The sequence below is a fragment of the Panthera onca genome, chromosome B3, assembly GCF_046562875.1.
Source record: "Panthera onca isolate mPanOnc1 chromosome B3, mPanOnc1 haplotype 2, whole genome shotgun sequence".
In the NCBI taxonomy this organism is placed as follows: Eukaryota; Metazoa; Chordata; class Mammalia; order Carnivora; family Felidae; genus Panthera; species Panthera onca.
In genome coordinates this window covers 74,284,075-74,521,020 of record NC_138344.1, presented here as the reverse complement: position 1 = coordinate 74,521,020, position 236,946 = coordinate 74,284,075, and the positions used below count along the sequence as shown (strand labels likewise).

The 236,946-nt window shown below is 50.8% G+C and overlaps 25 protein-coding genes and 3 long non-coding RNA genes across 61 annotated transcripts; 15 read left to right on the top strand and 13 right to left on the bottom strand.

The window, feature by feature from the left end:
* Window positions 1-15,170: 15,170 nt before the first annotated feature.
* Window positions 15,171-24,414, bottom strand: NFATC4 (nuclear factor of activated T cells 4). Of its 2 annotated transcripts, none has more exons than XM_060619376.3 (10): window positions 24,094-24,414; window positions 21,899-22,994; window positions 20,326-20,488; window positions 19,539-19,738; window positions 19,036-19,208; window positions 18,433-18,573; window positions 17,476-17,531; window positions 17,072-17,198; window positions 16,298-16,879; window positions 15,171-15,547 (listed from the first exon to the last, which is right to left on the bottom strand). In XM_060619376.3, exons 1-10 carry the CDS (start codon window positions 24,191-24,193, stop codon window positions 15,480-15,482), a joined length of 2,706 nt encoding a protein of 901 aa, XP_060475359.1. In that variant the 5' UTR covers window positions 24,194-24,414; the 3' UTR covers window positions 15,171-15,479. The 2 variants fall into 2 exon arrangements, with proteins under 2 accessions (XP_060475359.1, XP_060475360.1); XM_060619377.3 differs by lacking the exon at window positions 24,094-24,414 and adding an exon at window positions 23,378-23,845.
* Window positions 24,415-50,783: 26,369 nt separating this feature from the next.
* On the top strand, window positions 50,784-54,807 carry RIPK3 (receptor interacting serine/threonine kinase 3). 3 transcript variants are annotated; one of them, XM_060619368.3, is made up of 10 exons: window positions 50,785-50,947; window positions 51,206-51,346; window positions 51,485-51,794; window positions 52,251-52,390; window positions 52,517-52,563; window positions 52,774-52,941; window positions 53,050-53,117; window positions 53,360-53,722; window positions 53,866-53,926; window positions 54,480-54,807. In XM_060619368.3, exons 1-10 carry the CDS (start codon window positions 50,922-50,924, stop codon window positions 54,626-54,628), a joined length of 1,473 nt encoding a protein of 490 aa, XP_060475351.3. In that variant the 5' UTR covers window positions 50,785-50,921; the 3' UTR covers window positions 54,629-54,807. The 3 variants fall into 3 exon arrangements, with proteins under 3 accessions (XP_060475352.3, XP_060475351.3, XP_060475350.3); XM_060619369.3 differs by having other exon boundaries at window positions 50,784-51,346; window positions 53,360-53,581; XM_060619367.3 differs by having other exon boundaries at window positions 50,785-51,346.
* Window positions 54,808-54,832: 25 nt separating this feature from the next.
* LOC144616672 (uncharacterized) lies at window positions 54,833-55,900 on the bottom strand. Its single transcript, XR_013556207.2, has 3 exons — window positions 55,725-55,900; window positions 55,492-55,590; window positions 54,833-54,940 (listed from the first exon to the last, which is right to left on the bottom strand). It is a non-coding gene; the product is annotated as an uncharacterized LOC144616672 (long non-coding RNA).
* Window positions 55,901-55,999: 99 nt separating this feature from the next.
* Window positions 56,000-71,852, top strand: ADCY4 (adenylate cyclase 4). 5 transcript variants are annotated; one of them, XM_060619361.3, is made up of 26 exons: window positions 56,000-56,120; window positions 56,426-56,635; window positions 57,922-58,119; window positions 58,236-58,397; window positions 59,041-59,190; window positions 59,632-59,780; window positions 59,859-59,970; window positions 60,664-60,791; window positions 60,945-61,103; window positions 61,362-61,494; window positions 61,697-61,870; window positions 64,558-64,601; window positions 64,719-64,805; window positions 65,006-65,075; window positions 65,438-65,535; window positions 66,205-66,289; window positions 66,386-66,523; window positions 67,340-67,450; window positions 67,709-67,893; window positions 68,089-68,173; window positions 68,646-68,804; window positions 70,115-70,261; window positions 70,556-70,663; window positions 70,757-70,871; window positions 71,184-71,308; window positions 71,404-71,852. In XM_060619361.3, exons 2-26 carry the CDS (start codon window positions 56,477-56,479, stop codon window positions 71,554-71,556), a joined length of 3,234 nt encoding a protein of 1,077 aa, XP_060475344.2. In that variant the 5' UTR covers window positions 56,000-56,120; window positions 56,426-56,476; the 3' UTR covers window positions 71,557-71,852. The 5 variants fall into 5 exon arrangements, with proteins under 5 accessions (XP_060475344.2, XP_060475346.2, XP_060475347.2 ...); XM_060619363.3 differs by lacking the exon at window positions 57,922-58,119; XM_060619359.3 differs by lacking the exons at window positions 56,000-56,120; window positions 56,426-56,635 and having other exon boundaries at window positions 56,650-58,119.
* A 947-nt stretch (window positions 71,853-72,799) lies between these two features.
* Window positions 72,800-75,736, bottom strand: LTB4R (leukotriene B4 receptor). 2 transcript variants are annotated; one of them, XM_060619372.3, is made up of 2 exons: window positions 75,582-75,736; window positions 72,800-74,984 (listed from the first exon to the last, which is right to left on the bottom strand). In XM_060619372.3, exon 2 carries the CDS (start codon window positions 74,926-74,928, stop codon window positions 73,930-73,932), a length of 999 nt encoding a protein of 332 aa, XP_060475355.1. In that variant the 5' UTR covers window positions 74,929-74,984; window positions 75,582-75,736; the 3' UTR covers window positions 72,800-73,929. The 2 variants fall into 2 exon arrangements, with proteins under 2 accessions (XP_060475355.1, XP_060475354.1); XM_060619371.3 differs by having other exon boundaries at window positions 75,586-75,736.
* A 1,183-nt stretch (window positions 75,737-76,919) lies between these two features.
* On the bottom strand, window positions 76,920-80,302 carry LTB4R2 (leukotriene B4 receptor 2). The gene is made up of 2 exons (XM_060619370.3): window positions 80,217-80,302; window positions 76,920-79,864 (listed from the first exon to the last, which is right to left on the bottom strand). The coding sequence occupies exon 2, from the start codon at window positions 79,855-79,857 to the stop codon at window positions 78,781-78,783; it is 1,077 nt and encodes a 358-aa protein (XP_060475353.1). The 5' UTR covers window positions 79,858-79,864; window positions 80,217-80,302; the 3' UTR covers window positions 76,920-78,780.
* Window positions 80,303-82,798: 2,496 nt separating this feature from the next.
* Window positions 82,799-85,321, top strand: CIDEB (cell death inducing DFFA like effector b). Its single transcript, XM_060619375.3, has 5 exons — window positions 82,799-82,999; window positions 83,297-83,441; window positions 84,285-84,434; window positions 84,687-84,877; window positions 85,045-85,321. The coding sequence occupies exons 1-5, from the start codon at window positions 82,959-82,961 to the stop codon at window positions 85,181-85,183; spliced, it is 666 nt and encodes a 221-aa protein (XP_060475358.1). The 5' UTR covers window positions 82,799-82,958; the 3' UTR covers window positions 85,184-85,321.
* Window positions 85,322-85,605: 284 nt separating this feature from the next.
* NOP9 (NOP9 nucleolar protein) lies at window positions 85,606-90,823 on the bottom strand. Of its 2 annotated transcripts, none has more exons than XM_060619365.3 (10): window positions 90,488-90,823; window positions 89,819-90,277; window positions 88,958-89,068; window positions 88,573-88,714; window positions 88,264-88,456; window positions 87,437-87,577; window positions 86,923-87,048; window positions 86,531-86,767; window positions 86,215-86,320; window positions 85,606-85,882 (listed from the first exon to the last, which is right to left on the bottom strand). In XM_060619365.3, exons 1-10 carry the CDS (start codon window positions 90,714-90,716, stop codon window positions 85,725-85,727), a joined length of 1,902 nt encoding a protein of 633 aa, XP_060475348.2. In that variant the 5' UTR covers window positions 90,717-90,823; the 3' UTR covers window positions 85,606-85,724. The 2 variants fall into 2 exon arrangements, with proteins under 2 accessions (XP_060475348.2, XP_060475349.2); XM_060619366.2 differs by having other exon boundaries at window positions 90,472-90,582.
* A 38-nt stretch (window positions 90,824-90,861) lies between these two features.
* DHRS1 (dehydrogenase/reductase 1) lies at window positions 90,862-97,015 on the top strand. Its single transcript, XM_060619373.3, has 9 exons — window positions 90,862-91,117; window positions 91,543-91,716; window positions 93,134-93,277; window positions 93,439-93,518; window positions 94,836-94,968; window positions 95,283-95,429; window positions 95,971-96,040; window positions 96,354-96,434; window positions 96,620-97,015. The coding sequence occupies exons 2-9, from the start codon at window positions 91,567-91,569 to the stop codon at window positions 96,754-96,756; spliced, it is 942 nt and encodes a 313-aa protein (XP_060475356.1). The 5' UTR covers window positions 90,862-91,117; window positions 91,543-91,566; the 3' UTR covers window positions 96,757-97,015.
* Window positions 97,016-109,372: 12,357 nt separating this feature from the next.
* On the top strand, window positions 109,373-115,791 carry RABGGTA (Rab geranylgeranyltransferase subunit alpha). 4 transcript variants are annotated; one of them, XM_060619355.3, is made up of 17 exons: window positions 109,373-109,535; window positions 109,850-109,915; window positions 110,065-110,175; window positions 110,518-110,642; window positions 110,829-111,016; window positions 111,495-111,698; window positions 111,996-112,079; window positions 112,169-112,251; window positions 112,341-112,442; window positions 112,548-112,653; window positions 112,752-112,803; window positions 112,956-113,044; window positions 113,177-113,265; window positions 113,360-113,476; window positions 114,334-114,447; window positions 114,743-114,830; window positions 115,584-115,791. In XM_060619355.3, exons 2-17 carry the CDS (start codon window positions 109,904-109,906, stop codon window positions 115,730-115,732), a joined length of 1,713 nt encoding a protein of 570 aa, XP_060475338.1. In that variant the 5' UTR covers window positions 109,373-109,535; window positions 109,850-109,903; the 3' UTR covers window positions 115,733-115,791. The 4 variants fall into 4 exon arrangements, with proteins under 4 accessions (XP_060475338.1, XP_060475340.1, XP_060475339.1 ...); XM_060619357.3 differs by having other exon boundaries at window positions 109,374-109,535; window positions 109,850-109,906; XM_060619356.3 differs by lacking the exon at window positions 109,373-109,535 and adding an exon at window positions 109,557-109,683.
* A 101-nt stretch (window positions 115,792-115,892) lies between these two features.
* On the top strand, window positions 115,893-133,424 carry TGM1 (transglutaminase 1). The gene is made up of 15 exons (XM_060619354.3): window positions 115,893-118,288; window positions 118,963-119,292; window positions 119,420-119,608; window positions 120,601-120,849; window positions 121,228-121,346; window positions 121,454-121,561; window positions 122,014-122,188; window positions 122,569-122,707; window positions 122,826-122,929; window positions 125,769-125,857; window positions 126,405-126,558; window positions 126,666-126,947; window positions 127,071-127,231; window positions 127,603-127,739; window positions 132,059-133,424. The coding sequence occupies exons 2-15, from the start codon at window positions 118,965-118,967 to the stop codon at window positions 132,285-132,287; spliced, it is 2,463 nt and encodes an 820-aa protein (XP_060475337.1). The 5' UTR covers window positions 115,893-118,288; window positions 118,963-118,964; the 3' UTR covers window positions 132,288-133,424.
* A 7,553-nt stretch (window positions 133,425-140,977) lies between these two features.
* Window positions 140,978-145,896, top strand: TINF2 (TERF1 interacting nuclear factor 2). Of its 3 annotated transcripts, none has more exons than XM_060619326.3 (9): window positions 140,978-141,466; window positions 141,604-141,708; window positions 141,822-141,923; window positions 142,003-142,110; window positions 142,196-142,292; window positions 142,453-142,915; window positions 143,005-143,072; window positions 143,170-143,261; window positions 145,628-145,896. In XM_060619326.3, exons 1-9 carry the CDS (start codon window positions 141,275-141,277, stop codon window positions 145,712-145,714), a joined length of 1,314 nt encoding a protein of 437 aa, XP_060475309.1. In that variant the 5' UTR covers window positions 140,978-141,274; the 3' UTR covers window positions 145,715-145,896. The 3 variants fall into 3 exon arrangements, with proteins under 3 accessions (XP_060475309.1, XP_060475308.1, XP_060475311.1); XM_060619325.3 differs by lacking the exon at window positions 145,628-145,896 and adding an exon at window positions 143,393-143,621; XM_060619328.3 differs by lacking the exon at window positions 143,170-143,261.
* GMPR2 (guanosine monophosphate reductase 2) lies at window positions 144,067-150,744 on the bottom strand. 4 transcript variants are annotated; one of them, XM_060619331.3, is made up of 10 exons: window positions 150,486-150,744; window positions 149,989-150,109; window positions 149,732-149,851; window positions 147,490-147,573; window positions 146,922-147,095; window positions 146,087-146,168; window positions 145,891-145,997; window positions 145,661-145,703; window positions 144,905-145,064; window positions 144,067-144,701 (listed from the first exon to the last, which is right to left on the bottom strand). In XM_060619331.3, exons 2-10 carry the CDS (start codon window positions 150,073-150,075, stop codon window positions 144,512-144,514), a joined length of 1,047 nt encoding a protein of 348 aa, XP_060475314.1. In that variant the 5' UTR covers window positions 150,076-150,109; window positions 150,486-150,744; the 3' UTR covers window positions 144,067-144,511. The 4 variants fall into 4 exon arrangements, with proteins under 4 accessions (XP_060475314.1, XP_060475315.1, XP_060475317.1 ...); XM_060619332.3 differs by lacking the exon at window positions 149,732-149,851; XM_060619334.2 differs by lacking the exons at window positions 149,989-150,109; window positions 150,486-150,744 and adding an exon at window positions 149,070-149,146 and having other exon boundaries at window positions 149,732-149,844.
* Window positions 150,745-150,902: 158 nt separating this feature from the next.
* NEDD8 (NEDD8 ubiquitin like modifier) lies at window positions 150,903-160,544 on the top strand. The gene is made up of 4 exons (XM_060619352.3): window positions 150,903-151,087; window positions 159,148-159,195; window positions 159,363-159,445; window positions 160,190-160,544. Exons 1-4 carry the CDS (start codon window positions 151,070-151,072, stop codon window positions 160,284-160,286), a joined length of 246 nt encoding a protein of 81 aa, XP_060475335.1. The 5' UTR covers window positions 150,903-151,069; the 3' UTR covers window positions 160,287-160,544.
* A 103-nt stretch (window positions 160,545-160,647) lies between these two features.
* MDP1 (magnesium dependent phosphatase 1) lies at window positions 160,648-162,775 on the top strand. 2 transcript variants are annotated; one of them, XM_060619350.2, is made up of 6 exons: window positions 160,648-161,428; window positions 161,542-161,602; window positions 161,672-161,782; window positions 162,123-162,230; window positions 162,321-162,416; window positions 162,573-162,775. In XM_060619350.2, exons 1-6 carry the CDS (start codon window positions 161,392-161,394, stop codon window positions 162,742-162,744), a joined length of 585 nt encoding a protein of 194 aa, XP_060475333.1. In that variant the 5' UTR covers window positions 160,648-161,391; the 3' UTR covers window positions 162,745-162,775. The 2 variants fall into 2 exon arrangements, with proteins under 2 accessions (XP_060475333.1, XP_060475332.1); XM_060619349.3 differs by having other exon boundaries at window positions 160,953-161,428; window positions 162,321-162,406.
* Window positions 162,756-167,291, top strand: CHMP4A (charged multivesicular body protein 4A). Of its 4 annotated transcripts, none has more exons than XM_081795904.1 (7): window positions 162,880-162,993; window positions 163,194-163,332; window positions 164,940-165,089; window positions 165,178-165,355; window positions 166,093-166,201; window positions 166,372-166,507; window positions 166,941-167,291. In XM_081795904.1, exons 2-7 carry the CDS (start codon window positions 163,221-163,223, stop codon window positions 166,997-166,999), a joined length of 744 nt encoding a protein of 247 aa, XP_081652030.1. In that variant the 5' UTR covers window positions 162,880-162,993; window positions 163,194-163,220; the 3' UTR covers window positions 167,000-167,291. The 4 variants fall into 4 exon arrangements, with proteins under 4 accessions (XP_081652029.1, XP_081652030.1, XP_060475328.1 ...); XM_060619345.2 differs by lacking the exon at window positions 162,880-162,993 and adding an exon at window positions 163,559-163,646 and having other exon boundaries at window positions 163,221-163,332; XM_081795903.1 differs by lacking the exon at window positions 163,194-163,332 and having other exon boundaries at window positions 162,756-162,993.
* An 871-nt stretch (window positions 167,292-168,162) lies between these two features.
* TSSK4 (testis specific serine kinase 4) lies at window positions 168,163-170,669 on the bottom strand. 4 transcript variants are annotated; one of them, XM_060619341.3, is made up of 4 exons: window positions 170,216-170,669; window positions 169,652-169,866; window positions 168,873-169,236; window positions 168,163-168,520 (listed from the first exon to the last, which is right to left on the bottom strand). In XM_060619341.3, the coding sequence occupies exons 1-4, from the start codon at window positions 170,438-170,440 to the stop codon at window positions 168,341-168,343; spliced, it is 984 nt and encodes a 327-aa protein (XP_060475324.2). In that variant the 5' UTR covers window positions 170,441-170,669; the 3' UTR covers window positions 168,163-168,340. The 4 variants fall into 4 exon arrangements, with proteins under 4 accessions (XP_060475324.2, XP_060475322.2, XP_060475319.2 ...); XM_060619339.3 differs by having other exon boundaries at window positions 168,873-169,266; window positions 170,216-170,668; XM_060619336.3 differs by having other exon boundaries at window positions 168,163-168,447; window positions 168,873-169,266; window positions 170,216-170,664.
* A 255-nt stretch (window positions 170,670-170,924) lies between these two features.
* On the bottom strand, window positions 170,925-175,163 carry LOC144616673 (uncharacterized). Its single transcript, XR_013556209.2, has 2 exons — window positions 174,421-175,163; window positions 170,925-171,213 (listed from the first exon to the last, which is right to left on the bottom strand). It is a non-coding gene; the product is annotated as an uncharacterized LOC144616673 (long non-coding RNA).
* A 44-nt stretch (window positions 175,164-175,207) lies between these two features.
* Window positions 175,208-180,794, top strand: TM9SF1 (transmembrane 9 superfamily member 1). 3 transcript variants are annotated; one of them, XM_060619321.2, is made up of 6 exons: window positions 175,208-175,318; window positions 175,743-176,104; window positions 176,905-177,526; window positions 177,813-177,998; window positions 179,283-179,556; window positions 180,131-180,794. In XM_060619321.2, exons 2-6 carry the CDS (start codon window positions 175,760-175,762, stop codon window positions 180,522-180,524), a joined length of 1,821 nt encoding a protein of 606 aa, XP_060475304.1. In that variant the 5' UTR covers window positions 175,208-175,318; window positions 175,743-175,759; the 3' UTR covers window positions 180,525-180,794. The 3 variants fall into 3 exon arrangements, with proteins under 3 accessions (XP_060475304.1, XP_060475303.1, XP_060475302.1); XM_060619320.2 differs by lacking the exon at window positions 175,208-175,318 and adding an exon at window positions 175,345-175,447; XM_060619319.2 differs by lacking the exon at window positions 175,208-175,318 and adding an exon at window positions 175,359-175,484.
* Window positions 180,795-181,116: 322 nt separating this feature from the next.
* IPO4 (importin 4) lies at window positions 181,117-189,862 on the top strand. The gene is made up of 30 exons (XM_060619313.3): window positions 181,117-181,214; window positions 181,294-181,380; window positions 181,508-181,587; window positions 181,673-181,714; window positions 182,164-182,293; window positions 182,388-182,567; window positions 182,798-182,863; window positions 182,969-183,070; window positions 183,157-183,240; window positions 183,483-183,647; window positions 183,736-183,789; window positions 183,947-184,056; window positions 184,361-184,469; window positions 184,633-184,762; window positions 184,987-185,100; window positions 185,209-185,322; window positions 185,573-185,693; window positions 185,845-185,956; window positions 186,067-186,179; window positions 186,289-186,366; window positions 186,447-186,504; window positions 186,601-186,706; window positions 186,798-186,991; window positions 187,145-187,189; window positions 187,530-187,655; window positions 187,756-187,964; window positions 188,070-188,202; window positions 188,291-188,395; window positions 189,326-189,395; window positions 189,498-189,862. The coding sequence occupies exons 1-30, from the start codon at window positions 181,146-181,148 to the stop codon at window positions 189,626-189,628; spliced, it is 3,237 nt and encodes a 1,078-aa protein (XP_060475296.2). The 5' UTR covers window positions 181,117-181,145; the 3' UTR covers window positions 189,629-189,862.
* A 42-nt stretch (window positions 189,863-189,904) lies between these two features.
* Window positions 189,905-201,661, bottom strand: REC8 (REC8 meiotic recombination protein). 3 transcript variants are annotated; one of them, XM_060619322.2, is made up of 20 exons: window positions 200,690-201,661; window positions 195,588-196,382; window positions 195,425-195,493; window positions 195,150-195,292; window positions 194,989-195,064; window positions 194,545-194,665; window positions 193,517-193,601; window positions 193,097-193,176; window positions 192,758-192,848; window positions 192,555-192,627; window positions 192,390-192,475; window positions 192,196-192,245; window positions 191,730-191,879; window positions 191,321-191,387; window positions 191,085-191,230; window positions 190,866-190,914; window positions 190,557-190,623; window positions 190,332-190,463; window positions 190,148-190,254; window positions 189,905-190,053 (listed from the first exon to the last, which is right to left on the bottom strand). In XM_060619322.2, the coding sequence occupies exons 2-20, from the start codon at window positions 195,641-195,643 to the stop codon at window positions 189,962-189,964; spliced, it is 1,740 nt and encodes a 579-aa protein (XP_060475305.2). In that variant the 5' UTR covers window positions 195,644-196,382; window positions 200,690-201,661; the 3' UTR covers window positions 189,905-189,961. The 3 variants fall into 3 exon arrangements, with proteins under 3 accessions (XP_060475305.2, XP_081652027.1, XP_081652028.1); XM_081795901.1 differs by having other exon boundaries at window positions 191,730-191,876; window positions 195,588-201,661; XM_081795902.1 differs by lacking the exon at window positions 190,557-190,623 and having other exon boundaries at window positions 190,332-190,505; window positions 195,588-201,661.
* On the top strand, window positions 192,801-193,680 carry LOC144616674 (uncharacterized). The gene is made up of 2 exons (XR_013556210.1): window positions 192,801-192,908; window positions 193,222-193,680. It is a non-coding gene; the product is annotated as an uncharacterized LOC144616674 (long non-coding RNA).
* Window positions 201,662-201,760: 99 nt separating the features above from the next.
* On the bottom strand, window positions 201,761-206,728 carry IRF9 (interferon regulatory factor 9). Of its 2 annotated transcripts, XM_060619330.3 has the most exons (9): window positions 206,299-206,720; window positions 205,839-206,019; window positions 205,340-205,523; window positions 204,958-205,088; window positions 204,786-204,867; window positions 204,611-204,682; window positions 203,389-203,730; window positions 202,350-202,465; window positions 201,761-202,194 (listed from the first exon to the last, which is right to left on the bottom strand). In XM_060619330.3, exons 1-9 carry the CDS (start codon window positions 206,409-206,411, stop codon window positions 202,066-202,068), a joined length of 1,350 nt encoding a protein of 449 aa, XP_060475313.1. In that variant the 5' UTR covers window positions 206,412-206,720; the 3' UTR covers window positions 201,761-202,065. The 2 variants fall into 2 exon arrangements, with proteins under 2 accessions (XP_060475313.1, XP_078304504.1); XM_078448378.2 differs by lacking the exons at window positions 201,761-202,194; window positions 202,350-202,465 and adding an exon at window positions 202,481-203,291 and having other exon boundaries at window positions 206,299-206,728.
* Window positions 206,729-207,451: 723 nt separating this feature from the next.
* Window positions 207,452-220,023, bottom strand: RNF31 (ring finger protein 31). 4 transcript variants are annotated; one of them, XM_060619315.3, is made up of 22 exons: window positions 219,957-220,023; window positions 218,844-219,257; window positions 218,610-218,756; window positions 218,303-218,458; window positions 218,000-218,068; window positions 217,824-217,899; window positions 217,200-217,377; window positions 216,139-216,541; window positions 215,645-215,935; window positions 215,140-215,388; window positions 214,848-215,033; window positions 214,530-214,736; window positions 211,488-211,661; window positions 211,306-211,404; window positions 211,120-211,209; window positions 209,837-209,951; window positions 209,606-209,724; window positions 209,220-209,333; window positions 209,013-209,070; window positions 208,193-208,289; window positions 207,704-207,872; window positions 207,452-207,594 (listed from the first exon to the last, which is right to left on the bottom strand). In XM_060619315.3, the coding sequence occupies exons 2-22, from the start codon at window positions 219,033-219,035 to the stop codon at window positions 207,541-207,543; spliced, it is 3,243 nt and encodes a 1,080-aa protein (XP_060475298.1). In that variant the 5' UTR covers window positions 219,036-219,257; window positions 219,957-220,023; the 3' UTR covers window positions 207,452-207,540. The 4 variants fall into 4 exon arrangements, 3 of the variants coding, with proteins under 3 accessions (XP_060475298.1, XP_060475297.1, XP_078304499.1); XM_060619314.3 differs by having other exon boundaries at window positions 219,915-220,012; XM_078448373.2 differs by having other exon boundaries at window positions 215,645-215,932; window positions 219,915-220,012.
* An 18-nt stretch (window positions 220,024-220,041) lies between these two features.
* PSME2 (proteasome activator subunit 2) lies at window positions 220,042-223,803 on the top strand. Of its 2 annotated transcripts, XM_060619346.2 has the most exons (11): window positions 220,048-220,187; window positions 220,498-220,530; window positions 220,946-221,008; window positions 221,244-221,330; window positions 221,435-221,465; window positions 221,552-221,649; window positions 222,691-222,759; window positions 222,916-222,983; window positions 223,146-223,200; window positions 223,498-223,584; window positions 223,676-223,803. In XM_060619346.2, exons 1-11 carry the CDS (start codon window positions 220,140-220,142, stop codon window positions 223,754-223,756), a joined length of 720 nt encoding a protein of 239 aa, XP_060475329.1. In that variant the 5' UTR covers window positions 220,048-220,139; the 3' UTR covers window positions 223,757-223,803. The 2 variants fall into 2 exon arrangements, with proteins under 2 accessions (XP_060475330.1, XP_060475329.1); XM_060619347.3 differs by lacking the exon at window positions 220,946-221,008 and having other exon boundaries at window positions 220,042-220,187.
* An 878-nt stretch (window positions 223,804-224,681) lies between these two features.
* Window positions 224,682-227,044, top strand: EMC9 (ER membrane protein complex subunit 9). Its single transcript, XM_060619348.3, has 5 exons — window positions 224,682-225,329; window positions 225,472-225,548; window positions 226,457-226,526; window positions 226,616-226,710; window positions 226,864-227,044. The coding sequence occupies exons 1-5, from the start codon at window positions 225,132-225,134 to the stop codon at window positions 227,042-227,044; spliced, it is 621 nt and encodes a 206-aa protein (XP_060475331.1). The 5' UTR covers window positions 224,682-225,131.
* A 55-nt stretch (window positions 227,045-227,099) lies between these two features.
* Window positions 227,100-229,899, bottom strand: PSME1 (proteasome activator subunit 1). Its single transcript, XM_060619342.3, has 11 exons — window positions 229,730-229,899; window positions 229,071-229,103; window positions 228,864-228,926; window positions 228,638-228,748; window positions 228,504-228,549; window positions 228,290-228,387; window positions 227,977-228,045; window positions 227,824-227,891; window positions 227,663-227,717; window positions 227,499-227,585; window positions 227,100-227,325 (listed from the first exon to the last, which is right to left on the bottom strand). Exons 1-11 carry the CDS (start codon window positions 229,766-229,768, stop codon window positions 227,245-227,247), a joined length of 750 nt encoding a protein of 249 aa, XP_060475325.1. The 5' UTR covers window positions 229,769-229,899; the 3' UTR covers window positions 227,100-227,244.
* A 2,699-nt stretch (window positions 229,900-232,598) lies between these two features.
* On the bottom strand, window positions 232,599-234,495 carry FITM1 (fat storage inducing transmembrane protein 1). Its single transcript, XM_060619307.3, has 2 exons — window positions 233,617-234,495; window positions 232,599-233,237 (listed from the first exon to the last, which is right to left on the bottom strand). Exons 1-2 carry the CDS (start codon window positions 233,880-233,882, stop codon window positions 232,625-232,627), a joined length of 879 nt encoding a protein of 292 aa, XP_060475290.2. The 5' UTR covers window positions 233,883-234,495; the 3' UTR covers window positions 232,599-232,624.
* Window positions 234,496-236,946: the final 2,451 nt, after the last annotated feature.

The window sequence follows — 236,946 nt, the reverse complement described above, 5'->3', positions numbered from 1 at the left end:
GAGAAAAATGATTTGCCAATCATCTCAAACCAAGAACTGATTTCCTTCATAGTTATTTTTTTTTAATTTTTAAAAACATTTTATTTATTTTTGAGAGAGAGAGAGCAGAAACAGGGGAAGGGCAGAGAGGGGTAGGGGGTCAGATGATCAGAAGCAGGCTCTGCGCTCACAGCAGTAAGCCCAATGTGGGGCTCGAACCCACAAACCTTGGGATCATGACCTAAGCTGAAGTCAGACACTCAACCAACTGAGTCACCCAGGCACCCCTATTTTTTTAAATTTCTTTCTTAAGGTTTATTTATTTTTAGAGAGAGAGAGAGAGAACACACACACACACACACACACACACACACACGAGTGGGGGAGAGGCAGAGAGAGATAGAGACACAGAATCTAAGCAGGTTCCTGGTTCCGAGCTGTCAGCAGAGCCCCACGTGGGGCTCAAACTTACGAACCATGAGATCATGACCTGAGCTGAAGTTGCTTAACCAACTGAGCCACCCAGACACCGCTGATTTCCTTCATATTCAAACAGCTCTTTTAAACCAATAAGAAAAAGATCGACTCAACCGAAAAATGGACAAAGATATAAACAATTCACAAAAGAAGAAATATAAATGGTTCTCAAATACATGAAAAGATGCTCCCTTTCATTTTTTTTTTAATGTTTTATTTAGAGAGAGAGAGAGAGCATGTAAGCAGGGATGGGCATAGAAGGGGTAGAGGATCCTAAGCAGGCTCTGTGCTGACAGCAGAGAGCCCAATGTGGGGCTCAAACTCACAGACTGGGAGATCATGACAGAGCTGAAGTCTGCTGCTCAACTGACTGAGCCACCCAGGCGCCCCTCCCTTTCATTCTTAGTAAGAGAAATGCAAATTAAAACTATAGCAAGATTTTTCACCTACAGAGTGGCAAGAATTAGCAATGTTTGCTAACACACAGTGTTGGCCATGCTTGGACCCTGCTGGCATATCCTCACAACCTCCAAGGACAGCAATTAGCAGTGTCCATTAAATTGTGATTGGATATGCTCCGGAGCCCAGCAATCACACTCTAAGAATCTGTTTTACAAATATATTCTCACATGCGCATAAAAAAAATAGGAGCATGAGTATTCTTTGCAGCATTATTTGTCATGGCACATTAGAAATCATCTAAATGTGGATGTTCATTCATGCAGTGGAATGCTATCATTCAAAACAAGTAGGGGATAGAATTGTCCTAATATGGAACTAGGTCCAAGACATATAAAAGGGAACTTTATAAAGCCTAGTGCAAGAGAGGGAGGGCTGGGGTGAACCATCCAGTTGCTGATTGCCCCTGCGCACCAGCCAGCACCCACCAGAGGCACATGTGCTGTGTGTCTAAGGGAGCTGAGGCTGGAGGGGGCGCTCCAGAGCACAGACCCCTGTCGTGTATTCAGACGGTCTTAGGTTTCTGTGAAATGTGCAAAAGACATTTTAACCTCAGTGTGTGAGACTACTGTGTCTTTTCCTTCAGACTTCCTCTGTCACCCTTCCGCTTGTGGCAGGTGACATTGATGACGTTGTGGCAGGTGACTGCCTAAGGGCAGTTTTGGGGTGTAGCAAAAGGGAAGGTGGGTTGGAGATACATTAATTGTGATAGATTTATGTGGCTTGCGGCAACTTCCACACCGAATTGAGTTATTGTTTGCCATCCCTGTGCCGAAAGGGCTTTCAAAAATTTTCCTTTTACCTCACCTGGGATGGCCACACAAAGCTATAAGTCATACAGACTGTACATTAAGCAGTTCATGATTTATTTAATACCGTGCTATTTTTCTGGGTTTTGGAGTGTTTGTGGTTATTTGTCAGCTTTTTAAAATGTGTAGTTTAGTTTGAGTTTTCTATGTTTTGTATCAAAAATTAAAAATAAATGAAAAATATCTTGGTAGCCTCTGTCTTTAGTTTTTTTTTTTTTTAATGTTTATTTATTCATTTTGAGAGAGAGAGAGCTCAAGCGGGGGGAGGGACAGAGAGGGAGGGAGACACAGAATCCTAAGCAGGCTCCACGCAGTCATCGTGGGGCCCAACTCAGGGCTCTTATCTCACAAACTATGAGATCATGACCTGAGCTAAAATCAAGAGTTGGATGCTTAACTGATTGAGCCACCCAGGCGCCCTCACATATGCCTTTTAAATCCCTATGGAGACCAACATTTCTCCCTCAGTTCTATATTCCTTGTAAAAACAATGTTTGCTAGATGATGGATTAGTAGTGTAAACTGTGTACTTAGGATGGAATTTTGGGTAGCTAAGGAACAGTTAAACCAACAAGAATTTTGGTGATAGTGTGTTATATCTTGGGAGAGCCAGAGAAGGTCCCTGACCAACCACAACGTCAAAGAAACCATGGGGAGTCTTGACGGAGGCAGGAAACAGAGTGGAGCCAGGGCCACCCAAAACTGGGAGACCCCAAAACTAGGCAAGGTTATGGTCAGCTGCCAATGGGGTGCTAAGTTAGGAGGTGCTGGGATTTTCAGAATGGTGAAAATAATACAAAAATAATCCAAAATGGAATAGAAACTTAACTTTCTTTGCCTTAGAAAAACCTTTTATGCTAGAGGTCATAAAGCATGCCAACACCTGGTTGAATCTAAGTACCACGGCTTTGTCACCACAGCCAAGGTGTGGGGCTGGTCAGATACCCACACAGGCAAAGGCATTGGCAGCTTTCTTCCTCTGCCCTTTGCCACCAGGGGGACAAAGAATGAAGAAGACCTCTCTCTGAGGCCGAGCAACATCCTAAAAGGACTTAAAGAATGGAGGGGAAAGGGCTCATTGGGGGGCTCAGAACAAGTTCTGTGCCTCATCTCTACATATACCCAGCCTGTATACCCCTTCCCCTCCCCACCCCTTCAGAGGGGCAAGGAAGTCCTGTCATTTATTCAACAACCCTGAGTGGTCTCCTTCTGCAGGCTCCCCACCGCACACTGCCATTTGCAGCATAAACTCCTGGAGTGTTAGAATCAGAAGAGGTTTCAGGCACTGTTTGGACCAGTCCAACTCCTGCATTTTACTACTTACAAAGTGACCAATATCCAGGGCGCCTAGGTGGCTCGGTCGGTTAAGCGTCCGACTTCAGCTCAGGTCATGATCTCACCATTCGTGAGTTCGAGCTCCGTGTTGGGCTCTGTGCTGACAGCTTGGAGCCTGGATCCTGCCTTGTATTCTGTGTCTCCCTCTCTCTCTGCCCCTGCCCCACTCACACTCTGTCTCTCTGTCTCTCTCAAAAATAAATAAATATTAAAAAAGAAGGAGGAGGAGGAGGAGGAGAAGAAAAAGAAGAGGAGGAAGAAGAAAAAGAAGAAGTGAATGACATCCAAAAGGGAGCATGAATCTCAAGGCCTTTGATTAAAAGTCTGAAGTTCAATCTCTGGACTGTCTGGCTGCCTCATTCAAAGGGAGCCCTGGATATTTACTTTTTTTTTTTAAGTTTGTTTATTTTGACAGAGAGAAAGAGAGTGCAAGCATGAGCTAGGGAGGGGCAGAGAGAGGAAGACACAGAATCCAAGGCAGGCTCCCCGCTCTGTGCTGACAGTTCAGAGCCTGACACAGGGCTCGAACTCACGAACTGCAAGATCATGACCTGGGCTTAACTGACTGAGCCACCCAGTTGCCCCAAACCACAGATTTTTTTTTATTTTATTTTTTTTTTTTTTAAGTAGGTTTCATGACCAGCAGGAAGACCAACACAGGGACTGAACTCTCACAACCCTGATATCAAGACCTGAGCTGAGATCAAGAGTCAGACACTTAATCAATTGAGTCACCCAGGCACCCCACCTGGATGTTTATTTTTTATCTGATTTCACCCATGTGGTAGGGAATTGGCTGTAGTATGGTGGGAAAGGTCACTGGACCTAGAGGTGGGTCCCCCCCCCCAGGACAATCCCCACGTTGTCCCTGGGAGGCTGTGACTGTAGACATTACATAAGCCTTCTGTGCCTCAGTTTCCTCATCTATGAAATAGGGATAATAATAGGAACAACTTGCCAGGACTGTTGGGAGAAGATTAAATGAGATGAGCTATGTGAAGGGCCTGCTTGACGAGGTGCTCAGAACAGAGTGAGCACCCCTGTTATCTATTTCTGTCGCTGCTCTCCTCAGTGAACATCTCTGAGCCTTGGTTTGGGATTGCAGCAAACTTGGAGTTAAAACACATAAAGCACTTCCCTAATAAGCATCACAAAATTGCAGCTCTTATTATTCACTGGACAAGGAGGCACGAAGAGTTATAAATACAAACACGGAATCTGCTCTTCAGGACCTTACAATCTGGCAGGGGAAACAGGGAAAGCACCCTAAAAATACAGTTAACAAGGCAAATCTATGATTACTAAGGGCCAAATGACTGACGATTCTGAGAAGTGGGAGCCAATTGGTGAACGGTGGTCTGAGAAAATGCACAAGAGGGGCACCTGGGTGGCTCAGTTGGTTAGTGTCTCACTTCAGCTCAGGTCATGATCTCGCAGTCCACGGGTTTGAGCCCGGCATCCGGCTATGTGCTGACAGCTTGGAGCCTAGAGCCTGCTTCCGATTCTGTGTCTCCCTCTTTCTCTGCCCCTCCCCTGCTCACACTCTGTCTCTCTCTCTCTCTCTCAAAAATAAATAAACATTAAAAAAATAAAAAATAAATAAATGTACAAGAGAATCAGATGTGAAGTTCACAAAGGAACAGGGGCCCTGTTTTTCTAAGCTTTTTCCTCCTCCCTCCTGCCCACCCCACCTTCCACTTTGTTACTGCTGCCCCCTGGTGTCAGTCGCCTTCCCAGAAATCTGGGAAGATTCCCAGATTCCCAGATTCCCGTGGCAATCTGGACACCGTTCACCTCTGGGGCAGTCTGGAAGAGGAGGCAGACACCCACCCAGGGCACAGCCGGAAAGGACTTGAAGCTCAGCCAGGTCCCACTGGGAAGAAAGGAGGTCTCTTCTTCAGATTCTCCAGCCCGGACCAGGACGCAAACAGCAACTTCGGAGGTGGAGGCAAGGGAAAAAACAAGGATTACTGTCCAGTGGACAGTGGAATGCCTGTGACACATTTGAATGGATTCAGGGTCTAAGCATTGCACGTACGTGGGCTGCATCTCCACAAGTTACAGAATCACAAAACTTTAAAACGCACTGCCCCTCCCTGCCCTTGCTGGCACCAATATGTAAATATGCATGTGTTTTTCCTCAAAACAAAACCTGAAATCTCAACCCCTTTCAAGACTTGTGATTAAGACTTTCGTACAATGCTGTACAGTTTAGGTTAGACTGAGGTTATGGGCCTTGGGAAAGAATATCACAAAGGTAATGTGTGCTTCTCAATGTATCATATCAGGGGCCTCAGATATCAACATAAATTACTGCCCATGATGTTAACCTTGATTGCTCGGTTACAGTGGTGTTTGCTTGGTCTCTCTACTGTTAAGTGGCTATTTTTCCCTTTCCATACTATATTTGTTAGAACAACTTGCTAAGTCCGGAATACAAGCTGGGGCCCCTGAGTGGCTTAGCCGGTTAAGCGTCTGACTCTTGATTTTGGCTCAAGTCATGATCTCACAGTTCATGGGATCAAGCCCCATGTCTAGCTCTACACTGACAGTGCAGAGCCTACTTGGGATTCTCTCTCTCTCCCTCTCTCTCTGTCCCTTCCCCATTCCCGCCCTCTCATTCTCTCAAAATAAATAAATAACCATTTTGTTAATTCCTCTCAGCTCAGAGGAATTAAGTCAGCTCTATTTCCTAGAGCAAGGGGTATCAAAGAATTTGGGACTGTATTTTTCTTAATGTTTATTTACCGATTTTTGAGAGAGAGAGAGAACGCGCATGGGAGCACAAGTGGGGGAGGGGCAGAGAGAGAATGGGAGACACAGAATCCAAAGTAGGCTCTGAGCTGTCAACGCAGAACCCAACACTGGGCTAGAACTCACAAACTGTGAGATTGTGACCTGAGCCGAAGTTGGAAGCTTAACCGACTGAGTCACCCAGGCGCCCCAGGACTGTATTTTAAAACTCTCACAGTAATTAGTACATTTTGGAACAGATACTTTGAGGCCTGCAAATATCTTGTCCTTCCTTGAAGTTTTACCTGTTGATTTTAGCATTCATCAATGGATCTTGCCTGTAGCAATTATTACTGTCATGGTCTAATGGTGATTTTCTATTGCAACTCAGTCCATCTACATTTACTTTTTTAAAGATTTTATTTATTTATTTTAAATGTTTCTTTATTTTGAGAGAGAGAGAGCATGGGTGCAGGAGTGGCAGAAAGAGGGATCCCAAGCAGACTCTGGCCATCAGCACAGAACCCGATCCCATGAACTGCAAGATCATGACCTGAGCCGAAATCAAGAGTCAGACGCCCAACCGACTGAGCCACCAGATGCCCCTAGTAAACTCTCCACCCAACATGGGGCTTGAACTTACAACCCCGTGATCAGGAGTTGCATGCTCTACCCACTGAGCCAGTCAGGCGCCCCTCCTTATGCATTTATTAATTGAAATTCTCTTTAAAGGAAACTTGTCCCTTCTCCTCCAGTGAGTTACTTATTCAACCATTACAGAGGTTTGTGTGTGTGTGTGTGTGTGTGTTGTTGTGTTTTTTGTTTTGTTTTGTTCTGTTTTTGAGAGAGAGAGGAAGAGAGAGAAAATTTCAAGCGGGCTTCATGCTCAGCATAGAGCTTGATGCTGGGCTCAGTCTCACAACTGTGAGATCATGACCTGAGCCAAAATCAGGAGTTGGATGCTTAACTGTCTGAGCCACCCAGGTGCTCCTATTTTATTCCTTGTGTTATAATCTAATATTCTTATTTATTAATTTGCTCAAATTGTTTCAACTTTGGCCATTAGGACATTTTTTAATGGTTTTTTTAAACATTTTTTTAACATTTATTCATTTTTGAGAATGAGAGACAGAGCATGAGTGGGGGAGGGGCAGAGAGGGATTGGAAGGCACAGAACGTGAACCAGGCTCCGGGCTCTGACCTGTTAGCACAGAGCCCAACAAAGGGCTCGAACTCATGAACTGCGAGATCATGACCTGAAGTCAGACACTTAACTGACTGAGTCACCCAGGCACCCTGGCCATTGGGACATTTTTGATTTGGCTCCTGCATCCTTTTGATATCCCCTCCTTATTTTTTTTTTTTTTTTTTTGCCCTAATTTTCTAGAAATGCAATTTGCTCCAGGATTGTCTTGCGTTATTCCTTCCCCAACCCTAGAATTTGTCATTTTTCCAAGGAACCCTGGTTCCTTTTATTGAAGAATGGTATTTAGAAACCTAACATCTGGTTGTTAGGTGTGCTCATTGTTAATGTGGTACCCCCTTCTTTCGGATTCTTAGCAGGCAAAACTAGCAAATACATGTATGTGTATTAGCTCACATATACACACTTTATATTTATCTCTGTATTTTTTGTATGTCTATACACATACATACATATGTATATTATACAGATATCTGTAGCTTATAGCTCTATATATAGAATGATATCTACATATATAGATCTATTACATATATTCTATAATACCATGTAAATATGTATAGAAAACAAGCATGAGTTCATACTGGTACCCCCAATTCAAATCCAGCACTACAGTGTTTATTCTGTTTAGCTTTTCTCCCCACTTTCTCTGTCAATAAGAAACTTCTATCCCATAGCTACAATTCATCTAACTTATGTACCATTTACTTTTTTGTTCAAAACTAATATATATGTTAAATAGTTTCAGAATTGTTAAACTGTAACAAATTTACCAACTATAATATTGATCTATTGTTTCTTTTTTTTTTAACCTATGGTTCCTTTTGTCTATAGCCTTAAAGCATCCAGTCAAAACATTGTTTTCCAAATTTACTTATTTTAGCTTTCCCCCCACCCCCACCCCCACCCGCACTACCTTTTTCATATATATTTGTAATACAGTTAAATTCATATGTTACATATGGGTTTTTTTATTTGTATACAATTAAGTTTGGTCTTTGTAGAGTCCTATGGATTTTGACAATGGCATAGTCATATATTGACCACCATACCATACAGAACGGTTCCATCACGCTAAAAATTCCTGTGTGCTGCCCCTTTATAGTCAACCACTCCTTGTTCTCCAATTATTTCCCCTGGCAACCACTGATCTGTTTTCTGTCCCTATCATTTTGCCTTTTCCAGAATGTCAAACCGAGGTCAGGCGCCCCAGTTTCCATGGTGTTATGAGTTTCCCCCTACCTTGGCATTAACTATTCTGTATTCACACTTCTCACTCTTCTGTGTCCCTGTGAAGCAATATTTCCCAAATTTCTCAAGCAGATGTTGAGTGAGGTGTCACTAGAATGTGAGCTCCATGAGGATAGGGATGTGTCTGTTGTGTTTGAGGTTGTATTTTTTGGTGTCTAGAGCAGTGTCTGGCATATAGCAGGCACCAGTAAATATTTGCTGAATGAATGAATAAATGAATATTCATATTTGTGGTACCAGCCTCCCAGATGGCCCATATGACCCTCACCTCCTGCTCTTCCCACGGTAAATCAAGGCTGGTTTGTGTAACCAACAGAGTATGATGGAGATGACAGTGTGAGACTTCCAAAGCTAGGTTATAAAGTTTCCACCTTGGCTTCTTGGGTTGCTGATGCTGGGGAAAGCCAGCTGCCATGTCATGAGAACACTCAAGCAGCCCAGTGGAGAGGCCCATGAAATGTGGAACAGAGACCTTCCACTAGTTCCAACAAAGCCTTCAGATGACTGCAGCCTCAGGAAAAACTCGAAGCCAAGACTGCTCAGGCAAGCCACTCCCAAATCTCTGACCCTTGGAAAATGTGAAAGATAACTTTTTATTTGTTAAGCCACAAAGTTTTGGAATAATATGTTACACAGGAGCAGATAACTAATACAGTATTGTCCTAAATAAAAGAGCTTCATGATCAGGGTGCCTGGGTGGCTCAGTTGGTTGAGCGTCCAACTTCAGCTCAAGTCATGATCTCATGAGTTAGAGCCTCGTGTCAGGCTCTGAGGCTGGGAACCTGGAGTCTGCTTTGGATTCCATGTCTCCCTGTCTAAGCCCCTCCCCCACTCTCACTGTGTGTGTCTCTCTCTCAAAAATAAATAAATATTTTTAAAAAAAGATCTTCATAAAAAAAAAAAAAGATCTTCATGATCAACTGCATTTAGGAAACGTCGGATTATACAGTTAAAGGAATTCATATACAGAAGGAATCTTCAGAGCTTTTAATATGCTAAAAGCTCATTGAGAATTTCCATTCTCATTTAGCTGGTTACTCTTTGTTCATTTTGTTAACCCTTTCCAGTTTGGAAGTGTAGTTGTAAATAAATCCACATAATCTCTCAGCATCCCAAGTAAAATGGAGATTGTCCAAGAACAGCAGGAAAAGGAGAATCTCCTGAGGATTGAGGGAGTTGGCCTTAAAATGCCTGCTCTTCACTATGTCAAGAAGCTACTTCAAAATCACCTTTCCTTTGGGACTCCCACACTTCATGGCTGCATCCACCAAGCTGGCATCAAAGGACACTGATCTCCCTTGCACTGCTGGGGCCCAAAGTGGACATTTTTGCTTAACTTGCCATAACACAACTGAGACCAGAATGATTGACAAAACTTTACATGAAATTCAGTGTAGTAGATTGGACTGGGTCACCAAAAAAGATATGCTGTCCTAACCTCTGGCACTGTGAATGTGATCTTATTTGGAAATAGGGTCTTTGCAGATATCGTGATACTGGATTAGGGTGGGACCTAAATTCAATGCCTGGTATCTTTATAAGAGAAATTTGGACACAGAGACACAGAGGAAACACGGGGAAGAATTCCATGTAATGATAGAGACAGAGACTGGAATGATGTTTCTACAAGTTAAGGAACACCAAAGATTGCCAGCAACCATGAGAAACTAGGAGAAAGGACTAGAATAGATTCTCCCTCAGAGCTTCCAGAAGGAACCAACTCTGCGAACAACTTGATTTCAGACTTCTGGCCTCTTGAATTATGAGAGAAATTTCTATTGTTTTAAGCCACCTAGTTAGTGGTGCTTTGTTATGACAACCCCTAGGAAACTAATATATTAAAAAAGACCTAAAAGGAGGGGCACCTGACTGGCTCAGTAGGAAGAGTGTGTGACTCTTGACCTCAGGGTCGTGAGTTCGAGCCCACTGTTGGGTGTAGAGATTTACTTAAATAAACAAATACATCTTTAAAAAGAAAGATGGGGCGCCTGGGTGGCTCAGTCGGTTAAGCGTCCAACTTCGGCTCAGGTCACGATCTCACTGTCCATGGGTTCGAGCCCCGCATCGGGCTCTGTGCTGACTGCTCAGAGCCTGGAGCCTGTTTCAGATTCTGTGTCTCCCTCTCTCTCTGACCCTCCCCTGTTCATGCTCTGTCTCTCTCTGTCTCAAAAATAAATAAATGTTAAAAAAATTTTTTAAATAAATAAATAAATAAAAAGAAAGAGAAGGAAGGAAGGAAGGGACTACTGGATGGCTAAGTCAGTTAAGCATCCGACTTCAGCTTAGGTCATGATCTTCTGGTTTGTGAGTTCGAGCCCCGTGTCGGGCTCTGTGCTGACAGCTCAGAGCCTGGAGGCTGCTTCAGATTCTGTGTCTCCCTCTCTCTCTCTGCCCCTCCCCCACTCGCACTCTGTCTCTCTCTCTCAAAAATAAATATTTAAAATATATATATATATTTTTTTGTTAGAAGAAAGAAAGCAAAATAAACTTGAGAAAAGGTGAGGGGGCCAAAAGGAATTACTCAGGAAGATAAAACGTAGTACTACCTACCACAGAGCTTCCATCTTGCCCAACCTTGGCCCCTGACTTCCTGCCCTGCCAGGATCCTGCCTCACTGTGGTAGAGACGACTGGGACACACTCTGCTCTAACTAGGTCTCTCAGAGTTGAGGTCTAAGAGAGAAAAGCATAAAGAGATGCTCCTTCTCACTCTACCCAAGGGCTGAGTGACAAATCCACATTTCCTGACCCTGGGTGCAATCACTGAATATCCATTCCTTTCAGGGAATGTCTTGTTCCCCCCCTAAAAGGGACAGATTCAACAGATGCTCTCAAAATATAGTTGTCCATCATTACTCTAAGAGATACGCAAACAGTGGGAGAGGACAGGTTCAGTGACCTTTCTGAAAGATCCCATAGCCCCCAGTACTTCTCCATCATTACACTATGTTCTGTAACTGCTTATCATAAACTTTGAGTTCTGTGAGAGAAGGAACTGTGTTTGTCTCACTCATTGTTCTATCCCCACGAGCTATCACAGAGGCTGCTACAGAGAAGGACGTCAATAAACATGTACAGATGAGGCAGCTAGAGCCCAGTTAGGCCAGGGACGTGCTAGAGATTACACGGAGAGTTGATGGCTGAGTTAGGACCCCAGTCCAGGACCTTTTCTATTCCCTGACCCCCCACCCTAGCTGAGCCTGCTTAGCTAAGCTAAGCAGTAGATAGAGCCCAGACTTCTCTTGCCTCAACTACTGCAAAACCTGTTCTGGTCTCCCTGCCACTATTTCTCGAAACAGTTTCTAAATCCTAAATCACATGTGCTCACACACCCACACTCATGCCTGTAGACCCTCTGACCAAATGAGTAAAAGACTGCCTATTATCCATACTCCTTCGCATGACCTATTAAAGCATCGAAAGTCTGATTCCTTCCCCCCAGTGTGGTCTTGACCTCATATGTTTTAACTCTCAGGCATGACCCCCTCTCGCATGCCTATCTTGTTTATCCAGAAAACTCCCACTTCTCCTTGAAGACCTAGCTCAAAATCACCCACCTCTGTAAAATGTTCTTTGACCCTCCCTCTCAAGCTCTGGTCCCTGTGTTTCCATAGCAACGTACCATTTCTGCCTCTTGGACAGCTCAGATAAAATCACCTCACCCCCGTCTCCAGGCCGGAAAGTGTCCGCTTCTAGTGCCTGGATTGTCTGCTCCTCCACAGCAAGGCCCCGGTGTGATTCCCGTATCCTATGTGCCTAGCACAGAACTCAGCACAGAGCCCTGGAGGACTTTGTGGACCATTGGCTAAGTGAGCAACCAGACACTGAGGCCACTAAAACCAGCTCCCAAAAAAAGCAGCCAAACCCCTTGGCACTTCCTACATCTGGAACTTCGAGGAAGTGCCCTGCGTTGCAGTTTTTTGTTTTTTGTTTTTTTTTTTGCAACCTTCAAGACAACTGAGATTATCTACACAGCAAGATGGAGCCAGGTATAGAGAGCGATGAGTTGCAATGTGATGAATGTGTGTGCCCTTCCCCTCCCCTTAAGAACACTTTTCCAGGTGAGGCTCCACCCAGGACAGCCCAGGCAAGATCTGGGAGAAGGGAGCTATTTTAGAGTCTGGAGTGGGAAGGAGTGACACTTAATTGACAAATGACTCTAGATCTCAAGCATTCTTGTGCTGAATAATCACCTAGGGCACTCCTTAAAATGCAGATACTAGGCCCTGGCCCCAAAGAATATAATTGAGTAGGTCAAGGGTTGCCTAGGAATCTATATTAAAAACCAAAACAGGGGGACCTGGCTGGCTAAGTCAGAGCTTGCAACTGTATCTCAGGGTTGTGGGTTTGAAGCCCACATTGGATGTAGAGATTACTTAAAAATAAAACCTTTAAACAAAACAAAACAAAAAAACTCTCCCTAGTGATTCAAATACAAGAAATCCTCAGACCACACTTGGAGAAACCCTGGCCAAGAAAGTCTTTTCTGGCACCAGCTGAAGATCTGGCCTCCTCCCCTCTCTCTCTCTCTCTCCCTCTCTCTCTCTCAACCCCAGCCTCAGGGACCTAGATGTCTGTAGGGATCCTGGGAAGAGACAGTGACCCTGGGAGGCTGACTCACAACAGGATTCCAGTAGGAAGAGGGGTTAGGCTTACAAAGAATGGGCCCAAAAGGCGGAACAGGCCCTGGCAGAGCAAGTCACAGGGAGGCAGATGTCAGCTCAACCCCAGGAAGACCTTCATGGCAGATTGATTGTATCACCCCAGGCTTAAGGCCTACCATCTAGTAGGAAAGCTCCCACCATCCTCAAATAACTAAATTCCCCGGCACAGCTACAAGGGCCCTCAGAACTTAGCCACTGCTGCCTTCTCCAAACCCTCCTCACAGCCCCCTACTTCCAGAATTTAACCTGTACCCCATCCCCACCAAACAGAACCTCTCCTGCTCCTCCAAGAATGCCAAGCCTTCCATCTGTTAGCCTTCCTTGTTTGCCTCTCTCCAGGGTCTCTCTCCCATGCTGGTAGCTCTGCCTAACCTGCCCTTCCCCTAATCAGCCTGGGCAATTCTGTCACCCTGAAGTTAGTTCCCTCTCACCCCCACAACTGGATGACATGCCCCTGATCTCTGCTCCTTCTACACCCCATATTAAAACTACTCACCGTCCTCCCCCACAACAAGATCCAACATACTGTCTGTATAAGAAATATTTACAGAGTTGAACTGTTTGAATTTTTATAGTGAGCTCTTTCCTTACTGTTGCCCTGAGGCTAAGAAGTCCTCCAGGACCCACTGGCTGGCAGTTATAGCTGCTCAAGAAATGTGTGGCAATGAATGAATAGCAGTGCCCTGACAGAAAATGAAATGGTCTGCCTTGGGAGGCAGTGAGTGCCCGCCTTCTGCAGCTTTCCATTCACAGAGGCTGACCTACCCCTTGTCAGAGATCTTGGGGATGGAGCCAAAGAATGCTCCCTGTGACTCATGTGCCCCAGGGTCCCTCCTGACATTGAGATTACAGGGCAATGACTCTGGCCCCTGCTGGAGGATACTTTTTTTTTTTTTTTTTAAGATTTTATTTTTAAGTAATCTCTACACCCAATGTGGAGCTCAAAGTTACAACCCCAAGATCAAGAGTTGCAAGCTCTACCAACTGAGCTAGCCAGGCACCCTGAGGGTATCTTTAAAAGAGCAGCCAAAGCCCAGTGATCTGATCACTTGAGGTCAGTTTGGTTCACAAAAATTTGAATTCAGGAAGACAAAGGAAATTCATTGCAGAGCAGCAACCAGACGGAGAGGGGTGGGTGGGGGAAGGTATTATCCCCATTTCCTGGGCTCCCAATCTAGACCCAGCTTCTGTCACACCTGCCCTGGAACACACAGGTACTTGCCAGGGCTGTCTGGACCCACTGGGCATAGAGAGGCCCCACCAGCCTTAGGTGAGGCAAGTTTCCCAAGTATGAATTCCCTGAATATCTTTTGAGTATGGCCGCCTGCAGCCAGGCCTCTCCAACTCAGCTTGGTGGTACCCAGTGCCTACTGTGTACCAGGCTCCAGGTGAGCAGGGCAGATAAGGTCTGACTTTCCCCAACCCACTGGAGACTTGGTCCCTCCCATGGCCTGTTAACTGGGGCAAACCAGGTTTCCAACCCTGGCCTGTCAGTGGGGACATGTGGGTGTACCTGCAGGATAGACCAGGAGATCATACAATGCCCTGAACCCGGGCAAGTGGTGACCAGAGCTGTGGGGAGCTGCTTGGTTTCCTATAGTCTACCTCTGAAGCACAGATGTTTCCAGAACGTCTTCACAGTCCTCAAAGGTGGGAGAATCCAGTGTGGATGGTTTCCTATAGTCTACCTCTGAAGCACAGATGTTTCCAGAATGTCTTCACAGTCCTCAAAGGTGGGAGAATCCGGTGTGGATGGGTCCATGCCAGCCCTCCCTCACCCGTAACCATACTCGAGGGAGATAAGCCTCAGGCCCGAGCCCAAAGGTATCTGAGGGTGGGTTGGGGAGGGTGGGCTGGGCAGGAGGCCAGGAGTGTGGCTGGCATTCAACCTGTTAATTGATTAGCTGTGTGACCTTGGACAAGCCCTTTTCCCTCTCTGAGCCTGGGATTTCTCCTTTATAAATGGGGAAAAGGGATCAGACTGGTTTTCGTGACCTTGGCTATGAATCTGAATCATCTGAGTGGCGGTAAGAGAAAGAAACTTGAAAATACACAGATTCCTAGGCCCCATCCCAAAGCTCCTAAAGGAATCTGAATCCCCAGGGAAGAGAGGCCTACTCAAGCCCCCAACCTCACTCCAGCTGGGGAGCCTCTGGAGTCCCTTCAAAACCTCCCCAGCACCCCTCCACTGAGAAACTCTTTGGGATACAGGGCTAGAGTAAGCTGCCCCATCTCTCTGTCCAAAGATTTCTGGAGCCTGAAGCACTAGTCAGTGAGCAGTTTATTATCCATCAAGCTGTCCCCAGCCTCCCAGCACCGTGGCCTGTACACAACTAGACACAGCCTTCACTCCAGTCTTTCCTCACACCCAGCCTTGGTCCCCACCCCCATCTTATCCCCTCCAAGGCAGCACCAGGCCCAGGGGCCACACCTCAGCTAAGGGCAGGGGAGAGGAGGCAAAAGCTGGAGAAAGAGGATCCATATTGGCCCCAAGCTTCTGGAACCGCCACCCCAGGATGAAGGGAAAGTGGGCAGGGCTTGGGCAGGGGGGCTGGGGTTGCCAGGTGATGCTTCAGGCAGGAGGCTCTTCTCCAGGAGGTGCAGGGAAGCCACTCAGGTCTCGGCCAATGATCTCACTCACTGTAAAGGAGGTGCAGTTGAAAGATTGGGCTAGGGACTGGTCCCCACCTTTTCCAGAAATTCCCAATCCATTCCAGGCAGGCCTCAGTCTAGGATGCTTCTAGGCTCCTCCTCCACTGGCTTCTCTTCCACAGGGCCTCAGTTTCCCCAATGTGTCTTGATACCTGTCCCCAATCAAATCTCACTCAATTCCATCCATGTGGGCTCCCAGGCCCCCATCTTAGCCCTTTCCTGCTGGCTCGGCCTGCGGTGTTTGGGCAGTCACTGTCATCGGGGCCAGAGGTGGGTGTAGCCAGTGGGAGGAAGGAGATGCAAAATATGAAGGCTCCTCATCACCAAACCTGACCACGGTCACCATGTGTGGAGGGACGCTGAGGCAAGGGAAAATGTGCCTGACTGGGACCTCAGCAAGCCCCTGCCCCACTCTGAAATTCAGTGCGTGACTCTGACAATTGAGGGAGCTAGGCTGAATGGTCTTCAAAGTACTTCTAGCCCGGAAATTCTGTGATCTGGGACAGAGGGCAGAGGCAGGAGAAGGGCTGGGGCAGGAACTCTCTGCACCCTTCAGAACCGAGTTTAACCAGATTTAGGTGGCCACATGCACCAAACACTTGCCTCCTGAGACCCTCCAATTGGCCCTGAGGGCCCGAGGATGCCCCATCTCTGGGAAGCCAAACTCCAGCCCTCAGCAAACATGCAGAGCAATCTCTTGCACACACTCACACTCACAACCCCCAGCCCCACACCCACCTTCCTCCAGCGTGATACCCTGGATAGGGACACTGTCTCGGAAGCCGCTGCCGTAGCCACCCCTGGATTTCTCCTGCTCCGGAGCCCCCTCCCCAGGGCCATAGCTCGGCCCTACCTCATTGTATCCCTCAGCAGGTGGGGGATGAACACCACTCTGGGGAGGGAAGGGGCCTTCGAGCGGTGGGGATGAAGGCAGTGGAGGTCGAAAGGGGGCTGGAGGAGGGAACGGCAGCCCCAAGGGAAATGGGGAGCCCCGTCCTCCATAGGGGTCACTAGGGAAGGGCCGGGGAAGGAAGGAGACTGGAGGCGGGCGGGCACAACCTGCGGTACCCCCAGTCTCAGGGAACATCCGTAGGCCAGGTCTGTAGGATGGTGGGGGCCCCGTCTGGGGGTACAGAGGGGGTGTGCCATAGCTGAAGCCTTCTGACAGGTAAGGAGCTTCGTAAGCAGGGTCTTCGTGGGGATAGGAGGGGTATGGGGGCCTGGGTGGTGAGAAGTCCATGTCAGTGCCAAAGGGGGGGCCAGGTGCTGAAGGGAAGCCACGGAGAGAGGAGTCCGGTAAAGGCTCCTCCTTGAAGATCACTGGGTAGATGAGAAAGCAGGACACACTGGTGAGAGGGCTGGCAGTCTCCCCACTGCACGGCCTCCGCCCACTTCTCTGTCCCCAGGCTCCATCCGTCTCTTGGATCCTCACGATGGGGCACCGCATCCCTCTGCCCCTGCCTCAGCTCCCTGTATCCCCACACCCCCACCGTGCGCTGTCCCAGAACGTACCAGGCAGGAACTTGAAACTCTGGGTAGGACTGCGCTTCCTCCGCCCATTGGAGACATAAAAGTAGACCTGGACTGGCCGGGACACCCGCTTGTTGCTGTACTCAGGGACAGTCAGGGTCAGCGTCACCTGGGGAAGAACACAGGATGAGGCAGGGAGCCCTCGGGGATCTGGCTCGGCATAGCCCTTTCAAGGACCCAAACTCCACCTCCTGGCTTTTTCCATTTGCTAGACAGCAAACTTCATTTCCTAGAGATGAACCTGCTCCCAGAGTGACCAGACTGCCTCCTCCAGAAAAGAAGAGGTAGCTTCTGGAGTCCATTCCCATAGGCAAGGGACATAGCTGTGAATTTCCTGACTTCTCCCACCACCCGCCCAGGGTGGGTGCCCTAGGTGACATTGGTACCTCATTGCTCTGCAACCGGTTCACTGTGGCCTCCTCCTCCCACTGCAGCTTTCCATCTGTGCAGGAGGAACAGAGAGCTCCAGCCCAATTCCAGGGCCCGTGCCCCTTGCCCAGTCCCCTGCCACTTCCCCTCCTGCTAGAGTCAGGGCCACACTCAGAAGGCCCCTACAAGGCCTGGCTCACAGGGGAGCCCACTGCGTGTTTACTCAATTGGATGGAAGAGGCAGCAAACTGAAACAAGAGAAGTGGCAGGGCCAGCCCGGGGAACCAGAGAGAGTTCATGACAGAGGTGACTCTGGAACCCTCTCATTCAGTTCCAAACATCCCCTGCCATGACAGTGCTGGGAGGAAGTTCAAGAGTAAGAAAGGTCCTAGCTTGAAGGAAGGCAATGGGACCCTGATCTCAAGATCCAGAATCTCTGAACCTTCTCTGACATGGTCCCAGGGTGCTCCATTTGAGTGTAGGTGCTGGGGTTCTTGGTGGGCAGGGGTGGGGGGAGGGCAAAGGGCTCAGGTTGGTGGGTTTACTTGGACCCCTAAATGTCCCCTTCTCCAGCCCCGCAACTGACCCGAGGCCCCTCACAGGCTTTGTAATCACAGTTGTGCTACCAGGTCCATAACTCAGGAGGGGCTTGGGGTCTGGGAGGATATAAGTCCCCTCTTCCTCTCTCCTCTATGGACTATCTACATGGGAGTAAACTGTGTCAAAGCTGACTCCTCTTTAATAAAATGAATGTGATTTCTCACATCTGTTCATCATCTTGAGCATTTCAGATTGCTGTCACACCCATCTCCCCATGGGAAGCAGACAGGACAATAGGAAGGGCAGTCCATCTGTTCCCTTTCACAGATAAGGAAACTGAGGTTCAACTTGCTAGTTTAATGACAGTGCCAGAGATCTCTCACTTGCCCGTTCCAAACTCTTCCTGCCTGCCCCCCGCCCCCATGAGTGCTCACCAGGGCCCCTCTCGATGAACACCACCTTGGAGTCTGGCAGGAAGTTGGAGCCAGTGAGCACTAGTTCCTCTCCTCCTCTCACAGAACAGGCACTGGGGCTGTAGGCCTCTACCTGGGGCAGCTCCTGGGCTGAGCGCTGGGCTGCAGAGCAGTGCAGGAAGGAGGCTGGCTGGGCTGAGTCCAAGAGGACCCCACCCTTCTTGGAATAACTGCCACAGGACCCTGGAGGAGTCCTCCTCGGTAGCAGACATACAAGTAAATCAACAGTATCCCTGGGGTCACACACACCAGGTGAGGAGCTTGGGCAGAGACAGAGATGAACAGCGTCACCTAAGGGCAGAGTTACCCAAACAAGTACACAGGGCCACCCAGAGACAGATGGAGGACAGGCCAGAGACAGTCCAGCCCAGAGACAGAGTCTGTGGCAGGGACAAATTAGAACACTGCCCCCAACCCCTCCATAATAGAAATAAGCGCTGAGTCCTTTATAGGGCTACCTAGGACAGGACACAAGACACTATGCAGAGGAGATGGGAAGCCAGACATACACGCAAACAGGGAGTGGCAAGAGACATAGAGACGGCACAGGGCCTCTTTGCTCACAGCACTCAATGGGCACTGATGCTGTCTGCACTGAGACGACCTTCCCGCTGCCCTGGGGCACGTGCACCCGGAAGACGAGCCGCACACGTGTGTTCTTGCGCCCAATGTCTGTCTCCCCCTTCCGCAGCTCAATGTCTGAGTTCCGGAGCTTCAGGATTCCAGCACAGTCGATGCTGAAGGCAGAGAATGGAAGGCAAGCCCCCACCCAGCTGAAGACAAATGGCGAGGCCCCTGTAAGGAGGAAGCCCCCACGCTTCATCCAAAGCCCTGAATGACTTTCTCTGGGAACCTAGGGGGGGTATTTTCTAATCACAGGTGGTCTCTCCAAGGTGCTCCCTAGGCCCCAAGTCCTCTTCTAGATCATGAGAAGGCCTGGAACCTGTTCCTAGAGGTGATGTCCAGCTAGCTCTTCTGGGAAGAGGAAGAGTGGGCCTAGCTTAGACCTCATGGAAAAGGCTGGTCCTAAAGCCTGAAGACTGAGGGGAAGTGAAGTGGGGACCTACTTGGCAGCCATGTTGTTCTCAGGAAGCAGGGTCATCTCCAACACTTTGGTACCACTGACTACAGCTTCATAGCTAGCTGTGGCCACCATCTTGCCTGTGATACGGTGCACCTGATAGAAGGCATGAGGCCGCAGGTTCCTTTCATCTGCAGTGCCAATGAACATCTGTAGGGTCAGTGGCTTCTCACTGTAGCCTAGGAGCTGGCAGACGGAAAGAGAGAGGCCACCCAACTGAAACCCCCACTGTCTCATCCTTCATCCATCCCTGGGCTTTCAGTCCATCAGGGGATGAGGATGGTGAAAGATAAAGGATATCCTGAAAGGGATTCCCAGGGGGAATTGGGCACCAGCGGTGGAGAAAACGTGGCCTGGAGTTTACAGTGTTACTCTTGGAATAAGGCCCAAACTGAGCTGGGCAAAGGGGGAAATCTTCCAAGAGAGACTGGCCCAACTCAACAGACAACCTAACTCCCAGTGAACTTTGGCCTCAGCCTAACCCCTCCCCCATATCTGGCAGGCTACCATTTTCCAGAGTAGACATGAGGCGGGTGTCCCATGGGAAGAGTGGAGCGGGGGTGGAGGGACAGAGAAGGAGAGAGTATATCCGGGTCCTGGAAGTGCACCCTTCCTCCCTTAACTCCAGCCCCTCCCCCAGGCTGCCTGCAGGGTCATTGCTGAGAGGGAGTGTGGGAAAGGGCAGTGCCATGGGTCTGCACAGCTGGAGCCCATCTGCAGGGATCTGGGACTGGAGAAGAGAAAGGCTATCAGGACTGCCCTCTGCCCCTTACCTTGACTACAGGGTGACCACCAGGGGCAGCTTTGACAGCCCCTCGGCTGCCCTCAGTCTCGTAATGGGCCCGGTGGTGGGCTCTAGGCTGCACCTCAATCCTCAGCTCCAGCTGCTCATACTGGCTGGGCAGAGGCCAATCCAGCGGGGGTAAGGCAGAGGTCCTGGGTAGGAGAGAAAAGCACTGATCATATGCAGTCTCAGACCTCAGTCGGAGCAGCGCTGGGCCCAGCTCCCTGGGATGTGAGGGAGGAGGGGGTGTGAGTGTGGGAGAAAGGAAGTCACAGCAGAAATAAAACAGTCCACCAGCCCCAAAGCAAGGGGAGATAGGAGACAGCCCTCTCAGAGCCCCTTGAGATGAGGGTGTGGAAGATGACACAAGGCTTGAGACTCCTTTCTTTCCAGTTCTGAGCACAGGGTTTGGGGTGGCGAGGGTTCCTTCATGGGGAGGCAGAGGTGAACCTAGACCTAATCCTAATCCCCAGACCTGGATGGGAAGAGTCAAGTAAAGAAATACTTCAGGCCAGAAAAGTCCTCAGAGGTTACCCCTTTGTTTTTCAGATAAAGAAACTGAGGCCCAGGGAGTAGAATCCAGCAAGCCAAGCAAGCCAGTGACTGACAGAAGCCAGGATTGTTTCCAAGCCAGCACCCTCTCCACTAGTTGGGGCTGGACAGGTCAGTTCCATAAAGCTGGGGGTTACAGATGGGCAACTTTCCTGTCCTGAACTCAAAGATACCCCCCCCCCCAGGTGGTGGCTGGCATTGTCTGGAGACACTCTGAGTAGTCGAAACTAGGGGAGAGGGTACCATCCAGAAAGTAGAGGCCAGGGATGTTGCTAAACTATCCTACAGCGCCCACCACAGCCCCATACAACCATCATCTTGCTCAAAATATCAACCATGCTGCGGAAGTGAAACCCTGCCCTGCAGGGTTACACCCATGGGAGCAGGTGTAAAGGTTTCTTTCCCCAGGAAACTTTTCTGGGTAGAGCCAACTGAATCTGACATCCCAAGATTTAGGATTATTGAAATGTGCAGGGTTCTTGAGTGAAAGGGGTGGAAGAACTTCAAGAACTGCTTGTTTCAGTATGAATTCCTTGACTTGCAAGCTATTTTATTCAAATTAGCAGCTACACTTTTAATCAGTAAGTCAGGGCCCTAGAAATTAAGAGAAGGGAGACTCCCTGCTACCGGGTGTAGGGCAGAAATCCAGCCAGGTTCCATGCCCAGCCAGTGCCAGCATAGAGCTAAGGGTGGGGAACACCCTAGAGATGCTCCTTCTTTACCTAAGTGGTCCTCTTGGTGGGGGTGGGGGAGAGGTTTTTCCTTATTGGTCCCCAGGGAGTGATTGTCCTTTTGTAAATTATCTGTCTGGAGGGGGTGGGGTTTTTGTTTTGTTTTGTTTTTTAATGTTCTCCAAAACTGGGTAGATGGCAGCAGCCAAGCTGGTTGCAGATTCTCTTCTGAAATGCCAAGGGGCACAGAACTAGGGCCTTTCTTCAAACCCATCCCATCACCCTCCTGCTCTAAGTGAGATGGCTGGAGACACAGGCGGTGCTAGGCACAATCCTCACCTGAAGATGGGGCTGTGTCCCCCAATCCGGGCCTTGGACCAAGCCAGTGGGGAGGGCACTGCCAGGTAGTCCATGCCCGCCACCTCCTTCCGAGGACCCCCGGGAGGAGCCACGGCCTCCTCTGCTCCTGACTGCAGCTTCCCATTGCACGGGGCAGGCTCCTCAGGCCGAGGCAGAGCCACTGCCTGCTCGCTGGAGGTCCGCCGGGTCTTCTGCGGGATGCTCTCCGCGGGTGGGGCTCCCACGTAGTCAAAAGGGCCAGGGGAGCCAGGGTCACGGGCCAGAGGCAATGGGGGTGGTGGAGGTGGCTCGGGCCCCTCCTCCCCCAGGCTGCCGCGGCGGGACAGAGCTGGGGAGGCCGAAGACGGGGTCCCAGAGCTGGAATAGCGCCGCTTGCCACAGGGAGAGGCGGGCCGCGGGGAGGCTGGGGTGGGCCCAGGAGCGCTGAGGAGTAGCCAGCTATCCTCTGGCCCCCGACCTCCGGGGCTCGGACCATACAGGTTCCAGGGATCGTCGGGGGTCCACGGCCTAGGGGAGGCCCTAGGCGAGGGCAGGGGGGAGCCCAGGCCAAAGCGGGAGGCCGCCTCATTTAGCTCAGACTCCACCTCGTCGCAGGCCGCATACAGGGCTGCCTCGTCTGAAGCGTCGGAGAAGAAGCTCCACGAGGACAGGCTGCTGCTGCCAGGGCTGGGACTGAAGAAGGGACCCCCGCCCTGGCCCCCGGTCTCTCGGTAGCCCCCAAAGCCTTCTGGTGGCGGGTAATCCCTGGGGGAGCCGTCCCCCCAGGCATCAGGGTTGTCCTCCAGCGTGGCCGGCGGGTCGGGCGTGGGAGAGATGGAGGTGATGCGGATGCTAGGGCACTCAAGAACACGGCCTCCCCCAACCCCCCCGGAAGCCCCTCCCGGTCCCCCCAGCCTCACTGACCGGGCGGGCTGGCTCTCCCAAGTGCCAGGTGAGGGGGCCGGGCGGGGTGGTGGCGAATGCATGCCAGGCCGAGGGGGTGGAGGCCGAGGAATGCCAATAGGGGCAGCGCCATAGGGAGGGGGCTCCCCCAGGGCCAGACGGCAGCATGGCGGGGCGTCCTCTGAGTCCAGTTCTGTCGAAATGGGAAGGGAGGGGAACAGAGAGAGGGATGCCACAGGAGATGGGGACAAAGAGAAGCAGGTGAGATGTCTGGGTTCCTCGAGTGGCCAGCCCTCCACGCCCCGTGTGCCACCCCCTCCTCAGTATAAGGGGGCTGGGTCCTGAGATGTCCTTCAGAGCCACGAAGACAAAGGCAAAGTTGGACCTCAGAAGGTGGAGTGCATAGATCCAGACGTCCCAGGCCTTTGCCCACTGGGATAACCTGAGCCCCTGGCCCCGGAACCATGGGTACCAGACGGGGCGGGTCTTAAGGTGAGGAAGGCGACTCGAGAGGAGCTGGATTTGGGCCTGGAGGCGTGTTTAGGGAAGCGCAGGGCTGGGCTGGGGGCGACTCACACATGAACCCAATTAGCAGCGGCTCCCAAACCCCCAAACGGTGCTGGCAGGAGCCCCAGTTGCCATCGCAACAGTGGCCAAGGGAGGGGGGCTCCAGGGCTGTGGCAACGAGGGGAGGTGGCTCCTCCCTCGCTCCCCCCATCTGGGGGCGGGGGTACAGCCGAGGGGATGCTGCGTGCCGGGCCCGGCCCGGGGGAGGGGGCCGCGGGCAGCGCGAATTCCGTGAGAGCGGCAGCCGCCGCCCCCGGCTCAGTCCCCGCCATCTGCCTCTCATTGCGGCCGGCGGGGGAGGGGGAGGGGAGGGGCGCCCTGGCGGGCCCGGAGAGCTCCCCCAGCCCCGGGCGTCGGGTCCGCCGGCCCAGGGCCGGGACCGCGAGGGACACACTCCGGGGCCCCCTTCCCCTTCCCCTGGCAGCGCCCGGGGCTCCCGGGGCCGCTGTTCCCGCCCGCCCCCCAGCCCGGTGACAGACGGCCCAGCCGAGAGGCGGCGCGCGGCCAACGGCACCCCCACCCCCACCCCAGTCACGACCTAAAAAGGAGAAAGTGGTGCCCGGCCCCCAGCCTCACCTCCGCAGACCCCAGAGCCTCTGTGACTTCCCCCCACCTCTGAGCCCCTCATCCTCCACCCCAGGCTCGCTGCCCTAAAATCCCCAGTCTCGGGATCTCCGGGCCCTTCCTTTCCTGACCCCAAGACCACTTCCCAGCCCCGCACTAACCTTCCCCCGACCCCCCCGCGCCCAGCGGGGGGGTCTCCTTTTCCTCCCCGAACACCAGCTTAAATTCCAGCTCCTCATCCTCGCAGCTCGCTGCCCCCATGGAGCCGGCCAGAGCCCCCGGGTCCTGGTCTGGGTGGGAGGGGGGAGCTCAGGAGGCTGCCGTATCTTCACCCGTGGCTCCCTCCCTCCCCTTCTCCGTGACGCCCCCTCCTCCGCCGCTGCCTCCTCCCTCCGGACGCCCCCTCGTTATTATAGAAACTTTTCCAAACTTTTTTCCCCCAAACTTCTTCAAAGCGCCCCCCCAGCCTGTCCCTGATTGGCTGCCCGGGATGCTCCAGCCCCTCCTCCAGGGATGAGATGAGAAAACCACGCGCCCCTCGTCCTCCCCCACCCTCCCTCCCTCTGTCCTCTCTCCAGTCCCTCCCCCTCAAAAAAAAAAAAAAAAAAAAAAGGAACAAAACTTAATTGGAAAACGGTCCCTCAGGCTTGGTGCGACCTCACTGAAGCCTATAGGCCCGCATTGGAGACAATCATATCCCTCCGGGAGCATTTCCACCACCACCACCCTCTTGTTAGTCTAAGTTGGGGCTCCGGGTCCGAGAGTCTTAAAGGGGCCATATCCTGGGTCCACCGTGTAGAGAGCCCAGGCAGACCCTTTCTTAAGTTCTGAAGAGTTGTGCAGCCAGCAACTCTCAAGCAAGGACACCTCCTCTCTCCTTTGCCTCCAAGCCTTCGGGCCCAGCGGGCTCTGGGGTGCAGAGCGGCTACAGCCTGCTCTTAAAAGGAAAAGGTCTTCCATCGTCTGAGGCTGCCCTGCCTGGAAGCCTTTGCCCTGCAGAGTCAGCCCTTCCAGCTACCGTCTCTGCCCAACCCTCAAAGGTGAAGAACTTTTAGCCGTCTTGGGGAACTGTTCAAAGGTCCACAGCCTCTGACGGGCGGTGATCCAGGCCGGACTTTACCGCTGCCCTTGTCCCAGCCACCCAGAGGGGCCATTAATTAGCCTCCGCGGGAAGTCGGCTCCCTCCTCCCTAGAAATGCAGTCTGGAATGAATCTCGGATCCGATGGCATCCCGCTCCGGCCCGCCCGAAAATCCTGGCCAGATTTTCTAGGAGCCCAGAGCCGGGCGACCTTGTGGGCCCCGGGGTTGGACACCTGTCACCTGGGCGGGGGGGAGGAAGGAAGACTCGGACTGGAGTTTCAAGGAAGGGCAGGTATGGTGGGGCCTGGTTGGGTGAGAGGGAGTTAGATCAGAGATTCTTGATTCAGAAGGCGGCCAGGGTACCATCCCCGCCCCCGACCCCCAAGCAAGAATGTGTACTTCAAAGTTCTCTAACAGGCCGCAGCGATTTTTCATCTAAATCCCTCCAGCTCAGGGCTGCGCCCTCAGCGGCGCCCCAGCCCCGCACCTAAAGGGTTAAGCGACGCCCCTCGGGTCAGACGTTTACAAACACTCGGGAGCCGGGCGGGGACCGCGCCCGTTACTCTAATGAGAAACAGGCTCTGCGGGGCTGGGGAAGAGGGGAGGGCTGGCCCGGCGGGCCGGAGCTCCGCAGCGGCGCAGGCGGCTCCCCTCCCTTCCCTCCCGTCCTCCCGCTGGCCCGCCCTGGGGACCCCCCCCCCCCCAGCCCCCGGGGACCCCAGTGACGTGCGGAGCTGCTCCGGCTCCGAGCCCAGGACCGCGACGCTGGAGGGGCGGGGATAAGAGGCTGGGCCGGCGGGGAGAGAAGAATGTTCCGAGGCCGAGCAGGGAGGCGGCCTGGTTTGATTTTTCTTTTCCTTTCTTTTTTTTTTTTTCTCCCCCTTTGGTTGGTCTCCTCAAATTACATTTCCCTTCCAGCTTCATCTCGGAAATAAAGGAAGGAGAGACCTACAGGGAGGGAGAGCGAGGAACACCCTGAGACTCGCGCGACCAGTTTCCACCCGAGGGGGCTGCAGAGAGAGGAGGGAAGCAGAGGCTAGAAGGGCAGGGGAAGAGACCCCAACCCAGCCCCTGCTTCCCCACACGTCGCCCCCGCGCCCCCCACCCCTCTGCTACACACGCAGACGCGCACATTCTTTTCAAATGTCATATTTCCTTTGATCCTGGGCAGCGTTTCTCCATGTGTCTGGCTCAGCTCCTGCCCAGCCAGCCACCTCCCCCTCTCACCCCCCTTTGTATATTTTCCTGGAGAACTCTTCCCCTCCTCCAAGCATCTGGAAGGCCCTCGAGGCTGGCGTCGGCGCACATTCCCCCCGCGACTGTGGCCTCGCCTTCCAGTGACTCAATTTCCCCTCTGCGGGTGTCGGGGGGGGGGCAGGGCGGGGAACAGAGAGGAGAGTTGTTGAGAGCAGAAGTAGTACGAGCGAGCCTGAAGACTGTTCAGAGTGCCAAGCTTCTCTGGGGGGAGTGGAGCGGGGCATCCCCTAGATTCTGAAAACCCTCCGATCTGCTTGGGCTACAGCAGAGGGATGGAATTTATGACTTCTGCAACGTCCCGCCTGGGGAAGAGCGAGTATTTGTAGGTTTAGGTTGCTGTACACTTCTGCTCCCCGGCGCCCATAAAGACCCAGCCTCTCTCGCTCCGGCAGTCCCAGGTTTCTCGCGCGCCTAACCTTTGTCCTCGCTCCGCTGCCCCCTAGCGGGCAAACCTGAGCGCCGTTCGGCTCTCTTTCACCTTGTGTTAGTGGAACGCTTTGCCTAGTGCTCTGCACTTTCACAACCTTGATTGAACGGCCTTGGAGGTGGACGTTATTATTTTTTTAATCACAGATGCATTCTCCTTGTAAATGACTCAAGCCGTAGAAAACTATATAGTAAACCGTGACAGTCCACCGTTTTGTGTACATTTCCTAACATGTACACACACCTGCTCTTTTCAGGAACATGAGACCATGCTGCAAGCATTTTTCATGACTTGCTCTTCCCCCCCCCCCCCCTCATTTTAACAAATGGCTTGGATGGGGCGCCTGGGTGGCTCAGTCGGTTAAGCGTCCGACTTCAGCTCAGCGTCCGACTTCAGCTCAGGTCACGATCTCGCGGTCCGTGAGTTCGAGCCCCGCGTCAGGCTCTGGGCTGATGGCTCAGAGCCTGGAGCCTGCTTCTGATTCTGTGTCTTCCTCTCTCTCTGCCCCTCCCCCGTTCATGCTCTGTCTCTCTCTGTCCCAAAAATAAATAAACGTTAAAAAAAAATTTTTTTTTCAAAAAAAACCCACAAAAAACAAATGGCTTGGAGATCTTTTCCTGTCGGTACATGTGCATCTGAAAATGGTGACAAAAGTGCCCATCTCTTCATGTGAGGTTAGTGACACAGCTAGGTCTGTGGGTCCTTTACCAGTGCTAATATGGCCCATGCCATATTTTACATAGGAATCCGTGTTAGGCTGAACTCCCCCCAAAAGCTGAGGCTGAGACAAGAATGACATGCAGGTAGTTTATTTATTGTGGAAAGCAATCACAAGGGACAAGGCAGGTGAGGAATGGGAAGAGGGAAAGTGGGAACGAGGGAAAGTAGGTCCAAGGATGTGGTACTAAGCTGGTCACTGCTCTGAGCAACTGGAACATTATCCCACTGGGACTTTCTGTGGAGCCACATAGAATATGAGTCAAGAGACAAAGAGAGGAATATTTACCCACTGACTCTTACCCCCAATGGTCAAAAGTTGCCCCTTGAATTGTTAATTCCCTCACCCTTCCAAGTTTACACAAGTGTCAGAAACGATAGGTGTCCCACAAGTCTTCAGTGAAGAATTCCCCAGGGTAAAGGCAAAGCTAGGTGCTGTAGTTGGGAGCAGATACTGTCAGGTGACGCCTGCAAGCAGTTAGTTGCCACAGTAATATCTACAGTAAAAAGATGGGTGGAGAATATATGAGGCAGCTAAGATGTGCCTGTACAAGATCATTCATTCAAACAAAAAATATGTATTGAAGTAAGTACCTTTATGTTCAGAGGCAGTTCTAGGCATTGGGTACCTATACTTATAAACCAAGCCCCCAAGATTTCCAGTTATTGTCAAGCTGAAAATATATTTCGTATTTGACATCTCCCTCTTCTGTGCTCCAATAACCGTAGAAAAGTATGTTTTTGTTTTTTAATTTTTTTAACGTTTATTCATTTTTGAGAGACAGAGTGTGAGCAGGGGAGAGGCAGAGAGAGAAGGAGACACAGAATCTGAAGCAGGCTCCAGACTCTGTCAGCACAGAGCCCGATGTGGGGCTCAAACCCATGAACCATAAGATGGTGAGATCATGACCTGTGCTGAAGTCAGACACCCAACCAACCGAGCCACTCAGGTACCCCATAGAAAAGTACGTTTTATTCATGCAGTATCTACCTCCTTTTTATTCCCTTCATTGCTACCCCGGTTTAGACCTTGATTTTTTCCTGACTGATTTTTCCTGACTGAGACTGTCAGTAACAACAAATACCTTACATATTTTACAACTGAAGTATATGATTTTCAAAGCCCATCTCTTCTGTAACAAAAGATTATTTTCAGTATTAATGATGATATGAAACATAATCATGACCAGAAAAGAAATACAGAGTACAAATTTTCTTTTACTGACCTAATATGTTCATAATAATGCCAGTAACATACATATGTTACAGAACAAGAAAAGAAAAAGCAATGGGTTAATAATTATATACATATATTTTTTATCTTAAATAAAAAGGAAAAACATATTTACATATTGATCTGTCATAGGAATGAATTATGACACGACAATTTCTGTTCCAGGTCTTAATTTTTACAAATTTGTCAATGACTTTGTAAAAATTGATCTTCCCATATAGACAATAGAGCCAAATTTGTTCTTCTATTTCATTCATGATTGATCAGAGAAAATTTTTTAATAATTTTACATGTTTTTGAAACATAATTCACTTACCACAAAATTCACTCTTTGAAGGCACACAACTCGGTAGATTTTAGTATATTCACAGAGTCGTACAGCCTTCACCATATATATCTAATTCCAGGATATTTTCAACACCCCAAAAGGGCGGTTAGTAACCATTCTCTATTCCCCCGTTCCCGTAATTGCTGGAAACCATTAATCAACTTCCTGTCTCCATAGATTGCCTATTCTGGACATTTCATATAAATGGAATAACATAATACGTCAACTTTTGTGCCTGTCTTTTTTTACTTAGCATAATGTTTTCAAGGTTCATCCATGTTGTAGATATCATTAAAAAGACCTGTTCTTTTTTATGGCTAAATGTCAATTTTAATTTTGAAATTTTTCTTCACACAAAGCAACAGATATATCAATAGCTAGAAAAAACATTTCATTGGTTATTGTTAAACCCTTTTATTAGTATATAACTTTTCACATGTTTACATCTTATCTCCCAATTAGATAATATATACCCAGAAGGAGCTACTAAGTTTGGGGATGATTTGTTACGCAACATTTGCTCAGGCTTGAGGTCCAGGAGCTAGGATGAGATCTGGGCCCTTGCACCTGAGCTTTGTGCCATGATGGGATGAGACTTGAAGATGTTAAGGGCAGGGGATGAGTGTGGGAGGGATGTGAATTGCTATGACCAGTAGGCAGACTGTGATAGACTTTATCTTCTAAAGATGTAGGTATTTATCCCATTCAACATGCCCTTCTTACAGTGTAACTGCTAGTCCTGCCACCCAGAGATGGGAGGTCTGTGTTCTCCCCCTTGATTGTAACCAGGGGCTTGTGACTGCCTTAACCAATGGCATACAATAACTTTCGAGGCTAGGTCATAAAAAGAATATACATTCTGTCTGGAGTGTGCTCTCTTCCTCTCTCTCTCTCTCTCTCTCTCTCTCTGTCTCTCTTTCTCAATGCTTGCCATATTTCCAGGAAGCCCGAGACACATGGAGAAGTCACATGTATGTGGTACAGCCAGTTGCCCTAGCTAAAGTCTCAGCCAAAAGTCAATATCAACTGCTACACATGTGAGGATTCTAGCTCCCAGCCTTCAAGTCCCCCACCAGACACTGTGGAGCAGATAGATAGGAGCCTTTATCAAACATCTATTATGTGTCAGAAACCATGCTAAGCTCTAGGATACATAGATTCATAGGAGATAGTTGTTGACCGATTGAAGACTTGGTAAGAGATGGTGTTTAGATAACTAAGTGCATCCATTAGAATTAGGCATGGGCCGTATAAGACATAAAAACCTGACATCATGGTGGCTTAAATGAGATGGAAGTTTATTTTTCTGTCATATAAAAGCTCTACAGGTAGGCATGCAAAGTCTCAGTATGGCAGCTCCACAGCTATCTGGCTTCCAAGCTCCTTCTGTCTTCCTGTTCCACCCTAGCATTCCACTTCACAGAAGATCCATAAAGGATCCAGCTCAAGATCCAACCATCATGTCCATATTTAAACCAACAAGAAAAAAGAAAAGCCAAAGAATACATACCCTCTCCCTACCCACATCATATATATTCCAATTGGCCAGAATTTAGTCATATGGCCACATACAGCTGTGAGGGAGGCTGGGAAATGTATTTATTCCAAGAGGACATAAGTCTAGCTAAAAATGTCATGTTCTATTACTAAGAAAGATAGGGAGAAAGACTACTGGGGCCAATCAGCAGCCTCTGCAAACTAGAGAAACGGATTCGGGGATTATCCATAAATTCCAGTTATACATGTTGTCTCTTTCCCCTAATATAAGATATTTTGGGGGTGCCTGGGTGGCTCAGTCAGTTAAGCGTCTGACTTCGGCTCAGGTCATGATCTCACAGCTTGTGAATTCGAGCCCCACATCAGCCTCTGTACTGACAGCTCAGAGCATGAAGCCTGCTTCAGATTCTGTGTCTCCCTCTCTCTCTGCCCCTTCCCCAGCTCACACTCTGTCTCTCTCAAAAATAAATAAATATTAAAAAAAATTTTAAATAATATAGGATATTTTCTTGACTTACCACATAATTATCCTCATTAAGCATTATACAGAACAAATAAAGTTCATTTTATAGTTAAGAAGAAACAACTTTAGGGGCGCCTGGGTGGCGCAGTCGGTTAAGCGTCCGACTTCAGCCAGGTCACGATCTCGCGGTCTGTGAGTTCGAGCCCCGCGTCAGGCTCTGGGCTGATGGCTCGGAGCCTGGAGCCTGTTTCCGATTCTGTGTCTCCCTCTCTCTCTGCCCCTCCCCCGTTCATGCTCTGTCTCTCTCTGTCCCAAAAATAAATAAAAAACGTTGAAAAAAAAAATTTAAAAAAATAAAAAAAAAAAAAAAGAAGAAACAACTTTATGAGATTTCTGGTTATCCTATTTTAGGGATGCTATCCATGATGTTGTTTACAGCAACAGAGCCCTCATTCTACAACCAGGGACACTGTTCTCTCAAGTCTCAACAACAACTATGCTTCTCCTGAATCATCACGCAAAAGGCAAAACCATAGAGACATTTAAAATGGCCAATCCTGGGGCACCTGGGTGGCTCAGTTGGTTGAGCATCTTGACTTTGGCTCAGGTCATGATCTCCTGGTGCATGAGTTCAAGCCCCACATTACAGAGCCTGCTTCGGATCCTCTGTCCCTTCCTCTCTGCCCCTCCCCCACTTGTGCTCTCTCAAAAATAAATAAAACATTTAAAATAAGAAAAAAATGGCAGATGCTGAGCTTTTTGTGGGCTGCTAAGCACTCACAATATACATTGTAGATCATTACTTCAATTAATTTGGTCCAATCTGAAATTATCTTCTGCCATTTTTCTTTTTTTTAATTTTTTAAAAATTTATTTATTTTTATTTTTGAGAGACAGAGAGAGCAAGCTGGGGAGGGGCAGAGAGAGAATCCCAAGCAGGCTCCACACTGTTAGCACGGAGCCCGATGCAGGGCTGGGACTCATGAACCTTGTGATCATGACCTGAGATGAAACCAAGAGTCAGTCACTTAACCGACTGAGCCACCCAGGCGCCCCCTGTCGTCTTTCATAAATTCATGATCACACGCATTAAATTTTATAATCACATGGAATCCCCCAGATTTTGCCCCAGAAATTTCCTGCAGCTTCTTATGAGTATCATTCCTATTTACTCTGGTATGTTATTGCTTCTCACTCTCTGGTTCATCCTGGTCACAGGACAAGTATAAGGACATGAGGTGTGGGGTAGGAAATAGTAAAGCACTCTCCCCTCTGTCAGAGGGACACAATGAAAAACTGTTTCAAAGGAGTCTGTGGGATTGGGTTTTTCCCAAGACCCCTAGTTCTTTTCTTATGGCCATATTTGGATTATCAAGATCTTGATCTTTTTCCGGATCATTATTCTTACTTTCACTGCAGAATCTTGATGAGGTTGTAAACTTATCTGCAATTCAACAACGTGCAAGATCAGCTTCAGAATTCAGTTTACATCTGACATCTACAGGGAAAGATGCATACAGCTGTGCTGTATTTTCTTCTGGGCTTTGAGATGGAATATTCTGTATTCTGAGATTTTTATTCTCCAACCTTTAGCTATCCCCCCTTTAGCTACCATAGGAAGCAAAATCCAACCCTAAAATTGGATTCCTCATTACCATTTACCTTTAACTTGTTCTCATTACCTTTAACTTGTTCTATAGGAACTGCTACCTGGCCCCTTAGAATCATATCTAACTTGCTTTGCTATAGCATATGGAAGGAGTCTCATTTCCTTTTGCTCCGTCTTTACTCTATATCCAATTCCATATGTCCCACGTATTCTCTGCATACAGTCCTACCTATAGATTAATGAAAAGACTTATTGAACAATCATCTCATTCACCACTACTGAGATACCATATTGAAGTTAAGAGCTCTTTGTACTTTGACCTGGTGGCTAATATATGGTATTGTTCATCCAATACCAGAATAGATGGTTTTGAGAAACAAGATGTTGTAGGCAGAGTGATGGTCCCCAATTATTAGGTAAGGGTCTGAGAAGAAATTTCACCAGTCTCATGGTACCAAGAAAACAAATGTTGGAGTTCAAGACCTGTTGAGAAGGAGGACCCTGATTAACACTCCTGGATTTCAGATAGGGCCCCTGAAGAACTATACTCTCAGACTAAAGCTGTAATCAGTAAGGGTTCACACAAGAAACAGAAATCACAGGGCGCCTGGGTGGCTCAGTCGGTTAAGCGGCCGACTTCGGCTCAGGTCATGATCTCGCGGTCCGTGAGTTCGAGCCCCGCGTCGGGCTCTGTGCTGACAGCTCAGAGCCTGGAGCCCGTTTCCGATTCTGTGTCTCCCTCTCTCTGACCCTCCCCGGTTCATGCTCTGTCTCTCCCTGTCTCAAAAATAAATAAAACGTTAAAAAAAAAAAAAAAAAAAAAAAAAAAAAAAAAAAAAGAAATCACACAAGAATTTGAACCAGGAAACTTGAATATAAAATATCAACTATAATGGGGTATTAGAGTACTGAGAGATTGACTTGTAAGAAAAAAAGAGAACTCTAAAGAAGACAGGAATAACAGATATGAGAAAAGCCACTACCTCAAGGCTAAAATAAAACACCAAGGAAGAGGGGCACCTGGGTGGCTCAGTCGGTTAAGCGACTCTTAATTTCAGCTCAGGTCATGATCTCATGGTGCATGAGTTCGAGCCCCACACTGGTCTCTACGCCGACAGCATGGAGCCTGCTTGGGATTCTCTCTCTCTCTCTCTCTCTCTCTCTCTCTCTCTCTCTCTCACCACCCCCCGCCCAAATAAACTTTAAAAATAAATAAATAAAATAAAATGTCAGGGAAGACCACCTACCCTGCCTCAAACTCCCAGAGCTGAGATTCTGACCTAATTTAAGAGACCTGTGACTCACTGGCTGGTGGAGGAGTCACTGAGATACTGCACCTCAGAAATCACTGCAACACTGTCCAAGGAGGCACCAAGGGAAGTCGTTTAGGGGAAAGTGCCTCATCAGCTGCAATTCACCGAGAAGCCACCCAAGAAGGTGCCAGGCGAGGCTGTTGGCCACTGGGCACCGTTGATTGCCTTACTTTGCAGGAGCCTGCACTGGAGAAGTTGTACATGCCACTAGAGCCTTGCCAAAGGAACACCAAAACTAGGAAGAGACTTCCTCCTCCTCCAGTGTTCCTCCAGCACCCTCTACTGACAATGCTTAACACTGTGCCAGCTGGCAAAAGAAACATTTACAGAATCTAGCTCCAATATTGCAAAACAGGAAGTGAAGCATGGGTTTGGAGCTGAGAGTTCGTTGATCATTGGCACAAAGGATAATTTAGAAATAGAAGAGCACAGAGGAAGACTGAAACACAGTTTCAAATCAGCTAGAGCCTACATTGGATGAAAGAGATTTTCCTCTATTCTAATTGCCTGTCAGAAATACAAGAACTATCCCGGGAGACAAACTGTCTCTACAATTTTTCATACAAATACCTGTCATTCAATCGAAACTTAACGAAGCATACCAGAAGATATCACCAAATGGCCGGAAACAAAGAGGAAAAAAAAAACCTCAACAGAAACAGACCCACAGCTGAACAAGACATTAGAATTACAAGACATGGATTTTGAAATAATTGCAACCAATAAGTTTGAGAAAATAGATGCTAGGATGGAAATTTTCAGCAGAGAAATGAAATCTATTAGCCAAATGTAAAATCTAGAACTGAAAAAATCCAATAAATGATCACCTTTATTCTCACTTCCCACAGGAACTGATCCATGACCAAGTCCCATTTAATTTTTCCCATTTAGAAAATTGCTTTACTTAACAATGATTATCTTTGAATGCCTATTATGTGTCAGGTACAGTAACATATGCATCATATACTTCTATCCACCTGTTCACCTAGGTAAATACTAGTTTCCCCATTTTATACATAAGGAAATTGATACAGATTAAGGAGTTTTCCCAAAGACAAACAACTCAGAAATGGTGAAGTTTAAATCCCAGCCCAGATCTACCAGTCTGACTCCAAATCCGTGTTCTACCCACTACTCTACACTATGTCTCTCCTCCCTACTTATCTGAGCAGATAGAAATTACTTTCCTTTCTATCTCTTCAGCACAATGTAATATCTTCACCTAATTCCTATTTGGTATTTCTCCTTTTTAAAAAATTACATCTTTATCCCTGTGTGAACCTAATCCTTCTACCTGAGCCCCTGAAATCCATACTTAGTCCCGACTCAGGGTCCTTGTTCCCTCTCTTAGGCCTGTGACTCTTCCCTCCCTACTGCCATTCTCTCTTCTCCACAGCCCAAAGTCCTCCCCGCCTTGAAACAAAGAAAAGAATCCCTTGATACTCTGCTTGCTTAACCTAACATCATCTCCTCTTTTCCTTCCTTCACTACCAAACTTCTCAACAGTCATGTCTGCTCTCTGCTTCTACTTCCTCAGATCCTTCACTCATTAACTCACTCAAAATGAAACCTAAAACTCCTCTCACAAAGATCACCAAAGTCCTCTTTGCTACCAAACCCGCAGGCTGTCTTCACCTTGTTTATCATTTCCAGCAGATGCCCCTGGTTGTGCTCATCACATCTCTGAGTTCAGCCACAGCTGTGGTGGACAGTTCCGTGTGAGGCCAGACTCACCTTGCACTGCCAGCATCCTATCTCGAGTCTGAACCCTGACTTACGTTCTGCTTCAGGGCCATATTAGTCATGGTTCTCCAGAGAAACAGAGCCAATAGGGTGTGTGTGCATGTGTGTATGTATGTAAATATAGGTTTTATTAGAGATTTATTACAAGGAAGTGGCTCACACAATTATAGAGACTGCCAAGTCCGGAATCTGCAGTGTGAGCCAGTCCAGAGGCCAATAGGTAGAGATCCAGGAGAGCTGAGATCCCAGTTCAGCCCAAAGACCAACAGACTGAAGACCCAGGAGTGCTGATGAATTCTTGCTGTTGGGTAATTGCTTCAACTGATTAGATGACACCTACCCACATCATGAAGCCTGCCTTACTCAAAATTCACTGACTTCAATGTTAATTTCATCCAAAACACCCTCCAAGTTGACACATAAAATTAACCATCACTGGTCATTTTTCCACACGATGGGCTGGGCGCTTGCTCATCACCCCTCTCTTTGCCCATTCTGATGCAAACACAGCCAGGAAATGCAAGGTAATTAGTGCCCCAGGTGCAATCTTCAACCAATGGCTATAGATCTTGGTGGATGAATATTCCAGCCTCCCATCTTTCTTGTGGACAATCCTAGAGGCATTCTCTAAATTTGGAGGTTCTACTGAAATTCACCTTCCATTGCCTTTGACTGCACTGTCTTTTTTTTAATTTAATTTTATTTTGTTTTTAATGTTTAATATTTACTTACTTTTGAGATAGAGAGGGAGAGAACGTGAGTGCACAAGTGGGAGGGGGACAGAGAAAGAGAGAGAAACACAGAATCTGAAGCAGGATCCGGGCTCAAGCTGTCAGCACAGAGCCTGACATGGGGCTCGAACCCACAAACCGCAAGATCATGATCTGAGTTGAAGTTGGATGCTCAAATGACTGAGCCACCTAGGAGCCCCAACCTTCAACTGCAAACTCAATAAAACACCCTTCGGGTTGGCTTTTCTTCCCTTCCTGTCTCACTCTCTGTTCCCTCACTCCTGCTTCCTGTGATCCCTCCTCAAAAATCTACCTGCACCTAAAACCATGCTCAGGGGCTTCTTCTGGGGAACCCCAAATTTAGATGCCTTCTCAATAAGCAGTGGATTCGGATTCTCTCCTGATTCTGCTTCTGCCTCTCTGACCCATTTCTCTTCTGTTGGCCTGACCTTGACTATGCAGGGTTCGCTGTCCTTTGCCTTCTTTCTTTCTTCCTCCATTGACTCTCCTGGTTGATGCCTTCCATTTCAGCCTAGTACTTTCCACCTTCCCTGCTTCAGTCTCATGTTTTCTCCTGCCTGCTGGGGATCCCCTGAGTCTGAAGCACAGGGCTGTCACCCAAATGTGCCCACAGCTGAACATAATCAATGCCCACTCAATTTGTGTCCCTTTTATGTTCCATATCTCAGTTCATGGCATTACAATTCTCTCAATGTCCCAGAATAGAAACTTCAAATATCCCTTCTCTCATCTCCCAGATCCTTCTACTAATACTTCAGAAAATATCTGCAGACTGGTTTCCCTCCTCTCCATCCCTACTGGCATTATCTCCATTCAGGTCCTCATCATCTACCTCTTAAATTGCTCTGTGATCTCCTGTTTTCTCTGCCTCCAAGCCTTCCCAGTTCAACCTATGCCCCAAGCAACCACTGGTCTTAGAGAATCCCAAGCAGGCTGTGTGCTGTCAGCATGGAGCCCAAGGCAGGGCTACATCCCATGAACTGTGAGATCACAACCTGAGCTGAAACCAAGAGTCGGACACTTAACTGACTGAGCCACCCAGGTGCCCTGAACTTAGCACTTTTTAAATGAATTTCCTTAGAAAGTAAGTGAAAAGGTCAAAGAAAAGAAACACACACACAAACTCAAATCAGGGATGTCTGAACTTTTTTATTTTATTTATTTTATTATTTTTTTAAGTTTATTCATTTATTTCTAGAGAGGAGAGAGACAGAGAGAGAGTGCGCGCATGAGCAGGGGAGGTATTAGAGAGAGCCAGAGAGAGAATCCCAAGCAGGCTCCGCACTGTCAGCTCAGAGCCCAATGCAGGGCTTGAACTCATGAACCTTGAAATCATGACCTGGGCAACCAAGAGTCCAACAAATGGGACGCCTGGGTGGCTCAGTGATTTAAGCCTTCTATTCTTGGTTTCGGCTCAGGTCGTAATCTCATGGTTTTGTGGATTCAAGTCCCTGGGTTGAGCTCTGTGCTGACCGTGTGAAGCCTGCTTGGGATTCTCTCTCTCCCTTTCTCTCTGCCCTTCCCCAACTTATGATGTCTGTGTCTCAAAATAAATGAACTTAAAAAAAAATTAAAGGAAAAAAAAGTGTCCAATGCTTAACCAACTGAGCCAAACAGGCACCCCTGAACTTTTTAAAATTAATAGATCTATTTTAAAACAAAACAGAACAAAACAAAAGTAACAGATATAAATGTAAAACCTGAATTATAAAACTTGTAGAAGAAAACAAGAGAAAAATCATTGTGACCTTGGATTAGGCAAAGATTTCTTATTGATGACACCAAAAGCACAATCCACTAGAGAAAGAAAAAACAGAATACATAAATTTCAAAACTCAATAATAAGAAAACAAACAACCCAATAAAAGGTAGACAAAAACTTTAATAGATACTTCCTCTAAGAAGATTTACAGATGGCAAGTAAGTACACGAAAAGAGGCTCAATATCATTACTCATTAGGGAAATGGAAATTAAAATCCATTGTGCTTTGTGATACCATCAGAATAGCTAGTATTAAAAATACTAGGAGCACCTGGGTGGTTCAGTTAGTTAAGTGTCCCACTTCAGCTCTGGTCATGATCTCACAGCTGTGGGTTCGAGCCTTGTAAGCGGGCTTCGTGCTGACAGCTCAGGGCCTGGAGCCTGCTTCGGATTCTGTGTCTCCCTCTCTCTCTGCCCCTCCCCTGCTCACATTCTGTCTGTGTGTATGTCTCTCTCTCTCTCAAAAATAATAAAAACATTAAAAAAAATTTTTTTTAAATGGGGCACCTGGGTGGCTCAGTCAGTTAAGTGTCCAACTTCGGCTCAGGTCAGGAGCTCGCAGTTCATGAGTTTGAGCCCTGTGTCAGGCTCTGTGCTGACAGCTTACAGCCTGGAGTCTGCTTCGAATTCTGTGTCTCCCTCTGTCTCTGTTCCTCCCCTGCTCATGCTGTCTCTCTCTCTCTCTCCTTCAAAAATAAATAAAAACATTAAGAAAAATTTTTAATTAAAAAAAAAAAAATAATAATAAATAAACATTAAAAAAAAATTTAAGGGGCACCTGGGTGGCTCAGTCAGATAAGCGTCCGACTATGGCTCAGGTCATGATCTCACGGTTCGTGGGTTCGAGCCCCTTGTCAGGCTCTGTGCTGACAGCTCAGAGCCTGGAGCCTGCTTTGGACTCTGTGCCTGCGTCTCTTTCTCTCCGCCCCTGCCCCTCTTGTGCTCTGTTTCTCTCTGTCTCTCAAAAATAAATAAACATTAAAAAAAATTTTTTTTAATTAAAAATAAATAAATAAATATTTAAAAAATGTTTTAATTTTTTTTTAAACGTTTATTTATTTTTGAGACAGAGAAAGACAGAGCATGAGTGGGGGAGGGGCAGAGAAAGAGGGAGGCACAGAATCAGAAGCAGGCTTCCAGGCTCTGAGCCATCAGCCCAGAGCCCGACGCGGGGCTTGAACTCGCCGACCGTGAGATCGTGACCTGAGCTGAAGTCGGACGCTCAACCGACTGAGCCACCCAGGCGCCCCTAAAAAATGTTTTAATGCTTCAATATAGCCAAATGGCTGGGTAGCTCAGTCGGTTAGGCATCTGACTCTTGATCTCAGCTCAGATCTTGATCTCAAGGTTGTTAGTTCAAGCCCAGCATTGGGCTCCTTGCTGGGCGAGACCTACTTAAAAAAAAAAAAAGAGAAAGAAACAAAAAAGACTTCAATATACCAAATGCTGGAAAAGATACAGAAGAACTGGAGCTCTCACATTGCTAGTGGGAATGTAAAACAGTACAACCACTCTGGAAAACCATTTATCAATTTCTTCAGAAGTTAAATGTATACTACCATATGACTGAGTCATTCCACTCCTGGGTATTTATCCAAGAGAAGTGAAAGTATATACCCATACAAAGACTTGTTACATTAATATTCATAGAGGTTTTATTTGTAATAGCCAGAAATTTTGTCCAGGAACAGGTGGATGGATGAAGAAATTGTGGTACAATGGAATACTACAAAGCAATAAAAAAGAATGAACCACTGGTACACCCAACAATATGGGTGAATCTCAAAATAATCACATTGAGTGAAAAGCCAGACAAAAATGAATGCAAATTATGTGATCCACTTATATAAAATAGAAAATGCAAGGTGACTTGCTGGCTCAGTAGGCAGAGCATGCAGCTCTTGATCTTGGGGTTGGGAGTTCAAGACCCATGTTGGGCATAGAGCTTGGATAGATAGATAGATAGATAGATAGATAGATAGATAGATAGATAGATATAGATAGATAGATAGAAAATGCACACCAAGCTAATGTGACAGAAAGGAGATGAGTTGTTGCCAGGAAATAGGGAATGGCATAGAAGAGTGGAAGGAAAAAATTGAAAAGGAGCTTTGTGGTGTGATAAATACGTTCACCATCCTAATTATGGGAATGGATTCATGGGCATATACATATGTCAAAATTCATCACATTGTACACCTTAAATAAGTGCAGTTTATTGAATGTCAATTCTACATTGATAAAGCTGTTAAAATATTTAATTTAAAAACACTAACAGTCTCTGGGCACCTGGGTGGCTCAGTTGGTTAAGCGTCCAACTCTTGATCTCAGCTCAGGTCTTGAACTCGGATTTTGGGTTCAAGCTCTGCTACTAAAAAAAAAAAAAAAAAAAAAATATATATATATATATATATATATATATATATATATATATACACACACACACACACACATATATATGTATATATATACACACATATATGTGTATATATATACACATATATGTGTGTATATATATACATATATATGTGTATGTGTATACATATATATGTGTGTGTGTGTGTATATATATATATATATATATATATACTAATAGTCTCACTTGATTCAAAGTTCTGCTTCCAGATTCTATCAAAGGACCTCCCTCAATAAGGCAAGTAGCTAAAAGAGCAGAAATCTGGGTTTAACAGCCATAAAGTTGTTGTATGACCTTAGGATGGTTATTAAAATTCTCACAGCCTCCTCAGCTTCTTCATCCATAAAATGGGTCTAATAATAATCTGCCTCACAGGTTGTTGCCTAAATCTGAGGGAGATGACAGAGAATCCCTAGCACATCCCAGATGCCAGAATACAATTAGGCCTTATCTCTGAGGTAAATAGATTCCTTCTGTTCCCTTTCTTTCCCCTTCTTTCCTCTTTCCTTACAGACAGGGAGGGATCCTAGTCTCAAAGACAATCAGAAGAGAAACAATGGGGAGGAAACAGGGCAGAGGGCTTGGATTGTGTTCTCTTGAAAACAATGCCTGAGGACAGAACCGGAGACTTCCTGGAGGGTGGTCCCAGGGATCAGGAGGGAAGGAGCAGAAAATGTGAGTCAGAGGAGAAAGGTACATATTGAGCTAGCTACTGATATGTAGCTCAGTCCAGCCACAGACCCTCTGCAGAACTGTAGAACACACGAACCTCAGGATTGACCCTCCCAAGGACAGGAGGCTGGGGCACTGGCCCATGTCCTCTACTGCATGACCTCTGCCCTCAGCATTAGTTCCTCTCCTAGTTCCTCCCCTCTCCTTGACTTCTGTCAACTGAGGGAGGCACACAGAGAGTACCTCTTGCTTGAGGCACTGGCAGGGTCATGGAACTATCCATACAACCTTAGCTCAATCAAAGGTGGCCTGAAGACATGGGGCAGGGGCACCAAAAGTAGCTGCCTCAGGCCCAAAGCCCATCCTCAGGTCAACAATGTGAGATTTTCAACCTCGTTGAGCACCTCTGTGCCAGGCAGACAACTCAAGTACCAGAAACTAGAAACCCAGGATTCAAGTCCTCTCTCCCCAAGACTACAGGCCTGGACACAACTGACTTCCTCAATCACTCCCTCAGGACATTTGTCTGGGTAGAAGAGAGAATACCTGAAGGGTGAGTCAGTCATTAAAGGGGCCCTGGGAGGAAAGGGTGGGGCTGGGAATTTACCCGAAGAAGGAAAAGTTACTTCACTGAGCATGAGTTAAATCGTTTTTTTCTCTGCTCTACAAATACCTTGTGAACTGGAAATGTTCCTCAGGTTGGAAACACAATAATGTTTATTGCATTAATGCCTATCACTAATGAAGCACATAATATGTGCTTGGAAATGTGTGGTGTTCTCTCATGCCTATTTCACTTCATCCTCACAGCCAATCCTTTCCAGTAAGTACTATAATTAACTGAAGCTCAGAGACATTGAGCAACTCACTGAATGTCAAACAGTAACTTTTAGAGCCAGAATTCAATCCCACATAGTCTGACCTCAGAGCCTGTACTGTTGACCATTAGGCTATACTCAATTTCCCCATAATAAACAAACAAACGAACAAACAAACAAGGAGAACATCCAGCTAGAGAAGCAATTTGAAGCAGTGGCCTGTCCCCCCTGCCCTGCCTGGGATGAGGGGGGCTGGGAGAGTATCAAAATTAGATCTTAAGCATTAACTACACACAGTAAGCAAAGAAGGACTCCACACTGATCGGGGTGCGTTATGATTGTTGCATGTGGGCGGATACTTATCATTGATGGCTGCTCAAAATCTTTTTCACCCCATCTCACTAAGGTAGAAAGAATAAAAAGAAGTTGCCCTTCCAAGGCTCCCCTGCCTTGAGGGTGCAGAACAGCAACTTACATTCTGCCAAGGGACACCATTCCATGCCCTCTAGTAGAAACAGATGACAAATGAGCAGGTATTCCATTTTGCTGGGGCAGATGGCCCTAGGGGCAGCATGGCTCTTTGTGAAATCATCATTCTTTCAGCTTTGCTAAGGAAAAACAAGTTACAAGGGGCTTTTGACCTGCTTGGAATGCTAAGAGAAGAAGAGCGCATCCTGGGCACTGGAAGGGGCTCCCAAAACAAGAACCCCAAGGGTAGAGGGAAGCTGGGGCCACAGCAGGTGGGATCCTAAAGTTCTGGACTCATTTCCACCATGCGTGTAGCAAGAGGAGGTTCCCACACCACCAAGAAATTCTTGGACACCAACAGTGTGTCCTACAACTCAACCCAATTCTGACACTATCTACCTGGAGACAGTATCAGATCTCACAGGTTAAGGGCTCAGTCCCACAAGACTGACACACAACACACACACCCTTCAAGACACCAATTGCAAATCCAGGTTATCATTTGTGTTTCTGACTAGCTATAGATTGGAGGTTCCCGTGCACCCTACCTTGGGTTCAATTAATTTGCTTGAGCAGTTCACAGAGCATGGAGAAGCAGGTTACTTACTAGATTACTGTGTTTATTTTGTTTTTTGTTTTTTTAAAGAGAGAGACCACTCAAGAGTACAAACATTCAAACAGGGGAGAGGGGAAGAGGGAGAGAGAATTTTAAGCAGACTCCATGCTCTGCGCAGAGCCCGACATGGGGCTCGATCCCACAACCCTGGGATTATGACTTGAGCTGAAATCCAGAGTCAGATGGTCAACTGACTGAGCCACCCAGGCACCCCTAAATTACTGGTTTATTATAAAGGATATAACTCAAGAACAGCCAGGTAGAAGAGATACATAGGGCAGGTTATGTGGAAAAGGGCACAGAACCTCCGTGCGCTGTGAGAGCACCACTATCCCAGCACCTCCTATTCCCCAACGCAGAAGCTCTCCAAACTCCAACCTTTTAGATTTTATGGGGCTTCATTACAGAGTCATGACTGAATTAAACAGGAGCTGGTAATTGATTCAACCTCCAGCTCATCTCCCCTCCCACAGAGGTCAGGGGCGGGACTGGAAGTTTCAATCAATCCTTCAATTACAGGTTGGCAACTAGCTCCCCTCCTTAGGTTATCTCAGGGCTTTCCGAAGGTCGCCTAATTAACATAACAAAAGGCACCTTTTCCGCTTTCCTCACAGGAAATTCCAAGGTTTTAGGAGCTCTGTTCCAGGAATGGGGTGGAATGTATTTTAATATATTTCTTATTGTAAATCACAATATCACGACCCTTTCCAAGTGGAACACTTTCCCCGTAACTCCGCTTAAACCCTGGGGTTTGCTTGTGATCTTTCCAAGCTGAGTGCAGCCCAGTCCCCAAAAGTTCAGTTGCCCATAGTTCACGCTTACCCTGCCGTAAGAGTTTGTTTTCAGCAGCTGGGAGCCGAGATAAGGGTCCCCTCCCCCCAACCAGGAGCTGGAGCAGCTTTGTGTCTGGGAGACTGGTCTGCACTGTCACTGTAAAAAGGTTTCTGATCCCTTTATGTTTGTTTTTCACATTCAGACAAAAAAGGAAACCTTTTAATTTCTTTCATTTGCAGAACTTGACAATACGTCGAACCTCACAGAATTGCGGTGACTTTCAGTGAGTGCTTTGTGTACTATCAAGTGTAAAAAAGATCAGCTTTTATCATCATTGATGACTTTGCACCTTTGCTCACAACATCCTCTCTGACTGGAATCCACTTTCCCCAGGTTTACGTCTGTCAAAATCCTGCTCATCATTGGACTGCCAAGGGCTAACTTTAACCAGCTATCCAAGATTCAAGAGGGGCGCTTGGGTGGCTCAGTCGGTTAAGTGTCCGACTTCGGCTCAGGTCATGAGTTCACGATCTGGTCCGTGAGTTGGAGCCCTGCATGGTGCTCTGTGCTGACAGCCCAGAGCCTGGAGCCTGTTTCAGATTCTGTGTCTCCCTCTCTCTCTGCCCCTCCCCCGCTCGGACTCTGTCTCTCAAAAAAATGAATAAACATTAAAAAAATAAAAAAATAAATAAAAAAAAGAAAGATATATTAAAAAAAAAAAAATAGCTTCAAGAAACCAAGAGCGAGCTGCTCCCTGAGTAGATTTCCGGGTTAGGGTAGGAGGCAGGTGGCAGAGGGAAGTCTCCGCACCTCTGGTTGATGTCCTGGGGGGAAAAGAGACTGAAATGTAGTATCTGGGAATTCATTTTAGGAAAATTAGGAAATACAGATAAATAACACAAATATAAATGTTTATTTTGGGGAGAGAAAAAGTGCGTGAACGAGGGAAGGGCAGAGAGAGAGAGAGAGAGAGAGAGACAGAGGATCCGAAGCAGCCTGCTCTGAGAGCACAGAGCCTGAGTGGGGCTCGAACCCACAAACTGTGAGATTATGACCTGAGCCAAAGTCAGATGCCTAACCGACTCAGCCACCCAGGTGCCCCCCAAAAATACAAATATAAGACATAAGAAAATAAAAATCACCTGTAAACTTACCAGCCATAACTTAAATTAATTTTTTATTTGTCCATTTAGGTATTTTTCTAAATATGTATTATATATTATAATATATAAAATGTATACATATTATATTTTTCTAAATATACATTAAATATTTTTTTTAATTTTTAAAAATTTTTATCCATTTCTGAGAGAGAAAGAGAGAGACAGAGTGTGACCAGGGGAGGGCCAGAGAGACAGGGAGACACAATCTAAAGCAGGCTCCAAGCTCTGAACTGTTAACACAGAGCCCAACACGGGGCTCGAACCCACGAACTGTGAGGTCACGACCTGAGCAGAAGTCAGATGCCTAGCCCACTGAGACACCCAGGCACCCCTACATTAAATATTTTTTAGTGTTTATTTATTTTTGAGAGAGAGAGGGAGAGCGCAAGAAGGGGAAGCGCAGGGAGAAAGGGGGACAGGATAAGAAGTGGACTTGAACTCTAGGGGCTTGAACTCTCAAACTGTGAGATCATGACCTGAGCTGAAGTCAGACGCTTAACAAACTGAGCCACCCAGGAGCCCCTCTAAATATATATTATATATAAATATTTATTTTTCTTTTTCCCCAGTAAAATTTAATGTTCAAATCAAATAACTAAATGTTTATTAACATAAACCTTCACATCTCTCTATCTAAAACTTGGAATCATAATTTTAGTAGGTCTTTGTGGTGGTAAAACACACATAACATAAAATCTGCCACTTTAATAATTTTCAAGTGTACAGTTCAATGGCATTAAGTATATTCACATTGCTGTGCCACCATCACCGTCTCCAGAACTTTTTCATCTTCCCAAGCTAAAACTCTGTACTTATTAAATGGTAACTCCCCCTTCCCTCCCCACCCTACAGAGAATCCCAAGCAGGCTCCATGCTGTCAGCACAGAGCCCGATGCAGGGCTGGATCTTACACTCAATCAAACCATGAGATCATGACCTGAATCCACATCGAGAGTCAGACGCTCGATGGACTGAGCCACCCAGGAGCCCCTCAGCTGTGTTTTCTATTTAACCAAGCGTTGCAATTTCAACTTAAACGTTACATACTTTTTTTTCTCTTGATAGTCTTTTTTTTTTTTTTTTTCTAAATCTATCTGGGCATTTTTTATAATCACTTATTCCTTGCTTACTTTTTTCTATTCCATCTTTTATTTCTTTAAACAGTTCACAGAAGCATCTTTAGATTCTTCATATGATTATTCCAAACTCTGAAGTCCTTAAAGATCCAAACCTGTTGATTTTTGTTCTTGCTGATTCTCTCTCATGGTGCTTTGAATCCTTACATATTTAAAATTCTTTTTGTGGGGTGCCTGAGTGGCTCAGTTGGTTGAGCATGCGACTTCAACTTTGGCTCAGGTCATGATTTTGAGGTCCATGAGTTCGAGCCCTGCGTCAGGCTCTGTGCTGACAGCTTAGAGCCTGCAGCCTGCTTCATATTCTGTGTCTTGCTCTCCTGCTCACACTCTGTCTCTCTGTCAAAAATAAATAAACACTAAAAAATAAAATAGGGGTGCCTTGGTAGCTTAGTGGGTTAGGCATCTGACTTTGGCTTAGGTCATGATCTCACAGTTCGTGGGCTGGAGCCCCACTTTGGGCTCTGTGCTGCCAGCTCAGAGCCTGGAGCCTGCTTCGGATTCTGTGTCTCCCTCTCTCTCTGCCCCTCCTCTGCTCGTGCTCTCTCTCTTTCTCAAAAATAAATAAAAATTAAAAAAAATAAATTAAAATAAAATAAAATTATTTTTGTGTAAGTCTATATTTGGCAGAATTTAATCTAGAAGCTTGGGTGGATGATGCTTTCCTCTAAGGAGGATTCAGTTTCCTTCTGTTGGATTCCAGAGGGCATTAATAATCTGCGGGCAGTTAAAATTTTCAGCTTATGGTTTATTGATCAAAGGGAAAGTAAAAATTCCAACCATAGATCCTTGTTAGAGCAGATCTCACGTGGAAACTAACATTTTTATTAATTTTAACATCTGCAGCCTAGACAATTTTCCCTGTAAGATTCCTCTGTAAGCAGATAATATTTTTTCCTTTCCACTGAGAATGTAGCCTAGTTGAGGGTCCTAGCTTTGTGGGCAATAGGGGTGTCTCACATTTAGCTTTCATCTTCCTAGGCCTTAGGGCTCACTCTGTGGTTCTCTCCCAACCTTCCATACCCCCTTCCCAGTCCCCAGAACTCTAGGCTTCAAGTTAGTTGACTCTCTGTTTACTTACTGTTTACTTTTTGATTTGTATTGTTTTATTTTATTAGTCTCGGGGGAAGCCATTGGGAGGTTACCTTTCTTTTCTTGGGAGCTCACTAAGGAATTTTTAAAATGTGTTCGTTATGGGGTGCCTGGGTGGCTCAGTGGGTTAAGGGTCTGACTTCAGCCAGGTCATGATCTCAAGGTCCGTGAGTTCCCAGAGCATCAGGCTCTGTGCTGACATCTTGGAGCCTGGAGCCTGCTTTAGATTCTATGTCTCCCTCTGTCTCTGTCCCACCCACGCTCATGCTCTGCCTCTCTCTCTCTCTCTCTATCTATCTCTCTCTCTTTCTCTCAAAAATAAATAAACATTTTAAAATGAAAAAAATGTGTTCATTATGCTTTACATAGCATTTAGCTATCCTGTTATGGGAACTCTGTCACACTACTGGAGTAGATAGAATTTCCGAAACAATCAAACAAAAATGTGATTGTATGGTACCTATTGCCTTATAAGCTGCTTTTTTCCCCACTTGATATATGATAGACACCTTCCATGATAATAAATATGGGTCTAGAGCACCATTTTAATGGCTACATAGTCATCCACTGCATAATTTATTTATAATCTTTGTAATATATATTTATTTATGTATAACCTTTTCGTGTTATGGGATATTTAGGGTTCTGTTTTCATCACTATGTCAGACAACACTTCAGTGAATATCCTTACAGCTGAGTTATTGCATACACATGATCTTCTTCCTTCTTTAACTGTTTATAAAAGTAATATACGCTAACATAAACTGTTCAAACACTAAGGAAAATGAAAATTCTCCATAATCCTTTTTACCATCCCCTCAATTAATACCATTTGATCTATAACTGGAATCTCTTCATCAAACAACAGATCAGAATTAGTTCCTGCTAGAATATGTAAGAAGAGAAACCACACCCTCTGCCCTCCCACCCACACAACTAAGGATAGGGAACCAGAGCAGGTACTAGGAATGTGCTGAAGGTGACCAAAGACCATCAGGAGCAAAAAACTGAAGAGATGAGAAACACCCAAATTCTCCAAAAGCCTGGGACAGGGGCAGAGGCTCTGTTAGGGGTCAGCAGCACTAGGCCTCAGGAAAGGCCACAGCTCCAAAATCTAGGGATCAGCTCTGTTTTGCCAGGTCCCCCCACCTAGAAGCAGAGGATCTTCTCAGGCACTCACTCCAGGCTCCTCTCCCTGCTCCTCCTTCTTTTAAAGGGGTTTGGTTTGTTTTGAGTCAAAAAGTAGTACAGGCTCTGACACTATCCCCAAATCCACACTGTATAGTGGCTTACCCCTGAGTCTCAGGGCCTTAGCCCAATCTAAACACATTCAGCCATAAAAAGATCTTTAAGCACCCTTCTAATGCCTTTCTGCCTGCTTCCCCTCAAGGGGAGCCTGGGGTCTTCTCCCAAAAGACTCATGAACAAGATGGCTGCCCTCTCTGGTGGCTCTTGACTCCTGACTAGACTTTTTTGAGGACCTGCTGCACTTGCCTTTATATTCTGTGAAATGCCATCCTGTCTCAACAATAAAGTCGATTTCATGTGGGTTCTGTCAGCCATGAAGGTGCAGGTGAGAGCCCCCAAACCTTAACAAAGTGCAACCTCCTTTTTTCCTCCCAATGAGTTTGGAGCTCCAGCAGGAGTGATCAGAGTTGTAAGGAATCCCCAAAAGTCTTCGTTGTTCACTTAATTCAATTCAACAAATATTTACTGGGTGCCTACAATGTACTGGTTTTTAAAGAGACTACAGGGGCACATGGGTGGCTCTGTCTTTTAAGCATCTGACTCTTTTATTTTTTCTAATGTTTATTTATTTTTGAGAGATGGAGTATGAGTGGGGGAGGGAACCAGAAAGAGAGAGAGAGAAAGACAGACAGACAGAATCTGAAGCAGGCTCCAGGCTCTGAGCTGTCAGCACAGAGCCCGATGCAGGGCTTGAACTCATGAACCATGAGATCATGACCTGAGCCAAAGTCAGCGTTTAACCAACTGAGCCACCCAGGCACCCCAAGCATCTGACTCTTGATTTCAGCTCAGGTCATGATCTCACGGTTCATGAGTTCAAGCCTCTTATTGGGCTCTGCATTGACAGCATGGAGCCTGTTTGGGATTCTCTCTCTCCCTCTCTCTCTGCTCCTTCCCCACTTGCATGTGTGCACCACATCAGAGCTCACACACACACACACACTCTCTCTCTCTCTCTCTCTCTCTCTGTCTCTCAAAATGAATAAACTTAAAAAAAAAAAATAGACTACAGTCCTAGAATTCCCTAAATAGCTCAAAAAAAGCACAAACTGACTCTACCAGAATTCATGGTATGGGTCTAAAAATCACAGTTAACTGCTGGCCATGTTTGCTCCATCCAGCAGAGTGCATGGACCACTGGACAGAATGGAAAGTGCATACCAAAGTGAGCACCTTCCAGTGAGAGTCAGGTCTCCCCATAAAGGACTGAGTGCTAGGACTGGCCACACATATAGTTTCCACAGCCTCCAGCCACGGTGAGGCCTTTGGTATCCAGCTCAAGAGTGGAGAGTAAGGAGTGGGTATGTCTTCATAGACACCTTTTGTCTACCCTAAATCCTTAAGGCCCCCCAAATTCCTGCATTTCCAAAGGCCCTCGTCCAGAATACATCCTTGCTGGGCACATGTGTTAACCAGGGAATTTGTGTGGAGGTATTGGTGTGGCGGGGAGAGGGCAAGGGTGTGTTTCCCCTCCAATGTCCACCACAATGTCAGTTGCCCTTGGCTGGGTCAATTCATCTAGCTGACCACCACGCCCTGGGAGTCAAATCACTACCAATGCCAAGGGCTTGCCTCAGCAAGAGCAGCTGTCAGGGACTGGGCAGAAATACAGACAGGGACCTTTCAGTACGCTATTAGATGCTTCACACCTTCTTTAGCCACATTCACAACCAGTTAAGAGGTACAGACTGATGGTTCTGTCAGTCCGTCAAATCTGATGGTTCTGAGCTAGGCCTGAAGTCAGCTCCATACTGGCTTGGGCAAGGTATTTAAGCTACCTGTGCCTGTTTCCTCATCCACAAAGAAGTAATAAAAGTAGTACCAATCCCCCTAGGGTGGATGTGAGAATTAAATAAGCTAATACAGGTACCTGGCACATTCGAGCTTTACAGAATTGTTAGCGGTGATCGTAGGGCATTTGGGGGAGGGCTAAATCCTTGGACCATAAAATCCTCCTCAGCCTCATCCCCTCCCCACAGCAGGCCTGGTAGGTGGTGGAGATGGAAATCCTGTGGGAGAAGGGAGAGACACAGGCTGCAGGAGTGGATTGTGGGTCCCTGAAAGATGAGGATTACTTGTGTGGCACCCTAAGGTCTCAGTGACACCTAACCTGTCTGTGACAAGCTGCAGGTGCTCAGGAAATATGAGTTAGGAAGGAAAAAGACTAACTTTCGGTTCTGCCTCCCTGCCTCCTTGGGGCAGCACCCTAGACACGCGCCCCTGGGGCGGGACCCTAGATGCACCAGCGAATTAAGGAAGTGGTTTAGTCACTCCGGGTAGAGGAGGAGCAAACCAGGAAGCGGAATCCTTGCAGTGACCCCTCTCGCGAACCCCTGTCTCTCTCTGCCACAAACCCTCAGCTCCCAGAAGTCACTCCATCCGTGTGGACTCGCACCTTCCAGCCTGATGTCTGATGTTGGCGTCAAGTTATGGTCAGTGGAGAGCAGGATATGGATACAGATATGCAGCCTGACACACGCAGCCACGCAGCCCTGCCCTCCCCTCCCCTCCCCTCCCCTCCACAGACTAGCTCCGGGAATGCCATTGAGCCCCTTACTGAGGCCGGAGCACAGTGGGACCCTGGGGGTGGGCAGGGGTGGGAGCTGGGGTTTGAAGTGAATGTGCAGAGTCACCGGTGTCACGGGGCAGGGGAGGGGGTGCGGTCTGGAAGACCAGGCCCCCTCTTTCAGGCCCAGCGGTACCCCAGCCTCCCTGGTTCCCCTCGAGGAATTGGAGAACCTGAAGTTCATCGGTGAAGGCGGGTTCGGGCCGGTGTTCTGGGCGCGACACAGGACGTGGGATTTAGATGTGGCAGTCAAGATCATGAACAGGTGAGTGACCTGAGCAGCGGGGCTGGGGCTTCCTGGGGTCTGGCCCAGAAGGAGGGGCCGCTGTGCTGTGGGCCTGATTGGGTAAAAGAGCGATCTTCCAAGAGCAGAGCCCCACTCCAACTCTTTCCTGGAATGTAGGGAGACGATATCCAGGGAGGTGAAGGCCATGGCAAGTCTGCGGGGCCAGCATGTACTGCACCTGCTGGGAGTCACCGGGAAGCTAGAATGGGAACACGTGCGTGGGCCGGCTCTGGTGACTCAGTTCATGGAAAACGGTTCCCTGGTGGGGCTGCTGCAGCCCCACTGTCCTCGGCCCTGGCCGTTCCTCTGTCGCCTGCTGCAGGAGTTGGTGTTGGGGATGTGTTACCTGCATAGCCAGAATCCCGTGCTTCTGCACCGGAACCTCAAGCCCTCCAACGTCCTGCTGGACTCAGACCTGCACCCCAAGGTCAGCCCACCCATAGCCCAGCCCAGCCTCTGGACACAGTCCTGTCTCAGAACTGTTCTAGCCCCACCCGCTAGACACAGAAACTGCTTCAGCTCTGTCTGCTGCACACTCTCAGCATTTCCCTTGGGACACAGGTGTCAAAGCCCACCCAGGAGCCATGGCCCCTACCATACCAGGTGTTTGAGACCCTGACCAACACGGTCAGTTCCACAGGCCCACCCACTAGTCCATCAAAAGCCTCATGGCTGACCTAGCTGAGGAGACTCAGACTTTGACCCAGCCCCATGAGAAGGTACCCAGACCTCCAACCCAAGGGCCCTACTGGTCCTCCCATTCCCCTAACCCTCAAAACCCCCTTTACAAGGCTGGACCTACACCTTGTGGTGGGAGAGGGAATTCTGAAAGTTGCCTTACCTGTCCATCCTCCAACCTTCTCCTTCCTCCCTCCCTTTCCAGCTGGCAGATTTTGGCCTATTCACATTTCAAGGAGGCTCAACGTCACTGGCAAGATCTGAGGAGTTAGCCCTAGCCTACTTGGCCCCAGAACTGTTGGCTGATGTAAACCGGAGAGCCTCCATGGCTAGCGATGTCTACAGGTAAGGTGCCCACTCTAAACACACATTCCAAATTTCTATACCTCTCTGGACCCTTCTAGGGGCCGGTATATGGGAAGGTAGTCTTGCCAGCAGTTTGCTCACGTCTCAGCTTTGTGTCTCCTGCAGCTTCGGGATCCTAATGTGGGCAGTGCTAGCTGGAAGAGAAGCTGAGAGTAAGACTCTAGGCAGACACTGGGATCCTTAACTCCAGGTGCCCTCTTCCTGCAAGCCTCCAAACCCTCTTCTTTCAGCTTACCTGCTCAGACTGCCTGACTTTCTCCTCACCTTGCCTTGGACTACACTCCTTTCCCCTTCCCATGGTGGAGCAAGTGGCCCCTCATACCCTGAATGTCTTTTCTTCACATCCTCCACCCCCACCCCAGTAGTGGCCCCGAAATCAGCAGTACAGGAAGCAGTGTGCGAGAGGCAGATCCGGCCCCCATTGACCAAGCTGCCGCAGCCCGGCCCAGAGACTCCTGGTTTGGAAGGACTGAAGAGGTTAATGCAGCACTGCTGGAGCCATGAGCCCAAGGACAGGCCCTCCTTCCAAGGTGAACTGGCCATTTAGCTGTCAGCCAGGGTAGGCCTGGATCTGTCAGCAGAGGGCTTCTCCCTGGGAAGGTTTGGCTCATCTGCCACCCCACTCTGCTTGTTTCCAGAATGCCGACCAAATACCGAGGAAGCCCTCAATCTGGTAAACAAGGAGATGGATGCCGCAGTCTCCATGGTGAGTGTCCAATGCCACCCCCAACCCCAGAGCAGAGCAAGGATGGCACAACATGGCTCTCTTGGCCACCCAATGACTCCCCACTGACCACTGTTCTTTATGCATGCCTTAATCTTTGGCCCCACTCTCCCCACCTCACCGCTGAGTTCCCAGGTAATGGATTATGGACCAAGAGATTCTTTCCTTGGGTTTACACTGGCTCTCCCACTTCCATGCCCAGAACGCTCCTTTTATCCTTGCAGGTGAAGAAGTTCCTGTCTGAGCACAGGGGTAGCAACAGGATGTTGTCTGCTCCCAAGCCAGGCCCAGGAGGGACAGAAACGGATGAGCCTAGGGGAACCACAGGAAGCCATGATTCTATAGCCTCTGAGATGCTGAACAAACTAAATCTGAAGGAGGCCCCCAGCTGTGTTCCTAAGAAATGTACAAATCTTCCTGAGAGGATCAGGACACAGGGAGACAAGGTTCAGCCTTCCCGGAGAGCAGGGATACCTTCAGCCTCAACAGCCCCATCTCCCCAAAATCCAGAGACCTCACCTTTCAGAAATCATACCCCCAGCCCCAAGTTGGCTTGGACCCCAGGTCCTGGACCCAAAGGGAATCAGGTGAGACCCTGGCAGAACTAGAGGATGCACTAGGAATCCTGTGAATCCTGTCCCCCTCGCCAGGGAAAACTTGGGGCTGAAGGGAATACAGCAGGGGAATAGGCCCCAGGACAGGGAGCCTAAGAGAGCTGTGTTGTTCGCAGGGGGCTAAGAGACATGGCACCAACCGGCCAACCAGGGCACCAGGGCTAAATCCAATACCAGGTACCCACTCCCCACTCCTTCCTTTCTCCTGCTTAATTCTTCCACTGGCTTCTTCCTCAAGACCATATATAGATCCAGGGTACCTTGGGTAGCAGGGGAGAGAAAGGGCTAGTGGCCAACTACCCCAAACTTCTCGTTTCATAAAATGAAGAAACTGACACCCACTGGGACTAGATCCCACTGAGGTCACACGGCAAAGCCTGGATTTGCCCTGAGCTTCCTGACTTTCCCCAGTACCAGCTCTGTGAACCCCTAACTTCCGTTGTTGCTATACTGGTCCAGAGGGGCTCCTGGAAGAAAAGACCCAAATATCAGGGTCTCAGACATTAGTTGCCACTCCTTTTGAACTTCTGCAAATTGCTTCTGAAGGGGCAGCAGGAAGGGGAAGGCCAAGGCATGCCTTGACCCAGTCACAGGCCAGCCTAGAGACCCCATACTTGCAATTCCCCAGGATGGACACAAGGTGCCGCTGCCCCCCCACCCTGCTGCTCCTCCTAATTTTGAGGTCCTCACTACTTAACCCTTCCACTAACCCTGCAAATTTCTCTTAAAGGGCCGCCATCTGTTATCATAAGTGACAGCCATGCGGTACAGGTGGGAGACAACAACCACTTGATTATACAAGGAGGAACTGCCTTATCCACACAGGGCCAGGCACCTTGGGGCATGGGTAGAGGCTGGCAGCGTGCCCCCCACAAGTAGGTGGGGAAGAAGGGCCACAAGAACCAAGAAGCCTGGAGTGGGCTGCAGGGCCAGTACAAAGCAGGTTCTGAGCTACCTCTTGGACTTGAAGCAATTAACTGAGGCTTTCTTCAAGGGCCATCTGGCCTGCAGCCAAACTGACTTTGTGCAAAGAGGAGTCAATAAACGTGGTGAATTTTTTTAAAGTTTATTTATTTTAAGAGAGAGAACACGTGAGGAGGGGAGGGGCAGAGACAGAAGGAGAGAGAGAATCCCAAGCAGGCTCTGTGCTGTCCACGCTGAGGGGGGGGTTCCATCTCACAAGGTCACGACCTGAGCAGCAATCAAGAATCAGAAGCTTAACCAACTGAACCAGCCAGGCACCCCCACACATGGTGGATTTTTAACCAAAGCGTCATACTTGGGAGGCTAATGCTTAGGCCAGGCCCTGGCAGCTGAAATGTGGCTGGGAGATCCGGGAGTTGACAGAGAGGGAACCCAAGGCACTGCTGTCTAGCAGAGGCCGGAAGCGGGATGCTCAGGGCTGGGGGTGGGCAGTGTCATGGCACACAAGGTCAGGGCCCAGCTGGCGGCAGGAAGGAATCCCGGTCGCCTGGCTCCTGGGGCTGCTCTAATCTCTGGGTGGAGCACTTCCTCTACATCAGGCGAGAACCCACCCTAAACCAAAATTCTGGTGATAGTCTCCCTGCCTACTTTTCTTCTGGGCTATGGAGACTCCGCAGTGGGGTCTTGGGAAGAGGGCTCTCTACCGGCATCCGCAGACCCAGGCACATCTCTTGCCCTGCAGGAAACCCCCCAGCCTCTTGGAGGTCAGCCACCGTACTTATTTGCCTCCACCACAATTACTCACCACCTACACTCACCTGCTCCTTGCTTCCGAGCCCTTTGACTCCCAGCTGGTGTCGGGAGTAGAAAGCCATGACTCCACAAAGCTACACACAGACGTGCCTCCTCCCATGGAGCTGGACTCCATGGGAGCATGGACAGTTCAGACTCCGCCACAGCAGCTCATACAGGCAGGAGGAGAGGAGAATGGGAACACCCTTCCATCCTGACCTGAATCCTACCCCCCATTCGCCCCCACATTCTTCCTTACATTCTTGCCAGCTTTCACTCCAGCTGTCCTGCATTCTCCCCACGTCCAAGGGTTCCACTCCGATTTCCACACTTGCTCTTCAGCCCGGCCTACGCCACCCCTTCGCATCTCCCACGGTCTGCATTCCCTTCTTGAGACGGCAGAAGGGGGAAGGTGACGGTGTTAGGGGAGACAATGAGGGAGGGAGGAGGCCTGAGGAGTCCGACTCGACTCGGCACGGGAAGGGGCCGGGCAGTCCCATCCGGGGAAGTGGGAGGGGTCCCCAGGCGCCGGGAGGGAAGCGCCTGCCGCCCGGGGCTCTGAGCCACTAGCTTCTCGGGGATCGGGACTTCGCGACCAGCTGCCCGAGCTCCCTCCTCGGGCGTAACCCATTCAGCTGCGGCGGCATCGCGGGCAGTGAGTTTGGGGGAAAGGGGGAACCCGAGGCTCCTTTGCTTCAACCCCGAATCCCGTCCCACCCGGCCATGAGGCTTCTGCTAGGGCACCTCAGTCAGTCTGGGTTCGAGGGAGTTGGAGCGAGGGATGGGGCAGTCCCCTCACCGCCAACTGGGAAAAGGCTGAGAGGCCACAGGGAGTGCCTGGAAGGTGGGATTGCCGCGAGGTTGGGGAAACGGGATGGAAGTGGCTTGGACCCAGTGAGAGGGGCACAGTTGGGGCCGGCTGGGGCCGCAGGCGGTAACGCGGCCCCTGGCCCTCCCCAGCCCCGGGGCCCGCCCTCCACCCGGGCGACGAGGCGGAGGGCAGGGAAGACCATGGCCCGCCTCTTCAGCCCCCGGCCGCCCCCCAGCGAAGACCTCTTCTACGAAACCTACTACAGCCTGAGCCAGCAGTACCCGCTGCTGCTACTGCTGCTGGTGATCGTGCTCTGCGCGCTGCTGGCGCTGCTGGCTGTCGCCTCCGCCAGCGGCCGGGTGAGCGGGGAGGGGGGAGGCTCTGGTGAGGGGCGCCTTCTGGAGGGTGGTGGGAGGGTCACTGCCTAGGGGGCGTTTTCGGAGTTAGGGCTCGGGAGGGGTCTTCTTTTCGATATGCCTTCTTTGCTGGAATCCAGGAAAGCCTTACTAGGAAATGTAGTGACCCTGGACAAGTCACTCCACCTCTGGGGCCACATTCGCTGGGCTGCTGGGAGAAGGCTGAGCCCTGGGGGTGCTTCTAATTTCTCTCAGGGTACTGACAGGCCTTCTGAGTTTCTGTGATCTACTGGTTCTAGAGTAAATGCAACACCGGATTTTCCAATTTTCCAGAGGGGAAATTACACTGGGCCCTGTGGGAATCCGTTTCCTGGTTTTCTTTCTTTCATAGGGGTTGTGGGGCAGTTGTACCCATAGTCTCCCAGAAGGCACCCTCCCTCCCGCTCACATTTAGTCCCAAAATAAACCCATTTCCAGTTTCTTTTTCTTTCTTTTTTTTTTTTTTTTTTTTTTTTTTTTTTTTTTTTTTGAGAAAGGGGGTCTTCAATTCAATTCCATTTCTGGAAATATCCTGCTCCAAGTTTTCTTTTCACTTTTTGGAGGCAAGTTGGGAAAGCCAATAAACAGACCAATTCTTGCTGGTCCTCAAAGTCCAGGAAGAGGTGGGGACACAGGGCAGGGACAGCGGTGGGAGGGTGCCCAGAGGTGGGTGGCAAAAGTGTAGTGCTCCCCCCTGGCCTGACAGGAGGGAGGTTCCAGGTGCCCCCTGCTGCTGGAGCACTTCTTGGGTGGGTGGATGGGGATCAACTCCCAGACTTGTCCCCAGGGCAGGGAATCTCCTGAGCAAACTGGTTCATTCCTAAGTGCCTTCTGTAAGGTAGGATTCTTTGGTTGCTTCAGGACCCCTGGCTGGTGCTGGAATTCCTATTTGACAGACGAGAAAGCTGAAGTTCAGAAAGGTCATCGATTCACAAATGGGCAGTATGGGTTCTGAGCCAGGGACTCTGGATAGATGGCCTAAGGCTCAACCACCCCTGCAGCATGCAAGTGAGATATTAGGTTGAACCCTATGAGACCCCAGGCTCTGTAGATTAAAAACAGATTATTGGTGACTTCCTATGGTTCAACCTGATACGAATGGCAAGTTGAGGTGCCCTGTCTCCTTTTGCTACTTGAGTTTGAGACACATTTCAGAAGTGGCCTGGGGGGGCTGCCTGTTCTTCTTCAGCTTGGAGGCGGTCCCCCATACTCCACACTCCAGTCTTGCTGCAAGCACCCTCTCCTCGCAGGAGCTAGCTTCAGACCCAGGCTTCCTGACCACTGTGCTGTGCGCGCTGGGTGGCTTCTCGCTGCTCCTGGGCCTGGCTTCCCGGGAGCAACGACTGCAGCGCTGGACACGTCCCCTGTCGGGCCTCGTATGGGCAGCGCTACTCGGGCTAGGCCACGGCTTCCTGTTCACTGGGGGCCTGGTGAGCGCCTGGGACCAGGTGAGAGGAGCGGCAGGTGGAGCAAGGGGCAGGAGGACAGCCAGGCCAAGAGGAGGGAACAGCCCAGCTGCTGGGCTGGCCGAAGCCAGCAGCTTCCGGTGCCCTCCCGCCCCCAGGTGTCCTTTTTCCTCTTTGTCATCTTCACCGTGTACACCATGTTGCCCTTGGGCATGCGGGATGCCGCTGCTGCGGGCCTTGCCTCATCGCTCTCCCACTTGCTGGTCCTGGGGCTGTACCTTGGGCCTCAGCCGGACTCAAAGCCTGCGCTGCTGCCACAGGTGAGCACACCCATAGTACCTGCTGCGCAGTGGGCGGAGGGGGGCGGCCCCGCTGCGCGCACCGTTAGTTCCTCTGAGCGTCCACCAACTTCTTGCTGAGCTGGGACTCCGGGGTGAGGCGCCCGCTAAGCACAGAGGACAAACACATACACACCCAGACAGTGCGCTCATGGGGCTGGTACACCAGGGCAGCCCGATGCCTACAGAAACCAGAAGAGGCCTCTGGGTCCATGGGCAAGTGAGCTCACCCGGGGACCAGAGTAGTGGGGGCAGATGCGGATGATGGAACCTTCACAGAGAATGTAAAAGTCGGAGATTGAGTGGTTTTGCGCTGCGAGGGGCCGGGGGGGGGGGGGGGTGGCGGCGGGTAAATACTGGAGTAGTATACCAGGCAGAGGAAACATATGTGAATGGTTTCTAGACCTAAGACGCCATGTTGGTGCACAGCCAAGTCTAGAGCAGGGGTATTGGGGGAGGAGAAGCTCCCCCTACGGACCCCACAGTGTAGCACAGATTGCCTGGAAATTCTTGGGTCTCTGTGGAGTCCTCCTCAAGAGTCTTGGAGACCAACTCCAGGTATGCACTTAATCACCCCCACCGCCACCCACGGCCAGCATCCTCTGAGGCTGACCCTCACCCACAGCTGGCAGCGAACGCGGTGTTGTTCCTGTGCGGGAACGTGGCGGGAGCGTATCACAAGGCGCTGATGGAGCGCGCGCTGCGCGCCACGTTCCGCGAGGCACTTAGCTCCCTGCACTCGCGCCGGCGGCTGGACACCGAGAAGAAGCACCAGGTTCGCTGGGCCTGGGAGGCTGGGCCAGACTGTGGTGTGAAAAGGGGTTATTTATATCATTCAGCCGGGCCCCTTTGGAAGCCGAATGACTTTCAGCAGGTCACTTACCCTTCTCTTTCCTCCTTTGTAAAATGTGGCTACCGCCCACCTGGGAAAGTTGTGTTAAGTCTCAAACAAACTGAAGCCTATGAAAGCACTTTTATGATAGTAAACAAAGAACTCTTAATTCTGGCATTGGTTCTGGGAGTTCAGTCCCCAAAGGTGATTAGTGCAGGGTGGGATGTTGGAGCCCCAGCTCTATGTGATGGGAAGGATCTTGGGGGAGTACTTTGGGAAACACCTAGTGGGACTGGGGAAGTGCTGGGTTCCTAGTTCGTTGGGAGGCTGGGACTTCTGGCTGTGGGTTGCAGGAGGGTTGGTGTTCATTGTGACCTCCTCCAGGAACACCTTCTCTTGTCCATCCTTCCTGCCTACTTGGCCCGAGAGATGAAGGCAGAGATCATGGCACGACTGCAGGCTGGACAGGGGTCACGGCCAGAAAGCACCAACAACTTCCACAGCCTCTATGTCAAGAGGCACCAGGGAGTCAGGTATGAGAAATGATGGCCCCAGGGAAGGGGGCTGTGGGCTGAGATCCTGGCCCCACCGACACAGTCTGTCCTGCCCAGTGTGCTGTATGCTGACATCGTGGGCTTCACCCGGCTGGCCAGTGAGTGCTCTCCTAAGGAGTTGGTGCTCATGCTCAACGAGCTCTTTGGCAAGTTCGACCAGATCGCCAAGGTCAGAGGGGGCCTCCCTCCCCACCCAGGGATCTTCAACTGCCCCACCCTGGAGAGCCCCTTCCAAGGGAAACACCTGCCTCCTCAGATCCCAGTCCCGCTTCAGAGCCCATGTATTCCAATGGAAGATATTCCAATGGAAGTAGGAAACCCTCTCAAACAACCCCAGCTGTGGAGCTGCTCACCACACACCTCAAACCTGGAAGAGACTTCTCAACAACTCCACAAATGTCCCAACCACAACACCCCCAGATATGCTCAGAGCCCTGACGTAGGTGTCTCTGGACACCACAGCCAAATCTAGGGGGATGTTCAAATGTTCTAACCTTAGGGAGCCCTTCCAAGGGAAATGTCTGCCCTGTGTAACCTCAGCCCAATCCAGCCACCTGTTCAGACCCCCAGGGATGCCCCCAACAAACCTAATCTTGGGTGTCACCCAGAAAACCTCAGTCTTGAGGCTACTTTCACATGCTCAAATCTGAATACACCCTCCACATGCCAGAGCTGGGGGAGAGCCACAGACCTCAGCCAGTCCCATAGCAAGTTGAGAGAGTCCCTAGATCTGACCCAGAGACTTCCGGCCTCAGAGGTTCTTCAGGAATGCCACATTTGCTCCCACTCCTCCCAGCTCCCTCGTACCTCTGGCCTCTAACCAGGTGCCCCCCTTCCCCTGCACACACACACACACTCCCAGGAGCATGAATGCATGCGGATCAAGATCCTGGGAGACTGTTACTACTGTGTCTCTGGGCTACCGCTCTCCCTGCCAGACCACGCCATCAACTGCGTGCGCATGGGGCTGGACATGTGCCGGGCCATCAGGTCAGCTCAGGTGGACGGGCAGGAGGGGTAACAAGGGATGGATGTTGGGGAGGAGCAGACAGGGTAGTGGAAGTCCTCCTAGAGGGAGGGAGGGGTATGGCATGGGTAGGGATGAAGGCAGCATTCAGATTGTCCCCTACATACCCTGCTCAGGAAGCTCCGGGCAGCCACTGGCGTGGACATCAACATGCGTGTGGGCGTGCATTCGGGCAGTGTGCTCTGCGGAGTCATTGGGCTGCAGAAGTGGCAGTATGATGTCTGGTCCCATGATGTCACACTGGCCAACCACATGGAGGCGGGTGGCGTGCCAGGGTGAGATGTGGGGCTGCAGGAGGCCACAGGAGGAAACCAACCGGGCCTCCCACATGCTGTCATCCTGTTCATAGTTTCCTAAAATGAGCACAATCCCACGTGGGGCTTAGGGAGATCCTGGCGTGCAGGGAGTGGGGTTGGGAGACACCTCCGGTAGCACAGGGCCTTGCTTAAAGTCAGACCTCCAGGAAGGCTCCTTGAAAGAAAGGAGAGGTTTGCAAGCCCACCGTCCTGACTCCCACTGCCCCCTCCTTCCAGACGAGTACATATTACAGGGGCTACCCTGGCCCTGCTGGCAGGGGCTTATGCTGTGGAGGATGCAGCCATGGAACACCGGGACCCATACCTTCGGGAGCTAGGGGAGCCTACCTACCTAGTCATCGATCCCCGGGTAAAAGCCCAGCCTGGACCCCATGGGCTGGCCCATCCTAACCACCCACAGCCAACAGGCCTGATCTCTTTTCCTACACCAGAGACTGAATTCCTGGGTCCCAGTGTGTGCGTCAAGGGGGAGGTGACACAATCTTCCAAGAGATGTGGGGAGAATGTGGAAAGCATTTGTGAAATTGACTCTCAGCCCTCCTATGCCCCAGGCTGAGGAAGAGGATGAGAAGGGCACTGCAGGAGGGTTGCTGTCCTCTCTTGAGGGCCCCAAGATGCGTCCGTCACTGCTGATGACCCGCTACCTGGAGTCCTGGGGCGCCGCCAAGCCTTTTGCCCATCTGAGCCACCTAGAGAGCCCTGTGTCCACTTCTACCCCTCTCCCGGTAAGTGCACTCCACTGCGAGCCCTAGCACTTACATAACCCCACCCCACTGCCTCTCCCAACCTCCCCCCACCCATCCAGTGAGTCACTTGATGACATCCTAAGGTCCTGAACTGTCTGGTTGCCCCAGTCACTGGTTCAGGCCTTTCTTTACCCTTCTTTCCAGAGACAGGGCAAAGGTCACTGCCCTCTCTGAGCTCACTTGAGATGCAAAATCCTATAGGCACCATGTTCACTGTTCCCCAAACTCCACTCAGGAAGCCTTCCCTCAGTACCCCAAAGGTATAGACCATACTTCCTCTTGGCTCTGAAGCCAGCACTCACACCCAGTCCTACCAGGAAATGTCTCTGTTGAACTCCCTTCCTGAAACCGCACACTCTTTTTTAATCCCCACTAGAATTGGGAAGGTGGGGGCAAATCAGTTGTTGCCCCTACTCTCAGCATTTATACAAGGATTAAATGAGGTGACAGTGAAAATCACATGTGGTCTTGAAAGAAGTCACTCTGAGCAGGCAGGGATTGAGGAGAGAGGGAAGAGAGGTAACCAGGGCTTGGTTGGCTGACCTTGTGCATAGCACCTTCCGGTAATCATGACCCACTAGCTGGTGGAGGAGCCTGGATCTCTCCCACCAGCTGGCTCTTCGTGTTGGTGCTTGGTGACAAGCAGCCAGAACACCCACGCATACAGGTACTGAGGCTGTGTCCCCAAAGGCTTGCCCCAAGATTAGGGTCCTCAGCCTGCTCTTCTCCATTTTATCTGATCTTCTCCAAACTTTCCCAGCCACCTTTCTGCAGATCTTTCTCTCTGAATCTTCTCTGCCAGGTAGACCCAGTTGGATATATGGGATGACTTCAGAGCACCCTTTCTGTGTTCCATCTCCGCCCCCCCACCCACCCACCCAGCAGGAAAGCAGGCCAGAGATCCGTGAAACACTGTGGTATGGGGGGACATTGGCAGCAGTGGTTTAGGAGAGTACCTAATTCCAATCCTTAACACGGGGTAGGGGGGACGTCAGAAGGGTTAAGCAGGCAGGAGGGAGAAGAAGAAAGAATCCAAGACTCTGCTGACTATTGCAGGATAGAGTCTCCAGCATGGAGGCAGAGTAGAGGGTGGGCTTTGCTGGGAGCCCAGGAATTGTGAGACAATGTTAGGTGCAAGTGCAATCCCCATGGTGAGAGGCCCCCTAGAACCCATGCCAGACCTCCCTGAAACCCCACTCGTGTGCAGGCTAAGAAGTGTCAGGGTGGAGAAGTAGGAACTCCTGGTTCGAGGGTAGCTCCCAAGGCAGGACCTCACCAGCCCAGAAATTCACTTCCAAGCCCGTGAAGTACCAGGCCCTCAGTCAAATGTTAGAAATCCTGAGAATCACATCAGCTTACATTTAAACAATGGGGAACCTTGGGGTGGTGGGGCAGTGTTGGTGCTAGTATATAACATCCATCCATCCATCCATCCATCCATCCCCACGTGGGTAGAACCCATGAACCGCAAGATCATGACCTGAGCTGAAGTCGGTCGTTCAACTGACTGAGCCACCCAGGCACCCTGTTCCTTCCACGCTTTTAAAGCACCTACAATGTGGCAGGCACTAGGCTAGTTCTAGAGAAGACAGAAATGAATAAATTGTTTTCTCTGTTTTCAAAAAACAGTCATTGAGCAAGGTGGAAAGGCAGGTAGGTAGTTTGAAGAACGTTAGGCTCAGTCCTGGATGCATAGATGGGCTCATACCTAGAACACACCCCTTAATCTCCCTCCTTCCCCATACACCAAGTTTTGGTTTGGGGGGATGATGTGGCCCCCTGTGACCCTGCTTCCTTCACATGAGCCAGGGGAGCAGAAAAGAACAGTCACAGACTCCTGGCCCTGGGCAGTGGCCGTTGGCTTCGTTCTCTTCTTTGGGGCTTGTCTCACCTGCTTTACTTGCCTGCTTATTTTCATATGTTTGCTCACGGTGCGCATTTGTTTTGGTGCAGGAAAGAATGACTGTGACCAGGTTTGTCCCTCTTCCTTTCTCTTTCCCTTTCTTCTAGACTTTTTGTCTTCTGCCCCCACCACTTCCCAGCTCAGCCTGACCACAAGCGAGTCAGAACTTTCTCACTGTCACTTCAGTTTAAACCAAGGACTTTTGGGATTTGTTCAGTCCTTAGGGAAGATGACAGCCACTCAAGCTTACAGAAGACACAGGGTTGCCTCACAGGGGGTAGAGACTGAGGAAATAAAAGTATAAAGACCCTGGGTGTCTAAAGAGTCCAGAAGAAACTGTTTTTTAAAGTTTATTTATTTATTTATTTTGAGAGAGACAGAGAGAAGTGCAGGCAGGGAAGGGCAGAGAGAGAGGGGGACGGAGAATCCAAAGCAGACTGCACACTGACAGCACAGAGCCCGATGTGGGGCTCGAACCCACGAACTATGAGATCATGACCTGAGCTGAAGTCAGACTCTTAAATGACTGAGCCACCCAGGCGCCCCAAGTCCACAAGAAATTTAAAGAATAAATGTGGTTTGATCCTTCCCTTAAGGGCAAATGGGATTTGATGGAGAGAGGAAGTCATTAGAGGCAGGGAAAACACTCATGCCAAATGCTCAAGGCCAAGGACATGTGTAGATATGGAACCCCTCACTGCAGAGAGGCTTTAGGGATGCTCAGCATTGCCTCATCCCCCTCTTTGCTGTGTTCTCCCATCAGGAGAAGGCCCTGGCTTCCTTTGGCCCCCAGTGGAGCCTGGACCGGTGAGGAGGCCCTGGGGTGACCTGCCCCCATCCATCCTGGGGGTTGGGGGCTGCACCTGCTCCACCCAGATATGTTGAGGGCCTCCTGTGGTGACAGGCTGGGCTGTCACTCTGCAGGAGCCGTACCCCCCGGGGGCTAGATGATGACCTGGACACTGGGGACGCCAAGTTCTTCCAGGTCATCGAACAGCTCAACTCTCAGAAGTATGGAGAACAGAAGAGGACTGGGAGGGGTTGGGAGCTGGGCTTCTGTGGTACAGGAGGGATGTGCTCCCCTAATGACCCAGAGGGAAGGGGGGGGGCTTCCCTACTCTACTCCAGGGAAACATGCACCTGACCACCCCTCCACCCACCTTGCCCTGTCCTTTCCTTTCCGGGGCTCATGGCCCCCCACCTCCTACCAGACAGTGGAGGCAGTCAAAGGACTTCAACCCACTGACACTGTACTTCAGAAAGAAGGAACTGGAGAAAGAGGTGGGCTGGGGTGGGTGGGGGGTGGCACAAGGTTACAGAATTTTCCAACCTTAGTGCCTTGGCCTTGGGAAGGGGGCAAGCCCTGTGGTCCCACCTCACCTCCAAGGTCTGCTCAGTTTGTGATCCTGGGGTGAGGGGCTTGTACCTCTCTCCAAATGGCTGTCACCCTATAGATTGAATTTCTAGGTGGGGTTGGGAGGGAGGAGGGCAGTTCCTTGGAGAACCAGTAGGGGCTACCTGAGACTGAACTGGAGGGTGGGTGGGGAGGCTGAGACACCTGTTCTTGCCTGGAATTGACACCTGTGAGATGATGGGCAGCCCTAGTGGCCCCTGTCTCCACACTGACCCCCCTTCCCTTCCAGTACCGACTCTCTGCACTCCCCGCCTTCAAATACTACGCAGCCTGCACCTTCCTGGTTTTCCTTTCCAATTTCATCATCCAGATGCTGGTGACAAACAGGTGAGAGCCCCAGGCAAGAGGGGCCCTGATTCCCATGTATAGACTTTTTGATCCTTGACCCACATTTTCTTCTTTACCGACGTTCCCTTAGTTTCGGACACTGACCCACAGAGGAAACGTGTTCTGGGGAAACAGTGATAATCATAGCCCTCATTTTACTATCGTACATCTTGTGGGCTTTCTGCATAACCCAAGCACTTTCACAAGCCTGTCTCTCAATTCAAACAACTTTTCAATGAAGCAGGTTCTATTTTCATTGAGAAGCCCAAATCTCACAGCAAATGAGCTTAGAAAGTAGGTCCTTGTTTTTAGTCCATGGCTAGGAGGGGCTTCAGGGACTTGTCCAGAACTCAGCCAGGTAGAAGAAGAGCTTTGGCCTGAAGGCCCAGAGACTGGCCTGATGTGGCCTTGGCCCCTTTGTGAGCCTCCTGCCCCCTTCCAGTATTGTCCCCACCTTATAGTTCCTGCCCTACCCCACCACTGCCCTAGACCCCTCAACTTTCCCAGAGCATCAGCAGGCAATGCCTTTCATCAGCCCAGTCCCCACTGGCAGCCAGTTCAGATCCCCAGGACTCCTCCTCCCCACATCTCCCAACTGGGTGGCACAGCACCCTCCCAGCACACAGAGCCGATTCTGACTTTCAAGGCCTCACTCTTATCTCCCTTTAGGCCCCCAGCTCTGGCCATCACCTATAGCATCACCTTCCTCCTCTTCCTCCTCCTCCTCTTCGTCTGCTTCTCAGAGCACCTGACGGTGAGGTGGGCTGGGGGGTGGAAGTGGTGAGCTGGGCCCTCACTGTGACCTGGGTGTCCCAGCCCCACGGCTAAGATTCCTGTGCTCCTTCTGCAGAGGTGTGTCTTGAAAGGCCCCAAGATGCTGCACTGGCTGCCGGCACTGTCTGGCTTGGTGGTCACACGGCCCGGACTGCGAGTTGCCCTTGGCACAGCTACCATCCTCCTGGTTTTTGTGATGGCCATTCCCAGCCTGGTGAGGGCAGTGGGGGGCCCTATGTACCCCCATCAGGGCCTGTTCGAGCTGTCAGAAGCTGAAAGGGGACCCCTGGGATTTGGGAGGACAGCCGGAGTAAGGCCAACATTCTGGCAATGTTGGACAAGTATAAAAGAAAAAAATTAATCTGCCACCTGAGCATATCTATTCTGTGGAGGCAGATCTTCACTGTTTAGCTCGCTCACTATGATCTTGTAGCTGAGTCTGGCTGAGTTTTCAGAATTTGTTTTGTTTTGATTATTTTGAACGTTTATTATTTTTGAGAGACAGAGTATGGGTGGGGGAGGGGCAGAGAGCGAGAAAGGGAGGCAGAATCCGAGCTGTGCTGACAGCTCAGAGCCTAACACAGGACTCGATCCCACGAACCGCGAGATCATTACCTGAGCTGAAGTCAGACACTTAACTGACTGAGCCACCCAGGCGCCCCTGAGTTTTCAGAATTTATAGTCATTCCTAGAATTCTATCCCTGAAAGACACCTTAGGAATCACAACCCCCCACCCCGCCAGCCAAGTAACAGAAGAGGAAGCTGAGGCCCAGAGAGGCTAAGTGGCTGGCAAGAGATCACACAGTGGATCCGTGGCAGACTCGTGCTCAGGACACCTGCTCCTCCCATCCCTGACCCCCCAGCGAGGACCCCTGCGCTAAGCCTCCCTCACCAGCCAGGCATAGCAGAATCCCCCTCTTTGGAGGGGTCTGGCCCTGACCCATCCCTAAGTCAGCTGAACCCCAGCACAAGCCACCATTGTGCCCAGGGAGCTGCCTGCCCACCTCAGCTCTTCACCTCCTTCTGCAGTTCTTCTTACCAGCAGCATCAAACTGCCCTTTTGGGGCTCTCAATGTGTCCTCCATGGCTTTCAACATCTCCTGGGAGCTCCCTGGGTCCCTGCCTCTCATCAGCGTCCCTGTGAGTATTCCTCACAGCCCTGAAACTCTCTCTCCAGAGCCTTCCTTGGCCCCTCCCCCACCTCCTTGGTTGAACGTTCCATCCTGTGGATTGGGACAGACGTAAATTACAGTTGGTGTGTGTTTGTGTGTATGACACTGCCTACTCCCCAGATAGGTCATGGGCCCGGGGAGGGGCAGGCCAGGAGCCCCGGGATATTCTCCCACCCCTACCTGTGGGATATGCCCCGCCTCTTGACCACCCTACTTGGCCCCACAGTACTCTATGCACTGCTGCGTGCTGGGGTTCCTGTCCTGCTCCCTCTTTTTGCACATGAGCTTCGAGCTGAAGTTGCTGCTGCTCCTGCTATGGCTGGGGGCCTCCTGCTCCCTCTTCCTGCACTCCCACGCCTGGCTGTCCGACTGCCTCATCGCCCGCCTCTATCCGGATCCCTCGGACTCCAGGTGTGCAAGGCCACTGGACAGAGGTGCTCAGGCCCCCTGAGAGCGGAGCAGAGCTGTCCTTACCTCCCTGACCTGAACCATCCATCCACAGGGCAAAGGGGGAGGGTGGCTGTAGGCTACATGGGCACTGAGGGTAGGGAGGAGGCCATCGGGAAGGTGCAGGGCAGGGGCAATCCTGATCCGTGGCCTCCTCAGGCCAGGGGTGCTGAAGGAGCCCAAACTGATGGGAGCTATCTCCTTCTTCATCTTCTTCTTCACCCTCCTTGTCCTGGCTCGGCAGGTAAGTCACCCATCTCAGCCCTCCAGGGCCTCCCTTTGAAGGGTGAGGCGGGGGTCCCCATATTTGTGACTTGGTCTCTCTCTCACTCTTTCCCTCAAATCTTACACCTTCGGGGTTGAGCCAAAATAGTGTGCCCATTGGAAGCTTCTAAGTGAAACTTCCTGCTCCCTTTCTTTCTCCTTCACCCCCCCGCCAAGGGAGGTGCCTTCAAATTCTCCCTCCCTCATCCCTCCCACCCCAACCTAGGAAAACCCACCTATAAGAAAGAATCTGCTGCCAATTCTATCTACCCTAGTTTGAATCTATTTTCAAGGTAGCCTCCCCAGGGATAGTTGCACCTTGAGGCTTCTCTCTAGACTGGGGGGAGGGGGTGTGGTTTAAGCATCAAGGAATGGGGGGAAGGGGGGAGCACACAGGAGCTGAAGTTTCCCGTGCACTGTGTCTCCCCTTGGGCCCCTGCTGACCCTGCCAGAATGAGTATTACTGCCGGCTGGACTTCCTGTGGAAGAAGAAGCTGCGGCAGGAGCAGGAGGAGACAGAGACCATGGAGAACCTGACTCGGCTGCTGTTGGAGAATGTGCTCCCTGCACATGTGGCCCCCCAGTTCATTGGCCAGAACCGGCGCAACGAGGTGACTCCCCACCCCTGACTCCTCAGCCTCAGATGCCACAGGGACCAATTTTGGATGCAAGCCTTGGCCCTTGGCCCATCCTCTTTGGACTCCCCCACAGTAGTTAAGTGGCCACCCAAGTCTCTGTCCCTGTCACATAGGTGCCTGACATTTTCATAAGCTCTTAGTCTTTGTCTGCTGAGCACAGAGCCTCTGTGTTCCAAGTTCTTACTTAGAAGGAGCATCCTCTCCAACTCATAACCACTCCATGCCTTCCAGAAGCTTCTTCAAGTGTTGATGGGAGTTGTGTGGAGGACACAGTCCATCCATCTCTCTGGACCTGCACTATCCGGGATGGTAGCCATTAGCCATGTGTGGCCCTTTAAATTTAAGTGAATTAAAATGGAAAATTCAGTTCCTCTGTCTCACTGGCCACATTTCAAGGATCTAACAGCTGCCTATGGCTAGTAGATGCCGTATTGGGCATCCCATATGTAGAACTTTCCATCACCACAGGGTTTCCCATTGGAAGATGCTAATCTATATCCTTAAACATCTTGCCATAGACCATCAGAAGGTCACCCACATAATTGCACCATATTACTTTTGCCACCACTACTTCACCGTGTCTGCTGTGGAAATGCTCTTGGTCCATCTTGAGGAATGTTAAAAGAAACAGGCCAGGGGCTACTTCACAGCTTCCTGCCCCCACTGCTTGCTCTCTGCTCTCAAGATCAGCAGTAGGTCTACATCTCCTGCCTCCTTCTCTTACAGACACTGGGAATCTTGTCACTGCTCCTGTTTCTAGCTTCACATTGGCTACTAGAAAGCTCAGAGCCAGAATCTAGGACTCACAGGGACTTTATGGCACCCATTTTGTGAACCGACTTCAAATCTTACCTTTATTTTCTTACCTTTTCTTACCTTATCTTACCTTTATTTTCCTTTTGGCCCCTTTTCCCTATTACTTTATCTTCCAAGTTGTAGCTATCTTTGTAAGCTGACTTAGTTGACTTAACACCTATCGGCAATGAGATATGATAGAAAGATGATTCCCACTGACAGGATCCCAGCTCTTGAAGAGACTCCCTTCACGTGGCTATGAGGTGATCCTGACTCCAAACCCCTGTCTCTCCTGGAATCATAATGAGACCCAATCTTTGACTCCTGAGTCACACATCCCTGGGGTAACCTGGCCCTACCCCTCTCCCTCCTTTCCGATCCTTCTTAAATAGAGGGGTAGGAGTATGGACACAGGGAGGAGGGCCCATGCAGGCTCAGAAGGGGGAAGACCATGGCTTGCTCCCTCAACCCAGCATCCCATCCTCCAGGACCTCTACCACCAGTCCTATGAGTGTGTCTGTGTCCTGTTCGCCTCAGTTCCAGACTTCAAGGAGTTTTACTCTGAGTCCAACATAAACCACGAGGGTCTAGAGTGTCTGCGGCTGCTCAATGAGATAATTGCTGATTTTGATGAGGTGACAACTCCAAGCTTCCCCTGGACCCTTTGTCCTGGATGCTAGAATTTTCCACCAGTCCCTCCTGCCAATTTAGTCTCCAGCCAGGGGTCCATCCGCCTCTCCCCGGCCCTGCCACTCCTCCTCCAATCCCCTAGCTCTCTGGAAACTCTGCTCACTATCCACTCTCCCTCCTGCCACCATCCCTGTCCTCACAACCTGGTCCTTTAGTCTCCAAAGGCCTGGGGCTGGGCCTCTGAGAGGGAGGCAGGAGAGAGCAAGAAAGACTGGGGACACAGCTTCCTTTCTATACAGCTGCTCTCAAAGCCCAAGTTTAGCGGGGTGGAGAAGATCAAAACCATCGGTAGCACCTACATGGCAGCTACAGGCTTAAATGCCACCTCCGGACAGGACGCACAGCAGGTACAGAATCCCTTCTTTACCTACCAACCTTCGTCTGGGCTCTCACTGGGGGGTCCTCATTGACCCATCCTGGTGGGCCGGCCCCATTGCTAGGATGCTGAGCGCAGCTGCAGCCACCTTGGCACCATGGTGGAGTTTGCGGTGGCTCTTGGATCAAAGCTGGACGTCATCAATAAGCACTCTTTCAACAACTTCCGCTTGCGTGTGGGTGAGGACCCTCCCTCGCTGGGGCAGTCTGGAACCTCCTCCTCACCTTCCCAAGCTCTGGCTCCCTTAGGCTCTTTGTTAGCTACTCCCCAGCTCACCCTGGACCCCCTCCAGCCTCATCCCTGGGGACGGAGCATGAAGCTGCTGGGCCAGGAGATCCGAGGCTCAGCCACCCCTTCCCTAAGCCACACCCCTCCAGGCCCTTTCCTCTAAGGCCTCCAGGCCCTTCACCCTAATTCCTAGAGTGTCCTCTTCCCCTCTCCCTCCTCAAATCCGCCCACCCAGGGCTCCTCTCTACCATACCTCTTGTCAGGGTTGAACCACGGACCTGTAGTGGCTGGAGTGATCGGGGCCCAGAAGCCGCAGTATGACATCTGGGGCAACACAGTGAACGTGGCCAGCCGCATGGAGAGTACAGGAGTCCTGGGCAAGATCCAGGTGAGGAGGCTGCATTGGAGGCATGGGGGGGGGGGGGGGGGCGGATAAGGATAGGGCCACACCCACACTTCTGACTCACACCCTTTCAATCCCAGGTGACTGAAGAGACGGCCCGGGTGCTGCAGTCCTTAGGCTACACCTGCTACAGCCGGGGTATCATCAAGGTCAAAGGCAAAGGGCAACTCTGCACCTACTTTCTGAACACAGATTTGGCACGAACTGGACCTCCCTCGGCCACTCTAGGCTGAGACCCCATCATCCTAAGATCCTCAATAAAAAGACTCTGGTATGATGGGAGCCAATTGGTGTCAGAAGCTTCTGGTATAGCTGCAGATCACCTTCTCCTTGCCTCTCAGCAAGCTAAACTTGCTTCTTCCCAAGCTAAAGTGAGTGTTTGTGTATATGCAAGGGTGATCATGAGTGTGCTGGAGAGGAGTGATTCTTTTTCAGAAGCTCAAGAAGAGGACTGCCTCAGCCTCCCTGCCTGATTCCAGTATTTTGTACACCTTGGAAGCATAAAGAAATTTAGCCGCATGGCTCAAAATAGGGATTTGTCTTTTCCTGCTCCCCACCCACAAATATTGGAAAGGAATAGCTGAGAATGTCATTTGACCTTTATTCATTCTCTATATACTAAATAAGCACCTATTATGTGCTTACTATACAGCATGGATGAAAGGCTTAGGAGATGATCTATCAGGTCCCTCCCTGTTTCAGCTGCTGTTGTCAAGTTGGTGCATACTTTCCAGCCAAGACCTGTAGACAGTTTTGGGATTCTCTTGTTCATAGATCCCTCAAATGCCCTCTTGCTTCCTTCTGCATCCTTCTGTGCAGATGCTGATACTATGTAGGTCTTGAAGCATCCAAGGTTCACGCCTACCTCCTATTTGTCATAGACTCTGGGTCTGGAGTTCTCTCTTGTCCAGCAAGAGAGAGGATGCAGAATTAAAATGTTAGAGAGGCTAATGTTGGGGAGGAGACAAGAGCCCTAAGTAAAGATCCTTGCTCCGTTTTTATTAGGATCAGAAGGCTTACAAACGTGATGGACGTGCACAAAGAGACAATGAAACCGTGAACATTAATTCATATGTGTGAGAGAAAAGGGGTTTTTGAGAATATGCGGTGTTAGGGTTTGGGTCAATACAAAACAAAATCCCAGAGCCGGGCAGATGGTTGTTTATGGCAGGCACAAGGCAACGTGTCTGTTTATCTTAGCTTGCCTGGAGGATAAGACAGAGCAGGCTACCTCAGGGTCAACAAGGCTCCTTTCTTTTGCTAATTAGCTCCACTCCAGGCAACTTCGCCCTGCTGAGGTCTATAACCTTGTTTACTTGCTTACCTATTCTGGTCCTTCCCTCCTGTGAAAGCAGCTTTCTGCTATTGCACTATTTTGGGGCACTTCCGCCCTGATTGCCTAATGTTGGATGCTTTCATCCTGTGGCTTCCTATTCCTCTATGCCTTTGTTCTATACTGGGGGCGCTTTTGCCCTGTTTACCTAATCTTGGATGCTTTCTTCCTGTGACTTTGTTAACCCATAGGTGCAAGCTCAGGGAATTCCTAAGCTTATTCCCCACACATTTTTAGCAGTCTGTGGGAGGTATCTTGACACCCTAGATTTGTTACAGATACTGCACATTTTGGATTTTTGGTCTTTCTCCTAGTTGGTCTTTGTTTATGGGAGAGATTCAAAAAGTACTCCGCTGCCATTTCTGCTACCATCTTCCTAAAATGCTGTCAGGACAGAGCCAGTCCAAGGCTCTCTAAAACAGTCATCCCTAGGAAAGAATGACTCATCCCTCTCACTTACAGGAATCTTAATTTCCTAAGAATGATGACTGGCACAGAGGGCCCTCAGCCTCAACCTGCTTCTGAGTGTATTTTAGGGGCTGGCAGAATGTTAATGTCCAGAATTCCAGGGGCTAAGATCTGATGACTTGGTTCTTAAGTGAGGCCTCCTTGGGAGATGAGGGGAGGGGAGGCAGTGCCCTAGAACATTGCCCACTGAAAGGACAAAGCTGAGTGGCAGGAAGTTGGAGTCATGGTAACAGCGATACCTATCATAAGCTTCAGGGTAAAGGTCCCAGAGCTGTGCTGTTTTCTCAGCTCATCTGCTGATTTAGGGAGTCTGGCATGATAAGCCCACATGGGTGGCCTTCTTCCATCTGCTCCTTCAGGAGTCTGTAAGACCTGTGCTCTAAGTATGATGGGCAGGGCACCTGCCTCAGAATGGGGGAGGAGAGGGGATTCTGGTTTCTGTATCTTTGTGTCCCTTCCAAAACTGAAAAGCACAGGATGTGATGTGCCTCTCAACTGTTGAGAAGGATCCCCAGAAGAGCACCCAGCAGCAACCCTAATTCCCCATTATACACACACGCCCCACACACAGGGTTGACCCAATTTGAGGCTTCAGTTTTAATAGCAAAGCTGCCCCAGGCTTTCACTGGGCCCTCACCTGCCCCGCCCCTCCCTCCTCTTCTGCTCCACCCCACTGGCGTTCTCCTCCTAGGGGTACAGCACTGGGCCAGGCCAACGTGGGGGCATTCCGCCAGGAGGAAAGCCGACCTTCCACCAACAGCGGCAGCACCACCACCACCACCACCCAGACCTAGTTCAGTTCGCTTCACTGGAGAGGGTTGGAGACGGTGAGGCTCTCGGTGGTGCCATTCTCGGGAGTGGCGGGGGCGCCCCTCACCGTCTGGGCCAGGGTGCCCCCGCGGCGGGTGCTGGACGCCTCGGAGCCGGTGGCCTCCAACAGCTTGGCGACGAAGCCCACGCCGGCCGAGCGCAGCAGGCCACCGCCGGCGCACGCGTACAGCACGGGGTTCACGCTACTGCTCAGAAAGGCCAGCGCGATGAACACGTAGCGCGCCAGGAGCAGCCGGTTCTGCAACGGCCCCGCCTCCCCGCCGGCCAGCAACCGGCCCGCCTCGGCCAAGTTCACCACGTGGTAGGGCAGCCAGAAGGCGGCGAAGGTCAGGATGATGAGCGCCACCAGGCGGCCCGTGCGGCGGCTTCGGCGGAAGCGCCGGGCCTGCAGCCTGCGACCGATGTCGGAGTAGCTGGCCACCACCACCAGGAAGGGCAGCAGGAAGCCGGTGAGGGCCTCGAAGAGTAGATGGAAGGCGTTGAGTCGTTCGCTGGGGTACTTCAGGAAGCACACCAGGCTCCAGTTGTTCGGTGCCAAGGTCACCGTGCGGTACACGACGACGGGCGTGGCCAGCAGAAGGGACATCACCCAGATGCCTGCCAGTACCCACCAGGCAACGGCCTTGGTACGAAACTTCTGGGACACAAAGGGGAGGGCAACCGCCAGCGAGCGGTCCAGACTCATGGTCGTGATCAGCAGGACGCTGGCGTACATGCTGACTCCGCAGACATAGTGAAACAGGCGGCAGGCAGCCAGTCCGAACACCCAGGTGCGTTGGGCCACGTTGTGGAGGAAAAAGGGGGCAGTAAGCAATACAGCCAAGTCGGCCAGGGCCAAGTTCAGCACCAACAAGGCAGTGACAGAGCGCTTCTGCATCTTTACCAGGATGCTCCACACCACAAAGCTGTTGCCGGGAAGCCCCACAACCAGTGCCACTGACAGGAGGATGATCGTCAGCAGAGCGATGAACATGACACCTAGTGAGGAGGTGCTGCAGAAGATGTAGCGTCCGGGGCCACTGCAAGGACCTGGAAGGTGAGGGTGAACACAGGCATGAGGGTGGGGGACCAAGGTTTCCCGACACCCTGAACACACCTAGCCTGAGTGCTCTAGCCGTCTCCAAATCAGCAGCATCAGTTGCACCTCTGCAATATACTGTCCTCACCACTGTCAACAGACCTGTCTTAAGGGGATCTGGCTGAGTAGAAACACTGATTTCCTAACTAGGCACCGGGGCTCCTTCCTGCCCACAGACCCATTTGCAAAATACAGAGCAACAACAGCAGACCCTTTCTGCCTCCTTCTTTTCTGAAACCCAGAACCAAATGGCAGGGGCAGCAGGGTGGGGGGATGCTTTCCTTAACAAGGACACACCCTTCAAAAGGCTAGCTTCTCAGTAACCTGCCAGGCCCCGGGCCCCCTCAGTTCCAATGATTTCCACCAATCACCTCACTCTCTCCAGAGGTGCCCAGGGCCCACCAGGAATAACAGGGATGGGGAGGAGTTTGTGGATAGGAGACAGGAACAAATCCTCCCCAGTCAGGCTTTCTTTGGAAATTCCTTTGCCCTTTCGCTCATGGCTGTAACCTGCCCCACCACTACCTCCCTACTCCCAGGGTACTTACTTACAGACTTTGCCGTGTACTGGTTGGAAGCTGGTGCCAATCCCAAGGCCAGGGCAGAGTGGCGTAGCCTATTACCAGATCTGTCCCAGTTCCAGGGTCCTGGCCCCAGGTCTCGGTGCTGTCAGCTACGTTGGCCAGAGAGGAAGTACCAAGAAGCAGAGGAGGGGGAAGACACATCTTCCTGAGGGTGGGGCTGAAACTCCTAGCCCTCCCTTCACTGGGGAGGGGGGAGGGATGGTCTTTGTGTTCCAGAAGAGCCTAGCAGGGAGGAGGACTCCTCAGGGGTGGGACCAGATGAGAAGAGCCCAAGAAGGTGCAGGGAGAGGAAAGAGGGGTGAGGGGAGTGAGTAGGCTGGGGTGTGGCCTCAGATGCAGGTCTAGACTGGAGAACTGCCCTGGGTCATACAGGAGAAGGAGGGAAGGAAGCTGGAGAAGGGAAATGGGCTCAGATTGAGAGGCCAGAATGTTGGATATCTTTACATGTCATGTAAATAATATCATGTAATAATTTTTAGATTAATAGGAAGTGAGCAACAACTAACAGTCTTGGGAGGCATCAAGACTTGGCAGAGAGACAAAGGAGAGATGCCACCTCCCTGGGAACTTCCTGTCCTCCAGGAAGATGTGGCTAGGTTATGGCTTTGGGTTTAGGTAACATCAGGACTTGAAGAGGACAGCACTCTGTCCTTGGCTTGGGTTCAAGCCACAAGCAGAGTTGGGGGATGGGGCTCTTCCAGAACCCCCTATCCCTTCCCTCATGTAAAAAGATTGGTTCAATTCTTCTTCTTGGCAGAAGCCAAAGTCCAAAGGACCTCCTTTGTATTACACAGAATGCCAATTTCTTCCCCTTCCCCAACCACTTCCCTTGTGCTTGGCCGTGTGACTACCCTGCCACATGAATTTGGATTGAAGATCTGGGCGCTGGGCAAGGAGGTCAGCACCACCTCTTTCCTACCTTCTCATAGTTGGCTGTCCAGTCCCACCTCAGACACACAGAGAAAGTGGAGGCTGAGCATAGGGAGAGGAAGTAGGGGCAGTGATGCGTTATGCTTGCCCTGCCAGGAGGGGAAACCAGGAATGTACAGGGAGGAACAGCCCCAAGAATGGTCACTCTTCGGGGCGCCTGGGTGGCTTGGTCGGTTGAGCATCCGACTTCGGCTCAGGTCATGATCTCCCAGTTTGTGGGTTCTAGCCCCGCGTCGGGCTCTGTGCTGACGGCTCAGAGCCTGGAGCCTGCTTCGGATTCCGTGTCTCCCTCTCTCTCTGCCCCTTCCCCGCTCATGCTCTGTCTCTCTCTATCTCTCAAAAATGAATAAACGTTAAAAAAAAATATTGTTAATAAAAAAAAAAAAGAATGGTCACTCTTCTCCCTTCCTGGAAGGAGTGCAGTCTCTCCCTTTGACCTCTTCTGCAGGGACTGAGAACTGAAAAGTCTTTCCTTCAATCTGACCATGAGCCTTTCTGCTTCCCTTCCAACTCTGTCACTTCCCAGGAAAGATGCACTTTGGTCCATCTTTGGTGGTCACTGAGGTCCTTTACCTTCTCTGCTTTGAGAAGGGCCAGTGCAGAGCTGACCCAGTAGCTGTGAGACAGAGGATGTGATGCAAAGAAATGGGCTGAAACCACAGCAGGAAGGCAGAGTTGAGGAAGGGCTTTCTGACCACAGAGGTTGTAAGACAGGGACTATGGAAGGGAGGAAGTTAGGGAGCTTCTGCCCTGACACATGAGAACAGGAAGGAGTTCCCGCTGTCAGTGTTGGAGGATGCAAGTTCTGGCCCAGAGCTCAGGGGTCAACCAGAGGCCCCTCCTGACAGAAACTGGGTTGTCTTCACCTCCTCTCCCAAACTGCTCCCCACTTCCATGTCTCTCAACAGCCTTTCTTCCTCCACCCCAGGCTAGATACTCTAAGCATACTTCCTGCCCCCCAGATCCAGAGCTCCACCCTGCCCCAGTTTGGGTGCCCCTGGCGTGACCCTGCAGACTGAATTTCCTTTACTCTTTCTTGGCCTCTGTCTGAGTGATGTGAACAGTCACTAAAGCAGAACCTGGGATGGTGGTCCGGGTGAGCACTCAGGTCACCAGCCATCTAGGTTTGCCAGGGACTGAGGATTGGGACAAGAAACTGTTGGTGCTGAAACTGGGAGTCTTGGGCAAACGGGGATGTTAGTCACCCTTGCGACCACATGTGTGTGCATGTGGACGTCCTCTGAACTCCATCCTACATCCTCAAACTCAAAAGCATCAGGATTCAGAACAGTTTGGGGACCTAGCGATAGAGAGATTCCAAAAGATGGGGGCCAAGGGGTATGGGGGGCAGTGAGCAACAGCTAGCAGTCTTGGGAGGAGTCAAGACTTGGCAGAGAGAAAAAGGAGACCAAGGAGAGATGTCACCTCCCTGAGAACTTCCTGTCCTCCAGTCATTCATACAGTCCCTGTACCCCTCGCCCCAAGCCCCAAATGTCCCCTGGGTGAGCCTGTGCCTGCTCCTGGGCTCCTTTTTGAGTCAGGTGATCTTTGGGGGGAAGAGTTGGATTCAGAGAGGAAGACAGGGCTCCCAGCCTCCCTCCCCACACTGCACCAACCACAAGACAGGAAAACTTTCCTTTCTAACCCCACACATTGTCTTTCCCCTTCCAGAGCTGGCTTTTTCTCCACTCAACTCTTTCAGACCCCAGAAAGTGGCTCCCATCCCCATTTTCTCATTCAAGCCCCCATACCTTTCCTTCCTCTTTCTCCCTTTATTTCCGGAGCGGTCTATGGCTTGGCTGGAGGGAACCAGGACACCCAGACTCGGGAGGACAAGTCAAGATGTCACTGAAGGCTGGCAGCACCCAGCCTTGGACTGACCCAGCAGAGAACCAGGTGGCTTCAGTACAACTCAGGCATAATGAACTACCAGTGTGGGCATGCTTAACCCATGATGTAATGCCCCCCTCCTCAGTGTATTTCACAGTAGCTATTGGCAACAAGTAAGCAGTTCTGGCACGTGGGCCCATGACGACCTGCAGGCACACAATATTCACTAACAAGGACCACCACCACTTGCAATCCCTCAGTTTGGAGGAACCTGGGCCTGCCCAGAAAGATCCAAACTGTGGCCAGAGAAGGCTCCCCAAACGCTCCAGTTGTTCCCTGAGTTCTGGGGGAGGGACAACGGAAGGGGATAGGGAAGAGCAGGCCGGGTTGGTAGGGTTTGGTGTCAAGGGTCCCATCCCTGACTGTCCTTCTCCACCCCGCCCCCAGGGTCTCCATCGCCCCGGCCCTGCCCCACCACTTTGAGCCGAGGGGTAGTTCGGAGCTCCATGGTCCCCTCCCTAGAGCGGCCCCCGCTTCGGGCCTCTCCAGAGCCCTCAAAGAGTCTTGTAAGGAAGCGGGGACCTGCCCGGGGCAGCAGATCCCCTGCGGTGAAGACGTAGAGCACCGGGTTGACGCTGGAGCTGAAGAAGGCCAAAGCTGTAGTTCCAGCTCTCGCTGCCTGGCCCGCCCCGCCCAGCCTGGCCAAGGCCCCTTCCGGCGGAGCCAGCGCGGCGACCACCTGCAGAATGTTGACCACGTGGTAGGGCGCCCAGAGCAAGCCGAAGGCGAGCACGATGGCGCTCACCAGCCGGCCCACCCGCGTCCTGCGCCGCCCGGCGCCCCAGCGGGCGCCCCGCAGCCGCGCCAGCGTCAAGCCGTAGCAGCCGAGCACCAGCCCGAAAGGAAGCACGAAGGCGGTCAGCGTCTCCAGGCTCAGGTGGGCCGCGGCGTGGGCCGGCGACGGGTGGCACAGCTGGCACACGCGGTCTCCCCACAGGTGGCGGTAGACGGCGGCCGGGGCGGCGAGCAGCAGAGCGGCCAGCCAGACGGCCAGCAGCAAGCGGCGGGCCAGGGCCGGACTGCGCAGCCGGGGCGCCAGGAAAGGGCGGGTGACGGCGAGGCAGCGCTGCAGGCTGAGCAGGCTGGTGAGCAGGACGCTGGCGTACATGCTGAGCGCGCACACGTAGTACACCGCCTTGCAGCCCGCCTGGCCCAGCGGCCACGCCTGCCCCGCCAGGAAGGTCGCGAAGAGAGGCGTGAGCAGCAGCACCGCGCAGTCGGCCAGCGCCAGGTGCAGCACCAGCGTGGCCGCCAGCGGTCGCCCCCTTGCGGGCCGCCAGCCCGCCAAGCTCCACACTACGAAGCCATTGCCCGGCAGTCCCAGCAGCGCCGCCAGCAGCAGGAAGGCCGTGCCTGTGACCCGAGAGGCCTTCCAGCTCAGCAGCGTCTCGTTCCCCGGGGGTCGGTAACAGGCCAGCATTCTGTGCCTACCGGGAGATGGAAAAGGCCATGGAGGGCATTTAGGGGGTGGGGCAAAAGCCCGGGGTACCCCTCATGCCAGGTGAGAAGGGACTGCGTTTCCTCCCACTTTCCTCTCTTCTAAGAGCCTTGACTGACTGACTTCCTGACCTACCCTGGCCCCTACTCAATCACTACTTCTTGGAACCCAAATCCCCTGCTGTCAGTCAGCCGACCTCCCCAGTCCTGACTCCCAGGCTGCCAGTACCTCCACCTCTACCCCTTTAGCTGGGCTTCTTCTCTGTCCAGCCCCATTCCTTATACCTTAGGGCAAAATGAGTGGTGAGAAGTAAAGGTGCATGCGCAGATCTACTTACCCACCTGGGAGCTAGTAGGATCAGACCCACGAGGGGGCTGAAGAAGCTGAAAGGCACAGCAGCAGTGAGTGAGGTGGCTACTCCTGTCCTCTGCCAGTTAGATTTGCAGTGTGAGACTAGGAATAGGGAGGGACGAGGTGGAGTTCTTCTCAGGCCTTTCCTGGGGCTCCTCCCGCACTCTACCCTTTCCCATAACTAACAGGTCCAGGCATGTGAGAGGCTGCTTCCCTAGGAAACAGGACTATCTGCAGGTATACAGATAAGGTTCCCTGATCGTGTAGGTGAGTAGGGACACTACAAAATCCTGGGTCCTGCATCTGTCCTCATCCCTCGGGCAGTTCTGGCCCCAGTTGTTGGGACAGTTGTCACCACGTGCTCAGGCTTCCCTGGCCTACACTCAGCAGAGAAGGTGACCCAAACTACTCATTCCCCCAACTGCTCTATCTTGACCTATTTCCTGACTTCTGATCCTGCTGAGCCCTCTTTTTCTTCAGCCTGCTACCTACTCCTCTTGATGAGGTTTTGGGGTTATAGGGGTGATGTCCAGAGCCGACGGCCAAGAAAGAATTCTTGAAGATGTCCTTGGTACAAAAAGGTGACTTTATTAAAGCACAGGAACAGAACCCGTGGGCAGGAAGAGCAGTTTATAAGTGTGAGGGGGTGATCCTTTATATACTGTGGAGCTGAAGGAGGTAAAGTCAAGAGGAAGTTTCTTGAAGGGATTTCCATATGCTAAAGAGGAGTTACAGATTGTTGGGGGCCTAGCTATTGCCAAGCTAGGGCTGTTTTGCCCTCTAGCAAAGTATTATCATTAAGACAGTAGGGAGCTCCTGGAGACTGGGCTATTGATGAGATTGCCCTTTTCTTGTAATTTACTAAGATATTTGTAAACTGATGGAGACTCAGGTCCTGTGATCTCTATCAGTTTAACCATTGTTTTCTGTTCTTATCTTTGTTCTTGCACAGCTAGGAGTGCCTGAGGAATATCACACATATCCCACCTGGGGGCAGGGGAGTTGTTAGTTTGTGCTCTGCCTTTAGCTTGCCTAATGCACCCACATCACTCTCATCTCTTACCTTATGCCCTGCTCCATTCTTTCTACTCCCAGGGCTCTCAAAGGGCTACCAATGACAGCTTTCAGTCACAGTGCTGAGTTCTGGGGGATGCATTGGAGGTACAAGGGACTTATCAGCTCTTTGAGGAATCATAACACATAACCACAAAGAGACCATCCTACGGAGCTACGAGATAAGAAGATAGGAAAGGATGCATTGGTAGAGACATACTGAAAAGGAGCCTTCTCTGGGTGAAGAGATCAGGCAAAGCCTGGAAATGCAGAAATTTGAGGGGGATCTAGTACACTGATAAAGTTGAGCTAAGGCAAAAGACCCCTCCAGTTACCAGCTAGAGCTGGGCACTCCTTGGGAGCCAGGACACCAGTATTGTCTCAGTTTGGGTTACTTCCAAAGCACAGCCTGAATTAGCATGGGTACAGGTAATTCTGCATCTGGAAAGTCAGCTCAGGAAGTAGAAGTGAGGGAGCAGGGGAGGAGAGGGAAAAAGAGAGCCAAATAAGTGTGTTATTGAGTCTCTTCACTAAGGATTAGGAAGCTCTCAGAATTACACAGAATGCCTTCCAGAAAGACAGAAGACTGGGGCACTGATGCCCAGCTTGCCTTCTTCACTGTTTGAGGGCTGTGCTAGAGGCATTATACACACTTGCAGCCTATACGTGTCAGGAGGCTGAGTGGGCTGCCGCAGCCTCAAACACCTAGGCAGGAAAGCAGAGATTTACACTCATGTGAGGGGTTCAGTCTTAGTGAGAGTCTGAGCTTCCATACAACTATCCACAACTATAGCTGAAATCAGAGATGGAACTCAGGGCACCCAAAGCTAGTCTTGATGCCATCAAAAGGCAACCCCCTTCCCCTTCACATCTCCTTCACGCCCATTCAGTGGCCAAAAGAGAAAGGTGAGAGAGAAAGTGACTAATGCAGTGTAGCTGAAGTGAGCAGTTCTGGAGATTGAAGCCAGAGAAATGTTGAGCCGACCCCTCCCCTAGACGGAGGAAGAAGCAGGAAAGCAGGAAGGCCAGGGTCCCAGACAGGATCCTGGTGATCCTGCATCCAGGGAGCAGGATCCATCCTCTCCTCACACACCACCCTGGCACACTGTCTCACACTTCATTTCCTCCAAGCTCTGCCCATGATCCCACCTGCAGCCTGGCTTCCCCTTTCCTAATGCTGCAGTTTATGGCTTTCACAGTAGGTGGCAGCAAGTACAGTGCAAATCATGTATAACGCAGCTTCTCTAGGGTTGGGAGCCAGGAACTATTCCTAGAAATTCTCTCCATAGAAAGAAAAACACCAGAGACCACATTCCATCCTTACATAGTTCCCATTTATCCTCAGCACACACTGCCATCAGACAGACACACACACACACACACACACACGCACGCACGCACGCACAAAAGCCTCATGACTTTTGCGGGCAACTCTGGGCCTCAATCTCTCCTCCACTATCCCATCTAGGTCCCTCCTTCTCTCCCTCCCCTTGGACTTTGCCCTTCTTACTGGCCAGGCAGGGGGGACCAGAGTCCGGGTTGACTCATCTCCCACCTCACTGGAGCTGAGATCCCAGCTGTGTAGCTGAAAACACCACCATTTCAGCCCCAGCACAGCAGAGAACCACACAGCCCAGAACTCAGTGGGAGAGGCAACTCCCCTGCTCCTTCCCTCCACCATGGAGTACCTCTCAGCCCTGAACCCCAGCGGCCTGCTCAGGTGATTTTTTAACCCTCCTTTCTACCCTCCAACTCTGAGGATAGGGCATGGCAACAAAATTCCATTCAGCTCCCAGGAGACTCTGATACTCACTGCTTCTCTTTCCTGCCCCCACTTTCCACAACGGGCTTGTCCAGCTATGGAACCACCACTCACCACCTCCACTCCATGGTCTCTCCCTAGGCTACTCTGATCTGCAAATCTAGATCCCTCCTTAACTCCCCAGGCACCCCACCCCATCATCCCTACTGCATTCACCAAACTCCTCACTTCTTGACCTTTCTTCCCAACTACCAGGTCAGTATCCAGTATGAGCTCTGAGTTTGGCAGGAAAGTCTGGACTTCAGCTCCACCACCCCAGCGACCTTTCCGTGTCTGTGATCACAAGCGAACCACCCGGAAAGGTTTGACAGCTGCCACCCGCCAGGAACTGCTAGACAAGGTAAGTGAGCCAAATCCCTAAGTTCCTACTGCAGGGGCTAGAGAAGACTGAGAACTTACAGTGAGTGAGCAGGAAGGCTGAGGTTAGTTACATGGCTGCTCCTCCCTCTGGGGGCTAAAGGGGGAGGGGGGGCGGCGTGGTTCAGCCCAATGACCAACGCTGTATTTAGGTTATTTCTTTTCCAGGGGGTAGGAGGAGGAATAGCTAGGGAGGGTTGGGGGAATGGCATTCAGAAGTCAGTATGGAATGGTGATTCATATGACAAGTCAAGTTCAAGTCCAGATCCTACCACTTGCTAGTGTCACACTGTAGGAAGTTGTTCAACCTATCAAAACTTTAGTTTCTTGATCTACAAAAAGGGAATAATGTTACACCTTTCTCCTAGGGTTGTGGAAAGGAGTCAAAGAGGACATGTATGTAAAGTCTACATAGATACCTGGCACTAGTGAAGACTCAAAAAGGCTAAGGGTCATTGTTACTGAAAACAGTTCTCTGAGAGTGGGGGACAGTGAGGTAAGACACTGGAGAGAAGACAGAAGGATGGACCTCAAGAGAACCTGACTAGTTTTTCAATTCCAAACCACTAGGATTGGCTCAGAGGGTAACAGGGAAAGAGGACAATGACAGAGGAGCAACTAGGTTAAAAAAAAGTCAGCCCTTAGCGAGGGTCCCCCAGCAACTAAGCACCAAGAGCTGGAGCCATTTGAAGAAGGGCAGTTTCCCAGGAAGTAGAGTTGGGGTGTCAACCAGCATCCAGAGCCAACCAGTGGATATGGGGCAGCTGGAGAGGGAGGGGCATGGATAAGCCCTGCCCCTTCCCTCCTGCTTCCTGTGGCTGGGCAGGCACTGGAGGCCCTGCTGCTGAGTGGAATGCTAACACTGGTGCTGGAGGAGGATGGGACGGCCGTGGAGAGTGAGGACTTCTTCCAGCTTTTGGAGGATGACACGTGCCTGATGGTGCTGGAGTATGGGCAGAGCTGGACCCCCAACAGGGTGAGAGGCCCATAGTGGGGCTTGCTGTAGGCCACCAATCCTTTATATCTCTCCCAAGCTTCTCTAGCCCAACCGTGATCTTGGGGGCAGAGACACTGGGAGAGGTAAGGGGTTGCCAAGGACACCATTCAGGGGACAAAGAGTCCAGGCAAGGGTGGGTCTGACCCAGTGCTGGTGGGGAACTGTGTGCCCAGTGCACACCGTGGGTGTCAGGGTGTGAAGGTGCGTGGCACTGATGAGTGTACCCTACAGAGTGGGGTGCTGTCATACGGCCTGGGCCGGGAGAAGCCCAAGCACAGCAAGGACATCGCCCGTATCACCTTTGATGTATACAAGCAAAACCCTCGAGACCTCTTTGGCAGCCTCAATATCAAAGCCACATTCTATGGGCTCTACTCCATGAGTTGTGACTTTCAAGGACTCGGCCCAAAGAAAGTACTCAGGTCAGAGACCAATATATCGTATTTCCTCATCCCCTTACAGTTGCAGTGCCCTTAATTCCTTCTTCTATACTCCCCTATCCATAATCTCTCCCTTGTGGAAAACCCCCTCTATAGCCTCCTCCCACGTTCCCCCACCCATCCGACTTCATCTTGTCTCTGCCCTTCAGGGAGCTCCTCCGTTGGACCTCTGCACTGCTGCAAGGGCTGGGCCATATGTTGCTGGGAATTTCCTCCAGCCTTCGCCATTTAATAGAAGGGGCCGAACAATGGCATTGGCAGCGGCAGGGTCGCCTTCATCCCTACTGAGAAGGGGCTCCAAGCTGCTTTCTGCCCCTAGATTCATTCCAAGAGACACACTGTGAGGATTGTGACAGCATCAGCTTTGGAGATCTGAAGACAGTGCAGATTAGGTAACTCACCTGATTTCCCCAATGCCTTCTGACCCCATTGTGACAGGCCCCATCAGCATAACGCCTTACACCCCTAGCCTATACCCTTTCCTGAAGAATGCTGTCCCTTCCTAGCCATCTTTCCAGCATCCCACTTACCCGGAAAGGCCACAAGCCTGTCCCCAAGTATCTTGACCCCACCCTGATCATTGCTACATCTAGATTCCTTGCAACTCCTCCTGTCCCTAAGCTTCCTAGTGCACTGAATTCAGCCCTTTCTGATTTTACCTTGAGATCTCTATTTCTTTATACCCTTTTCCCCAAAATAACAAAAGCATGTCCAATAAAAATATAAAAATGTTTATTAATAAGACTTTTGATTCCAACTTAAACTAAGAAGGGGACAGGACAGATACTCCCGCTACCCTCCCCATCACCCAGTCCCAGGTCCAAAGGCCTCAGTCTTCAAGTATTGAGTTCAAAGCCCTCCTCCGCTTGGCCACTGCCCCCTGCTGCTGTTCCCAAGCCTCTCGGCGCTTCAGGAAAGTAGTCAGGGCCACATTTCGAGCCACATGGTGGCCAAAAGGGTCTCTTATCAGCTCCTGGTTCCGCTCCCCTGCAAAGGGAATCACTCATGTTCAGTATCATCATGCAGTCACCCCCCGTGCTCAAAGCAACACTCCCTGGGTGAAGGTCCCTCCATTTTCCCTGGGCCCTGGGTTGGCCTCAGGGATAATACCTCAGTCTCCAAAGAACGGAAGCCAGGAGAGGGCGGGAGCACAGGGCTGCATAATCAGCAGAGGAAAGGAGGGCAGACTGCTAAGAACCCATGGTCAACACCACCCTTTTGAACTGAAGTCTCTGCTGTATTTAAGTCCCCTCCCCAGCCACTCAGCCATCTGGAGTGAGGGAAGTTTAGAAAGGTTAGAGAGAGGTGCAGGTACTCACCTAGCTCGGCAGCAATTTCCTTCCGGGCCCCCAAGGTTGCTCCACTCCAGATGGCATCTAGCACTCGGCTGCCATGACGACTACAAGCCAGAGCCACGTATTGTCCCTGCAGTGAAACAAGCAAGGTAGGTCCCTCTAGGGCATTCCACAAAAGTGCACTGGGGAGGGGAACGGGGAAGTGAAGTTTCAGAAGTTTATGGGCTGAGTCAAGAGTCTGGGAACGATATATCCTCTCTGATTCTGAAGGACAGTCTCAGGGCAAGCTCATGTTCTCTTAAATGGATGTTGGTGGGGGAATCAAAGCAGAAACCAGAACCTTTAGGGTCTTAAGCACACGGCGACGCTGCTTGCGCGTCACGGAGGGGCTGGTCAGGACAGCATCAAGCACGTGGGAGCCAGCAGGGTTCTGGGCGAGAGTCAGAAGTTGTGGTCCTGTCAAGGCACCCAGACTTCGAAGTACGATACCAGGGCTAGAGAAGTGCAGCAGATGCTGAAGTAGAAGAGACCCAAGGACTGTCACTTCCCCCAGAGCCCTGGCTGTGGCCATTTCCACCTGGTAGGATAGAAACAGGGATTTAGGAGGCAGCCACCAAAGTGCCACCCCCACCTGGATGAAGCCAGAGATCCCCACACCCTCACCACAAGGGTGAAGGACTTTTTAAACCCTGGCCCCAATTAGTCAATGACTTGGCCCCTCTCCTACCTCACCTGGTGCTCTGCGGGCACTGCCCCTTCCTCCTCTGCCAGTCTATAGTATACCTCATAAGCCGTCAAAGTGGCAAAGAGAGGCACACAAGCCACTTGCCGGGAAGGGGGCTCCGCACAGTGGAATGCCTAGAGGAGAAGACAAAACATGATGAATCGGAGAGCTACCTCATCCCTAACCCCAACTCTCTAGACAGAGGAAAGCATTCAGGAGATGTGAGAATGTAAGCTGCATAAGGGCAGGATCTCATCTGCCTTGCTGTATCTCCAGCCCCTATACACATAACAGGGGTTGAATAAACATTTATTCCTTAAATAAACTGCTCTCTTAGTTCTGGGAGACAATTTTCATTCCAAGGCTATGTGATGGGTTTGGCCTCATTTCTCCCTGGATCTGTGAACTCCCTGGATATTAGACCTCTTGAGTCCAGAGATATAACCACTGAAGATGAGAGAGGTCCTAACAGGTGGAATTTGAACTGAGGGCATAAACAGGTTGGGGGCAACACCTACTCACCTCCAACAACAGCTGCAGGACCCGGGCTTGGTGGGCCCCAACTCTGTGGCAGGCCCCCACCAGGGCAATGACCACCCCCGGGTGACCCTGAGCCAGCACAGCTTCCAGGGCAGGGCTCAGCTCCTCAAACACGGGGGACAGCTGAGGGGAGACACAGAATGAGGAATCTTTGGCATTCTGTAACAGTGGACTGAATTATTCAGAGAAATCTTCCTGCTGAAAACAACTAGAAGTGCTAGATAAGCACGGCCAATATCAGAATTTGGGTTTGGCCAGATAAAGTCTAGGACAAGGGGGCAGTCTTAGAGGTGCGGCCTCACATGAGGGAAGCAGCAATACTTTAAATGGCCACACTCTCAAGATAAGGGGATACTGGAATTAAATCTGCCCTTTTAGGGGCGCCTAGCTATCTCCGTCAGCAGAGCACACAGCTCTTGATCTTGGGTTGTGAGTTCAAGCCCCACATTTGGTGTAGAGATTACTTAAAAATAAAATCTTAAAAAAAAAATCTACCCTTCTACCCCAACTCCCAACTCTGTATTGCTACAGATAGTTGACCACAAACACGGGTCATGGAACCTCAAGCTGCATATTTGGATTAAGCCAGTCGCCTGCTGGTATTGGAACCCGAGAAGCCAAAACAAATCCTTTCTGAGAAGGCACTTTCGTCATAAGCTCTGAGTAACCCCTAGGAATAACTTCAAGGGGAATGGCCAGCACACACTCAGAGATGCAGAGACAGGCACACAATAAAATAAGGCACAATGAACAAAAACTAGCAGAAATAACAGAGCACAGAAACAGATCTGGCCCCACTCTCAACTCACCAACTCAGCGGTAGTAACAGCATCCAGTAAACGCTGCAAAGGGAAGTTGGCAATGGGGTGTGCAGCCAGGGTCTGCAGCTGCCCTTGGAAGTGATCCTCAAAGAGGCTCTGGAGCCTCGGGGGCTCCAACACCAGCAGCACTTGCTCCAGGAGTCTGGAGCTCGTCTGATCCCGCAGAAATAGCAGTAGGGGGCTAGGGACAAGGAGAAGGTGATCAAGCAGCCTTTACTGCATCTAAAATACCCATATCACTTCATTCACTTCACACAGCCTCATCAACTTTGGTGGACCCTGAGGCCTAGACCATACCTGCCATCTGCTGAGGAATTGCGGCTACTCAGATAGCCAATCACAGCACTGCAGAGCTGAGCACAAAACTGGGGCAGTTTGCGGTGTAAGATTTGTAAGGCCACTTGAAGGCAGAAGCTGGAGATCTTGTCAGTGATAAATACTGAGGGAAAGGGCAGAAAAAATAAAAGCAGCTCTTCCAAAATCCAGACAACCTGTACAACCTCAAACCTCAAGCAAAAGATATCAGGGACTTTGGATGTAAAAGCTCTATACAGAGTCTTTGCAATATCAAACCCGATCAGATTTGAAAAGGAATAAGACTGATCGAAGTAAGGGCCTCAGATGATGACAGTTCACCTCTAGAAAAGCAGGTCCTAGACCCTCCTCCTTTTTCCCTCCTTACCAGCAATGTCCTTCAGAAAGCAGGAGCTCAGGTCCTGAAGGCGATTCAAGAAGGTTTCAGGGACCTCAAAATCAGATGGCTTACCTTCCCGAGTTGGGGCCCTTTGGGCTTCTGAAAGAAGACCAAGAACACGTGCAGTGCTGGGATCACAAACTACCATCCAGGAGGGAGAATAATCCCATAGATGAGCAAGGATTCAGCTTGGAGATGCAGAACACATATGAATACCTCTTCTCATCTGGATGACTAAACAGAGACTATGTTTCTGTTTTAATTTTTCTAAGAAATTTCAACAGCGCCCCAGTGGTCCGTAGAAGATAGGCCAAACTCTCAGGACTTCAAGGCCTCATCTAAACTCTCTAATCTTATTTCCCACAGTTTTTCAAACTGTAGGTCGCTGCCTACAAATGCATCATAAAATCACTTTAGTGGATCTTAACCAGCAATTTTTCAATAGAATAGAATAGAATAAAACAGAAAAGAAAATATCAGAATGGGTTGTATATATATTATCTTCTCAAAGTTCTGCTTGAGTCCAATATATGTATACATACACAGACGCATGTTCAGTGATGTTTAAAACAAAAAAAATCTGTGAGTTGTGGTTTAAAAAAATTTGACACACATTCCTCATGAATCACCTCTCACCCCTGGCCTATTCTACTAGCTGTCCCCCAAACACACCTATGCATCCTCACGTCTGGGCCTCTGTGTGCACTAATCTTTGGCCTGTTAAGTCTTGTCCTAATTTCTCTGCTAATTCTTTAAGGTCAGCAAGAATTACTCTTCTGCTTACTCTCTTCTACTGGACTTCCTAAACTCTCCTCTCCTCTACATCCACTTCCCTCTTGTAATACTTACCAGGTGACTGAGAGCCACGGTGCCTGGTTCTCTCAGACTCCAGAAGAGTCCCTCCCAACACCTGTAGCAGAGTTCTGACCATGAAGCTGCCATGTGTGTCTCCACAGTAGAAAAGAAAATCATCACACACCTCGGAGGCTAGTCCCAAAACCAGCTCCTCCAGAGTCTCCAAGGGACCATCCTTGCCATCCTCCTCCTCTTCCACGTCCTCCTCCTCTTTCTCTGCAGGGCTCCCCAGCAATCGAGGCAGCTGCAGCAAAGCACTTTGCAATACATGCACCCCGCATCGATGACAGGCCACAAAGCGGAAGTTGGAGCGCAAAGTAGCCCATACTCGACACAGCGGTTTCAGGGGACTAAATCCCAGCAGTTCCTGCATAATCTCACTGCCAGTCCTGTTTGTGGCCAAGGCTAGGGCCTCAGCTTCCACTTCCTTCAAAACATTGTGCACCATCAGTTCTGAACAGACAAGAAAAATATTTCAGAGACTAAGAGGAGGATGGTTATGTTCCATTAGTTAACCAAAGGAGGGAGAGGGGAGCAATGAAGAGGATATGGGAGACATAGACTAAGTCCCTATGCCCTGGGAACCCATGAAAATTCTCCTGCCTATCCCAGAACTTATGCCCAGCGAATCCCACTTTTAGTCTCACCCTGAAGTCTCCCCACCTCGTTCTTCTCCGGTCTCAGGAGCCTCTTTCAGGGCTGACAGCGCCTGGCGGAAATACCCCAGAGCTTCGTGGCTCAGGTGAGGGTGCGCGTCTTGGGCTGGCTCCGAGCTTCGGCTCCGCTGGCGGCCTGGTGGGGGGCGCCCCGACCCCTTGGCCCCGCGCCCCCGTTTGTCACCAGCTGGAAACCGGCGCCCAGCCTTGTGGAGGGAGCGCGGACCCAGTCCCATGAGTGCTGAAGGCCGTGTCCGTCCGCGAAAGCGTCTCCAGTCGCAGAGGAACGTCACGCACGTAGGAGCGTGCCGGGTCCGGACCGAGTTTAGGAAGGCCGGCGTGCTCGGCGCGCAGCATATACGTCACGGTATTGGCGACAGCCCCTAGCCGGGTGACTGTGTGTGTTCCCAGGTCGCCCCGCCTCCAGTCGCCAGTCCTGGCCCCAGCACCGCCTCCCGTGCTCTCTGACCCTCTCCTCCAAACCCTCCGCTGATCCCGGACGGGAACGCGGGCTGGCACCCCAGCCTCACACTCTGATCCAGTTGCAGTCACCTGGTCCCGCCCCCGCAGCCAGAATCGAAGTCCTAGAGTCCAAGGACTTTGCCGGCTAGACGGCGCCGGGACTGCAGGAGCGCAGGTAAAGGGCGCGAGCTCCCTCCTGCGTGCCCGGGCCCCGCTCTTACCCCCGACCCGGAAGCCGCCCCTCCGGGCTCAGCCCGCCAGGGCCACGCCAGAGGCCAGAGCTCTGGATAGCCCAGGACGCTGCGTTGACCCGCCGTTGAGGGGCTGCCGCGCTGAGCGCCCCCCACCCGGTCAGCCCCTTTCAGAGAGTCCTTATAGGTGGGTAGCCCTGGACAGTCCCACCGAGCCCCCTTATTTACTTCTTGGCCTGCCAAAAAGGACGAACAGCCTTGCCCTGGGGTTTGCACCGTTGTCCCGCTCTGAAACTTCTCTCTTCTCACAGGATCCTAACCTTGGCTCCTCCTCCCTCCCGCTATCCGGGTCCCCCTTCCACATACACGAGATGCAGGCTTCCCTCAGAGCAAGTCTTTGCTTCCACAGATTTTCCCCCTTTGCATGTGAGTCATGGCAGCTCCCATGAAGGGCCAAGTGTGCGTGGTGACCGGTGCTTCCAGAGGTATTGGCCGCGGCATCGCCTTGCAACTCTGCCAGGCAGGTGCCACAGTTTACATCACTGGCCGCCATATGGACACGCTGCGGGCCACTGCTGAGGAGGTGGGTGCTTCCTCTGGAACAAGTGGGACACACACCTTCTGAGGTAGCCCTTCCCATTAACCACTCCTTCCACTAATCCCTTATCTGAAACCATTATATTCCTCCACGAAATGTGAATATTTATTCAGACTGGAGTAAATGAAGCCCATAAATGACTTCAGATCAGGTCAAATTTTGCCAATAAGTGAGTTTTATGAAAAAAAAACCTTCTGTTTGAAACCTTCAGGGATTTTGGAATTGCAGCTGAAGGGTTGTGGACCTGTGCTTTCCTTTATTTTAGGAAAGACTTTATTGAGCTATACACTTTCACTTGACTTTTTTTTTTTTTTTTTTTTACTGGATTTCAGTTTTAAAAAATATATTTGGTGGGGCGCCTGGGTGGCTCAGTCGGTTAAGCGTCCGACTTCAACTCAGGTCACGATCTCATGGTCCGTGAGTTCGAGCCCCGCGTCGGGCTCTGGGCTGATGGCTCAGAGCCTGGAGCCTGCTTCCGATTCTGTGTCTCCCTCTCTCTCTCTGCCCCTCCCCCGTTCATGCTCTGTCTCTCTCTGTCTCAAAAATAAATAAACGTTAAAAAAAAAAAAAAAAAAATATATATATATATATATATATATATATATATATATATTTGGTTTGCTAGGCACTGGGTGAAGCACTGGGGTTACCAAGATAAATAAGATGTCACTTCTGCTTTGGAAAGATAGGACCCAGCAGGAAATCAGAGGCAGACACAGAATGCTCTGGGAGCACGGGGGAGCAGTTAGGAGGCAAGAAGGTAAGAGGGTGGGAACTAGAACCTGGATCTGGAGAATAGGAGGATTGGTCCTGAATAAGGTATTTCTTCTTCCTTTGAAGTTAGAGGATGGGGACTCATTTGTGAAGGGTGAAGTAGAACGGAAAGTAGAAATAGTTCATGCCTGAGAGTTTTTGATTTTTCAGTAACTAGGCAGGAGCATTGGTGATGTGAGGGTAAGAGGGCCAGGACAGAGGAGAGGTTACACGTGAGTGGTGAAGAGTGGGAGCTTAGGGTGTGAATGATGGAAATGACCAAGGATGAGGAAGAAGAGAGATATTCCTTTCCCAGGAGCATCCCCCCTTCCCTATTTGTACCTTGCCTTCCAGTAAGAGTGTACAACGACTTGCACCTGGTAGGCCTCCGTAAATGTAGTTTTTAAGCTTGAGATCCCAATCTGTTTCCCTCTATAGAGAAAGGACCTAGCATTCCTGAAACTCCTCAAACAGACACCAGAGGGCGGTATTGCTCACCATATTCCCTCAGCTGCTGGCTTTGATTCCTACTTTTGCCTTCTCAGTGCCCCCTCCCCTTCTCAGCTCCTCCCAAGCTGGGAGTTGAAGAGGGTTGCCTTATGTCTCACACTCATGTAACTATAAGCTCATATCCCCTCTGTCTCTCCAGGCACAGTCTCGAGGGGGCCAGTGTGTGCCTGTGGTATGCGATTCAAGCCAGGAGAGTGAAGTGCAAAGCCTGTTTGAGCAAGTGGATCGGGAACAGCAGGGGCGTCTGGATGTGCTGGTCAACAACGCCTACGCTGGGGTCCTGGTACCCTTTACACTTTGGTTCCAGCTCCACATCCCTAACCTCCCCCTCTGACCCCTGAGTCCTGAGTCCTTATCCCCACTCATTGTCCCTTTCATTATCCAGCCCCTCATACCTGTCTGCCTTTAGATCATCCAATTTACAACACTCCCTTTGCCTTCCAGGCAATTATAAAGAACACTAAGAAGGCATTCTGGGAAAGCCCTGCCTCCATCTGGGATGATATCAACAATGTTGGACTCAGGTAAGTGTTCCCTTTGTCCCAGGGTCTGGGTTCTCCTCATTCAGTCAGCTGAGGGCCTGGACCATTCCTCATATGCCCGCCCTTGTTCTCTGACCTCCCCATCTCTTTCTTCTTCTTTTTGTCCCATTTGTTTCACACCTCTGGAAAATTTCCATCCAGTTGGTTCCGTACCTGGGAACATTGACTTTTACCTTGTTTCTGTCAGAAATGACACAACTGAACTTGCTCTTGGCCTCTCTCCGGCCTCACTCTGCACATCCAAGTGCGTGATCGGAAGGAAGCCTCCCTCTTTGAATAATGCACACCACCTGTAGTTGATATTAACAAAAAAAAAGAAATTCTTTTGTCTTAGATCAAGAGAAGGTCAATGAGGGTGAGTGCCAGCCATGTTAGCCTCCACATCCTCACTCCAGATCCATAGGCAAGGGCACTCCAACATCAGAGTTACACATACATGTGCATGGGAGTGAGATGAAACACAGCACGAAGAGTTCACCTAGCATGACGCACCACTTGTGTCTCTTTTTTATTGTTGGAACGGTAGTGCCCTCTCAGAAACTGCATTCCATGGGGGTGTGATCAGCCACCTGTGGGAGTAACTAAGAGATTATCTGAAAATCTGTGCCTAAAGCATTTTAAGAACACCCACAGCTTCTTGTGGAAATACCAAGGAAGCAGGATTAGAATCCAGTTGTGATTTCCAAGGCAGAAGAAAGATTATGAGGACAGAGAGGGATGGTCAGCCAAGAGGCAAGAAAAGAAAACCTAAAATGCTGATAATTGGCAGTTATGGCCCACATGCTTAGCCTTCCAAAGAGAGGCCTTCCACTCCCTCATCTCTTGAAGGTCAGAGTTTTGAGCCTGGGCAGAGGCCCAGGCCTTGGTCCCTGAGCCATGATGAATTTTCCAAAATAAAGGCCATTTTGTGAGCCTCTGGGAAGCCCGCCAACATGTCCTCACCTTCCCCCCCCCACTCACATACACATTTACTGTGCCTTTCCTTTGCATTACCTTAGATTGGGCTTTCCTTTTGAAACTATAATTCTCTCTACCTGTTTTCACTCGGAGGATCCTGTTTCCCATGCAAATGAAATGTTTTTCTGGTTACCGAGTATATGTGTGCTGGGTTTTCCCTACATAGGAGAATGGAAAACTGAGTTTTTCCTTTACACGCATCCATTGGTGGTTCCTTTTACCACTGTTGCTCTCAGGAAGTGGCCTCTAGCCTTAGAGGGCAGAGGAAGCTGCCAGGGCTACAGCAGCCAGGCCAGCAGTGAACGTCATGTATTCCTTCTCCTTCCTTGCCCCACCTTCTAGAGGTCACTACTTGTGCTCAGTGTATGGAGCACGGCTCATGGTACCAGCTGGCCGGGGACTCATCGTGGTCATCTCCTCCATTGGGGGGCTGCAGTATCTCTTCAATGTCCCCTATGGTGTTGGCAAAGCTGCGGTGAGGACCCAGGAGCACAGGGGTTAGGGAGGCATCAGACAGTGATGGTACCCATAGCTCAGGAGATCCGATCCCCAATGATCAGAGTAGTAAGGCCCACTGGCCCCCACCTCTCCCTCTGCACCTTCATAAACAGTCCCTTTGCCTGGGCTCCCCTTGGGTGGCCAGGGTAGGCAGCACACTGGGGAAGGTGGACAGCTGAGACAGGGCTCCTGAGAAGGGCTGGGGCATCCTCAGCAGAAGCAAGGAAGGCAGGGGAGGAAGGTGATGTGGCCGGGCGCCCTGGCTCTCCCCTGCCTTCTGTCCTTCTACAGTGCGACAGGCTGGCTGCTGACTGTGCCCAGGAGCTGCGGCGCCACGGGGTCAGCTATGTGTCTCTGTGGCCAGGGTTGGTGCAGACAGAACTACTGAAGGAGGTTGTGATGAAAAACAACAATGCTGATGATCCCCTGTTGAAGCAGGTTGGCAGGGGGAGGGCGAGGGAGGCAGGGAACGCAAAGGAATCAGCTTCTCCATCCTCAATGACAAGACAGTAACAAAGAGGAAATACCCAGGTGCCTACTGTGGCAGGAGCAGGGCCGAGCAGCATACATACATTATGTCCTTTCATCCACCAAAGGAGATATTATCTCCATTTTGCAGATGGCAATTCTGAAACCTGGAAAGGTTAGAAACTTGCTCAAGGTCATGTATGCCATAAATGGAAAAGCTTCCTTCCCCGAAGCCCATGCTGTTGACCCCTGTCCTGAACTAACCTAGAAGGTCCAGACATAGTTGACATCCCAAGATCCTTCCACTTAGGAAAGGCAGTGCGTCCTGGTGCCAGGGTACAGAATGTACCTGGAGGTAGGGAGGAGTGGCTCAAGCATCTTCTAAGATTCTGGGTCCTGCAGGTGCAGTGATGAGGGCCTGTCTCTCTTGGAATAGAAGCTAAAAGTGGGAAAGAAATTCGGGCAGTTCTCTTGGAAATTAACCCTTCACTTCTCTGCCCCTGTGTTTCAGTTCAGATCTGATTTCAGCTCTGCAGAGACCACAGAAATGAGTGGCAAATGTGTGGTGGCTTTGGCAACAGGTAAAGCGATTGGGAGCAGGTGGTAACAAGAAAGGGCATGGAGAATCTGCAGGGTGGTGGTAGCCAGTTCTGGGTCCTGGCTCAGGAGGTGGTTGAGGAATATGCCCTTCTTTTCTCCGGCTTCTGGACCCTATGTGGGCCCAGTTTGAGGTTTGGGAGCCGCAGGAAGTATAGCCAGGAGTCAGAGGCCTAGGAATAGAAAGAAAGAATTCTGGGCACCGAAGCCTGTTTCAGTGGTGCCCTGTCCCACTGCGCCCAAACCTTGTCACACTGCATCACTGCCATGCCTTCTCAGCTGTATTTGTGCCCACAGACCCCAATATCCTGAGCCTGAGTGGGAAGGTGCTGCCATCTTGTGACCTTGCTCGACGCTATGGGCTTCGGGATGTGGATGGTAAGAGCTCTGGCCCAGCAGCCAGCCTGGACCTCCCTTCCTCTGGTTCCCTGCTCACTTCACCTTCTCCCACACTTTCTCCCCATTCCTCCCTCACATCCCACTCAGGCTCTTTAGCCTAGGCGGAGGTGTCTGAGGAGTGGGAAATGACAGTGTAACCCTTCTCTTCTTCCTGTGCTCCACAGGCCGCCCCGTCCAAGACTATTTGTCTTTGAGCTCAGTTCTCTCTCATGTCTCCACCATGGGCTGGCTGGCCTCCTACTTGCCTGGCTTCCTCCGTATGCCCAAGTGGATTATGACCCTCTACACTAGCAAATTCTAACCCTCCTGGCCTGACTTCACAACTGTTCTCCCTTGGGCTATGTGGTAGGGCCTGACTCCATGAAACAAGTCAGCCTCTCCTGCCTACCTCATACCCTTGATATGAAGAGAAGACCTCCACTGTATGTCCTGGGTGAGCCCTCGGGGCCCTTAGGTACTTCTTTATGCCTTAATTTTACTTGCCCCTACATTTTACTTTTTGCCTTAGTATTGAAAAACATCCTGCAGGCTAATAAACATCTCATTTCTCTTTCAACAAATTTTTGACTGCTGGTTCTGTCTGTGCTTAGCCAGTGTTAAGTACTTGAGAGAAAGACTCCAAGACATACATGCAAGCTGTTTAGGTCCTCAAGGAGCTTGCTAGGACAAGGCCCCTTTCCTCCACATCTGTTCCTACTCTTCCCTCTAGAGCTGCCCAGCTCAAGGGCACCTGCTCTTCAGCTGCGAGGCCCGTTTCCACACCTCAGCTGGGGAGCAGGGTCCCTCCCCAACCAGAAGCTGGCACACCCCTATCTCTCAGTACTTTTCCACCCCCTCATTCCACCATCTCTTTAGGGATGTCTGCTGCCTTCCAGCTGGGCCTGCTCTTGGCACAGCAAGGGCAGATTCCTTGGTATTTATGATTTCCTGGAATTTGGGAGGAAAGTACTGGCCGAATCCAAGTGAGAGGCAGAGGCTGATGGCACCAACACACCCATCCTTCCTTGCAGGATGGTTCCACCTGAAGTGCTCCCTGAGGAATTGACTGCAAGGAATAGCCTTGCCTGCTCCAGGGGCTGTCCCAGCCTGAGGCAAGGCAACAGGGGGTGTGTTCCAAAGGGGAGCCCAGGACCGTTCTGAGGGAGCCTTCCTGGCAGCAGCCTAGAGGGCCATCCACGTAATGGGACAGCTGCTGTCAGTCTAGTCTTTCTAATCTTTGAAAAAGGCAAAGTGAGAGCTGACATTTCCCAAAGCTGCCCATAGTGTGTGCAGAAGCCATGACCTTTCTGTAGCTTTCTGGGGACAGCGCTGCTTACTGTTCCAGTTGTGTGCGAAGGGCAGCTCACTGGCTTGCAAAAGAGCTGACTATGTGCTTCTCTTCCAGCTCTGCAGTCAGTGGTGACTTCATATTTGTTGCTTGAATTTAGCCACAGTGAGAGTGTATATGCCGTAGAAACCAACAAAAGCTACTAATTAGGGCTTTTTGTTTTGTTTTGTTTTTTTTAGAGAGAGCTGGCTTAGCACGTGACTGGAACTAACCAAACACCCATCTATTATTTTTTTCAATGTTTATTTATTTATTTATTTTTATTAAAATTTTTTTTAAACGTTTATTTATTTTTGAGACAGAGAGAGACAGAACATGAACGGGGGAGGGGCAGAGAGAGAGGGAGACACAGAATCGGAAGCAGGCTCCAGGCTCTGAGCCATCAACCCAGAGCCAGACGCGGGGCTCGAACTCACGGACCGCGAGATCGTGACCTGAGCTGAAGTCGGATGCTTAACTGACTGAGCCACCCAGGTGCCCCCAATGTTTATTTATTTTTGAGAGAAAGTGTGAGTGGGGGAGATGCAGGGGGTGGGGGCAGGCAGAGGCTCCAAAGCAGGCTCCACGCTGACAGCAGTGAGCCTGATGTGGGGCTTGAACCCCCCCAACTGCGAGATCACAACCCGTGCCGAAGTCGGTTGCTCAACTGACAGCCATCCAGATGCCCGCAAGCACCCCATTTAGATGACAGTGATCAGATAGCCTCACCACCCTCTCACCCTCTTCCACTTACCACCCTAAGTTCCTATTATCTCCTAAGGTCTGTGAAGGGCAGAGGCATTGCCTATATGATATGATAAGAATAAGGGCCTCCAGATCTCCTGCAGCCTTTCACAGCCATCATTAGAACAAATCCTTGTGCAATGGCATCGTCTCCTAAAGGCCGCAAAGTATTATGGGAAGAGTATGGGCTTCAGAGTCATGCAAATGTATATACAAATTTTAACTCCATCACTCTGGGAATGAAATGAAATAACATGTGTAAAATGCCAGGCACTAGGTAGCCATCGAAGTTGTCAGTTCCTTCTCACAACAAATATTTAAGAGCGTGCTCTGCACCAGTCACCATTCTTGGCTCTGGGGGCACAGAGCATAAGACAAACCAGGTCCTGGCCCACAAAGGACTTCCACTTCAGCCCTGGAAGACCTTAGAAGTCATCTAGACCTTCCACTGATGGGAGGAAGTGACCCCCAAGGGTCCACACTGTGTGGAGTTAGACCTCAGTCCTGGTATCCCCAGAAAACAGAGGGTACAGTGTTCTCTCCAGAACACCACCCTGCTTCTCTCCAACAAGCTTGGAAACATAAGCAAGAGTACAGAGCTCTGAGGGAATGAAACGTGGACAGTGAGTTTTGATTGGAGGTAGAAGAGAAACAAGATCTAAGAAACTCAATAGTAGAGAGGCTCAGGACATTGAGGGAGGATCAATGTTCATTCAAAAAAAAGTTTATTTAATGCCCATCCTCTTCCCAGCACCATGCCAGGCACCAGGGAAGACTATTTAAGTCTGTGAGAACAGTGCTATAGCCAAGTTTACACAGAGTACCCTGAAAATACAGGAAGAAGCAACTAGAGAACTGGAAGGAAGTGATATTGGCCAGAGACTTCCTCCAGCAAGGGCTGGACCAAGGGGTGGATTTCAGCTTTCAGGACAAGTCACTGAGGAAGAGTTCCCATCAACCCCTAAAGGCCCCTTTGGGTGACGTGAGAGTGGGGTGGGGATCCAGGCAAGGTGAAAGAAAAGCCCCCATGAGGGCCCCACAGGAGCCCAAGCTCAGTGGGCAAATCAAGATGAGGTGGTTGGGCCCAGGCCTGCCCTTTTTCCTTCCTCATCTTGGCTCCTACCCACCCTGTCCTAACCAGAGGCCTTGGCACTCTCTCTGAGACATTTCCTGAGGCCCTTCAGCTCCTTGCCCCCCCCCCCCATCCCTGGGCAGAGCCCCCACAGTGAGCTCAGAAATTGCTTCATTGCAGCCTGCCCCCCATCCCGTCTGGTTCCTGGTCCTTGTCCCCTTGGCTGGTCTACCCCTCCACAAAGCCCCTCTCCTGGGTCCCTCTGCCTATGCCCTCTCAGCCCCCCACCCCATCCTTCCACTGCTCCTGCTGCCCCTCCGGCCCATCCTCCCTGGCCCTCTCCCTGGGCCCTGTGCTGAGTCTTCTCCCTACCCTTCCATCTCCCAGGCAGCTGGTGTCGGTTGCAGCCTCCTCCGTGCCCTGCCCTGGGCAGGGAAGGGCAGATGGGTACAGGCAGGCCTGTAACACACAGGTCTGGCTCTCAAAGTGCTTTTGGTTATCATCAGGAGACAATCAGACAACCACAGGGAGCCCCAGAGTGGGGACTCAAAGAAGCAGGAGGGGTCAGCATAGCCAGCTGCCCCCGCGAGGCCACACCCAACTCCAATTCCTTTCAGGTTTCACCTTCCGGGGAGTATTACAACATTGTCATCCCTGCCTTTCCCTGCAAAACCTCATCTCTGTCTCAGTTCCTGCCACCAGGTATCCAGGGGCACCGTTGCTCATCTCAGCCCTGATCCTTTCCTGACGTATGCCTCAGCCAGCCGCCCACGCCACACGCAATCCCGGGTGCCCCTGCCCAGGGACCTTCACAGAGCCTTGGGGCTTACTGTTTGACCAGGCTGACCTGGCCCATGTTAAGCTCATGTTGAGCTGCAGAGACAGAATCTGCCCTGAGTGGGGCCTAAGGACAGGAACAGGCTGGCCCTTCTGTGGGTGAGTCCCACTGGCCTTGTACCAAGGTGCTCCAGGGTGCTTAGAAGTGGGCCAGCTTGCTTGGAGTAAGGTCAAAGGGTCCAGAGTCTGCCTCGACTTGTGTGCCAGAAGAGCAGAGGAACTGGAAGCTGCTTGTGCTTACCTTGATAATGGGAGAATCTAGGCAAGAAAAGGTCCCCTTTTTAGGCCCTTGGACATGGAGGAGGCTGTGAGAAATGCTGGGTAAGAGGCAGAGGGAGGAAGTAGGGTCAGCTTGGTGCAGTTTCTGTTAGCAACTACAGACACGTATGCACCTGTACTCCAGTGAGCAGATCTTGGCTCCCCCCTTCTTGAAGAGGTGGTTCCAGAAGAAACAAGCAAAGCCAGAACTCCATAAACAAACAGTGCCCGGCATCCCCAGAGGGGCTCATGTAGGAGGGAGCAAAGGTGACTCAGCTCTGGACCTTCACTGTCCCTTTAACACAGCTGAGACAGCCAGAGACTTGTGTTATTGTTGGGGCTGAGAGAATTCGTGTTTGTTGAGCACCAGCTAACTGCTCTGCCTAAGTCTTACTTAATCTTTCCACATCTGCCATATGAGGTAAGTATTCTCTTACAGCTTTAGAAACTGAGGCTCAGAAAAGTTGAGGTACTTGTCCAGATTACAAGGTTTTTTGTTTTGTTTTGTTTTGTTTTTAAGATTATTTATTTCAAGAGAGAGAGAAGGCAGGAGAAGGGCAGAGAGAGAGGGAGAGAGAGAATCCCAAGCAGGGTCCTCACTGTCAGGGTGGAGTTTAACATGGGGCTTAAACCCATGACCTGAGCCGAAGTCAAGAGTCAGACACTTTGGGGCCCCTGGGTGGCTCAGCTGGTTAGGCGTCCAACTCTTGATTTCAACTCAGGTCATGATCTCACAGTTCGTGAGTTCAAGCCCCACATCAGGCTCCATGCTGATAGTGTGGAGCCTGCTTGGAATTCTCTCTCTCCCTCTCTCTCTGCCCCTCCTCCGCTCATGCTATCTCTTGCAAATAAATAAACTTTCTTTATAAGAGACAGTGGGGCGCCTGGGTGGCTCAGTCGGTTAAGCGTCTGACCGGCTCAGGTCATGATATCACAGTCCGTGAGTTCGAGCCCCACATTGGGCTCTGTGCTAACAGCTCAGAGCCTGGAGCCTGCTTTGGATTCTGTGTCTCCATCTCTCCCTGACCCTCCCCCATTCATGCTTTGTCTCTCTCTGTCTCAAAAATAAATAAACATTAAAAAATTTTTTTTAAAGAGAGAGAGAGAGAGAGAAAGAGAGATAGCCGACTGAGCCACCGAGACACCTTGGGTTGCAAGTCTTTATAGGAAAAGAGTCTGGCTTCAACGTATGACTCTAGAGGGCGAGGTCTTTCCCCCACATTCCCCTGTCTCTGCTGCTTCATTTTTTTGGGAGTTGGTTTCATTTTGGTTTTGGAGGACCTTTTCTTTTTGGCAAAGAGGGTTGGAGATTGGGCAGAATGGTGAAAGCGTTCCCAAGTTCACTCAACCCAAAGGTGTCCTGGCCAAATTTAGAGTTGCCCTTCTCTCATTTTGACTATATTTCCTTCCATGCCTCTGCTCCAGCTGTTCTGGTCCCTGAGGTGCCGCCTCCCCCCAACCCCAGCCCCATTTCTACCTGCCAGAATTTTTTCTCACGAGGCTCATCTCAACCTCCTAGAAACTTCTACCCTCTTCCATTGTTCCTGCCCTTTTCTGGGGGACCTATGACAATCACTTGCCTCTTGACTAGTGTCAGAGCCATAGATGTCCTCATACCATCCCCTAGATAAGGCTGACAGCCCCCCAGGTCAGGGGTTGGGTCTTAGACTTCACACCTCCTACACACACACACACACACACACACACACACACACATTCACAGAATGTTTGAACCCTGCAGACAGAACAGAACAGTACCTGGAGTGTCCACACCACCCAGTGTGTGGCTGAGTTCACAAGCCTGACGGGATCCACAGGTGAGGGCCCCACTTCCCTACCTGGAGTCAGGTGGACTGGGCCAGCCTATGTGCCCAGGACCGACCCTCCCCAGACTGCTGCTCTCTAGTATTCCTCAGCACTTGGCCTCATCCCACTCACAACACACACCTCAGCCTCCATGCCCTGTGCTCAGGGCTGCCAGTTGTGGGGGTCATGGGGACCTCTGCGGGGGCAGGCCCCTTGGAGGCTGGCCAACCCAAGACAAGTTCCTGAAACCTCTACTCCAGGACCTCCCTGCCCTCCGCCCCCCCCTCCCGCCCTCCGCTGAACTCAAACCTGAGTCATGATTGAGTGCACAAGGGGACTGGCACACAATACTGCTCCTGTCAGCAATTCCAGGTATTCTCTTTCCTTGCTTGAAATTCTGAGGTTCCACAGCACTCCCTGTCCATTTCCTGCCCTGTCACTCAGACCTGCCCATGAGGCCTGAAGTGCAGCCATCCCTGACCACCCCTCCCTACCACCTTGCCCTAAGCTCCCCCACCCTGGGATCTAAGAGTCTTGGCTCCTCTCCTAATCCCTGCCCCAGCCCAGTGGGGTTCAGTGTGCTTGATCTGACCTTCACTGCTCACCATTCATTCATTCAGTCATTCATTCTCTCCCAGGATTCCCATCACCACCACCAACTCTAGGTCAATACCTTGTTTAATTCTCCTTGGGGCACTTATGACTGGCTAAAATCATCTCTTGTATGTATTTGCCTCTACAGGGTTTGTCTCCCAGATTCAAATATAAGCTCAATGAGAACAGGGGCCTTGGCAGTCTTGGTCACTGCTATGGGGTAAGCTGTTCTGAGGCTCCGTGATTATTGCTTCATGATTGGCTGGATTATGTAAATGTGGAGCAACCACTGTGGCACCAGGCTAGGTGAGGGGACATGCAGTCCAACTATCCTCCTTGGGTAGTTCACAGTGAGAGTAGAAATGGGGTTGTTCCACCCCACAGAATGAGCTAGAATGCAGGCACCACAGGCCCCACTGCTGGAGAAGCATAGAGGAAGTGTGCCACCAGCCCCAAGCCAGGGCTCCTGCTCCACACCAACAGCCCCAGCTCTAAGCTCCTCCCCTGGGAAATCTTACCCCCTTCCCTGGATAGGGCAGGTTCCCCCACCCATGGGACACACCCAGCACTACATCCCTCTCTTTAGGGCATAACTGTAGCCTTACACTTGCTTATACAGTTACGTGACTGCCTCTCTACACCATTTCCATCATCCAGAAAGTTTTACTGGGCAGCCCTACTCTGGGCCATTAACTCCATGAGGGTAGGGGCTGGGCCTGTGTTTGCCTCACCGCCACGGCCCCCATGCCTATCATTGTGTCCAGCACAGAGGGCACTCAGTTGCTATCTGTTGAATGAATGAATGGGACAGGGAAGGAGTAAGGGTTGGATCTACACCAAGGTCCGCCCACCACCTTCTTTCTGGGACTGCTTGTTCACCCTCTGTATTCATTTACCAATCACCCCTTCTTGGTCCAGACACTCACAGTCAAGGCTTCTGTTTCTCACGTGGGCATAGAACCTCAGGGCTGCTGCCTCCTGGCACTACTCACATTTCCTATGCCCTACACCCAAAGCACTCCCTGGAGTTGTTCAGTGATGGTTGCCACTTGCGAGCTTCTTGGCCATATTCCCAACTCCACCCATGCTCTTGACATAGGCATGCTGGGTCCCAGGACCCAGAGGGGGTTCCACAGGACTAGCTAAGAGGGTCCTTGGCCTCATATAGGATTGAATTCAAAGTTGAGCCTGGAGGAGGTAAAAGTAGAGTTTACTGAACAGTGTAAGTGATAGAGTATAGCAGATGGGGTATCTGTGAGACTCAGAAAAGAAGAAGTGAGTCTCTCCATCGCCTGGGCTTAGGGGTTTATATTGGAAAGGGGTCCAAGGGACATGTTCTTTCAGGCATCCAGGGTAGGGGCCCATCAAAGGCAAGTGTCAGGCGTTATTCCATAAACCACAGAAGGTAGCAAGTATTGACGCCAGTGTCCGTGGAAGTTTGTCTGAAGCTAATGTCCTGGAACATGTTTAGGATCTGGTTCTTCTCAGATGTTATCAGGTGTGCAGGGGTCTAGGATGAAAGTCAAAGAATGATTAACTTTCTAGCCTCCCTCTTGGAAAGGGAGCACAGCTTCTTTGGTTTACTCAGATGCAAGGAGAAATATAGAGCATGAGTAAGTGGGGTCTAGCACAGAAACAGCAGAAATGGAGCCTTTCTAAAATGGAGTCCTTTCAGCTTCCCTATCGCACTCTGAGCAATTTTAGGGCAATGCTGTCCTCTTCACCAAACCTGTGCAGTGCCTGGCTCCTGTAAGAAAGAAAGGCTCCAGTTCTGGCTCAGGGAGTTTTTCCAGCTTTTCAGCCCCACTTCCTGGTTGCTTTCCCTGCATCTCTTCCCCCATAAAACACCAACATGAGTCAGCATCCACTGTGCCCTGGCTCTGTCATAGGGACTTTCCCTTTGAGGCCATTCTGTCTTTTGGGCCTGCTCTCCCTTCTCATCAGCTAGCTGGTTCCCTCCTTTCCCCCAGCCCAGAAGTGTGCTATGGGCATATGGTGGCACTGCTGGCCATTGAGGAATTCTCCCAGCCTGGCAGAAGCAACTGGGGAAGAGGGAAAAGAGAAAAAAATCCAATCGCTCAGACCAAGTGCCCAAGGAAACCCAGGACTCTGGGGGAATGGGCAGTATAGAGGATCTTCTTGGGTTTTGAACCATCTGATCCCCTGCTCCATCCCAAGGGTCAGAATCTTTCAGAACTTTGGGGCGGGTCCTTGAATGCCCTCTACCACATTGTCAAAGAATGGTTGAACAACATATGCTTGATTATCTCCCATGATGGTAAGCTCACAACTCACTCACTCCATTTTCGGAAAGCTTTAATTATTAGAAAATCCTTCCTTATTACGAGTCTATATCCACTCATTGACCCCCCACCCCCTCACAGTCCTCTCTACTCCCTGTATTTCTAGGAGATGATAACCTCCTTCCCCGTACCTGTGGCTGGAGAGTTTAAAGTAGGAAGATCAAAGCTGTACGCTTTTAGTATATATGTTGTGCTTCATTGACAAGTTTTACAAGAAGAAAAAAGAAACATTAGGAGTTTAAGAAAAGAAATTGTAAAACGTTATATATCACCAGATCTAGAACAAACTCCCCTTGACCTCAATCTGAGTCAGTGTCCCTTCTGTGGGCCCCTGGGCCCCTATCCTACTTTAGCTTACATACTGGCATGTCTGTCTCACCCAGGAGAACTGTTCTGTCCAGTACTAGCCACTAGCCCCATGTGGCTGTTTAAATGGAAATAAATTAAAATTGAATTAGATTAAAAATGTGTTTCCACAGTTGCACGAGCCACATTTCAAGGGCTCACTAGCCACTAGGGCTAGTGGTGACCATACTGGATGGCACAGACATTGAACGTTTCAACACGGCAGAAAGTTGTCTAGTCTAGCCCAGCACTGCACTAAGTCTAGCTCCTAGCCAAGATTTAAATGGGGCCCCGACCCAGGGCTCATGGTCTGCTTCCGCCCTCCAAACCATCTCTGGTCCATGACTGGCTCAGGGTTCTAGGGACATTGTAAATGTGTGTGTGTGTGTGTGTGTGTGTGTGTGTGTGTGTGTGTGCGCGCGCGCGCGCGCATTGGGGAGTGGTTGCAGAGAAATAATCGGCAGGGGAAGAGGTGGTCAGCATGAAGAGAACCAGGCTTCCAGGCCTCAAGAAGCTCAAATTTGAGCTTCTGGTAATGCCCACTGCATAGGTGGGAGCAGCCACCCAGGCTTTGGGTTGAATTCTGGCTGTGTTTCCTCCCAGCTGTATGACCTTGGGCAAGCCTCTTAACCTCTGTGAAACCACTGTATGCATTCTTTTCTCGTTATAAAATATGGATACTAATACCAACTTCATATAGGTAGTGATTATATTAAATAAGATGTCTAAGGGTTCAGTTGGTATTCAATTATTGCTTATTCCTTTTTCTACATAGAGGGCAGTAAAATCTCTTCCTTAAACATCATTCAGATCATAACCCTCAGGCACCTGTGTGGTTCCCACTTATCACACACAGGAGACCAAATATAACTCCTGACAGCTCCCTTTGCCTTAAAGCAAGAGGCCTGTCATTCATTCCATTGCTCTTATCTCCAAAGGCACCTGGCTCTGCTGCTATCTGCCAGCCGGCCAAGTCTGTTCTCCCCCTCCTTCACGTCACAATGCATGCCTGAAATGCCCTTCCTGCCCTCTCTTTCCTAAACCAGGCCCTACCTTCTCAGAAGCAGATTCTGTCATGAGACTCACTTCCTCTCTTAAGCCTACTTGATTCAACCTTCCCAGTTTCAAGATTGCTAATCACTAAGAAGTATTTCATGCCTACTTCGGCTTTCAACCATCCCCTTTCCTCCTCCCTTGGTGACTAGGATATAAGACTGGCAAATCTGCGTCTGTGGGCATCTGTGTTCCCAGCTGTCTGGTTGCACATGTGAGTGTGTACAGAAGCAAACAAAGGGCTAGTGAGGTGGGAGAGCTGGACCAGACCAGACACAGGTCCCATTTGGCCACTTACGACATGGATGGCCCTTAGCAAGTTACTTAGTGTTTCTGAGCCTCAATGTCCTGAATATTTATCATAAAAATTAGAAATAATAATAATAATAATATTACTACTATTACTATTTACTGAGCCCTTACTCGGTATAGACACTGTTCTAAGCTAAGCATTCACATTAGGTCCTTTTATCTAATCTTCACTTGAACTGTCACCGGTAGTGATATTTTTTCTATGTTACTACTGAAGAAACGGAGACACAAGGGAAACTCAACACAGAGGGTTAAGTACCTTTCCCAGATCACACAGCTAGTAAGTGGCCAAACCAGGATCTGCACCCAGGCACCCAACAGTCCATGTTTATAAGCACTCTGCTTACTGCCTCCACATGTGATCCTTCGTGCTTGCAAAACTCCTGCACAAAGACAACCAAGAAGTGGTGGGACTCTTTCCTCACTGGGACCACAAGTACACGAGGCCAGTAAAAGTGTCTCTTCTCCTCTGTCATTTGTTACAGAGCCCAGGAAAGGACAGACTATATAGTGGGCAGTTTGTATACATTTCCAGGACCTGAGAAAAATGTGGAAGAAATATAAAGAATTTAAAGCCATGCATTCTTAAATATGAGCTATGAACACATACCACATGGACACACACTTCTCACAAATACATCACATATGCTCACTCATGCATATGCACTCACTGGCCACCTTGAACCCCATGAAGGCTCTCCAGGAAACCTTTCTGAGCTGGCCCAGGAGCCACAGAAGGCTTTTAGGCAGAGATGTGATATAATCAAACCTGCATTCTAGGAAAGTTGATCCAACAGCACAGAGAATGAACTCATAATGGAGAGGACAGAGTGGAGACGGGGGACATTGAAAAGACTTTCAACAATCTGGGAAGAAATGAGCTTAAATTCTAGTGCAGTGGGAGTGGAAAGAGTATTTAAGAGATACTAAGGAAAAATGGGGAGAGAGTAGTGCCATTCACTACAATAGGAAAACATAAAGGCCAAAGTTTAAGAATGAATGGGAGACATACCCTACGACCCAGCAATTGCACTACTAGGCATTTATCCACGGGATACAGGTGTGCTGTTTCGAAGGGGCACATGCACACCCATGTTTATAGCAGCACTATCAACAATAGCCAAAGTATGGAAGGAGCCCAAATGTCCATCGATGGATGAATGGATGAAGAAAAGGTGATATATATATACAATGGAGTATTACTTGGTAATCCAAAGAATGAAATCTTGCCATTTACAACTACATGGATGAAACTGGAGGGTATTATGCGAAGCGAAATTAGTCAAAGAAAGACAAATACCATATGACTTCATTCATATGAGGGCTTTAAGACACAGAGCAGATGAACATAGGGAAGGGAAGCAAAAATAATATAAAAACAGGGAGAGGGACAAAACGTAAGACACTTTTAAATATGGAGAACAGAGGGTTACTGGAGGGGTTGTGGGAGGGGGGATGAGTAAATGGGTAAGGGGCATCAAGGAATCTACCCCTGAAATGATTGTTGCACTATATGCTAACTAACTTGGATATAAATTTTGAAAAATAATTAATTAATTTTTTAGAAAAGAATGAATGGGAGACAACGATACCTCTTTACTTTTGGAGTTTGAGGTGTCTCTGGAACACCCAGGTGATATCCAATAGGCTTTTGAATAGGTGTGCACATATATATGTTTGTTATTACAGCTCGTGAGACATCTGGGCTGGAGACACAAGTTTGAGTGTTATCAACTCCCAGGTGGTAATTAAAACTATGAGTGTGTATGACTTCACCCAGAGAAAGTGTGGGGCCAGAAAATCTGTGGGCCCAGGACAGAGCTCTGGGGAGCTCCAACTCCAAGCAGGAGAAGGCTTGGATTTGTAAATGTTCTCCCAGGAACAATGTGTGATGTGAAAGAGGGTGGTGAAAGGGCCCTGGACATCACCAACATTTAGGGGAGAAGAAGGTGAACAGGTGAGAAGATTGGGGCAGAGGCGCAGGAGAAGCCAGGAAAGGGTGTCAAGTGGAAGGAAGTCGGCTACGTGAAAGCTTCAGGGATCAGTGGAGATAAGGACAGGAAACTCCACCAATTAGATGTGGCAACTAGATGGCCAGTGGCCAGAATGAGGTCAGCAGGATGGCTAGTGCGTGAGTTCCCGGCTGTAGAAAAAACTTACGCAACTAGACTGCAGTTCTACCAGCTGACTGAAATTGCAGCCCCTACTGCTTGCGCGCGCCATTGCGCACGCGCACTCGTAAACACAAGAAGTAAATCAGGGATTTAGCCTTTCTAGAGAGTACCGGCGCACGCGTCTACCGAGCCCGCCTACTCCGCTGCCGGCCCCTCTCCACGCCTGCAGAGGGCGCTGCGCCTTGGAGAGACCGGGCGTGGCGCCGCTCTAGCCTGCGCCCGGACTCCGTGGCAGGCGCGGCAGCTTAGCGTCCCCCACGCCTCCCCTCGGCGCAGGTGGGTCGGCCCGCACGGGGCGGGAGTGTCTGGGATCTGTAGGGTGGGCGGGTAGCGGCAGTCTCTAGGCGCGGAGTCGTCCCTATTGCTTCAGTTCCCTGGATCGGGTCCGGTCCCGGAAGATCGGGCTGTGGGCAGGGCGGCACGGGTACGAATCCCAGTGTGGGTGAGCGCTCCTCCAGGACGGGCGCTGCTCTTCCCCGACCCTTTCACACCGCAGGGGTCTCCTCCGAGGCTCGCGTGCGGCTTCCGGGGAACAGCTGGGGGCGGGGCTAGCGGGGGCGGGGCTCCCATGATTGACACTTTTTTCCCAGGTTTCTCAGGCTTCCAAGGGACCCCTCCCCGGTCCTGAACCCTGAGCCGGCACCATGGTGAGAACTGTGAGCAAAGCCCCTCACCTCCCCATGCCCGTGCCCTGCGTGGCGTTGCCTACGTTGCCCTGTATAAACCTGGGGTTCCGCATTGGGGGTTTCGGAGGGTCAGCCCCTGCAAGGCAGCCTGCGCCCTTCCAACCCGTTCATCCCTGTAGCACGGGCGCCTGAAGGTGAAGACGTCGGAAGAGCAGGCGGAGGCCAAAAGGCTAGAGCGGGAGCAGAAGCTGAAGCTATACCAGTCAGCCACCCAGACTGTCTTCCAGAAGGTGGGGCCCTCAGAGGTAGCCCCTTTACCAGGTGGCCCTCTTAGGATAGCACAGAGGCCAAGAGCTGGGCCTTAGAGTTGGACTGCCTGGCTGCATATGTGGGTTCTGTCACTTACAAGCTATGTGATCTTGGGCAGGTTACTGAATTTCTTTAAGTTTCAGTTTGTTCATCTGTAAAATGGGGCTTACTGCATAAGGTTGTGAAAATTAAATGAGAGAATACACGTAAACCCATAAAGCGTTCTGCATGCTACCTATTGTATAGAAAGGCATTCCGAGAATATAAAGTAGTTCTATTTGTTATTTGCCTATGACCTCTGACCCTGCTGCCTGCCTTCTAAGCGCCAGGCTGGTGAGCTGGATGAGTCTGTCCTGGAACTGACAAGCCAGATTCTGGGAGCCAATCCTGACTTTGCCACCCTCTGGAACTGTCGACGAGAGGTGCTTCAGCAGCTGGAGGCCCAAAAGTGCGTAGGAGTTAAGGGCCCCAAGAAGGTGGCATTAGCCCTCTCCTGCCCAGGTCCAGTGATGGAGGAAGAATGGGACAGCCAGGAGCATAGGCAGAGGGGAGTGGAGGGCTGAGTGCAGAAAGTCAGGAGTGAGCTGAGATTGGGTGTTGTAGGGCCCTGAGCCCCATTTCCCTTTGAGTGCAGGTCCCCTGAGGAGTTGGCTTCTCTGGTGAAAACAGAACTGGGCTTCCTGGAGAGTTGCCTGCGGGTGAACCCCAAGTCCTATGGTACCTGGCACCACCGCTGCTGGCTGCTGGGCCGCCTGCCAGAGCCCAACTGGGCCCGGGAGCTGGAGTTATGTGCCCGTTTCCTCGAGGTCGATGAGCGGAACTGTACGTGCCTGCTGATGGTGTCCCACTTCGTGGTCCTGGGGCCTCAGTAAAGCCCAGAGTTGGGAGGGATGACCAGGACAGGCCCACTGAGCTGATGGCAGAAGGGATGCTGGAGACAAATGCATGCTCTGTAGAACACACAGAGGTGTTTGTTTGTTTTTTAATTTTTTTTTAACGTTTATTTATTTTTGAGACAGAGAGAGACAGAGCATGAACAGGGGAGGGGCAGAGAGAGAGGGAGACACAGAATCTGAAACAGGCTCCAGGCTCTGAGCTGTCAGCACAGAGCCCGACGTGGGGCTCGAACTCATGGACCGTGAGATCATGACCTGAGCCGAAGTCGGACGCTTAACCGACCAAGCCACCCAGGCGCCCCACACAGAGGTGTTTTTAAGGGCCTCCAAGGGAACTCTGGGGATTCTAGCTATGAAGCTCCTCTTGCCCGACTTCTGAGATGTGCTGTCACCCTTCTTCCTAGTTCACTGCTGGGACTACCGGCGGTTTGTGGCTGCACAGGCAGCCGTACCCCCTGCAGAGGAGCTAGCCTTCACTGACAGTCTCATCACCCGAAACTTTTCCAACTACTCCTCTTGGCATTACCGCTCCTGTCTCTTGCCCCAGCTGCACCCCCCGCCAGACTCTGGACCACAGGGACGCCTCCCTGAGGATGTGCTACTCAAAGGTAAGGAGGGTCAGAGGGTGCTGGGGAGGACTCTGCAGTGATTCCTTTCCAGCCTTGATGCCTAACCCTCTTCCTGAACCTGCTACTTGGGCTTACTGAGCACCTACTTTGTGCCTGGCTTTGGGAGTACATAAGAGTCAATCCCTCTGCAGTGGGAAAGATACAGCTGATACATGTAGCCACTGTGCAAGGCCCACAGATAGATGAAACTGAGGGCTGGAGGTACTCCTGGGTGAGGGTGGGATGTTGGGGCGGCCAGGAGCCCACCAGGATCCTGTGCCTCCTTGGCCCCTGCAGAGCTGGAGCTGGTACAGAATGCCTTTTTCACCGACCCCAATGATCAGAGTGCCTGGTTCTATCACCGCTGGCTCCTGGGACGAGGTGAGCAGTGAGGAAAGAGGCTGGGTGTTTAGGGCTTGGAAAGAATGGAAGAGGATTTAAGGAGACCTGAGGTTGTGTCTCCCCCCCAGCTGACCCCCAGGATGCCCTGCGCTGCCTGCACGTGAGCCGGGATGAGGCCTGTCTGACTGTCTCCTTCTCTCGGCCCCTCCTAGTGAGTCCTGCAGCTTTTGCCGGAGAGCATCATGGATGTGGGCCTGGTGCTGTTGGGGCTGACGGGTCTCTCTTTGTCTCCTGGGCCAGGTGGGGTCCAGGACAGAGACCTTGCTGCTCTTGGTTGATGAGTCACCCCTGGCTGTGGAGTGGAGGACCCCAGATGGCAGGAACCGGCCTAGCCACGTCTGGGTATCCCAGGATTGATGGGGCAGAGTGGGGGACTGGGGTGGGGCTGGAGTGGGACAGTCAGAAAAGTGGTGATGCTCGAGCATTTCCTTAACCTGGTGCTCCCAGCTCTGTGACTTGCCTGCTGCCTCCCTCAATGACCAATTGCCCCAGCATACATTTCGTGTCATTTGGACAGAAGGCGATGCCCACAAGGAGTGTGTGCTTTTAAAAGGTGACACAAGCTCTACGTTTTTATACCCTCGCAGCAGTATCCCTGTCCCTCTCCTCCTCTCATGGTTGCCCCCTTCTACCACCCATTCCTTCTCTCAGGCCGCCAGGAGGGCTGGTGCCGGGACTCGGCCACGGATGAGCAGCTCTTCAGGTGATGACAGGGAAGCACACAGACAAGGAGAGGGGGGTCTGGACTCTGGAGTGGGAGGCTGGAGGCTCGGGCATATGGTCTCAGACTGGATACTGGGGGTGACTAGCACCCTGAGTGGACGCCATCCCATCCCCCGCCTTGCTCATCCTCAGGTGTGAGCTGTCGGTGGAGAAGTCCACGGTGCTACAGTCCGAACTTGAATCCTGTAAGGAGCTGCAGGAGCTGGAGCCGGAGAATAAGTGTGAGGCCCCATTCCCCGAGGTCCTGCTCTAGAGGCCCCTTTCCAGGAGGGCCTCTTGGGGAGAACAGGAAGGGTCTCAAGAGATGGGAGCAGGGGATCTAGAAGAGACAGTCCTCCCCCTCCCCTCCTCAGGGTGCCTGCTCACTATCATCCTGCTGATGCGGGCACTGGATCCTCTGCTGTATGAGAAAGAGACGCTCCAGTACTTCCAGACCCTCAAGGCAAGTTGGACCTGGAGGAACAGGTAAGGGGGAGGCCTGGTGTGCCGTAGGAAGACAACTGACGGGCCTTGCTCGCCTTCCTCGTCCCCGCCAGGCCGTGGACCCGATGCGGGCAGCGTACTTGGATGACCTACGCAGCAAGTTCTTGCTGGAGAACAGTGTGCTCAAGATGGAGTATGCTGAGGTGCGCGTGCTGCACCTGGGTCACAAGGTAGGGACTGCTGTGCGCACCTTCTCCGGGCCCTCGCCCTGCTGGCCCTCCCTTCCTCCTCATCCCCTGGCCAGCTCTTGTGTCTCCTCCATGGGCTCAGCTGAGGCCTTCAGTCTGGTCTCACCATACCCCTGGCTTTGGCCCCAGTCTCAGGTGCCTTTCTGGACTTTTTTCTTAGCCAAGATTGAACTCCTCTTCCTTCAAGCCTGTTCTTCCTGGCCTTGTTTTCCGTCACTTGCCCCATCATTCTTGTTACACAGTTTCAAATCCTGAGTCATCAGGGCCTCTTCGTGCCGTCCCTTCTTCTGGGCCAGTCACATCTTCCTTCTTTCCTTAGAGCGAGCCCTCACTCACCCCCGCTCACTCCGATGCTTCCCTCCCTGGAGCAGGCCGCGGCATCTAAAGCCTGAGTAGTTTCTGGAGATGTTTGACAAACTTCCCAGACTCTCTTTTCCTCTCCTTGGGGTCTTTCCCAGCCAGTATTCCCAACACAGCGGTTTCAGCATGTCCTCGCAGCCCGCCTCCCCTGACACCAGACTGATCCCCCAGCCACAGCAGTCCCGCTCCTGCCAGTATCTGTGCCCACCCCAGCGCCCTCCTGCATTCCCTGTCCCTGCCGGAGGCTGCCTCCTTCCTATCCACTCACTGGCCACCCCACCCCTGCACCCCTTTGCTGTCCCATGTGCTTGATGGGGAGTGTATACTGTCGGGGTTGGGGGTGGGGGTGGTTGTAAGGTAAGCTTACCCGTCCTCTCCTCACCAGGGGCCTGTGTGGAGCACAGAGGGTAAGTGCCTTGTGAACGATGGCTGAGGCCCCTCCCCCAAGCCTCATCGGGGTATCTCGTTCCCCTCCTTAGGATCTGACAGTACTCTGCCATCTGGAACAGCTGCTCTTGGTCACTCATCTTGACCTGTCACACAATCGTCTCCGAGCCCTGCCCCCTGCCCTGGCTGCCCTGCGCTGCCTTGAGGTAAAGCACTCCTTCATCACTGTCCTGGGTGGCCCTCTTCCCTTTTCTCCACCTTAGAAGTCTGCCCACCCTACAAAGAGGTGTCCAGATCCTCCCAGCCCCTGCAAATGACCCTGTGCCTTCTCTGCCTCGGTCACCTAGACTGCCCCAGGTCACCTAGACTGCCTCGGTCACCTAGACTGACCCTTTCCTTGCACTGTAAGCCGATCACCCCAGGCTCCCTACTTGTTTGTACCAGTCCCAGGCTGACAGCTGCCTGCCTGGCCTTGTCTTCCCTGCCCTCCCTGCTCCCCAGGTCCTTCAGGCCAATGATAATGCCATAGAGTCCCTGGACGGTGTCACCAACCTGCCCCGACTACAGGAGCTCTCACTGTGCAACAACCGTATCCTCCTTTCTGGGTGCCTTTCAGACAGCGGGTAGGGTGAGCTGCTGGGCTGGGAAGGGACAGACAGCAAGCAGGGTGGGTGGGAGAGGGGCCACTGGTGGTCTAAGCTAAGGAGAGAGGATAGCTTGGGGCTGTGTGGGCCATCATTGACTTGCACTGGTCGTTTTGCGGGGTGGAAGTGACTTCCTCAAGCCAGAGTTCGTAAATCAGCAGCCTCCAGATGTTCTTGGGTACCCCATGGTACTTTAAAAATCAGGAAGCTTCATATTTAAAAACTTGAGAATTCTGATTCTACTTAAAAACTGGAAGTTAGGGGCACCTGGCTGGCTCAGTTGGTAGAGCACAAGACACTTGATCTTGGGGTCATGAGTTCAAGCCCCATGTTGGTTGTGGAGCCTACTTTTAAAAAAATTGGAAGTTAAAGCAACCCTTGGCCTGCATTTCCACTCAGCAACCCTTGGCCATTGTTGAGTCGTGGATGTCCCTGGAGCCAGAGCTAGCTTTCTTGTTGGCCATAGCCCACCGCTCCTTCTCATACCACATCTGGCCTGCCTCTTGGGCTTCCGGCCTGGCCCCGTGGGCAGGTGTTTGCAGTCTATAGTCTTATTCCCTCCAGGGAAGTGTGCAAGATGCCTGCCAGCCAGACCGCCAGGCAGCAGCCCCTGGTCTTGAGGGAGAACAGGAATAGATACACGGGAGCTCGTGGATCTGGGGGAACGTGCCTCATTTTCCTTGACTCTTCTGCCCAAGGCCTCCAGCAGCCCACAGCGCTCCAGCCTCTTGCCTCCTGCCCCAGGCTGGTCCTCCTCGACCTGCAGGGCAACCCCCTGTGCCAAGCAGCGGGCATCTCTGAGCACCTGGCCGAGCTGTTGCCTTCAGTTAACAGCATCCTCACCTAGGAGATCCTTCCCCACCCCTGTTCTTTAACTTATTGGGACTGAATAAACAATGGAGAGGCCCCCCAGGCTGCTATGCTGCCGCCACCGCCACCACCGCCACCACCATTACTACTGCCACCTATTTTGGAAGAGGAAAGGAGAGAGGGTGTGTCACATCATCCTCGCCCTTTCATTTCATGCTCGGTCCTGCTGTTTCCTCCCATGGGGAACCAGAGTCTCTGTTCTGGGGCAGAATTTGCCCCAGATGCCTTAAATGCAAGGGCTGTATTAGAGTTTACCTTCTGGTTGGGGCTGGGGCTCCAATCGAGTTTGGGTCCAGGTTCTGGTTGGGGCTGGGCTACAAAGCAGCCGTAAGTCGCCAACTAGAAGGACTCATAAAAGTTTCTCCCATGACTCCTGCCCCTTCCAGATGCCCTCTGTGCCCCAGCCCATTCACTACAGCTGAGAGGGCTGTTCCCACGAGGAACTGGTCAGGGTGCCTTTGCTCCGCCCTCTGGTGACTATAGTATCGATCCTCATGAGTAGCATTCTGCGGTTGAACAGCCCTCGAAAGTACTATATCTCAGCTGACCCTCACAAGTGCTTAGGGATGAGATGGTGAGGCCCATTGTACTGATGAGGAAACTACACCAAAGCCGTCTCTGCACCTTGGTCTGGGATTCTACTTGTGTCCATTCTTCTGTATTGATATGAGATGATAGGTCAAGACTGGCCTCAGCTCCCGAGGTACCGAGCTGGGTATCTGTTCCCATGGTGCCCTGCTATACACACCCCTTGTCCTGACTTTAGAGCCCCAAGGCACTTGAGCCTCCTGGAGGGAGGAGAGGGGAGCGGCTCAGGGGTTAGGGCACTGAGTCAAATCTGGTTAGGTGGGGAAGAAGACCAAAACAAAAGAGAGAGTGACAAGGTACTTTTCTGGTTCCCTGGGAAATGTTCACACACATCCGGTCCCTTAGGGCCCTGCCCCTTCCCATGTTCATGGTGATACATACAGCCCCTCAACAAAGCCCTTTGGCTGACCTGCCTGCCTGGGATTTTGATTTTTACTTGTGTGTCCTTTGCGGGTGTTAGAGGTGGGGACGGACCCTCTGCCAGGTCAGGGGTTTGGAGCTAGACAGGGAAAGGTCACTGTGGGTGTGGAGAGCTCCCTGCCAGGTCCTGGAGTCTCAGTCCCCATTCCCCAAGGCCCCTCCCTGCCTGGTGCATCACCAAGTTCAGCCTCTCCTCTAGTCGGTTTCCATGTGTCTTCTTGCCAACCCTGTTTTCACTGTCTTCTCTTCGGTGGCCTATGGGCAGAGCAAGGACAACAGCAGGATGGAGGGAAGAGACCCCAAGAAATGGCCCCAACCTTCCTAAAGAACTTTCAGGAGAGCCTCCCAGAGATGTCTGACCTCCTCTTTGCCTTAGGGTTCCCTCAGTGGCATCCCTGGTGTTCCTCCAGTGCCAGGGTGGAGTTGGGATACACACAGGGCAGGTGCCTGGAGCCGGTCGGTCTGGATTTCTGGGAAGAATTCCAAGTTGGAGAATCCTGGACTCCAGCTGACCAGCCACCCCTCTCTGAGAGAAAAGGGGTAGTCTGCAGCCTGGGGAGAGGGCCTCACTTCCCACCTGAGCCTCAGAGTGAGGGCCCAAACCGTCCCCAAGCTCCCAGGCTGGGGGCAGAAAACAAGAAATTGCTCCTACTCTGACCCTCACTCCCCCCCCTCCCCCCCCCCGCCAATCCCAAGCTTGTAGGGACACAGGAAGCTGGGGGCAGTTCATTCATGCCAAGGGTTGTGAAGCAGCTGGAGGAAGAAGGAAGGACAGATGGGTGGGGGGGATCAGAGGATCTGGTAGAGCCGGCAGGTCAGGGGCTGGCTGGTGGAGCCAGTCTGAGGGCCTGGCTGCTGATGTCACCAGTCTGCAGCTTTGGATCCCAGGACCTCCCTGGGCAGGACCAGGCCCATGGGCCAGTTTCACAGGGCTGAGCCTGGCCTAGGCTGTACCAGACCCTGGCAGAGGCAGAGGTACCCGGGGTCTTATGAGAGCAGAGGCAGGCAATGTGAGCTTGGGAGCAGGGGGCCCGCTGCCTAGGGGCTTGGGTGACGGGACACTCTGCCCCACGGCTGTGGGGTCTTCTCACCCAGGAGAGGGGGCCCCTTGTGCTCCGGTCTGGCAGGAACCAGCCTGGAGTGGGGTCTGTCCATGGGGGCAGTCTCAGAAGGCCTTCCACTTTCACCACAGCTTTGAATCCTGACAGACCCCGGCCCCGCCCCGCTTTGGCTCGTTTCCACAGTTCCTCGAAAGGGGAAAGGGGATGCGGCCAGGTCTCCTTTCCCGCCCCTACCTCTGGAGACAGCCCCCAGAGGCCGGGCCTCTTCCCCAGAGTGAGGGGATGAAGCAATCAGGCTTCCCCTTCCCTGCAGCTTGGCTCCGCCCTCCCCCCTCATAAACCACTTACCTGCCCATCCCACACCTTCCACTCGTGCCTCCTCGACCGTCCTGGGTCCCAGCGGTCCCAACCTGTCCCCGCCCGGCTGCCGGACTCAGCCCTGCTGTCGCCACCACCGCCGCCAGGTGAGGCTCTGGCAGGCCCCGGCAAGGTGGGGTGCGGGCCAGCCAGAGCCTGCCAGCCCAGGTCAGGCTGCCCCTGACGCCCAGGCTCCGCGCCCCAGGGACGTCGGGCTCCCGAACCCACAGCGCCCGCCACTCCGCGTGGGTGTTTGACCTAACGTGGGAATGCCAAAGACCCCAAATCCTGCATATCACCTGCCCATCTCCTACAAGGAGCCTTGGGTGGGGGATCTCTGCCAAGAGTGGGTTCTAGAGGCAGGCAGCTTCGTGGACCTCTAGGCAGAGTAGCTGGCAGGTGGGAGGGAGCGGGTTTCGGGGATGGTCTGTGCCCTGGGTCCCGAGGCTGTGACAAGTGTCTACTCATTTCTGGGATGGGCCCTTAAGAGCAGGTTTCTCAGTGGGTCATTTAGTTTGGTGGATGTGGCTGTGGGGGTAAGAGGGGAAAGATTTCTCTGCAGTGTGGGAAGTTTCTCTAGGTGAGTCTGAAGGGAGTCTTTGGGGAGGGTCCCTGGATGGGTCTGGGGGAATCTCTGGGGCAAGATCAGATCATCTCAATCATCTGGTTGGGCTCTCCAACCAGCTCTCCAGATGGAGGGCTTCTGGGTGGGCCAGCTGGGGCGTTCTGAGTACAGGAGGTCTGAGTGGGGGATAAGAGCCTCCCTACCTCTTCCACACAGGCATGATGGACGGTCCTCGTTCAGATGTGGGCCGCTGGGGCGGGAACCCTTGGCAGCCCCCCACCACACCTTCTCCGGAGCCGGAGCCGGAGCCGGACAGACGATCTCGTCGAGGAGGCCGTTCCTTCTGGGCTCGCTGCTGCGGCTGCTGCTCATGCCGAAATGAAACAGATGCTGACTGGGGACCTGAGCCCCACGGAGACCGAGGGTCTGGCAGGGGTCGAGGGTCCAGCTCTGGGGGTCGAAGACCAGACTCCCGGGGCTCAGATTCCCGCCGGCCTGGCTCCCGGGCCAGTGGTGTGAACGCAGCTGGAGACGGCACCATCAGAGGTGAGGCTCTCCTAGCCACCTTATCTGAGAGCTGTAAGGCCTTAATGGGGCCTGAGACTCATCCTGACATCTCTGGGGGCCTGGGCTTCCCATGGGGCCTCACTGACCCAGAGCTGTGGCCTTGCAGAGGGCATGCTGGTGGTGACCGGTGTGGATCTGCTGAGTTCACGCTCGGACCAGAATCGCCGAGAGCACCACACAGATGAGTTTGAGTACGACGAGCTGATTTTACGCCGTGGGCAGCCTTTCGACATGGTCCTCCACCTCTCTCGGCCCTATGAGTCCTCTGATCATGTTGCCCTGGAGCTGCTTATCGGTCAGTGGGGCCTGCAGTGGGGAGGGTGAAAGCCCAAGTATTGGGGAGTGCTGGCTAGCAGGGCCTCCAGCCCTGGTATTAGGATCAGAGGGACATCTTTAAGCTCCTACCCTCACCCCACTTCTCACCTCTGCCAGACAAGACAGGTGCAAGCACAGGAGTGTGTCTCAGGGAGGGTCTTGGTGTCCCATGTTCCTAAGCTCACCCTCTTCAGGGCTCCTGGGGCGTCTGTCTCAAAATATTTTCTCTTCAGGTGCTTGCTTCAGCTACTCCTTCATTGCTGCTGCCTCTGTGTGTCTTTCTTTCTGGGTCTGTTCTCCTTCCCCAGGGTGTGGCTGGCTCTCTCCTCTCTGTCCAACTCTGTCTCTCTGTCCCCATGACCCAGGGCAGGTGCCTTTCTCACCGCGTTGCTTAGTGGCCGTTGACTGCCCAGGCTGGTGATTATGCTGCTGCCGGGGGCGGGCAACTCCTCATACCCTTTGATTAAGGCCTAGCCGTGCCCACCCCAGCCTCTAATTTCCCAGGTACCCCCACCACTGCCACCAGGGATGTTCAAGGCTCTGGAAGCTTCAGCCCCAGGGGGGTAGGCAGGGTTGGCCTTCAGGATCTGGGCTGCCCTTTCACCAGGGGGTAGGGGCATCTGGACCCAGCCAGGGCAGCTCTGCCCCTCCAGCCCAGGCACTGGGACAGGCAGGCAGGCAGACGGTGACGGTGGCCTTGTCTCTTCTACCCACCTCTGAGTTCAGGGTCAGGGGAACAGGTTTGGGATGTTGGACTGCTCTGCCCTGGCATGTGGGCAAGCATTGGGTGGGGACAGAGCTGCTTTCAGAGTCTGTCACAGACTAAGGTGATGGCCCAACTCAGGGACACACACACACACACACACACACCGATGTGTGTCATACACATTCTGGGTTGGGCTGGGAGAAGTCCAAGGCTCTATCTCCCCTCAGAGAAGCCTCACCAGCTAATTGCTGCTTCTCCTGCTCCAGGAAACAGCCCCGAGGTGGGGAAGGGCACGCACGTGATCATCCCAGTGGGGAAGGGGAGCAGCGGAGGCTGGAAAGCCCAGGTGACCAAGGCCAGTGGGCAGAATCTAGACCTACGTGTCCACACCTCCCCCAACGCCATCATCGGCAAGTTTCAATTCACGGTCCGCACACGTTCAGAGGCTGGCGAGTTCCAGTTGCCTTTTGACCCCCACAACGAGATCTACATCCTCTTCAATCCATGGTGTCCAGGTGAGCTGCTGGAGTCAGGAGCAGGGCGTGGACAGGAAGGAGCGGGGCTCAGAGCTCCCCTTCCTCAAACCTGGCTAGGTGCCTATGTGCCTAGTAGAAGCCGGCCTTCTATTGTTCAGGTGAGGGGACCTAGCTCCGGTGTAGAATGGTGGCCACCCAAGGTCACATTGCCTCACCTCTCCAGGGCCCTGGTTACAGCCACCTTCCTCCCACCATCTCTGTCACGCTCCCTCTGACCTTCCAGGGAGAAGTGCTGTCGGGCTAGGGGTGTCCCCACTCCTGGTCTGTGTACAGGAGTCCTCTAGAGTTGGCCCAGGGGCAGGTGGGGCCCAGGGAGAGGTCTAGAGGGGACCAGGCATATGTGTTTTGGGGACACAGAGGACATCGTGTACGTGGAGCATGAGGATTGGCGACAGGAGTACGTGCTTAATGAATCCGGGAGAATTTACTATGGGACTGAAGCGCAGATTGGCGAGCGGACCTGGAACTATGGGCAGGTATGGCTGGCCAGGGCCACGTGCACTTGGGGAAATAAGAGGCAGGTGGGGTGGGGTGAGGACGCGCGTGCTGACCTAAGGGTCACCTCTGCCCTCCCTCCCTCCAGTTTGACCATGGAGTGCTGGATGCCTGCCTGTACATCCTAGACAGGCGGGGCATGCCATATGGAGGCCGCGGGGACCCGGTCAGTGTCTCCCGGGTCATCTCTGCCATGGTGAGCACCCGCACGTCTCTGAGTGCTATGACATGTCTGCTTCCTGCCTCCCACCTTCTCTGCCCCCTGCTCCTGCCCTTTCTGATTTCTCCAGGAACTCAGCCCTGTCCTGCCCTTGCAAAGGGTATTGTAGGAGGGGTCTCACTCCCTCTCTTCTCCTTGCCTGGCCCCACCCCACCCTTTCTGGCTTCTGTCCCAGCTCTTGTGGAATGTAGGGCCAAACCCAAAACTTGGCACACCCAGGATTCACATTACTGTGTCAGATCCGGCAGTGGGGGGGGTAAGGAGTGGGGGGGGGGCAGATGTCTTTGGGAGGCCTGGGTGGGGCTCAGGTTGGCTAGATTCTGAGGCATTTAGGGGTAAGGGGTGGTGGCAGGGGCAGGGCTGGGGACTACATGGAAGGCCCTGAGCCTCTCCCTCAACTCCACCCAACTCCATCCTGTCCTGGGCAGGTGAACTCCTTGGATGACAATGGGGTCCTGATTGGAAACTGGTCTGGTGATTACTCCCGAGGCACCAACCCATCAGCTTGGGTGGGCAGCGTGGAGATCCTACTCAGCTACCTACGCACCGGCTATTCCGTCCCCTATGGCCAGTGCTGGGTCTTCGCTGGTGTGACCACAACAGGTAGTGGAGGGACTGGGACAGGAGCTGCATGGGCCCTACAAGGAAGAGGGAAGGAAACCAGAACCCCACCCAGCAGTGGCTACAGTGCAGAGACAGGTGGGGGGTGGATGGTAGTCTGACCTTAATTATCATTAATTAGTGTTAACTACCTAGGGAGGCCTAGGGGAGAGGAGGGAGAAGCACTGGGCAGGGACAAGGCCAGGCAGATGGCCTGGCTTCCCCTAACCCCCAATGCTCCCTGGCCCAAAGGCCTCCTGAGCCCTGACCCAGCTTGGCAACCCAGTAGCCCTTGTCCCCCTGCTATTCCTCACGTGATACCTCACCTGCCCACCACCCCACTCCTGCCGGGGCCCTGACCTCTAACCCTGGCTCCTCCATAGTGCTGCGTTGCTTGGGCCTGGCTACCCGCACTGTCACCAATTTCAACTCGGCACATGACACAGACACATCCCTCACCATGGACATCTACTTTGACGAGAATATGAAGCCTCTCGAGCACCTGAACCATGATTCTGTTTGGTGAGGCTGGGGCCAGGGCTGGGCTGCCCATCCTTGGTGACCAAGACTTGGACACTGAGGGCACAGGGAGGCCCTGGGCAGGCTGCTCAGACCCAGCCCTCCCTCCGTGTCCATCCAGGAACTTCCACGTGTGGAACGACTGCTGGATGAAGAGGCCAGATCTGCCCTCTGGCTTTGGTGGGTGGCAGGTGGTGGATGCCACACCCCAGGAAACCAGCAGCGGTGAGATGGGCCCCACCTGGCTCCTGTGCCCCCCTTGGCCCCATCCCCATCTCCCAACCTGGGTAACAAGCCCCAAGTGTCAGCACCATCTGGGCGGTAGAACCTGGCCCTTTAACCCCCATGCTTCTTTTCTTCTTCTTTTTTTTTTAGAGATGTTACACATTCAGTTTATTTTCTTGAAGTTTATTATAGACCCCAGTGTTTCTTTAAACAGGCTCACCGATGGGATCACTGTCCAGCCTTTCACTATTTTTACCTTTCCGCATAACTCTCTATTTGCCTAAATCTTCTTTATTTACGATGACTAATATATTCAGATGGCTCAAAAGGCAAAAGAGGTAGGAAAATTTGGCGAGAGCTTTTCCTCCCTAGCACACCTGCTCTTCTCCTTTGCTCTTTTACTTACACATCCTGGGGGTAATTAATCGAAGGACCATTTTATTTATCTTTTTTAAGTTAAAAAAGGTCATTATCATAAGTAGTACATGTATGGAAGTTGGGGGGAAGTACAGAATTGAATAAGATAAAATATAAAATTTCCCTATTCTCTCTCAGGATGTTTCTGGTTTTATTTATTTCTTTCTTTTTTTAAAATATTTATTTATTTATTTATTTATTTATTTATTTATTTATTTATTTATATGTTTATTTTGGGGGGAGAGAGAGACAGAGTGTGAGTGGGGGACGGACAAGAGAGAGGGGACACAGAATCCAAAGCAGGCTCCAGGCTCTGAGCTGTCAGCACAGAGCCCAACCTGGGGCTTGAACCCACAAATTGGGGGATCATGAATGACCTGAGCTGAAATTGGACGCATAACTGACTAAGCCACCCAAGTGCCCCTAAATGCTTATTTATTTTTGAGAGAGAGAGAGAGAGAGAGAAGCAGGGGAGGGGCAGGGAGAGAGGGAGAGAGAGTCCCAAGCAGGCTCTGCTCTATCAGCACAGAGCCTGACACAGGGCTCAAAACTCACAAACAGTGAGATCATGACCTGAGCTGAAATCAAGAGTCAGACACTTAATTGACTGAGCCACCTAGACGTCCCCGTTTTTGTTTTGTTTGAGTAAATGTCTAGGTCCCACCCCAGACCTGACATTTCAGACATTCCAGGGATAGATGTACATATATTTTTGTTTATTTATTTATTTTGAGAGAGAGAGAGTATGAGCAGGGGAAGGGCAGAGAGAGAGAGAGAGAGAGAGAGAGAGAGAATCCCAAGCAAGCTCCACACTGTCAGCATAGAGCTCAATGCAGGGCTTGAACTCATGAACTGGAAGATTATGACCTGTGCCAAACTCAAGAGTTGGACACTTAACTGAGTGAGCCACACCCAGGCGCCCCTAGATCTACATTTTTGAAAGCTCCCTTGGTGACGCTGAAGATGAGCTGGGTTTAGGACCACTGCAGGCCCTTGTGGGACACATGAGAAGGGGTGGCCCAGAGAGGTGGAGTGACTTTCTCCAGGGCACGGGGCATCAGGTCAGCAGCAGAGTCTCACCAGGCCTTGACTCCCTTTATGCATTCTGACTTTCACCAAGTTCTTCTCTTGTCTGTTCTGTTGCTCGTTATGAGTTGTGTGTACAGGATAGAAAATACCAGAGTTCGGATAGGTCGGAGGAAGAAACTAGGCCCCATAACCGAGCCCTAAGAGATCATCACTGATGGCATGACCTGCTGATGTCTTTTCCACAGCACACACATTCCCTCGAACACCAGACCTGCTGTACGCGCTGTTCTCAAACAGCCGTCCGCTTCCACCTTTACATTCCAGCACCAGGCAGCTGGGCCTGCCCCTCCTGCTGCCTTCCTCCCCACCTCTCCCTTCCTCACCCCACGCCAGATAACCCTTGCCTCGCCTGCATTCCTCCCTCTCAATCATCTCTGTGAACGGTGCCCCCTGCCTTGTGCAGCCAGGCACTGCCCATGATGCTGGAACAGCCTGGCCCAGGATACTGGGGGATCTGAGCTCCTGTCCCCACTCTGGGAAGTAACGGGGTGGACAGCAGGCAGGGGTTCCGAGGCCAGCCAGACCCAGGTCTAATTCTAGCTTGATCACTTCTCTATAATATGGGGATAATATATACCAGATGGGGTTGTTGGGGGAATTAAGTGAGATCATCATATATCAGAGAGGATAGCAGCATGCCTGGAACAGAGTAGCTCTTCAGTAAATAGTAGCTTCTTCCATTCTTTCTTTGTCTGACTGTCTTGCAGATCTTGACATCTATTTGGTTTCCCTGAGCCTATGTCCCTATCTGTAAAAGGAAACCACAGTTAGGTGTTTTCTAAGAATCTTTCCTGTTGGGTGGCCCTCACTTCCTGTTTTGTGCCCTCTCTTGTCAAGCCTTTTCCTTGTCAGCCCATCTCCTCCAGAAAACCCTCCAAGCATGCCAAGAGAAGAATCTATTTCCCACCAGCTCCCCTCTCACCTCCCCACAGAGAGGACACACTGCAGGCTGTAGAGCTGAGGGTTTGTTCTGGATCTTTCTGGAATGGTGGCTGCTTTCCCAGCCAGCAAACAGAGTCACCCTGGGGTCTGGGTTTGTCTTGATGCAGGATGGGTTTCCTGACTTCTAGGGGTCACAGTCGATATCCAGCTTCGCCCAGTAGAGGAAAGATGTGTTGATAACTTGGTTATCAAGGCCGGCTTGTCCCACGTTTGGCCTCACCCTTGTTGACTGAAGCCAAGTGGAACTGTGCTTTCCTTTGTGTTCCTTCCCTGGGTTGGACCAGGTGGCAGCTGACCTAAGGCACCAGGGTCTGGGTGGGTGGGCCTCTCCCTAGGATCAGAGGATCCCCTCAGCCTCCTAGGATCTCTCACCTCTGTCCTGGTCCCCTAGGCATCTTCTGCTGCGGCCCCTGCTCTGTGGAGTCCATCAAGAATGGCCTGGTATACATGAAATACGACACGCCCTTCATTTTTGCTGAGGTGAGGACTGTGTTCCAGGTGTCTTCTTGGGTGGTCTGGAGAGACCAGAGCACAGCTGTCAGGCCTTGGTTCTCTGGTCCTGACTTCACCGCTGACCGAGTAGCTGTGTGACCTTGGGAAAGTCACTCATTTAGAGTCTAGGTTTCCTCAACTGTAAAAGGGTGATAATAATGGCCGCTGTGCTTCCTGTACTCAGGATCAAAAGAAATAATGGGTATGAATCTGCTTTATAAGTCATAAAGTCCGTGAATGAGCATAAGGGATTACTGTTATTAATGCCAAAATGCACTGCAAGGAGCCTCCCAACTTCTTCCCTTCTCTCTGGCCTCATCTGGCTCAGCTTGGAAAGTCTCCCAGGTTGGCTGTGCCAGGAAGTTCCTAACCCTTGGATCCAGCCCTCCCTGCAGCTCCTAGGTTCAGGGGAAGGTAGCGGGTGGGGGATGGGGGGGGGTCACTGAGGGGGGAGGGGGGAGCAGGGGGTCAGGCCCAGCCTCAGACCCTCTGGTTATCTCATTCTTGGCTCACACCCCCCACAATCCCCCAACAGGTCAACAGTGACAAAGTTTACTGGCAGCGACAGGATGATGGCAGCTTTAAGATCGTGTATGTGGAAGAGAAGGCCATTGGTACGCTCATCATAACAAAGGCCATTGGATCCAACATGCGAGATGATGTCACCCACATTTATAAACACCCAGAAGGTACCGTTCCCTGAACCTGGCCAGCTCTGGCCCACACCAAGGGTTCCCACTGAGCACTTGCCTGCTCCGGCAGTGGCTGTAACCTCACCCTTACCCTCAACCCCCAGGCTCGGAAGCAGAGCGGAAGGCAGTGGAGACAGCAGCCTCCCACGGCAGCAAACCTAACGTGTACTCCACGCGTGACTCAGCAGAGGATGTGGCGATGCAGGTGGAGGCACAGGACGCGGTGATGGGGCAGGACCTGACTGTCTGCGTGGTGCTGACCAATCGCAGCAGCAGCCACCGCACCGTGAAGCTGCACCTCTACCTCTCAGTCACCTTCTACACCGGTGTCACTGGGTCTGTCTTCAAGGAGAGCAAGAAAGAAGTGGTGCTGGCGCCAGGGGCCTGTGAGTGCTCCTTTCCCGCCCTGCCCCGCTGATGGCCAGGCACCCCCGGCTGTGGACATGGAGGCCCCAGGAGGCCGTGTCTGGGCGAGCGGGCCTAGGTGACACCTTGCCTCTTCTCCCCAGCGGACCGCGTGTCCATGCCCGTGGCCTACAAGGAATACCGGCCCCACCTCGTAGATCAGGGGTCCATGCTGCTCAACGTCTCGGGCCACGTCAAGGAGAACGGGCAGGTGCTGGCCAAGCAGCACACCTTCCGTCTGCGCACCCCTGACCTTTCCCTCACCGTGAGTGCAGCCTGCTGGGCTGGGCACGAAGGATGCCCTGGGGCTAAGGGAAGTCGGAGGGGGAGGGGAGAGGACGCTAAGCCTGGCCACCAGTTCCGGAGAAGGTCAGGGACTGGCTGTGGGCTCTTGGGCCCCAATGTCCTCCCCTGTAAAATCAGATCTCCTATTCCCGATCCTGCAGATGCTTCAGTGGGGGAGTGGGTGGGAGTTTCTTCTCTGGCATCCACGGAGCCCCATTCTTCTCCGGGGTGCCCATGTGGGACTTGGGGGGAGGTTTTGATTCTGGAATTTTCCCCTCTGGTGGAGTGTATGATTCCCTTGTATTTGGCCAGGGTCTCTGATGCGGAGGGGGGTGTCTCTTTTTCTCTTAGTTGTTGGGGGCAGCTGTGGTTGGTCAGGAGTGCGAAGTACAGATTGTCTTCAAGAACCCGCTGCCTATAACCCTCACCAATGTCGTCTTCCGGCTTGAGGGCTCCGGGCTACAGAGACCCAAGATCCTCAATGTGGGGTGAGTCTGGCCTCTCCCCGCCCCCACCCCTGCCCTTTACTGCTCTCCCAGACTGCCAGGGGTCCCACGTTGCTTCCTGTCTTGGGTCAGGACAGTAGTCAGTCAGGACCCAACACAGCAGCCTGGAGCCAGCCAGCAAGGCCTTCTAACTTAGTTCAGTGGGAGCAGCATTTAAGACCTGCCATGTGCCTAGTGCGGGCCTGTCCTTCCTCACTGTCCCGCTGCGGAACCAACACTTCACCTAGGAATCCATAGCAGCTCATCACTAACATGCGCCCGCCACTCAGGAATTGACCAGGCACTTGAGGATTATTATCCCATTTGCAGACCACAAAAAACCCTTTAAAGTACATTAGAGAGCATTGTATGATTAAAAGGAAAGCTTTGGGATCCTGAAAGCTTAGGCTCAAGTCTCAGCTCCAACATTCACTAGCTATGTGCCCTTGGGCAAGTGACTTATCTCCTTTAAGCCTGTTTTCTCAGCTGGAAAGTGGGGATAGCAACCATCCCTGGCTCCAAGGGCGGTTGTGAGAATTCGGTGAGCTATGCACATAAAGCATCTAGTGTTGGGCTTGGCACAACATGAGCCTCTGTTGGTAGTTCTTACTTTGATTATTGCTACCGTCACCTCCGCTTTATGACAGGGAACCTGGTGGCCGTGTCTCATGAGGTCTCCCAGCCCGTAAGGGGCAGACTCTGCTCTTCCCACCATGGCCCACCCAACACGCAGGCTCTCAGGCCTGTGGCTTCGTTTGTGCCAGGAGGGCTCGAGCAGAAGTTCCCAAGGAGAGGGCCCTGTCCCGTAGGTCCTCTGCCAGCCCACCTGAGCCTCACCCCGGCCTCAGAGAGGCTCTGCACCCAGGGAGGGCACACCCAGCGCTTGTGTGCCTAGGCCTGGGCTGTCATCTCTGACACAGAGCCACACATGCTGCTGTGACCCTCCCTGGAATAGCACAGAGGGAAAGCAGAGAAGGCCAGAGGCTGGCTGACCTTTAAGATCAGACTTCTGGTGACAGGGGCAGGTGTTTTCCTCTTTTGACAAAGAGTGCCTGAGGGAAAGGGATAGCCCCTGTGGAGGGGTTGGGTGGGGGAAGCAGAGGGTCCCTGCCCGCCCTGCCCCTTCCTTCCCCGGACATATAGCAGGCTCCGCCCGGTGGTGGCCCCTGCTTTTGCCAATAGGTCAAAGCTGAAAGGTTGCTATCCTGAGCCTTGCCCCACCTTGACCCCGCGTGATGTGATATGCCACAAAGGAGTGCCTTCCCCATTTCACCTTGCAAGAGTGTCCAGCAGCTTAGACTGTGCAGCTTGGGGCTCCCAGTGAGCTCACTCTGTGGCCATCTCTCACCTGCAGATGACGAGGGTTTCCCCTGTTCAGAGGGCTCCCCAGAGCTGGACTGTCCTCAGCAACTCCACCACATCTTTGATTCTTGCCCCTGCCTGGGAGTAAAAAGAGGACCCCTGTGCTGAGCATGGGGAGATCCAGCCCCGCTCTGTAGCTGTGGGGCTTGTGTGACACCCCACCCCCCACCTCAAAGGCCCTAGTCTTCTCTCCAGTAAATGAGAAGGTTGGATGATGGTTTCTCAAGGGAGGTCCTCCTTAGGCATTCTGTGGCTCTTCTCTGCTGCAAGCCCAGGCGGGGGTCTACAGAGCAATTGAGAAGGGGGAAGTCCCTGGGCTGTTGGTTCAGATACATTAGATTCCAAGACAGATATTACTTTGCTCTCGTTTGCACATCAAAGGCTGTGGTATGGAAACCCCATTAAGCATAGGTGTGCCACCCAGTGGGGTGACTGGCCACTTAATAAACATTCCAAACTTACTCCTCCAGATGGCTGTTGTCACTCACCACCAAGCCAGTCACCAGGGGAGGCTGAAGTCTATTCCAAACCCTTCTGGGGAATTTGCTCCACAGCCTGAATCATATTCTCTAGAATGTCCTTAAGGGTGGACTTCTGGGGTAGACTTGACTTTGGAGAAACAGCCTGAAGCCATTTAAAGCTAAGACTAATTAAGAAGGTAGGTGGAAAAGGTGGGTAGTGTGCCCTTTTCCATCAGAAATGAGGTTCGGCTGTGAGGGAGGAACAGGATGCACCCGGCGCGTGTCAGGGAGAGGGAGAGAGAGACAGACGTGGTGTACGTGTGGTTTTCCAGGGCTCTGAAGACAAATCTGAGAGGAGTTTTTAAATTCGTTTCAAGTCTTGATAACGTGATTGAACCAATCCATAAGGGAAGCACGATGCTCATTTGGATGTCTAATTTCTGGTGTCCTTGTCAGAGAGCCGGTTTCATTACCTGCACTGTTTCAGGCCCATTCCAGCTGTAGCAGCTGATGCGCTCAACTTCAACCAGCAAACCTGGGTGTGTCAGGTCTTGCCTGACACTGAGGCCGGGGCTGGGAGAGATCTTGACATTCCTAGCTGGAAGCTGAAAAGCAATTTCTCTTAGAAATAACGTTTACAAGTAAAGGCTGTATTCCGATCTAGTACAGTTCAATTCTAGTATGAATTAAGTACAGTGTTGAAGGCTGACCTGAGCCTAAACAGCTTGAAGTTTGTATCTCTGGAAAAATGGGCATGAGTTAAAAATGCGAATTTGTAACTGGCCACAGTATAGCCTACCTGTTAAGTTATAGACTTAATGTCTAGTTATATATTATAGTAAGTCTAGAAATTAGGTCTGTAACTTAATGGGGAGACCATCTATATCTCCCTGCCTTCCACTTATTCCCTCCTTTGTGGAGCTTAGAGTCACCTTCAAGGCCATCTGATTCCACCCCCTCATTTTATATTCATTCCCATTTTACAGACCAAAAAGTGAGAATCAGAAGTTTAATAATTTGTCCTAAACCACACAGCTAACAGTGGTAGAAGAAAGAGTCCAATGTGGTCCAGGGCAGCCCTTTGGAAGCAGGCTCCAAGCTAAATGTTTTGCCCCAAGGAGAGCCCATCTTTGAAGTTGGGGTGTTGGCTCTTTCCCTTAGAAGACTGAGATGTCTGCACAAAGTCCGGCTCCAGAGTGGATCCCCCAAGGCAGGCTTGGATTGAAGAGGGGGCCAGAGGCAAGGGTTCAGGCAGAGGCAGAAAAGGACGGATGCTAACAGGCACAAGCAGGTGTGATAGAAATGCAATCGTGTTCAGTGTATACAGCACACAGGCCGATTACTGCAGGAGCTCAGAACAGGACAAGGTTCACTTCCCTGAGGGCAGGAGGTGCTCAAGGGGTGGTGTGAGCTGGGCCTGGAGCCAGCCCAGGAGCAAAGCATGAAAACAGAGGTGAGTTCGGGGAGGGGAAGGAGCTCATTGTTGGGGCTGGTGGGCAGGAGGAATGGTGGGGGATGATGAGGCCTTGCAGGCGGGGCTGAGTCAGAGTGAGCCTGCGTGTCGGGTTAGGGAGCTGCCGTCTCATCCCAGAAGCACCGAGGAAGCCAAACCCTTGACGGATTCAGTTCACCTCCAGGTGACTAGAAACTAGAGTGGGAAAATAAGATAGGACATTAGGAGGCAAGGAGGCCAGTTGGAAGGCTAGTGAAATTGCGATTCCCAGAGGGAGGGTCTGGGACTAAATTTCCAGAGGTCCATGGAGAAGGGGGGAAATGAAGACACCATAGTATGTATGTGTGCACATGTACACATGTATCTCTCTCTCTCTCTCTCTCTCTCTCTCTCACACACACACACACACACACACACACACACACACACACTTGTCCCTTTAAAGATGTCAATTGTCTATTCTTGGGAAGGACTTTCCTTTTTCTCTGAGATAACATCTTTCCAGTGTTTGCAGGTATTAAAGATGCTCCTTCCTCTTTGGTAAGATGATTATATTGCAGAGGCTGACTAATTATCTTCCACTTTCTTTCTTGGCCAAACTGAAATTATTTGGCAATACTGCGTTGAGCCCCGAAGTCTCATTTTAAAGTTTCCTTGGTCCTGGAACCCCCAGATGAGATGGGGTGGCTGGTCTGGTTAGGGCAGGAGCATTGGTGATGGAGAGGTGGGGGACACAACACGCAGTCTTTGTCCAGGTGTTTGTGGGGGTGGGGAGGGAGGGATGGATCCCTGGATGACAGATGACGGGAAGATTTCCAGCTCAGGCAGCTCGGTGGGTGGCCACTGACCTGGCTATGCAGAGGCGAGGGCAAGGAGGCCTTGGGGCTCAGGCTTCGTCCTGGCCGCTGGTGTGGAGATTCCAGCTGAATCCAGAAATGCTCGAAGGGCTCCACCTTCTGCTCCTTCCTTCCTGGCAGCCCCATCAGTCCTTCCTCCCCACTCCACCCCCAGTCACCCCAGGTCCATGACTCTATCTCTGCCCATAGGGACATTGGGGGCAACGAGACAGTGACGCTGCACCAGAAGTTTGTGCCTGTGCGACCAGGCCCCCGCCAGCTCATCGCCAGCTTGGACAGCCCCCAGCTCTCCCAGGTGCATGGTGTCATCCAGGTGGATGTGGCTCCGGCCCCTGGGAGCGGAGGCTTCTTCTCAGATGCTGGAGGCGACAGTCACTCAGGGGAGACCATCCCTATGGCATCTCGAGGTGGAGCTTAACCCCTGGCCAGGAGCAATGGGACTGGAGTCAGAGGAGCAAGGACATTGCCTCGCAGGGACCCAGCGCAGAGCTGCTCTCCATAGGTTCAGGTGGGGAGGCCGGGGCACCTGGGGAGGGGGCCGCTCTTCACTTGCACTGGGCAGCACAGATGCTAATAAACTGTTTTTTAATGAACCGTTTTTAATGAAACCGTTCTGTCCATCTACCAGTTCGTCTGTCCCTGCTGCCAGCGCAGCAGCTCTTGAGATAGGGCCTGCTTGGCGTCAGGACGACCTTGAACATTTGACTGGTCTTTCCCCACTCCAGGATGCTTCTAACTGACCAAAAACCCTTCTGAAGCCCCCCGGAGTGAGGCGGGACTGCCTCCCTTCCATGGCACCCACGGTGGGTGAGAAGGATCGAAGTGTCCTCTTGTAGGCACACGTTTGAGATAGAACTAGGCTGGAGTCCTCTCTGAGCAGCAAAAACCACTTTCCAATATTTGTTTTCAAATGTGTTTGGCTAAGAATATTTATAAAAGCAACACATGTTCAATGTTGAGAATTCAGAAGACACGGAAAACTGTAAAGGAGAAAAGAACAATAAGCTTCAACTACCACCAGGTACAGAAAACAGCCGTTAACATTGTGTTTCGTATGCCAATCCCTCTCACCCCCCACACGGTGTAACCTGTGGTGAGCATTTTCTCACAGCATTAAATAATCTTTGAAACCATCATGTTTACAGACTGGACAGTAGTCTTGACTTCCAGGCCATCCTCCTGGTCCTCCTGAAGCCCCTGCTCAGCCTTGGGGTGTCAGAGTGACTCAGGCCTCCAGCCAGGCGCTCCCCCAACCAGCTACACTCTGCCTAGGTGAGTCCTGCCAGTCACGTGGTCTTAAGGACCATTGGCTCCCCAAATTGCATCTGTTTTCCTTGAACTTTAAACTCCCTTATCTATTGCCTTCTTAGTGAGTCTGCTGGAGACTCACAGATGCCCCTCATGTACTGTCTGAGATCAAACTCCTGACCTCCTCCAGCATATCCCATGGCCTCCCCATATCAGTAAATGGCAACTCCATCTTTCCAAGTTTCATGGGCCCCAAAGCATGAAGTCACTCTTGGCTTCTTTCCTTCTCTCATATCCCACTTCTGGTCTATCAGCCAGTCTTTTAATGTTATTCTCTCTGTCTCTCTCCTTTTTTTTTAATGTTTACTTATATGTGAGAGAAAGAGAGCACGAGCAGAGGAGGGGCAGAGAGAGGGAGACACAGAATCCAAAGCAGGCTCCAGGCTCTGAGCTGTCAGCACAGAGCCCGATGTGGGGCTCAAACTCACCAACCGTGAGATCGTGACCCGAGCTGAAGCCGGACGCTTGACCGACTGAGCCACCCAGGTGCCTCTCCCAGCAAGTCTTGATGGTCTGTCTCCCATATACAGATGTCCAGAGTCTGACCACCCATCACCTCTTCAGCTCCCAGAACTCCCTTCATCTCCTACCTGGATTGTTGCCCCAGTCTCCTAATCATTTCCCCCACTTCCGTTCGTGCCCTCTGATACTCTGCTGTGCAGAATGGGTGGGTGAATCCAATCGTGTCAGTCCTTTGCTCAAAACCTTTGCGGGGGCGGGGGGTGGCACCTGGGTAGCTCAGTCAGTTAAGCGTCTGACTCTTGATTTCAGCTCAGGTCATGATCTCAAGGTTTGTGAGACCCATCCCCGTGTTGGGCTCTGTGCTAACAGCGTAGAGCCTGCTTGGAATTCTATCTCCCTCTCTCTGCCCCTCTCCCCCACTGATACTCTCTCTCAAAATAAATAAACATTAAAAACAAACAAATAAAACCCAACAACCTTCTACGGGCCTGGCCCCTGACTTTCCTTCTGGAAGAACACTGCCCCCAGGTTGCAAGCCCAGTCCCCTCCTGTTATTCAGGCCTCAGCTCACAGGTCCATCTCCTCAGGGAGCTCTTCCCTGACCTTCAATCTAATTTGTTTTCCTGCCCCCTGGTCTCTTTAGCGTATCACCCAATTTTATTTCATGTCCTGCCAAGCACTTCTTGGCATTAGCATGTTTGTTTATTTATTAAATTATCTCTTTTCTCTGAAATGTGAGTTTAGTAAGAACTGAGACTTTATCTGTCTGGTTCACACCCCTGTCCCAGGACTTGTAACAGGGCCAATCACAGGACTGCACAAGAGATATTTGCTCCTTGCCATTTAAAAGCAACAACTTGCCATTAATAATAATAAATATAATAATAATAATAATAATAAAAGGGGGCGCCTGGGTGGCTCAGTCTGTTGAGCATCTGACTTCAGTTCAGGTCGTGATCTCACAGTTCATGACTTTGAGCCCCACATTGGGCTCTGTGCTGACAAGGTCAGAGCCTGGAACCTGCTTTGGATTCTGTGTCTCCCTCTCTGTCTCTGTTCCCCTCCAGCTTGCGCTCTCTCAAAAATAAACATTTAAAAAAAATGTTTTTTATGTTTATTTATTTTTGAGAGAAAGGGAGAGTATGTGTGTGTGTGAGCAAGGGGAGGAGCAGAGAGAGAGGGAGACACAGAGTCCAAAGCAGGCTGTAGGCTCTGAGCGTTAGCACAGACCCCAATGCAGGACTCCAACCCACAAACCAGAACATCATGATGTGAGCTGAAGTTGGATGCTTAACCCACCAATACACCCAGGCACCACCCCCCTCCAAAAAAATTTTTTTTTAAAGTAACAACTTGCAAGATGTGATCTTTAATTGTTCCTTGAATTTATGGAGCAAACTCCAGTGGTATCCCTACGTTTTTAATAACAAATGAACAAACACTGTCTACCGTAGAGTGCCATGATTTATTTGATTAATCCCTCCTTGCTGGAAATTTCAGTCTTCCCAGTGTTCTGCTCTTACATGCAGAGCTGGGATAAATATCCTTGTACAAGTGCATGTATCTTTGTGCTCATTTTTTATTTCCCTAAAAATAACTTCTTACAGTGAGAGTTATTGGGGGAAAGGGATTGAACATCTGTAAGGTGGTCGAAACATTTTGTTAATTGGTTTCCAGAAAGAACAGCAACACAATAGTATCTCTTTTTATTGAACACCTTGCCAGTTTAAGATTTCTAACAACTTTGTAACTTGCTTCACATTTGTTCATTTTACCCTGGTCCCCTGTGGTTTGTTAGAGCTGAAACATACTTGAAATCCTCAAAAAGGAAAACACAAACACAAAAAAAGGGGGAGGGCCAGCTGTTCTCCAAACACTTGGGGGAAGGAAGCGAATACGTACATACCGAGGTCCTACTGTGAGTTAAGTTCAAATTGGGTGCTTGATAGGGGCATCTCCTTTAATTCTGTGGAGTTAGGCATTAGAATCCCTAGTGTCTTGGCTTACTGCGCTCTGGCCCTGGACCTTTAGCTCTCCTCCACTGGAATGTAAGTCCATGAGGACAGGGACCACCTCTCTCTTACTTACAGCAGATTCACACAGTCCATGACCTGTGGCAGGTGCTCAATAAATATCTGTCCAATGGACGATGAACTAAATTTGACGGTGATGGGGAGTCTGAGGGCTTGGGGGAGCAGTCGAGGATTGTGTTTTGGAGCATTTGTCGGAAGAATGCATGGTGCATGACTGGACCAGCTCTAGAAAAGCAAGATCAGTGGGCACCTGGGGAGCTGAGTAATAACCATCAGTACAGACTCCTACTGAGACTGTACCTCAGAAAATTGTACTAGGGAACCCTGTTTCCTGCTAGTTTATATTCGTTTATATGATTATTTCCTTGACATCATCCTCTGTATTACAGAGTGTCTTGTTTTGTTTTTAAATAACAAGAAGGTGTTATGAGTCTTGGTTTTACAAAATCCACTAGAGTTGCCCTCTTAGTTGGTGCCCCAGCACCGATGAGGCAGGTCATTGTCTCGGAGTCTTTGTGACCTGTTTTGGTTCTCCTGGGACACCTGGTATACAAAGTTGATCACTAGGGAGGAGGTTGATTCTTTGCATCAGTAACCCAGTGTAAAGAACCAGTATTCTCTTTAATTCCTTCTGCCCTAAGATTTACAGCTGGAAACATTAATGTGGACTGTGGTAGCTTCAACTGAGGCCTAAAAGCAGGGGAGGGGACCATCCCAGGCTTGGAGAACCAGGCTTGATATCAGGGTCCCTGAATCCCAGCTGAGTGGGTTTGATTTGGCAAGGCTGACGGCTAATGCTAGAAGCTCCTACAGCCCCCTGGCCCAGGGAGCAAAGTCCGGACCTCGGTGTTGAAGCCTGAGAGTACATGTACCAACCTCTGTACTTGATTTTGTAAGAGGCCATTGAGGAGATAGAAGTATGGCAGACCCTGTGGACAGCAGGGCTCTCCCCAGATAAACATAGAGGCTAGAAGGCTGGGCCTTTTGGATGGAGTGCTTGGAAAATTCTAAAAGAAGTAAAAACACCAAAAGGAAGATTTTATTTTCTGGATAGTAAGCCAGGTGGAGCTAATTACAAATACAAAAGCAAAAATTTACAAGATGTGACTTATAAATGTTTCCCAGATTTACGGATAAGACCATAATGGTTGCTCTTCTTCCCTCCCTCCCTCCCTTCCTACCTTGTTCTTTCTTTTTTGTTAAAGCTTATTTATTAATTTTGAGAGAGAGGGAGAGAGAGAGAATCCCAAGCAGGCTCCCTGCTGTCAGCACAAGCCTGACACGGGGCTCGAATCCCACAAACCGTGAGATCATGACCTGAGCTGAAATCAAGAGAGGCTTTAACTGACTGAGCCACCCAGTTGCCCCTGCACTTTTATTTTATTTTTAAATGTTTATTTATTTATTTTGAGAAAGAAAGATAGAGAGCAAGCAGGGGAGGGAGACAGAGAATCCCAAGCAGGCTCTGTGGCTGTCAGTTCAGAGCCCGACTTGGGGGCTTGAACTCACAAACTGTGAGATCATGACCTGAGCCAAAACCAAGAGTCACTTAACTGACTGTGAGCCACCCAGACACCCCTGAACTTTATTTAAAATAAAGTTAATTTTTTAAAATAATGGCTACCTTCAACTGTTCTTAGGTCTACCCTGGAAAGGGAATGCTTGTCCACAGTTGGACCCAAGTTTTACAGGAGACATTGACTGGCAGGGTCCAGCCATGGTGGTGGCTAATGGACCCATTCCTTCACTTATTAAACAAACATTTAATGATGTGTGTCAAGCAATTAACTAAGTGGTGGCGCACAGGACAACCCTAGTTCTTGCCCTGTGGAGCTTGCAGTCTGAGAAAGAAACAGATTAACTGAATAACTGCATGAGACAAAGTAAATAGCTCTGAAGTTTATAGTAAAGGCATCTGACCTAGCCTGGTTGTGGTGGTTAGGAAAGCTTTCCCTAAATAGGTGACCCTGGACCATATTTAGGCAGAAAGGGAAGGGAGATCACTACAGACAAAAGGAGTAGCCTCTGCAAAGATCCTGTGGTGGAAGGGAGTCTGGAAGAGTAAGCAAGACTCAAAGAAGGATAATGTGGCCAAGGCAGAGGAGCAAAGGGCAGAGTGGAGGAGGTGGAGTTGAGGAATTGAGGGGCGCAGGGCCACACAAGGTGCCTCTTAGGTCAGATTCAGGATCTTTGTCTTCCCTAGAGCAGTAAGAAACCTTTGAAAGCTTTAAGGAATTTGAGATGACATGGCCAGATTGTGTTTTGAACAGATTACTCTGCTTGTAGTGTCAAGAATAGATTGGAGCAGGGTTAGCGTGGAAGCAGAGACACAGACTGGAAGGCAACTCTAGTTGTTTATGCTAGAGATGGTAAGTTGGGGCCAGCGTGGTGGTGCTGGAGACAGAGTGGAAAGCTTGGAGGAGTCCCTAGGAGATCGAATTTACACGGCTTGGGGAAGGATGGGATGTAGCTGCGTGGAGGGTGGAGAGGAGCAGTAATAAGAAAACCCCCGGGTTTCAGGTTTGTGGAAGAGGACCAACTGAGTGCCATCCACTGATACAGGGACAGGTGTCCCTCATCAGAGACAGGAAACTGCAGGGGAAGTTGAGGTTCGGAGATACAGAGTCAATACCCTTTGTATAGCTCTCTTCTACCTGGAAATTTTCCTTAGGTGACTTGAAAGATTTGGTTTTGGTTTGAATGAAACTGTTCCCTTACCCCGGGGTTCTTTGAGCATAGTCTATAGACCACTTATATTAGAATCAACTGAGACATTAAGAATTCAGATTTCTGGGTGCCAGCATAAACCTCATGAACCTGAATCCCTGGAGCAGAGGCCAAGAAGTCTGTATTTTAACAAGATCACTAAGAGGTTGACTCCTATGCACAGTAAGGACTGAGAACAATCACCTTCTCTTTTTCTTCTCTGCTGTACTGTTCTCCCTGCCCACACCTTTCTGGGGCCAGCAGTAGCCATGAGACTATGTGCCCAAAGTTCTCAGTTCTGACCACTTGTCTTCTTGAACCTTCGAATTTAAGAAGACTTGTAAGACAAGGGGTTTTCTAAGGCAGTAAAAGAGAAGGCTAAAAAAGGAGCTGTTTGTATTAGCTGTAAACATACAAACAAGGTGCTGTATGTACAAGAAAGAAACAAGGTCTTCCCTCAAGAGGCTCCCACCCAGTGGGGGTGACGGACATGTAAACATTCAGAATACAATGCATATGTAGTACTTACTATGAGCCGGGCACTGTTTCCTTTCTTTTCTTTTATTTTTTAATTGTTTTTTTTGTTTAACGTTTATTTATTTTTGAGAGACAGAGAGAGACAGTGTGAGTGGGGGAAGGGCAGAGAGAGAGGGAAACACAGAACCCGAAGCAGGCTCCAGACTCCGAGTTGTCAGCACAGAGCCCGATGTGGGGCTCAAACCCACAGAGAGATCATGACCTGAACTGAAGCCGGGCGCTCAACTGACTGATCCACCCAGGCGCCCCAAGGAACTGTTTCGAGTGCTTTATATTTACTAATTTATTTAATCCTTATAACAACCTTCCAAGATAGGTTCTGTGTGACAATGGTGGTGATAAAAATATGTATTGAGGATCCCAAGAAGATAACTATGATGGGCTTCATGGAGGTGGATGAACCACAAAAGATGAGAAAAAGTGAAGTCCAAGAGGCATGGAGGACAGAGGAATCATCCAGTATGCACCATGCACAGAAATGTAAGACAACACGGTATATTTGGAAAATGAAAACAATTTAATGAAGTCTGGCATATAGGTGCATAAGGGCAAAGTGGCAAGGAGTATAGATGAAGAGAAGTTTGGCCAGATCATTAAAAATCCTTTTGCCATATTTCGGAGCTTGGGCTTTCTTTTGAATGCAAGAGAGGGCTTTCAGTTAGGAATGATATGATCAGTTTTGCATTTCACAAGATTCATGATGAAAGCAACGTGGAAAAGAAATTAGAAAGGAGTTGGACTGAAGATGAGAGGTTGGTGAGAGACAGGAAAACTTGAAATAGGAAAGAGGGAGTGAGAATGAAAATGGGGGTGGGTTGGAAGTTTCCATAGGAAGTAGAACTGATTAGACTTGATGATGGATTGGATGTGGAGAGGAGGGAGGAATGAGTTAAGGGCTATGGTCTGGGTTTCTAACCCACAGGTGAGGAGAGGTGCCCTGCACAGAAATATAGAGCCCAGGAGGAAGAGCAGAATTTAAAAGGGAAGATAACGTCCAGTGTTCTGTCCAGAAATCTCTGTGGATCACCTCAGCAGAATGACCTTGGGTGGCTCAAGGAGGGATCCTGCAGGTACTACCTCTAAGAGAGGAGATGGTCCAAGACAAGGGTAGTTCCACTAAATCCCTACAATGTAGTCAGGGAAGGTAATTCATTCAACCAACATTTTTTTTTTTAAAGAAAAAATGTTAATGTTTATTTATTTTTGAGAGAAAGAGAGTGTGATAGGGAAGGGGCAGAGAGACAGATCCCAAGCAGGCTCCGTGCTGACAGCAGAGAGCCCAATATGGGGCTGGAACTCACAAACTGTGAGATTATTACCTGAGCAGAAGTCAGATGCTTAACGGAATGAGCCACCCAGGTGCATCTCATTCAACCAACATTTAAAGAATACAACCTGTGTGCCAGGTTCTGTACTTGGTGATGAAAATAAAGGAGAGGCACCAGAAGAGTGACAAGGAGACAGACAAGTAAGTCGATCACATTGAGAGGCTGACTGGAGTAAGCCAACAACAGAAATCCGAAAAAGGAAAACTAATTTTTCATTTATTTTAAAATTACAGGGTACAAAAAAAAAAAAGATATCAAGCACAGAAAAGCACAGTCTGACCATCCAGAGAAAACCAAGTTAACAACCTGATGTATCTTTTCAAACTTTGTTCAGTACTTTATTTTTTAAAGACGGGCGCCCTCTCCTGTTTTGTGAAAGAAACAGTCGAATTTTTACTGGAGGCGGCTCGTCGCCGGGAAGGCTTTGCTGGCGCTGCTTTGAGGCCAGGATTTGAAGAATCGTATTTCAAAGGAGAAGACGACGGGAAAGGGCAAGGCATGATCCTCGCTTTCCACACAACCAAGCCACGCCTTAGCGAAGGACGTGACTTTGTACGCTCCGCGAAGAAAGGCGGGAGTCCGGAGAGCCACGATCAGCTGTGGCACCGGACGGAGACAGCGGGGGCGGAAGGGACGCCCTATCTGTTGGGGCGTGGCCTTATGACGCGATGTCACGTCTCCCTGTCTGATGTCCTATTGGTTCTCCATTACCGCCCTTTTCCGGGGCCGACAGACTGGCCGCAGGGGCCGGAAGTGGGGTAGCCCTCGGCTGCAGGGGCGGCGGTGTGGAAAACAGCGAATCTGGTGCTATTGTAGCTGGCCAGCTTCTCCATTCAGGCTCCATCCCGAGTTGAAGACCTCCAGGATTCTGATGACCTATGGAAGGGATCGGATCGTGAGTTATCCGGCGCAGATCCAAATAGCCTAGCCGCTGAGAGGCACCGGAAGCTTCGCCTCTAGGAGGAGTGGAGAAGGCTTGCCTTGGAAGAAGGAACCCATAGGGACTGCCCCCGGGGCGGAGCCCGCCGACCATGGCCACGCCCCCGGGGGCCGGTCCCGCGGCTCTGCGCTTCGCAGCCGCGGCCACCTGGCAAGTGGTGCGGGGACGCCGCGTGGAGCATTTCCCCCGGGTGTTAGAGTTTTTGCGATCACTGCGCGCTGCTGCCCCTGGCTTGGTTCGCTACCGCCACCATGAACGCCTGTGTATGGGTCTAAAGGCCAAGGTATTGGAGCCATTAGGAACTGGAAGACGGGAAAGGGGCGGGATGCGAGGGGACCAGACAGGGCCGACTGCTTGGCGTTGGGACTGGTTGGAAAAGGGCAGCTTGCCCTGAGATTCTGAGTTTAGTACCCTTCACAGGTAGTGGTGGAGCTGATCTTTCAGGGCCGGCCGTGGGCCCAAGTTCTGAATGCCCTACATCACCACTTCCCAGAGTCTGGACCTGTAGTGCGGGACCCGAAAGCTGTGAGTAATCCCTGGTACAGCCCTTTCCCGTTAACACGGTGCCACAAAGTGGCTTCTCCCGGCCACTGGATCCTGGTGACCCTAAGTTTTCTGCTTTTCCTTATCCTCAACAGACAAAGCAGGATCTGAGGAAGATCTCAGAGGCACAGAAAACCTTTTGCCAACAGGTGAAGCAACTAGCAGAGACCCCAGTGGACTTGGCTTCCAAGCTGCGGGTGAGACTGGCTGGTTTGGAAGCTGTTATGTGGCTAATTTCCCTAGCCCTCTTCTGACTTGCTTCTCTCCTCACTGCAGGAACTTGAACAAGAGTATGGGGAACCCTTTTTGGCTGCCATGGAAAAGCTGTTTTTTGAATACCTGTGTCAGCTGGAAAAAGCACTGCCTGCGTTGCAGGCACAGCAGGTTTTGTTGGGGCCAAATAAGGGCAGAGTGTGGGATGGTTGTATCAAGGACTGTGGTCTTCATGCCTCTCATTCTCTGCCCACAGCTTCAAGATGTGCTGAGCTGGATGCAGCCTGGAGTTTCTATCACTTCTTCTTTTGCCTTGAGCCAATATGGTGTGGACATGGGGTGGCCACTTCCAGGTACTAGGACCATCTGGGAGAACTAGGAACTTGAGGGTAGACTGGCCGGAGACCTTTTGAGATGGGCTATTTGAAGGGTTACATGGGCCTGAGGCATAAGAAACCAGATGGAGCTGTGTTACTATCTCTTATTTATAAGGAGCTTCATTTTCTTTTTCAGAGCGTTTGGTTACTGATTCAGTGAGCGTGACAGAGCCCATGGAGCAGAGTCCTCCTCAGCAACCAAATCTAGTACTTCATGATCCATCGCCAAAAGCCAGGCCTAGCTCATACCTTTCTCAGGGACTAGCCTCAAGGAAGAACCCAGAACCTTTGGCTGGCCACCACTTCAATCTGGCCCCTCTAGGCCGGCGAAGAATCCAGTCCCGATGGGCATCCACTAAGGGAGACCATAAGGAGCGCCCTACAGTCATGCTGTTCCCCTTTAGGAATCTGGGTTCACCAAGCCAGATCATATCTGAGCCTGAGAGCAGGGAAGAACATGAAACACACACGGCAGATCTGGCAGGTGCTGCGGGCATGAGAGCAGCTTCCACTGGAAAGTCTAAGAGTCCATCCCAGACCCTGGGGGGAAGAGCTCTGAAGGAGAACCCAGTTGACTTGTTTGCTTCAGAGAAAGAAGAGTGAGTGGTACAGTTGCTTCTCCCTGCAAACAGCCCATTCTTTGCCTGTTTTCCCGTTACCTTATCTTCTTTGCTTGCTCCCACTTCAGGAATTGCTTGGTTTGCCCCATGGACCCCCTGAGACTGTCATTATCACCTCCTAAGGCTAGGAAGCCAGGTAAGTATCTTGGGTCAGGAGCCAGCCTCCTCTCCTGGGGATTCTTCAGGGCCTGTTCACCTAGAAGGGTACTTTGACTCTGGTTTCCTTCTTGCAGTGTGTCCCCCATCTCTGTGCAGCTCTGTCATTACCATAGGGGACTTGGTTTTGGACTCTGATGAAGAAGAAAATGACCAGAGGGAAGGAAGGGTGAGTAGGAAGGAACAGAAAGCTGGGGAAGAGGATGAGCAGAACAAGACAGAGAAACCCCACATGCTCCAGAATATGGAGGGCTCAGGGAATAAGACGATGATAGGATCTCCCTGCTCCCTTCTCTGCAGGAGTCTCTGGAAAACTATCAGAAGACAAAGTTTGACACCTTGATCCCCACCTTCTATGAATACCTCCCTACTTCTGGCCCCAGTGCTGTGTCTGTCCCTCCCATGACCATGCAGACAGGTCTAGACACTTATGATAGGACCGGAATTCTCTCTGCACTCCACCTGTCTCCCTGAGCTCTACACACAGTTTAGTGGAAATAAAGTGGAAGCCCAGGTTTGGGTTCCCTGACTGCCTTGCTAAAATTACTTTGTAGTACTTGTTAATTAAGATTTGGATTTATTAAAATACTGTCTTGGTGTGAGAAAGGGGAATTAAGGCTTCTATAAAGTCAGTGTAGGTCATTCCTTAGAACTGGCTTCTCCAGGGCTAGAGGAATTCCTTTGCCTTTTTATTTCCGATGGAAAATGTTGTTCAGATGTGCCAAGAAGGGTTGATAGCCTGGAAGAGAAATTTCCCTTTGCTATTCTAAAAATATCTATGTGCCCTGATACCAGAATGTACTTTGTAAATTCTCATGCTGCCAGGTTACCTGGGGGTGGTGGCACTGAAATGGAGATACTTCATGGAAAAATACTCCCTGCCTTTGACTCTACTGGGTCAGTGCCAATCCCACTTCCACTTGTCCCGGAGAAGCACCCAGATGCCAGCCTTGTGCAGAAAGATACAGAATCTCTTATAGTCATTGGGATCTCTTTATTGAGATACTTAAAATACATCAACATTTCTGAGCTTTTTAGGTGTTCAAAGATACTATTTAATGAAGTTCATTAACAAAACATGATATCAGGAGAGTAACTCGTCCAGACCAAGGCCATATTAAACACTTAGGCAGGAGTCATTATCTTTTCCTTTCCATAATCTTCCAGATGCTGCGTCCCCAGATTTGCATTTGATTACCTTACTTCATTTTCTCAGCCTGCTTTCCTTGCTTCCTCCCCAGTGAGTACCCTGGGCATTTTGTGCGTACAGAGTACAGATTTATTGCAGAAGCCCTCAGGAGTAAGGCAACAGGAAATAACCGAGTGATAAATAGCCATAGTAGCTGGCGTGTGTGAGGAGCCCATCGGGAGGCCCTGTGCTAGGCTGCTAGTGCTTTGAGAGGGCACAGCTGCTCAGGTCTAGCTGTCATCACTGAAGATTGGATTCACCTGCTGGGTGACTCGGATAAAGGTGGTTCTCCGGCTCAACTCCTTCAGTTTAGCTGCTCCCACGTAGGTACATGTGGAACGGATGCCTCCAAGGATGTCTCGGATGGTATGGTCCACATCCCCTTTAAAGGGCACCTCCACTGTCTTTCCCTCTGAGGCCCTTAGAGGAGGAAAAACTTTCTAACCTTTTCTTTTTGGATTTCTTAAGCCCAACAGCACCGCCCCAGTCTCTAGCATTTAGCCCCAGTTCACCACTTTTCCTCCAAGAATGTACCAAGCATCTCCCAGCAGCCAGCAGTTCTGCCACCACCCTGCTTAGTCACAATTTCCAGGAACCCTCAGCTCCTGGACCTCTGCACATACCTGTATTCAGCCACACCCCCAGCATACTTCTTCATGGCCATTTCAGAACTCATCCCATAGAAGAGCTTGTACTTCTTGCCATCCCTCTCGATGAGCTCACCACCTGACTCATTGTGCCCAGCCAGCATGCCACCCAGCATCACAAAGTCAGCTCCTGCCCCTGCCAGCATCAACAAGGGGAAAAGAGAATTGAATCTGGCCCACGCGCCCATATGCCCACCCCTGGAAGCAACTCACGCCAAATTCTCAGTCCTGACAATGATTCTAATATCTTCCTGGTTTTGTTTCCCTAGCTGACCCACAACCCACACAGGCCTGCTCTGCTCTGGCCTCTACTCCTCAGTGAGCCTGATTTCCCCAAGAATTTAAAAAGAGCCTCTGGAGATTCCGTGCCTGGGTTTTGCTTTTTTTTTTTTTTTTTTTTTTTTGCTGCTTTTACCATCTGGTCATTTCTTTGTACTATGTGCAGCTAAACAAGAGACTCCAAGTGTCCTAGGGGTAAAGGTCTCTAACTTTAGTCCAACAGTCTGAGGGATGCTACAGATGGACCTGGCATGCTGTGCAGTCTGTATCAGAGTCTCAGGGTTTCCCCTGCTGGCTTGCCCCAGGTGACACCATGGGCTTCAGGGTCATTAGTTCATATTGTCAAAAAATCTGAACGGCTTTCTCAGCCTTTCCAAGCCTGATCCTTGGCCCTCAGAGGTGACTTATCCTCTTCTACAGGACCCTCCGTCCACACTCTCCCAGCACCCTTACCGAAAGCCTTGGCCACATCCCCTGGACAGCTGCAGCCTCCATCCTGCAAAGTGAAGAGCACTGTGAAGAGATAACGTGGATTTCCCAAGTACTAGGAGCGATGTCCCCATGGCCCACCTCAAAGCTGACGGGAACCCGGGAGTTCTGATCCACCGCTACCACAGCCTCCACAGCCAGCAGAACACTCAGCTGTCTGGCAGCCTCATTCCCTCCCCTGCCCTTGGCCTTACTGAAATGATGTGGCCTTTGAGGCCATGAGCAGCATCTGCACACTCCATCACTGCACTGAGCTGTGGATACCCCACTCCAGTTTTCTTCCGAGTGGTGCACACGGAACCTGAGAAGAACATAATGAAAAGAGTAGCGTGCTCCACAGGCGTTCGCCACTGGAGAGGTAGCCAGTGGCCCCCTCATGAACCAACTTACCTGGTCCTATTCCTACTTTGATGATGTCAGCCCCAGAGAGGATCAGCTCTTCCACCATCTCTCCTGTTACCACATTCCCTGCCTGAGACAGAGCAATCAAAACAGAGCACTCTTGGGGTTGGAAACGAGAGGAGGCTGCGCGCTTTCATATACGGTATGCTTGGACCATGACCTTCCAACAGTATTACAAAGAGGGTACCTAGGGTCCCTCTACTGGGAACGAACTCTGCTTCCCAAGCTGAGGTAAGGAGGTGAGTGGCCAGTGGCGCTGTTGCACTAGGGTGAAGTTGGGGTACAACTGGACCAAGGCCAAAGCTGATTTACAGTAGATTTATCTCCCCGTCCCTGCCAAGAGACCCAAACATATCCTGTCCTTCATCTGTTACATCATAAAATCTCTGGCTTCAGGCAAAGGGGAAAACGTGATATAAGCTAAATACCCATTTGCACAGCTCTATTTATTTTTGGTGGACGGTACAGAGAGACCCCTTGATGCTGTGGAGAAAATAAGGCCTTGTTATCACTCCCCAAAGCTTGTAAAAAAAAAAAATTAATAAAACTTATTTTCATGCGACTCCTTTAATACGATTCTAGTACGTGTCCACTTCAGTGGACACCATAGGTGGGCACAAGGCATGTGAAAAGGGACAGAGATAACTGCACTAACCAATCTATACATTTTAAGTGTGGGACCATGGATGATCACCCAGAGCCATGATTAAGCGGTCTAGGAAAATCAAAATGCAACGGAGGAGAAATGATGTAACAAAATGGGAGTGTCAGGAAAGAGTGGGAGGAAGAGGAACATACCAACTACAGAGTAATAGAAACATACCATAATAGTGTGTTTGGGGAAGCGCTTCCGTACATCCTTTACAAACTCCACAAAGTGCTCAGAGTAGCCATTTGCCACGTCCAGGCATATATATTTCACTTGGGGAACAGCTTCCAGGATCTGTTCCAGTTGCTCAAAGTCAGAAGAGCCCATGCCTGAGCTGGCAGCCAAATGCTGTGAGAGAAACAGAGCCATTGGCATGGGAGGCATGAGACAGTCTGTGGCATGTCACAAAAGACCCAGTGAGGAGCCGGCAGGCTGGGAAGGTGAGGGTTAGTCCTCAGAAAGCCAAACAGAGATTCCTAGAAGGGCTCCTGGGTGGCTCAGTCGGTTAAATGTCCAACTCTTGATTTTGGCTCGGGCCATGATCTCACGGTTTGTGAGATCAAGCCCCACGTTGGATCCTGCATTGACAGCGTGGAGCCTGCTTGGGATTCTCTCTCTCTCTCTCTCTCTCTCTCTCTGCCCCTCCCCGACTCATGCACACCCATGTGCTCTCTCTCTCAAACAAACAAAAGATTCCTGGAAAACTGGGATGAAGAAGGGACCAGGAAAAGACTAAGATTACCTGAAGACAGTCAGGATTCTGGCTAGCAAAGTCTTTCCACTGCTCGAGGCTGTAGTGTTTATGGACAGCTGTGAAGAGGGAGAACTGGGGAGAAGAAAGAGTCATCAAAAAGGAGAGAACTAGCAACTCTTTTTCTAGACATAGACCTTTATAGTAAGTATTCTCTCTGAGGAAGAAAATGAACTTTGGAAAGCAACTTGAAGAAGCCACTGGTTGAGTTGGGTTTAGTTTAGCCCTTATTCTCCCTATAAATAACCAGCAGGGCATTTTGTCATAAGCTAGTGCTTGTCTGACACCCTGACCCAAGTACTAAGTCATCTGGACTGGATTTCACCTGTCAGAAGATACAGGGGCTTCTGACTTAAAAGGTGACAGAGACGAGCTGTTGCTGCAGTGGAACAAGCAGCAGACAAGAACATAACCATGAAGAGGGTGGACGGAGCCAGTGTCTGCCTGCACAGACTCAGCCCCTCCTCCTATGGTAACTCAGTACTGAATAAACCTAGTTTTTGGTATCTTCTGGTCCAATAATTCAGTGAGTCTAAATATTCACAAGAGGTCAGACCTTAATGGAGCCAGTAAAGTGCTACCCCATTCTTTCTCCATCTCCACTGGAGTAAAGGACAAATTTTCTGGAGACACGGACCAACCTAAAAAGTCTATTTCATTCCATCTATTTCGGTCAACCAAGTTTAAGGATACAATTAACTCCTCAGACTTGTATTCCCTAGGTCATCAAATTGCAAACAATATCCCAATGCTTTGAGAAAGGCATTCAAAGACAGCTGTGAATACTGGTACTTGTGCTTTAAAGGTCCAGACATGCAAATAGACAAGAGCAGTTGACAGAGACAACCCAAATCTTGCAACTGATAAGAAATCCAAGGAAGTCATGTATCAGCCAGCAGTAAGGACATATTATTGCTATACTTAACTCATCAACACTACCTCGCTAAAGCTGGTATTGAATTCCGTTTTCTCAGCAACACTCTGCTATCAACATGCTGATACATAAAGAAAAATCACCCTAGAAGGTCAGTAGACCTTGGAGATATACTGATATAGTGTGACATGATGAGCACATCCAATTATGTACCGAGCTAGAGATCTAGAAGAAAGACGCTTATATCCAACTTTATGATTACTGTGAAACTTGGCTCTGTTGCTAAAACCTGATTTCTTTAGCACTCATCAGCATTACTGAAAAGCCAGTCTCAACATAAAGCATTAAAACAGTCCCCACAAAGTCCATGTATTATAGCATGTCTGTTAATGCTGAATTCAGAGTTACTATTCCTCAACTCTATTGGGCAGAACAGGCGGACAATGGACAACAAGAAGATTCCTAAGCAGTTAGTGAATGACAACAGCAAAAAAGTACTAAAACTGTATAACTATCAACTTCAGAGAAGTGACAACAGACATTCCACAAAGACTTACAGCAATCAAAAATAGAGAAAGGGAGATGAAGTCCTTAAGGCTAACAGAGCCACAAGCAGCAGCAGAATCCATCAATCAGGGCTACATAGATTAACCAGAAGAATGCATATGTTCCTTGAGTGCCCAGAATAACTATCTACCTTTTCAGCTACAAGTATAGAGGCAGGTAATATTACTGATGGGAGCAGCATCTTCTATTTTCAAAGTGAACAATAACCTGTGTGTAAGAAAAACACATTAAAAAAAAAACAACAACACATTCCATTTTGAGCACAGGAATTCCCAGGAACCTAGGATTCAAAGAAGAGGAAGATTAAAAAATAAAAATTAAAAAAGGATAGCATATATAAAAGAAAGAAAATTAGTAAGCTGCTTCTCTAGGATCTTCTAGCTAGGAATTTTTGAATGCTCACACTGTATTTAGTTTCTGGACTAAAACAGTGAATATTTAGTGTCCTGAACAATGGTGTAACTGGAAGGATGAATGTGATTTGGAGGGGGTGACCTGGGTGGTGGAAAAAGTTGGCAGGGTGTATATAAACTGCTGGTCAGAACAAAAGTGAAAGTTATCTATCAAAAAAATGGGGGGAAACTTAGCTTTGAATCTTACTATTTCAGGCATGCCTTTGAACTTATAAAGAGCATTAGTATTGGAGAAAATGGATAAAATAGTAAGTTGAAACATCCTGTTACTTGCCAGAGAGCTGACTTGGGGTGGGGGTGGGGGTGGGGATGCAGGTACCTCTGCAGTCAGCCCATATAACTGGACACCAGTGAGGAACCTGCATGAGGGAAGTCCTACCTTACAGAGAACCTTGGCCATCTCAAAGGTGCCCACAGTATCCATATTAGCAGCAATGATGGGGATCCCAGTATACATCTGCTTTGAGTTCCGAAATGAAAAGGATCTTGTGAGATCCACCTGCAGATATGAACAGGAAACTGAGCATTTTATTCATCAAGTAAATGAGTACTGCAGGAGGACAAGAACTAGGACTCTTTCTCAGTACTGGCCCATCTGGAGCTTGGGGTCAAGTGCAACTAGGAAAGCAGTCTCACCTCACTTCGAGACTTAAGGGTACTGCGTTTGGGCCTCAACAAGACATCCTTGAAGTCCAGTTTGACGTCGTTATCGATGTGAGGCATGGCAGGGACCTCGGGATAGCGACCAATCTGAGAGCTGGAAGGTAGGGAAAGTCAGGAGGGGGGAGCTGAACCAATTTCCCCATAGGCCTTAATGCCCTCTTAGAGCTAACTGCATAACTCATCTCTCTCCTTGCTTAAATTGTGGAAGGTCAGTGCACTGGCTGAAGCTCATTGACTGTCATCTCATCTGTCTCATGGTTACAATTACCCGGTATCTCCATCCCAGGTACCAGTTGTTGGGGAGAAGAATTGGGATGGAGTCTTGAGAGACCCTAAAAATGTGTATTCCTTCCCCCCACTACTCTTCCTTCTCCCACCCTTGCAAAGAGCAATTTGGGGTAAGAGGCTGATTTGGGGGTGAGAAGAAATAGGGGGTTCCCACAACTAGTTTCCGGAATAGGGGTACTCACTTCCTGTCGCCGTGGCACAGGTGGCAGTTGACCAAAGTCGCCCTTGCTTAGCAACTAGGCTCGTGAAGCCCCGCTGAGCCTTGTAGGCCACGCCAACAGGTTCCGCTAATTGCCGGCGAAAAGGATTAACTGAGGCATTCTATTTTCGGCGGTGGCCGTGCGAGGCCTTCTGGGTAACAGAGTTCACACACCGAGGTTGCCGTTGGACCCTAGGGGCGGGAGACTACGATTCCCAGGATGGGACGCGCGGAGCTGTCCCCTGGCATGATGGGAGTAGTTCGTTCCGCTCCCCGCTTTCGAAGCCCTGGCTCGCTAGGGACTCTAAGTATCGCGGAGGTATCATCTCTGCCGTAACGAAACCACCGCCTTCTTTTTATTTACGACACCACCAAAACCAAACGCAGGAGCATTCTTGAGCCTTTCGGCAACCCGATGAAAGGAAGGAGGCGGGGTGAGAGGGGTGGAGCCAGGCAGTGACCCGGAAACAGAAGTGACTCCCACAGGCGATTGCTGGGGAGCGGCAGCGGCGACCGCAGCGGTAGAAGCAGCAAGTTATCTGTGTGCAGCTCCAAACTGGGAAGAAGATGCTAATTAAAGTGAAGGTGGGAGCACCTCCGGCCTTGCCAAGACGCTGTGGTACTGGGCTGGCCGTTGTGCCTTACGGGAGAAGCGGGGAAGGAAAACCACGCCTTTCCCTAGCCTGGAGGGTGCTGACAGCCTCAGGGCTCCGCGCGAGGGGTGATGGGAAGTGGGGGGCCCCAAGAAGGGTTTGAGAGCTGGGGACTGGCCCCGCCAGATCACCCCAGGGTCTCTGCTTGTCTTGGTTTCTCAGCCAGGACTGTGCCGTGACTCAGAAGGAAGCCGCCTTTGTCCGGGGTATCGCTGTATGCGAACCCCCGCGGTCATAGAGAAGGCCTAGCAGCAGCTTGGCTCCCCTTCTCGGATTCTTGGACTAAGCTGTGATCTCCATTTTGCACTGCCCAGCTTACCTGCTTCTCCAAGCACAGTACAAAAACGTTAGCTTGGGGAACCGAGAGCCTCCTAGGAGCTAGACTGTAAGCCTTTGCTGGTTGTCGCCAGTGTGACAGCCGGCCTTCAGGAACCAAAGCTGGGAGTGTGTTCATTCAGCACCCGCCTTTCTGAGCCGGGCCTCCTGGACCAGCCTCACTTCTGTGACTGAGGCAGGTTAGTTATCATTGCCCTAGTTCTTGGTACTGGTGATGTTTTCCTTCATCCCTGTCTCTCCCGTGGTTTTTATACCAATTGACAACACTCATTAGTCCTATCTGCTATTGCTTCTTTCGTACCTTCAGACAGAGAGGCAGAAACTAAAAACTGACGCAGTGCAACGTTAGTTTGGCCTTTTGCTGCTGAGTAAGTCTGTTCTTTCATCAGCTTTTTAGTGAATTTACCGTGCTTACCAGCCATTGTTAACCTCTTCATTCTTTCCAAACCACTTCTTGGCTGAGGATGGAGGCCAGCTTGTTGAAAATCTTTGTTTTTCAAACCTTTAGTAGTGGCTACAAGAGTCACTAATTATAAAATCCATTTAATGGGTCGCAAACAACGTTAACATAGAAATATCAGGGTATACTGCTGGATAAGAGTATTTCACGAATTTTGGTTTTCGTTTTATATGTATGTTAATTAAGCACATGTATGTATTACTAGTACATATGTATTCTTGTGAGTCACTGTCAAAGTCTGAGAAACACTAAAATGCTTTTTGGATATGAATTCTCACATCCTCTTAGTCAAAGAAGAGGTTACTTTGTACAGTGTTTTGTAAACTTCTTAAAAAATCTCAACCTGCTCTAAAAATGTTTACCTCAGGTTCCTCACAAACACAAAAAACTTACCATGTGTGATATGCTCTGATATTTCCAGTTTTGTTCTGAGTTGATTTCCTAACCCACCAATGGGTTGAGACCTGCAGTTTAAGAAAATACTGTGTTCTGGTTGGGCTTCTCAATTTAAAAGTGCATGAGAATCACCTGGGGATCTTGTTATGCGGATTCTAATTCAGTGGGTTTGGGATGAGACCTGAGATTCTGTATTTCCAGCATACTCCCGGGTGATGCTGATGCTGCTTGTCAGGGACTACCCGGAGTAGCAGCGTTCTAGATTTTCTCTTTGAATCCATTTTTGTTTAGTGTTTCTCTAAAATTGTTAGTCTCCTTTCCTGAAATGCTTTTCTTTGTGCCTCCACAAACAGGTTCCTATGCCTTTCATCTTTCTCTTTTTTGTTAGCTGCATTTTTTAATATATTAAGTATATACAAAAGCAATTAGCTCTTAGTATACAAATGGTAGGTTTTATTTATCAGGGTTTCTTTGCGAATTCAACTGTCTTCTCCCCGTAGCTGACTTTTTCCATATCTCTTTTTGCAGTCCTTTGCAATGAATGCCTCCTGATTTAAATCTTGTCTTGATGCCTCGTCTCTGTCTTTCTAAAATTAAATACATCATTTTCTGCTTTAGGTCATCTTCCCAGTACTCATCTCATGTATCAATCCCATCAATCTAGCAGGTATCTGGAATGTAATTCTTTAGAATCATTGTTTGCTTATAGAACCACATTTTTCCTTCGATAACCTCTTTTTTGCCTGATTTTCTTTCCATTCCCATCGTCCTTATCCTGGTCCGAGGTCTCATTAATTTATGTCTTTATTTCTCTGTAATACTTCTAACCCGATTTTCCTACCACATACCCCCTCTAAAGTTTAGAGTCTAAGCCATGACGTGGCGTACAAAAAAAATCATAGTGTACAGGTTTTCTTTATAGTTCTTTCTCATTATAGTACTCCCTAACCCCAGATTCTGCATTAGTGTCTTCTTTACTATCTAAGCCCCAGTTTTCTCATTCATGGTTTGTTTTTTTAAACACATTTGTATTTTTAACTTTAAACCAACAGTTCTTAAGGGTTCAGTTGAATGAGTTTTTAACAACAGTTATACATCCATGTAACAAGATCTAGAACATTTTCACCCCTTCCCTATGAAATTTCCATAGGTTAGTTTTGCTTGTTTTAGAATTTCATATAAAGGGAGTTAAAGAATATATAATTTTGTGTCTGGCTTCTTTCACTTAGCATTGTGTCTGTTATATCTGTGTAGTTCCTTCTTATTACTGTGTAATATTTAATTGAATGACTATATCAGTTTGTTTATCCATTCTCCTGTTGATGGACTTTTGGATTGTTTCAGTTTCTGGCTATTATAAATAAGGCTTCCATGAACATTGTTATACAAGTCGTTTTGTAGACCTATGTTTTCATTTCCTTTGGGTATAAATCTAGCAACAAAATTACTGGGATCATGTAGTAAATGTATGCAAGTTTAAAAGAAGCTGCCAGTTTTCCAAGGGGTTGTACCATTTTACATTCCCAGTTGCAGTGAATAAGCAGTCCAGCTGTTCTGTACCCTAGCTACCTTTTAGTCCTATCAGTCATTTTTATTTTAGCTATTATAATGGGTGTGAAATGTTAATTTCATTCAGGTTTAAATTGATGTTGATTTTCACCCACCATAGCACTTTGTCGTCATACCTTGTGTTTGGATAGTAGTATTCAATATGACATTTCCTTTTATATTAGTTCTATTAATTATATGTCTTGTCGTTTCTTGGTAGTAAATCTTGACTTGAAAAAGATTGTTGGCAAAGGCTGGATCCCTTAATTTCTTTTTATATCCCCTCAAGTGCCTAAAGCAAGCAGTATGTTGAGTTTAGGTTCATCATTGACTTGTCAAACATCATTGAATGTATTCCCAGGTGACAATGACCAGATTTGGAGGAAGAAACACAATATGAAATATCAAGAATATCTTTTAAAATTGCTCAGTTACTCTGATTTTTTTTAAACCCAAACATATTTTTTATTTGAATAGCATTTCAGTGTTTACAAGCACTTTTCTCCATTTCAAGCCACTTCATTCATGACAACCAATAAAGAATAAAACAATGGGGTCCATCACCTACACTGCCAATTGATACATTGTGTTATAAAAATGAAAAAATGGGATTGATATTTCCAATTTGAAAGGTTGACGCTTATTTTACAGGACTTTGAATTTTAATTATGAACTGTTTCAAACATACACAACAGGAGAGAGAAGGATATAATGCACCCCATATCCAGCTTCAAGTGCTGTCACCTCATGGCCAATCTTACTTATATTCACCAACTCTCGTTACCTTATGTTTTAAGAAACAAATCCCAGATAGCATATGTTATTTGTATGTGTTTCAGTATATATCTGTAAAAAAGGATTCTTTTTTTCCTAATGGAACTGTAATTATCACATCTAAAAAATTAACAGTGATTTATCACTGTCATCAAATTTTTCCCATTCTCTTTTTACACAGTTTGTTTCAATGTGAGTCCAACTAAGAGCCATACATTGCAGTTGGTTGATACGGATTTTAAGCCTCTTTAAAAAACCTGTAATTCCCCCCTTTTCCCCCTTTTCATGTTGAATAAACTAGGTGGTTTTTCCAGTGGAGTCTCCCACAGTTTGGATTTTGCTGATTATATTCCCATGTTTCCCCGTATTTCATGTCGATTGGTATATAAGATCTAGAGGCTTGATTAGTCTTTTGTATGTGTACTTGTGAGAATAAGTCATAGATGGTGTATGGTATGTAATTCTGTCACCTTTTTTGCTTTCTATGATGTTATAGACCTATTATTGCCTAGATCTATTATTTCATTGGAGGTTACAAAATGGGTATATCTAATTTTATTTTTGCTTGATATATTAGCTGGAACGCTCCAACAGTACTTACTAGCCATGTGAGCTATTGAACACTTGACATGTGGCTAATAAGACTGAGGAATTAAGTTTATGAACTATCTATTTGTGTTTAATTTTACTTAATTTAAATATAAAGCCTGAGACTTTATTCAGTTATCGGGAAAACTTTTAAGTCTGCTTGGAACAGTTTAGGTATGTAAGTCTACTTTTTCAACTGTAAGTTATGAAATTTAAATATAGTATAAATACAGTACTTCAAATGGAAATAAATCTACCATCTGAATCGAGATGTGCTATAAGTATGAAATGCACACAAGATTTTGAACATTTGGTTAGAACAAAGGAATGTAAAATACTAATTTTTATATTGATTATACATTGAAGTAATAATATTTTGAATATATTGGGTTTAAGAGTGTTAAAATTAATTTCACTTTTAAAATATGTGGCTGCTAGTATATTTTAAATTGTATATGTGGTTTGCATTACATTTATATCTTTTGGACAGTGCTGCTTTACAGAATCATTTCCTTACACTCCCATCAAGAACATTATTTTAAAAATAATGTTTTTCTCATTACAATGTATTCATGGTATAAAAAATGAAAAATACAGAAAAGCATAAATAATGTAATTAAAAGCATCCATAATGTCATAACTCAAAAACATTCACGTATATACCCTTCTACACTTGTTTGAAAGAGTATAAATACACGTATGTGTTTTGTGGTGTTGTTTTTTTTTTTTTTTTTTTTAACAAAACTGGAATTATACCATTATTCCACAGATTATTTGAGGGCTACGTAATTTTTCTTCTATGTTTGTGTCATAATTTATTTAACCCACTATTTAATACTTAGATTGCTTGTAATTTTTGAGTGTCAAAAGACTGTAATGACCATTATCATAGGTATATTTTTTAGCGTAGTCATGATTATCTTCCCAGAAGTGATGCTGCTGGGACACCGCTTAACCAGATTGTTCTCTGGATACATTCATGGGCTTCTACAGTCAGAAACAAAGGGCCAGTCTTAGAGTTTTAAATTTTACAAGCCAGTAATTTTTTTTTACTGTCATTAGATCCAAGCACCTTACCCTTGGGGGAGCAGTTCTAGGCCTTCTCTAAGGGTCTTTTTTACTCTTTAAAATTTTTTATTAAATCAGAATGAATATTTGTTTTATTATTATTCATGTGATGAAGGGGTATATTTTTATTAGAAACTTTAATAGTGCAGATAAAGGGAGAGTTCCCCTTAATAAACCCTTCCCTTAGTCCTATTCTCCTTCTCAATCACTACTATAGGAGATATGTATGCTTTTAATCATTTTTTCTATACATATACATATGTGTATCGCTATATATGGAAAATGATATATAATTAAACATTCTTTAGATCTTTCCACATTAGTGTATAAATTGTTGCATGGTAAGTGTATCAGTCTATGGATGTACCCTAGTTTTAATAGTTTTCTTATTAACAGGCATTAAGCTTTTCCTAGTGTTTTACAGTAAACCTGTTCTGTTGAGTAAACACATGTTTCTCTTTGAATACATCGCTCAGGTTTCAAGTTTTTCCTCCAAGTTAGTTAACCTAGAAATAGATTATCTGCTTGAAGAATCTTTGCATTTAAAGTATTAAGATCAGTAAAGTGAAATAATTTATGGATGACACAGAATTGCTAACTTTTCATTTTGTCAGGAAAGGGCTTTAAAAAAGCACCATATGTTGTTTCTGTCATTTCATAAAAGAACATTTTAAAAAAATTTCTTGGGACGCCTGGGTGGCTCAGTCGGTTGAGTGTCCGACTTTGGCTCAGGTCATGATCTCATGGTTCGTGAGTTTGAGCCCCATGTCGGGCTCTATGCTGACAGCCTGGAGCCTGCTTCGGATTCTGTGTCTCCCTCTCTCTCTGCTCCTCCCCCACTCATTCTCTGTCTCTCTGCTTCAAAAATAAATAAAAACAATTTTTAAAAAATTAAAAAAATCTCTTAAGTAGCCTCTACACTCAACATGGGGCTCAAACTCAAAATTCCGAGATTAAGAGTCACATGCTCCGGGGCGCCTGGGTGGCGCAGTCGGTTAAGCGTCCGACTTCAGCCAGGTCACGATCTCGCGGTCCGTGAGTTCGAGCCCCGCGTCAGGCTCCGGGCTGATGGCTCGGAGCCTGGAGCCTGTTTCGGATTCTGTGTCTCCCTCTCTCTCTGCCCCTCCCCCGTTCATGCTCTGTCTCTCTCTGTCCCAAAAATAAATAAAAAACGTTGATGGAAAAAAAAAAAAGAGAAAGAAAAAAAAAAAGAGTCACATGCTCCACCAGCTAAGCCAGCCAGGCACCCCTTCATGAAAGGATAGTTTAACAGCTGAATATATTTAGTTTTATGAAAATCTCACTATTGTCATTATTTTTCCATTTTACCATAAATTTTCACAGGCCAGCTTGGATTGGGGTAGAAACTTGGGAATCACTGTTGTGATTTATTCTTTTGCACCCAAAGAGGTAACTCTAAAAGAATTACTCTTATATTTTTTTAAATATTCTTAGTACTGAACTGATTCTCATAGTTGAGAAATTAGGTCCTAAGTACTGTCATCATTCTGGTCTATGTGAATACCATAAGTAGAGACCATTTGTTGTTTTGTGAACCTATTACAATCCTATACATTGGGTTTTAATATCAGACCAGAGACACTTAGGCGGTACTGAGTACAGAGCTGGAAAAGAAACAAACAAAACCTCAGGCTCTGGGGCCAGAGAGTCTGTGTTTGGGTCCACACTCTCCTTTTGACTTCATGGATATGCTTTTTAACCTATCCAAACCCCATTTTCCTCATCTATAAAATGGTGATAGCAATACTACATGTATCTCCTAACTTAGTTGCAATGATTAAATGTGTTGGTGCACTCAGTGTAGTTTCTGACTGTTGGAAAGTGTTAAACGTTGGCTATGATTGGGGCGCCTGGGTGGCTCAGTCAGTTGAGCGATCAACTTCGGCTCAGGTCATGATCTTGCAGTCTGTGAGTTCGAGCCCCATGTCGGGCTCTGTGCTGGTGGCTCAGAGCCTGGAGTCTACCTCCGATTCTGTGTCTCCCTCTCTCTGCCCCTTCCCCGCTCATGCTGTATGTCTCTCTGTCTCTCAAAAATGAATAAACGTTAAAAAAAAAAATTTTTTTTTTAACGTTGGCTATGACAGGGCACCTGGGCGGCTCAGTTGGTTAAGGATTTGACTTCGGCTCTATGATCTCACAGTTCATGAGTTTGAGTCCCCCTTCGGGTGAGCTCCACTTCTCTCTCTCTCTCTCTCTCATTCTCATTCTCTATGGGATGAAGCACATTTGTAAGTGTATGATCAGTGTAATTATTATGTGTATTATCAGCAGCCCTTAGCCTGTGGAAGAGGTCAAGAAGCTACAGCTGAAATTTAGTATTTAGGTAGAAGTCTGGAGAAGTTACAGAATAGAATGTTGAATTTTAGTGTTAATTGAAAAAACTGGTCATAAGTGGTCTCTGGGGTCCTTGAGAATTCTTTGAATTATCTGAATGTTAATTTCTAACTTTGATACAGGGAACAAAGGCATGCTTTCCTCAGGACATCTCTTATTGCTGTCTCATCCAAGGGAATGCCAGTATTCTCATGGATTCTAATGGGGTGGGCGTGGGAAGTTGGGTAAAATGACGTGTGGGATTAACAGGGTCAAATGGTCAAATGCCCTCTCAAAGCTGTCTACTGCCTAAAAGTGTTTGATAAATACAGATATGGTCAAAGCCTTCTGATTCTTCAAAGCAGCTTTGCTGACAATGTGCTTCTTTCAGAAGATGTAGATTCCCCAGAGATTAAGACAGGGTGTTTTACCTAGAAAACCAGTTGTATATTAGGCTGTAGGACTCATGAAACCCTTGCCTGTTGCAGACGCTGACCGGAAAGGAGATTGAGATTGACATTGAACCCACAGACAAGGTAATGTATGGCCAATACTTTTTCATGCCTGTCTCCCTACATGCACATTTGTTTGGATGTGCTGATGAACTTAGTCCTTTCCCTCTCATGCTATCTGCATAGCTCTTGTTCTTTCCACTTCCATGGTTCTACCCCTTAGCAGCCCCTGACTACTTGTACCCCTAAAGGTGGAGCGAATCAAGGAGCGTGTGGAGGAGAAAGAGGGAATTCCCCCACAGCAGCAGCGGCTCATCTACAGTGGAAAACAGATGTAAGTTGGACATAGTTGTGAGGTTGAGGGAGCAAATACTGATGGAGGAGCCTGAGATCCTTTGGTGATTTGGTGAATCCTATGAATTCCTTCTCGGATAAGATTTTTGCACACATAAAATAAAATACATAGATTTACAAAGGAAACTAATGATAATGAGATACGGTTCTCAAGATACTAAAAACAAAGTTGTGAAAAAATAACATATGTGGTTTATTAATACATTAAGATCTAATGGTAGGAATAATTACCATAATTTTGATATATTTTCAAAATACTTGCAAACAGTTATGTTATGAAATTTCTGTCCACAGGTCACCCATGTTGCTAATACCACTGTGGGTTTTTTGTCTATGTTCAAAATTAAAAGAAATATAGGGGTGCCGGAGTGGCTCAGTCAGTTAAGCTTCCAACTTCAGCTCAGGTCATGATCTCACGGTTCGTGAGTTCGAGCCCTGCATCAGGCTCTGTGCTGACAGCTCAGAGCTTGGAGCCTGCTTCAGATTCTGTGTCTCCCTCTGTCTGCCCCTCCACTGCTTGCACTCTATTTCCCGCATTGTCTCAAAAATAAACATTAAAAAAAATTTATCAAATTTCATTTAAGGGGTTAGTAAAAATAAAGATGTAAATTCTTTCTGCATTCATAGACCCCCCAGAAAGACTCAAAAAACTAAGCATAAGAATCTTGTTCTAGATGGTATTTCTAATCCCTCCACCCTTTTTTTTTGCCCCCTTTTCCTGCAGGAATGATGAGAAGACAGCAGCTGATTACAAGATCCTAGGTGGTTCAGTCCTCCACCTGGTGTTGGCTCTGAGAGGAGGAGGTGGCCTTAGGCAGTGATGGACCCTCCCTCCATTTTACCTCCTTACCCTGTCGCTCCTAATGAGGCATCATATGTCCTCTCACTCTGTGGGACACCAGAGCCACTGCCCCCTCTCCTGGATGCCCAGTCTTGTTTGGCGGAAGACCGTGAGGACCCCAGGATGCGGTGTTCCTGACCCAAAGGGCCCTTGGTGGCCATTGGGTTTTAGTTTGCAGTCCTGTGTGCTTCCCTCTCTTATGGCTATGTCCCTAGTTGCCAATAAAATATTTCCTGACCTCCTGGAATCTTTCTTGTATTGCACAAAAGTGCACATCACAGTATATACTCTTTTACATTTCTGAAGGACAACGGAAGGGAATGTGCCCTTAGGGTGATTATCAGACTGTAGGAAAGTCAGCTCTAAGTGGTGTGGAGCCAGTTCTTATCAGCTCAGGAGATCTAATTATTGTCATCTCTTCCCAACCCCATAATTGATTTCGTGCTTGTAGCTTGAAATTGGCCATGATAGGAATATTTACAGAAGACAAACAATACAAATCAGCCCCTCCCCCCAAACTGGTTGTTACACATTTACCAGTGTACTACTGATATAGGTAGTAGAAACCAGGAGAGTGAATTCTCTCCCATTGTAGCCCTACTGGACATTTGGGCCCGGTTCAAGAAAGGCCTCAGGGGCTTCACAGACACTACGATGTTTATGGCTGGAATGCGGGGGAGGGCTCTGGGTTCTGGAGAGGCGGATTCGGAGAAAGGTTGAGTGAAGAGTGAGTGACAAAGCTACGAATAACTTAGGTCTCAGCTGGTAAGATAAAATGAGAGAGGTGTCGGATGAAAGGGCTCCCTTCCCTGGCGTTTCTAGCCGATTCCCGCCACGCTGGGTGGAGAAGAAAGGGAAGAAGGTGTCTCGGAGAGATGGACCACTGCTGTCCCGTGGGTGGTGGCGTGGGCACTTAGCTACAGTCCTTCCCCCGCTCCGCCGTCAGGAGGCGCTCTTGCGCGGCCTCCAGACCCACGGCCGCAGCTCCGCGCGGCGACGCTCTAGTCGCTGTTTCTCTAAGGCAGGAGGGGCGGTTTGCAGCCGCAGGGCCTCGCCTCGCATCGCGCAGCCTGCCAGCGCCGGTCATGACGCGGCTCCCAAAGCTGGCGGTTTTCGATCTGGGTGAGGAACCGGCCCGGGGAGATTTGCGGCGTGCTCTCCTTTTCCAAAGCCCCGCTGCAGTTCTCGGGGCCCTGCGCGCTCCGAGCCTGAGCCCTCCCTCCGTCCTCCCGCAGATTACACGCTCTGGCCGTTCTGGGTGGATACGCACGTAGACCCCCCGTTCCACAAGAGCAGGTGAGGCGGCGCCGGGGAGGCCGGGTCCGGGCGGGGCCGGCCTCCGCTGAGCGCGCTCTCGCCCTCCAGCGACGGGGCCGTTCGGGATAGGCGGGGCCAGACCGTCCGACTGTATCCAGAAGTGCGTGACGTCCTGGAAAGGTTGCAGGGCCTTGAGGTACCCGTCGCGGCCGCTTCACGGTAAGGAGAGCGACTGAAAAAAAGCTGTCGGTCTCATGCTGAGAGACGCATGCATGAGGAGGCGTCTCGTGTAACCCCTTGGCTACAAAAACTTTGGCGGTGCGGATTTGCACGTATTTGCATATTTTTCTAATTGTACCCTTTCCTGTGCCTTTTATTTATTAAACCTTGACTGGCTTAGCGCCGCCTGTGTCAGACGGGAAGCCTAGGGAATCGAATAAGGACCGAGGGTGCCTACTTATCCTGGAAAAACAGCAAGTTGATTTCCCCTTGGTTAAACATAACTTGGCTTGCAGCCCCTGGCCCTGCTGATCCCATCTATTATTACACCTTTTTGCAGAACAGGGGAGATTGAAGGGGCCAACCAGCTACTGGAGCTCTTTGACCTTGACAGATACTTTGTTCATCGGGAAATCTACCCAGGCAGCAAGGTCACCCACTTTGAGAGGTATGCAGAGATAAGGTAGAAGCTGGGAGGCCAGAGAGGCTGCAGGAGCTAAGAAGCCAGTGTGGTCACCCCCTGCCCTGCCTTGCACAGGTTGCAGCAGAAGACTGGAGTTGTCTTCTCCCAAATGATCTTCTTTGATGACGAGAAGCGGAATATCCTAGACGTCAGCAAACTGGGTACAGAGTGGTGAGATTAGCCTTTTGGGGAATGAGGAGAAAGGGTTCCTAGGAGCGGTTAGATAGATAGGTCCAGGATGGGTAGCTTGCATGCAATTTTTGGGTGCACCCCAAAAAGGTGAGAGTAACAACAGGCTTGATGAAATGTGGCTTCTTTTCTTTCTAGGAGTTACCTGTATTCATGTCCAGAATGGAATGAATCTTCAAACCCTAAGTCAGGGACTGGAGACATTTGCAAAGGCCCAAGCTGGGCCCTGAGGTCCAGTCCTGTGGATGAGCCTCATTTGAAGCATAAAACTGAAAGGAAATCACGAAGGCATTTTCAGGTGTATTTGTAAATTATTAAAGTATGTTTGTGTGTGACAGAAATCTTCTGGCTGGTTTTTGTTTTTCTAGCTTTGTAGCCGGCATTGGCTTTTCGGAGGTGCCAAGACCAGAGCGAGTGGAATTAGACTTCATCCGGCTCTGCCAAAGAAACTTGTGGCACACCCGACTGTGGCCCCCTTGTGCTCACACCATCCGCGCCCCAATTCCTGAACTCTGTCAAGGGCCGGGAGAACTCTTCCACTGGCCCCAAGAAGTGGGATGTAAGACCCTGTACATTCCCTTTCAGGAAAACAAATACTGTGCTTTTGGGGGGGGGGGGGGGGGCGGCCTTTTTAAAGAATCAAAAACGGAGCGGCCGCTTTAAGAGGAGCGAATGGGTTGGGGGCTGGTGGCTCGGGTCACGTGGCAGAAGTGGCCTCGTTGGCTCTTGTTGATGATGTCGCCGCGGTGCCCCAAGGAGGGATTGGCCCAGGCCGGTCTCTGAGAGATGAGACCGCACCCTCCCGGGAGCCAGGCGGAAGTTGCAAAAAGCCGCGGAGAGGAGGCAGGAGAGGCAAGGGTGGTGGAGATGAGTGGTCTCGGCAGACTCTTCGGGAGGGGTGAGCCCGGGTGAGCCCGGTGGGCTGGTGGTGCTGGCCAAGGGGGTGTGGGGAAGGCCATGGCCCCCAGCTGTCGCGAAAACCCCGTCCAGGGCCCAGGCCTCCTCACGTGCCAGGAGGCCCCGCCTTGTCAGGCTGTCTGGCTCTGGCTGTCTTCCTTCCCCCGCCCCAGGGAGAAGAGCTCCGGGTCGGGCCGGAACGTGAATGGAGGGTCCCCACTGTTTAGGCTGGGGAGTTGAGTTTCCGACTGTCATCATCTAGTCCTTTCCAAAACACTGGTGCTTCCTTTATGCTGGCCAAGGGGGGAATCCGAGGTGATGAAAAAAGATTGTCTACTTAAAACTCCCATCTGGTGGGGGGAGACCAGCAAAAACTGGTAATAGTGTAGTGTGGGAACTCCATAATGGAGATGTTCCTAAAAACATGAGGCGTGAGGGGTTGTGATCCAGAGGGCTAAGGTATGCCAGGTGGAGAATTGAGGTACTCCAGGGGGGAGGTAACTGTGTGCAAAACAGGCAGGAACGAGTATGGTAGTAATACTTAGGGGAAAGAGGAGTTCTGGCTGGTGGGTGTGTGTGTGCGTGTGCGTGGGTGTGCGCGCGCGCGCGCGCACATGCCCACGCCAGCTGAAGAAGAGGAAAGTAGAAGTGTGGATGGAGAGGTGAACAAGGGCCAGGTCAAGAAGGGCCTTGTATTTCTCATTAAAGTTTTAGATTTTATCTTGCAGGCAATGGAGAGTGTGAAAGGATTTTAAGCAGGCAAGGGCCTGCCTTATTAATTTTAATTACTGTCAGAAGTGCAGAAGATGAAGGGGAAAATGGAGATCAGATTTTTTTTTTTTTTCCTCTACCCCCTGTACTTCATTCAGTTTGAGGGTGTGAAGTTAGGACCTTGGGCATCTCCTAGGACAGCAAGTGGAACAGCGATTATAAAAAGTGACCAAACTCCAGTGGGGATGTGCTCATAGGAGGGCCATGCATATGTGTCAGCAGGGGGTATATGGGAACTTTGTATCTTCCTCTCAGATTTGCTGTGAACCTAAAACTTCTAGTGGGCGGGGGCTGAGGGGGAAGCCTGGGAATGACTTGAAAGGCAATTTGTTGTTGTTTTTTTTTAATTTTTTTTTTTAACGTTTATTTATTTTTGAGACAGAGAGAGACAGAGCATGAATGGGGGAGGGTCAGAGAGAGGGAGACACAGAATCTGAAACAGGCTCCAGGCTCTGAGCTGTCAGCACAGAGCCTGACGCGGGACTTGAACTCACGGACCGCGAGATCATGACCTGAGCCGAAGTCGGCCGCTTAACCGACTGAGCCACCCAGGCGCCCCGAAAGGCAATTTGAAATAGCAAAGAATACTGGATTTGGAAGTCATACTGCCACATTTCAATTCCTGCTCAATTCTCTCTGGCTGTGATTTTAAACAAATGATTATTTAACACATATATGCCTGTTTTTCACATTTGTAAAGTGAAGATAGTATATTCGTTATAGAGAGTCATTTTGGGATTAAGAGTAAGACAGGTGCCTAGCACACACTCTGCGCTCAGTGATTGGTGGCTAATATATTTCCTCCACACAATATGGGCCTGCTTGATTGCACTCCAGGGAAGAAGGAGAAGGGGCCAACCCCTGAAGAGGCAATACAGAAACTGAAGGAGACAGAGAAGATATTGATCAAGAAACAAGAGTTTCTGGAGCAGAAGATTCAACAGGAGCTACAAATGGCCAAGAAGCATGGGACCAAGAATAAGAGAGGTAATGGGGGAGAGGTGCCAACTGGGCGGGCCCAGGTGGGAAGCATAAGGGCTTCTGGCTCTGATGCTCAGGGTGTGGGCTGGGTCAGCTGCCCTACAGGCTTTGCGGAGGAAGAAAAGATTCGAACAGCAGTTGGCACAAACCGATGGGACATTATCTACCCTGGAGTTTCAGCGTGAGGCCATTGAGAATGCCACCACCAATGCAGAAGTGCTTCGGACCATGGAGCTTGCTGCCCAAGGCATGAAGAAGGCCTACCAGGACATGTGGGTACGGGGGGAGGGAAGCAGGGGGCCCAGGCACTGGGGAAAGTAGCTTGGTATTTTCTCTTGACTCTTAAAACCTCTCAGAATGTAAATTTATAGATGTCTGTGACAGCTAGACCTCTGTCAGTCTCCTTGCTTCTTGGAAGATCTCTTTGCTGGCTGAAGCATTCTAGGGAGGAAAGAGGATTTTCCTAATTAAAAACAATTTTTTTTAATGTTTATTTATTTTTGAGAGAAAGAAACAGTGTGAGTGGGAGAGGGGCAGAGAGAGAAGGAGACACAGAATCGGAAGCAGGCTCCAGGCTCCGAGCTGTCAGCACAGAGCCCGACGCAGGGCTCAAACTCAAAAGCAGTAAGATCATGACCTGAGCTGAAGTCAGACACTCAACTGACTGAGCCATCCGGGTGCTCCTTTTTTTTTTTTTTTTAATTTTTTTAAATGTTTATTTATTTTTGAGAGAAAGAAAGAGTGTGAGTTGGAGAAGGGCAGAGAGAGAAGGAGGGATTTTCCTAATTTTTAAAGATCCTTCAGGAAGAGGAGTACAGCCTATTCTCCCCAAAGTGGCTTCTTGCCAATTCTCAGCCCAGACTTGCTTCCACAGAATTTCCCAGGGATCTCTTCTGATAGCCATGGATTTATCAGTCTGAGGCCACAGACAGGAGGGTGTTCATCCATGCAAGATGGGAAAGTCAGGAGCGTTGTTGCCTGATTTCATAGCTATATATCTTGTTCTCAGGGACATTGACAAGGTGGATGAACTGATGGCCGACATTACAGAACAACAGGAGGTGGCCCAGCAGATCTCAGATGCCATTTCTCGGCCTGTGGGCTTTGACGTGGATGAGGTGATTGGAGCAAGGGGTCAGGGAATATTGGAGAAAGCATGAGACTAGCCGGAAGGAATGCCCAAGAGAATTGTGGGGCAAATTTGGGAGGGGGGATTCAAAAATGGTATGTTTTCGGAAGTAGACATTTCCTTTCTTCATTTTTAAGAGTCTTCTTGTCCCATGTCCAGGATGAACTGTTGGAGGAGCTAGAGAAGCTGGAGCAGGAGGAATTGGCCCGGGAGTTGTTACATGTAGGCGACAAGGAGGAAGAACCCCCCATCAAACTGCCCAGTGTACCTTCCACACATCTACCTGAAGAGCCAGGTACTCAGGGTTATTCTCTTGTCTCAAGGACTTGAGAGGGTGGGATAGATATGGGGAAAGATTATATTCTTCTTACATCCTGCCTCAAAGGAGCCAGGCAGAGAGGGCTGCTGCTACAGTTGCACAGGTTGTTGACTGCATAAGGGTACCTGGCTGAGGGGGAATGAAGACTAAGTCCAGCCTCTGCCTCACTCAGCAATCTGTGTACCCTGGTGTGGGGCTGCAAGTGCTGGGAGAAAGAAGCACATCTTCCCAATTTGTACAGAGCTGCTCTGGGAATTTGCAGCAGCCCAGCAAGCAGAAGGACCACACCTTTACGTTCTTTGCTGAGGGAGAGATGTTTCAGCAGATTCTCAGTGTCACAGCAGGGGATTATTGACGTTGCCAAAGCCCTAATACTTCTTTCTTTCTCCGGGTATCCTTGTCCCCCAAGCTCCCAAAGCGGATGAAGATGAAGAAGCACTAAAGCAGTTGGCTGAGTGGGTGTCCTGATGTGTCTGGGCTTGTTTTCCTGGTGCTGACTTCATTGGTCTCTTTTCCTTAAGTGCCAAGTGCTAAGCTAAAGGAACGTAGCCTTTTGGGGGGGTCCTGCTGAGGGTGATAGTGACCCTGCCTGAAAAAGGGTTGTTGCCCTCCCCTCCCTGGCTCAACTCTGAAAGAGAATGTTGGTGCAAGAGGAGCCCCTTGGCTTCCTTCTCTTTGATAACAGTTACAGTGCCCTTGTTCCCAATAAAATCAGGCAGATGGAACCCTAGTGTTTCTACTGCCTCATCTACACCTGAAACTCTTCCCTGGTCTTTGGAGCTTTGTTTCAAGCGATGAATCATAGTGGGAGTAAGAAGGGGCATTGGAACATAGAGAAAGTGGGCACTGACAATATCTTGATCTACTATGTTCCAGGCATGTACTGTTTCATCTTTCACATTGGTTTGTCCTAGAGTTGCCTGGTGCTGAGGTTAAGGTTAACCTTATTATATATAACTGCCACCTATTATTTATCTTGGGACCATGTGGAGCTGTCTCTGAGTCTTCTCTCATTGCTTTCCCCCAGTCATGCCTCTGCCAAGACAGCCCCATGACTTACTACTCATTTTCACTTTGCAAAGCCCATTTTCAAGGGCAGGGAGGGAGAATACAGGGATAAAGGAGCAAGGAGCTTTCCATTATTCAGAACCCATAGCTAACAGGCTTGGTTTGAACTGTCATTTCTGTTTCTAAGAGCAATAGTGTGCATGATTCACTCGGATCGTTTCAGTCGTGGTTAAGGTGGCATTTGAAGGAAGGAGAAGAAACCAAGGCATTTCACACATCCTGATACCCATTTCTAAGAGAGCAAATAATGCCATCCCTTTGGTTATAAACAGGGAGAGCCATGGCCAAACAGCAACCAGGGCCTCTGCCCCACTGCTTGAACATTTAGAATGCACAGAAATGTGTAATAATAAGCATTTACTTAGAATAATGAAACTTCCCGAAAGGGATGTTCATCTGAGCACCCTCTCCCCCTGAGCCACATGTGAGCTATATACTGAATTACAGTGTTGACTTTAATAGGTGTCAAGATGACCAGTTACAGACTGGTTAGAAATCCACCTCTTGGACTCAGTAGTGTTCCCTGCTAGTTCCCTTGAGGAAAGAGTGTCTTTGACTCCAGCTGATGAAACTAAATCAGGTATAGATTTATTTTTCGTAGAAAAGATCGTTAGCCCCAGACCCTCCTGCTTTGCTCCTCTCTCAACTCCCTCCCTTAACCACTTTTAGGTATTGATTTCCAAGGACTGGTGCCGATTAGTGGTGCTGGGGGGTTGGCACATGGCCTCAAGCAGCCTGATCTCATGGGTGGGTTGCTGAGGCTGGAACTTGAGCACCCAAGGATCCTTGATGATGTCCAGGATGGTGGCACGCTTGGTGGCTTGGCATAGCATCTGGAAGACCAGGTTCTAGGGCAGGGGAGAGAGAGGTCTTGGCTGAGCTTGCCTCCCATTGTGCCACACAGGCAATGAGCAGTTGGACCTGAGAGAGAAGCAGGATAGCCCATCACACCACTCTGGTAAAAGGGGGTGTGGCCCTGATTTGATCCTGATGAGCCTGGCATGTAACTCCCTGGAGCAGAAGGGAAGGAAGGGTTCCTTGGGGGGAAATCCTTGCCTTATCCTGCTGAAACCAGCTCATCACTCACATCTAAGGTGTGGAGCCCAGGAATGGCCCTCTAAGCTCCCTCCCCACCAACTACTCTGGGGCAGGGGCTACAGTGTGAGACAGTGATGGTGGGGAAGAGCCTCCCCCGGGGTGGGGAGGCCTACATTAGGTATTCCCTCCCTGTGGGTCATCCCTGAGGCCTCAGCCCTCCTGGGGGAGCCAGCACCTTGCACTCCTGGGAGATGGAGTAGTTAGGTGGAAAAGTGACCTCCTTTTGAGTCTCTTTCAGCAGCTTTAAGAGATTGGTGTCATCAAAGGGCAGCCGGGCCACCACTAGAGTGTAGAGGATGACGCCCATGCTCCAGGTGTCAGACAGGAAAGGGTTGTAGGGCAAGCCCAACAAGATCTCCGGGCAGGCATAAGCAAAGCTGCCACAGTAGGTCCGGCTGAGGTGGGTAAAGCAGTTCATATGGCGGTAAGAAGAGCTACCATGCACAGTCTGGTTAGAAGGCACCATCTTGGCGAAGCCAAAGTCCGATATCTTCACGTTCTCCCACTTGTCCAGCAACAGGTTCTCCAACTTTAAGTCCCTACCAGCAGCAGAAAGGCTGGGGGTCAGGCTGGGGAGAGGGCTTAGTATTAGACCAGGAGCTGAAGGGCCAGGGGTCAGAGGCTAGAGATGGAAAAGGCAAAGTGGGAGACAGGTGCCGTTATGAGGACACAAGGTTGAGAGGAAGGAACCATGGAGTTAATGAGCAGAGCCCAAAGGTGAGAGAGGATGGTACCTGGGGACCAGCGAGGGCTCATCATTGTAGTTCACAGAGTGCTGTGTTCACGGTGGGTACTACATAAATGTTCTTGACCAGACAATTAAAATAGAGGGGATGGATGGGCCTAGATAACTGAGGAAGGCCAAGGGAGGGAAAAAGAGGGCAGAAAATGGAAAATATGCATAAAACCCCCTTGAGAGCCCAAAGGCCCCAGCCTGGGTGGCAGCGCCCTCACCGGTGCACGATGCCCTTGCTGTGCAGGTAGGCGATGCCCAGGGTCATCTGGGAGAACCACTTGCCAGCATGGGGCTCAGAGCAAGCCCCATAGTGCTGGATCCATTCAAGGACGTCACCACCCTGAGCCAGCTCCAGAATGATGTATACTCGGGATGTGGTTTCGATGGCCTGATAGAAGTTGATGAGGTACTTGTGCCGCATGACCTTCATTACCTGGCCCCGGAAGAGGGACCCATCAAACCTGGGAAGGGAGAACCCTGGCTGTGCTCCCAGCCCTCCTACTGTCCTGCTGCTAACTTACTTAGAACTCTGCAGCAGGATTAAACCCCAGAGGGCTGGTGGTTTGTGGGCAGACCCTATGCTTTGTACTTTTACTTTGTGAGGCGCTGGAGGTGAGTGGGTGGGTGGAAAGAGGTTGAATTTGTATCATCTTCCTGCTGCATAGTAAGACATTCACCCGATTTGGGGTTGGGGGTGGGGTTCTGGCTCTACCCCCTCCAGACCATGGCCAGAAGTCTTAATGAGCTTGGTACCAGTACCCTATTCTAGCCCCCTTTCCAACCTGTATCTCACGGGGCAGGAACTTGTTAAGGTAGTCCTCAGAGGCCTTCTTCTTTGAGATGATCTTGACAGCCACCATGATCTTCTGCTTTGTATAGTAAGCCTCATAAACCGTCCCATAGGAGCCATTGCCAATGACCTTGCCCACCTCGTAACCATACTCCTCCATGACAGAGCGGTAGGCTGAGGTGGGTGGTGCTACCTCCAGGGTGTCTCCCTTCCGCATGGTGTTGGGCTTTCTGAGAGCAGGGAGCTTTGCTACTTAAAAGCCTATTATCTGCTCAGAAAGCCATGAGGGCTAGGGTACCAAAGTAAAGTTAGTCTTTGAAAGCTTGCCTATATAGTCACACAAGTCTGGGATGCTGGGATCAACTCTCACTAGAAACGTGGAGGGGGAAGAAGGGAGAAGCAGTTCTTTTTGTCTCCACTAGCTGTTGTTACTTCTTTCTCCTCCTGGTTACGGAACTCCTCAAGGTCCCATGTTCCACATACATCACAATTCACCTTCTTTCCACCACTGGCCATAAGACTTGAGAATGAAGTGCACTTTGGAACGTATTCCTAGAGGCAACTTCTGCAATTTGGTGAGACTCCCCCCACCCTGCCTGCCCCCGCCATAGATCTAATCCCTTCAACCATTCATGTTTATTGAGCACCCACTATGTATCAGGCTGAGTACTGGGATAAAATAATAAGACCAATAGAGACCCTATGCTCCTAGAGTTTTATTATCCAGCATGAGAAACACACGTGTGAGAATATTACAGAGCATTATAAGGTGTTGTAGAAACATATTCTAAGGAATCTTAACCTTAAAATGTTTTTCTGGCTTAAAACAACCACCTTTTTTTTTTTTTTTTTTTTTTTTTTTTTGCAAGTTGAGCTGGGCTCAGTTGGGTGGTTCTTCCAAGTGGTCTCATCTTTGCTGGGATCGTTTGTTTCTGCTGCATATGGTCTCACTATCCAGCAGACTAGCCAGAGTTCCTTCACACAGTAGCACTGAATTTCAAGAGAAAAAAAAAAAAAAAATCAGAAATTGTATGATCAATTGAAACCTAGGCTCCAAAACCACAAAGTGTCACTTCCATAGCTTTATACCAGTAAAGACGGTTACAAGATTACAAGGATCACTCGGATTGAAAGGTGGAATAGATTCCACCTGATTCCACCTCTGAACCTTGAAATGCATTCTTATCTTGCTTTCCATGACCTTAAATTCTGTAGTATTCCTCCTATCCCTCTGGCCACTCCTCACACTTCACTGGAGCCTTATCTTCTGTCTGTCCCTTAATCATACCGTGAAGGTTCTACCATAGGTCTTATGTCCTCATCCTTTAGGATCTCCCCCATTCCCCACACCTTACTGATTACATCCATTCTGACTGCTCCTAATCTTGTCTCTATCTCAGATGTCTCTGGAGTTCCAGATCCAGCATCCAACTGCTTGCTGGATTCACATGGACATGTTTGTATCTTCCACGTGCCATGTCCAAAACTGAAGTCTGTATGTTCTTGCCCTAGATTTCCTCTTTCTGTAAGTTCTATACTAGTTGTTTTCAGTTCACACACCCAAATGTCACCTGGACCCTTCCCTCTACCTCGGCCCCTACATCCAATCTGTCACCAAATTCTGTCTCTTCTACCTCCTAAGTATTTTTAACAATATGTTTCAGGCTCCCGGAGCAGCTGTCACTGCCTTAGCTGAAGCCTCTTTCAGTTCTCAACTGATCGCTCTGGCAAGCTTTCTGCTCCCCTCCAGTCTTCACCCTCAACTCCAAGGTGTAAATCTGATTTTATGCCCACTTGAAACAATTCAGTGTCTCCCCATTCTCCTCAGGATCAAGTCCAAATTTATATGTATATATATGTATTTATATATTTATATATCTGACCCTGCTTACTTCTCCAATTTTATCTTTTAACCTGCATGCAATGCTACAAACAGAATTACTTTTCCTTCATTGCTTTCTCTGTCTGGCAAACCCCTACTCTCCCTTCAGGACTTAGCTCATAAGCTGTTTTAAGGACACCTTTACCAACTGCTCAAGAGCAAACTGGATGTTCCTCCCTCCTGGGTGCTCCCAGAGCCCCAATACTTTCTCTGTCACAGTGCCTGTAACTGTGTTTTTTTTCTGCTTGCATCTCCCACTAGGCTGTCAGGGAGGTCAACTGGCAAGAAGAGGGAGATGAAGTCAGGTTTGAGAAGAATGGGTTGTGCAGAATAAGATAGCTGATCTGGAAAATGAACAGGATCACTGAGCAGCACTGGGGGTCCAACTGAGGTTAAAAACACAATTTATAAACACACGATTTTAACACAGTGTTAAGATTCATCTTGGGTATAGGTGCTTGAATACTGACAGTTCTTGAATATGAACCCAAGATTAAGGTTTCACTTGGCAGCTGGAATGAAACAATAATGGAAGAGAGGCATCAAGAACACAGTCAAGAATGTGGCTGAAATGATGGAATGCCAAATCTAAGCTGCATGGGTAAGGAAGACAAGCTAGAAAAATACAGGTTGCAGGGAATGACAGAGATTGTGGTCACTGAAGGGTTAACCTGGATTTAAGACTGGGGGGGGGGGGGATGAGGGGGTGGGGAGGGGGTGGGGTGGGGTGGGGGTGGGGAGTGGCACTCAGGAAAGAACAAGGGAAGAATCACATTTCTATCTTCCAAAGCAAAACAACTCCCAACAACAGATTATGCCATAGACTACTGGTAAATTCCTATTTACTGACAGCCTGCTGATCCTGCTGGCAGGATGGTTCCAAAGTTTGTTGGAAGCCTAATCTACATCCTCGATCTACCAAGATGAGTTGTCCAGGGCACATCATGGTAAGGAGGGCCACACAGCCCCACCCTCTGGATAGTTGGCTGGCCCTGGGATGGGCAGCCTGGTGGCAGCTGTGTTATCACTGTGCAGGGGGCATGTCCAGGGGGTAAACCAGTTCATTTGAAAAACATTTATTAAGCTGCCGACTTTATACGAAAGCACTGCTAAGGATATCAAGATGTATAACTTAGTCTTCCTGTGAGTAGTTAGCAATTAACAAGGAAGAGAGACACATAAGAAGTAAAATAACAGTCCAGTGAGGTAAAGTGCTATAATCAAAGACTGGAAGATGTAAAAGCAGGCTTTATAGGGGAAGCATTTGCACTGTCAGAAGTCTCCAGGCAGGTAAGTAGGGAATGGTAGACTGGGAAGTCTAGGCAAAAGGAGCTACATAAGCTTGTAGACTTGAGAGAACACGACATTGAAGATTCCAGTTTGAACACAGGACAGGGTTCCAAAAGGGTAATGTACCTGGAGAAGTAAAGATCCAGGTCTGACAGGTCTCATATGCCAAGCTTTTAAGAATTTATCCTATGTACTCATGGTCAAATTTTAGTCAAAATCAAAGCCTGTTAAAAAATAATGACCAGTCACCCCCTCCTCTAAGATCCTGATTTGGTGGGACCCAGGTCTCTATGTTTTAAATAAGCTTTTGGTTCAATTTGATGAGCACCAAGATTTCAGAACCACTGTTGCTGGAAATAGGACACATATTTTTTAAAAAATCTTTATAGCAGCAGTATGGAAAATGGATCCAAGTTGGGAGGTGACCAGGACACTAGCAAGGTGGCTATCATGGTAATTTAGGTGAGAGGGGGTGGGACCTGAACCAAGGCAGCTGCAAGGAGGGCAAGTATTGGAAAATATTCAGGAAATAAGCAGGGGGGCTTGGTGGCACTGATCTGAAGAGGATGTCCCCTGGGGACAGGGGAGTGAGAGAGTCCCAGGTTTCTGGCTTCTCTAAATTACTTTTCTAATTACAAAATCCACTGATTATCTAAAAAACTCAATCCCCTACTTCCTGGAACCTCACCTCCTCCTACAGGGAGGTGAGGCACTACTTCTTTACCCAGGGAAAGGGAAACTTAAATCTGCATCCTTACATGTTGCCCCCAAGTGGCCAAACGGAAGTTACTGCCCCTGGGTCTGAGCTTCAAAACTCTCCCAATGGCAGATACCCTTAAAATGGCCAAGACAGGCAAGGGTAAACTTTTCCAGAGTAATCTGCAATATAAAATTGAGAAGCCCAAACGCGTGCGCGCGCGCGTACACACACACACACGTAAATAACAAGAACACCGAAAAAGTCGAACGTATGACAAGATTCTTTGCCTGCAGGTTAAATAACCCTGCCAGGCTGCCCAACTCACCCGGTAAAAGGGCTGACACCTGTCTCTTTGCGTGTCTCCGCACCAGACCTGCCTCAGTCTTGCCTGTCTTCGAACATGGGACTGTCATTATTTGGCCGGGGAGGCCTCCAGCACAGCCTCGGGAAGACATTTTTACTTATTTATTTATTTTTTGGGGGGAGGCCACTCGTGACGGGTTGGAAGAGGAGCAGTGAAATGAGATGCAGGTTCCAGGACACTTGCACGTACTGTGCCCTCGATGTCCCAGCACAGCGACGCCCAAAGTCTCACCTCCGCCCGGGTTGGGGGCCATCAACCGCCTCTCTGAGCTCGCCCTCTGCATTCGGTGGCGAGACCCACCGGTTCAGCCGGCAAATGCTCCTGGGCGTCCACTAGGTGTAGGCCCAGCCACCAACCGGGCTCCGTTTCCTGGACAGTTACTGGGCGCGTGCGGCGGGCACGGCTCTCCGGCCTCTGCCGGCAGGTGCCCCCAAGTCTTCCCTGGGACGGGCGAGCGGCCCGGCAGCGACTCTTACCCCAAAGTGGCGTCCGCGTCCCCGCAGCCAGGCCTCAGCCTCAGTCCCTGCCCGAAAGACCGTCGGCGGAACAGCGCACGGGCCGCAGCATCGGGGGCGTGGTCTCCACTAGGCTCCAGAAAAGGAGCTTTCCGCCCGACTGAGGTCCCCGCGGGTGAGGCGGAAGTAGTAAGACTGACGTGTCCCGGGCTGCTCTCCAGATCGCCGGGAGGGCCCACCTTCGGGGGACGGGCTAGCCGGGCCTTGCGGGCTCTCCAGAGCTGGGCCGGGCTCCCGACTGGAGAAAGCTAGTCGGCGAACACTTAACTGAACTCAGTGCGGTCTACCGTATGGTGTGGCAACAGCCGCTGCGATCAGGCACCGCGGCGGCCAACCCCGTGGAGGTCGGTCGTCAGGTCCTTCCCGGGCCGCCGCTAGCGCGCCGCTCAGGGGGGAGACCCCGGCAGGAACCCAAGGGCAGCTACGGGGCCGCAGAGGCCGCGGGCGCCGCCTCGGCCAGCCCTTCCCGTGCGGTGAGGACCCCGCGGGGGCCGCGGGAAGGTGCCTGAGGTGCGAGGCCGCGTGGCGTTGCCATGGAAACGGGCTGGGGCGCGGGGAGGTCCCGGGCAGGCGGGCTGCGGGAGGGGGGCCCCAGACTCAGAGAACAGGAGAGCAAAGGAGGACAGTGTGACAGTGTTGTCTGGGGGTCGGGAGGCGGCCTCCCGAAGGAGGGTTGGAGAACCCAAGGGGAGGAATTGGAGCGGTTCGAACGACTTGACCTGGGGCGTCAGGAATTGGTTTCCATAACTGCAGGACTCCCCCAAACAGGTTCTGCTGCCTTAAGGATGACAGTCCTAGGGCACCCGCGGAGTTGGAGCTACCAGTGGTTGTCACTTCTGATGCTGCTGCTGGGCACAGGCCATGAGCCTGGGGTGGAAGGTGTGACACACTACAAGGCCGGTGACCCCGTCATTCTATATGTCAACAAAGTGGGACCCTACCACAACCCTCAGGAGACTTACCACTACTATCAGCTTCCGGTCTGCTGCCCTGAGAAGATACGACACAAAAGCCTTAGCCTGGGTGAAGTGTTGGATGGGGACCGAATGGCTGAGTCTTTGTACGAGATACGTTTTCGGGAGAATGTGGAGAAGAGAATCCTGTGCCACATGCAGCTCAGTTCTGCACAGGTCAGCCTCTCCACATTGGCTAGAAGTCAGCCCTCCCTCCCAGGGACTAAACAGTGTCTTACAATTTATGGTCTTATAGCATCTTTATGGAAATGATCTGACTTAACTCTAACTACAATCCCACCAGGTAGTCAGGACAGGTGGTATTATTTGCATTCAGTTGAGGAAGAAACATACTTGCTCAAAAGTGACTTTCCAAGACCACATGGATACTGAATTGCAGAGGTGATATTAGAGCCCAGGGCTCCGGACTCCAGGCTGCTCTGTTGGTAATAAGGTCCCAACTATCACTCCTATATAGTTGTTTCCTTCCATACTTACCTCTTGGCTTTCTTAACTGGCTCCTTTACACTCTAATCTTTCCTGTGATGCTTTTTTTTTCTTTAGCAAATCCTCTCTTAGGGCACTTTAGTCTACTCCGGACCTTCTGACACCTTGCCTTTCTCCTTTTTCTACACCTTAACCCTGTCAAGTCACATTGCTCGTTTTGGAGAATCCCAGCATACTAGGTTCTAACCTAGTGGTTCTCAGCAGGGGGCAATTTTGTCTCCCAAGGGATATTTGGCAATGTCCGGAGATAATTTTGGTTGTCACTGCCGGGAGGGGGGCTGGGGGGGGGGGGGTGTGCTACTGACACCTAGTGGGAAGAAGCCAGGGATGGTACATATTACAGTGCACAGGACAGCTCCCCACAATAAAAATTATCCAGCCCAGAATGTCAGAAGTGTCCAGGCTGTGGAACCTTGCTCTAACGCTATGCCTGGGGAGGCCGTATCTGACTCCTGACTTGCTCTTTGTAGGTGGAGCAACTGCGCCAGGCCATTGAGGAACTGTATTACTTTGAATTTGTAGTGGATGATTTGCCAATCCGTGGCTTTGTGGGCTACATGGAGGAGAGTGGCTTCCTGCCTCACAGCCACAAGATAGGGCTTTGGACCCATCTGGACTTCCACCTAGAATTCCACGGAGACCGAATTATATTTGCCAATGTCTCTGTGCGGGACGTCAAGCCCCACAGCTTAGATGGGTTACGACCTGATGAGTTCTTAGGCCTCACCCACACCTACAGCGTGCGCTGGTCTGAGACTTCAGTGGAACGTCGGAGTGACAGGCGCCGTGGCGATGACAGTGGTTTCTTTCCCCGAACACTGGAAATCCATTGGTTGTCCATCATCAATTCCATGGTGCTTGTGTTTTTACTGGTGGGTTTTGTGGCTGTCATTCTCATGCGTGTGCTTCGAAACGACCTGGCTCGATACAACTTGGATGAGGAGACTACCTCTGCAGGTTCTGGTGATGACTTTGATCAAGGTGACAATGGCTGGAAAATTATCCATACAGATGTCTTCCGCTTCCCTCCATACCGTGGTCTGCTCTGTGCTGTGCTTGGTGTGGGTGCCCAGTTCCTGGCCCTTGGCACTGGTGAGGTGATAAAAATTAATCAGGGATTTCTCTCAAGGGGTAGAACTAAGTTGGTGGTTTGTTCTGGAAAGATCTGCAGATCTTCTCTTCTTTCCAAGGTGAGAGGCAAACCTAAGGGGTGGGTGGCTTTAACAAGCATGTGTATATTCAGTTGTGGGTTTGCTGAACAACAGAATTAGGGGATATTGTTTTCCTTGGGTCTGGGAGAAAGGGGGATGATTCCTCTGAAGTTGTCAGAAAAGGGACAGGTGAGACCTGACACAGGCTTTCCACTACTACCCTGCAGGCATTATTGTCATGGCGCTGCTGGGCATGTTCAATGTGCACCGTCATGGGGCCATTAACTCGGCAGCCATCTTGTTGTATGCCCTGACCTGCTGCATCTCTGGCTACGTGTCCAGCCACTTCTACCGGCAGATTGGAGGCGAGCGTTGGGTGTGGAACATCATTCTCACCACCAGCCTCTTCTCTGGTGAGGACTGCCCTTTCCCTGGTGGGCTGGCCTGGCGACTGAGGGTTTAGGAACTTACAACACATCATGGAACCTGGGATAGAGTTAGAGTAAGGCCTTAAGGGAATGAAAATGGGCAAAAGAAACAAGAAAACCATTCAAAAGACAAGACTGCATTTCTTTTGCATAGTTTAAAAATTAAGTCCTTAAAATATTCTAGGCAGCATGGTAAGCACTCTGCATGCCTTCATCGCATTTAATCCCCACAATAGCTCTATGCGGGAGTTAATATTGTCCCCATTTTTACAGATGAGGAAATTGAAGGCTGGTTAAGCAATTTGCCTGAAATTACACTCCTAAGAGGAAGCAAACCAGGTTTCAGATGCAGGCAGTCTGACTCTAGAGCCTGTATTCTTAACCATTATGTTAAGAGTGAAATAACACTCCTTCTCGAACATATTTCTTGATAGTCCCTTTTTAAAAGGTTTTTTGGGGGCACCTGGATGGCTCAGTTGGTTAGGTGTCCCCCTCTTGATCTTGGTTCAGGTCATGATCTCAGGGTTGTGAGTTCAAGACCCACATTGGGCTCTGCACTGGGCTTAGAGCCTACTTAAAAAAAAAAAAATTTTTTTTTAACGTTTATTTTTGAGAGAGAACATGTGCACGCATCATGGGGGAGGGGTAGAGAGAGGAGGACAGAGGATCTGAAGTGGGCTTTGCACTGAGTAGAGAGCCTGATATGGGGCTTGAACCCACAAAGCATGAGATCATGACCTGAGCCAAAGTCGGACGCTTAACTGACTGAGTCACCCAGGTGTCCCCGCGAAAATAAGTTTTTTTTTTTTATTTGCAGGAGGCTACCCCACTCTAGCCTTACAAGCCAGCTTGTCCTTTCAAAGGCAGCAGTAGTAGTATGCATTTTGAACCTTTCATGTTCCCAATCTTGAGTGTCTGATTTGTACTCCGTCACATTTATGTTTGAAGAGGATTTTCTGAAAATAGGGCCTTAAGCCAAAGGAATGGGTCATGCTAGGAATCACCAATGCTACAGCAGAACAAGCCCTGGGAGGCAGGTGGATTGTGTTTCTCTTTGATCATTATGTAACAGCTGCCTTGACCCTTAATGATAATGGATGGGGGAAGGGATGTTGGTAAAATAAGGAACTGAGAACTATGGGATGCGAAAAGGTGAGGTCAGCTTGGGAGCAGGATGCTTCACCTCTCTCCCTGTTAGGTCTAGTCAGAGTGGGTGGCCCCAGGGATGTTCCTCCAGCTGACCCTCCTTCTGGGGGCCCATCCCTGCAGTGCCTTTCTTCCTGACGTGGAGTGTGGTGAACTCAGTGCACTGGGCTAATGGTTCGACACAGGCTCTGCCAGCCACCACCATCCTGCTGCTTCTGACGGTTTGGCTGCTGGTGGGTTTCCCCCTTACTGTCATTGGAGGCATCTTCGGGAAGAACAACGCTAGCCCCTTTGATGCACCTTGTCGCACCAAGAACATCGCCCGGGAAATCCCGCCCCAGCCCTGGTACAAATCTACGCTCATCCACATGACGGTTGGAGGCTTCCTGCCTTTCAGGTATCCTCCCTTTATGCTCTGGCCATCACTCTCAGGTTCCCGACTTTAACTGCCTTTCTCAGTACCCTGACCCAACAAGAGTGATGATCCCTGGTTCAGGTGCACAATTAAGAGATCATTAAATAGTTCCTCCTGTATCCAAGCAGGACTCGGCTTAAATCAACTCAAAGATGAGGGTGGCTCACTTATAAAGCTCTCCAAAGACATTGCTCCGTTCACTGCCTTCCTGGTTTCTGACTTTAGTGTCCACAGGCACCAGCTGGGGCTTAAAGCCCATGTGATTGCCTGTCCAATTTTTTGAGTACCTCTAGTGCCAGGCAGATAATATAGAGCAGAAAATAAAACAGACAGGATCCTCGCTCTTAACCTATCAGGGAAGCTGTTCTTGAAATGAGCACAGCTAGTCATGGGTAAAAGAGTCCCCACGGAGCCAGGAACTGTAGGGCAGGGAGTGGAGTGGACCCACTTTCCACAGTGACCCGGTAACATGGAGGGGGTGGCTGGATTTTGACCTGGCCACTGTGTTGGCAGTGCACAGCCCTTTAATGCTGTGTATCCTCTCTTCTCTTCACAGTGCCATCTCTGTGGAGCTGTACTACATCTTTGCCACAGTATGGGGTCGGGAACAGTACACTTTGTATGGCATCCTCTTCTTTGTCTTCGCCATCCTGCTGAGTGTGGGGGCTTGCATCTCCATTGCGCTCACCTACTTCCAGTTGTCTGGGGAGGATTACCGCTGGTGGTGGCGATCTGTGCTGAGTGTTGGCTCCACTGGGCTCTTCATCTTCCTCTACTCGGTTTTCTACTATGCTCGGCGCTCCAACATGTCAGGGGCAGTACAGACAGTAGAGTTTTTTGGCTACTCCTTACTCACTGGTTATGTCTTCTTCCTCATGCTAGGCACCATCTCCTTTTTTTCTTCCCTAAAGTTCATCCGTTATATCTATGTTAACCTCAAGATGGACTAAGTTTTGGGTGGCAAAACTATTGATCTTTTCTCCCATTCTTCACGTCCAGAGGCCCACTGATCTCTTACCAACGTCTCTTCTGATTGAATTGTGTGATGGCATTATCTACTTCCCCTTTGCCCTTTGGGCCCCTCTTCCCCCCGGAGGGCCTGGAAATTACAAATCTCTATTATATAAGGAGTATATATTTGGACTTTTTAAGTTGCCTTTAGTTTTGGTCCTGATTTTTCTTTTTACAATTATCAAAATAAAATTTATTAAGAAAAAGGATCCTGTAGTTGGAGGGTTTGGTCTGGATATAGGAACTCTTGCCCTGCGGTTAAGGGTAGTGTCCCTTTAGAAAACCGGGTCGGCCCGGCACGCACGGAACTCGAGTTCTACGCGGAGCTTGGGAACTCTCGACTGGGGGAACCTTCACTGCCAGGGCCTGTTTCCGCGGCTCAGCCGGCGCTGAGGCCAACGGAAGTGGCAAAGCCAGAGCTCCGGATGGGAAGCGAGTTGAATCACCCTGGTGACGGGAGGGGCTCGGAGCAACGCCCTTTCCGCCGGAAATGGGTTTCGGGGCCTCCACGTGCTGTCCCTCCCCCCGCCCGACCCAGTAGCGGCTCTTTGGCTGCTGCCATGGAGCCCGCCGGCCTGGAGCAGATCCTGCGGGAGCTGCTGCTGCCGGACACCGAGCGTATCCGCCGGGTATGGACAGGGTAGACCCGGCCGGGCGAGCGGGAGGTTGCGGGAAAAGCCCTACTCTGACCCCCAAACTATCCGCCAGGCCACTGAGCAGCTCCAGACCGTTCTTCGGGACCCGGCCGCCCTGCCCGCGCTCTGCGACCTGCTGGCCTCCGCGGCCGATCCTCAGGTGAGGCTCCTGCCCCTTCCCGCTGAGCGTCCCATAGTACGCCACTGGTCACGCCCCCAGCTTGCCCCCTGCGGCCCGTTCAGCACCTTCCTGCCCAAACCCTCACGTGCGTGCTTCCTCGTCCCAGATCCGCCAGTTCGCGGCAGTGCTGACCCGCAGACGACTGAGCACCCACTGGCGACGGCTGACAGCTGAGCATCGGGAGAGGTGGGCAGGGCCAGGGGCGGGGCGGGGCCAGGCGGAGGCGGCTCCTGGGCCGGCCAAGTGCCAACACCTGTCACCTGTGTTCCAGCCTCAAGTCCCTGGTCCTGTCGGCCTTCCAGAGAGAGACCCAGTAAGTGCCTACCTGCCTCCTCTTGGGATCCTGACTGACCCCCTACTGAGACCCTCTTTGGGTTTCTGCCTTGTCTTTCAGCTCCAGGCAGGGCCTGGGGCAGGGAGAAGGGAAGATTTCAGTTCTAGACCAAGGGTGGAGCAAGTGTTCTAAGGCCATGTTGAAGACTAAACTTCATAAGAATGGGCTGTGATGGTCTGCCATATCCTATTTAGAAGAACAGAACTGAAATTCAGTCTGCATGAAACCAGGCTCACCAGATCACATACCCACCATGCTGCTGGTCTCCCTGTTAGCCACTAGTGGTCTTATGTGTCCCAACTTGGCAAACACTCTGCCCACACTTGAAGGTTTCTTTCCTGGCCAGCCCATTGAGGCAGGCCCAGCGTGTGCTGGGGAGGGTACTGGAGGATGATTGGGGGTGGTGGGGGTATCTCTCCTATTTGCAGGCACTCTGTGAGCCTTAGCCTGGCCCAGCTCTCAGCCACCATTTTTCGAAAGGAAGGCCTGGAGGCCTGGCCTCAGCTCATGCAACTTCTTCAGCACAGTACCCACAGCCTTCACATACCAGAGAGAGAGGTATTAGCACATTGTCGGTGGGCGGGAGGGATGGAGGGACCGAGAAGCTGGATAGACCATGTAAGCTTTCCTCTCGTCCCCTACTCCTGAACAGATGGGCCTTTTGCTGCTAAGTGTGGTGGTGACCTCCCGGCCTGAGGCCTTCCAACCCCACCACCAGGAGCTTCTTCGGCTTCTGAATGAGACCCTTGGTGAGGTGGGCTCTCCTGGGCTCCTCTTTTACTCCCTGCGCACGCTGACCACCATGGCCCCTTACCTGGGCACCGATGACGTGGTAAGATGTGGGTCCTCACCTTTCTTGGTTCCCTATTCTTGGGTCTTCATATTCTCATTCTTGCAGGATGCAGAACTACTTCAGAGTCTCTGCCATTTGTGCTTCCTAACACTTGAGAGGGGATACTGTGGGTATCCCCTGTACCTGGGCTCATCTTGTGCCCAGGCTTTGAGGAAGCTGCCAGCTTCTGGGGCCTGAGATGAGCCCGTATTATGCTTTCTGTCCTCTAGCCTCTTGCGCGGATGTTGGTGCCCAAGCTCATTGTGGCCATGCAGACTCTGATCCCTGTAGATGAGGTGAGGACATGTGGGCAAGAGGTCTATTGGAAGGAGAGTGTAGGAGCACCCAGCCTGGTCCACTGAAGAAGAGCATGGTAACCCTATGACTTGTTTGTCTGGCAGGCAAAGGCCTGTGAGGCTGTGGAGGCCCTGGATGAATTGCTAGAGTCAGAGGTGCCCATCATCACCTCCCACCTCTCTGAGGTCCTCACATTTTGCCTGGAGGTGAGCTGGGGACAGGCACAGCCTCTGCTGCTTATATTGCTGGGAGTTTCTTTGCCTTTCTCTGATTCAAGTTAGTCTCTGGGCAGGTGGCTAAAAACGTGGCTCTGGGTGATGCAATACGTGTTCGTATTCTCTGCTGCCTCACTTTCTTGGTTAAAGTCAAGAGCAAGGTGAGTACTCTGTGACGCACATTAGTGCACCCCCATTTCCATCCCTTACCTCACTGCTGGGGCTTTCTGTCTATCTCTGGGTATCTTTAGATATTTAAAATTGATCTGGCCTCACCCCAGCTCCTAGCTGGGAGTTTGGGAATCTTCTGTTAGACCCTTTATGGCCTAGAAGGCTAGAATTTTTAATGTGAGTCCATCTTGAGAGCAGATTCTCAGGGACACCATTCCACCTTCTTTTCAAGGCTTTGTTGAAGAATCGTCTTCTGCCACCCTTACTACACACCCTTTTCCCAATTATGGCTGCCGAGCCCCCACTGGGCCAGCTGGATCCTGAGGACCAGGATTCAGAAGAGGAAGAGGTAGAGATTGGGCTGGTGGGGGAGACTCCCAAGCACTTTGCTGTACAGGTGAGATATGCTACAGGGGTAGTAACAGGGTGTTAGGTAGCTGTGGGGCAGAGATGGAGTCCAGCAAAGTCTTCCTGTCCATTTTCAGGTCGTGGACATGCTGGCACTACATTTGCCCCCTGAGAAGCTCTGTCCCTTGTTGGTAAGTGTGGCTCTGCCCTTCTGGCGCCCCTACCCCCAGGTGTGCCTAGTCTCCCATTGCTGAAGATGTTTGGGCCCTAGTAGGTGTGGAGGGCCAGTTGCCGGAGGAATGGCAGGCTTATGCCAGGGTTTCTGGAGAGTACCATCTGCTCCCTTAGATGCCCATGCTGGAAGACGCCTTGCGGAGTGAAAGACCGTACCAGCGCAAGGCCGGGCTCCTGGTGCTGGCCGTACTGTCCGATGGAGCTGGTGACCACATCAGACAGAGGTAGGTGTCTATTCCTTTTTCCTAGAGGGAGGCTGGGCAGTGGAGAGAACCACCACACAGCGCGTGGCAGTCCTGGTCTGTGCTCATTGTTGGAGCTTAATTATCAGTAGGGCTTTCCACCACTCTAAAAGGCATCCTGATTTGGAAAATAACTTAAATGGCTTCCCCAGCTATAGGGACCAGGGGTGGTGCCTACTGTCTGGTGACAGAGAAAGCCTTTTTCCCAGGGGAAATGAGAATGGCCCAGCCTAGGGCTTTCTGGTGTTGCCCCTCAGACTACATTCTCTTGTTCTGCCCCACCCAGACTGCTGTCCCCACTGCTGCAGATCGTGTGCAAGGGCCTGGAGGACCCATCACAAGTTGTACGCAATGCTGCATTGTTTGCCCTGGGCCAGTTCTCAGAGAACCTACAGGTCAGCAAGGCTAAATGGGCAGTCAGCATTTCAGAGTCCCCACCCCTCCCAGGGGCCAGCTTCCCCTCCTCAGGCATCCCTGCTGCCATTGGCACTTAGGTGCGTGCTTTGAGGGCATACCCGCGGTTGAGCTGACTCGGGGTCTCCTTTCCCCTTCTTTCAGCCCCATATCAGCAGCTATTCAGGGGAGGTGATGCCACTGCTCCTCGCCTACCTGAAATCGGTGCCTTCTGGGCACACAAACCACCTAGCCAAGGCCTGTTATGCCCTGGAGAATTTCGTGGAGAACCTGGGTAGGTGATGGCAATCGGGTATGTGAGGGAGGGGACGGAGATGTAGCTTTGGATGAAGGCGACGGGATGTGCAACTCCCTGAACCACTGTCTGGAGCAGAGAAAGGGGTGTGGCAGGCACCCAAAGAGGTCTGGGCTAGATGTTAGAGGTCAGCCTGGAAGGAGGTGGGCCCCCAGAATGTAGGAGACCTGGCCTGGGTGTTAGAGGAATGCTTTTTCCTACAGGGCCTAAAGTGCAGCCCTACCTTCCGGAGCTGATGGAATGTATGCTGCAGCCTCTGAGGAATCCCAGCAGCTCCCGGGCCAAGGAGCTGGCTGTGAGCGCCCTGGGGGCCATTGGTGAGGACAAGGAGGCAGGAGGCAGGGCACAGGGTTTCCCTAGGGTGTCCGTGACAGATGGACCGGTGGTCCTCACTCCAGCTCTGATACTGGCCTTCCATTCCCCAGCCACAGCTGCCCAGGCCTCCCTGCTGCCCTACTTCCCCACCATTATGGAGCACCTGCGGGAATTCCTGTTAACTGGCCATGAGGACCTTCAGCCTGTGCAGATCCAGAGCCTGGGTGAGTAAGGGGCTCTCAGGCAAGGTTCCCAGTGCAGGGGAAGGGCCAAGGTGTTCACAAAGATCTCCCCCCGGGCAACACAGGTTTTTTCCTTTTCATCGAAGGAAGCACCCTTCCCACTGTGCCTAGAAACACAAGTGGGATTCCTGAATCACCCCCCAGCTGCCATCTTTGGTCCCCCAGGTCTTGGCCTCGCACACCTCTGACCCATCTTCACATCCTAGTGTTAACCAAATCCTTGTCCCCACAGAGACACTGGGGGTGCTGGCTCGAGCAGTGGGGGAGCCCATGAGGCCCCTGGCTGAGGAATGCTGCCAGCTAGGGCTGGGCCTGTGTGACCAGGTAGACGACCCTGACTTGCGGCGCTGCACGTGAGTGAGCCCTCACCCCACCCCTGTCCCATGTCTCCTGCCCATCCACTGGATCCACAGCCCTGACCTGAGAACCCTGTCCTGTTTCTGGATCAGGGGTTTTCCTGGGCTTCCCCCTTCTGCCTGTACAGCTTCTGCCTGCCTCCCCCAGGTACAGCCTGTTTGCAGCCTTATCAGGACTCATGGGTGAGGGCCTGGCGCCACACCTGCCACAAATCACCACACTTATGCTGCTGTCACTGCGTTCCACTGAAGGCATTGTGGTGAGCAGAGAACGGGTGGGCTGGGCCAGTTGGGGAAGGGCAGCCCGGGACTGGCATTTATCTCCCAGTCTCAGCTAAGCTCGAGTCCCTGCTGTGCCTCCTCTGTCCAGCCTCAGTACGATGGAAGCGCCTCCTTCCTTTTGTTTGACGAGAGCGATGGGGAGGAAGAGGAGGAGCTCATGGACAAGGATGAGGAAGAGGAGGAGGACTCAGAGATCTCAGGGTGCGGAGGGCTGCCATTCTGGTCAGAGGAATCCTGGCTTTGCAAGGGCCCAATGCCAGATCTGCCCCTTCTGGTGCCTGATGGCTGCTGCCTCCCCACCTGACCCTAGGTACAGCGTGGAAAATGCCTTTTTCGATGAGAAGGAAGACACCTGTGCTGCTCTGGGGGAGATCTCTGTGAACACCAGGTGAGCCTCGGCCTTCCCCAGCACTGGGAACCCTGCCTGGGAGTTCCTTCCCCAATGGCCATATGTCTGTCTGTCCACAGTGTGGCCTTCCTTCCCTACATGGAGACTGTCTTTGAAGAAGTATTCAAGCTGCTAGAGGTGAGAGGGCTGGTAGAGTGGGTGGGATCCAAGGGCTCAGGGCCCAGCGTTGGCCATGAACACAGCAGGCACATCCTGCCCCTCCTCACCCTGCAGTGCCCTCACCTGAACGTGCGGAAGGCAGCCCACGAGGCCCTGGGTCAGTTCTGCTGCGCACTGCACAAGGCCTGTCAGAGCTGCCCCTCAGAACCCAACACTGCAGGTGAGCAGGGGAGGCTAGGGCCCCTGGAAGCAGGGGGCGATTGGCGGGAGGGACAGGGTCTGATTGGGGCTTCAGCTAATAATGTCCCCAGCTCTGCAGACTGCCCTCGCCCGGGTGGTGCCGTCCTACATGCAGGCAGTGAATGTGGAACGGGAGCGCCAGGTGGTGATGGCCGTGTTGGAGGCGCTGACGGGGGTGCTGCGCGGCTGCGGGCCCCTCGCGTTGCAGCCCCCTGGGCGTCTTGCTGAGCTCTGCAACATGCTCAAGGCGGTGCTGCAAAGGAAGGTGAGCAGGATGGGTGGACTGTGGGCTGAGGAGATGGCTCAGCCCTAAGTGGGGATAGTCTGAAGCTCCTACAGGTCCAGGTTCCCCTATCTCCCCTCCATGGAAAGGGGAAGGGGCAGGAGAGCCAGGCTGAGCTGAACTCTCTTCCTGCAGATAGCTTGTCAGGACACCGACGAGGAGGAAGAAGAGGAGGACCAGGTGAGGGCCATGGATGCAAACTGTGGGACCAGGCTGTCCGGGTAGTCTGCACAGGGCAGAGATGGACAGTGCACCTGGGCTTGGCCTAGGGAGGCCAGGGGCACTAAAAGGCTGGTAATGGCTCCAAATGATGCAGCCCTGCTCCCACTAAGGCATTGGAGGTTCAGGAAAGGCTTCTGGCAGGTGGGGATTGGGGTGGGCTTGGATCGATAGCTAAGAGTAGGTGTACCAGGAGAAAAAGCTGTGTTTCAAACATGGCCAGCTTGGAAGGGGCATTGTGGGAGGCACCCACGACTACAGAGCTAGCTCTGGTGCTCTAGCCCCTGACCTGGTTCCGCAGGCTGAGTATGATGCCATGTTGCTGGAGCATGCGGGAGAGGCCATCCCAGCCCTGGCAGCTGCAGCCGGGGGAGATGCCTTCGCCCCCTTCTTTGCCGGCTTCTTGCCACTGCTGCTGTGCAAGACGGTGAGTGCTCTGTGCTCTGGCTTCGAACCCTGTTCTACCTGTGCACCCTGTGTCCAGCCCCTCACTCTGTCCCTGCTGACTTCACTCCTCCCCCCACCAGAAGCAAGGCTGCACAGTGGCAGAGAAGTCTTTTGCAGTGGGGACCCTGGCGGAGTCCATTCAGGGCCTGGGTGGCACCTCAGCCCAGTTTGTGTCTCGGCTGCTCCCTGTGCTGTTGAACACCGCCCGGGAGGCAGACCCTGAGGTGCGGAGCAATGCCATCTTTGGGCTGGGGGTGCTGGCAGAACATGGGGGCCGCCCCGCTCAGGAGTATCCTTAGTTTGCAGAAAGGGCCTGGGTGGGGTTGGGAGCATCCCTGGAACTCGAGGACGGGAGAGGTCTGCCCGCGTGCCTGTTCCTTGACTGTGGAACCAGACACTTCCCCAAGCTGCTGGGGCTTCTGTTGCCCCTCCTGGCACGGGAGCGCCACGATCGCGTCCGTGACAACATCTGTGGGGCACTTGCCCGCCTGCTGATGGCCAGTCCCACAAGGAAACCGGAGCCCCAGGTGAGACCCAGGGGCATCAGGCACAGCCAGGAAGCTGAGGAGGGTGCAAGGGTGCGGAACAAGGGGCCTGAGGCATCTCTGTGTCCAGGTGCTGGCTGCCCTGCTGCATGCCCTGCCACTGAAGGAGGACTTGGAGGAATGGGTCACCATAGGACACCTCTTCAGCTTCCTGTACCAGAGCAGCCCTGACCAGGTAATGCTGATGCTGGCGGCCCTCAGGGGAGCTTGCTGCTCATCACAGGCAGAATTGGCCTCGCTTGTAGCTGACGCAGAGTAACAGTTTAAACTGTCCTGTGACGCTCCTTAGTGCTTTTTCCTAGGGAGGCTCCATCGTGCCTGGCCATTTGCACACTCTGGGGGGAGCTAGAAACCAGTTTCCCTAGGCTAACTTCCTTTTTTTTTTTAATTTTTTTTTTCAACGTTTTTTATTTATTTTTGGGACAGAGAGAGACAGAGCATGAACGGGGGAGGGGCAGAGAGAGAGGGAGACACAGAATCGGAAACAGGCTCCAGGCTCCGAGCCATCAGCCCAGAGCCCGACGCGGGGCTCGAACTCACAGACCACGAGATCGTGACCTGGCTGAAGTCGGACGCTTAACCGACTGCGCCACCCAGGCGCCCCTAGGCTAACTTCCTATACCAGGGCTCCTTCAGGATGCTCATGGGGCGTGGGTATCCCTGGGCTGCCCCACCATCCCTTCCAATTAGAGCAGCCCTGCTTCCTGAATTCGTCTGAACTGACCAGCTAGGTTTGGACTCCTGTTCCATTGCTTCTCTAGAGACTGTTCTGTTGGTGGAGCTCCCAAGTGTCTGGGATTCTTTTGGTCTTTCTTTAAAATAAAAGGTGAAAGACTTAATAGATCTGAAGAGAAACCAGGGGATTCTTTTGTTCTTAACTTCATTCCTCTTTGGTCACAATCCTGTCTCCTTCAAAAAAAACAATTACTACTACCATGTTTCTTAGGTCCTTCTCATGTTTCACAGTTGTCTTGGATGTGAATTGGTATCACACTCAAAGTATCCCTGGTGGGAGATTCTCCCTCTCTTTGGTCTCTACCACTGCCCCCCTGGACCCGGGCCCAAGGGTGCTGCCACCCCTAAGTCAGCCTTTCTTTTCTCACAGGTTGTAGATGTGGCTCCTGAGCTCCTGCGCATCTGCAGCCTCATTCTGGCCGACAATAAGATCCCACCAGGTGAGGGTGGCAGTAGTGGGCAGGGCCAGGGGTCACAGGGCCTGGGGCAGCTGGGGGAGGGCCAGTCCTTGTGGGATCTCTCCCTCTGCACTTTCCACCCAGATACCAAGGCCGCATTGCTGCTGCTCCTGACATTCTTGGCCAGACAGCACACCGACAGCTTCCACTCAGCACTGGGCTCGTTGCCTGGTGACAAAGCTCAGGAGCTCCAGGCCGTCCTAGGCCTCACCTAGACTGAGCTGCAGCCAGGCCAGAGAGAACAGAGCCTGCCCAGACCCCGAGAGCACCTCTCAGCCCAGTGCAGCTCGTGCCTTACCAAAGATTCTGGGCCTCGTAGCCATTTGGAGTCTCAGCCCTGCCCGCTGCCCTGCAGAGGCGTCTCTGGATCTGTTCTACTGTGGAACAACACAAATGAAGGCTTGACATCCTACCCTAATAAAGGCAGTTCAATTTCTGCTTGAAAAACAGTAGCTCTGACAGCAGAAAGCACGGAGATAGATGTTCAGAAATGAGGCAGGCAAGACATATTTAATGTAACCAGTATCCTGGCAGCTTGTGAATTAGTTCTAACCGCAGTGGAATCGGGGCCCCGGCTGCATCAGGAGGCGCCCGTACGGCTTCTCTTGTTCCACGCGAAGGATCTGTTGTGCTGCAAGCACTGCTCAAGGGGAGAAGACAGGGCCAGTCAGGGGGAGTCCGCGTAGGGCCTGTGTGTCCTCGTCCCCCACATTGCACCTCGTGCCCACACTCACCTAGTAGCAGATAGAAGGCTCGGGCAGCCACCCTGCGAGGGCTGAGAGGGGACACCAGGCTGCTGAAATCGGGCTCCCTGTTGGCCTGCAGCTCCTGTGCCACTGCCCTGTAGGGATCAAGGACTGTCAGCTGAAGTCTCAGCCTGGGCCCGCCCCACCGAGACACTGTCTATCTCCCTGATACCTATACACAGCCTCCAGCGACAGCAGCTCGGGCTCCAGGGGCAGCTCCAAAGGCAACTCCATAGGCACTTCAGGGAGTTCGGGTACCACAGGCAGTGCAGGGGCCTCTGGCCGCTCTGCCTCGGCCCAGGCCCTGGGAGAACATGGGAGTCAGGTGGAACAGGGAAGGTGGCAGCTGTGACAGAAACAAGGGGAATACTTGAGTTCGCCGGGGCTGGTGGCTTACCACCGTTCTTCCGAAGGGATGAGGCTGATGCGGGTCTTCTCCTCCTCGGCCGCTTCTAGAGAGAGTTCTGTTGGGGGAGGGGGAGGTGGTGAGTGGATCTGCTTAGATCTGAGCAATCGGGACCTTGAGGCCACCTGGTTGACCCAGATGCCGTGACTGTGCAGTGACTTATTAAAAGTGCCCAGTGGGAGAGCTGAAGAGATCTATGCTCCCTCATGTTAATCACTCCCTTCTAATAAGAGCATTGGGGTACCAGTTCTCCGGGACAGGGGCTGGGGTGGTGGTCCTGTCCCTTCTCCAGGTACCTACCTGAAGACAGCATGAGGGGCCCGCTGGGCTCCTGGGCCTCTCTCAGGACCTGGGGGTGGGAGAGCGAGAACTAAGACCCCGAGTGTCAGAAACACCTGGGGTAGGGTGAAGCAGTCCCAGCCCTGAACCGGCCTGCACTAGGGGACGGACCCAGCACCAATGGCTCCCATGGGGGGTGGAGAAGGCAGCCTCTTGACGAAGGAGGAAGGGTGCAGTTACCTCAATATCGCTCAGAGCTTCAGTCCTCCTCCTTTCCTCCTCAGCCTCCTCTTCAGGCTCCAGGGGTGGCCTTCGCCTGAGTGCTTCTGGGGGTGGCTGGGCACAGCGGGTCCAGAAAGACAGCAGTTCTGGGGGTAACCAGCCAGCTGGGGAGGGGGGTGGGCAGTGGGGGTGGGGTCTGAGGTGAGGAATGTGGGTTCAGAAGATCCCACATGCCAACTCCCACTGCTCCTTACAGTGAGTTGGGGTTCGGAATAGCTCCGTGGGGCTTCTGATGGTCCTCTCAGGAGGCTGCGCCTTTGGCTGCATGGCAAGGAGGGCCAGAAGCCCAGTTAGGAGGGAGCCACTCCTCACCGCCCCTCCTCCACTTCTTTGCAATACTTTGTTCCAAGGCCTCTGACCTTCCAACTCTCAGGTTCATGCCCCTGCCTGCCCCACTCACTACTAACTGGGGCCTGTGGATATGCTAGGTGGGGTCACTCAAGGAACACAGCTGTGTACGTGCAAACCCCCGGAACACGTGCACTTTGGGGATTGTTCCCTGTGTAGCCCCCCCATCCCCCCAGAGTTTAGAAGGCCCAGCATGTGTTGCCCCAGGCCTGCCCTGCCTCCCTCCATCCCCAGCAGAGCCTAGGCTGCACTCACACACTCCCAGCAGTGGGCTCTGGTTTGCAGTTGTTCCCGGAATTTCTCCCGGGAAATCTGAGTCTCCTTGTCCCAGAACAGTAACTGGCGGCGGCGACGGCGACGAGCAGGTGGGACCCCAGGATATGGGGCAACTGGGGGCCTCCTCTGCTGAGTTGGAGGGGAAGTGGGGGCAAGGCTACCCATGATTCCCTTTCCCACCACCTTAGTGGTACAAGCCCCATATCCCCACCCCAGAGGTGCCCCGAGAAAGAGCTGGACACGGCCTCTGAGTACATGCAGTTCCAACCTCATGTGAGGGGCCCAGCTGAGAAGGGCAGTCTAGATAAATGGAGTGTGAGTAGGGGTACCTTTTACCCATTTGCCCAAAGGCCCAGGCAGGCTAGCAGTAGCCCAGGGCTTGGGGAAGCCGAATACAGATGAGCAGCTCTGGGAGGGGAAGAGACTTGGAAGGGGCACTACTCACCTCTGGGCTGGGAGGGGCTGGCAGACGCAGCTCCGGTGGAGGAGTCACCTCTGCAAAAACATTCTAGGTCCCGGCTCTGCCACACAGCCTTTGCCCTTACAGCCACCCAGCCACCGGCTAGAAGGCCTCCCTTCAGCAAGTTGGAATCCAGGGCCCTTGTGTGCAGTAGCTGTACAGGCACGATGGGCACTCACCAGTAAGTAGGGCCTCGGGCTCCCAGGCTGCTGGCTTCGGTTCCTCGGGCACTGGGACCGGAAGTGGCTCTGCTGCCCCTTCCACCCTGAGGGAAAATGGGCGAGAAATGAAGACACCCCTCCCAGCACTGACCCCCTACCTGGCCCAGAGGGTCCTGCCCTTACGGTGCAAGAGCTGGAGGTGAAAGCGAGGGTAATATGGTGTCTCCCTCCAGGGCCCGGGGCTCCTCCTTGTACTCTGCAGAGAGAAGATCAGGTCTCAGAGCACAGAAGAGAGGAGACGGGAGCACTGCCCAGGCCCAGACTGCCCATGTCAGGGCTCTGACCATCCAGTGCCACACGGGCCCTACGCAGCCAGATAGGCCTACCTTCACGTTCCTCTAATAAGATAGCTTCTTCTTCCTCGGCAATCAGCAGCTCCAAGTCTCGCCGGCTGACCTCTGGAAGGTCCCGTTCACCCTGTCCAAAGAGGGAGAGTAAGGAGAGGGGAAAGAGGACACAGTTCCATTTCTGAAAAAGGCAAGTGGATCTAGGAGACTGGGTCTGAAAGGCAGCAGGAGGCCCACTGGGTACTCAAGGAACAGGGGCAGGGAGTGGTGAAATGGAAACAAGAAGGCAGGACTCGGGGCAGACAGGAGTGGATAAATACAAGGTGGGCTGGGCTGCCAGAGGCAGGCCTCAGGCCCCACTGTAGGGGTACAACTCACCTCAATCTGCAGCATGCGTATGGGCTCTGGCTCTTGGAGGGTGATGGCCTCTGGGGGCAGCACAGTGACCGGGATCCTGTCTGGAGGGGCAGGAAAGTCACCCCAGCCCCTCTACTTCTTTCCAGGTTCCCACCCCATGTGGTGAGGCAAAAACATGGACTCTACAATCAAGTCAACCTGGGTTCTGGTCAGGCCCAGGCCAGTCACTGCCAATCTGACCCTGACTATGCTGCTTAACCACTAGGGGCCTCACTTTCCTCCTCTGTAAAAAGGGGTAAGATTCTGATCTCATAGGACTCCTGTGAGGCAGAGATGAGGTTACACAAAAGGCATGGCTCTTAAGAGAAGCTCAATGATGGTCATTTCTTCAGTTTTGGGGCCTTCCTATGCCTCTCCCTGGAAAGAACCCTCTCTGCTCACCTGGCTTCGTTGGCTCCATAGGGACTTCAGGAGGGATCTCCTCAAGAAGTCTCTCTGGGGTTGCAGCCTCAAGAAGGTGTCGAATCTTTGGGGAGGATTGGGGACAAAAGGAAGGGTTCATCTTTAGCTGCTGTTTTCTCACTTCCACAACCTTATTCAGACAATGGACGAGAATATTCCTTCATGCCTAAGCCCTGTGGCACTGACAGTTGTATGCAGTGAACTCACTCACCATATGCATGCCTTTCCTCCCATTCCTGCCATTATCTACTCTTTGTCCATCTGTACACGAAGCACTGCACCCTTATGTCAAGTGTTGTTGGGGACAAAGGAACAGAAAAGATTCCTGGTCTTAAGGAGCTTATGGTCCAACATGATGACAGGTTTGTACAGGACCTGGGCAAGAGTCAACACAAAGGGTGAAACAAGCCCCTTAGCGATGCGCTGAGTTCCAAAACAACATTTGGTTCTGGCCAGTGATAAAGTCGCATAGAAAAGGATAGTATTTGAGCCAGGTCTGTTAAGAATGTGTAAGACTTAACTAGTAGAAAATGAGGATGACCCTTATGGACTAGGGAAACAGCACAAGCAAAGAAGTGAACATGGCATCTTTGGGACATGGGGGCCAGACCAGTGTCTGGGAGCCAAAGATGCTTAAGCGATATGCTAAGAGACGGTAGCTAGTTCTAGACCTGGGCCTGGAGAGCTCTAATGCTAGTACTCTATCTGCAGTAGGGAGCCACAGGAGGTGTCTGAAGGAAGGAAGTAGCATTGTATTAAGCTGTAGAGGTGTTAGAGTGTGGATAGAGGAGGACATAGATAGGGAAACCCAGGGCTGAGAAACAATGAGGGCCTGGATTAGAGCCTTGGCAGTGGGAACTGTGTGGAAATAAGAGCTGCCTCTTATTTGCTTATATGCTTCGGATAAGAGCTGCCTCTAAGTTGGCCTTGAATAGACAAGTGGAATGGGTTTTGTCTGGGTGGGTCCACCACGACAGTCCCCCTGAACTGTCTCTGGGGAGCCCTACCTGAGGGATATTGAAGGGGCTGGGAAGTGTGGGATCCACAGACATCATTCCAAAAAAGGGGTCTGGAGCATCTTCCAGGGTCTCCATCATGGCCAGGCGGTTAGGAAGCAGCAGGCTGGGTCTGAGAGAGAGTGTGGGCTGTCAGGTACTGAGGCAGAAGGCTAAGGTTGCCCTCTAAAGGCTGAAGGGCAGGGGTGGGGGGTGTCGGGTGGCTCAGTCAGTTAAGCCTCTGACTTCGGCTCAGGTCATGATCTCACAGCTGGTGAATTTGAACCCCGTGTTGGCCTCTGTGCTGACAGCTCAGAGCCTGGAGCCTGCTTCAGATTCTGTGTGTCTCTCTCTCTGCCTGTCCCCTGCTCACGTGCTCTCTCTCTCAAAAAAGATTTTAAAAATTAAAAAAAAAAAAAAAAAAGCTTAACGGGCCGGTCCCAGGGGGGCACTCACAGGTCAGTCTCTACCATATCAATGCGGATCTGCAGCTGGGCACGGTGCAGGCGCTCCAGAATGTGCTGGATGTCCTCTGTGGGCAGGGAGGGCAAGGTATAGAGCCCGCCTCGCCGAGGGCCACTCAGCTCTGCCCCATCTCCGAGCCTTCCCGGACTTACCTACGAGGTATTGGCATTGCTGGGAGTAGACCCGGATCACACCAATCTGCAGCTGGGCTGAGAGATACAGGGAGAAGCGGGGCCGCGGTAGACCGGGCAGCGGGGGCTGCACTCGTACCAGCACGTAATCGAGGATTTCCTCGCTGGGGGTACAAAACGCCCTACTCACCCCTGCGCCAAGGACCAACCCCGTAGCCTGGCGAACCGGATCCATCCAGTTGCCCTGCCACCCTGCCCGCACAGGCCCGGCCGCTCCTCCCCTTCCTGGGCCTTACCAGGTCTTCACCACGTTCACCTTCAAGTACTCACGCTTCACCAGCCGGCTGCCACGGGTCGCTGCCAGCCTGGAGGGGTCGGGGGTGTGAATGGACGGTGGGGAGGGGGTGTCAGGCTGGGATCCCTGGGTGCCCCTCCCGGCGCGCAGGGCCCTGCCCTTACCAGATGGTGGCGAAGCAGCCGGTGTGGCGCTGAAGCACGTTGGGATAGTAGAACATTGTCCCACAGGGGTTTCACCCCCGTCTCCGCCACTCCTCCGTTCGGATCTCAATCGTAATTCTTTGCGGCGCGGGACTTCCCAACACCGTTGGAACGAAGGGTTTGGAGAGGTGGCACCGAGGTGGACCCCGAATGCCAAATAAAGGAGCCAATAATCGGTGGATAAACGATTAAGGCGAGAAGCAAATGGAGGCGCGGACCGCACATACAACAGTTGGGATTCCCCTCTCCGTCTGCCCTGAGCGGGTTCACACGCCGCGTGGGTGCTTCGAACTTACTGGGGCCTTTCGGGTTGGGTTCCAGGTTGGAGGTGCAGAGCTCCCCGAGGGCAGGTCCGGGCTGGGCTCCAGACCAGGTCCCGAGGGAGAACGGGGGTCCTCCGCAAGAGTGCCGGGCGCCTGAGTCTTGCACTCAGCTTCGGCACCTGTAGTCCCGGCAGGGTCGCCCTCCCGCGGGACTAGATCCTGCCGCAGGGAGCGCGCCCACGGGTGCTTTGCGCCTCCGTCATTAGATGGCGGCGGCCCCCACGACAGCCAATGGGGAACGGGGGTGGGCTTGGGAAGCGCTCTTTCCAGGGCACCAAGGAGCCTGCTGGGCGTCGAGGCAACAGGGGTCTCCGGAGGCAGACAGCGAACCAATCGGAAGAATCCTGTGCGCTGCCGGGGCCATTGTGAGGTGTCCTGACCAATGGGCTCTCGTTCTTGCCTCTGGCAACAAGGGTTCCTCGGTGGCACTTCTCTGCTGGCCAATGAGAGTGGAGCAAGTTCCAGTCTCGCCCCCCCCCTCCCCCCCCAGCAAGCTTGGTAACAAGGGCACTTCAACTACTAGACTAGGTCGGGGTCATGCTGGGGGCAACTGCCCTACCCCACTCTGGGCGCCTGATCTGCGGTTAGAACTTGCCCTTTCCCCCAAATCCAACCAAGTACCAACAAAATACCAAAAATTGGTCTGCCTTTTGTGCCCAGACTTGGGTCTGTCGTGAGCTGGGGAGGTGGAAACGGTGTGGGTGGCCTTGGAGGCGTCACAGACCGATGAGGAAAAAGTCAGATCTCACAGGAAGCCCTGAGAGAACTTGCTGGGTCCTTTCCTAAATTTGAACAGTTTAGGCTCTGGGCCTGTCCCATCTGGCTGTTTTCCAGTTGTGAATGTTCCCCTGGCTGGAATAGATTTCAGCTTTGTGGGATGCAGGGCATACCTCTCTGCATACAAAAGCCATTTGGCTCCAACAATTCTTTGTCTCCATGCCTCCTGCCTTTGTACAGCCATTTCTTTGGCTTAGAATGCCCTTCCCCAGGGCATGCTTCTCTGCCTCTTTAATAGTCAGTTATTGTGGCTGAGCTGACCCTATTTTGTTTTGTTCCTTCAGTCTGGGAGCTCTAGAGATCGAGATTTTATTTTATTTTATTTTATTTTATTTTATTTTATTTTATTTTTATTTTTTTTCCCCCAACTAGTTCCTGGAACCCAGCTCAGTAAACATTTGTCAAGTGGTTGGGGTGCCTGGGTGACTCAGTTGCTTAAACATTTGACTTCAGCTCAGGTCCTGATCTTGTGGTTCGAGAGTTCAAGCCCCGCGTCAGGCTCTGTGCGCTGCGTCAGGCTCTGTGCGCTGCGTCAGGCTCTGTGCTGACTGTTCAGAGCCTTGAGCCTGCTTTGGATTCTGTGTCTCCCTCTCTCTCTGCCCCTCCCCTGCCTACATTCTGTCTGTCTGTCTCTCTCTCAAAAATAAATATTAAAAAAAAAACAAAAACATTTGTCAAGTGAATATGCAATTACCCTAAATTTACAACCACAAAAATTCAAGGCTGACTGGGATTTCAAAATCTAGCCTAAGGCTTGCCTTTCAGATGAGAAAACAGAGGCCCATATAAGACAGGTTTTCCCAGACCACACAGCTCTTTAATGACAGCCTGGCTGGGAACTCTGCTCTCTTGAATTCCAGCATTTCCAGTACCTAGTCAACTTGTGCTTGTTTAAGCTGGTTTCTACATAATACAAATTGTTTCAGTCACTGTACATATGTTGTGTTTATAAGTTCACATTAGAGCACAGAGGTGATAAGGTGGGGGCATCTACCCTTAAGGTACTTAGAACCTAGTTTAGGAGATAAGCAATAGACTGAGTAATTTGTTCATCCATCCCTCCATTCAACAAGCATTTATGAGATGCCTACTACATGCCACACACTCCTCTATAGAGGCACTGGATATAGAGCAGTGAACAAAACAAGTCCCTGTTCTAACGCATTAGGGAAAGAGAGATGATAAGCAAGGAGACAAACAGAAATATGTGAAATGGTGATCAGTGCTATGAGAATGAGGCCGCATAGGAGAATAGAGAGTAGTGAGGGCTGCTATTTAGGTAGAGTGCTTAGGGAAGCCCCCTCTGAAGAGAGGAGACAACATGCACCTACCTAAAGGAAGAATATTTTAGACAAAAGAACCAGCAAGTGCAAAGGTCCTGAGGCAGAAATGTGGTGGGTTTAAGAAGCCTGGAACAAGAATGGCAAGCGGTGAGGTTAGAGAGGAGGATAGGGGCCACAGCACAAGGACCTTGGAGGCCACTTTAAGGATCTGGGCTTTAACTCTGAATGAATTAAGAGCCAATGGAGGGTTTTGACTGACATAATGAGATTTATGTGTTAAGGGGATCTCTATTGTGTTGGAAATAGGCTGAAGGTGGACAAGAGTGGAGGAAGAAAAGAAGATGTGGAAGGAAGCAGAAAGAGGTGTGAGAGATGATAGTAGCTTGTTCCAAAGTGTTAGTGGTAGGGGCCTCCGGGTGGCTCAGTAGGTTAAGCATCTGACTCTTTAAAAAATGTTTTTACATGTTTATTTTTGAGAGAGAGAGACAGAGCATGGGCAGGGGAGGGGCAGAAAGACAGGGAGATACAGAACCCGAAGCAGGCTCCAGGCTCTGAGCTGTCAGCACAGAACCCGATGTGGGGCTCGAACTCATGAACTGTGAAATCATGACCTGAGCCGAAGTCAGATGTTTAACCAACTGAGCCACTCTAGCACCCCATCGTCTGACTCTTGATTTCGGCTCAGGTCATGATCTCACAGTTTGAGTTCAAGCCCTAATTTGGGCTCTGTGCTGATAGCACAGAGCCTACTTGGGATTCTCTCTCCCTCTCTGTCCCTCCCCTGCACTCTCACTGTCTCAAAAATAAATAAGAAAACATTAAAAAAAAAAAAAAGTGTTAGTGGTAGAAACAGAGAGAAGTGGTCAGATTCTGGATAGATTCTAAAGGAATAATGACAGGATTTGCTGATGTGGGTTATGACAGAAAATGTAAGAGGACATGATATAATCATAAATGGGATAATCCAACCAGAAAATATAACAATTATAAATATTTATGCACCTGGCATGCGAGGACCCAAGTACATAAAGCAGTTAATAACAAACATAAATGATCAATAGTAATACAATAATAGTAGGGGACTTTAACCCTCACACCAATGGACAGATCATCTAAACAAAAAATCAATACGAAAACAGTGGCTTTGAATGACACATTGGACCAGATGGATTTAACAGGTATAGTCAGAACATTCCGTCCTAAAACAGCAGAATACATTCTTTTCAAGTGCACATGGAACATTCTCCAGAACAGATCACATATTAGGCCACAAAACAAGTCTCAACAAATTTGAAAACATCAAAGTCTTTTTAGTATCTTTTCTAACAACAACACTATGAAACTAGAAACCAACCACAAGAAAAAATCTGGAAAGACCACAAGTACATGGAGGTTAAATAACATTCTATTAAACAATGAATGGGTCAACCAAGAAATCAAAGAGGAAATTAAAAAAATACATGGAGACAATGAAAATGAAATATAAAGAACTGATACAACACCAAAAAAATAATCTAGTTAAAAAAATAGAAGACATGAGCAGACATTTCTCCAAAGACATCCAGATGGTCAACAAATACATGAAAAGATGCTCAGCATCACTCATCATCAGGAAAATGCATAGCAAAACCACAATGAGATCTCACCTCACACCTGTCAGTATTGCTAAAGTCAAAAACACAAGAAACAAGGAAAGGACGTAGAGGAAAAGGAACCCATCGTCCCTGTTGGTGAGAATGCAAACTCATGCAGCCACTGTGGAAAGCAGTATGGAAGTTCCTTAAAAAATTAAAAATAGAACTACTATACGATCCAGTAATTCCACTACTACAAAGAATACGAAAGCACTAATTCAAAAGGATGTGTGCACCCCTATGTTTATTGTAGCATTATTTACAATAGCCAAGATACAGAGCAGACTAGGTGTCCATCGATAGATGAATGGATGAAGAAGTGGTATACATATACATTGGTATATTATTCATCCAGAAAAAACAATGAAATCTTGCCATTTCCAACAACACACATGGATCTAGAATATATGCTAAATGAAATAAGTGAGAGAAAGACAAGTATCATTTGATTTCACTCATGTGTGCAATTTTGAGAAACAAATGAACAAAGGGGGAAAAAAAAGACAAACCAAAAAACAGACTCTTTTAACTATAGAGAACAGATGGTTCCCAGAGGGGAGGTGGGTGGGGGGATGGGTGAACTAGGTGCAGATTAAGAGTACACTTATCACAGGGTGCCTGGGTGGCTCAGTCAGTTAAGCATCCGACTTCGGCTCAGGTCATGATCTCACAGTTCGTGGGTTCGAGCCCCGTGTTGGGCTCTGTGCTGACAGCTCAGAGCCTGCAGCCTGCTTTGGATTCTGTGTCTCCCTCTCTCTCTGCACTTCCCCCACTCATGCTCTGCCTCTCTCTCCTTCAAAAATAAACATCAAATAAAAAATTAAAAAAAAAAAAAAGAGTACACTTATCACAATGAGCACTGAGCAATGTATAGCACTGTTGAATCACTATGTTGTACCCCTGAAACTAATTTAACACTGTATGTTAACTAGACTGGAATTTAAAATTATAAAGAAAAGAAATAAAATGGAAGTCAAGGAGACAGCAAGTGCAAAGAAGGCCAGGAGGAATCTTAGAAAATCAAGAGCACAATAGGGCTTGCGTACCTGTGCACCCAGTACCTGCTTTCTTCCCTGCTAATGCAGATTCCTGTTTGGACTCTTGGCTTCTCAGGAGGATGATGGGCAAGACTGAAGAGAACGAAGGTCCAAGGAGGCAGAAAGGCTCAAAAGCAGCACTGAAGTTTGTCAAGTGAGACAGCAAGAAGATCCTCGAGGATCTAGGCATCTAGGCTTGATCACATAGGTGAGCCGGGGAAGGCTTATAAGAGCGAAAGGACAGGAAAGTCTGGTCTGGGAGGCTCCTCTTCCTCCAAGCTGGTGTCACATATAGGAGGGGGGAAGCTGGATGCTGTGGCAGTTGGTTAAGTGGGGACTTACGTCTGAACTAATCTGCTGGATGTGAATGGAGAGGTAAGATGACAAGTTGCCTGTAAAGGAAGAACTTCCAGTTTGGTGGCAAAATAAACACAGGGGGTATGGGAAAGAAGTGTCAGTTGCTTTAGGGCCCTCACATCTCAGCGAACAGAGTGTTGGTGACATGGCAGTCTAGGCCACATGGTCTTTGGTGGGGTCTAGGTAGAGCGAGGAAACCAGTTTGGGAGTCCCCTTATGTTGGGGCAACAGTGCCCCATATACTGGGAGAAGAGATACCAGGGCCTGGTCTGCCCTCGGCACAGGAGGCACAGAAGCTCTTTCTTCCCTCTGATTTCCCCTCCCCTCCCAGACCCCAGCACCTCTAGTCCATAGTTTGAGGTCAACTTCAAGTTCTCCTGTTCATTTAGACCTCCAGCCAGAGTCCAACCCTAAGCCACTTGTGAGGCCCGAATCAGAGGCCTCTAGCCAAGAACCGTGGAGCCCAGATTTTTCCATGTGAAGTTGGTGGCTACAGCAGCTGTAGGCTGTGCTCTTCTGGGTGGCTAACCTCAATCCTCTCCCCAAACTCAGAACCCACAGAGGCCAGACAGCTTCCTAGCCAGAAGCTGCGGGTGGAGGAGGGGAAAGGGGCCTGGGGTCAGCAGGAAGAAAACCCAAGTACACCGCTCTGAAATTACATCTCTATTACTTCCCTGTGACCCCTGCTACCTACCTTTTCATCCCAACAAAGCAGATAATGACTCCTCTTTCAATAAAGTTTTATTTTAAATCCCCAGTGAACATCTAAGAAGAAAATATAAAGTGCTTGGCTTTAGGGTTGGGGGAAGCAGGAAAGGTCCTCTGAGTTCACACCATTTGGACTTTTCCCAATTCAGTTTCTCAGAAATGAAAGAGGGTATATCTCAAACTTAAAAAAAGGATAAAAATCATCCTTCAGTTCTCCACCAGCCAGGTACACGAGCAGTTCAAGGACACAACCATCACAGACAACCACCGAGAATGATCACCAAGGGAGCCAGGTCAACAGTGTGGAGAATGAGTTTCTTTCAAAGGAGATAGGAGGAACAGAGCGAAGAGGAGGAAGGCGGGTCTCCCAGGCTCTGCAGCAGGGAGAGAGCGGCTGCCTGCTCCTCAGGAGTCTCCTCCAGTAAACGTCGGGCAAAGGCCTGCTCCATCTGTGCCGGGAAAGGTGGGGGAGAGTATCATGAGCACAGCTGGGGCAGACATACCCCCAGGAGTTCCTCCCCGCCAACCAAAGGCCCTTCTCCACCTGGAACCCCCTACACCCCACTCACACAGGCAGGCTAGTCTTCCCTTGCCCTGAACTCACCTGCACTGTGATAAGACTCTTCGGGGTGTGGCTGGGGCCAGGGCTCTCCTCCCAGAAGTTCAGAGTCACCTGGAACTTGGGTGGGGGGCCCAGGCCCTGGAAGTACCTGGCCAGGTCTGATGAAAGAGAAAGGATCAAGGGTTGGAAGAAAGAAGGCAGAGGCTACAGGCAGGGAGGGAATACAGAGGGACCCATCATGGAGAAAAAAGGGTGGGTGTGGGGCCAATTGGAGACCAAGGCCAGAGCGGGAGCTGCTGGGTCACGGCTGTTGCCTCATACCAGGAGGGATGCCAGCAACTAAGCTGCTACTCACCCATGTGCAAGGAGGAAAAGGTGCCCCTTTTTCAAGTAAGAAGTATTTAGAGGTAACCGATTTTTATACACCCTCAAAGCTCTCTGCTGGAAGAGCTTAGAGTCCTCAAGGCAGCAGCCCGGGCTGCTAACATAGAAGTGTCCCCACCTCTATTGTCTGCTCGCACCCTCTCTGCCGAGGGCATGCGTGGCCCTGCAACACTCCCACTCTGCGTCCCCTGTACTCCTGGCCTCCACTCCCAAGGTGAGATTTAGAGGTGAATGGAGGCAGGAAGTGGAATCCCAGGCAGGGGCGAAGGACGGGAGAAGGACAACCCGAGGAGCTGCCCGGGGTGCAGCAGGGCTAGTGTGTGGGAGGTGTACGAGCTCTCCCAAATATGGGGCCGGCCCGTGCAAGTGCATATGCAGGAGAGGGCCGCGAGGTGCACCTTCCCGTTACTGCATGCTGCCATGTGGTGGCAGTCCCCAACATGTGACTTGTGTGCTGAGCTGCATCCGAGCTTCATCTTCCGAGACCTTGGCTGGGGAAGGCTGGCTGCCAGACAGCTGCCAGGGCTGAGCACAGTGCCCCACAGGATGTGTGTGCACCGCTCAAGTGCAAGGTGCTATGCCTGGGCTGTAACGAAGGATCTACTGGAAGGAACACAGGGTGGTGGCAGAGCCTGCAAGGTCCCAGGGGGTCCTAAGAGATGGGGGCAGGGGCTCAGCTCAACTGGAACAGCCTCACCTCTGCAGAAGTAGGTGGTTCTGAAGAGCTCCACGCACTCATTGCTGGGCAGCAGATGTGGGCCTGGACCGGGTGGCGCCTGGGGCGCGTTCCAGGAGATGGGGATGGGGCAGAGACGCTGAACGAAGAGGCCTCTGGAGTTGCTGGCTACTAGGACACCTCTCTCGATCTGGCTCAGCAGGCGCTGGGTGGGCTCTCGTGGGTCAGGCTTGGGAAACACCACCTGCTCCATCCCATACTGGGAGCCTGAGGGCTCAGCCACAAGGCGGCAGTCCAGGCTCTGCACCTGGGCTTCGCCCACCACGCGCCCACCGTAGATGAAGGTAAGCAGCAGCGAGTAGTCTGTGAACAGAGAACGGCCAGCTGCACCTGTGCTTCACCCCAGGGGTCCACCCGGCCAGCACCAGGTCCTGGGGAATGAGGGGCCAGTGGCAAACCCCACATCCTCATTTTGCTGGTGAGAAACGTGAGGCCCAGAGGGAACACAAGCAAGGGCAGGGGTAGCGGTTTGACCTTCTGCAGTTAGAGAAGGCGCTTCCCTCCCCATCTGCCCTCTCACCAACCTTACCAGCCAGGGGGCATCCTGTGAGGCTTTGCCATCACTCACGAGGGTAGCTGATACACAAATGCCCACTGAGGCCTCAAGGCTTAATGCCCAGGGTCTTATGGTTTATAAGAAAGTCCCGAAGACTAGGTCTCCACTTGACCCACAGAAATGAATGTCTCAAAGTGAATTTCCAGGGAACAGAGTGCATAGGGGATACTTTTTAAAAAGTTTATTTATTCATTTTGAGGGGGGCTGCAGAGAGAGAATCCCAAGCGGGCTAGACGCTCTCAACTCAGAGCCCAACGCCAGGCTCAATCCCACAAACCGTGAAATCATGACCTGAGCCAAAACCAAGAGTGGGACGCTTAACCAACCGAGCCACCCAAGCGCTCCCTTCACCCACCCCACCCCCTTTTTTACGTTTATTTATTCATTTTGAGAAAAAAGAGAGAGAGAGAGAGAGGGAGGGAGAGAGAACACGAGGAGTATTTTTGAGAAGTGAGCTGTTGGGAGGTTGGAGTCTGCCCAGGTGTCCTGCCTGGAAAGCAATGCCTCTGTCTGGATAAGGTGGGCCCTGTTTCCTGCAAGCCCCGACATCCTTGATAATGCATGCATAGCTACAGGGAGACAACCTGGGGGGACAGAGAGCAGAGAGGAGTCAGAAACACCACACACCTGAGTCTGGAGGGGGCAGACTCTCCAATGACACCTGATCTCCTTGGAAAGGGGCTTCTGTTGTGTCTGTACCTATAAGGGAAGCAGAGGAATGTCATTCAGATGGGGACTGGGGAATCCAAGGGCCAGAGGGAGTGGCTGTAGGGGAACAACACAGAGGCAGGGGAGGTGGTACCTTCCTGAGGCTCAGGGCTGTTGCTGCTGCTGCTGCTCCCAAATTCTGAATGGCCTGCTTCCCCACTGGCCCCCACCTCCTCCTGCAGACACAGTGTCTATTCGTTGGCTGACCTCTCCCCTAGTTTACTCTCCTGCCCTCAGGCCCACTCCGTTCCCTCCCCAGCTCTTACGTTTTTGAGGGGGTCCTCAATCAAAGAGGGACTGAGTATGCAGTTCTTTGTGGTACCCTCATCCTCTTCCCTCTCAGAGGACACAGAACTGTAATGTCGCTTTGATGGTGATTTCTGGGTCCCTGGCTGGGCTGTGGAATATTGTGGAGGGGGAGAAAGGTCAGAGCCTTAAGTGTGAACAGAGGGTAAGGGAGACAGGAGACAGTGAAAGAATGTGCAGGACCAGGCAGGGGAACGTGGGTAGGAGTACCCCAGGGACAGGGCAGAACTCTGACTGAGGGGCCTGGAGGGAGGCCCACCACCCTCCCAGAAACCTCCTATCTCCATCCTCCCCCGTCCACATCTGCTGATTCTAGGAGCGGCTGGGCAAGGGGACACCCACCAGGGAGGGTCCCCGATGGCAGCAGCCGATACACCTTGTAGGGCTCAGCTCCATCCCTATGGCCATTTTCAGGAACCTCCTCAAATTCGGGGCTCTTGTTGAGAGCACAGCGCAGACGAGTCTTCCAGATAGCAGGGCCTTCTGTGTCTCCCTCCTTGTACTTCCCCTTAAATATCGCCCATGCCTGAGAAGCACAGGAAGTAAAGAGGAGACAGCATGTTACCCTGCCCAGCTGACCCTCTCCTACAGCCGGCTGCGGGCACCTGCGGCCTGAGCACCTGCACAGAAGGCCCAGTGCTCAGGTCCCCGCTCTGCTGCTGCTGTCTTGAAATCCTCAACAATTTTTGAATTTTCATTTTGTTTTGGGCTCTGACAACAATGTAGCTGGCTCTACCCTCCCATCTCCCCTTTGTCTGAAACACAGGTATACCTCTTAAGGGTGAGAGATTGTGTCTACTCCACCCCTCCCTCGGAGGGGCTCGTTTCCAGGCCCATTCACCTTGAAGAAAGCGGCATCCTGGTCCTCCCGGAAGTCCTGCTTGCCTGCATGCTTCCAAGGAATCCGGAACATGGTCTTAGCTGCATCGTCCCAGCACACCCCCGGGAACTGCCCACTCTCCACTTGCTCCACCACCCAGTTCCGCAGCTTTCGGGTGCAGCGTGCCCGGCCCGATGCCATCCTGGGGACAAGAGCAGCAGGCAGCATCAGTGGAACTGATACTTCAGGAGGGAACATCTGCAGAGATCCTGACCACTGGGGTTGGCTTCTGGCAAGGGCCCCCACAGACCCCATCCACCTTTTGCCTGTGGACATTTCTCACAATTCCCTGAGGCCAAACCGTTTCTTTCTGCCATCACTAGTAACCAAAAAACACACCCTAACATCCCAAGCTCCGACAACTGGAAGGAAACCCTAGGCGCTGGTCTTAAAACTGTCTTAAAACAGTCTTAAAACTGACTTTTCAGGAATCTGTTGTCTGGAAGAGAACTCCCTTGGTGTGGTTCCTGGGGAGAGGCCCGGTCTCTGCCCCAAGCATCTGCGAAGGCAGTATCTGTTTGCAAGATGCTTCATAGATACCTCACCCACCACCCCCACAACCTATCCTTTGACCCCCATCTGTCCCCTCCTCTTGCCTCTGGGGTAGGTGGGGCAGAGCTCCAGCGGAAGTGGGCAGGGCCAGAAAGCAAGAAAACAAACAGGGTCAGCTGGAGCCGGGGCTGACTTCCCTGAACAACCCACAGCAGGGACCTCCTGTTCTTTGCCTATAGGGCTGGGGACAGTGGTCCCCAGTCACTCTCTCACTCAGGCCAAACCCCCTATGTCCTGGCTCACAGGCGGTCTGTATATTCCTGTTTGGCAGAGGGGCCCCAGGAGCCCCCGCCCCCCCACCTCCAATCCGGCCGGGCCCTCTAGCTCTAGACCCACGCTGACATCCGGATGTCCGCTGATCTTACCTGAGCGGCTTGCTGGCTGTCCCAGGACCCAGCTGACCTCAGCTCGGCAGCCGTCTAGGCAGCTTCCTGATCTCTCCGCCCCTTTCTACCGTCCCCACCCTAAGTTTCAGTTCTCCTCCAGGAAGGGCCTTTTCTCAGAAATCACGTGGCCTGAGCTGCAGGGCAACGGCTTGCCTCCAGGGGGAAGCAGCATCTGAGAACCTCACTGTTGGAATCCCGCTGTCGGACACAAGAGGGCCCCCTTCCCGCTCAGGCTCAGTCCCCTCCTCCCTTAGATGCTCTTTGATCTCTGTTAACACTGCTGCTTCTCAGGGAGGCCAGTGTCCTGGAGTCTGGCCTGAGGCCTCTGGCTAGCCCTGTACCACCGGTGCATCTGTGTTCCCCCATCGTGCCTGCTTGGTGTCTATTAGGTGACCTCAAATATCAACTGAATTCCATGAAAGAACAAAGGAGGCAGGGGAGGAGAATGCCCAGGCCAAGGGGCTGGCTGGGGAGAGGGGCTCCTTGGCCATCCATGGTTGTCAATTCCTTCCTAGCCCTGAGTCCAAGAATGGTCAGGCGGTAGGCTGCAGGTGACCCTTTCGGCAAAGCTGTGTTCACCCCCCTCTTTCCCTGGTGCCCCAGATGGTGGGGCCAGGAAGAAGGACCACCAAGAAGCCTGGGCAAGGAGATGCCTCTTTATTGGTGCTGGAGCTGTTCCTGAGGAGGCTGGGCCATGAGACCCTCATGTGGATCCTTGCCCTCAGCTACTTCCTCCTGCGAGGGATACTTTGTCCCAAGGGCACTTCTTCCATCAGCTTCTGCAGAAGGAGAGAGATGATACTGGAAGTTTAAAACTCAGACACAAGCTGGACAGGGGACTTCTTTCTAGAGTGTGGGGTCAGAGGCGAGGCTAGAGGGAAGCCTTACCTGTAACAGGCGGGCGTGGTAGGCAGGGGCATCTTCCCCAGCTGCTGGCTGAGGGCGCACATGCAGGTAGCGCTCAGCAGCCGTCTCCAGCTCCTCCACCTCATACAGGGTGGCTGGGTCCAGTGAGTGGGCATTGATGAGACTCACAAGATACTCTTTGTAGTGTGCCCTGGGGAGATGACAGGGTGGAATATTTGTTCTTCCATTTGGCTAGTATTAACTGAGTGTGCCCAACACCTTGCTGGGCATTGGCATACTCAGACGAACAAGACTGACAACTCTTGCCAGTTGCACTTGTAGGCACTGTCCCCCTGTGCACACTGCCTGCTATTACCTAGCCATGCCCTTGCCCAGAGAGCCCTTCCCTCACTTTCCCTGCAGGACCTACTACTCCCAGAGACCTCCTTTACTACCCATGCGTATCCTCAGCCCTCCTGCACGTCCCGCCCCCACCGCCCCGCCCAACACTATGCTCCTGCTGATACTCACTGGCAGAGGCCAGCATGGCCAGCTGGAGTCTCCTTGCCACAGGCTTCATCCCGGAACCCATTAGGAACCTCCTTCTGCTCCATCACTCGGCAGCCACCTAAGGGTAAGGGAAGGAAGGGACCCTTTTGTTGGGAGGAGGTCACTGACCACAAAGCCCCGGGAGAACTGGGGTATCAACGGAGGCATGGGAGGCAGCCTCCAGGGAGGGGACTGCTTTAACAGTGGTAGTGGTGGGGAGGGATGCACTTAGAGATACCATCGCAACAGACCAAGCCTGATAACAGAAGCAGGGGCCTTGCTGGCCCTGCTTTTATCTAGGCTTGCTTTTGGTCCATAATCACATACTCTCTCTCTTTTTTTATTATCACATACTCTCTTGGGACAACTCTTCTGGTTGCAATTTAGCTCTTGCCCAGTTAACTTAGTCTGTGAAGGTCTTACTTTATGGAAATAAGAGGTGGGGTAGGTTAGAACCATATGTAACATCTTTCTGTCACCCTCATGGAACCTAAAACAGTGCAACTATCAAGTCTCATTAAATACTGCTTGAGTTAACTAATGAATCATCATCCTTTGGGAATGGGAGAAGAAAATTAGTATCAACTGCTAGGCCCTCAGGTAAAATAGCTTAGCTGCAAAGGAGATATTACTCCCATGTCACAGAGGAAGAAACAAGGTCCAGAGAGGTTAACTCGCTAAGAAGCACACAAGTAAGCACAGGATGGACTCTGACCACAGACCCAACTGTCCCCTTTACCCACCATACAGTGGAAGCCCAGCCCACCCTCACCCCTTCTCCAAGGCTTGTCCTGACACTCACCACCAGGAACTGCCCGGGCTCCTGCTGGGGGCTCTGTGTTGAACATGACATTATTGTCCTGAGGAGGGGCAGACGGATGGGCATTAGGATCCCCTTGACGCCAGCCCACTGAATTTCCCAGCACAGAACCTTTCCTTTCTTGCCACCCTGAGCCCTGCCTCCTACCCTGGGCAACTCACAAACCCAGCCAGGCTGGCCACCCCTGACCTGTAGCAGCTTCTGGAGCCGGAGAGCAGTCCAGTCCCGCAGGTAGAAGAGGCAGTCTCGTGGATGGTGGCCATGTAGGGACTTTTTCACCCTGCAGTTAGGGTCTGGACATTTCTGGCGGAAACCCAGATGGGAGAGAGGAAGTTGGAGACTGTTGGGGTCCTGGCTTCTCAGAACCCCTGCATGAGGGGTGTAGGGATGGGGGAAGATGGAGACATTGGAGGGTCTGGAGCAAGTGAAAGGGGAGAGGGGACAGAGAGAGGTGCTTTACACCCCATTGGCTTCCTCTTCTCTTCCCCTAGGCGTCTCCTCAACGTCTTTGCCCCTCACACCCAGTAGCAGCCTCCCACCCTTCTATCCCTTCCACCCCCATTCTCTGGGCTCACATTCTTGGCGTAAAAGGCATTGTAGCAGCCACTGCAGAACTGGTGGCGGCACTGGGTGCAGTGAAAGTGCATGCAGCCTCCTCGGGCCAGAGCATACGAGAACTTGCACTTGGGGCAATCTGTAAGGGACAGCAGGTCAGGGCTGGGGCTGTCACTGCTCCGCAAGGTCCTCAGGAAGAGAGCCACTGGCAGTGACTTATGAGTGGGCACACAGGCCTAACAGGACCTTACCAATGCCGTTCTCCTGAAGATACATGGCCAGGCCCTGGGCCTGGTACTCTGGGTCATTGGTGCGTTTCCAGTTCTGGAAATCCTCACAGCTCCGGCCTCGGTGCTGCTCCTCCCACTGCAGGAGGGAAAGCAAGCTTCACGTGAAAACCCCACCCCGGGCCCTTCTTAAGGGCCACCCCTCCTCTCAGATCTAGAGGTCCCTGGCTTCGTTTATGGCACTGCCATTCACCATTTGCTTCAATCTCAAACTGAGGGGCCAGCCTTGGTTCTTTGGCCTCCTCGTACCAGCACATGTTCACCGGCAGGTCTTATTCCCACCACCCAGGCCTATCTCAACCCTGTCCCCTTTTTCTTCATCCCTCCTCTGGCCATTCTACTCCAGGCCAGGTCAGGTGTTGCCTCAATTAGTGGTCTCTATTCCTCCATTCCTGCTCCCCTATGGTGCATGCTCCACCCTGCAGCCAAAATGTCTTTCAGAGTATAAGGCAGGCAGCTTCAGCAGTACTGGGAGTGTTCTAGTTGTGTGTGTGGTTTGTTTGGGGTTTTTTTGGAGTGTTCTAGTCTTGAGATCTAGTGGTGGGGTCTCAGGTGTTCATTTTATTAACGTGTTTTGTAATAGAACTTTTTGGTATCAAACATTAAACTTTTTAGAATATGTGCTGCCAAAGTGAGCACTCAAATATTAAACTTTTTTCAGATATTAAACTTTTTAACAGGTAAATGAAAGAGTATCACCCCTAGCTTAGTCTTAGAATAAAAGGCAAATACCTTCCTCACTTGGCCCCATGGCCTCTCCGGATCTGGCAGCTAGCTCCTCTCTGACCACCCACCACTCTCACCCTTGATCTTGGGGCTCCAACCGCACACCACTTTTTCTGACTTTGGCCTTTCCATGTGTTGCTCTTTTTGTCCTGAATATCCTTTGCATAATTGGCTTCTTCTTAACTTTCAGGCCTGAGCTTAAATTAAACCATTTGAGAGAAGACTTGTCTGACCTCTCCATCCTAAGTAGGTCCATTCTGTTATTCCTAATCTCAGATTCCTGTGTTTTCTTTGTAGAATTTAATGCCATGTGTACTTATGCTCTCTCCCTTCCTTCCTCCTTTACCTTACCTTTCTTTCACTGCCCCTCCTCCTCAGCCTCCCTCCCTCCTTTCCTGGAGTCTGTAAGCTCTTTGAGCCCGGAGTTCATGTCTGTTCTGTGCTTCAGCACATCCCAAGTCTGACATAGGACCTGCTAGCAGCTTTACCAAGTTATTTCTGAAAGGATGAATGTGCCTCACCTGGCGCTTACAGCGCACACAGAAGGTCTGGTGACACTGGGGACATGTCGCCTCCAGCTGCTCTCGTTCATATATGAAGCCAAAGGAGCACTGTGGGTACAAGAACATAAAGCTATCTCAGGCCTGACCTGGCACCTCCATCCCTCCTCCATCCCTCCAGTCAGCTGCCCTGGGTAGGCCACTTACTTGGGCACACCACAAGAACTTAGGGTCTCGCATCAGCACACCCTCAGTCAGCTTCTTGTGAAATAGTGCATAGGCATCTGGCTCCAGGCTCTCCCGAAGCTGAGGACAGGATGCAGAAGTGGTGGATGGGCAGGGTACCTGTTCAAAGCTCAGGGCACCCCAAGTCCTAGGGACTGAAGTACCTGAATGTCAAGGGTAGAGAAGTAGCTGAGCAACTGTGTGTCATCGGTGAGGTCAGGGCGGCCACAGGCAGGGCACACCATGTCTGTGATGTGCTTCTCCTTCAAGGCGATGGTAAAGTGCTGGCGGAAGCAGTCAGGACAGATGGTGCACTCACAGGAAGTCAGGGCCTGCATCTATAGGGTGAGGCAGGGAGAGGAGGGGGTCTGAAGCCATAGCCACCAGCCTGGGGAAGAGGCATTAGCCAGGTGTCCACTGAGAAACCAGGGTCTAATTAACAACCGGGCAAGGTAGCAACCCTTAATGCCAACAAGTGCCTGGCAGGCAATCCAAATGTCTAAAGACTGTCATTAGTTGGAAGAAAAGAGACAACGGTGAGGCCTAAAGTAAATGGAAGACTGCCCTCCAAAGGCATTCACATTCAATTAAAAGGAAACAAACAAATAACATTTCTGAACTGACAAAACCATACAGATGGAGAACAGGCTAGATATTGTCAGGTGATAGGAGAAAGGGAAGAAAGTTACAACTATAAAGAGGTTGTATGAGGGAGTTCCTTTGTGGTGATGGAACAATCTGTGTCTCAGTGGTTACATGAACCTGTAAGTGGAATAAAACTGCAGAGCCACACTCACACATCCATGTGAAAAATGAACAAGATCTGCAATTTGCTAACATTGTGCCAATGTTTATTTCCTGGTCTTGATACAGTACAATAATTATATAAGATTATATATTTATATTTATATATATTGTATAATTATATAAGATGTCATCATTGGGGGAAGGTGGGTAAAGAACACACAGGACTTGGGAAATAATGAACTATTGGGACCTCATCAAAATGAAAAGTTTTTGCACAGTGAAGGAAACAATCAGCAAAACTAAAAGGCAACTGATGGAATGGGAGAAGATATTTGCAAATGACAATTCAGATAAAGGGTTAGTATCCAAAATCTATAAAGAACTTATCAAACTCAACACTTGGTGAAGAAATGGGCAAAAGACATGAATAGACACTTCTCCAAAGACATCCAGATGGCCAACCAACACATGAAAAAATGCTCAATATCACTCATCATCAGGGAAATACAAATCAAAACCACAATAAGATAACCAGAATGGCTAACATTAACAACTCAGGCAACAACAGATGTTAGAGGGGATGCAGAGAAAGAGGATCTCTTTGCACTGCTGGTGGGAATGCAGACTGGTGCAGCCACTCTGGAAAACAGTATGAAGTTTCCTCAAAAAATTAAAAATAGAACTACCCTATGACCCAGCAATTGCACTACTAGGTATTTATCCAAGGGATACAGGTATGCTGTTTCAAAGGGGCACATGCACTCCAATGTTTATAGCAGCACCATCAACAACAGCCATGGTATGGAAAGAGCCCAGATGTCCGTCAATGAATGAATGGATAAAGAAGATGTATATATATACAATGGAGTATTACTCGGGAATCAAAAAGAATGAAATCTTGCCATTTGCAACTATTGGAGGGAACTAGAGGGCATTATGCTAAGTGAAATTAGAGAAAGAGAAAGACAAATATCATATGACTTTACTCATATGAGGACTTTAAGATACAGAACAGATGAACATAAGGGAAGGGAAGCAAAAATAATATAAAAACAGGGAAAGGGACAAAACATAAGAGACTCTTAAATATGGAGAACAAATTGAGGGTTGCTGGAGGGGTTGTGGGAGGGGGGATGGGCTAAATGGGTAAGGGGCCTTAAGGAATCGACTCCTGAAATCATTGTTGCGCTATATGCTACCTTGGATATAAATTTAAAAATAAATCATTAAAACACACACAACAGGACTCTACTATTTTTACAACTTCCTGTGAATCTACAATTATTTTATTTTATTATTATTGCTTTTAATGTTTATTTCCGAGAGAGACAGAGCACGAGCAGGGGAGGGGCAGAGAGAGAGGGAGACACAGATTCGAAGTAGGCTCCAGTCTCCGAGCTGTCAGCACCCACCAACCTGATACACACCAACCACAAGATCATGACCTGAGCCAAAGTCGGACGCCTAACCAACTGAGCCAGCCCAGGCACCTCTACAATTATTTTAAAATAAAGAGTAAAGGGGTGCCTGGGTGGCTCATTTGGTTAAGTATCCAACTCTTTTTTTTTTCTTAATTTTTAATTTTATTTATTTATAGTTTATTTATTTTTGAGACAGAGCATGAACGGGGGAGGGTCAGAGAGAGGGAGACACAGAATCTGAAGCAGGCTCCAGGCTCCGAGCTGTCAGCACAGAGCCCGATGCGCGGCTCAAACTCATGAACTGTGAGATCATGACCTGAGCCAAAGTCAGATGCTTAACTGACTGAGCCACCCAGGTGCCCCAAAGTATCCAACTCTTGACTTCAGCTCATCACCCTTGACTTCACCCTGCATCAGGCTCTGCACTGACAATGGGATTCTCTCTCTCCTCTCTTGGCACCCCCTGCCTTTCTCTCAAGATTCATTAGTAAACTTTAAAAACAATTTTTTTTTAAGAAAGAAAAAATAAAGAGTAAAAAGATAACAAAAAACACACACAGCCAGCATAAATAAATTGGTAATTTAAAAAATTATTGGTAATTTTTTTTGGTGTGCCAATGGTATTTGTGGGTATGTTTTCAAAGACTTTTACCTTTCAGAAATATATACTGAAGTATTTATAAATAGACTGTAAGAGTTGTTTCAAAATAATCTTCTGTGTAAGTGGAATAAAGACTGGCCATACACTGATAATTGCAGAATCTTAGTAATGATACATGGGGGCAGGGGGGGTGGGCATGGAGAGGAAATATACTATTCTACGTATGAAACTTCCTATAGTGGAACGGTAAAAAAAAAAAAAAAAAAAGTGTGGGGGGGAGGTAGCCTATTCCTGCCCTCCCCTTCCTAGAAACTGCTGGGAGCACATGGGCAATTGCAGAGCAAAAGACAGGACAAGAGACAAGGGAGACAAGAGAAGTGGAGCAGGGCCCAAAGGGAAGAGTCATTCTAAGGCCGTCCCAGAGGAAAGAGGCTTACCCGGTTGCGAGGCAGGGTCCAGCCACACACAGCACACTCCTGGGCCAGCAAGCGGCGCAGGAAGGCCCGGTCCTGGCTGTGCCTCACAGCTTCCACCACATCGCCCAGCTCATAGTTCCTGGGTGTCTCCTGTAGCAGTGACAGTGCCAGTTCTGCCCGACCCCAGCTGGGGAGCGCATAGACTGCCAAAAGCCGTCTGACCAGACTCTGCAAGGTGATTTAGGTGGAGAGGGAAGAAGTGGCTGTCAGGCCCCAGGAGTCCTACCCCTCGGCCTTTCCCTGGCTCCTCTAAGTGGATTCTTCACCTCCTCCCAGCACCTGCTTGTCTGGCCCATCCCAGGAAGGGGTGGGATCAGGGCCCTTGTCCCAGAGACGCTGATGGAAGGGCTCTAGGCGCTGGCGCTGTAGCTCAGTCAGGGCCCGTGCCACATCACCACCATGTTGGAACAATGCTTGAAGAGACCCCTCTTCAGGCCCAAAGCCCAGGGACCGGAGCTCCTGCACCTGAAAATTGGGGGTAGAGAGAAGGAGTGAAGAGGGAAATGGCAAGCAAGAGTGTGAGAGGCTCTGAGACCCACAACCCTGCCTGCCCTGTCAGTACAGCCGGTACCTTCCTGCGCCGGGCCCTCACACACTCTTCCACAGCTTCATCAAGATTGCCATGACGATCCAACCAGGCTTTCCGGGCTTCCTGACAGGAAAAGGCACCCAGGCCCGGGTCCTGCTGTGCAGCCAGCTCGGCCACCATCTCCAGCACGTAGGGCAGCTCTGAGCGCAACCACTGCAGGGGCACCTCAGTGCCTGAGTACTGTAGAGCCGAGAAAACCTCCTCTGGACAGGCACCTGCAGCTTCCCCTTCCTAAGGCACAGTCCCACCCAGACAGATGGCCCATCAGGAAGGGCACCTTCCACCCACCCTCAGCCCAAACCAAAATGCTGACAGTGGTTGAGCTCAGACATATGGATCACGTGAGCACCGCACAGCATGTAGGCGGTGTTCAATAAGAGGCAGCTGCTGCTAATGACTAGGTTTACAAGAACTTGTATTAATCAACTGCAGCCCCTCCTTTCCCCCATTAGTTCAACCCTACCTCATCCCAGGCCCAAATTCTCACCCGGATCTTGATCACTAGTTGGAGACCTTCCTCACGCATCTTGTCTTGACGCTGCTTCTCAGGGTCCCCACAGGAACTGGGCAGGGGGGCACTGAGGCGTCGTGGAGGCCCTGGCTCAGGGAGTTGCTCTTCCAAAGAGCTGGCCTGGGGCTGGGGGGCGTGCGGTACTGGGATGGGGCTGCTGGTCCGATTGCACATAGCACACACCCAGCCAGGGCCAGAGTTGCAGAAGGTACAGTGGATACAGTACCAGACTGGACTCTGGGCAGAGGAGAGCAAAGTATCCCCCTGCTGGGAAGGCAAAAAGAATTATCCAACTGAAAGCTGGCTGAGGCTCAAAATGGAAATACAGACAGGTTTGGGGGGGGGGGGCGGGGAGGGCGGAAGATTCAGAAGAACTGAAGGAAAACAGGAGATGAAGAGGTCGAGAATGGCCTGTGGTAACAGGTGCAAATAAAGAACGGGGACGGCTGGGAAGGCCAGGAACAGGTTACCTGAAGGGGCTGCAGGCAAATGCCAGTATCCCGAGAATCCACCACCAAGCTAGGAGGCTGAGCCAGCCGAGGTCGCTCACATATGGCACAGAGCACAGCTGCTGCCTCATTCTCAAAGGTGCAGCTTTGGCAGGCCCACCGACCCCGTGCAAGTTCAGATTCTAGGCCCTCAGCTCCTTGGGAACCCTCCATTGTCAACCCCAACCCCTTACAGCCTCGGGGCCGATCACAGGCCACACAGAGCACTGCCCAAGATTCATTTAGCATGGCACAGGCAGCACAGTGCCAGGGCAGACGGGCATTTGCAGGATCAGAGGAAGCTTTCAGGGGAAGCACGAGAGAGCTATCTCCCAGGGCCAGCAAGGAGGCTGACTGAGGCCGTGGTGATGCTGAGGCAGGTAAGCTGTAACGAAAAAGCAGAGATGGTCTGCTGAGGGGGCCCTGGTGCCTGGGTCCCTTATTCCCAGGCATCCCTCATTCTCTGTGTGACAATACAAGCCCTGTCCTTTGTGCATGTTGTTCTCTGTCTGGAATGGTCCATACCCATAGACTATTCAACATTTAATTATATCTTAGGGGCACCTGGGTGGCTCAGTTGGTTGAGCCTCGGACTCTTGATTTTGGCTCAGTCCGTGAGTTTGAGCACCGTGTTGGGCTCTGTGTTGACAGCATGGAGCCTGCTTGAGATTCTCTCTTTCTCTCCCTCTCTCTCTCTGTCCCTCACCTGTTTGTGCTCTCTCAAAATAAATAAACTTAAAAAAATGGTATCTTAAAGTTCATATCTTTTGATAGCTATCCCCCTAACATAGGGCCTGACCCACACTAGGTGCTTAAAATCCTACTGATTGAGCTGATCCTTTAGGCTAGGTTCCTCCTCTTCCTACCTATTTGCACAACATCTGGCTGTGACTGCTACTTGCTTCATATGTCTGTGATCTCTTGCAAAGCAGTAACTAACTGCATTCTATGAAGCAGCTTTTAGCAGAGAAACTGACACATAGTACATAAGTAATTCTAAGTTCTCTTAACTTCATTCCCACTCAGAAGAGAAGATCTCTTACCTGGGGGTCAGGCAGGTGGTCTGTGGGGCCCCAGGCAGGGTCTGGCGGAGGTGATGGGCACGGGATGGGTGTCCATGGAATAGACGATCACAAGCCAGGCACAAGGCCTGTTTACAGGTTGAACAGTGCAGTGTGCCTGGCGCAGAGCCACAAAGGAAGCAGGGACCAGGAGTGGAGCCTGGAGAACAGGAGAGGAAAAACTGAACATCCTTTTGAAAGAGACCAAGTTAATCTGAATTTGCTGAAGGGAACAAATTACAGACTACTATTCAACATATCCAGACCCAAGGAAAAAATTTTAATCTCTTTTTAAAGGCAAAAAGGATAGGGGCGCCTGGGTGGCTCAGTCGGTTAAGCGGCCGACTTCGGCTCAGGTCATGATCTCGTGGTCCGTGAGTTCGAGCCGCGTAGGGCTCTGTGCTGACAGCTCAGAGCCTGGAGCCTGTTTCAGATTCTGTGTCTCCCTCTCTCTGACCCTCCCCTGTTCATGCTCTGTCTCTGTCTCAAAAAAAAAAAAAAAAAAAAAAAAAAGGCAAAAAGGATAAACAGAGGAGGGCCCCAAATTTCCATCAATATGGTCTACTAGAAACTGCCCCCCACCTCCCATTACAGGATGAATAATACCTGGGGCAAAGGGCGTGTTGAGGGGGCCAGGAGCAATCTCTCTCAGCAAGGGGGCAAACTCGGAGAGCTTCAGTATCTGAGAAATAAAGGGCAGGGAATGGGCAAGAGTTTGGGGACACACAGTCCCACAACCCCTATCCCCTTTGTTCATCAGGTCTTAAGAGCCCCATCCCTACCTTTTTTACATCATCATCAACCTTTTCTTCCAGCAGCTGCTGCAGTGCTTGTTGTCTTGGGTGAGTATTCTGCAAACAAGGTAAGAAGAGTTCCCACCTAGAGACCTAGGACAAGGTCCTCCCTCAAAGCCCTGGTCTCCCAACATCCACAGGAAGAAGAGTATGGGGAGTTTCCAGGTTGCTATGTGGACTATGCCCATGGTTCACCAGCATGAGGGTCTGCAAGACTGCTTATGGAGTTAGGCTGGTCTCCCCAGGCCTGGTGTTTAAGTCCTCAGGACTAGAGACACCTCAACATCTCACCTGTAACAACAGGCTGAGCTCTGTCCGAAGCAGCAGTACTTCCAGTGTGACTGTAGCAACTTGATGCTCGTCTGGCTCCTTCTGCCCCTCAGGGAAACTCAACCCATCTGGCTGCTCCTCAGTGTAGCCGTATAATCGCAGAACATCCCGGCCCCCCTACCACACATTCAAACCAGTCACCACCAGGCAGGCCCCCTTCCCACTAGGGCTGGAGCCCTCCCCATTAAGCACAGCCTCAGGCCCTTTCTTACCAACCCCCCAGCCCAGGCCAAGTCCCTTTCTCCCATAAGGGGCCCAGGGGCTTCACCTGAACAGCATCCACCGTACTGCGAAAGACAGGGTTATTAAACTTGACCCCGCGCCAGTACCGGGGCCGCTGAGGGCTGAGGAGGTTGCGGCCGTATTTCTCCAGGATGTTCAGGGCCGTGGACAGGGTGTTGAGGTAGTTTCGGGGCTGGGAGCAGTCAGAGAGCGGAGAGCTGTGAGCCCCGCCCAGGCCTCAAGTCCTACGTCCCCCTCCCGAGCGGGGGCCGGGCCTCACCTCCCCATGAGCATTGCAGCGGACCAGGCGTGCGGCGTCCAGCTGCAGGTAACGGGCTGCTGGCGGTAAAGACGTGACCAGTAGCGGCTGGAGTTGCTCCAGGGAAAACACCTGCCCGGAATCCTTCCTCAGGGCGCTCGCCAGCTCCTCGCGGGCCGCCAGGAAGGCCCTCTCCTCCTCCTCCCCCGGCATCCTGAGACAGGAGTCAGCCCCAGCCCCGCCGCCCGCCAGGACCTGGCGCAGGCTGTGCGCTGCCTGAGCGCTGCCCCTCCCGCCCGGTGTCGGGCTTCGTGTCCTGACTAGGTCGACGAAGCCACCCCAGGTCACTCAGGCCACGGTCACTCTTCGGCCCCGGGCCCCGCGCCAGTGTTAGTCGGGAACAGGAAGTACTAGAAAAGAGGGCGGGATTGCAACCTGGTTTCAGGGGAAGGGGAGGGGTTTAAGTTTAGGACAGGCTGGGGTCAGGAAATCAGGGGGCGTGGGCAGGAGGGAAGTCAGGTCCCAGCCAATGAAAAGGGCAAATGGTCCCTGACTCCGCCCCCAGAGCATCACGGCCTTAAATTCCAAACTAGCGCCTTCCTCTAGGCTGGTTCCGCCCCTTTCCGGGTAGCCCTAGGCGAGGGGTTACCTTATTTCCCTCAAAGCCTTCTCTATTTAGACCAGTCGGCTTTGCTCTGGTCCCCACCAGGAAAGCCCCACTCTGTAGGGACTCCACTCTGGCCGGTCTGGGCCCCACTCAAGCGAGTCCTGCCCTTTCTCCAGCCGCCCTTCAAGGCAGGGAACCCTCCCAGAGGAATCCCCCGAGACTGCTCCCTTCCATATCCTGCTATCCCTTTTCAGCCCCAGGCCCGCCCTCCCACTTCTCCCATCCTGATCCCTCTCTGGGCCCTCCTTGCAGTTGAGCCTTCTAGAGGGAGCCCCACCACTGAACACCCCCTTTCCCCACTCTCCTACCCATCCCACCTCAACCCTGGATTTTCCCCGGACCGCCCTTGCCCTTCCCTGCAAGCCCCTCCCCTTCTCCGAGGGACAGCCCCGGTACTGTCTCCGCGGTCCCACTTTTATACCAACCCCTCCCTCGGACAGCCCCTGGGCTTGTGACCGAGTCCGTACCGCCTTTACTAGTCGCAGCAGGCTGAGAATGACTGAGGGACTCCCTACAGTTTGCAGACTGCCAGAGGGAGGGGGAAAAGAAGGAAAGGGGCGGGGCCGAGGGGGGCGGGCCTGGACGTGCGGAGTGAAAGCGAAAGGCCGGGCAGAGAGCCGGGAGACCGGAGATCTTGCAACTGGAGCAGCATGGCCAAGCCTTGTGGGGTACGCCTGAGCGGGGAAGCCCGCAAACAGGTAATGGGGGATCGGGAAGCCAGGGAAGGGTCTGGGAGCCCTCCTGGCTGGAGGCCAGTCTGGGTGCTCCAGGGGACCAAGGCCGTGCCAGAGAACTCCCCCAACCTTTTCTTAGTGCTTTCACTTCTGCCGGGGGATTCCCAGATTTCTGTCCTCTGACCAGTCTCTGCACTGAGCATGAGCTTCCAGGGAAATCTGGCTTGTGGTAGGAAAGGCCTGAGCCAAGTTGGAGGGCATCCCTTTGTGGGTGGGATCTTACTCTTGACAACTGAGACCCTTAACCAACATCCGGGTACTGCTCTCTGTGCAGGTGGATATCTTCAGGCAAAATCTTTTTCAGGAGGTAAGTCTTCTAGATTCAAGCGGTTTGACTCGGAATCTTAGACCAGTACTTGAGGGCCGCAACCTCTCAGACTGACCCCCAGACCCACCCTGGGCCCTCCTTCCTTCCCTTCTCAAACCTTTACCTAAGGCTAATTATTCATCTCCCCCTTTAATTTGACCCCTCTTAATATTCTCTCCACTTCTGCCACTTCCTCTCCCCTCTTTGGGTGTAAAAGGGAAAAGCTGTGGTCCCAAAGCCCTAACCTTGGTTCTGCCACTTCCCAGCTTGGGCAAGTCCCTTCACTTCTTATGGCTTCAGTTTCCTTATTTGTAATTATTGGAGTCAATGATTTACAAGGGCCCTTCCAGTCCTACTTCTCAGACATCTCTTGAGCATCTTCTGAGATTCCCCACCCTTGCAATGTAACCCACAGGCAGAGGAATTCCTCTACAGATTCTTACCACAGAAAATCATATACCTGAATCAACTCTTGCAAGTGAGTAGTGTGGGCCCTTCTCACTCCATCCCAAGGCCTCTCTCCTCTCCACCCAACCCCTCCAGCAACAACTGGGCTCAGCCTGCAGAGAGCAGTTATGAGTAGTAGACTGGAAATGGTAGGATGGGGTGAGGCCTGAGCCTAGACAGTAGGTGGGTGGGCTGTGTGGAGGGAAGATTGTGACTCAGAATGAGGGAAAGAGGCTGGGCAGCTGCTGACGCTGAGCTCTGTGCAGGAGGACTCCCTCAATGTGGCTGACCTGACCTCTCTCCGGGCCCCACTAGACATCCCCATCCCAGACCCCCCACCCAAGGATGATGAGGTGAGGCACTCAGTGTGCAGGGGTCAAACTATAATCCAGGTGGGGAGGATAACCCTGCAACCTCCAAGACATTTCTAAAGCTGCTGTCCCCCTTTTTATCTTAGATGGAAACAGATAAGCAGGAGAAGAAAGAAGGTAAGAGAGGAAGGGGTGGCTAGGGAAGAGGAAATGGCACATTGACTGTTGGATGAGAAGGGGCCTGAATGCCCTCTTTTTCACAGCCCCTAAGTGTGGCTTTCTCCCTGGAAATGAGAAGGTTCTCGCCCTACTTGCCCTGGTTAAGCCAGAAGTGTGGACTCTCAAAGAAAAATGCATTCTGGTAAGCCTGGGAACTGGGGGAAAGAGAAAGGGAAGACAAGCCAGGCTAGACCTTAGTCTTCAGAGATACAAGTCCCTCAACCAGTCCTTCAACCTTCCTCTTGCTGAAATAGGAAACTTCCCCTGTGCCTTGGGGTTAGATACTTTGTGTTCTCATTCTGCTAGACCTCTGATACCACAGTGGTGTCTCTGTAATCAGAGACTGTGCTGTATCCACCTCCATAGTGTCAGAACCCACCTCTGTACCAGGTACACCATGCAGGTCCTATGCCATAGTGAGGTGGGGGCTTGGGCCCTCGAGGGAGACTGCTTGGGTTCAAAGCCTGACTCTATCACTTACCTAGCTGGTTACCTTAAATAAGTTCCTTGGACATTTTGCAACTTAGCTTTTTCATCGGCTAAGCAGGTACAATAAGAATATTTTGGAAGACTGCTGTGAAGATTTTTTTTAACTTTTTAATGTTTATTTATTTTGGGGAGGGAATGAGAGAGACACAGCATGGGTGGGGGAAGGGCAGAGAGAGAGGAGACAAAGAATCCCAAACAGCCTCCAAGCTGTCAACACAGAGTCCGATGCAAGGCTTGAACCCATGAACTGTGAGATGGTGACCTGAGCCGAAGTTGGACGCTCAACTGACTGAGCCACCCAGGCACCCCTGAAGATTTTTTAATGTTTATTTATTTTTGAGATATAGAGAGAGTGGGGGAGGGGCAGAGAGAGAAGGGGAGAGGGGATCTGAAGCAGGCTCCACTGTGACAGCAGAGAGCCCAATAAAGGGCCCGAACTCACCAACTGTGAGATCATGACCTGAGCTGAAGTCGGATGCTTAACTGAACCACCCAGGCATCCTAAGACTGCTGTGAGGATTAAATTATATATATGTGTGTGTGTATATATATATATATATATATATATATATATATATCACAGTGGCTGGCATATGATAAGGGTTCAATTAAATATAGCTGTTATTAGGAAGTGGCGGTAAAAGTAAGAACCCAGTAAGTTTGTTGAATGATTCCTACATGATCATTAATATAGGTGATCACATGGATCCAGCACCTGATCCCCAAGATTGAGGATGGAAATGACTTTGGGGTGGCAATCCAGGTAAGAAAACTGTGTGTGAGGACATTGAGAGCAGGGAGAGACTTGGGGAGTGAGGGATAGGAGCTAGACATGAACTAGGAGGAGGAGGAAGATAGTGAGTGAAGGACAGAGGAAATGAAGTGTTTTTCTTGCCTCCCATCTCTTTTGTTACCATAGGAGAAGGTGCTGGAGAGGGTGAATGCAGTCAAGACTAAAGTGGAAGCCTTCCAAACAACCATTTCCAAGTGAGGGCAGCTGGAGGGCCAGAAGAGGGGCTAAAGGAACATTTCTTTGGGATTGCCAAAGCTGGGCGGTTCCATCAGGATGATAGAGGGCTTTGGGAAGGTTCTGAGGGTATATCTCTCTCTCATTACCCATTCTTGTCATTATCCCCTTGCTTTTGACAGGTACTTCTCAGAACGCGGGGATGCTGTGGCCAAGGCCTCTAAGGAGACTCATGTAGTGAGTGGATAGTCCACCAGTCTTTTAGCTGAGGTGGGGCAAGGAAGAGGGGATAGAGGTCTTCCTTGTCTGTTTTCTGATCTTCCCAATGTAGAGAATATTAAACCAAGAGAATTGGCTAGAAAAACTGATTTGGCTTCAAAACCTTGACCCTTTTCTCTGCTTGATCCTGTGGGATTCCATTTCTTGGTGCTGAGAAGGGACTCCTCCTCAAGTTACCTATTCCCTATATGGGGAAACCAGATTAATGTCCCAATCTCCCATGGGGCTGACTCAGCTTTGCCTCCCACATCCCAGATGGATTACCGGGCCCTGGTACATGAGCGAGATGAGGCAGCCTATGGGGAGCTCAGGGCCATGGTGCTGGACCTGAGGGCCTTCTACGTGAGTGTGGAGTAAGCCCCTAGGGGAGATGGTTGAGGGGGATAGGGGAAAGGCCAAGAACCTGACTGCCACCCTTCTGACCTTCTTCCAGGCTGAGCTTTATCATATCATCAGCAGCAACCTAGAGAAAATTATCAACCCGAAGGGTGAAGAGAAGCCATCTATGTACTGAGCCCAGGGCCAGAAGGGAAATAAATGATCTATGCTTTGTGTGGATTATCTCTGGTGTGTGTCATTCATTCAAAAAGCATTTATTGAGTGCCACCTTTGCAGCCACTGGATGTGAATGTGGTGGTGGGAAAGAGAGGGGATGCCATAATGGCAAAGATGAATGGGAAGCCCATCCTGTTCTTAAGAAGTCATCCTAAAGAACAGAGTGGAAATTGTGACATGTCATGACAGCTACACAGATAGCCCGTATTTGGGGATTTCACAAGATTATTTCCATCTAGGGGGCTCATGAGTGCTTACTGGAAGAAATGGCTTTTGCGAAGGCCCCTTATAGGAATAATCAGGCTTTGAACAGACAAGTAGAAAGCTCCGTGGCTGAGATCAGAGAATGAAGGAAGGAAGGAAGGAAGGAACAACACTTGTCATTAGCTCAGAGCAAGCCTGAAGAGGGGGTGAGTTTCACTGGGAGAATTAGGGGTGAATGGTGGGACTCCTCAAGAGATGACAGGGAGAAAAATGCTCCCAAGGCATTATGTTGAAGAAAATTATACTGCAGGACATTCATTAAGGGAAGGATGGGTCGGTAAATTTTCCTTTTTGTTCTCTTTCCCCCTTCCTTCAGCCGATTGCCGTCTTTATTTCTGCAGAGAATACATTAAGGAAACCAAGGGCCATATATCCTGTAGTGGCAAAGGTAACACGGGTCTTTGGTGAAGGAGCTGGTCTAGAGTACAAATCCACTCATTCCATAGTAGGAGCAAGGCAGTCCGCTTCGTGCCCACGTTCGGAGATCCAGTGCTCGGAGACACCCGACGCTGGGCGCGCGCTCCACCCCCTGTGGCTTCGCGGGGTCTGTAGGGGAAGATGCACAGGTATCACACCCAGCCATCCTGCAATTCTGGGCCGAAGTCGAGTAGCCTAACCAATCAGTGAGCGAGCAGGTCTCTTCAGTTTTCAGGTGTGGGTTCTTTCCAGTGCTCGGGCGACCAAGGTGGGGCAAAGTGTGGACGCGGCCGATGATTGGGCAAAATGAGAACCTCTAAGCCTATCAAAGGGCACCACGTGGGCGGGACTCCAGAAGCTGGTACTGCTCTCTGCAGCAGGCTCTGAGCCCCCAGACTGGCGGGGATCTGCGGCCTCCCGATGCGGGCGGGCGGAGGCGGAGCTCGGCTTTGCAGCGTGCAATTCCCACCGCCTGCGCCCCAGGCCAGGTGGGGACCGGGCGCTGGGACCCAAGTCCCCCAGAGCCGGCTGGCTGCCTTCGAGCCGAGTCAGCGTCACGGCCGAATCTAAGTGAGGAGGCAGAGAGAAGGGACAAGGAAGGCTCCGGGGCACTGGAGGGAGCTTCGCGGACGAGAGCTGGGACCCCGCTCGCCATGGGGGAGGTGGAGATTTCGGCTCGGGCCTACGTGAAGATGTGTCTCCACGCCGCCCGGTACCCGCACGCCGCCGTCAACGGGCTCTTGCTGGCGCCCGCGCCGCGGTCGGGAGAATGCCTGTGTCTCACCGACTGTGTGCCCCTGTTCCACAGCCACCTAGCCCTGTCCGTCATGCTGGAGGTCGCCCTCAACCAGGTGCCGTCGCTGGACTCCCACTGACCACCGGGAAACCCCCTAACACCCCTAGCCCAAGCCCATCCCCGGTCTCTGGGCAGCAGTGCGCACCTACAGGGCGGGCGGCACGATTGGGTTTCTGATGGCCCCTTTCCCACGGCAGGTGGATGTGTGGGGCGCGCAGGCCGGTCTGGTAGTGGCTGGGTACTACCATGCCAATGCAGCTCTGGACGATCAGAGGTGAGTGGAGTAGCTCGAGGCAGAAGGCTAAGGGTTATGGGATGAGGGATCAAGAGAACTCTTCTTGGTCTTTCCTCCCATCTGTCCTTCGTCGAATGCTTAGGAGCAGGTACTATATACACCAGGCACTAGGCTGAGTACTGGAGTGAAGGCATATAAAGAAATATGAAGGCGATCCCTGGAGGAGCTGTAGTGGGGGTTCGGGGGGATAGTTGTGTGTAAGTAACAAGCTGACACCTGGCTTTAACTGAGGTGTCGTCCTCCCCCCCCCCCCCCCAAGCGCTGGCAGAACATAGAGGAAGCCCAACCAGCAACTTCGGGGGGGTAGGGGGGGGGAAGAAATTTCCTTATATATAGAAAAAGTTATATACTTACATATGAATCCCCTATCTGGATCAAATTATACAGTTTTGTGATTTGCTTTTCCCTCCTCACTTAGTAAATATCTGCCATCTTTCCATCTCTAAAGATTTACCTTAGCCTGGCAGCTATATAGTAGGAGTATGGATGGATATACCATGATTTATTTCATGCCTTTAAACATTGAGGTTGTTTCCATTTTTTTGTTAACACACACTGTCCAATTATTACAGTAAATTCTCTTAAGTGGAATTTCTGGGTCAGCATATGTATAGTATACTGCTTAAATCTGGGTGGTTATGCCAAATTACCCTACCAAAAGACCACCTTTGATTTTCACCTTGACCAGCAGTCTGAGCACCTGTTTTCCACAGCACCCAAGCATTAAGCAGTCGTGTATGAAGCTTCAAGCAGGCCTGACCCCTCAGACCAGTTACAGGGAAAGCCCACCACTGTGTCTTCATCTAGGAGACCTGTGAGGCCCAGCTCAGATGGACAGGGTCTATCTCTAGTCACCTCCTCACTCCTCTGATCTTCCCTCTACACAGCCCTGGGCCCTTGGCCTTGAAAATCGCTGGGCGGATTGCAGAATTCTTCCCTGATGCAGTACTTATTATGGTGAGGCTTGGGTTTCAGGGTGGGGACTTGGTGAGAAAATAGGAAGTGGGGTCCTTGAAACCCTCACCAGCCATTCCTTGTCCATACAGTTGGATAATCAGAAACTGGTGCCTCAGCCTCATGTGCCCCCAGTCATCGTCCTGGAAAACCATGGTCTCCGCTGGGTCCCCAAGGACAAGAACTTGTGAGTGCCCCACTCCCACCACCTCTTTTTGGAAACTCACAGCTCCTGGGCCTCCTTTGTCCTTCATCTTGCCCCAAGGGTCCTTCTCTAGGCCCTAACCTCTGCCAAGTATCTGGCCCCACCGCCTACTGAGTTTGGGGGTTATTATTTCAGAGTGATGTGGAGGGACTGGGAAGAGTCACGGCAGATGGTGGGAGCACTATTGGAGGGCCGGGCCCACCAGCACCTTGTGGACTTTGACTGCCACCTTGACGACATCCGGCAGGACTGGACCAACCAACAGCTCAACACCCAAATCACCCAATGGGTTGGTCCCACCAATGGAAATACCTGAGTCAGGGCTGGGAGGTGGGAGGGAAAGGGTCAGGATCCAATAAAGATACTTGGGCTGAAGGGCAATGGTATGACTATTTATTGGGCCTGGGAGGCAGGGGAGGGAGAAACCTCAACAGGCTGAAGGTGCGGAAAGTCTGGAGTCCTGTGTAAAAGATAGGAAGGTCTCTGCTGGACCCATTACAGGATGAAAAGAGGCTCTCAATAAATCATTCCTTTTGTTTCTCCCCTCGGCTTCTTGAGCTTCTCGAAGTTCTTCAGGATGATGTCATATAACACAGCCTACAGGGCCAGAGAGGAGTGAGGGTAGCCACAGGCCCCTGGTGGCTCCTATACCCCATTTCTAGTCTTGTGGAGAGGCTAAGCTCTGTCACCCTTCACCCCCAGCCTGTAGGGTCAGGGAGTAGGTGGCCTGGGAAAGCTGCCTCTGCCCACCCCTGCCCTTGCTTCCTCACATAAGCATTGCGGATCTCCATGACCATCAACCTGATGTCCCGGTACTCTGCCTCATCCAGCTCATGCACCAGCTGTCGATAATCACCCTGTGGGAGATTTGGATCAGGTCTGACTTCAGATGTGTCCTTCCCCCACCATGCACCCTGACTTGGGCCTCACCTACCACATGGGGCTGCTTGGCTGCTTTGGTCACAGCATCGCCCCGCTCAGAGAAATACCTGTAGGAAGCAGAAGGGTTGGGAACAGAAGGAAGAGAGGGAGCCCAAGCCTCTGTCCAAGGAAAAGGCAGGGTATGCATGCAGGTGCAAATGGGCAGTCACTCACTTGGAGATTTGCGTGTGGAAGCCTTCCAGCTTTGTGTGAAGGGCAGTCATCAGCTCAAACACCTTCTCCTGGGGAAAGAATGCAAGGGGAAAAGTGGAAAACAGTGCGGACTGAAGCAGTAAGGAGGGCAGAGGAGCGGGGTAGTGCTTTCACCTGTACAGCCACTCCAAAATTGTTCCCATCTTCAATTCGAGGTATCTGAAGCTGTAACCAGGTGGTGACCTGGAAGGAGGAAATGGTATCAAAGCCACATCAGCTCCCAACCTAACTCTCTGTCCTTTGCTTCCCTGCCCATGGCGAGGGAAGGCGTGCCAAGTCTGTCCTGAGCCCCAAGGCCTACAATTCTGGCTTCACTTGCTGTGCCCTCTCCTGCTAAGACTTGGCAGGTGCCAAGTGCTACCTGGCCCAGACCAAAGAGGACAAAGGGTTAGATCTGAAGCCTGGGGGTGGGAGTGGGAGGGCTCACCAGGTTGAGCTGCTCAATGACATCCTTGATCTCAGGCTTTAGACGCTGAAGGAGGACCACGATCTTCTCATTGCAGTTCACTGGGCCACAGGGAGGACCTACGCAGTGGGCAATGGGTCAGTCACCAGGCTGGAACTGTGTGAGGAGCAGGAAAAGAGGAATCCCTACAGAGGAGTTCCTGGGATGTGAGACTCAAGTCCCTTCATAGTGGTACCTTTGTCTTCATCTTCCTCTTTCTTCTTTCCATCTTTGTCTTCCTTCTGCAGGGAGATAGGGGCTCTTGGGAGTCAGGCCTAAGGCTGATTTTCCCCATGGTTGGGTCCCTCCTCCCAGCTCTTCCTGGCTTGCCTCCTGCTGCTTCTTCCGCTCCTCCTTCTCTTTCTCCTTGACTGGATCAGGCACTGGGATGTCCAATGGGGCCTTCAGATTGCTCAGGTTGGCTTCATTGAGAGCTGGCTCCTGGTGCAGGGTGGGAGGAGGGCTGGAGGCAAGGGCATCCCTCTCACCTCACTCTGATGGCCCCCCAGACTCTCCCCTTGATCCTTACTCTCTAGCTTCCTGCTGCCCCCAGTACCTTTAAAAATGCATCCAACTCAGAAATCTTCTTGGGGAAGTAGCTCCCCAGCAGGTTTTCTGTCTGTATGAAGTGGGGGTGGGGGAAGATGGAGGTCAGAATAAAATGTTCTTCTGGCAGTGAAGCAGCGTTGACACTGCCCAGCAAGGAAGGGCTGAGCGGTGGGAGTTAGGTAGGGGTGGGGCGCTGATGGGCCAGGTTACCTACCTTGGTACACAGGTCTTCACGGAACACATCCACCTGTGGGACACAGGCAGCCCTTCACACACCTGGCTTTACAGCCAGTTCATTTGAGGACCGTTCCCTTAGGGTTGTATAGGGCCTGACATGGGGAAGGGGGTTGGGTTGGGGAGGGTGAAGTGGATTCCCTTGGGGCTGGATGCGGCGGATGAGAACATTCCTGGCCGTGAATGGCAGGTGGTCCAAGTGAGAACAGATCCCTCAGACTCAGAGCCCAGGTCTCCTGGGCTGTACAAGGAGGGGTCTAAGAGCCTCTGCGACTGGCACAGGGACGGCATGCTCTGTGGAGTGGGCCCGGGGCCCTCCAGTGGGAAAGGTCATGAGGTGGCAGGGCAGCTCCGGCATCCTGTCTGTGTGTGGCCCCAAGCCCGCGCCAGCGGACTTCCCCTCCACGCCAGCTCTCCACTTCACCGCACCCCACTGAACCTCAGCCGCCTAGCTTATCCCGGCAGGTGGACCTCGCCTGTCTCCCTCCGGCACAGGTGCTCCTGGCACAGAGGCTCGCGTGGGCTCCATTCGACCTCGACTGGACTCGCGACGGGGGTTGGGGGGTGGGTCATGGACGCCTGCAGCCTTTCAGAGCCACGCCTCCCTAATGGGCCCTTCCTCAAACCCGCAGCGCTCACCTTGGCTTGGGCTTCAGGCTGGACCCTGAGTGTGGCCATTGCCGGGGCGGGGGGCCTAACGCCGCACGAGAAGCGGAGCGCGCACAGGGAAGGAAAAGCGAAAGCAAACGCTCGCCCCCACCACCGCCTTCCTCGGTATCGGGGAGTGGAGGTACTGGAGGGGGCGGGGCCAGACGGGGAGAGGAGAGGGTGGAGCGGGGGAGGGCTGCAGCCGCGGCGGGGCTCCCCCTGGAGGCCGAGAGGAGCACTGCCACCGCCACCTCCGCGGGGCGACCAGCGCCAGCCCGCCTCCACCTCGCAACTCTGCCTCCCGACGCTCAGCCACTCCCACCCCGCCGCCTAGCTTCCCGCCTTTGGACTCGAAGCCTACTGCCACCGCCCCGCCCCCCGCTTTTTTTCAACTCCTCGCGTCCCCACGTACCGCGGGCCCGCCTCCCCGCCTCCCGGAGCCCATAGGCCTGCCAAGGCCAGTGCCCGCCTCCCATCTCCCTGCCTCCGCGTTCCGCTGGTTCTCTTCTGCTCCTGCTCTGCTGGAACCATGATAAGCCTTATCTGGCGCTCTTTCGTCTTTTCTGGTCTCCCTACATAGCCCTGGCTCCATGGGCATCTGCTGGCCCATGCGGTGACATAAGACACTGTCACCACTCCGACCCAGGCCCCGGTCAACTCTCTCCTGGCCGTTGTGGACTACACCCCTCGATACTCTCCGCACAGCAGTGGCATGAGACCCCTCTCTTGGCTTAAAGCCCTTTCTCAGCTTCCTGTTGACCTTAGAATGAAATCTAAAGGGCTTTCCTGGCTCATAAGGCTTGCCTGGCCTGCCAGTCACCTGTTTTTCAACTTCGCTTTGCACTGCTTTCCCCTTTCATTACACTTGCAAATACCTGGGCCTTCCATTGTTGCTTAAATCTGTCTGGTGTTCATTCCTACCTCAGGGCCTTTGCCCTTACTATAATCCCTTTGCTTGACACACCCTTTACTTGCCTTAGGTTCTCAGTTGAAATGTCGCCTCTCCAGAGGGAACTCTCTCCAGTAAGTCTTTATTACAAACCAGCCTGTTTTAGTACATTCATAGCACTTAGCTCTCTGATATTAGCCAGTTTATTTATTTTTTTGAGGATAGTGGTGGTTTAAGAGATTTTTTTTAATGTTTATTTTTGAAAGAGAGAGAGAGAAAGAGAGCAAGCAGGGGAGGGGCAGAGAGAGAGGGAGGCACAGAATCTGAAGCAGGCTCAGGCTCTGAGCTGTCAGCACAGAGCCTGACACAGGACTCTAACCGACCAACGGTGAGATCATGACCTGAGTCGAAGTTGGATGTTTAACTGACTCAGCCACCCAGGTGCTCCACGGATAGTGTGGTTTAGACCAGGAGTTGGCAAACTTTTTCTGTAAAAAGCCAGATAGTAAATAATTTAGGCTTTGTGGGTCAATGGTGTCTGTAGTAACGACTCTGCCATTGCAGCAGGTATGAATGAATGAATACCTAAATGAATTAGTATGTCTAGGTTCCAATAAAACTATCTATGGACAATGGACTTTGAATTCTGTGTAATTTTCTCATATCATGGAATATTCTTTTTTTCAATCATTAAAAACTTAAAAATCTGGGCGCCTGGGTGGCTCAGCTGGTTAAGCGTCAGACTTCAGCTCAGATCATATCTCAGGGTTTGTGAGTTTGAGCCCCGCATCGGGCTCTGTGCTGACAGCTCAGAGCCTGGAGCCTGCTTTGGATTCTGTGTCTCCTCTATCCCCACCCCTTCCTCGCTTGTGTTCAATCTCTCTCTCTCAAAAATAAACTAAATAAAAATTTTTTTTAATGTAAAAACTTTTCTTAACTCTCAGGCCATACAAAAACTGGCCACAGGAGGGCTGTAGTTGCTGGTCCTCAATTTAGAGCACAGACAATGGACCCACATCATGTGGGTTTATAATCCTGACTTTGATATTTACTAGCTGTGAACAAGTTACTTAACCTCTGTATCTCAGTTTTCACAACTGTACAATAGGAATACCACCAAACCTACCTGATAGTGTTGGTGTTGTTATGAGGGCTAAATGTCTTAATTTATATGAAGAACTTAGAAACACTTAGAACTGTGCCTGGCACATTGTAAGCACAATAGAAGCATCTGCCATTATTTGTGAGTTTATCATCTGCCTCCCCCATTAACCCATAAGCCTCCAAAGAGCAGAAACCTTGTCTTTTTTTTTTTTTTTTGCTTTTGATTTATAATTATTATTTTTAAATGTCTATTTATTTTGAGAGAGAGAGAATGTGAGCAGGGGAGGGACAGAGAGAGGGAGAGAGAGAGAATCCCAAGCAGGCTCTGTGTTGTCAGTGCAGAGCCCGACTCAGGGCTCCATCTCACGAACTGTGAGATCATGACCCGAGCTGAAGTCAAGTAGGATGCTTAACTGACCAAGCCACCCAGGTCCTCCAGAAACCTTGTCTCATTCATAAGGCATGGAACTCTGCTTGGCTCAATAAATACCTGTTAAATAAATGTGCCCAGATAGACAGGCCCCTGAGGAAGGCGGAGGGTGGGATTCAGTGCAGGAGGCAGGAAAAACAAATCAGCCAGGCTAGAGATGAAGCACCTGCCCAGCAGGAGTGCTGCCCATACCTAAGGGCACTTTTACCTGCTCTAACATCACCATTCCTTGACAGCAAAACCCTCCATGTAGCTTGAAGTCTGCAAGGACTGGGAGACTAAAAGGACAGCAGGAGGGATGGAGATCAAGCATAAGGAAGGATATTCAAAGTCCATAACAGCAAGAAATGGTTGAGGAACGCGAGACTGCCTGATTCTTTTCTTATCCTTCTCACCGTTTCTGAGTCCTCCCAACCAAATGATGAGAAGAGCCAGACTTAGGCCTGATTTTCCTTTATTTCTTTCAGTTATGCTTGCGGCTGGAGTGGGGCCGAGGGAAGAGCCCGTGGCCCGGGCTCCCTGGAGACCAGGGCTGATGATACCAGCTGCCATAGGTGAGGTACCAGGCAAAGGTCCCCACTGCAGCACCCACCACCTTGTGAGTATACTGGTGGAAATAGATGACGGTACAGAGCAGCAAGAAGTTCCAGAGGCCCAGCAGCAGCACGTTGAGCAGGAAGACTAGGCGTAGGGGCGCCCCGGCTGGCAGCCCATGGGCCAGGTACTTGGCGAACACAGCGGCTTCCTCAGCCATGAGCAGACAGCAGAAGGTGAGCAGGAAGGTGTGGGAGGAGACCGTGTAGCCCCGCCACTGGTGGCCGGCTGCCAGGCAGCTGCGGCGGTCGGGAAGCTCGTGCAGCAGCAGGCCCTGGGGCAGAGGCTCGAAGCAGGAACCAGTCAGGTCCTCGATGAGCAGGAAGGCCCTGCCAGCCCCCCGCCACACTGCGGCCCCCACCACCAGCCGGCTCAGGTGCCGGGCAGTCACCGCCACGCGCCGGGTAGCCAGGAACACCACCAGCAACACGAAGCCCCCCAGGAAGGTGCACGTCCAGCCCCATGCCGAATTCACAAACTTTCTGTGGGCACAGGAGAAGGGAGGCTATTGGGACCCCTCAAGCCCCATCTCCCACCCCGTCTGTGTTCCCATCACTGCTGTTCCCAGTCCTGCATATCATCTCTGGTTCCATTTCCTCCCCCTACCCACCCCCATTCACTTAAACTTTGCCATCTCCTTAGAGGCCCATTCAGCCTTCTAGGACCCATATTTCCTCTTCAGCCCTGCTCCTGATTTCCCCTGTACCCCACAACTCTGTTCCCCTCCCCCTCCTCCCAATTTCTCCTCAACCTCCTAGCCTATTTTTAGTGTCCAGACTGGCAGGAGGACAGAAGCCTGGAGGAGGGAGCTGGGATCTCAGAGCACAGGGAGCCGGCGCCCACAGCCTCAAGTGGACTCACATGTTGAAGAAGTTGCCGTGGCTGGCGAAGATAGTCCGAGGGTTGACATGGAACTGCAGAAGGGGCCCAAAGATGACCACTGCTGCCAACCAGGCATGGTAGAGGCGCCGTAAGCAGGGGCTGCCCAGGAGCCGGGCAGCCTGTTCACTTCCAAAGTACAGCAAGGCAGAGGCCACCCAGAGCAGCACCTTGACCAGGCAGCCCAGCAGTGCCCGGATTCGGGCCCCGGCCCCCAGCCCTGCCCCCACCACCGGCCCCCGCTCCATGTTCCCTCCCCTCCCCACTAACTGCTTGCTCTGCTGGGCAGCTGAGGAGGGGCTGATGGGGCCCCCCCTGGACAAGGACAGGCAGTGACAGGTGTGGCAGACACAGGGCAGAGCCCTGTTGGCAGCTGGCAGGCGGGGGAGAGGGGCGGGGGGCAGCAAGGGGCCAGGGCGGAGGGCTGCCACGTCAGCAGGGTCCTAGCCTTAGATGTGTGTCCTGACAGTGGCCTGTGTCCTTTCCTGTTAGCCCTGTGTCCCCTTGACTCTCTAGGTTTGTGTCCCCAGCTCCAACCCTGTTCTAGTTCTTGTTGGAGGGTAAGGTCTACTGTTCAGTGTTGTCTTTGTCCACAGTCTGCCTGGGTCTGCCTGTCTTTGTTTGATCAGCCAGTCACCCCCACCCCACCCCAAATTTACTTTGTTTGCTCCACAAGGAAATCAGGGGTCATGAAGATTCAGATTAACTAAATCTTGGAAATCATTAAAAATATCTGTGTCTGGGGGCACCCCACCGGTGGCTCAGTTGGTTGAGCATCTGACTCCTGATTGTGGCTCAGTCATGATCCCAGGGTTGTGGGATCAAGCCCTCCATCTAGCTCTCGCTTAGCTTGCATGATCTCTCTCTCTCTCTCTCAAGATGATAACTTTTTTTTTCTTTAACTAAAAAACAAACAAAAAAAACCCCACAAAGAATGGTCTCACGTTAGATCTGATGTCTGGTGCATTGCATAAACACCATGGTTTATGTAGGGCCAAACTAGCCCCTCAGAGCTCCTCACACCAGACAGGGGCTGGGGCTGGGTCAAGCCCCTCAGGTCACAGTGCACCTAAGTGGATACCCCTGCTGATGTGCCTCCTCTGCCTGAGTTGGGACACCGTGCTGTGCACAGACATCTCATGCATCCTGATTCAGGAGAGGAGCTAGATCCCACTGATGAAACAGACCCAGATTTTTTTTTTTTTAATTTTACTGAGACTGAGCGGGGGGAGAGGGGCAGAGGGAGAGAGAATCTTGAAGTTTACTTATTTTGAGAGAGAGAGAGAGAGAGAGAGACAGCATGAGTGGGGGAGGGGCAGAGAGAAGGAGAGGGAGAAGCCCATGCAGTTTCCGCACTGCCAGTGCAGAGCTGGATGCAGGGCTCAGACCCATGAAGCTGAGAGGTCATGACCTGAGCCAAAACCAAGAGTCTGGCACTTGATGGATTGAGCCACCCAGGCACCCCCCATTCCTTGGTGTTTATTATGATGGCCAACACATGAAATCGAAGTGTCTGATGAAAGGCGTACTGTATGAGAGATGGTGGCAGCCCCGGTTGGACTTTCAGAACCCCAAAGATTAGGCTTAGTACCATGTGATGGGGGTGGGAGTGGAGACCCTACAAAAATCCCCAGCTTGGAGTCCATCAAAACCTTAGGTTGTGTCCACCTGCCAGTTACCCTGGGTCCTAAGCCCCACACTGGCCTCCCAGCCTGACCCCTGGGGCTAGAACCACAAGGAGGAGAGCAACCTAACCAAGGGACATCCCTCTTATTCAGTAACTGTTCTGGGATACTTTTTTTGTCTGCCTTCCTCATTCCACAAAACTGTGGTGGGTTTTCAGAGCACAGTGGAGGCCCATGAAGTAGTGAAAAGAATGAGCAAGCAAGTACCCCTGGGTTCTGAACTGTGTGACTTTGGGAAAATCAACTAATCTTCCTTGGTCCTCCATGCCCTCATTCATAAACTGACCAACATTGACTAATCAATCTGATTCCTTTCAGATCCTAAAGCCATACCTCGACATAGTTCCTGTTTATGGACCCAACATGAAGACCTATAGAACCTCTCACACATTTTTAAGTTGACAAAAAATTTTCATTGTAATTAAAAAAAAATTTTTTTATGTTTTATTTATTTTTGAGACAGAGAGAGACAGAGCATGAACAGGGGAGGGTCAGAGAGAGAGGGAGACACAGAATCTGAAGCAGGCTCCAGGCTCTAAGCTGTCAGCACAGAGCCCGACGTGGGGCTCAAACTCATGGACCGTGAGATCATGACCTGAGCCGAAGTCGGACGCTTAACCGATTGAGCCACCCAGGCGCCCCTCATTGTAATTTTAAATAGTTGCACAGAACATAATTTCCAACGCATTTTCTATAGATCACTCTTTTAAATATACCCAATGGAATCTAAACCCTACAGTGACTATATATCTTACCATTATCCACTTAAAAAACAAGTGACAAGATCTTAATAGTCAGAAATCATATTTCTATTAGACTTCCCCTACAGAATTTATCCTAATGTTTTTGTGCCTGAAAGTTCTTTATTTTTTATTAATTTTTTTATGTTTATTTTTGAGAGAGAGAGAGAGACAGAATGCGAGATAGTTTCACATTGAGAGAGAGGGAGACACAGAATCCGAAACAGGCTCCAGGCTCCGAGCTGTCAGCACAGAGCCGGACACAGGGCTCGAACTCACGAGCTGTGAGATCATGACCTGAGCCAAAGTCAGATGCTCAACCGACTCAGTCATCCAGGCGCCCTCTGAAAGTCTTTTATTGATCACATGTCTCTGCCAAAAAAAGTCTGTAACTTGAAACTTAATTTTAATTTTTTTGAAGTTATTTTGAGAGAGAGAGAGAGTCCCAAGCAGCCTCTGTGCTGCCAATGCAGAGCCCGACGTGGGGCTCAATCCCATGAACCATGAGATCATGACTTGAGCCGAAATCGAGTGAGACACTTAATCGACTGAGCCACCCAGGTGCCCTGAAAGTTAATTTTTAAATATTTCTTGTGTTCATAAGGCCCTGAAATTAAAACGTTTTTCTTCTGGATAAAGTTTTCATAATAATTGTTAGTAATATAAAATGTATAATTAGTACAGCAAAGATTTCACTTTTTTTTGTAGCTTTGGTTTTTTTTTAATTTAAACTTTAGTTAAAAATTTTTTTTTTAGTTAGTTAACATACAGTGCAATATTGGTTTCCGGAGAATTTGGTGATTCATCACTTCCATGCAACACCCAGTCCTCATCCCAACAAGTACCCTCCTTAGTACCCATTACCCATCTAGCCCATCCCCCACCCA

Coding starts and splice junctions, on each gene's coding strand:
- EMC9 (XM_060619348.3), top strand. CDS start 225,132: ATGGGGGAGGTGGAGATTTCGGCTCGGGCCTACGTGAAGATGTGTCTC. Junction 225,549..226,456: donor GCAGCTCTGGACGATCAGAG/GTGAGTGGAGTA, acceptor CCCTCTACACAG/CCCTGGGCCCTTGGCCTTGA. Junction 226,711..226,863: donor GTCCCCAAGGACAAGAACTT/GTGAGTGCCCCA, acceptor TTATTATTTCAG/AGTGATGTGGAGGGACTGGG.
- PSME2 (XM_060619346.2), top strand. CDS start 220,140: ATGGCCAAGCCTTGTGGGGTACGCCTGAGCGGGGAAGCCCGCAAACAG. Junction 220,531..220,945: donor GGCAAAATCTTTTTCAGGAG/GTAAGTCTTCTA, acceptor TGTAACCCACAG/GCAGAGGAATTCCTCTACAG. Junction 222,984..223,145: donor TTCCAAACAACCATTTCCAA/GTGAGGGCAGCT, acceptor TGCTTTTGACAG/GTACTTCTCAGAACGCGGGG.
- TSSK4 (XM_060619336.3), bottom strand. CDS start 170,440: ATGCGGAAGGGAGACACCCTGGAGGTAGCACCACCCACCTCAGCCTAC. Junction 169,267..169,651: donor AGCAAGGGCATCGTGCACCG/GTGAGGGCGCTG, acceptor CCCTCTCCCCAG/CCTGACCCCCAGCCTTTCTG. Junction 168,448..168,872: donor CCATCTCCCAGGAGTGCAAG/GTGCTGGCTCCC, acceptor CCCCTGCCCTAG/AACCTGGTCTTCCAGATGCT.
- TM9SF1 (XM_060619321.2), top strand. CDS start 175,760: ATGACAGTCCTAGGGCACCCGCGGAGTTGGAGCTACCAGTGGTTGTCA. Junction 177,527..177,812: donor GTTCCTGGCCCTTGGCACTG/GTGAGGTGATAA, acceptor ACTACCCTGCAG/GCATTATTGTCATGGCGCTG. Junction 179,557..180,130: donor GGAGGCTTCCTGCCTTTCAG/GTATCCTCCCTT, acceptor TTCTCTTCACAG/TGCCATCTCTGTGGAGCTGT.
- GMPR2 (XM_060619331.3), bottom strand. CDS start 150,075: ATGCCTCACATCGATAACGACGTCAAACTGGACTTCAAGGATGTCTTG. Junction 145,065..145,660: donor GGATGTGGCCAAGGCTTTCG/GTAAGGGTGCTG, acceptor TGATGCTGGCAG/GGGCAGGAGCTGACTTTGTG. Junction 144,702..144,904: donor GGGGGTGTGGCTGAATACAG/GTATGTGCAGAG, acceptor TCCTCCTCTAAG/GGCCTCAGAGGGAAAGACAG.
- IPO4 (XM_060619313.3), top strand. CDS start 181,146: ATGGAGCCCGCCGGCCTGGAGCAGATCCTGCGGGAGCTGCTGCTGCCG. Junction 184,763..184,986: donor GAATTTCGTGGAGAACCTGG/GTAGGTGATGGC, acceptor TTTTTCCTACAG/GGCCTAAAGTGCAGCCCTAC. Junction 188,203..188,290: donor CAAGGAAACCGGAGCCCCAG/GTGAGACCCAGG, acceptor CTCTGTGTCCAG/GTGCTGGCTGCCCTGCTGCA.
- IRF9 (XM_060619330.3), bottom strand. CDS start 206,411: ATGAAGCATCTTGCAAACAGATACTGCCTTCGCAGATGCTTGGGGCAG. Junction 206,020..206,298: donor AGACAACAGATTCCTGAAAA/GTCAGTTTTAAG, acceptor TCTTGTCCCCAG/GATGGCATCGGGCCGGGCAC. Junction 204,683..204,785: donor CAGCCCTGAGCCTCAGGAAG/GTACCACCTCCC, acceptor CTTCCCTTATAG/GTACAGACACAACAGAAGCC.
- FITM1 (XM_060619307.3), bottom strand. CDS start 233,882: ATGGAGCGGGGGCCGGTGGTGGGGGCAGGGCTGGGGGCCGGGGCCCGA. Junction 233,238..233,616: donor CACGGCAACTTCTTCAACAT/GTGAGTCCACTT, acceptor CTGTGCCCACAG/AAAGTTTGTGAATTCGGCAT.
- TINF2 (XM_060619325.3), top strand. CDS start 141,275: ATGGCCACGCCCCCGGGGGCCGGTCCCGCGGCTCTGCGCTTCGCAGCC. Junction 141,709..141,821: donor TAGTGCGGGACCCGAAAGCT/GTGAGTAATCCC, acceptor TATCCTCAACAG/ACAAAGCAGGATCTGAGGAA. Junction 142,916..143,004: donor TTTGCTTCAGAGAAAGAAGA/GTGAGTGGTACA, acceptor CTCCCACTTCAG/GAATTGCTTGGTTTGCCCCA.
- MDP1 (XM_060619350.2), top strand. CDS start 161,392: ATGACGCGGCTCCCAAAGCTGGCGGTTTTCGATCTGG. Junction 161,429..161,541: donor GCTGGCGGTTTTCGATCTGG/GTGAGGAACCGG, acceptor GTCCTCCCGCAG/ATTACACGCTCTGGCCGTTC. Junction 161,783..162,122: donor CCCGTCGCGGCCGCTTCACG/GTAAGGAGAGCG, acceptor ACCTTTTTGCAG/AACAGGGGAGATTGAAGGGG.
- CHMP4A (XM_081795903.1), top strand. CDS start 162,756: ATGTTTGTGTGTGACAGAAATCTTCTGGCTGGTTTTTGTTTTTCTAGC. Junction 165,356..166,092: donor AAGAAGGCCTACCAGGACAT/GTGGGTACGGGG, acceptor TCTTGTTCTCAG/GGACATTGACAAGGTGGATG. Junction 166,202..166,371: donor TGGGCTTTGACGTGGATGAG/GTGATTGGAGCA, acceptor TCCCATGTCCAG/GATGAACTGTTGGAGGAGCT.
- DHRS1 (XM_060619373.3), top strand. CDS start 91,567: ATGGCAGCTCCCATGAAGGGCCAAGTGTGCGTGGTGACCGGTGCTTCC. Junction 91,717..93,133: donor TGCGGGCCACTGCTGAGGAG/GTGGGTGCTTCC, acceptor CTGTCTCTCCAG/GCACAGTCTCGAGGGGGCCA. Junction 96,041..96,353: donor TGTGGTGGCTTTGGCAACAG/GTAAAGCGATTG, acceptor TTGTGCCCACAG/ACCCCAATATCCTGAGCCTG.
- PSME1 (XM_060619342.3), bottom strand. CDS start 229,768: ATGGCCACACTCAGGGTCCAGCCTGAAGCCCAAGCCAAG. Junction 228,046..228,289: donor TCATTGAGCAGCTCAACCTG/GTGAGCCCTCCC, acceptor TCCTCCTTCCAG/GTCACCACCTGGTTACAGCT. Junction 227,326..227,498: donor TGGAGATCCGCAATGCTTAT/GTGAGGAAGCAA, acceptor CTGGCCCTGTAG/GCTGTGTTATATGACATCAT.
- NEDD8 (XM_060619352.3), top strand. Junction 159,196..159,362: donor ACATTGAACCCACAGACAAG/GTAATGTATGGC, acceptor GTACCCCTAAAG/GTGGAGCGAATCAAGGAGCG. Junction 159,446..160,189: donor ATCTACAGTGGAAAACAGAT/GTAAGTTGGACA, acceptor CTTTTCCTGCAG/GAATGATGAGAAGACAGCAG.
- CIDEB (XM_060619375.3), top strand. CDS start 82,959: ATGGAGTACCTCTCAGCCCTGAACCCCAGCGGCCTGCTCAG. Junction 83,000..83,296: donor AACCCCAGCGGCCTGCTCAG/GTGATTTTTTAA, acceptor CCCAACTACCAG/GTCAGTATCCAGTATGAGCT. Junction 84,878..85,044: donor GGCCCAAAGAAAGTACTCAG/GTCAGAGACCAA, acceptor TCTGCCCTTCAG/GGAGCTCCTCCGTTGGACCT.
- LTB4R (XM_060619372.3), bottom strand. CDS start 74,928: ATGTTCATCGCTCTGCTGACGATCATCCTCCTGTCAGTGGCACTGGTT.
- TGM1 (XM_060619354.3), top strand. CDS start 118,965: ATGATGGACGGTCCTCGTTCAGATGTGGGCCGCTGGGGCGGGAACCCT. Junction 121,562..122,013: donor CCCGGGTCATCTCTGCCATG/GTGAGCACCCGC, acceptor TGTCCTGGGCAG/GTGAACTCCTTGGATGACAA. Junction 126,559..126,665: donor CATTTATAAACACCCAGAAG/GTACCGTTCCCT, acceptor CTCAACCCCCAG/GCTCGGAAGCAGAGCGGAAG.
- ADCY4 (XM_060619359.3), top strand. CDS start 57,751: ATGGTTCAACCTGATACGAATGGCAAGTTGAGGTGCCCTGTCTCCTTT. Junction 59,191..59,631: donor ACACCGAGAAGAAGCACCAG/GTTCGCTGGGCC, acceptor GACCTCCTCCAG/GAACACCTTCTCTTGTCCAT. Junction 64,806..65,005: donor GAACAGCTCAACTCTCAGAA/GTATGGAGAACA, acceptor ACCTCCTACCAG/ACAGTGGAGGCAGTCAAAGG.
- LTB4R2 (XM_060619370.3), bottom strand. CDS start 79,857: ATGCTGGCCTGTTACCGACCCCCGGGGAACGAGACGCTGCTGAGCTGG.
- RNF31 (XM_060619315.3), bottom strand. CDS start 219,035: ATGCCGGGGGAGGAGGAGGAGAGGGCCTTCCTGGCGGCCCGCGAGGAG. Junction 209,071..209,219: donor GGCTCCAGAAGCTGCTACAG/GTCAGGGGTGGC, acceptor GCCCCTCCTCAG/GACAATAATGTCATGTTCAA. Junction 208,290..209,012: donor AGCCCGGGCAGTTCCTGGTG/GTGAGTGTCAGG, acceptor CCTTACCCTTAG/GTGGCTGCCGAGTGATGGAG.
- NFATC4 (XM_060619376.3), bottom strand. CDS start 24,193: ATGGGGGCAGCGAGCTGCGAGGATGAGGAGCTGGAATTTAAGCTGGTG. Junction 20,489..21,898: donor GGACACAGCCCCATCTTCAG/GTGAGGATTGTG, acceptor TCTCCTACCCAG/GACCTCTGCCTTACCCCCGC. Junction 17,199..17,475: donor ACCGGTTGCAGAGCAATGAG/GTACCAATGTCA, acceptor GTTCTTCCCCAG/GTGACGCTGACCCTGACTGT.
- NOP9 (XM_060619365.3), bottom strand. CDS start 90,716: ATGGGACTGGGTCCGCGCTCCCTCCACAAGGCTGGGCGCCGGTTTCCA. Junction 87,049..87,436: donor TCCTGCAGCTGTTGTTGGAG/GTGAGTAGGTGT, acceptor CTTCTCCTCTAG/GCATTCCACTGTGCGGAGCC. Junction 85,883..86,214: donor GGAAATTGCTGCCGAGCTAG/GTGAGTACCTGC, acceptor TTCCCTTTGCAG/GGGAGCGGAACCAGGAGCTG.
- RIPK3 (XM_060619367.3), top strand. CDS start 51,135: ATGTGCAGAGTCACCGGTGTCACGGGGCAGGGGAGGGGGTGCGGTCTG. Junction 52,564..52,773: donor AGCTGGAAGAGAAGCTGAGA/GTAAGACTCTAG, acceptor CCCCCACCCCAG/TAGTGGCCCCGAAATCAGCA. Junction 53,927..54,479: donor AGGGCTAAATCCAATACCAG/GTACCCACTCCC, acceptor TTTCTCTTAAAG/GGCCGCCATCTGTTATCATA.
- REC8 (XM_060619322.2), bottom strand. CDS start 195,643: ATGTTCTACTATCCCAACGTGCTTCAGCGCCACACCGGCTGCTTCGCC. Junction 192,849..193,096: donor TACGCATGCTGCAGATTGAG/GTGAGTTGTACC, acceptor CTCTTTGGACAG/GGTGAACGGGACCTTCCAGA. Junction 191,388..191,729: donor GAGCCCACTGCTGGGAGTGT/GTGAGTGCAGCC, acceptor CTTGCCATGCAG/CCAAAGGCGCAGCCTCCTGA.
- RABGGTA (XM_060619355.3), top strand. Junction 110,176..110,517: donor CCCAGACTGTCTTCCAGAAG/GTGGGGCCCTCA, acceptor CTGCCTTCTAAG/CGCCAGGCTGGTGAGCTGGA. Junction 113,045..113,176: donor GCTGGAGCCGGAGAATAAGT/GTGAGGCCCCAT, acceptor TCCCCTCCTCAG/GGTGCCTGCTCACTATCATC.